General features: G+C 36.9%; 11 protein-coding genes and 1 long non-coding RNA gene across 30 annotated transcripts in view; 6 read left to right on the top strand and 6 right to left on the bottom strand.

Moving 5' to 3' along the window:
• Positions 1–7,998: 7,998 nt before the first annotated feature.
• LOC137249405 (germ cell nuclear acidic protein-like) lies at positions 7,999–15,827 on the bottom strand. Its single transcript, XM_067780850.1, has 10 exons — positions 15,677–15,827; positions 14,185–15,612; positions 12,317–12,904; positions 11,641–12,246; positions 11,199–11,561; positions 9,871–9,984; positions 9,612–9,804; positions 9,400–9,549; positions 8,602–8,709; positions 7,999–8,523 (listed from the first exon to the last, which is right to left on the bottom strand). The coding sequence occupies exons 1-10, from the start codon at positions 15,747–15,749 to the stop codon at positions 8,265–8,267; spliced, it is 3,882 nt and encodes a 1,293-aa protein (XP_067636951.1). The 5' UTR covers positions 15,750–15,827; the 3' UTR covers positions 7,999–8,264.
• Positions 15,828–32,274: 16,447 nt separating this feature from the next.
• Positions 32,275–41,879, bottom strand: LOC137251324 (T-complex protein 1 subunit delta-like). Of its 6 annotated transcripts, none has more exons than XR_010953207.1 (5): positions 41,712–41,879; positions 34,795–34,833; positions 34,451–34,708; positions 33,533–34,397; positions 32,275–32,507 (listed from the first exon to the last, which is right to left on the bottom strand). XR_010953207.1 is itself a non-coding variant. In XM_067785691.1 (4 exons), the coding sequence occupies exons 1-3, from the start codon at positions 41,827–41,829 to the stop codon at positions 34,488–34,490; spliced, it is 378 nt and encodes a 125-aa protein (XP_067641792.1). In that variant the 5' UTR covers positions 41,830–41,879; the 3' UTR covers positions 32,828–34,397; positions 34,451–34,487. The 6 variants fall into 6 exon arrangements, 2 of the variants coding, with proteins under 2 accessions (XP_067641792.1, XP_067641793.1); XR_010953208.1 differs by lacking the exon at positions 32,275–32,507 and adding an exon at positions 32,828–33,325 and having other exon boundaries at positions 33,565–34,397; XR_010953210.1 differs by lacking the exons at positions 32,275–32,507; positions 41,712–41,879 and adding an exon at positions 35,061–35,269 and having other exon boundaries at positions 32,828–34,397; positions 34,451–34,687; positions 34,770–34,995.
• On the top strand, positions 39,405–44,535 carry LOC137251323 (man(5)GlcNAc(2)-PP-dolichol translocation protein RFT1). 3 transcript variants are annotated; one of them, XM_067785687.1, is made up of 7 exons: positions 39,405–39,614; positions 39,711–39,925; positions 39,985–40,462; positions 40,517–40,780; positions 43,695–44,077; positions 44,141–44,261; positions 44,331–44,535. In XM_067785687.1, exons 1-7 carry the CDS (start codon positions 39,555–39,557, stop codon positions 44,466–44,468), a joined length of 1,659 nt encoding a protein of 552 aa, XP_067641788.1. In that variant the 5' UTR covers positions 39,405–39,554; the 3' UTR covers positions 44,469–44,535. The 3 variants fall into 3 exon arrangements, with proteins under 3 accessions (XP_067641788.1, XP_067641789.1, XP_067641790.1); XM_067785688.1 differs by having other exon boundaries at positions 39,422–39,614; positions 39,670–39,925; XM_067785689.1 differs by having other exon boundaries at positions 39,422–39,614; positions 39,685–39,925.
• An 18,128-nt stretch (positions 44,536–62,663) lies between these two features.
• Ntf-2 (nuclear transport factor-2) lies at positions 62,664–88,993 on the top strand. Of its 3 annotated transcripts, XR_010952368.1 has the most exons (6): positions 62,664–62,988; positions 63,558–63,629; positions 63,696–63,794; positions 64,032–64,290; positions 64,380–64,554; positions 88,797–88,993. XR_010952368.1 is itself a non-coding variant. In XM_067780860.1 (4 exons), the coding sequence occupies exons 1-4, from the start codon at positions 62,881–62,883 to the stop codon at positions 88,908–88,910; spliced, it is 393 nt and encodes a 130-aa protein (XP_067636961.1). In that variant the 5' UTR covers positions 62,691–62,880; the 3' UTR covers positions 88,911–88,993. The 3 variants fall into 3 exon arrangements, 1 of the variants encoding a protein (XP_067636961.1); XR_010952367.1 differs by having other exon boundaries at positions 64,032–64,554; XM_067780860.1 differs by lacking the exons at positions 64,032–64,290; positions 64,380–64,554 and having other exon boundaries at positions 62,691–62,988.
• A 3,318-nt stretch (positions 88,994–92,311) lies between these two features.
• LOC137251333 (ATP-binding cassette sub-family A member 17) lies at positions 92,312–162,347 on the bottom strand. Its single transcript, XM_067785723.1, has 15 exons — positions 162,307–162,347; positions 160,652–160,875; positions 157,231–157,789; positions 157,028–157,171; positions 148,741–149,967; positions 144,483–144,756; positions 143,902–144,394; positions 142,787–143,133; positions 130,574–130,699; positions 128,773–128,982; positions 124,150–124,288; positions 121,268–121,450; positions 112,779–113,438; positions 108,376–108,441; positions 92,312–92,772 (listed from the first exon to the last, which is right to left on the bottom strand). Exons 2-15 carry the CDS (start codon positions 160,861–160,863, stop codon positions 92,580–92,582), a joined length of 4,833 nt encoding a protein of 1,610 aa, XP_067641824.1. The 5' UTR covers positions 160,864–160,875; positions 162,307–162,347; the 3' UTR covers positions 92,312–92,579.
• LOC137251334 (uncharacterized) lies at positions 145,899–146,511 on the top strand. Its single transcript, XR_010953211.1, has 2 exons — positions 145,899–146,061; positions 146,139–146,511. It is a non-coding gene; the product is annotated as an uncharacterized lncRNA (long non-coding RNA).
• Positions 162,348–162,725: 378 nt separating the features above from the next.
• On the top strand, positions 162,726–163,230 carry SLIRP1 (SRA stem-loop interacting RNA binding protein 1). The gene is made up of 2 exons (XM_067780863.1): positions 162,726–162,946; positions 163,030–163,230. Exons 1-2 carry the CDS (start codon positions 162,881–162,883, stop codon positions 163,225–163,227), a joined length of 264 nt encoding a protein of 87 aa, XP_067636964.1. The 5' UTR covers positions 162,726–162,880; the 3' UTR covers positions 163,228–163,230.
• Positions 163,231–163,358: 128 nt separating this feature from the next.
• anox (anorexia) lies at positions 163,359–164,268 on the top strand. The gene has a single exon (XM_067780862.1). It carries the CDS (start codon positions 163,359–163,361, stop codon positions 164,106–164,108), a length of 750 nt encoding a protein of 249 aa, XP_067636963.1. The 3' UTR covers positions 164,109–164,268.
• Positions 164,269–165,847: 1,579 nt separating this feature from the next.
• Positions 165,848–167,437, bottom strand: Rpt6 (26S proteasome regulatory subunit Rpt6). Its single transcript, XM_067785693.1, has 3 exons — positions 167,289–167,437; positions 167,079–167,220; positions 165,848–167,014 (listed from the first exon to the last, which is right to left on the bottom strand). The coding sequence occupies exons 1-3, from the start codon at positions 167,304–167,306 to the stop codon at positions 165,960–165,962; spliced, it is 1,215 nt and encodes a 404-aa protein (XP_067641794.1). The 5' UTR covers positions 167,307–167,437; the 3' UTR covers positions 165,848–165,959.
• Positions 167,438–174,839: 7,402 nt separating this feature from the next.
• Shmt (serine hydroxymethyl transferase) lies at positions 174,840–236,450 on the top strand. Of its 8 annotated transcripts, none has more exons than XM_067785706.1 (4): positions 174,840–175,063; positions 181,981–182,267; positions 209,679–210,540; positions 235,830–236,450. In XM_067785706.1, exons 2-4 carry the CDS (start codon positions 182,055–182,057, stop codon positions 236,372–236,374), a joined length of 1,620 nt encoding a protein of 539 aa, XP_067641807.1. In that variant the 5' UTR covers positions 174,840–175,063; positions 181,981–182,054; the 3' UTR covers positions 236,375–236,450. The 8 variants fall into 8 exon arrangements, with proteins under 8 accessions (XP_067641807.1, XP_067641812.1, XP_067641813.1 ...); XM_067785711.1 differs by having other exon boundaries at positions 174,840–175,026; XM_067785708.1 differs by lacking the exon at positions 174,840–175,063 and adding an exon at positions 181,690–181,887.
• Positions 175,736–177,070, bottom strand: LOC137251332 (uncharacterized). Its single transcript, XM_067785722.1, has 5 exons — positions 176,816–177,070; positions 176,574–176,750; positions 176,312–176,500; positions 175,950–176,237; positions 175,736–175,885 (listed from the first exon to the last, which is right to left on the bottom strand). Exons 1-5 carry the CDS (start codon positions 176,966–176,968, stop codon positions 175,805–175,807), a joined length of 888 nt encoding a protein of 295 aa, XP_067641823.1. The 5' UTR covers positions 176,969–177,070; the 3' UTR covers positions 175,736–175,804.
• Positions 236,451–247,475: 11,025 nt separating the features above from the next.
• LOC137251330 (modifier of mdg4) overlaps positions 247,476–288,358 on the bottom strand; it is a 60,022-nt gene continuing 19,139 nt past the window's right edge. For 2 of the 3 annotated variants that reach the window (XM_067785717.1, XM_067785715.1), the window contains exons 2-5: positions 274,929–275,490; positions 274,611–274,856; positions 273,747–273,869; positions 247,476–247,771 (exon numbers count right to left, since the gene is read on the bottom strand). In XM_067785717.1, the coding sequence (XP_067641818.1) occupies positions 247,545–247,771; positions 273,747–273,869; positions 274,611–274,856; positions 274,929–275,490 (1,158 nt within the window). In that variant the 3' untranslated portion in view covers positions 247,476–247,544. Of the gene's footprint in view, positions 247,772–253,993; positions 260,837–273,746; positions 273,870–274,610; positions 274,857–274,928; positions 275,491–288,358 lie in introns of those variants that run through there. The other variant, XM_067785716.1, reaches the window with a different exon arrangement.

The raw sequence follows: 288,358 nt of genomic DNA on the forward strand, positions 1-288,358 counted from the left end.
TGTTTTTTGCAATATTTTATTTGCCTCTTTAATCGCTTATGTGGTTTGTTATAGAAAAGATCTTTGATCTTGAAATTGACGCCTTTTTCGCGTCGTCTGTGCTATAGAATTTCAAATCTTTGGGTCCCTTATTGGGACATCTTTTTGTTGTTGACTTCCCGTGGTGACCTTTTTATTTTTTTTTTTTTTTTTTTTTTTTATGTTGGCGTATGTTTTATCTGCGCTTTATGAATCCTTTTGCCAGTGTCTGTGAGCAATGTCACTGTATTGTCTTTACCAACCGTTTCTTTTTTGTAAAGTGCCTTTTGTTTTGATTTTATCTGTTTATCCCTGACGTAAATCTCATCTCCTGGCCTAAATTCCTTAGCTCTTTTCCTTTTTTTATTCAATCGGAGATTTCTTAACTCCTGGTTTCTCTTGATTTGTTCCCTAATCTCCTTGTGGACCCTACTTTTGAAGTTGGTTAGGCCTTGGTAGTTAATTCTATCGGTTCTGTTGAAAAATATGTCGCTAGGCTTCCTCTTTGTTACAGAGTGTATTGTTGTGTTGTAACGATCGACAGCAATATACACCAATTCCTTTGGTCTAGCGTTATTAATTTCTTTCCGGAGGCACCGATAAATCTCAATAATGGTAGAGTGGAATTTTTCGATCTGGCCGTTTACTTCACTTCTTTGAATTGGAGTCTGATATAGTTCGATTCCCAAACCTCTTATGTAGTTACATACCAATGGAGTCATAAATCCCCTCTCATTGTCGGTGACTATCATTTTAGGAGTTGTGAAATAGTGTATTACTTTGGCTAGCTTAGCGCGGAGAGTGACGGATGCTTTATTTTTAATGTGGAAAAGCTTGGCAAATTTTGAAAATTTGTCTATGCAAGATAAAAATTTCTCCCCTTGAATTTCAAAAATGTCCACATGCACTATTTCGCATGGATATTTCGGCACTGGGGTCTCTTTTATCGGTGGTACTGCCGGATGCCTATCATACTTGTTAGCAAGGCAGGTTTCACAGTTAGAAGTGAAATTTTTTATCTTACTAGCCATTTTGGGAAAATAATACTTTTCCAAGATTTGTTCCCTATTTTCTTTTGAGTTTCTATGGGCCCTCCTATGTTCTGTCTCTATTATACCGCAAATCCTATCCTCGTTGGCCACATCCTCGACCACCCTCTGAGTTATCCTAATTTTGTATAAAAGGAAATTTTCTATATATACTTCTTGTAGGAGTTGTAAGTAACTTTCTGGAATCTTTATTCCATTTATGAGTGCCGGGTTTAGGCGTTCCTTCAAGGCTTCGGTTAAGCTGGACTTTTCAATTACATCTAGTCTCACATAATGACGAGTGAATCCTGGATGTGGGTTTTCAACACAAGTCATTGCATTCCCCTCCGTAAAATTTATTTGGTTTCGGAAAACGTTTAAAGGGGCTTCAACGTGTGGAATAAGGTCCGAAGAATCCTGTTCGGCACTGTGAGCTGTCCCCTCGTCACTTCTAGCTTCTGTCGGTGCATCGTTGGGTTCCGATGGTGCTGTCAAATGGTTTGCCTGGCATCGAATTCTGGAGAGAGCATCCGCCACGACATTCGATTTACCAGGAGTGTAAATCAATTCGTGGTTATACTCTTCTATTCTAGCCTTCCACCTCTTCAACTTGGCGTTATAGTTTCGACTTCCTAACGCAAAAGTGAGAGGCTGGTGGTCAGTGAAAATTCTAACTTTTTTCGCCCCATAGAGGTAGGATCTCAAGTTGTCTAGAGCCCAAACTATAGCCAACATTTCTTTCTCGTTTGTGGCATAGTTTTCCTCTGTTCTGCTTAAAGATCTTGAGATGTAGGCGATGGGTCGATCTTTCCCTGTTTCTCCTTGGGATAGCACCCCACCAATGGCATAGTTTGAGGCGTCGGTGGTAAGGTTGAACGGTTTTTCGAAATCTGGAAATGCGAGAATATCTGAGGAAACGAGTAGTTTTTTTAGAGTATCGAAGGCCTGAAGGGCCTCGGAATTCATTTTGATACGCACTCTTCTAGATTGGTTTGCCTTGACCTGCGAATTCTCACCGCGTGTGAGATTGGTCAAGGGTTTAGCAACCTTAGCGTAATCTCGAATGAACTTTCGGTAATACGACGTCATTCCCAAAAAGCTTTTTAGTTCCTTAAGCGTTTCTGGGGGTGAGAGGTTCTCTATAGCTTGGACCTTTGAAGGATCTGCCTTCATCCCGTCGGATGTTATTACATATCCCAGAAATTCTACTTCCGTTCTCATAAACTTAGTTTTTTCCAAATTCACTCTCAAATTAGCATCCGCAAGCCGTTTAAACACTATCTCTAAATTTACTAAATGTCGTCGATATACACGTAGCATATCCTCCCTATATACTCTTTAAGAACGTCATCAATCATTCGCTGGAATATAGCCGGAGCGTTTTTTAACCCAAAAGGTAATCTCAGAAATTCGTACTTTCCATTCATTGTTGAAAACGCTGTTTTGGGTATATCTGTTTCTTTCATTGTGATTTGGTGAAAGCCTGAGGTCAGATCTATAGTTGTGAAATATTTTGCGTTCCCTAAACTGGCCAGCGTTGCATTAATATCTGGGATAGGATAGGCGTCTGGCACGGTGACTGCATTCAGACGTTTGAAGTCCACTACCATTCTATACTGCTTTTCACCAGAGGGTTTGGGTTTTTTCGGAACTACCCAAATAGGAGAATTGTACGGGCTTTTGGATGGTCGTATAATTCCTTCTTCAAGCAACTCAGTAATTTGTTTTTCTACCTCTTCCCTCATGTTTGCAGGATATGGGTAACTTTTCGTGTATATGGGCTCATTCGTGGTAGTCTTTATCTCAGCTCGAACTGTGGTTTTAATATTTGATTTGATGTTAAGTGGACCGAACAAATGAGAATACTTTTCTATCATGGCTTTTAGGCTTGGGAGAATTGCGTCGGGTATATCGTCAGTTTCGAAAAAATTTAGGCTTCCTACGACTTTGTTTTTGAGCGGAATTCTTATATTGGGATCTATTGTAAGGACATGTTTTTTCCTGTCTATGACGGCACCCAGTTCTTTGAGGGTGTCATCGCCTATTATCCCATCAAACGAGCTTAAACCAGGAAGTGCGTAAAAGGTCACCATAGCTTCGTTACCAGCATTTTGGAAAAATCTCCCGCTGATTTTTTTGTTTATTACTACAGGTCCCGCTACGGTGGTTACTGAGAAAGGTGGATTGACTGGGACTGTATTAGTTGCCAATTCAGGTTTTATAAAATTTTTATTTGCCCCTGTGTCAACTAAGAACTTTAGGGCTACTTTGTTTGGTGTAAAACAAGTGAGATAGGGTATACTGGATTGCGCGGTAGTGCTCATATGAAATAGGCTGGTGGCCCGTCCGCCATAAAATTTACCTGCTGGAGGTTGTCTTCTGTCGATTGAGCATACGTCGAAGGTCCGCTTTCTACATCTGCGCTGTTGGCTTCCATGTTGTAGAGCCTCTGCTGTTTGGGCATCTTTTCAATCGATGACGCAGGTCCCCTTTTGAAGGCGTTGTAATTCGTCGGTCGGTTCATGTAGTTCACCTGTCTGGTTTGAACACTGTTGTCGACATCCATTCTTTCCGCAGGTCTTGGGGCTGCGGGTCTAGCAGGAGGTGCGGTGTTCGTCCCTTGATTGCCTTGGAATCTGTTGTAGGATGACCGGCCATTCCCTTGAGTATTGTTCCGATTCGTCCAGTTGTAGGTAGACCGTGATCGAGGAGGTAACGGTGGTCTCTGAGTAACATGCGACAGGGTATTGGTGGGGACAACTACTCTATTTGGAGTGTTTGCATGGACTATTGTGTTCCTTAACGTTAGGTTCTGGATGTCAAGGCAGGCCGTGTACGCTTCTGGCAGTGTTTTTGGCTTCTGCACTATAAGCATACGTGACAATTCTAGACTGAGGCCCCGTATGAAAACATCGAGTGCCCTGTTACGGTACGTTTCCACAAGGACCGACACGGTTTCCTGGCTATAGTCATCGCACTTGATTTTGTTCACTATTAGAGACAACTGATGATTGACCGTTGCGTAGAAATCATCTAGTTTTGAACCTCTCTGAGCTAGCTGATTCAGTTGGTGCTCTAAAGTCCTAATGTCCCTTTTGTCTGCGTAATGCAGTGATAATACCCTTTTTATTTCTATCCAATCGCTATCGAAAACATTATACGCCACCAGTGCTGCATCGGCAAAGCCACGGATTTTCTGCCTTATATGTTGCAGGATGGCACGATACAGGGGCCTTTCCTTGACGATATCGTAGTCCGACAGAATTCCTTCAACGCTGTGAACCCAAGAGATGTATTGAGAAGGGCTGCCTTCAAAAACTTGCAGCTCCTTCACGCAGTCGGGGAGTCTGCCGATATCCTTTAGGTCTTGCTCCGACAGTGGTGTTCGCACCGCTGCCAATACCCCCTGTGGCTGCGTTCTTACGCCACCCTGTTCTACTCTTCCCAATCGCTCATTGATTCTGGCAAGATTTTGTTCTAAACTCGCGTTATTGCATTCAATTTCCCCTAGCCTAGAGTTCAGAGCAACACCGTTGCTTTCTATACCCCCAAGGCGTGTCTCAAGCCGCCTAATCTGCTCGAGCAGAGCATTAATGCCCCCATTAAGTTCATTAACTTTCGTGGCTAAAGCGTCCATTTCAGATAAAAAAAAAAATTTTAGTTTGAGATTAAAAAATATATTTTTAAATTTTAATTTGGCACACGGTGGCTCTTTAAAAATTGTTTTTTATTATTTTTTTTGTTACTTACTGGCGTTCGCGATCACCTGACGGGATAGTCCTTATAGCACAGACGATTTATTTGTTTTTTGTTTTAGTTTTAAGGTTTTCCTTACACTTTGACAGTTTCCTGCAAAGAAAAAGAGGACTTTAGTTACATTTGTGAAACTTTTACCGTGTTCTTATGGCAACGGCGACATGTACCAAGTTGGCGTTTCACAGTACATTAGTCTTTAAATAATTATGGTTTTGGTCAGGGGAGGCTGTGTCACTCCTTTTTAGTCGTCGACAATCAGATTGAAGGCAACCTACTAAGGCACAGTTGCTCCACAACGCCCTGGACATATTGCGAATCTTTAGCGTGTTCTTATGGGTACGCTGAAAGTATCGCAAGTAACGAGTGACCGTTTCCAGTGTGCGCTGATGTGTACCCTGGAAACTTCACAAAAGGATAAGCCGGCCCAAGTGTGTTCTTATGTGTACGCTCAGGTTAACTTTTAAAGCCGGCCCAAGTGTGTTCTTATGTGTACGCTCGGGTTAACTTTTTCAGAAGGAAATTTTTGCCGTATCCTGAAGGGAGCGGCAAGTTGCATATTGCAAAAAAAAATTTTGTGTACATGACACGGTCACAGGAGTCGTTAACCATTTTTCGGCCTTTGGTATGGTGAGGTCCGTCCTAGAAGTATAGGTATACGGACTCACCCAGCCAGTGTGATTATACGTGCACTTGGAATAGCAATAGTGGGGCCGTAGGATAATTCACTTATAAAATGTTTCAATTTTCGTGTTGAATTTTATTCGCGCGCCAGAGGATCTTAGGGGTCACAGGCTCGCTTCTTTTAATATTATTCCTGTATAGCCCTCTGAGGGCTTTTAGGATTGGACGTAGTAATTTACTGCGTGTAGCATCACTTTTCACTCAACTTTTTGTTATTCACTTGTTTTTTTTTATTATTCGTTTTACCTCTCCTGGGGAGAGGAGCTTTTATACCCTGGAGGGTCCCGAAGGGAATCGCAGAGTTAAGCTATCGTTATAACCGGAGGGTCCCCTCGAAGGTGAATCTCGGTTTTGGTATTTTCGTTATTGGCTGTACAAGCCTTAAATTATCTAAGCTGAGGTCTTGCCTCTCTATATTTTTTTATTCCTTTATCGGTAAAATTTCTATTATTTTTTTTCTTAGCACTCCACTATCACTATCACTTTGTCACTAATCACTATGGACCTCACATTTAAGGAGGTCCTTTTTGAAGGACCCACTTGCCAGTGGGTCCCTGCTCGGGCGCCAGTTAAGGAGCCCAAGGACTAGGGCTCCAAAAAGTTAAAGTTGGGGGCCGCCCCGTGGCCCCATTGCAACCTGAAAAGATCCAAATAAAAATAGCTTTTTCCGCTTAACGATATTTACCATTTATTCTTCCTCAATGTCAAGAACAGACTGACTCTATCATTCACTTAACCTAAGCTCTAAGCTTCTACATTAATCTAAGTGATTTCATAATTGCTGACACTGCACTTCCCACGGTTGGCCAAAATAATATTTTTCGCTTGTGTGGCGAATCACACGGCTTGCATTTTGTCCGCATATCATATCGCTTACGCTGCAGTTCCCATGGATTGCATTTTGTCTGCTTACACAATATGATATCGGATCGTTGGCTTTGCTTGTGTTTGTTGAAGTGTGGTGTCAGCACATTCTTACAAGTAAGTGTGTCTGCCCCCTTGTTAAGTTGTATGTATGGCATAAACTCATTTCCAGGCAAAATCAACATCGAAATAATTTAAACATATCGCACACTAACTACAAAAGAGTAACAACTTGAAAAATGTAAATGTTCAGGAGAGAAGAAAAACGGTTTATGTGAAAACGCCTGTAATGTTATACTGAAATCCAGTTGTACAAAGAAGGAGACCTTCATTATAGAATGAACTGACGAAATTTTGTTGTAATTATTTGTTTACGGACAAAATATATAGCAATTTTGAATTATGACTATTTATGACAATTGTATATGAAAATTATTTCATCAAAAAAGGCATATTTCACAATAATACAAGCAAATTTACTTACTCTACGTATAAAAAAAGACACAATTTTAATTAATACACAACAAAGTTAAACCTTTTTTGCAACAAGTTATATGCTTTATGCGTAAAAAAAACTGTTCACTTGTTCTTAAGCACATTGGCACAACTAAAAATAGTACTCATTAGTTGATACAGCGCAAGCGATGCAATCAACACCAAAACTGGCATAACGGTAATTTTCCAGTTAAAGAAGAAAATAATGAAAACGAAATTTAAGGGGCAGTTAGAGATGTGTACTGTGAATTGGTTTATGGAAAAAAACCGATTTTGAAAAATTTTAAGTGATGACTTTTGTAGTTAGTGTGCGATATAGTATCAAGCAACTATAGTGCTACAAAAGTGACTTGATTTAGGAAATAATTTCAAAACCTATTTAGAAAACGCCTCTGCGAATTTGATTATAACGGACAAAATAGCATCATACACCTTGGACTATGTACGTCAATGTTGTTAAAATAGAAACAAAACAAAATGATCTCGTCCCTGCAATCAGTAATGAGGAATACAAACCACTAGTTATTAGAAATATAGTGCATGAGTGGTCTTGAAACCGTGTCGAAATAGCACGAAAATTCTCCGAAAACAATCTAATAAAAGCACAGAAATAAATCTGAAAACATTCCGAAACAGTCCTGAAATGATCAAAAAGCAATCCGAAAGTTATCCCTAAATAGTTCCGAAATGATACCGAAATATAATGGGCAAAGGCCCGAAACGATTCCAAAACCAATCTCGAAGCTAAATCGAAATTTTCACCAAATAGTCACGAGATGATTTCGACAAATTTCTAGACTTCCGAAACAGTCCAGAGAAGATTCCTAAATTGTCTCAAAACAGTTCTATGAATTCCGAAAACTATTCCGATATTATGCCAACTATTCTTAAGTACAATTTACAGTTTGAGAGCATCTTATAGTTTCTGGAAAATGACTTTGGTTTACAAAAGGAATAAAAACAAACATTTAAACCAAGGCGAATCTATACCAGGTGATCGCAAAGCATATTAAATTCCATACAAAAGCATGCTACTACATTGGAATGAATTCGCCTTGATTGAAACATAAACAAACAACTTATAAGAAAACTCACTCCTATAATTCTAGTATATGGAGAATAAAGATAAAATAATAAAATTTTAAACAAGAAATGCTCACATTTAAGTCATTTATTTCATTCATAAAAGTCAAGTAATCATGGTACCGCTTTCACATTTTGTCTTAATGGACGTTATTGCAATAACCCTCAGTTGGGTATACAATATTTGTTTTGACACGAACCTGATACCTTACTTCTTATACTTTTTATATTTAATTTGTTCAAAAACGTTGTTAGATATTAAAAAAAAAACACATGTAAAATCAAATAAAAGCATATAATAATGCACAAGTGTTATACACGCAAGTAAAAGTATTTAAACTAATTTCCGAAGTTCGGAATTTTCATAGCAGCGAATTCGGCACTTAATAATTTCATAACATCGGCATGTTTGAGATCAGGACGCTTGTACTGTTTGTAATTGTCTTTAACAAATTTGGCAAAACCAGTTGGTTCGCGAACTGGTGTTGGCAAGATATTACCATCTTTATCTTTTTTGTTTAAATATATCTCAATGGCACCATGACAAAACGAGCATCTTATGTTCTCCACCTTTTTTGATTTGGAATGAGCGTGTGATCTGTATAAAAGAAACCAATAATCAAAATATGTATGAGTGAATATAGTGTATTTATAAGATATATTATGTTTAACATACTTTGCGGCGCATAAGGTGCATTTATACGTATACTTATACTCTATATCATATTGATGGCATACGCCTATTTTTGGAATTTCTGGGAATATGCTATTAGCTTTCAATGCCCTGTAAATGAGAGAATATATTCGCATCAATTTTCATTTTGAGTCAAAAGCACCAAAAATTAGAGATCTTTTTTTAAACGGATCGATTTAACAACTTCCCTGTCCAATGAGTCATATGTGATTCACAAGAGCGTATTGAAATAAGTTCATGAGTCACATGTGATTCATTTCTTTATACAAATTAAATACGCTTTGTTGGTATGAACGTGTCGTTATATATTTGTGAATTCTATGTGAGCGTATATCAAAAGACCTAAACTTTAGGAAAATGAAAGAAAATTTCGAAATTTTTTTTCTGATACCTTTTTCTCATTTTCTTCAATTTTTGTATATACTTCTAACTTCAATTAAACAAAAAAGCACACTAATACACGCTTTTGACATTTATATATCAATTTACCGTTATTGTGATTCGAAAACTTAAATTATTTCTTATGGTCCTATATGTTCACATGTGATTCATTGAACGTGGTAAACAAAATTGTTTTTGCTACGTTCAGGAGTCACATTTGACTCACAAAATAAAATAGCCAAAATAAGGTAAATATATTATTATTTATAAAAATAATATTTTATAATATATATTCATATTATTCAATTAAGCAATACAAAAAAATAATGGGCGTGTGACACTCTCAAAGCGCTTTGTATGGGGACAGGGAAGTTACTATATTCAATAAATACCAATTACCATTGCTTCCAAGTGCTGCCATGACCTCCTTCACCACTAAATATCCAAGTAGCAGCATGGCATAGTTCATGTATTAAAGTGCAACGTAAACGATCGGCACTCGTTAATACCTTTTCACTCAGCTCTACAACACTTGTACGCACACCCATTCTATAGTGAAATATGTAAAATTATTATAACAATATGCATACGTACACATTTGGCATTCATACTTTTTCTTATTCAAACATCTACCAGCTGTATTGCAAAGTTTCTTGTTCCATTGTAGTGGAATATTCAATTTATTATCAAATAATTTTTCATTATACAGCTCATAAAGTAGTTTCGCCAGTTCTTCCTTTTTAGTGCGATAATTCTCTCGATAGGATAAAGCGTCTGGATGACAAAGCGATTTGGAGACACACACTAAATTTTATATTTATGTTAATTTGGTTTTACAACCGAAAAACAATAGCGCAATAATTAATTTACCGTCAAGTGATTTAAGAAATCCGTATTTGGATTTGGGTGTTGGCCAAAGATTGTCTGCCAGCTTCTTGCATTCTCTTAATATTCTGGAAGGTTTGGTAGGCTGCTTAGGTGTTTCTAAAATTGATAAAACGTATTCCTCAAACAAGTTTTCTACAGTTATTAATAGGAAAAGCTCAGGCGATTCTTAAATTATAGTCCTGGAATGAGCGTTGGATAGTCTCGAGCTCCCTAAATGGTCACGAGAGCAATTCCAAAATTATCTGAAAAATCATGCCAAATTACGAATCTAGCCCCGAAATAGCCCAATCACGAACCCAGAGACTTTTTAAACAATCCCGAAATTATTCCCAAATTGTCTCAATACAGAGCCGAAATGACCCTTAGATATCTAAACACAATCTAGCAAAGATTCAGCAATGCTGAAGTAGTGCCGAAACAATCCGTTGATAGTGCTGAAGCGATCCAAAAATGATCCTGAAAACAATCCCAAGTTGGTCCAAAAACGATTTCGAAAATAACCCAGAAAGCATTCCTGAAATGCCATGAAACTGGTCCAAAGCATCCCCGAAAACAAATACGGAATAGTCCCCAAGTTATTTCCAAATTGTTCCCAAATAATCTCGCAATAGCCCACAAATTATCGCGCAATGGTCTAGAAACCTTATCGAAAACAATTCCAAAACGGCCTGAAAATAGCACCAACCAGATTTCGAAATAGTACAGAAACAGCCCCAAAATGAAATCGAAATATATTCGAATGTTTCCGGGATAGTCCCAGTGGGTTAGGGGTTTAGAATATACCCGCAGCAGGTATGCTTGTCGTAAGAGGCGAATAAAATACCAAATTGATTCAATACATACATAGCTTCTCCAACCCAATTGTCAACCTCACCTCATATTGCGCTGGCAACCCCTTGAATCAATTTGGTATTTCAGTCGCCTCTTACGACAGGCATACCTGCTGCGGGTATATTCTAAGCCGCCTAACCCGCTGGGGTCGGCTAGTACCTTAATGGTGCTTGTTGCCGGAACTGCATCCGGCAAAGGACCATCAACATCCGCCTTCGCGAGTGCCCCTATCGCTACGAAAACAACAATAACACAGTCCAAATCTCGAAACAACCATAAAACATTTTCGAAAACATTAACGGGAGTCTCGTAATAGAGCCAATCTTAAAACTAAAAAAAATGATAATTCGCCCCTGTTTCGACCTTGTTGTTGTTTAGACCTTGTTCTATACGGCATATTTGACTTTTAGATCATATTAGTGATTTACGTCAAAGCGACAAAGTTAGGTTTTTACAAAACAGAAAGAATTAATGCTTACCTGGTGTTAATCTGGGCGTAGTGGGAGACCGAGGTGGTGTCACTTTAAAAATAGGATCACCACTTTTAATAAATTCCAAATTCTTATTAAAGATTGCAAAGCCGCCCGTTAAACCATCGTTTAAATTTACTTGTTCCATTTCCTGTAAAATTATTTCGTCATCATTAGTTGGAGGCAGTGGTTTGACAGGTGTACGTGGTTGCACTCCACCATCACCGATCGTCAAGTCGATATCTTCATCACCAAAGTTTGCTGTGAATAGTTTCCTTTTTGAACCAGTGTTTGGTGTAGATGGTAATTTCGGTTTATCTGTAGCCTTACAGGTGCACAAAATACTCTCCAAACGCGTGTTAAAATTAACATCTTTCCGAAAAATTAATAACAGAGAGAATATTGCAAAAAAAAAGTTGTTAGTTTTTTTTATTTTAACAATATAAATTACCATGATTTGCAGGCGGCGAATTCTGTTCGCCTTCCTGTATAGTAACTTCGTCTTTGGATAAATCTAGGTATATCAAAGCATTATTTGACTTAACTTTAGCCTTTCGACGCGCTCTAGCATCGGTGATTTTTACTTTGCTAGGCGACTTATGTTTCGACTGTTTTCCCGGTTGTCCTTTTACACCTTTTCTGGGACGTGTTATTTCATTGTCGCTGTTATTAGATGACGGGGAGTTGGTCCATGCTTTGTCTTTAGCAATTTTGTTTTCCTTGTCATCGTCCGTTGAATCATTGTTATTTTCCGTTTTGTCTAGTGTATCATCATCGGAAGCATAGTCGCCTGAAGTGTCACTATCATCATCAACGATTTGCCTCCAACGCTCCGCAGACGTCATAATAATATTCTGTCGTCTCTGTTTATTTGGTAACTTTTTTTTAAATTCAGTTCTTGGAACTTTAAAGTCTCTCAACTGATTCACATTACTCTGTGCCATAACGCGTGGTTCGGTATTGAAATGCTCAGTTTTCGGCTCAATTTCTTTGTTATATTGTTTTGGTGTATTAAAGCGGGTTGAATCCAAATTTGTACGTACAATATCACGACGAACTATAAAAGAAGAATACTAATTTAATATGGATTTTAAATACAAAATTATATTTATTCTATTAGTGCATACAAATAGAAAAATCATCTAGTACACTTTGTTCTGCACTTTGATCCATTACTTTGCCACCACTCGTAGGCTCAGGAACAGGTTTTGTTAAATCTTTAATTGAGTTTGCCTCTTTAAATGAAATTGGTGTTTTATTTGCTTGTGGTGATAGTGTGGAATTTTTTTTAGGCGTACGACTGGAACGTTTTAGTGTGCGTATTACTTCTGGTGTTTGCCAAGACTTGCCATACACTTGATTAAGTAGACGTTCGGCGTGTGTGAGAAAATCAAGATCCTCCTCTTCCTCATCCGCTGCATTTATATCTGTATTCATATTATTTTCAATGGCATTACTTTCGTTTATTTTGCTGCGATCTCGCTTTTGGTCATTACAAGTAGTTTCCAATTGAACTTCATTGTCAGATAGCGGGCTTTTTACTTTTGTATATGTCTCGTCTTGAGAAACTTTTTCATTGTCTTCACTATCCTTGTCATATTCATCTTCCAGACTATCTACTTGTGTTATTGAAATTTGTATGTTAATCTTTGCTGAGATACTGATCGTACTAATACCCATTTGTGGTGATATTTGAGATTGTGTACTTCCAGCATCTAGAAAATGTCAATATAACTAGATTAGTGCTTTAGAAAGTGCATCGACTAAAAAAAATTGTTTGTAGGAGAGGCAAGGGTAGTACTTAATATTAAATCCCACTCCCATTTATTCCTAAAAAAATTTTAAGATTCGGTTCCTAAATGTCTTGATATTTCCACATTTCAGTCGCGTGTTTGGACTGCGATATACACCATCAACCAACGGGGCTTAACCGCCCATGCGATGTTACACAAATTGGGAGCACCAATGGAGTTATAGTTTTTCTACACTTTTTCTCCCAACTCAGTAAATGTCCCCCACTTCCTGCGCTTCTAAACACGAGTGCCGACAGAAATACTTTCATTCTAATAACACGAACTCGCCAGTAAAGACTTTGGTTGCGAAATTGTTCCCTTCTGGTAATAACATTAGTTTAAACTCAATCCCTGTTTAATTGAAGAAGTATGCTGTTTCAAATCCTTTTTATTTGTAATGTAACACAGTAGCTCCCGAGTCTCCAATACAAAGGGCAGAGAGAAATCTTCAATCACCCCACTTATACTGAATGTATCCATTGAGTAATTTTTTAGGGTAGATAGATAGATAGATAATTAATTGATGTTCGCACTGCGACCATTGGTCTATTGTGCCCTCAACTGCTTCACAACACCTCATCCAAGCCGACATCTCTGATGAACCCTAGCAGTTCACCTGGCTTGAGGGATTTGATGTGAGAATGCTCCGGCCATGGTGAGCCCATAAACTTAGCTCTACGTCTTGAGATTGCATCGCACTCCAAGAGGATATGGTCCGACGTCTCCGCTGATCGATCACAAAATCGGCATGTGTTGTTCGATATTATACCCAGCTTTTGCATGTGGCTGTTCAGTCTACAGTGTCCTGTAAGAATAGCTGTTAGAATTCTTAGGTTATTTTTCGAGAGGCCTATAAATGCCCTGTATCGAGTTGTGCAGTAACCCCCTAACAGTAGCTTAGATTGTCTCAGGCCTGGCATATTACGCCAGTGTTTTTCCCTCTTTTCCTTTTCTTCTCCTAATAGATGCCCCCTAATTTCCTGCGGGCCTACTGGCAGGAACGGCTCAGGACCAATAGGTCGTATCGTTGCTGCCTCTGGCCAGGCTGTCCGCCTGCTCGTTTCCCTCGACTCCCCTGTGGCCAGGAACCCAGGCCAACAGTAGTTCATTGTGTGCTCCTAGTTGATTCAGCCTTTCCACGCACTCAAGGGTAACAATTTTACACATATTTACTTATAAATATCAGATGTTGTATTACTTACCTATTGCTTGACTACAATCACCAGTCATTACATCTGCACTAGTACGTTTGGTATCATGTACCGAATAACAGCTCATGTTTTCACTTGATGTTTCGGATATTACAACTGAATCTTCAGGTATATCTTGTTTAGCTGAATTAAAACTTTGATCACTACAAATTATCGACCTATCTTTAATCTCGTGCTCAGTGCTTTGCCTTAATGTAGTTGTAAACCATGGTAGCTTGGAGACGTCCTCAGATAAGGATGAAGTGTTTACCTCGGTGTCATCAAATGCCAAGCGTTGAGAGTCGCTATGTTGATCTTTTTCATTATTCAAAACACTTTTTGACGTACAAGCTTGAAGATCTACTAAAGTGCAACGACTCATTGACAATGTATCATTATCCATTCCTTTCTCTAATTTAATATTGATTTGATGGCCCGTGCCTTCCTGCATCAGTTTTACATAATCTTCTGTTTTGCGTGGTTCCACGCTATAAGTAGTCATTGATTCTGTATCCGCATAAGCTAGTCCTGCAATTTTTTTATATACGTTTTCGTCCTTTTTCAAACATTTTTCTGTTTGCTTTTCATCATTTGCACTAAGTAAAGTAAAATTATCTTCACCAAGTATTCCATTTTCTTCAATTTCTCTACGCTGTTGTGAGACGTCACGTAAAAATGCTTCCATTCTGTCCGCTCTATCATTACTAAAGGTTTGTGGCAAGAATACATCAGCTGAGCGACCACTTTCCGGTATTTCCGATGTCAGAACATCAAAATCCACGAAATCTGATATACTACTATCGGTTACTGTTATTGCACTACCACTGTCGTCGCCAGTAGATGACAACGATATGCATGAAGGTTGTGTGACGTCTCTTTCAGCCATACTTTCTTCCTTATCATCAGTTGTAATTGTACACGTCTGTAGGCGTGGTGTACGCAACTCGTAGCTCATACGTTGACTTTCAGTTGATACCAGTAAAGTAGTCTCATGTTGAATTTTATCACTAGTATTTACATTGGACTTTCTTACGCTAACAGCCATTGTCGATACTGCTCTCGTCAATGTAGATATTTGTTGATCCACTAAGTTATCATTGTCCGGTTGATTAATATTCTCACTAACTTGCAAAGGTTCCATATTGTCAGTGTACTTGCTGTTTAGTGACAGAGGTTCAAGTGAACTTTTCAAATGGGAACCATTAATTTGCGTTGCCGGAATGCTACTGCTCTCGCTACGTAGTAGTGGGTTAATATATTGTGGATTGTCGATATGGGAGAAACCGGTAGAAGATTTAGTTTCTGTTGTATTATCCAGTGCTTCTAACAGATTCCGGCTAGCACGCTTAATATCTTCAAGCTTTTCTTCAATATCTTCGTGATCTGCATCTGTTATCTCTGGTTGTTTCTTTTTATTCGATAAAGTTAGTTTGGAGAATCCTGGCAACAAGATATGTAAACAAATTTCTGTAAAAAATGGTCTAGTGTAGAAAAATATCCTTACTATCTCTTATTGGCACATTTATTTTTCTCGGATCAACACATGTTATCAGTTTGTATTTTTGTTCTTCGTCCATTATTTTTGTATTCAATATATTTTTGGCTTTCTTTCGGTACAAATATGAAGTGGGAGTATTTCAAACAGAACGCGCCGTTTCTTCTTCTTCCTCAGACACTAGGTCACAAACAAAGTTGCTTTCAGTGTTGAGAAACCAATGATCGGACTTTATTGGAAGTGCATTTATTTGGACTTTTTATATAAAAGCTAAGAGCCATTGTGGATAAAACAAGCGTGATATCTTATACTAGGTACAAACACACGCCATATTGGCAATTTATACCATTTGGGCAATTTATTACGCAATTTATCATATAATAAATTGTAATAACAAATTGCCAATTTAAAAAAAATTGCGTAATAAATTGTTTCAAACTGTTAATACAACCTTGTAAAGTGTGTTTATTGAGTAGATTTAAACGTCAGCTGCGCATGGCTCAACTATATGGTTGGCTCATCTCATCAGCTGATATTATTTTTTTCATTTCACTGGAGTAGGAATTGTCAAAAGAGGATGGCAAACTCAAAATGAAACCAAAACATTGAACACATTATCTTACAACACACAAAAATTTTAAAGTTTTATGTTTTCATTCCATTCCATACACCTAATTCCAACACGCACATTTTGACATTCTGAACACAGGTATGTTGTTGCTGTAGAGATGAGCCAACCGGCCATCAAATTACTATTGTGTAAGCTAAATTGAGTTGTATGAACACCACTCAATTTGAATTGATATTGCCTCAATTTATTTTTCTGTTTGAACATAGCATTATCCCTCAACTGCCTGACAGGATGTTCAATATGGTTACCTTTTAGCATTTTGGTAGCGTTTTGACAGGGTGTTCAATATGGCGGCGCATAGGGCCGACTATCTTCAGTGAGTCATAGAAAAAGATACAGAATGGGCATAGATAGTCAATTGAAAATCAGATGATCCATTCTATTTGTAATTTTGACGTCTTTGCAGAAGTTATCACACTTGTCTTATCCACAATGCTAAGAGCCCTATGCAGTTCTAAAGTAAACGCTGAGGGAATATTTTAATTTATTTCGTTTGCATGGAAATAGCAGCCAAAAAATTTTGACGTTTGGCAAGGTATGGTAATTGATTCGCAATGCACATACCCCTTTATTCATACTCTATAATTAGAAATTCGTACGGAAATATCATTTTAAAAAGCTTTTAGAAAACATTTTACCCTTAATGAATACGGGGGATAAAATATTGAATTTTAATTGATTTCCCTGTTTAATTTTGTTTGCCGGTCAAATGACATTTTTCCTTAAGAATCAGTCACGGCCAATTGTTTCTTGGCAAAACCAGAGTTGCTGAGTGAACTTGTTGCTAAAGACCCTGGGGCCCTATGAAGAAAAAGTGTACATTTTAAAACTCATAGTTACTGAATAGGGCCCCTGGTGAAGTTGAGCTAGTCATAAAGCCTTAGTCATATCTAGCGCATGGAATCCGTAAGGTCTTTTGAAATCTATGGATTTCGAGATTTGAGTACTGTCAGAGATGGTTATACCTTATGGGTGTTTTTATCATGATGTAATGTATACAAATATGAGTAGCTTAGTAAAAAAACATTTATTAGAAAAATGCCTGTTTCCTTTGAAATCAGAACATTGAAGTTTATAACAGCTAAAGAAGGCTTTACTATACCGAAAAAGAAGATTTCCTGTGGTTCGAAATTGAATCTTAAAAAAATAAACTAATTTACGAATGTTACGAATATTAGCAACACTAAGGGGTGATGTCATCTCTAAGCCGATGCTAAGCAGCGAGTTGTAGCACATAACCAAATTAATCATTATGTCTACACATATGTACGTACACGCAGCGGAGAAGCAACGTACAATGAGCTGTGAGAGAAGCCATAAAAATTGTGCATCTGTAGTTATAGCTGAGAAACTTATAGCAGATAACCAACTAGTAGATTCTAGAACAGAACCGCCTACAAATGTCAACGAGGAAACCAAACACTATAAAAGGCAGCAACAGTAGAGGCCCGACATTCAGTTGGATTTAAGACGCTATCTAGCGAGCAATAGCAGTATTATATTGAAAGTCAGTTTGAGTTAAGCGAGCTATCAGTAAGCGAAGTATAAGTGTTATTGTGAAGTACTTTAATAAAGGCCATTTTACAATATTGAAGAGTGGAGTTATTTATTCAACAGTTTAGCGATACGATCGTTTGTAGAAGTTTGTAAATAAGAGGGTTTGCAGTAAATTCGTTACAATTGGTGTCAGAAGAGGAATTGTTGAATAAAATCCAGAGGACAGCAAGGACATGGCAAAGTTAAGTGTTGAAGATCCAGCAACTGAAGAAGGAGTTGGAGAGCGGTGGGTTGAATACAACCGGCATTAAACTCGAACTTCAGGTACGACTACGAGAGGCAATGGAATTAGAAGGAATTGATGTGGACGAGTATGTCTTTTATCCTGATGTGGAAGAGCCAGCGACGAAAATGGAAGAGAAGATAGAGACTCCGAATCCATTGGCAAGTGTTGACACTAACGCGATACTAGCAGTGTTGAAGCAAATGTCGTCACAAATATCAACCGAAATGTCATCTCAACTGGAATCGCAGAAGGCATATATGGCATCCAAGATGGAATCACAAGTGACGCGTATTTCAGAAATGTCGTCGCAAATGTCATCTCAACTGGAAGAACAGAAGACATATATGACTGTTGTATGTTGTATGTATGTATGTTGGCTGAGCAGTGGAAAGAACAGGAGGCCCGCAGATCCTCGCAGCTGGAGGCGCAGGAGATAAGGGTATCATCGAAGCTGGAGGCACAAGATACAAAAATAATGTAGTTTGAAGAAAAATTCGAGGCAGAGGTGGATGCTTTGAGAGGTCGTATACAGGAATTGTAACTTAATCGCCCGGCTGTTTCAGTGAGTAATCCAAAGGTAAAGACACCATCCTTTGACGGTTCTGTTCCTTTCTAGGTTTTTAAGCTTCAGTTTGAGGAGACCGCAGCAGTGAACAACTGGAATGCTGAAGATAAAGTTGCTGCCCTGTTCATGGCATTGAAAGGGCCTGCAGCTGATATTTTACAAACCATTCCAGAGGGCGAACGGAACTGTTATGAAGCATTGAAGGGCGCTCTAAAGAGACGATACGGATCTGAGCATAGGAGACAGATATACCAAATGGAGTTACTGAACCGCTTCCAGAGGCCTGGTGAAACATTGCAAGAGTTTGCATCGGATGTTGAAAGGCTGGCACATTTAGCGAATGCGGACGCACCCGTGGAATACACCGAAAGGGTAAAGATTGAGAGCTTTATAAATGGCATACGGGACGTCGAAACAAAGCGAGCTACATACGCAAAACAAAAGCCAACAATCGCAGAAACGGTTTCACAAGCTGTGATTCAGGAAACAGCGTTGCTTCTGTGAAAGCCAGTTTTCAAAGCACGCCGTGTGGAAGTAGAAAGGTCAGAGTGGGTAGACGCAATATTGGAGGCGCTGAAAGGATCGCGAAAGCGGAGTGAGAGAGTTATCAAATGCTCCAATTGCGGGAAGCCCGGTCACATTGCACGTCATTGCTATCTTGATCCTAGTGGTTTTAATAACAAAGCTGGAGGGGATGAGCAAGAGCGAGCAAGATGTAGAAATCGAGAGCTATCTCCAGCTATTGAATTTCCTGTGATATCTGTATCGCAAATTGGAAGGAAATCAAGCAGTCTTACCGTCAGAAGGAATGTCGATGGCAAGGAGCGTGTACTGACTGTAGATACGGGCGCATCTCATTCCTTAATTCGATCTGATTTGGTCAAGAGGAGAGTAAAGCCATTACCTGGAGCAAGGTTGCGTACGGTCACTGGCGAGTATAACCAAGTCCTGGGAGAAGTGATCTGTGAAGTCTTAAAAATTCGTTGTGGCAGAGATCTTTGATGAAGCCATATTGGGAGTGGACTTCTTGGTCGACATGACATCAAGATCGATATGCAGAAAAGGGTGATGCGTTATGAGAACCAGGATGTGCCACTTAACTTCAGTTTGGAAAAAGGGTTCAGCAGTAAGCGAGTGCTGGTGGAGGAGATTCGACAGAGACCACGAAAGTCAAGGAAAGTAGATCGAGCAAAGGTTTATGGAACAAATGGGCCAAACAAATCAAAACCGAAGGTACCTGTGAGAGAAACATTGGCATTGAAAAAACCTAACGGACGCACTAAAACGAAGGAAAGAATTTCGCAGAAAGAATGCAAAGGTGGCTTCAAGCCAGGGCACATTACTGTTGTGAAGCGTCGGAACGATACTGATTATGCAAAGCACATCCGTCAAGCGCAAGCTCTACGAAGAAGTTCAAAGTTGTGAAGAAGATCAGTGACACCATCTACCGCACACAAACCATTTGGAAACCACGAAGTAGAAGAGTGGTACATTTGGAGATGCTAGCGGCGTTTATATCAGGAACTTTGTCTAGCGAGCAATAGCAGTATTATTTTGAAAATCAGTTTGAGTTAAGCAAGCTATCAGTAAGCGTTATTGTGAAGTACTTTAATAAAGGCCATTTTGCAATATTGAAGAGTGGAGTTATTTATTCAACAGTTTAGCGATACGAACGTTTGTAAATAAGAGGATTGCAGTAAATTCGTTACCGGGGTTTTAAAAAATGAAATGGCGGGATTTTGGGATGGAAAAACGGCTCGGGAGGCCCGAGATTCGGGATTCGGGAACCTCAGTCATAACCATACGTTTGGAATGTCACTGCGCATCGGACAATAATAATAATTGAATAGCAATTATTATTTACCGGTGTTAAGCTTAAAATTATGCCAAACTCATTTTGTGGGCAGTATCTCTCTCTCTCTCTCTGTGGTCTCTCTTGTTGGAAATTGTTTTTGTAATTGGACTTTCCGGAATGAGTGCTGACTTACTAAATTTGGTAATTCTATACAACAGCATCTTAATACACGTTCAAAAATATTGTAACGAATTTACTTGCAAATCCTCTTATTTGCAACCTTCTGGTAAGTTCGAATCACTAAACTGTTGAATAAATAACTCCAATATTTAATAATGCAAAATGGCCTTTATTAAGGTACTTCACAATAAATAACTCTACTATTGCCCGACAGATTGCGTGCTTAATCAAAACTGATTGTAGCGCCTCTATTGTTGAGGCCTTTTATACTCTTTGATTTCCTCGTTGCATCTTCTGGGCGCTTCTGTTCTAGAATCTACTAGTTGGTTATCTGTTATAATTATAACTACAGAGGTACGTGTATAGCTCTCATATGCGCGTATATTTGTGAGCGACACTTCCACAATTATAATTGGATATCTCAGATAAGATATCTGCATGTGTTTGTGCGCTGCTTCTCTGCTGCGTGTACGTACATATGTGTAGACATAATGATTGAATTATTGATGTGCATTCACGTCACTGCTTAGCATCGGCTTAGAGATGACAGTACCCCTTAGTGTTGCTAATATTCGTTATACTGCCCTCAACCTAAGTCTGATCGTCCCGATCAGACAAATCTCTCGATCCAAACGCTGTCAAACTTTCCAAATGGACCACTTTCATTTTGGTTCGTGGTTTACCGATGGTTTGTTTGCGGTACACTACATCGTTGATCCGTTTTATAACTTTGTATGGGCCTTCCCAATTACACTGCAAATTTGGGGACAAACCTTTTTTTCGTTGTGGGTTGTATAACAGCACCAAATCTCCTTCATGAAACCCTTCCGAATTAATTACTTTATCGTACCTCGCTTTCATCTTGTCACTCATAATCTTTGCTCGTTGCCTTACCAGATCGTGTATCTCTCTCAGCTCTTCTTCCAAGACACCAGTAGATTTCTTGACATTTCTCTCCGCATCGGCATCTATCCAAAACTTCAAATCAGTTGCCAGTCGAAGGTCTTTGCCAAACATTACTTTTGCAGGGCTTTGGCCCGTTGTCTCATGCACTGCTGATCGGTAAGCCATCAAGAATAATGGTATGCGGGTATCCCACTCCTTATGGTACTTGTCCACTACTTTCCTTAAGTGCTCCTCCAATGTTATATTGAATCGTTCCACAATACCATACTGAGGATGCAATGCAGTTGTCCGTGTTCTTCGAATGCCCAATGATTTACACGTTTCCTGGAATACAGCTGATTCGATATTCCTGCCTTGGTCAGAATGTAACTCCATTGGTACACCATACCTTGCAACCCAATTGTTTATAAATACTTCTGCTACTGTTTCCGCTTCTTGATTTGGGATTGGGTATACCTCTGGCCATTTGCTGACATAATCCATAACTACCAGTACATACTTCTTTCCGCAGTTGCTAGTAGGAAATAGCGATTATTTTACAAAACTTGGAATTCTGCCAATAAAACACATGTATTACTATAAGACATTAAAAATATTTTTCATTCGATGCGGTTATTTACATAGCCTAGCTTCGGATAAATATAATCTGAGGGCAAACACCCACGGCCTAGTTGTCATTCCTGCATATCGTACAACTCATTACAGTAACTTTTTCACAATCGTCTATTGTAAGCTTTTCAATGCCTGCCAATATACGTCTCATAAGAAATTTGTACAAGTTTTTAAAAATGTAAAATCGTATCTACTCGAGCTATCACATAACGATATCAAAGTTTTGCTGGACCCTAGTATTTGATTTGACTTTGGATCTGTAAATATTGCATATTACATATTTATATTATAATCGCATATCTAAGTGCCATTTTCACCCCACACACTAGTTTTGTATTCTATTTATGTATAGCATTCCACACTATTATATTATATTTTACAGAATGCTTTACCTTTATTTCTTACATATTAATCTAAATGATGTTAATTTTAAGTTGAAATGTTACATTGTAAGAAAAGAATGAATGAATAAATCTCTCTCTCTCTCTTTCGTTTCGTTCGAGCCCTTGCATAACATGTGACAGATCTGTATCTTCTAGCTGACACTTCCTTAGCTGTTCCTTGTCCCATTCCTCTGTACATGTTATAGTCATTAGCCGGACATCTATAATGTCTTCTTTAGCCTCGGCCTTTGAACAGTGCTTGCATTCCAAACTACATGGTCTTCGTGACATTGCATCGGCATTCCCATTGGTACTACCTTTCCGATGGTCAATGGAGAAGTCATAGCTTTGTAGCCGCTCGATCCACCGTGACAATTGTCCTTCTGGATTACGGAACTGCAGAAGCCATTTCAACGCTGCGTGATCTGTCCTGACGCGGAATCGCTGGCCGTAGAGATATTTGTGAAAATGTTTAATGCACTCTACCAATGCCAACAGCTCTCTCCGTGTAACGCAATAGTTCCTCTCTGGTTTTCCAATCGAACGGCTGTAATATGCAACTACCTTCTCCTGTCCATCGACCAGTTGTGATAAAACGCCTCGTATAGCATATCCACTTACATCTGTATCTAGAATAAATGTTGCTCCTGGAATCGGATATGCTAACATTGGGGCAGTGCACAAACGTTCCTTCAATGTTTGGAAAGCCACTTCTTGCTCCTTCCATTCAAAAGCTTTATGTTTTCTTGTAAGCTCATGGAGGCTATGGGCTACGCTGGAAAAATTTGGTACAAATCGGCGTTAATATGTGCACAGCCCAAGGAAAATTCTTAATTCATGCAAGTTCTGTGGTCTTGGCCAATCCTTTAATGCCTCTATCTTTTCATTTGCTGTACGGATACCTTCTATCGTTACCTTGTGACCCAAATAATTTACTTCCTTTTTAAACAGTGCTGTGTTACCGGAGCGTATCGGATCTGAATCCGACAAAGGACCATCACATCGATAACACTCCCCAAAGCCTTCGGGGAGTAACCTAATCGCTACAACAACAACAACAACACAACAACATTTCGTTCCAGAGTGCGAGTCCAGAGTGTCGTCAATTCTTGGCAATGGGTAGCTATCCTTTTTCGTGACGTCGTTCAACTTGCGGTAGTCCACGCAAAACCTCATTTTCCCATCCTTCTTCTTCACAAGTACCACAGGTGAGCTCCATGGACTAGCTGATTGTTCGATGATGCCGCTGTCGCTCATTTCTTGTATGATTTGACTCACAACTTCCCGCTTTGCCAGTAGAACACTACGTGGAGCTTGACGGATCGGCCTCGCATCTCCAGTGTCAATTTGAGTTGTTTTGCCTTGCTCTGATTTGCTTCCTCTAGCCCCTGCGTCCATGCCGTGATGTTATTTGAAAGATCAGTATTGCTAGATGAAACGTGTTCCTGGAGCTGTTCACAGTTAATAACTACTTCAGCCTCTTGGCATCTTCCCAAAATAGCTCCTTTGATCAGTTTGAGTGGTGACTTGAACTCATTGAGTACTCTTACCGAGATACGTCCATCCTGTTGTGTTATAGCCAAGGTTTTTCCCACAAGTATGTTCGGTGTTGATTTGTTTGCTGCCTCGGCTACCCACAATTTGTTTGTCCCACAATCTCCATCAACCTTTGCTCAGATGACTGCTTCGGATTTTGGTGGTATTTGCTGATTCTCTTCCACCAGCACTCGCTTACTGCTGTAGCCTCTCTCGTAGCCGAAATTAAGTGGCACATCCATGTTCTTATATCGCATCGTCTTGCTTTGCATATCGATCTTGATGGTCGATTAAGAAGTCCACTCCAATTATGATTTCATCAACAATCTCTGCCACTATAAAATTCTGTACTACCGTGACGTTCCCAATTGCTACTTCACCTAGAACCGTGGTGTCTTCTCCAGTGGCCGTACGCAATCTTGATCCATGCAATGGTGTTATCTTCTTGTTGACTAAATCCGATCGAATGATGGAATGAGATGCACCCTTATCTACAGTCAGTAAACGTTCCTTTCCATCCACATGCCCTCCGACAGTAAGATTGCTTGGCCTTCTTCCAATTTGCGAGATAGAGATTATGGGTCATTCAATTGAGGGAGCCAGCTGTCGCCCATTGCGGCTGACTCTCTTTAGTTTAACGATTGAGTAGACTTGGAGATTTGCTCATCTCCTTCAGCTCTGCGTTTACGACCACCTACATTGTTGGAACTGTTAGGGTTGGTGTTGCAATAACGCGCAATGTGCCCTGGCTTTCCACACTTAAAACATTTGACTGCATCATTATTCTTCTGCTGCGTACCCTTCAATGCTTCCAAAATTGTGTCTACCTACTCTGGTCTTTCTACTTCCACACGATGGGCTTTGTACGCTGGCTTACTCAAAAGTGCGGCAGTTTCTTGAGTCAGTGCATGGGATACCGTTTCTGCGAATGTGGGTTTTGGGTTTGCATATGTCGCTCGCTTCGTTTCTACGTCCCGTATGCCATTTATAAAACTCTGGATTTTTACCCTCTCGGTGTATTCCACGGTTGCGTCCGCATTTGACAAATGAGCCAACCTTTCAACATCCGAAGCAAACTCTTGCCAAGTCTCATTAGCTTTTTGGTAACGGTTTTGCAACTCTGTTTGGTGTATCTGCTTCCTGTGTTCGCTTCCGTATCGCCTCTCTAGAGCACCCATCAATGTTTCGTAGTTGTTCCGCTTCCCCTCGGGAATAGTCTGTAGGATTTCAGGAGCAGATCCTTTCAATACCACGAATAGTGCAGCAGCTTTATGTTCAGCACTCCAATTGTTCACTGCTGCGGTGTTCTCAAACTGAATCTTAAACACCTGGAAAGGAATAGAGCCATCAAAAGATGGAGTTTTTACCTTCGTATTGCTTGCTGAAACAACTGGGCGATTTAGTTGCAACTCCTGTATACGACCTCTCAAAGCTTCTATCTCGGCATCCATTTTGTTCTCGAGCTGTACAATTTTTGTATTCTGTGCTTCTAACTGCGAAGACATTTGTGCCACCTGCAATGATAAGCGCTCCTCTTGTGTTTCCATCTTGGATGTAATCTGTGTCGACATTTCTGAAATACGCGTTTCTTGCGCTTCAATCTTCGATGTTATTTCTGACGACATTTCTGCAATACGTCTCTTCTGTTCTTCCATTTGTGATGTTATATTTGTCTTTTGTTCTGCCAGTTGAGATGTTAAATTTGTCTTTTGTTCTTCCAGTTGGGATGATATTTGCGACGACATTGATGTTACTGTTGATGTTTGTGCAGATATTGCAGCCAATATCATGTTCAAGTCTGTGCTCGTAACTGTCTGCGATGTTTCATTTTTCTCTTCAATTTTTGTTGTCTCCTCGCCATCAAGAGGAAAGACATACTCTTCCACGTCAATTCCTTCTAATTCCATTGCCTGTCGTAGTCGTTCCTGAAGTTCTAGTTTAATGCCGGTTGTATTCAATCTACGGCTCTCCAACTCTTTCTTCAGTTGCTGGATCTTCAATTCACTTAACTTTGGCATGTCCAAGTTGTACTCGAAGTCTTCGGAATTTATTCAACAATTCCTCTTCTGACACCAATTGTAACGAATTTACTTGCAAATCCTCTTATTTGCAACCTTCTGCTAAGTTCGAATCACTAAACTGTTGAATAAATAGCTCCAATATTTAATAATGCAAAATGGCCTTTATTAAGGTACTTCACAATAAATAACTCTACTATTGTCCGACAGATTGCGTGCTTAATGATAGCGCCTCTATTGTTGAGGCCTTTTATACTCTTTGATTTCCTCGTTGCATCTTCTAGGCGCTTTTGTTCTAGAATCTACTAGCATTGTGAATGATAAAGTGTGATATCTTCTGCATAGACATCCAAATTCCAAAGTGATTGGATCACCTGGGCCCGAATTACGTATTCCGGGAACTGAACACTCGTCTCTTAAAAGTACTTATTTGGTATTACGTGATACGTGAACGAATAGCTGCAATCGAAATTCGGTATTATGTGTTCAGTGAACGTACACAACAAATCGTAAACGTCAAAAAATTGCATACGATAGCAAGAAGACGTTCGAGTGCATTTAAAATTTGATGTGTTTTGAAAATAAACGAATTAGTTTATAGTTGTAACGTTTTAAATTTGTATTCAAAAAAGAAAAGTGATCTTACCACAAACAAAAACGCAAATTTCAAGATTAATGATGTAAGTAAATAAATAAAAAAAATAGTTAAAAGTGTTTATAATATAAAATATTTGTTTACCCAAAGAAAGCATCTAAATAAACTAAACTATAAGCAAAAGGAAATTATGGGAGAGTTTATGCAGCAGCACCCCAACCTAGCCAAAAACGTCATTCCAAATTGTGCCCAAGGAAAGACTCGTGGAGATTCCAGAGCGGATGTTGCAAATCCAGGAGCGGACGCTACAGATCAGGGAAGAAAAATACAAACGTTGTTGTGCCCTGAACGATTTTCCGATTCCGAATAAAGGCATTAAATTTTGTACACATGTGTTTGTCTCTCTCCCATTCCAAAACGCTTACAAAACGTTGACTTTTTGTTTAAAATTTGTTTAGAATTAAGCGTGAAACAATCGAAACGGCTCGTTGTTTTTAAACTTACAAATGTAATTTCTAAAAGAAAGCTTTTTATAAATGATAATTTGTATTTCAATCATTTTAATATTAACAAATACATATGCCTATGTAAATATATATATGAACTAATACTGAATTTCATGCATACATTAAATGAAGAAGGGCTACAATTCGAATGGGTTGTAGGAGAATCCAGGAAACGGCTTAAATGCAGCCATTCCCTCTCATGAATAAACGTTTATGAAAATAATTTGAAATTTTCCAAGTTGAAAAATATTGAAAAATAGTTTTCTCGCCTTTTTTTGTAAACATTTACAATTTACTTTCAAAACTCTTAAAATATATTAAATACTGAAAACGTTTATATAAAATTTAACACAACAAGTTTATTTTAAGTTACTTTTCAAAACATTTACAGAAATGCCTGTTGGGTGTGGATATAAAAACTGAAATGGAAACGTTGAACCTTATTTTAATTTTGAATGAAAAAGTCTCTATAATTTTAAAGGATAGTATTTATTATATATATATATATCTTTTTATTGAATTCCAGTCATATTTGTAGGAACTGCAGTACCTTTTCTTTAGTATAGTTATTTTTATTAAAAACTATAAATTTAGTTATAAAAATCGTGTAATAATTTTAGCTAATAAATACAAAAAGACATGATAAAATTTGTTATTCTTTTTATTTGTTATCTTACAGATACATATCGTTAGCTTAATTCACATAACCAACAGATTTTTCACAGATTTTGGTATGATATATTCAAATCATCCCAGTAAAAGTATGAAAGAATTAGAACCAACAACAACGGAGTTTTAAAGAGTAATTTGTCCATATATTGAATATAAAAATATAAGGTTTTTGCTTTTCCTGAGAAATTTTAAATTTTTTGTAACCAAAATTAAATGTAATCAAGTAAAATATTTCCCACGATAAAAGTTGGCATTATATTAGTATACAAGAGGTGGGAAAATCCCAACTTTTTTCTTGGAAAGACGGGGTGGCGCTTTGGAAACCTTGTCACAGCGAGCTTCGTTTCGCTTAAATTATTTTCGTTATTTTTTTTTAGAAAATTTTTTTTTTTATATAATAAGAATTGAACCAGTTTAAAGCTTACAATTTTACTCAAAATTCGGAAAATTCCACGAATTTATGAAATAAATCGTTATATTCTTCGAGTCTTTTCTTCTATGTTTTCAATTGGATTTCGCACTCTTTGAATTTATCGTTAGATTCCTAAGCACGTCAACTTCATCTTTAACCTGTATTAACTCGAGAAGTGTTTTTGTTTAATGCAAAAAGATAAAATTAATACATGAACGAAAATAGCAAATCTTTGGTTGCATTATGAATATGGACGATATTTACTATCAGATCGTCATTAGGCTGTTGTATTGTTTGAATTTCATTTTCTTGCTGATGAACCTTCAACTTCAGGTCCTTTCGTGCAGCATCTGATTGTATAAGGTCTTCTTTCGTTCGATAGAGCTGTCGACGAAGTTCAGAATAACGTACAGAACCAGCTTGAACAGGACCCAGTGATACACCATCATCACCAATTTCAGCAAGTGTATTTTCCAACCACCGAATTTCATGCTTCAGTTTACTGAGCTCTTGTTACATGTTAGATTTTTCTTCTATGAGTAATATAATCTGTAAAATATCAAATTTAAAATAACTTTTTTTAAGTAAAACTCAATTGCACTAAATACTTTTTAATTAGATTTAAAACACTTTTTTATAATCGAAATTAGCTGTACTTGACGAACTAAGAGATGGACAGTCTCCATGCCAAGTTGACTCAAGATTAGTGCTCGAATTATATTAGCTTGAAGTGATTCCCCCAAGCACATTATTTGTCGTATATAATCTTGCTTGGCAACACAATTTACTGCACAACATAGTACAAGCTGTAATAAACGCTCGAGCTCACAAACAGGACCTCTATGCCAAGAATTGTCCGGCGAACCCAGTTCTTAAGGAAAAATGCCCAGAACTCACAGAAGAGGAAGCACACTCCCTGGCTCAACTTCGATCTGAATACTGTAACATGTTAAACTATCCAGTTTCAACCCCGACATTAATAATGTATGTCCTGCTTGCAGTGTTTCCCTACATGACACCAAACATCTCTTTAATTGCAATGTGGAACCAACGACCCTAACACCCCTTTCACTCTGCTCCACCCATGTTGAAACTGCAAGTTTCCTAGGACTGCCGTTAGAGTATACTGATGACAATTTGTGAGTGGTCGCAACTATTAAAAGGGGCGATGCACTGTTAACACAAGAACAAGCAATTTCGACCCAATCTGGACAAAGCAGTAGAAGTTTCTACAATTAAACATTTTTTTTTAGATTACTGTTCGTCACTTTTATTGCTTGATACCACACGTATACAAGTTTTCTTTCTGTATTCGCTTGATAGCCAAATTTGCATTGACAAACTGAATTTCGGCACTCGATATTTTCGGGCTCCTTTTCATCGAATCATTGAGTTGATCGCGTAGAGAAATCGTTAATAACTAAAAAAAATAATAATTTAAATTTTTTACAGATTTAGATAGTTTTAATTGAACAACAACGTAAATGAACCCAGGAGTACCGCTTCTTCGAACACCTTATAAAAATTGTTGTCATCTTTATTAGAATAACGAATAATTACAAGAGGGACGACTGCTAATATACTTCCAAATATATCGTGAGGTGGCAGAGAACGTGCCTTGACCCCTCTATCATTGATCCGAAGGCGAAAAAACCATATTTTGAGTCTATCCATATTCCCGAAACCCCGAAAAATTACCCATAGCATTTGCGCAGCACACCTATAGGCATGAGCGGGCTTCGGCCGCGCTTATAAAATACCCCGGCTCGTGCAACACCTGTTTGGGGTCAATATTAAAGCCGTGCAAAACCCCTTTCTACACAATTTTTTTTATGTGAACATGTCGTTTGACGCCTCTTCCGATATTCTTGGACGAGTATTAGCAGTCCACCCCTGTTTTAAATTGTTACATTTAATATTTACATATAACAAAGAGCACATAATGTTCTATTCTATGCATAAGGGGAATGTATTCCAGCGTAAGCGGCGTAGATGGTAATCTTCCCGCAGGTACAATTGTTTGAACAAACTACGCAAAAGGTCTAGTTGAGGGGTCGACTGCTAATACGCTACCAAAAATATTGAGACAGGTGTCAAAATACGCGTATTGACCTCGAAAATAATCCGGCAACTAGGAGGATCTCTCTACCACCTCGTATTTATATTTATTGTTAAATCACTGTGCACTCATCACTAGAATTACCTGCGTTAATTTCTTGGAATCAGCACTTGTTTTTTCCTTGTAGATTCCTTTAAAATATTTTTTATGCATTTATTCCACATGTAATTTTTTTGTAAATAAATAATTTGTATTATTTACAAATAGAAATTGACATTTAAATGTCAAAATGTCTATTACAAATCACCATTCAATCTATTACTGTCTGTCATAAATTACGATACGTTACTGAACGTACCTCATAATACCAATATTGCCATACGTACGATCAGTCACGTAATCTTTATTCGTACGATTGCCGTTTCGATCGCGGAAAACGTAATTCGGGCCCTGATTTGTAATTGACTATCGCTGTCTCATTCTGTATCTCTTTCTATCACCCGCTGAAGATAGGCGCCACCATATTGAACACCCTTTCAAAACGCTATAAAGTAGCCATATTGAACATCTTGTCAGGCAGTTGACAGATAAGATAACACACTTAGTTATCATTCACAATGTCTACTAGTTGGTTATCTGTTATAATAGCCGCATTCTATTCTAAGCGAGTACGAAAAGAACGCCAAACTCGGTTAAAATTTCCCTGCATGTATTTAACAACACTGGTAACATTTCAGCTGTCAAAATCATCTGTTGTTTATTATTGACATTTTTTTTTGTTATTTATATTACTGTAATGTCCGATAATGAGGATGATTTTATATGCGAAGACGACGAATTTTAGTAAATAATGAGTGATTCTCAACGTTTGGTAATAGCAGAATGTGAAAGCACATCACAGGGGCCACCCATAGTGGCAATGGACATAGATGAGGTAGAGGTTGTTTGGGAAGATGCTGATGACAAGGAATTCGAAAAGCTGCTGTGGTCTATTGACGATGATACATTATTCCAGCCGCTTGGCTTAACCAATCATGGTACAGATGCTGGAAAGACGTTTTTTGTAACATGGAATGATGAATATTTGCTTAAATTTGTATTCAAAGAGCGTGACGTACAAAGAAAAATAATTTGACCAAATTGCGAACGATATATTCATACTAGAAATGAATGCTTTGTTACTTATGCGAAGCGGTCAGGTTTATTATTTTAGTTCGGTAAAATCAATACATGCAGTTGACTGACTAAATGATGCTGGAGGTGGCGTACGTTGTATGGTTCCTGCACCCAATGTAGGATTTAGCTGTATACGTTACGTAGCAAGTGAAAAGGCACGGTAATAGTGCAGTTTACGGTACCCACCGAAATTTGGGCCAACATTTTCGAGTGAGGTATCAAAAGACGCGTATTCGCGTCCAGATTAAGAATCCGAAAGCGGAAGTTAACTTTTTTTACCCGTTCAAAAGATATTAACGAAAAACCGAAAAAATACCCACGGGTCCCTCCGAAACCGGGGGTGAAATCCATAGTATTTTTGCGCAGAAAACCTTTCTGCATTGGCGGCCTTCGGCCGCGCTTATAAAAAATAACCCTGGGCTACGCCATGCCAAGTCCGGGTGTGTGGTGTAACCGTGGCTACCGCCATACAGGAGCACAGTATAGTCATTACGTATATGCACCACGTAGGCGTTGCTTGTATTTTACAGATGAAGAGCAGGTGGTGCAATTGCATTTCAGCTACGATAACCAAATGGATACTTGTTTAGTTCAAGAAACGTACAAAGTCATACCTGAGATTGTGGCATGTACTTGGGTTGAAACACAGCAACTTTTATTATGTATGAGTTGCAACAATATATTTTATAAAATTAATTTTGAAAATCCTCCCAGTTTTCACCAGCCCTTAACGTATTCGTCAAGTGTATTTTAAAGTTATCTTGCTGTTAAACTAATGGGTTATGAATCAAAAATTATAAGCAGAAAATAAAACTAAATAACATTATATAAACTGTAATAAATGCAGTTCCATATAATTATTTAAATAAGAGATTAAAATTAGTTAGCAACTACGTAAGTATATGTGGATTAGAGGTTTACGGAGTAGCTCCTTGCGGAGGGATTGTCCCTCATTCACTTACTCCAGAGAGGCTTCGAACATAACCCCGGTCTTTGGAACTGCAGCGTCTGCTGAAAAGAAATAGATACATAAAATGGTCACACTTTTGTCTGTATATTTCGGCGCAGTTTGTGGCTCCTTGGCGGTCACGCACAAAGGCGACTTACCGTTGATATAATGGTTCTTTTAATACTCATGCCTCTAGTTGCACAGGTAGCCTCCAGTTTTTTCGGCTGTTTTTAGGAGCTATAATTCCCGATGTGCGAACAGTAGCAATCCCGACCACCAGTCGCTAACCCCAGCGGGTTAGGGGGTCAGAATATTCCCGCGGTAGGTATGCCTGTCGTAAGAAGCGACTAAAATATCAGATTCAAGGGGATGTGTAGCGCAACCCATCAGGTTGCCAGCGCAATATATAGCTTCTCCAACCCAATTGTCAACCTCACCTTCGAGCGGCGAATCCCGTTTCACTAACAGACGAGGCTCTGGCGACCGCAAGCTCCTCAGGGAACTTGGAGGTGGGGAGGGAGGGATGGCCTGAAGGTTTAATGTGGCCATATAAATCGTCCCCGAGATGGTCGGGCCAGCACCTTAATGGTGCTGTTACCGGGGCGTATCGGATCTGTATCCGACAAAGGACCATCACATCGATAACACTCCCCAGAGCCTTCGGGGAGTAACCTAATCGCTACAAAAACAACAACAACATCAGAAGGCACTCGAAGACGATGCCTCAAAACTAACAACCAAGACCAATAATTATCATTTCACTGACACAAATTTTATAGTTTTTTTCTTCGGGAGTTGGACACAATCTTTTCATTATATTACTTAACAATTTAAAGGCTTCATTCTGTATTGCGAACGATAGCTCAGACGAACGATTCGCCTCCAAACGATTTCGTCTAGCAATGGTATTCTCTATTCTCTGGTATTCTAACAGGAAGGCAAAAGTAATTGTCAAGTGATAAGTTGCCATTGTTTAGCATAGTGCAAATACACTAGCGATTCGTATCTGATCCGCAGCGAAAGTTCGTTTCGTAATAGAGAATGAGCCCTAAGATTAGAAATTTTTTCAATTTGTATTTTAACTTACCAGCAACAACAAAATCGTGCTTAATTGTACACCGCATAATCATTATAGCATCATGTAACGAAGCTCAGTTTCTTCCAAAAATTGTTCGGCAGCGCCACGTAAAATCAATGTACATGTTCTAGCATTAACGCAACCTTTAAATAATTATAAACTATGAAAATAAAATCAATGTCAAACCCACAATCAAAGCTTGGAAAATGTTGAAACGTTCACCACCAACTTGACGTTCTTCAAAGTAATCGCAGTTACCTAAAATACTTGAATTAATATCATTAGCTGTAGTCATATCAACACCACCACAAGCTTTCATTGTACGTTCCAAATCTTTTTCTGGTACACGAACAGCACAGAACATATCACAACCTGAAAAATACTGTGTACCAACATCACCAATTGGTAGTTTAGATAACACTAGAACGGCGCCTTACTTAGCTAGTTTATTGTACAAAATACGCTATTCAGCATTCTTGAACATTATCAATACGTACTTCAGATTTATCACGCTCAGCCTTGAATTCCTATTCTATATTTAATAATGCGATTTAAATTTTTTGTATGACGTTGGATCCATCTAAGAAAAGTACAGCGTCCACAACCATTTTAGAAAAGAAATCTTTTTGTTGATGAATAAGTTTGGAAGACATTGCTGTGGCAGCGCATTTTTCCAATGAAGCACATTGTTGTTGTTCCTTCGATTGGCGCTTCGACATGTACAGCCATGTCATATTTTGGTCATGCATAATTGTAATGCTTTACGTATAGCTTTAATGATGATACGTGCATGCACGCCTTCCTCAACATATGGCTTAACTTGTTTTAAGATTTCACCTGCTTCAAGTACTACTGAAGTGGTGCCATCGCCGACCTGATAAGAGAAACATTTTTATTCCACACATTCTAATATAACAAAAAACTTACCTCAGCATCTTGACATTTGGCGATGTCGACTAGAGTTTTACGGTTGGATATCCAATAGTTTCATAATGTTTGCACCAACATTTGAAATTGTGGCCTTACCACTGCAATCAACAATATGCTTGTCCATACTGCGTGGACCCAATGTAGTGCGTACAGCGTTGATGTTGGACATGAGTGGCTCATATTCACCCTTAACCGTGCGTGCCATTGGTGAGATGGTAAGTGTAAAGGACAAAGCTGTTGTTTTTAATAAATCAGCTGTTGCAAGTATGCAATACAAATAATTGCCAAACAAAACATTAATTTCGAATATCAATACCTAACGTAACGTGGCGAGGAGTTACCCTGATCTTCTACCACATATTTTGTGGTCACCAGTGGTGGTAATAAACCATGTTGATTAGTAATAAAAGCATAACCAGCGCTATTTTGATTTTCAAAGATTTCGCTTATCGGATTTGGCATCTGAACGGGATCCAAATGGCGTTGGGCTTCATCATACTGTTCCGGCTGTTGATATATACCAGACCAGGTGCAGGTGGTTGCTAAAGAAAATAATAGAAAAATAATCATCAGCAATATTTGAAATATATTAGTTGTATGAGCATACCTTATAACCAGGACTTCTGGGTATTGGAGTTGACCCGGCATGGGTGGCTGACTGGGCATTGGCGCCTGTCCAGGTTGTGTTGGTGGCATGGTTTGACCCATGTAACCACCTGGTTGTTGTAGAGGATAACCTGGCAGCTGAGGTTGTGGAGGATAACCAGGTGGACCAGGTTGTGGAGGATAGACCGGCTGTTGTGGCATTATGCAGCATAAAATATATATGCAATTAACAAAAGATTTATTTTCTTTTGTTTTGTTTTGCGCTTTTTGAGTGAAGTTGGCTGCGATAGTTCTATATGTCAAAAAATGTCCTTGGTGTATTTTAGACTTCATTCACAATAGAGCAATTTTTTCTATTTTCAACACTACCTCTCAACTCGGTTATTGATTAGCCGACTTCGCGAGGACTGGATAAAATAAGCGAGTTAGTGTTATTGCTTTGAATGTAATTCTATGAATAAGCGAGTGTTCTTTTCGTGCTCGCTAAGAAGAGAACGCGCTTAATTATAAATACAGATATATGCGCGTGTGTTTGTGAGCGACACTTCCACAATTATAATTGCATATCTCAGATAAGATATCTTCATGTGTTCGTGCGCTGCTTCTCTGCTGGGTGTACGTACATATGTGTAGACATAATGATTGATTTATTGATGTGGATTCACGTCACTGCTTAGCATCGGCTTAGAGATGACAGTCCCCTTAGTGTTGCTAATATTCGTTACAATATTAAAAGGGGTATCAAAAGCCGCTCCGAAAACGGAAGTAAAAGATTTTGGGTCTGGCATGAGATATTTGAAAGAAAGAAATTGATACTTGTATTTAAGAAATTGAATTTTTGCATATGGTTGTTGTAATTTTGATGATTTTGTCGTACCCACAAAAAAAAATTGTACACAAGTGTTTTACGCAGATATAGTTTTGGTCCTAAACCGGTGTTGGATCCACCGGGGGTAATTTTTTATAATACCTATATGACACTTATTTATTTTCTCTGTATTTTTCTTGTATATGACAGTCCCCTTAGTGTTGCTAATATTCGTTACAATATTAAAAGGGGTATCAAAAGCCGCTCCGAAAACGGAAGTAAAAAATTTTGGGTCTGTCATGAGATATTTGAAAGAAAGAAATTGATACTTGTATTTAAGAAATTGAATTTTTGCATATGGTTGTTGTAATTTTGATGATTTTGTCGTACCCAAAAAAAAAATTGTACACAAGTGTTTTACGCGGATATAGTTTTGGTCCTAAACCGGTGTTGGATCCACCGGGGGTAATTTTTTATAATACCTATATGACACTTATTTATTTTCTCTGTATTTTTCTTGTATTTTCTCTTATAATTTTTGTCGCCCTCCCTCCTAATACGGTTTCAGTACTGGTGTAAGTGTGTAGACTATATTTCAAAAAACTAACAAAATACAAAAAAAATACAACCTAGTTCATTAAACACAAACGAGCCAGTTTGTATTTCGATAGGTTTTTATGACATTTGGCCGTTTTTTCTTTATTTTTTCTGACAAATGAAAATTTTGTTTTCAGTTTGAAAATTTTGTGCATAAAAACACAACTAAAACCAACTTTTATGTGAAAAAAGTGAAATATCAGAGACCGAAATAACTACCCGTGTTATTTACATTCTTTTTTTTTGTTAAAAATGTAAAAATAAAATCCAAAACATAAACAAAAACATATCAAACTCACTAATTTTGGAGGAATAGTGGTCTCGCTTTCTCATGGTAGAAATTGTTTCTATATTTTGAAGTTCCGATAAAGCTTCGTCAGTTTTTCTAGCTTGGAATTCAAGACAAAATAAAGTAGTGTCATATAGATATAAGCGCGGCCGAAGGCTCCCAATTTAGAAAGGGCCAACTTCTATGGATCCCACCCCCTGTTTCGGAGCGGTCCGGGGTCAAAATACTTCCGTTTTCGGATTCGCGATCCTGGATCCAAAACGAGTCTCTTGATACTTTTGGGCGTGTATTAAGAGTGTCATATTTTGGTATATAATTACCCTTTTTTTGTTAAATCATAAATATATATGTGTTTGTGAATTCAAAAATTCATACAACCCATTATATTAGCTGTTTTTTTTTACATCTATATACGTTTGCGCTTAAACTTTATATAGACTACTAAGCGTTAAACTTTATCTACTCTTCTGAAATTGCTGCGCCTAAAATTAGTACTCCCAAATTTCAATACGCATTATACTCAGATGCAACTGAAATATTTGTCTATGTTTCACCTCTACACTAATACTATGTATTACCTCTACAAATGGTGTGTGCCCATTATTCACCGAAACCGATTCAGCTATAGGTTATACACAGACATACAACAGAGGTTTGTTCCTCCGCTTTTCGGTACACCCTGTGATGTAGCTAGTTGGAGCTAGATGGGTCTCCTAAGCATTATCTAATTGAGGATACCCGTTTTTTTACGCGCAAACGTAGACGTATATACGTGTAAAAAAAACACGGCTATTGATCACAAGCCAAATATAGAGCAGCTGAATAAACAAAACTAATTTCTTTGTACTTCATTATCCGTTTTTTTTCCATGTATATACATTAACGTTTGCGCGTGAAAAAACGCTTAGATAATGCTTAGGAGACCCATCTAGTGACAACTGGCTACAGAACATGCTGTACCGAAATGCGCAGACACAAACCTCTGGTGGCCATAGGGTATAACATATAGCTGAATCGGTTGCGGAGAATAGTGTACACCAGAGCCGGCCAAAAGTTGCACATTGTGCAATTTGAGTTCGTATTTTCACACAGACACTAACGATGTGCGATCATGATCGTTTGCCTACGCTTGTCACTCACTAAAATATACAGTGAATGCAAAAGGAAAAGTCCATGCTTCTTTTTGGGCACATAATAAAAACAATATGTTGCAATGTTAAAGCGACTTTTAATACGTTTTAGTTAGTATTATTAAGTTCTTTTGAACATACATATTGATATTGACAATTTAAATATTAATAACTAATAATAATTAATTATTAATAAATATTGACAATTTAATATAAGTAACTTTTTATACGTTCTACTTAGTTTTATTAATTTTTATACATTTTTTTTTATTGAATAACTTTATGTTTTGAATATATATATATTTCTATCTTTGCATTTACTTTGTTTTATAGTTCTTTCTTAATGAAAGTGATTTTTTAAAGTAAATTTTGCATTGAAGAAACACCATACCTTCTTTTATAAAAAAGTTTTATCTGGCTAGCTCGACCTCCGTGTTCTTAGTTATATGAATATAAGTAAATATTGTTAGGATTAGCTTGAAATCAAATAACCAGAGTCCTTTTTAATTTCGAACTTCACAGTCCACATTTTCTTTTAGCACAGTGCATGGTTCAATTATGTACAGGTTGGCTCATCTCATCAGCTGATTTTATTTATGTCATTGCATGGTCGAAGGGATTGTCAAAAGGAGATGGCAAACTCAAAATGAAACCAAACATGGGCATTTTACTTACACATACAAAAACTGCTAAGTTTTATGTTTCCATTCCATACCATTCGCACAAACACCAATACACAGATTTTGACAATTTGAACAGACATATTTTGTTGCTTTACAGATGAGCCAACCTGTATATAGTTGAACCATGGCACAGTGTGGGGAGTTGTCACTCAATTTTTAAACACACTTATGCAATTGTTTTAGTGTTTGTGTGGCCGGCTCTGGTGTACACACACCATTTGTAGAGGTGATACATAGAATTCGTGTAGAGGTGAAACATAAACACATCTTTCATTTGCATCTGAGTATAATAAAATAAGTGTAAGGCGCGATAACCTCCGAAGAGATCTAAGGCCGAGCGTGTCTTCCAATTTGCGTCGTGCTCCTCTTGATTTCCCCTACAAATTGGCCGTACGGGAGCTACATGTTTTATGCCGACTCCGAACGGCATCTGCAAGGCAGATGAGTTTTCACTGAGAGCTTTTCATGGCAGAAATACACCCGGACCGCTTGCCAAACACTGCCGAGGGGCGACCCCGCCTAGAAAAATTGTCTTCTAATTGAAAAACCTTATTTCTAAAGTTTTGATGTTGCTTTTCCCGTGGTGTGAACCCAGGGCTTACGGTGTGGTAGGCGGAGCACGCTACCATCACACCACGGTTGCCGCGAGTACTAATTTTAAGCGCAGCTATTTTAGAAGAGTAGATAAAGTTTAACGCTTAGCAGTCCATATAAAGTTTAAGCGTAAACGTATATAAATGTAAAAAAGGCAGCTATTATTTCCCAAAAAATTTCCTGTTTTGATTGAAAAAGTCTGTCTATGACAACACTGTTAAGCGCCAAAACAGCTGTTCCATTCGTTGACGTTTTAATGTTGAGGTCCTGTAATTTGTTTATTTCGTTTGATATCGTTTCTAGCGCTTAACTGTTGGTCCTTGTCACATTAGGAATAATGAAGACAAGGTTTCTCAACTCAGAGTAGATTGACTAAAAAGTATTTCCACACACAATGGAGCGGAATGTGCTCCACAGCAGTTTAATCAGCGCAGTTTTCAATATTATATTCCAGGTGCGTTTAACTATCTATATTTAGCCAAGCTAAAAAAAGTGTTAATTCTTGGCAGTGATCGGCCGATTAGCATCATTTATTTTCTTTAATTGCAAGGTCTTATGCCGTCTGTTAACATTTGCCATCAATGCCTTCATTGTACGCAATGTTGGACGAGATGTTCTCGGTATTATGAACGTACGTTTATTGCTGTTGGAAAGTACACTGCTTTTCTTATCGAGAGAAGCTTTTACACGTGCTGGTTTAAGCGCTACGACACAGCAACGTGATAAATGTACATGGGCACAGTTAATAAATCAAATGTGGCTAACGTGAGTGAATCCAAAGCTTTTAATTTTTATATGATTCTTAATATTCGTCCTTTCTTCAGTGTTCCCACTTGTATAGTTATATGCTTACCTTGTGTTTATATATGGCTACATATGCTAACACCCGTCGAAGAAAAATTCACCGCACAATATCGTTTTGGTTGCTATGCAATGGCTTGGTCGTGTGTCATTGAATTATGTGCTGAAGCGCCTAATTTTGTGTCACAAGTATTTTGTTTTGTTCGCCTAAGAATTGTGCTGAGCACATTCCATATTTTGGTCCGTTCTGCAGTTTTCCTTTGGATTGTTATAAATGATAAAAGCGCTGCTATTCATGCGTTTGCAATGGCACAGTTAATTAGTACAATAACAATCATTATTGGCAATTATGGATTTTTTTACATTTACATAAAACGGTTCATTCAAAAAAATGCAATTAAAGATAAATACTCCAAATTGGATAGTAATCAATATGATGCCATGAGTGATTTTCCTTTTCGAAAAATCACTGATTTTCTTCCGGGAATAATGGAAAATCAGGTAAATAATTATCATAAACGAAAAACTAAGTTTTCTTAAATTGTCAATTAACAGGGAAAATTCTTGAATTCAGAATTGCAAATTCTTACACTTAGTTTCGTTAAACAAGGTGTACTAAAACAAATCCTAACCGAGGGTGAGAAATATGTTATGTCCATTAGCCCGGTATTAAGCTTTAGTGAACAAGCGACATATGATGTGGTGAATAACTTGGGCAGTTTAGCGGCACGCTTTATTTTCAGGCCCATGGAAGATAGCAGTTACTTTTTCTTTACACAAACAATAGCTCGTGATGTTGAACTACATAAACAACCCCGTGTAAGTTTTTATAAATTTATTTAACCACCTCTATATACCCAGCTATACGAATACTCATTGTATAACAGCTTTGTTCATGTCGCGAATCACATTTTAAATTTTCATAGAACCAATTTTAGCCCTTTTAAAATTATATAAATCGTTAAAATAAGATATAAAAATAGTATTTATAAATCAGTGTAAAGAAACTGCAGAATTGGTTTCATCAACCCCGACACCATAAAAACAAAATTGAAAATTTTCCCATCATAAAAGAATTGTTTGTCGGCAGGAAATTGTGCCCTCCACGGGACTTATTGCTGGGCCTTTATAGGACGAGTAGTATTAATAATATATTTATGAATGACGTGGTCATATCAAATCGTTCCCGAAATGGTCTGTTAGTTTTTAGTGTTCTTTGAGTCGTATTTATAATAAACTAGTTATACCCGGCGTACGTTGTAACGCCCGAGATCGAATGAATGTTGCGTTATTTTTTCTGTTTTGTTTGTTGATAAAATTGGGATCCGCGGAATGAGCACATCTGCACCTTCATTTTTACCGCTGATGATTGTTGCTTCGATTTCATTCGGCATTAATTTCTTAATGCAAAGTCTGGTTCCATTACACAATTTTGGTGGGTCTAAATTTCGAAGAAGCATGATTGGTGGGCCAATTTTTAAAGTTAATATATGCGCAGGCATTCCAGGTGTTTCTAAAGAGTTTAGAAATTCAATTGGATAATTCACAATTTGACCTTCATCTGGAACTGTGTCGATAGATTTATGTTTCGAAACTTCACCAGGAATTTGGTTCTGAATGCGATCATTGATTTTGTTAACATGATCATTTTTGGGAGCTAAGATTGCTCGCTCGCATAGTCAATAAAAAAACTTAAATTTAAAATTCTTTCCCATTCCACATTTTACTGGAGGTGTAAGGACTTGTTCTTGTTGTTGTTGTTGTTGTTGTAGCGATAAGGTTGCTCCCCGAAGGCTTTGGGGAGTGTTATGGATGTGATGGTCCTTTGCCGGATACAAATCCGGTACGCTCCGGTACCATAGCACCATTAAGGTGATAGCCCGACCATCTCGGGAACGATTTATGTGGTCACATTAAACCTTCAGGCCATTCCCTCCCTCCCCACCCCCAAGTTTCACGATGAGCTTGGGGTCGCCAGAGACTCATCTGTTAGTGAAACAGGATTCGCCGCGGATAGGTGAGGTTGACAATTGGGTTTGGAGAAGCTATTTATTGCGCTGGCAACCTGAAGGGTTGCGCTACACAGCCCCTTGAATCTAGTATTTTAGTCGCCTCTTACGACAGGCATACCTACCGTGGGTATATTCTGATCCCCTAGCTCGCTGGGTGCCGAAAATATTCAAATCAATAGTGTATGTACCTAATTTGTCAGAGCACTTATCTAAATCAGATTGCTGTAACCATGAAGAAGAAAAAATAGCCCATAGACCGAAAAATACCTTCAAAAGTATTTTTGACAAAACGAAGTCAAAAATACCACAAGTTGAAAAAGTCACTTGGTAATACAAACGCGTTTATATGGGTACAACTAAAAGAAAATTAAAAAACACGAGTAGCACAAAAGAAATCTGATAACAAAATTGCAAGCACACAAATAACCAAAAAACAGCACTAATGACCCACTGTGCAACGAATAACCACTCTCCCAACCATGGCGGTTCAATATAGTTCCGCCATGTTCCCAACTTCGAAGCCGTTACAATTCTAGTGCATGAACAAAATCTACGAAAGAGAATTACATTGGATGTACTTCATATTCTGACGAATATTAGCAACACTAAGGGATACTATGATCTCTAAGCCGATACTAAGCAGTAATTTGTATGTACATAAACAAATCAATCATTATGTCTACACATATGTACATACAAGAAGCGGAGAGATACGCAAAAACACGTGCATATATCTGAGATACTCACAAAAGTATGCAATCATCAGCAGAGTAATACTCACATATACCTACGCATATGGCTATGCGAGAGACTATAAACTACAAATTCACATGCATATTTCTGAGATACTCACAAAAGTATGCAATCTTCAGCGAACTAGTAAATTCTAGAAGGAGAAACGGCTGGAAATATACAAAATAAAACGAGGAAACCGAAGAGTATAAAAGCAGCACAAGCTGAGGCATGAGCAATCAGTTTGATTTAAGCAAGCTATTGGTTGTGAAGTGTCAGTGTTATTGTGAAGTACTTTAATATAGGCCATTTTGCATTATTGAATATTGGAGTTATTTATTCAACAGTTTAGCGATACGAACGTCAGTAGAAGGCGGAATTACACTAAATTGGTTACAATATTATAAACACACCACCAAACATACGTAAATCGGACACCTACGACCATTCGTGAAAAGCTCCACGTCAAGCTCTACAGCCAGCTTAAAACACTTAAATAAGTAAAGGGGTTGCCAATAGTTGATCAACTTTAATTCTAATAAATTTATGATTGCAGTACATTTTTTTTAATAAACACTGCTATCGGACAGGGGATTCTTTTCTGAGACCTCTTCTAATCGCGCTAGAGGCTCTTTTTTGATCGCGGAAAGAAATCGTCCTTTTCGAGTCGTTTTTGTAGTCAACTTGTTATCGCTAAACATTTTTTTTTCAATAGGTAAATGACTTTGCAAGTGTAAGACGAGGACTTCTTCGAAAGTGAATGCTTTGCAGGTAATATTTTTATTATAATAAATTTTGGATTAGGGCGTTCTTCATTTGTTCTTAATTTGTTATGAATCGCTTTGGTTCTCGCCTCGATGTAATACGAAACCTTCTACGTGTTCTATTATAAAAAAAAAAAAACACAGCTGGGTATACAATGTTCGGTTTCAGTCTCATTTAGAGTTTTTTTTTACAAATTTTCGTCTAGCTCAAGTGTTTTTTTATAGGATAATGTTTTGCAAGCAGCTAAGGTCCTACAAAACTTATCATTAGCCGTAACATCAATTGGGCTATTGGCTTTAACTTTTGGTCAAAGTTATTCGCATGCTGTACTTCTAATGTATGGTGGATCTGATTTTGTTGCTGGTGGCTTACCAGAACTTTTATTAAAATGGCATTGTTTAGCTATTTTCTTTTTGGCTATAAATGGCATAACTGAGGGTTATATGTTTGCAACGAATACCAGCAAAGATATCGACAAATACAATTACTTAATGGCTATATTTTCAATTAGTTTTCTAATACTTTCCTATATTTTAACAAGTTGGTTGGGACCTCTTGGTTTTATATTTGCGAATTGCATTAATATGTTTTTCAGAATTTGTTACAGGTAGGTAACCGTCATATTGGACAAAAATATTATATTATTATGAGACTGTTAACATCTTTTTAGTATACGCTATATAAATCATCAATATAAACCGACAGGCTTGAAGCCATTGCATGGATTGCTGCCCGGAAAGTCGTTCATTATAACTCTTTTCTTAACAGGCATATTTTGTAAATATTCTATGGTAAATTTATGAAATATCAATTGGTCAAATCAGTGTATAATGTAAAATGTTTTTTTCTTTGCTTTTTAGTATCATTCAAGTACGCTTTTCCAGCACATCTTATACGGCTTTCTCAGTGTTGTTATTTGTGTTATTGTTTGGACAATTGAAAATCGTGAACTTGTTAAATTGGGTTGGCGATATGGACGACGCCATATATCCGATTAAAACGCCATAAATCTGATTAAAACGTACTAATTTAAGAAAACTAGCTATAGTAAAAAAAAATTAATAAGAGTGTTTAAGTTCGAGTTGTTGTTGTTGTTGTTGTAGCGATAAGGTTGCTCCCCGAAGGCTTTGGGGAGTGTTATCGATGTGATGGTCCTTTGCCGGATACAGATCCGGTACGGTCCGGTACCACAGCACCATTAAGGTGCTAGCCCGACCATCTCGGGAACGATTTATGTGGCCACATTAAACCTTCAGGCCATCCCCTCCCTCCCCACGCCCAAGTTCCATGAGGAGCTTGGGGTCGCCAGAGCCTCGTCTGTTAGTGAAACAGGATTCGCCGCGGATAGGTGAGGTTAACAATTAGGTTTGGAGAAGCTATATATTGCGCTGGCAACCTGAGGGGATGTTCTACACACCCCTTGAATCTGGTACTTTAGTCGCCTGTTACGACAGGCATACCTACCGTGGGTATATTCTTACCCCCTTACCCGCTGGGGGGGTCGAGTGTTACCGGACATTACATACTCTGCTGAGAACTTCTGTAGTATAGTTCATTTAGTTTCAGTTTTTTGAAAATAAGTATTATGAAAGGTGGACCCGTTTACCCACTTTTATTAGAAATATTCTTTATCGTAAAACAAATATGTAAATGTACGTTTTTTCCAAGATAGGCCAATTCTTCATCTATTTATGGCACTGCCACGCCCATTTTCAAATATTTTTAATTTTTCCAATTTTTTTGTTATAGCGATATTCCGGAAGTAAAATAGAATTGCTATAAAGTTGGTTTTTTGTGAAAATGTTGCCGGTTATTTTAAATATATTTTATAGAACTTGGTTCTAAATCGATTTCTTAAATTTTTTGCAAATATTTGGGTTTATAATAAATAAGTAACTGGGCGACGGAGCTTTGCTCGGCAATCTTCGAGTATGCCTAACGTGACCATTCCCGTGACCAGTCCCGCTGTCCCCAGAGAGACCTAAAATGTCTCGCTTTCGCTAACAGAATACGCAACAGATAAAAGATCTACCAGTTTTTCTAGAAATGGTTCATAACGGCAGCCCTGTAATATCAGCTGATTATTTCAAGTTTGTATGCGTCCTTTCAATCGCCGAGAAGAAAAACACGGGAATAATAAAACAATTTTTTTTCCAATTTTGGGAATTGAATGTTCCAAATCCAATAAATGGCAAGAGGGCTTCTAAATTGCCTCTTAAATCGCCAGGTTAACAAACGTAAAAGGGTACATTATACTTGCAACATTAGATGTGCCTAAGCAACTAACACATGCCGCAATGTAAATACACGTAGCACAATTTTTCTCCTTGTAATTACTAAATATATGACTTATTTGCCATGTGCTTTGTCAAAATTTGCAATTCATCGTGAATTATATTTTTATGTATGTATCATAATTTCACTCCCATCCAGCAAGTGATATCCCCATCATGCCCAAGCCAGTGGCTTCAGGCATCCTCCCATTGTAATAACATTAAAATAGACATCTTGTGTCATGTTTATTTGTTAAATAATTCGGCTTTTTGGTTAATTTCCAGTGGTGACTTGTTTTTTTTTATGTAGATTTTTAATTTTTTTTAATTGTAAAGTTGTAGCTCCAATCTTAGAAATTTGTTTAATAGTAAAGTTAGACAAGGTTAGACAAGGTTTTGTAATGCGCTTGTTAAAGTTGTTATGCTATGCTTATTTGCTAATATTTACACTGCAATGCGCTTATTATAGTTATTATTTTATACTTTTTTGCCAATATTTACTTAAACTTATTTTTGTAAATGTATATTCGTCATATAGGGTATCATATTTTCATAAATTTATATTAATTTCAATAATTTCCATTTAACAGATTTATAACTCCGTTATGTCATAAATTTCTGATATTTTTAATATAATCTTTCCCATAATTTCCATTCGTTTTCATATTTAGTTTTTTACTTCCATTTTATGCACACCGTTACCCGTTATTTGTCCTCTTTAGTGTTATATGTATTATTGTAAATTATACATGAGGTAATCTCTACCCCTTTAATGTTCCGTTATTTGCACTAATTTATATCAATTTTTTATGCATATGTATGTATTCATTTATATAGCCGCTCACTTTTGTGGTTATTCATGTATTAAGCTGTTTTTTTTTTTTTTTTGCTTCAATTTTATGCAAATCTGATTTTATGTACATATGTCCTCATGTCCTCCCGTTATTTGTCCTTCATAGTTTTATTTGTATTATTGTAATTTATACGTGAGGTAATCTCTACCCCTTTACATTTCCCGTTATTTGGACTTAGATTTATCAGTTATTTATATGTATACTAAATCTTCATAGTATCTGTTGTCATATTTTATTGAATTTTTATTAATTTTTTGTCCACTTTAATTTATATCTTTTCAATTTATCATTTAATGTCTCATATGTATTAATACGAACGTTTTTTTTATTAAAAACATAATTATTTTAAATTCCACAAAACATTTTTTTCTTCACACAAAATATTAGGAAGGTAAACTTGATTTTTATCTTTCACATGATTAAAAATTTTTTATATAAATAAACGAAAGTTTATTTAATATCTAAAACACAAGTTTTTTATTTAACACAGAACATATTTTTTTTTTACACGACAATATTACATATAACGAATATCTGCTTATTACGCGGACATTTTAACAAACACGATGTTGCTTCTTCAAATGAAAACTTGCGACTGAAATAAAACAATTAATTTGCAGTTATTCGTGGTTATAACATTAAAAAATGCCGAAACGTATTTGTACTTTTAATATTACTTTACAAATAAGTACCCATTTATAAAACAAAGAAGTGGGATAGCCGATGTTACGTGCGAAAAGTGTTGTACTGATTTTAGTGTCGGACATGGTGGCGCGAGCGATATTGAAAAGCACTTGAGATCCTAAAGGCACAAGCTTTCTGATCAAGCAGCCGCTTCAAGCTCAACAATGCTTAACTTTTTTAAAATAACTGATTTGCCAACTTCCAATGATTTGGATATAGCTGCAGCAGAGGGTACATGGGCGTACCACACTGTGCAAGAAAACCATAGTTTTCGCTCGAATGATTGTGCCTCTTATGACTACGAATCACGTATTTCAACAATATATGACGTAAACGTAACTATTTGATGAAATTTGTTGAAATTTGAAGCTTCTAGCCGTAAAAAATGGGCAAAAATGACAGTTTAATAATAATATATATACCACCGATCTTATGATTTTTTCAGACAGCAATATACGCTTCTAGCTGTTAAAATGGGGCTGAAATTGCGAAAAAATATATATATAATATATATATATACTATATATACCACCATATATATACTATATATACCACCGATCTTTATGATTTTTTCAGACAGCATAATATGCCATATACGTAAGCATTCCTTGAAATTTGAGGCCTCTAGCTCTTAAAATAGGGCAGTAATTACGAAAAGTTTCTTATCTGAACAATCGGTTGTGGGGATATATACTATATATACGACCGATCTCATCAATTTTTTCGGACAACAATATGTGCAATATACCAAAGTACATGTTGAAGTTTGAAGCTTCAATCTGTTAAATTGACGAAGATATGACAAAAATCTTCTTTTTCTGAAAAATCGGTTGTATGGAGGATATATGCTATAGTGTCCGATTCGGCCGGTTCCGGCAAATGTCTAATCGGACACCCAAATACACCCGCTCACCAAATTTTATCAAGATATCTCAAAAATTGAGGGACTAGTTTGCATACGAACAGACAGACAGCAGACGGACATGGCTAAATCAACTCAGCTCTTCATCCTGATTATTTCGGTATTCTTAATGATAGGTCTATCTATTTTCCTTTAAGGACTTACAATTTTGGGTTTCGTGACGAAATTAATATACCATTTCATTTTCATGAAAGGTATAAAAATGTAGTAGGAGGTAAGAGCGGAGCAAAATACTCCGATTGGAAAAAAGTCTGAACACTGAGTCAGCAATAAGACATGTTGTCAAAAGCGTGACGTCACGCCGAGAAATTTATTTCCCAGCCAACTATGATTATTTTGCTCTATCATTTTTTAATGCGGGATCTGTTTATTGGTTCATGTACTAGAATGTCGTAAAAAAAGTTGTTTGCATTAAGACAGCTGTGATGGCCAAAATAATGCAAACCTTAAATGTCAGTTGGCCCTAACCGTTAAAGCCGTTTAACTTAATAGACCGAAACCGAATAGGGATATGGCTAACCTCGATGCTGTATAAGTATGCAGGACGTTCAATGATAATCAAGTTAAATCAAATTTAGGTTTTTCTTTGCAAAATCAGCATAAATAAAGGGAGTTTAGCCATTGTACATGGACCTGCAAAGTGTAAGTCCCTTTTTTTAGAAAATCATTGACCTCGAGTTGGTCATGACATAGACTAAGTGGTGAAAAAGGAGGGAAGTAGTACAACAGCGCCCGTACCAAGCAGATCTCAAAATGTTTTCTTGTTAGCTCTTGTTGTATTACTTGGTTTATTTCACGCTCTCTTTTAAGAGGAATTGGCAAATGTAAAGGGGAATATAAGATACAAAAGGAAATACCAACAGAATTCAAGAATTCTATAATGTAATTCAATCATCAGAATTCGGAAGTAAGAAATTGTTCTTTTATTAGTAGATATTCACAAAAAACCGAAAAATTACCCTCAAACGGCAGCGAAACTGGTGAAAATTGTATCCGCGCAAAACGTCTTTTCAGTTAATTCCTTTCTGTGTACAACAATATCACCAAAATTACACCAACCACATGAAAATCTTAAACTTTTTTTTTTTTGCAAAAACTCTTGACAGAGTAAAAGTATTGCTTTGCCGCCTTCGGATTATTCCTTCCGAAATTAAAACGCGTTATCTGAAATTTTTGGACATACATATATTAAAAATAGACGCCAGTGGTAAATAATTCCTGCAGGGGTTTTTCAAAGCAAAATAAGGTAGCTCAACTCGCAGCAAATACCTTAGAGCCCCAGGTGCTCGCCTCCAATAAATACATTGTTATGGAATCGCATTTTCGGTGGAACCAGTAAGGAAGGCGGTCGGCATGATGTGGTGGTGCACAGTGGCTAGTCATTGTCGGCTGGGGCGGGTCCTTGCCAACCTTACTGTTCCTGCGCCATAAACAGAAAAAAATTCCTATCATGCTTATTAAATGGTCAACTGTCAAAATCAAAAAAACCTAACAGAAGCGCAGGGACCGTTAACATTCAAAAATTTAAACTTCAAAAAAGTCAAACGCAAAAAAATTTACCGAACCGGACATGGCCGGTTACTAAAGCTGAAATTCAAAAGAACAAAAAAAGCTGAAAAGTAAAAGAAAGGGAAAAGGGCCGAATATATAGAGGGGCGCCGCGGGTGGTGTTGCGACGCCCGGTGCTATGCCCACCCTCAAAATCCATGGCCACCGACGCACCTAAAATTTCGGTGGCCCCTTACCTGCTTTACCCTATGCCTTCTAAATAAAGGGCGACGTCAGCATTCCCATTATAAATACAATTTTTATTCAATACTCATTATTAATGCCCTAAACCTTTTCTCTGAAAAATCATTGAATTATTAGCTAAATTCTAATATAAACTACACTCTCTAACAACAAGGTATTCAAATTAATTTGCTTATGTTTTGTTAGCAAAGAAAAATATATATAAAGTTCTGTTTTGGTTATTATCATAAGGGGTTGCCCTTAAAGTACATTGTTACAATAATCACTTATTATCTGTTTTTTTTTTTCTTTTTTTGCACTTACAAAATTATTATGTTGTTGTAGTGGAACTTATTTTGGAGTGTAACAAAATATCAATTCGGTATAATTCGCATAGTATAATGATACTAATATCTAATATGTACTAAGAAAAGTGTTTACAAAAGCAATAAAGATGAAATTGCGATAGCAATATGTATTACGTGCACGTAGATTACTTTCGTCTTGTTGTTCGAAAGATATTGCCCGCAATAGGGATTCTTATGTATATATATATATATATATATTGCATTTGTAAGATATAAGAAAAAAAAATTAAATCCAAAATCCTTTTGCCAATTCTTGTATAATCGACGAATGGCTGCTGTCGCAAAAAAATTTCTTTAAATTTATGGTTGAGCTCCCAAAAATGAATCGCTAAAATGCTTCACGTGATAGAGACGGCTTATTATCAATAAAATTTATAGAGCTAACTTCAAACATTTTAAAGCGACAAAATATATTATTAAAATGATAAAAAAAAGATGTGTGTTTTTTTTTTTTTTTGTAAAGCTAATGCTCTGGTAGGTATTAGGTAAATGGAATTATACTCGTAATACAATTTTAGTTATATTTAAAGAGTTTTGTTTAATATAATGTATATAAGATGCATTCACAAATAAACGGAGTATGTTTGAATTAGTTTTGAGCGTTCTAACAGGTAATTGCTGCTTAACCTGACTGAGACAAAACTGCCTGTTTATTTGTGAACAAACCTTTAAACTGTGTAAATAATTTTGCATATTAAACTGTTGTTGCATTCTTTAATATCTTGTCAAGTTGCAAAACATAAGTGTTCAGGTAGTAATTCTTTTGGTTAGATAATCAATACAAGCTAAACTTAAATAGTGGAAACCGGATCCGGTGGGGTTATTATTGGTTATTATCATAAGGGGTTGCCCTTAAAGTACATTGTTACGATAATCACTTATTATCTGTTTTTTTTTTCTTTTTTTGCACTTACAAAATTTATATGTTGTTGTAGTGGAACTTATTTTTGAGTGTAACAAAATATCAATTCGGTATAATTCGCATAGTATAATGATACTAATATCTAATATGTACTAAGAAAAGTGTTAACAAAAGCAATAAAGATGAAATTGCGATAGCAATATGTATTACGTGCACGTAGATTACTTTCGTCTTGTTGTTCGAAAGATATTGCCCGCAATAGGGATTCATATGTATATATATATATATATATATATATTGCATTTGCAAGATATAAGAAAAAAAAAATTTTATCCAAAATCATTTTGCCAATTCGTGCATAATCGACGAATGGCTGCTGTCGCAAAAAAAATTTCTTTAAATTTATGGTTGAGCTCCCAAAAATGAATCGCTAAAATGTTTCACGTGATAGAGACGGCTTATTATCAATAAAATTTATAGAGCTAACTTCAAACATTTTAAAGCGACAAAATATATTATTAAAATGATAAAAAAAGATATATGTTTTTTTTTTTTTTTGTAAAGCTAATGCTTAGGTAGGTATTAGGTAAATGGAATTATACTCGTAAATTGCTGAATACAATTTTAGTTATATTTAAAGAGTTTTGTTTAATATAATGTATATAAGATGCATTCACAAATAAACGGAGTATTTTTGAATTAGTTTTGAGCGTTCTAACAGGTAATTGCTGCTTAACCTGACTGAGACAAAACTGCCTGTTTATTTGTGAACAAACCTTTAAACTGTGTAAATAATTTTGCATATTAAACTGTTGTTGCATTCTTTAATATCTTGTCAAGTTGCAAAACATAAGTGTTCAGGTAGTAATTCTTTTGGTTAGATAATCAATACAAGCTAAACTTAAATAGTGGAAATCATTTATGTGTAACTTTTTTTTTATAATAAGTTAAACTCTCCTTTCATCTTTTATGTTGATAGTTCTTAAAAAATGTCGTAATTTTGACGAAAAAAGATCGATCCTTGTCGAATGGTTTACCCGGGGCTGTATAAAACCCTCTAAGTACCACTTGGAAGTTCCTTTAACTACCCTGCAAAAATGCTCTCGTCATTCCACGCCGTTTGACTAGTTAGTATACAGTCATAGGTTATATTCCTAGTCACATTTGCATGGGCGGGGGTAAGTTTCGTGACCAGAATTTTTTGTAGGGTAATTATATCTAAAGCTATACCTTGCTGGTACTTACATGGCCGACAGAGTACGTACCATGGGTCTCTGCCGTCGTGTTGGTTGTGGTGCGCGGTCTTGGGCGCGCCGTGTTGGTACTGTTGGTGGTTGTTGCGCTCTGGTCCGAGGTAATCGAATGAACCTGGTGGCGATAAAGCTTCATGCTGGCCTTTCCGATCTGGATGACTTGGCCATTTTGACGTTAGTTGTATTACGCGGCAGCGTACTGCTGGCCCTGGAGGCGGAATGGGTGGTCGGACGCTTTTCCGAAGGTGGTAGGGTACTTCGTAACGTAGAGAAAGGGGTTTATCTTCGGATTGCAATGGTTCTCATCAACATTTAGCTCAGTGCCGTCCGAATCCGTTTCGGAATCACTAATACTTTCCTCACTAAGTGTGGCTGTGAAACGCCGACCTACTTCACTAGATATTATATACGTTGCGCTTGTGTCAACACGACACCACCGTGATAAGGTTTATTCCCACTTGTTTGTTCTTCTAGTAGTTGGGCCTGCAATTCTTCGTTGCAGTCTTTTGGTTCTTCCACAATGCTCGTTGAATACGTACACAGCCGGCTAGGGTGTTTGGCGATTCATTAAATATAAGTGGGGATGTGCAGTTGACGTAGCAATAATGTTAATAAAGCAGTTGGCGTCTTGCTATTGAAGTTGTGTCAACCGATGTTACACGATCACTTTTTTTTTATATATCGCCAGGCCGCCTCAATTTTAGCTGCAGCCAATCACACTTGTTTCCGGAAACTCATTTCCAATTTTTTCTCTAGTGATGCCGGTCTGTTTTTTTTCTTGTTTTCCGATACTTTTTATCGCAACTTTCGCCCCATCACTAGGTGTGTTCGCGCGAACACGCTCCCAAGTGGACCGTAACCGTAGACCGTAGCAGCAGACCCTAACAAACCTGCTTCGCTTTGAAGACCTGGCGATGAAGCGAACAGGAAACCGGATCCGGTGGGGGAAGCCACTACCAGTGGTCTCCGATGCCAATCAACGTGGGGCACGACTCACCCCTGAGATAAGAGTCTCAAAGTCCTACTACGAAGCTAGCCGGGCAACATAGGTCCATCAAAAAAAAAGGTTAAGTCAATTTGGGAATTATTTCTGTTTCCTAGTTTAAAAGGGCTTTGCGGCAATTAGACATTTGTTATGGGGATTCGTCAAAACTCCGAAAGATGATTTCTAGTGGTTATCGCCCCACAGAAAGGCAAAACAAAAAAAGGTGTAGACATTTTGATCTGGAGAACTAGTCCAAACTCCGAAAGGCTAGTGGTTATCGCCCCCATAGAAGGCCAAAAAAAAAATTTGGGTAGACATTTTGATAAAGGAGAACTCGTCCAAACTCCAAAGGCTAGTGGTCATCGCCCCCACAGAAGGCCAAAAAAAATTTGGATACTCAATGGGAACTCTGACATCTCCTGTTCCCCGAAGGCAATCGGGCTCCAAAAAAAATTAAAAAAAACACAAACTCATTCATTCTTGTCCCTAGTGCTCCCAACCGCAACGCATAAGGGGGTCTTAAGGACCGGCCTCTGGGACTGGTTGGGGCCACTAGGGTCAATTTCCTACACACTCAGGTTGGTCCCAACCCACCCAGCCGCAACGCAGAGGCGGTCTCCAAGGATGCGCTAGTGGGACTGGCTGTGGGTATTGAAGCCTCCCGTCATTCACCCTGGACACGCCCTCCTGCCTCCACCGCTATGGGTGGAGCGGCTTCAATGCCCGCTCCCCAGACTGGTGGGACAGGTAAGGGTGCCGCTTGAGATCCCAGCTCAACCCGTCACAATCCAGGTGGTATTATGTGGTACCACCTGAGACGTGGGCTGAGCTGGGGTCCTACCATTCGCTCACACACTCACACTAACATCACAAATTCGGCTAAAGAAAAGTTATATAAAAAAAATTAAACCTTACAAAAAAAATACAAAAATCCCAATTAGCGGACAAAATTATTCCTAGCCGACTAACGGACCACATTCCGGGAAAATAAAAACCCCAAATCTACAAAAAACGAAGTGCGTTCAGCACTGCCTCATCGGGCGAAAAAAAAAATCCGGAGACTGACGTGAAGTCTCGTGGATCCCTCAGCAACAGTCAACGATGATCACTTCGGACAACTTGATCCGTCCAACCATCCCACCGCAACGCAGATGGCTGCTCCTGCGACTGCTCACCTCGGACTGGTGGGATGGTCAACTTCATAAGTTGACCCAGAACGATCAGCGTGACAGTGCCTCAGGCACCAAATAGCGTTGGGCGCCATCTGTTATGGAATCGCATTTACGGTGGAAGCACTAAGGGAGGCGGTCGGCATGATATGGTGGTGCACAGTGGCTAGTCATTGTCGGCTGGGGCGGGTCCTTGCCAACCTTACTGTTCCTGCGCCATAAACAGAAAAAAATTCCTATCATGCATATGAAATGGTCAACTGTCAAAATCAAAAAAACCTGACAGAAGCGCAGAGACCGACTCAAAACGCTTATAAATTCAAACTAAAATAACATCCGGCCGAACCGGATGTCACGGACAGACCGTTAACATTCAAAAAATTTAAACTTCAAAAAAAAATCAAACGCAAAAAAAATTTACCGAACCGGACATGGCCGGTTACTAAAGCTGAAATTCAAAAGAACAAAAAAAAGCTGAAAAGTAAAAGAAAGGGAAAAGGGCCGAATATATAAAGGGGCGCCGCGGGTGGTGTTGCGACGCCCGGTGATATGCCCACCCACAAAATCCATGGCCACCGACGCATCTAAAATTTCGGTGGCCCCTTACCTGCTTTACCCTATGCCTTCTAAATAAAGGGCGACGTCAGCATTCCCAAAATAAATGCAATTTTTATTCAATACTCATTATTAATGCCTTAAACCATTTCTCTGAAAAATCATTGAATTATTAGCTAAATTCTAATATAAACTACACTCTCTAACAACAAGATATTCAAATTAATTTGCTTAGTTTTGTTAGCAAAGAAAAATATATATAAAGTTCTGTTTTGGTTATTATCATAAGGGGTTGCCCTTAAAGTACATTGTTACGATAATCACTTATTATCTGTTTTTTTTTTCTTTTTTTGCACTTACAAAATTTATGTGTTGTTGTAGTGGAACTTATTTTTGAGTGTAACAAAATATCAATTCGGTATAATTCGCATAGTATAATGATACTAATATCTAATATGTACTAAGAAAAGTGTTAACAAAAGCAATAAAGATGAAATTGCGATAGCAATATGTATTACGTGCACGTAGATTACTTTCGTCTTGTTGTTCGAAAGATATTGCCCGCAATAGGGATTCATATGTATATATATATATATATATATATTGCATTTGCAAGATATAAGAAAAAAAAAATTTTATCCAAAATCATTTTGCCAATTCGTGCATAATCGACGAATGGCTGCTGTCGCAAAAAAAATTTCTTTAAATTTATGGTTGAGCTCCCAAAAATGAATCGCTAAAATGTTTCACGTGATAGAGACGGCTTATTATCAATAAAATTTATAGAGCTAACTTCAAACATTTTAAAGCGACAAAATATATTATTAAAATGATAAAAAAAGATATATGTTTTTTTTTTTTTTGTAAAGCTAATGCTTAGGTAGGTATTAGGTAAATGGAATTATACTCGTAAATTGCTGAATACAATTTTAGTTATATTTAAAGAGTTTTGTTTAATATAATGTATATAAGATGCATTCACAAATAAACGGAGTATTTTTGAATTAGTTTTGAGCGTTCTAACAGGTAATTGCTGCTTAACCTGACTGAGACAAAACTGCCTGTTTATTTGTGAACAAACCTTTAAACTGTGTAAATAATTTTGCATATTAAACTGTTGTTGCATTCTTTAATATCTTGTCAAGTTGCAAAACATAAGTGTTCAGGTAGTAATTCTTTTGGTTAGATAATCAATACAAGCTAAACTTAAATAGTGGAAATCATTTATGTGTAACTTTTTTTCTATAATAAGTTAAACTATCCTTTCATCTTTTATGTTGATAATTCTTAAAAAATGTCGTAATTTTGACGAAAAAAGATCGATCCTTGTCGAATGGTTTACCCGGGGCTGTATAAAACCCTCTAAGTACCACTTGGAAGTTTAACTACCCTGCAAAAATGCTCTCGTCATTCCACGCCGTTTGACTAGTTAGTATACAGTCATAGGTTATATTCCTAGTCACATTTGCATGGGCGGGGGTAAGTTTCGTGACCAGAATTTTTTGTAGGGTAATTATATCTAAAGCTATACCTTGCTGGTACTTACATGGCCGACAGAGTACGTACCATGGGTCTCTGCCGTCGTGTTGGTTGTGGTGCGCGGTCTTGGGCGCGCCGTGTTGGTACTGTTGGTGGTTGTTGCGCTCTGGTCCGAGGTAATCGAATGAACCTGGTGGCGATAAAGCTTCATGCTGGCCTTTCCGATCTGGATGACTTGGCCATTTTGACGTTAGTTGTATTACGCGGCAGCGTACTGCTGGCCCTGGAGGCGGAATGGGTGGTCGGACGCTTTTCCGAAGGTGGTAGGGTACTTCGTAACGTAGAGAAAGGGGTTTATCTTCGGATTGCAATGGTTCTCATCAACATTTAGCTCAGCGCCGTCCGAATCCATATCGGAATCACTAACACTTTCCTCACTAAGTGTGGCTGTGAAACGCCAACCTACTTCACTAGATATTATATACGTTGCGCTTGTGTCAACACGACACCACCGTGATAAGGTTTATTCCCACTTGTTTGTTCTTCTAGTAGTTGGGCCTGCAATTCTTCGTTGCAGTCTTTTGGTTCTTCCACAGTGCTCGTTGAATACGTGCACAGCCGGCTAGGGTGTTTGGCGATTCGTTAAATATAAGTGGGGATGTGCAGTTGACGTAGCAATAATGTTAATAAAGCAGTTGGCGCCTTGCTATTGAAGTTGTGTCAACCGATGTTGCACGATCCCTTTTTTTTTATATATCGCCAGGCCGCCTCAAGTTTAGCTGCAGCCAATCACACTTGTTTCCGGAAACTCATTTCCAATTTTTTCTCTAGTGATGGCCGGTCTGTTTTTTTTTCTTCTTTTCCGATACTTTTTATCGCAACTTTCGCCCCATCACTAGGTGTGTTCGCGCGAACACGCTCCCAAGTGGACCGTAACCGTAGACCGTAGCAGCAGACCCTAACAACATAAAAGGTGTAACAGGTACATAGCGACCTCTCCCTGAATATAATAACATAACATACAGTCCACAAAAATACTTACTTACTTAATTGGCGCTTAACCGTCTAAACGGTTATGGCCGTCCAACAAGGCGTGCCAGTCGCTCATTCGCTCCGCCAACCGGCGCCAATTGGTCACACCAAGGGAGTTTAAATCGTTTTCCACCTGGTCCTTCCAACGGAGTGGGGGCCGCCCTCTACCTCTGCTTCCATAGCTAGTATAATTTTCTCCAGCATCAAATTAAAGAAATCGCACGATAGGGGGTCACCCTGTCTGAAACCTCGTTTAGTTTCGAACGGCTCGGAGAGGTCCTTCCCAATTCTGACTGAGCTGATGGTGTTGCTCAACGTCATTTTGCACAGCCGTATAAGTTTTACGGGGAAACCAAATTCAGACATAGCGGCATATAGGGAGCTCCTTTTCGTGTCGAAGGCGGCTTTAAAGTCGACGAAGAGGTTATGTGTGTCGATTCTCTTTTCACGGGTTTTTTCCAAGATTTGGCGCATTGTGAAAATCTGGTCGATGGTAGATTTACCAGGTCTGAAGCCGCACTGATAAGGTCCAATCAGCCGGTTCACGGTGGGCTTCAATCTTTCGCACAATACACTTGAAAGGACCTTATATGCGATATTAAGAAGGCTGATTCCACGATAGTTGGTGCATTTTGCAGTATCCCCCTTCTTGTGGACTGGGCAAAGAACACTTATATTCCAACCGTCGGGCTGCATTCTTCCGCTCATATTTTGCTAAGAAGCTGCTGCATGCGCCTTACCAACTCCTCGCCGCCGTACTTGAATAGCTCCGCAGGCAATCCATCAGCGCACACGGCCTTGTTGTTTTTCAATCTGGTTATTGCTATTCTAACTTGTCATAATCGGGCGGGGGACATATATTCCATCATCATCGATTGCGGGATCGGGTTCTTCATCTCTGCGCGGTGAATTGCTGCCTCCATTTAGGAGAGCAGAGAAGTGTTCCCTCCATAATCTAACCACTCTCTGGACATCAGTTACAAGGTCGCCGTTTTCGTTCCTACAGGAGTTTGCCCCGGTCTTAAAACCTTCCGTCTGTTGCCGTACTTTTTGGTAAAATTTTCGGGCGTTATTCCTGGTGGCTAGCAGCTCAAGCTCCTCGCACTCACGCCTTTCTGCTTCTGCTTTTTCTTCCTGAAAAGGCCTCTCGCTTCCTTTTTCAACTCAGGATAGCGTTCGTACACTCCTCTTGTCGCGCTCGCTTTTAACGTAGCCCTGTAGGCAGCGTCCTTTCTTTCGGTTGGAACGCGGCATTCTTCATCGTACCAGTTGTTTTTTCGTGGCCGCCGGTAACCAATTTTTTCCTCGGCGGCAGTACGAAGTGCTTTGGAGATATGCTCCCACTGCTCCTGTGTTCCTTCAGGATGAGTTGTGCTCTCAGAGAGCAGATGTGAGAGTCGAGTTGCGAAATCATTGGCAGTCTGTTGTGATTGAAGATTTTCGACGTCTAGCTTGCCTTGTGTTTTCCACAAAAATAACAAATAATATAATTATATAAAAAAAAAAAACAAAAAAAACTATTCGCCCGTCGAATAACTAAAGCTTAAACATTGCATTGCTTTAGAAAACTATATAGCATAACCACCGCGGTAAATGCCATTAGCACCCGGATAAATTGCGGTTTGATTCAAAAACCCCACCATAGAGCAGTACTCGTTGCGCTAGACCTATCAAAAGCTTTTGATACCGTCAACCATGGCACGTTACTGCAAGACCTGGAAGGGTCTACCCTTCCCCCAAGTCTTAAATGGTGGACCGCAAATTATCTGATTGGACGGCAGGCATCGGTGCAATTCAGAAACGTAACATCAAAACCAAGAAGAATTAAACAAGGGGTGCCACAGGGTGGTGTCCTATCTCCAATTTTGTTTAACTTCTACATATCAAAGCTACCATCGCCACCAGAAGGAGTTACTATCGTTTCCTACGCCGATGACTGCACAATAATGGCCACAGGCCCAGGCCCACAGATCGATGAGCTTTGCAACAAAATATGCGGCTACCTCCCTGATCTCTCCAGTTTTTTCGCCTCGCGAAACCTAACATCACCGACTAAATCATCGGCGACCTTATTTACAACATGGACGGCCCAAATGTCGACCATTTTTAACATCCGCGTCAAAGGCACTACGCTACCGACTGTCCTACACCCCAAAATCTTGGGTGTGATGTTTGATCAGGATCTACATTTTGGTGAGCATGCAGCCGCAATTGTACCGAAAATGCAGAGCCGCAATAAAATCCTTCAAATCTCTTGCTAGCAGTACTTGGGGAAAAGAAAAAGAAAAGCTCATTACCACTTACAAAGCAATTGGCCAGCCAATTGCATGCTACGCGTCCCCGATATGGTCGGCAAGCCTAAAGACTACTCACTGGAAGAATCTACAGGCCTGCAAAAATACTGCCCTCAGAACCGCCACGGATTGTTTTCTTATGTCCCCAGAACATCATCTACATAATGATACGAGAATACTCCCCATTAGGGAGAGAAATAAAATGCGAACCAAACAGTTCCTGTTGAATATCTAGAAACCTGGGCATCCCAACAGACATCTGATTGATGAGCCATCATCAGATGTCTCCGTAAACATTATGAGGAAATACGCCACCTAAGAACACAGCCGTATGAAACCAAAAAACACAAGCAGGTCCTCAGTGAACTCCACAAACAGGCGTCGGACCTCTATGCCAGGAATTACCCGGGGAATCCTGTACTCAAAGAACAATACCCAAAACTTGCAGAAGAGGAACGCACACTCCCTAGGGAAAGACGAGTCACTCTAGCTCAACTTCGATGTGGATACTGTAACAGGTTAAACTCTTACCTATACAGAATCAACCCCGACATACAAAACATATGTCCTGCTTGTAATGTGTCCCCACATGACACCAACCATCTCTTTAACTGTATTATGGAACCAACGCCTCTAATACCCCTCTCATTATGGTCCATCCTTGTTGAAACAGCAAGTTTCATTCGACTCCCGTTAGAGGATCGATCACAAATTGTCATCAATGATCTGTCGCACTTATTGGATGGGGGGAAGCACTGCTACAACTACAACAACAACCGTTATACGAACAAAATAAGTATATTTTGTGAGTTTTGCTCAGCTGGGTGTGTGATAAGAAAGTATAGTAAAAGTATCATGTAAATATGTCATATTACGCACATTTACAAAAAACACAGAACCATTAACCTAAAATATTTATTTTAAGCTTGCCAATGTATGTACATATCTGCAAATAAAAATAATTTAATAATATGCTGTTTAACAAAAAAAAAAAAAAAATTTGAAAAAGTGCATTTTTTAGAGATCTACAGAGACCAAATTTAATTTAATTTATTGATATTATTGAAACGGCGATGGTTACTAGGACATGTTTCTGAATTTCACTTCTTCATCAGCTAGCTTTTCGGGAGCTGAGCGTAGAACTCGAATCTCCAACATTCATATCAGTGCAAGCCTTTAGCTGCTACGCCATATGAATGTTCCGTTGTTCGCTGTACAATTGGTCTCTAAGAGTTGCCTTTTTGTTTATATTCCTTTTGATCACCATGTAGGCACATACACTCTGTATGTAGTTTATTCCTAATGGTGTGGATATGATTTTTCTGCATCCCTTATTGCCTGTCCCAGAGGGTGGTATGTATTTTATTCCAGTCCCAGTCCCAGTCCCACTCCGAGTCTCAGTCCCAGTCCTAGTCCTAATCCCAGTCCGTCTCTGGATAATATATTACTCTGTACTACAGCACTCATCAACAGCTTTCATTTGATATCCATATTGTATAAACACTGCCTAGGCATTCACTGGCCCACGTTTTGGCCTCTATGTCTTATTTAAAATTATACAACTTTGCAATCCATAGTTACGGTATAAAAAGCCCCGACACATAAGCAGATTTTCATATAGATGGGTTCTACTCAATCTTATGCATTATGAGTAGATTGCACCTATTTTTATGGAAAACGGTAGATTAAGCGACACTGGCGCCATCTGACATGAAAAAGTAGCCTACTCCCAAATTTTGTTACAAGCAAAGCATAAGAAGAAGAATTTGACATATGCTTTGGCTAAAGCTGGAGTCATTGGTGCCGTATGTCGTATCGCTGTATCCGTATCCCTAACGTAATCAGCTGTTTATCGTTACGACGGTAACCAAAACCCAATTGGTTGGCTACGATACGGTTACGACTTTAGCGGCACCAATAATCGATTGCATTGATTCTCATAAGATTGGTCGAATCAGCTGTTATAAGTTTACCGATACGGTTACCGATAAAGCACCAATGTCTCCAGCTTAAGGGTGTTGGCATACTTTCCAAGTGAAATTATTTTTCCCACTCGTTGGTAACTTTTACAACATTTTTCGCAACTAAAAACTGCAATATAACAAATGAATATGACACAAAATATGTTAGCAAAAATTTTTGTTGTATAGGGAGAATGTTTATACCAGTGCTTCGCGAAATTGTGAATGTGAATGGGAAAAGCAAAATAAACTTCAATTGCCAAGTTTAAAGTTCCTTCCTTCATATTTACAAACGCAACAAGAAAAATTTTCCACCGCCGATATGGAATGCTGAATTAGAAATGGCGGACTCGCATTTCAGGGTACATACAATGTAAGAAAAGGCAAGCTATATATGAATCGGGCATTGCAGTAAGGCCATCTCATTTTTTCATACTAACAATTGTGGAACAATGTGGGATTTTTTGTTGTGGGCCGTCATTTTCGGTCACTAGATTTTTGCTGGGCTCATATCATGGTTCAACTATATACAGGTTGACTCATCTGTAAAGCAACAAAATATGTCTGTTCAAATTGTCAAAATCTGTGTATTGGTGTTAGTGCGAATGGTATGGAATGGGAACATAAAACTTAGCAGTTTTTGTATGTGTAAGTAAAATGTTGCCAATGTATTGGTTTCATTTTGAGTTTGCCATCTCCTTTTGACACTCCCTTCGACCATGCAATGACATAAATAAAATCAGCTGATGAGATGAGCCAACCTGTACATAATTGAACCATGGCTCATATTTTTTGAAAAATGTTATGCCGCGGCCTAAAAGGTTCTCACTGAGTTGACAACACCAGCAGCGCACAATCAATCGATTTCGCATATTAAAAACCAGACGATCGAAATCTATCGGAATTTGCACTGAAATAAATTCCTATTTTTTTATAAGTTACTCGTAATTTTGCATTATTTTTAGCTATTTCGGTGTAAATTAAAATCATGGCGTTAAATCCACAGTACGAAGATATTGGTAAAGGATTTGTGCAACAATATTATGCGACTTTTGACGATCCCAACCTCAGAGCGAATGTTGCCAATTTTTATAGTGTGAGTGTGTGTGAAGTACATAATTTGCAGCTGGTGTGGCCGTGTGGCCCTCTGGATTGCCATAAATCCATGTGTTGCCTCTACAATTGCTGCTGCTCCACCGCTTAGTAGTCTGTAGGGAGATGCTTGATAGATATCGGTAATAATTTACAAAAAGAGTCGACTGTATAGCAACAATACAACAACCATATGAAAACCCCCATCAACTGCGAATATCTGTGGACAGAGATACAATTTTTTTTAACGCCTTCGTATCATTAATACTGAGATCAAGACGCGTCGTTTGACACCTCCCGATATTTTTGGATGCGTATTAGCAGTCGACTCTTGTAAACTATTACCTAGCTATCTATCATGTCAAAATGGTGATTTTATCATTGCCACTGATGGGAGACATGACGCTCCCACATCTTTGATATATTTTTAGCTGTCATGATTAATATGAAAATAATTGTATATTCCTTATGAACCATTACGGACCTCATATAGCAGTAGCAGTAGAAGAAACTGCACGATGGAAATATATTTTATATATTATTATAAGGACTATATTTAATATTTATTTATAGGCAACAGAATCATTTATGTCCTTTGAAGGCGTACAGTTACAAGGGGCACCTAAGATAATGGAAAAATTATCAGTGAGTTTCTTGGTTTAAGTTCATATAATATCTAATGTAACAATCGCTTTAAATCTTTAAATGTAGAGTTTATCATTTCAAAAAATATCAAGAGTTATAACTGCTGTTGATTCCCAACCAATGTTTGATGGTGGTGTATTAATCAATGTTTTAGGAAGACTAAAGGTGAGTAATATGTATGTATTACTAGTTTAGCTGAAACATGAAAGACAAGGAAGAAATACTCGGACTCATCACACACCCTCAAACATACATACGCTTTGGTTTTGTTTTTAACCCAACTCATTAGTCATTACTAAAGGGCAGTAGTATTCTTGTATATATATTTAAGTAAAGTCAAATTTGTTGATGTATATTTTTATCTCTTTGTATACACGCTGCATTTGATTCATGCCTCATCAGACCGATGATGACCAGCCACATGCGTATATTCAAACATTTGTTCTTAAGCCCGTTGGTATTAGTTTCTTCGTACAACATGATATTTTCAGGCTATCATTACATGACGTTTAGTAGTGTGGATAATGCGCATCGCGGGCACTGCCTCAAAAAGAGCCCAATACTATCACTGCAGCTACTGATGCACTAATTAAAAAGAAGATAATGTACATATTTTTATTAATATGCGACTTTGCTAATGTTCCATATATGTTACCCTAAGGTGAGGTGCAAAAGAAACGGATAAACAAACATACATACATAAATACCATGAACGGCAGTAATTTATAATAATAAATTGTTACTAAATAGATGGTTGTGTCGTCGGGCGTATAATGGCTAGTCATCATTATTGCAAGAACCCCTTGTAATGTCGATGCGCTGTTTGAAGAACGATTATCACATAAACCTCCAGTTTTTCGATTTCCAAGCTACGCTTAAGCGAAAGGAATAGGGCACAAACTGATTGCTATAAAAATACTTCACCGTATGTAAATTTTTGCGAACTTTTTCTATTTACTGCCCATTGTATGTAGATGCATGCACACAGAAATGCAATGTTCATATTGTTAATATTGTGAAGTATTTGGCCTTTTCGAGCATTTCACTTTCAAATACACCCCTTTAAAAAGATTTGATGTGAACGATTCTGCATATGCTATTATTGATGTGTTAACAGCAAAACCATTGTTACTAACAACTTCATGTGCTAGATTGACTGTCGTGAATAGGACTAGATTAAACCTGCGACTTCGTCCGCACAAAAAAAATTAAATATTTTTTTATTTATTACAGTAGCGGCCGCCGTGCCGCGGTGGTAGCGTGCTTCGCCTTCCACATCAAGGGTCCTGGTTTCAACTCCCGGGCAAAGTAACATCAAAATTTATAAAAAAGTTTTTTCAATCAGAAAACAGTTTTTCTAATAGGCAAACACTTCGAGTTTATGTCTGCCATGGAAAGCTTCTCAGTGATAATTAATCTGCCTTGCAAATGCTATTCGGAGTGGGCATAAAACATGTAGGTCCCGTCCCACCAATTTGAAGGGAAACTTAAAAGGGGTACAACGCAAATTGGAAGAGAAGCTCAGCTTAAACTTACTCGGAGGTAAATCGTGCCATGTATTTATTTATTGCACTTTATGAATTACAAATTACAATAAAAACTATAACAATTTACAATTTTAATTCACTAATTATACTACAAAAGTATATGTAGAGTGAATTAATTGCTTGGTTCTGAAACGAAAGTAAAAAATTTAAACACAGAGTTTGTATTTATACATCCATAATTGGGAAGAAGTAGTTGCCAATCCGGTCCACAGTCTCTTTCAATTATTAGAAGATCCGAATCCTTGTTTTTGGCTTGTGTGGTCGCTCATTTTAATCCAAAGTTTGGTTGGATCGCACTTAAATTATTCCTCAGTTGGAAAGTCGTAGCTTCCAATAAATAAATGCAAGGCACGATAACCCCCGATTTAATTTCCCCCACAAATTGGCGGGACGGGGCCTATATGTTTTACGCCGACTCCGAACGGCATTTGCAAGGCAGATGAGTATTCACTGAAACGCTTTTCATGGCAGAAATACACTTTAATAAGTGTTTGCAAATCACTGCCGAGGGGCGACCATGATTAGAAAATCAGTTTTCTAATTGAAAAAACCTGTTTCTAAATTTTGATGTTACTTTGCCCGTGAGTTTAACCCGAGACCCTCAGTGTAGAAGGCGGAGCACGCACGAGGGGAGACCCCGCCTGGAAAACTTTTTTCTAATTGGAAAAAACTGGTTTATAAGATTATAATCCATCTGACGACATTTGAGAAGTTGGAAAGACCTAGTTTCCAATCTACAACGTCAATCACTGTTTTTCATTATATGTAACTAGATTGGTAGTTCAAGAGTCCTAGTGTCCAATCTACAACACTAATCATAGGGTTATTGCTGTTGTTGTAGCGACGCTCTCCGAAGGATTTGGGGATTTTATCCATGTTGATGGTCATTTGCCGGACTTAGAGGAACTTGGGCCACCATAGCCTCGGCTGCTTAAGAAACAGGATTCGCTACGTGTAGGTGAGGTTGACAATTGGGTTGGATAGCTATAAATTGTGCTGGCATTCCCTTGAAAGAGTTTCGCTACACAACTCCTTAAATCATTTGGGTATTTTAGTCGACTACGACAGGAATATGTGCTCTAATCACATCCTTTCATTATTAAGCTGCAATTATATATGTATGTATATATTCTGTTGCTAGGCATTTAATCCCTTCCCACAGCACCATCAGATTGAAAATAAAATAAATATAACATGATAGCCATATACACGTTGGATGATTGGAAGCTAGACCTTCTAAGCTCTCAGTAAACCTAAATATTCTATTGCTCGGCATTTAATCTTTTCTGGCAGCACCTTTAATAATACTCAAAATCATTAAAACAAAGTAAAATGACAATTATTTCTTCTAACTGGCTCTAGGTCAATAAATTAAACAAGTTGTTGTTGTTTTTGTTCCAATATATTTCGATCTCCAACGGAAATATATTGGAACAAAAACAACAACAACTTGTTTAATTTATTGACCTAGAGCCAGAAAGGACTCCTAATTGTAAAAGTCGCTGAAACCTAGACGAATACTGTGTACAAAAAATAGGTTATCTTCAATTTCACACAATCATCAGTTTTGATTAATACTCGTAGCCATAACAGAATTTTTTATTATAAGCAGCAACTTGCTTATTCTGCTGTGATCATTGCTTGCGATCAATATTTTAGAAGATTGGAAAGGGCAGGAATTCAAGCCCCTCCTCTTCCTTGCTTTTCACATTTTATTTATTTATTTAAAGTCGACGCAAAACGAAAACATGTGGGATATAATTTTGGCTTTGTGGATTGTTGATGACGCTGTCGGAAAGGACGAGGTTTCGAACAACAGAATTTTGTATATCATTTTACTTTGTAACAAATTTTGTTTTTTGGCGACCTTTAAATTTAACAATTATTTCTTCTAACTGGCTCTAGGTCAATAAATTAAACAAGTTGTTGTTGTTTTTGTTCCAATATATTTCGATCTCCAACGGAAATATATTCGCACAAAAACAACAACAACTTGTTTAATTTATTGACCTAGAGCCAGTTAGAAGAAATAATTGTTAAATTTAAAGGTCGCCAAAAAACAAAATTTGTTACAAAGTAAAATGATATACAAAATTCTGTTGTTCGAAACCTCGTCCTTTCCGACAGCGTCATCAACAATCCACAAAGCCAAAATTATATCCCACATGTTTTCGTTTTGCGTCGACTTTAAATAAATAAATAAAATGTGAAAAGCAAGGAAGAGGAGGGGCTTGAATTCCTGCCCTTTCCAATCCTCTAAAATATTGATCGCAAGCAATGATCACAGCAGAATAAGCAAGTTGCTGCTTATAATAAAAAATTCTGTTATGGCTACGAGTATTAATCAAAACTGATGATTGTGTGAAATTGAAGATAACCTATTTTTTGTACACAGTATTCGTCTAGGTTTCAGCGACTTTTACAATTAGGAGTCCTTTCTTTAATAAGAATTAGATTCTTCTCCGAAATATTCAATTTAAGTTTCTTTATTTAATTTCCGTATTAAATATCCGCATTGAATTCAAGTTTCTTAAAAAACTAACAACTTTCAATAATATTTTTCATTTCATATTTTTCTATCTTCCCAACGTATGTGTTCAAAATTAAAATTATTGAAACAATTAAAGTTTGTAGGAAACCAGTACATAACATAAAAGAACAATACAAAACAGAAGACTTAAACAACGAACTTAATAATAGGGGACTCATGAAAGCATATAAACTTATAAGGCGTAAAATTATATCCATTTACACACACTGTTATATGAACGCACCTAATAATATTCTTGATAAACTTGATTGTTTATCAGCTGTATTATTGCCAAACAAAACTTTTTTGATTGTTATACAAATTAAAAAATGCCAAGATTAAATGAAAAATCAAAAAATGTCTTTACTTGCTGATGTTGGAGATTTCTGATGAAGATGCCTGCTGTAATGTCTGCAAGGTTGCATTCTTTAAGTTTACCGCGTTTACACAATGTAATATGCGCGTAAATTTATACAAATTGTGTAAATGAATTTTCATACAAAATTTGACAGCTCGTTTACGCACTAGATAAATTTATACGTTTACACACTTTATAAGGTATTTATAAGGTTACATGAGTCCCCCTAATATAAACATATATTTGTATTTGTATTTATATATCCCTGCATTTATATATCCCTGCAAAAATCGCGAGTACTCCATGCATGCATGTATGGAGTACTCGCTATGGACCAAGCGAGTGCTCCAAAATTAACCACAATTCATACAAAGAATATGGTCCAATTAACATTGCGATGTCCTAGGACTGGACCATATACTCCAGCTCCGCATTACATCAGAGTAATCCAGGAGTACCCACAGTCCAATAAACATCGTGTAGTGATTACAATCGTTAAAAACGTGCAATGATCGGCTTACAATATGTTCGTGCAGAAACATGAGTTGGTCCATTGCTGCATTACAGTAGAGTATAATGGTAAGTACTCCAGAATTATACAAGTGGGCCACATGATCCAACGATTTTTGCAGGGATATAACTCGCCTCTTTATATAATTCGAGTCCCTTCGAATTTCAATTCGAAAATCACAAACAAATTATTTTAAGTTAACAAAAATAACAAACAGAAATTATTACTCTGCAAATTGCCTCAAAGGTCTTTTAATCTGGGAAAAATCTATTTTATTAAAATTTTTGTGTTTGACAAATCTTTTTGCTATTTTTTGTCTGGTTGCCTTCGGATTTCTGACATAAATATTGCCTGTATCGAAATTTGGTATATTCTCTCTTTATTTTATTATTTTTTTTTATAACATATTTCTTTTTTTGACTCATTTTATCTGATCAATATCTGATCTATTTAAAAAATCGATTGGTTTTATTTTAGTTGTACTATGAATCGCATTGTTATAAAATACAACTATCTTAATTTCTATTTCTTCAGTATCTTCAATATCGTCTGAATTTCTCAAAATCCTAATATGCTCTAACAGAGTTGAATGAAATCTTTCAACATCTGAATTACCTGTATGCGAATTTGGCGTAGTAAAACGCACTTCAATCTGTTTTTCTCCACAAAGCATTTTAATTAAGGCGTTATTAAATTGGTTATCCATTATTAAACGTTTTGGAGTGCCTAGTATTGCTATTATTTCCTCTAATTTAATCTTAACAGTACACATATTCTTATCAAAAAGTTTATGAACTGAAGCTAATTTCGTAAATCTAGCGATTGAAGTCAAAAAATACGTTTTACAAACTTGAAAAATATCTATATGTACAATTTCGTTTGGGCCATTTGGAGTCAATGTATGATTAAATGTTTTTTTTGAAAGGTTTACGGTCATATTTATTTTCAAAACAAATAATACAACTTTTAATATATTTATTAATATTTTTTTTTTAATTTGGATAGAGGTTAGGTTAGGTTGAACTGGCCGGTCCATGAGGACCTCACATAGACTGAATAAGTCCGTAGTGTTACCAGAAGTTCGTTTTAACGACCAAACTGACAAACCCTACCAAAAACCAGGACCTATGTTATAAAATAACTCCATCCTCTTGGCAAATACTAGAAGCTTCCTAGGACTAAGCCGCTTGCTGCTTGATCTGACAGCTGTATCACTCCTAATAGCTGGAGTCTTATCCCTTAGAACTATTTTTAATGATAGAAGCAACTTTGTTAGTCTAAGGTTGTAATACCTACACATAATCTTCGACACTTTACAGCCCCGCGCTTGAACCCACGACTTTCCTGCTTGGTCGATCATGTGCGCCTTTCGCCTTCGCTTAATATCGCCCAGTCTAATTGGGACGTCTACGGAGCAAGCTTCAAGGGATGCACCCTTTTTAGCTAGTTCTTCCGCTTTTTCATTCCCATCTATTCCCATATGCCCTGGGACCCAATATAGATGTATGCTTCTCCTTGTCCCGATTCTCTGCAGGGACTGCGTACACTCTAACACGCATTTAGAGGCTGTGCTATGCGAGATAATTGCCTTAATTGCTGCTTGACTGTCAATATAAAAGTTAACACGATTGCAGCTTGGGCTATTTTCTTCCAGGGTTTCTACTGCTTTGGTTACGGCTACTATTTCCGCTTGGAAAACGCTACAGTAATCCGGCAGCATGTAGAATCTGTTTATTTCCGGATCAGCACAGTATACCGCAGACCCTACTCCTTCCACTACTTTGAAACCATCTGTGTACACACGTATCGCCTCGTCCGCCATTTGGTCACCCTTGCGCCAACCGTCCACCTCTATTGTGGCCTTAAGATCGCCTTCGAAGCGCAGATAGGGAATCAGGTAGTCTGTTCGTCTTGTGATTGATGGCGCTATACTACTATGGCCGTATGCTCGGCGCTCAACCTGCCACGAGGCACTGAGCCTGGTTGCAGTTGTTAACGCTATGTTCTTTGCTACCAGGTATACAGGTGGTATGTGCAGAATGGCATACAGTGCAGCTGTCGGGGTTGTTTTCAGGGCTCCCGTAATGCTAAGCATTGATAGTCTGCATACCCTCTCTAATTTTTTGAGGTAGGTTGCTTTTTGTGTGGCTTTCCACCAGACAAGAACTCCATAGTATAGGATAGGGCTTGTAATCGCTGTAAAAACCCAAATGAGAAAGAGAGGGCGATAGCCTCACGTGCACCCCAGCATTCTTTTACATGCAACAGGCAACTCTGGCTACGTGATTCAAAAGTTTTTTGCTTACGAACTTTAATAAATAATTTCATTATTTTAAAGTGCATTACACTTAGTAGAAGTGTTCAATATACATTTTTAAAGAAAGACTTTTGTATAAAATCGTGCAGTTTCATCAATTCGCACTCTCCTTTTGGATTTGCTGCAAATATAGAAAGGTGCTAAATTATATTTTTTGCAATAACAACATTTAGCGCGAAAAAGTTGACCAAAGTAACAGGGCGCCACCTGTGTGTGAACCATCTTTCTGCAGCTGATTTAAATTACGGTGACCAGGTGTACTTAATATCTCACAAAGTACTCGCAAGTATAAATAGAATAAATTTCTGAGTACGCTATAATCTACAATCCAGAATGACGTCTACTGCTCCTCCCTCCGTAAAGCGCCGGCTAAGCAAGCAGGGCTCTCCTACTCCGAAAGCGGCTAAGTTTGAAGAAGGTGTTACTCTTGCTGCTGTATTCGGCAAATTGAAAGAGTTGGAAGAGAAAGTTCAACAGCACACTGAGCAGTTGTGGCCACTAATTAAAAGTGTTTCGGACCAGCTTGCTGAGGTGGAGAGGAAGCTTACCAAACGTATTGAGGCGGATATAACTTCGCTTGCTGCTACGGTCGCTGACTCGTCCGCCCGGATTGCTGCATTGGAAGCTAATGCGGAGAAAACAGAGGAGGATCTTGCGTTAATGAAAGGTCATTTGGAGGATGTATTTGAGAGGAGTGCTGCGCCTGATATTGCGGCGGATGCCGTTGTTTTCGGAATTCCGTTCGGTGAGGGTGAAAACTTAAAAAGTATTTTCAACCAGGTCTGCCTCTATTGTTGTTGTTGTAGCAATGCTTCGCCCCACCTAACAGCCGCGACTGATCACATTTGTCATCAATATCCTCTAACGGGAGTCCAAGGAAACCTGCCGTTTCAACAGGGGTGGTCCATAAGGAAAGGGTTGTTAGAGGCGTTGGTTCCACATTACAATTAAGGAGATGGTTGGTGTCATGTGGGGACACATTGCAAGCGGGGCATGCATTTTGTATGTCGGGGTTGATTCTGGATAGGTAAGAGTTTAACCTGTTACAGTATCCAGAACGAAGTTGAGCAAGAGTGACACGCGTTTCCCTGGGGAGTATGCGTTCCTCCTCCGCGAGTTCTGGATACTTTTCTTTAAGTACTGGATTCACCGGGCAATTCCCGGCATAAAGGTCCGACGCCTGTTTATGGAGTTCACCAAGGACCTGCTTATGTTTTTTCGCTTCATACGGCTGGGTTCTCAGGTGCCGTATTTCCTCAAAATGCTTACGGAGATGACTCCTTAAGCTCCTAGGCGGTGCTGGTCCATCAATCAGATGTCTGTTGGGATGCTCAGGTTTCTGGGTATTCAACAGGAACTGTTTGGTCAGCATCTCATTTCTCTCCCTGATGGGGAGTATTCTCGCTTCATTATGCAGATGGTGTTCTGGGGACATCAGAGGACAGCCCGTCAAAATTCTGAGAGCAGTATTTTAGCAGGCCTGTAGCTTCTTCCAGTGGGTAATTTTTAGGCTTGGCGACCATATGGGTGACGCATTGCACGTAATTGGCTGGCTAATTGCTTTGTATGTAGTCATGAGCGTTTCTTTATCTTTTCCCCAGGTACTGCCAGCGAGGGATTTGAGGCTCTGAATTCTCGGAACAATTGCGGCTGCGCTTCCCAAGGCAGTCGGTTCTATGTACTGGAACGACTCGGGATTTTTCCCGACCAAGGACTGTCATTTCAGTGTGACCCCATTTAATTTGTTGCGTCCCTCCCAAAAATTGTCATCCTCCCAGCAGCTCCTTGCAGCAGGACTGCTCCATATTCTCTTACTCCGGGAAGGCATCGAATCCAATCCGGGTCCTTCTCCTGACCCCGGTCCTGAGAAATGGTTTTGCTGCATCTGCCGGAAAAGAATCTTTTTAGGACGGTCATACTCTGTTCAGTGTCTCGTGTAAGGGATGGTTGCATCGGACAGGTCTGCCTCTCAATTGAGTTTATGGCTCCGCAGATCAGGGATATTTTCCGCACTAAGGCGTCAAGTACTACACTGAACAGTGCAGTCATAATAAAATTTCACTCTCCTCTTGACCGCAACCGTACCCTGCGAGCTTTTAGAGAACATCGCAAGAAAATCAAATCTGTGACTCCTTTGCGTCCAATCGGCATTGAGGGGTCCTTTCATATATGCGAGAGCCTCACTAGGGAGAATAGACTTTTACTGCAAGAGGTCATTAAGCTGCGACGTAAAGGAAGCCTAGTATCGGTATTTACTATGAGAGGTATGGTACATGTAAGAGCGGACAAGTCAACAAACAGCCCACTACTAAAAATAAGGAGTGTTGATGATTTGCAGCAGTTTCGCTAGAGTTGTATTTAATTTAGTAATGGTATGTTGTTTCTGTTTTGTATATATATATTTTGTAAGTGTAGTTAAACTCTGTGTGGTATCTTTACTTCGGTTTGTTTGTAGTTATCTTGGGGTTGCTTTTAACTTATGCTATATAAATGATTCTAAACAGTGGAATGAATAGCATTGGTGAAAATAGTCTTGCACTTTTAAATATCATTTGCAGTAGACAAAAAGGATTTAATGTTGTACATTTTAATGCACGAAGCCTTAATTATGAGAAAATGGATCTGGTTAGGAGAACGTTTGAGCGGTCGTCTGTGGATGTTATTTGCGTATCTGAGACCTGGTTTAGACATGACTTAAGAGACGCACACTTTGAAATAGAGGGCTATAAATTATATCGAAATGATAGACTTAATAGAAAGGGTGGAGGAGTGGCGGTGTACTGCAAATCCCATCTGAAGACTCGCATAGTTTCCCATTCTGTTGAGAGTACAACTGAGTTTGTACTTATTGAAGTGTCTAGTTCTGCGCCAAAATTCTTGTATCATGCGTGTATAATCCTAATAGGAGTTCTGGTGTAAGTAATTTTTGTAGCAGATAGCATGCTTTCACAGTTGACTTTGATAATATCGTTGTGTGTGGTGACTTTAATGTTAATATGTTATGTCGTGACATGTATAGCTCCCGTCTGTTGGACGATGCGTCTGGTGTGGGTCTTTCTTTAGTTAACTAATCAGTACTAACAAGGTTCGCGAATAACTGTTCTCCTAGTCTGCTTGATTATTTCTTTGTCTCCGATCCGTCCTCCGTTTTAAAATTTGACCAAATATCATTTATCTCTGACCATGATTTAATTTTTTGTTCGTTTGATTTTGACTTTGACCAGCATAATTCATTACCTGTTGCATATAGCTTCCCTGACTATCGCTCGCTTAACCTTAACAGCTTGACTGCTGACATATCTCGTGTTTACTGGGCCGATTGCTGGAGTTCATCTGATGTGAACGATAAACTCAAATTTTTAAATGAAACGGTACTCACTCTTTACTATGCCCATGTACCAATGCGTTGTTTTCAAAGAAAATCATCCTCGTGCCCATGGTTCAACACAACTGTTCGTATTATGATTAAAAAACGCAAGAAGGCCTATGCAGTGTGAAAAAAGAATCGGATAGATTTGAACTGGCATACCTATAAGAATGTTCGAAATGAAACTACTGCCGTTATCAAACGTGAAAAACGCAAGTATTTTGGTAAAATGGTAAATTCCGAGCTGCCAAATAATGCCCTCTGACGTAATTTAAGAAACCTTCGTGTGTATGCTAAAGATAATTCAAATTGTTCCCTTAACCCTGATGGGCTTAATGATGTATTTGTAAATCGTACTTCCTCACCCAGCGCCAACATTTCCCAGCACATACCCTATCCACCTGCATCGGTTCAGCAATTTGAATTTTGTGCCGTCTCGGAGATTGATGTTGCAAGATGTGTTTGTAAGATCCGCTCAAACGCGATTGGTGCTGATGGAATCCCGCTAAAATTTCTAAAAATAATTCTTCCTCATATTTCGCCAACCCTAACACATATCATCAACCATTGTATTACAACTTCGTGCTTCCCTGATGCATGGAAGCTTGCAATCATTCTTCCGGTAGCTAAAAATAGAAGTGCTAGTAGTCCGTCTGATTTTCGTCCCATAAGCATCCTTCCCGCTCTATCGAACACCCTTGAGTCCCTGTTATATGAACAAATCCACTCGCATATACCTATATACAAATTGCTTTCACCGATGCAGTCGGGTTTTTGATCTAAGCACAGCTGCGCCACAGCTGTTATAAAAATTCTGGATGATATATGTACGTCTATCCTATGACAAAAATCAATTAACATTGTTGTGTATGCTTGATTTTCAAAGGCATTTGAATCAGTTAACCATAGTTTGCTATGTATGAAGCTGAAAGCCTACTTCGGATTTAGTGACTCTGCGGTAAAATTAATGATGAGCTACTTGGGGGGTAGAGCGCAGCGTGTTAAGGTTGTATCGGAAATATCTGACATTAGGCCATTGCTCGCTGGTGTACCCCAAGGTTCTATATTGGGACCGCTATTATTTTGTCTATTTATAAATGACATCTTCAGCTCCTGCCAGCATGCGCAGATACATGCCTACGCAGATGATATCCAGATCTATATGTCAGCGATGCAGGGGCAAGCCTCTGAACTTTGTGCCAAGTTTAACAGTGACCTGTCATCCTTATCCCATTGGGCATCTACGAATCTCCTTGCCCTTAACAGTGCTAAATCGTATGTGCTTCCCATTTCAAAAAAGCATATTATCTTTCAGGATCAACCTCTCAATGTTAACTGTCTGAAATATGTTTCTAAAGCGACGAATCAGGGCTTCGTCATAAATTCTAATCTGTCCTGTGTTGATCACGTTAATTCTGTCATCAGTAAAGTTTACTATACCCTACGAAACTTAAGGGTATCGGCGGCCTTTACCCCGCTAGAAATAAGGAGAAAGCTGGTTATACAATTAATATTGCCAAGTATTTGTTATGCGAAATGTGTATACAGCAAACTAGATTCCAAGTCTGCACACAAAATTGATGTAGCCTTCAATCATGTAACGCGATATGTTTTTGGCTTAGCAAGATGTGACCATGTATCTGAATGGAGGACTCGTTTGTTGGGTTGTGAGGTCTCTGATTACCTTAGAGCGACGAACTGCATTTTCCTTTATCGTATTATGGCAGATAAAGTGCCCAGTTACTTATATAACAAGTTGACTCTCTCGCAGTCTGCTCGCATATGTGACATAATTTTACCAAACTACAACTATTTGAACTCTGCAAGGCTATTCTTTGTCAATGCTATCCGCATATGGAACTCCATCCCGAACTCAATTCGCAATAGCTTAAGTAAAGGCAACTTTAAGAATGTTATATATTCGTTCTTTCGTCAATGAATTCTTACTCAGCTTTTGCTCCTTTTATACTTTCTGCTGTGTCGTTCGCATACTTCTAGCCGTTTCTTCTTCTAGAATTTACTACTTGTTTACCAGCTATAAACTCATCAGCTATAAACTACAGATGCACGTTTATAGCTTCTCATATGCGCGTGAGGGATATTTCCACCGATGATTTCCTACTTTTGTGAGTATCTCAGATATATGCATATGTTTGTGCATATCTCTCCGCTTCTTGTATGTACATATGTGTAGACGTAATGATTGATTTGTTTATGTAGATACAAGTGACTGCTTAGTATCGGCTTAGAGATGATAGTATATTGCTTTAATGTTGCTAATATTCGTCACAATATTTTCCATCTTATTATACGTGAGTTTGGTTCTTTTAAAGAAAACAACCATTTCAATGGTTGATGGTCCGTTTGAGCAAGAAATTGTCTACCATATAAATACGGCCTAAAATATTTAACTGAACTAAGAAACGTCTTATTTCCAACTGACTACTCGGCTTTGGATACTTGTTTATTGCCAATGACTTCCGACTCCCCGGCTTAATCCCATCTGCATTGACCTCATGACCCAAAAAAGTTACCCCTCTTCTCATGAAAGCACACTTTGAAAGTCTCAACGTTAATCCCTCACCTCGAATAATTTTCAAAAACTCCTCCAAATAATACAAATTATCTTCTTCAGTACGCGTTGCTTTTATTACCTGGTCTACATAGCTCACCACGATAGCAAGTAATTCTTTTTCTATTGTGCTAAATTTCGCTCATGTCCATTTAATGTCCTACTTGCAAAACAAATTGGTCTAACACTTTGACTAAGCACTGCGTCAATAGCTGAATTACTGGCATCTGTAGTCAGAACAAATTTTTTAGAAAAATTTGGAAATGATAAAATAGGTGACACTAATATTTTTTTTTAATTTAGTAAACGCTTGTATATAATCCATATTATTAATATCAATCTTTGACCCTTTTTTCAATAAAAATTCCTTGTGAGTTTTTCCACTTCTCTCTTTCCTCCTATTCTGAACAATGTTCGAAAAAGCGGAAACCGGTTATGGGAGAAAAGTAGGTATTATGAATGTGAGGGAGAGGGAGATTTCTCTGCCATTACTTTGGAGTTTTTTCACTTATTAAATTAAAGGGAATGCATCAAAATAGTTAAAGGAAATTGGTTCTTTTAAGAAAGAGCAATTAATTGTACAAATTTGTGCTAAAATATGTACATTCTACCACAATATTCTTTATTTTAAGTCGAAAAGTATATCATAAGCAACGGAAGAGCTCTTGGTATATTTGATGCAGCCATCCAGAAATTGCGCAAGGATTTTTTAAGAAGGCTTAAATAGATTTTGGCATATGGCGAAAGGCGCCTTGGCCGCCAGAAAATTGCTTTGCTGAATGGAAGCAGGCAACTCCGGCGTATTTGTGTTATCCCACCACCTTCTTCTTATGCTCCTCTGTTGATGCTGCTGTGGCACCAATTCATTACTCATTTCAGTAAAATGCAATACTGTGCAATGTTTATATTTAATTTCTTAATTTAAAACAAATTCGCAACTATAATTAAACTTTTTATTTTTTAAACAAAATAAGAAATACGCAATGAAATTTCAATTGACAAAACAGCTGACTTCGAACATCGAAATTCCTATTCCCCAATTATTGTTCTCCCTAGGAGAAAAGAATTGGAGGCATTTTTCCGCGGGAATTATCGTTAATTCGACCGAGTTCTTTGCCAAGCGAACAAATTAGTTTAGTCATTTCAACAGAAGAGAAATTGTCGTTCTTAAGTTAAAAAAATTCTGTAAAATTGACAGATTTCTAATCAATCTAACTGATTTTTCTGTTAAAACAACTGATATCACCGGTCATTTTACGCTCACTAATTTTTACTTATGACGATGGTGCCACTTGTTAAAAAAACACCAAAATAAGAAAACCACCAAATCGAAAAACACACAAAATGGGAAAACAACAAAAAACTAGTTTTTCAGTTACCAATAAAAAACGAAAAAACCCTACTGTGCAAAAAATTTTGAGATACCGGGACACCTATTTATCGGGTACAATTTTGCAACTTCTCCTCCAAGCGAAATGCAAAATTGCGCCGTCTTGTTACACAAGTTTTGTTAGAACGAACAGGATTTTTCCAAAGTTAGTAACATTTTGTTCAAGTTTTTACGAATTCTCACTCACGCGAACGAATCTAATAAGATAATAAAAAACATCCTTTTTTAATGTTGATGTTTTCAACAACATAAAAGTTTGAGTTGTTTTGGAATCGTTTAAGTGTTACGAAAATTAAACTTGCCGAATTACATGTAAAGTTACTCCAGTGGTGAATTACCTTCCTGTGATTTGATTCTTTACTTTTCTATAACTTACAAGTTCTCTATTGAAAATGTTATGTCAAACATTTATACTACAAGTTCTGTTCGAAACAATCAAGTGTGGCAACTCTACATGCGACAGAAGAAATTGAGAATGAGCTGAGCTGCAACTGAAAGAATTGAGAATCAGTTTGTGACTACTATTTTAATTTCTATTTGAAAAGCGAAGTTCAAAACTAAAAATTAAATAAATTATAAATATCAAAAATTTGGTGAAAGTGCGTTTAATAAAACAAAGTAATAAAGTGTAATTGAAGTTTGGTTAGTAAGTGCGTACATATGTATGTATATGGGGTATTCCATCCCATTTCGACCAGTTTTGAACCCGACCCCTTTAGAATTGGCTGAAAGTTTTTCTTCTTTTTCTAGCTTACGAAAGACGTTTTTCAGAAGTTTTTCAAATTTTTTCATCCAACTCAAAAAAAGTTATGAATTAAAAAAAAACACCGTTTTTGTTTTCAAAATGCTATAACTTTTTCAAAAACTGACCGTTTGGGATCTTGTTTTTTTTTTTTAATTTGTTTTTAAATGTACTTTTCGGAAAAAATTCAAAAAAATTTTTAAAGTTTTTTTTTGTAATTTTTCAGTTTTTCGAGATTTTTCGAATTTCGCCCTTTTTTTCTCATAAAAAATTTCAATCAATTCTGCAATCATCCCCACTAATCCCGGAGTGGGCCGAGAATTTTTTTTTTATTTAATTGAAAAAAAAAAACTTTACAATTTTTTTTTGTATTTTTTCCGAAAAGTACATTTAAAAACATATTTAAAAAAAATGATCCCAAACGGTAAATTTTTGAAAAAGTTATAGCATTTTGCAAAAAACACCGTTTTTTTGAAAATATTTAAAACTTATTTTGAGTTGGAACACGGTGTTTTTTTCAAAATGCTATAACTTTTTCAAAAATTGACCGTTTGGGATCATTTTTTTTTTTAAATATGTTTTTAAATGTACTTTTTGGAAAAAATACAAAAAATTTTAGTTTTTTTTTTCAATTAAATAAAAAAAAAAAAAAATCTCGGCCCACTCCGGGATTAGTGGGGATGATTGCAGAATTGATTGAAGTTTTTTATGAGAAAAAAGGGCGAAATTCGAAAAATCTCGAAAAACTGAAAAATTACAAAAAAAAAAAACTTTAAAAATTTTTTTGAATTTTTTCCGAAAAGTACGTTTAAAAACAAATTTAAAAAAAAAAGATCCCAAACGGTCAATTTTTGAAAAAGTTTTAGCATTTTGAAAACTAAAACGGTGTTTTTTTTTTAAATTCATACCTTTTTTTGAGTTGGATGAAAAAATTTGAAAAACTTCTGAAAAACGTCTTTCGTAAGCTAGAAAAAGAAGAAAAACTTTCAGCCAATTCTAAAGGGGTCGGGTTCAAAATTGGTCGAAATGGGATGGAATACCCCATATGTAGCAAGCATGCGTATTTATGTATTCAATATTTACGTATGTATATGGCAACATAGGTAATTTCACACAAAGCTGTCGCAACAACTTTTTTTTTGTTCATTTGACTACTAAAACGTCCAATTACGAATCAACGATTTGTGCGCAGTTGATTCAACATCTTGTTGCGATGGGTAAAAATTGATAGAAATTTCGGTTGATTTTACAAGCTTTTTCTTTCAGTGTATTCTCACAATGGCCATTCTGTCTAAAATAATTTCTATTATGATTTTGTTATTAAACTGCTGAAATTTAGGGGAATTTGAATTATTTAAACTATTACCATTAAATTGTTTATTATTTTTATCTACATAAGAATTTCCTTGAAATTTCCTCATGTTATATTGTTCAGGATTAAAAGATTTAGTATTGATATTGATTTCTTTAATTAAATTATTCTCTATATATTACCTATATGCCTGATCAATATTCTGTATATTCAGCCCTATTCTGCATTTCGACTTGGATTGGAATTTTTTCGATTTGGCAATTTTGGTATTCTGTGTTCCAATCTCTTTCGATCCAACTTCGAATCGTTCGATTTTTTGTATTCTGCATTTCGATCGTAGTTCCGTTTTTCTAAGTTGCAAATTAGTTGGCGGAAAAATATTTTCTTTTTATTTTTTTATTAATTTATAACAGAATTTTAACAAAAATGTAAGTAAAACTTGTTAAGAAACGTAGAAGGCTTGATGATGACTGTTTTTTATATGTTTCCAGGTCAAAAACAACATGTCGATGTCGAAGTCCTTGGACGTATTTGCCCCGCAAAAGTATCTAACACATACTTGAAAGCATCCTTGTTAAGTCGAAAGCTTTTTTTGAACCTAAATAAGAAAATAAGTCATTAAACTTTACCACTTTTAAGTTCAATTTCTTACAATTCGTCACTCATCTCAAATGGATTACACAAATCTCGCAATATTTGCCTTTCCATTCTCGCCTGGCAATTTTCGTATGCGTTGCTTTCCAACTCCATAAATAATGCCGCGGCTATTGATTCCATTATAATTTGTATCTGTTCGTTGGGTCCAATTATACGCCAAAGCAAGCTGCTGGCGTAGAGGAAGGTGAAGCGAAAACGTAAACAATCCTTGCGGAAAGAATAAATAAACCTTTATAAAGTATTTTAGGCAAGTGCAATGAAATTAGCATCCTTAAAATTCAAAAATGTCAACTATATTCGTGCAGGAATCCGTTTTAACAAAACTTGGTTGCCACGGCAGGGAATTGGCCAAAAGAACGACAAAAACACACTTACAATTATGAAAGCACTTCACTCAAAAAAATATAACACTGCGGCAATATATTATATTGCTTTTTAATGTACAAGATGGCGTGGATAATAAAATATAAACGTTTTTCAGTGTTTTTTACAAATTTTCTTTAATTTATTTTGTTCCCATGTTCACACATTCCTTACCAACAGCTGATTTCGAAAAATCATTTGCTCTTCCTCTTCTCTTTACGATTCCGTCGTAATGCAGAATACCAAACTTCGATTAAAGCGGAGCGTAGAACGGGAACGTAATCGAAATGCAGAATAGGGGTGATTATTTTGTAATAGAAGTGTTTTAATAAATATTGGAAAGAAAGTTATATATACATAAAAAATTATTCTTTCATTATTTATAGGAGTATACAAAATATCAATATTTCCTTCTAAATAAAACTTCGAATTCATCAAATGTAAAATTTTCCTTAAACTAGCATGCAGATGCAGCTCTTCAATATTTGAAGCATTCACATTCATCGCTTCATTCCGAAGATGTGTAAAAGATTTCTTGACTCCAAATTCCTCATGTAGCCTTTCAAGCGTTTGTTCCCATGTTGGATTTACCAAACATTCAACTGCACGTAAAGCTTTACCCTGAAAACGATATGCCAATACACACTGAATAGTTCTTATATGCTACTCGGGTGTTAACGATAGCACAGTCGCTAGATCTCTCAAAAAGTTATTCAGACTATACTCACTCTCTCCATTGAACACAGGAATACTTCGTGCTTCCCTCAAACATTCAGCTAATGTTAATGCCATTTTTGTGGATATATTTTGTTTTAGTATTTGATTTTATAGATTTATATATGTATATAATCTTATCCGTGTATTTAATAACACGAATTATGAAATATATTTGCAAAACTATCTATTTTTTTAATATTTAAATTTGTCCAAATTAAAAATGAGTCTCCTTAGAAGATTATATATTGTAACGAAATTAGGGAAATTCCGTTTATTTGCAACCCTCTTCTAACGTTCTTATCGCTAAACTTTTGAATAAACAACTCCAATATGCAATAATGCAAACTGGTCTTTATTATACTACTTTGAAAATACTTCACAATAACACTTATACTTCGCAACTGATAGCGTGCTTAAATCAAACTGATTGCTGCTTACTCAGCTTTCGCTCCTTTTATACTCTCTGCTGTCTCGTTCGCATACTTCTAGGAGATGCACGTTTATAGCCTCTCGCATAGCCATATGCGCGTGTTTTGTGAGTATCTCTCCGCTGCCTGTATGTACATATGTATAAACATAATGATTGATTTGTTTATGTACATACAAGTGACTGCTTAGTATCGGCTTAGAGATGATAGTATCCCTTAGTGTTGCTAATATTTGTCACAATATTTTACGAGCACGATTTTCACTTAGCCTTTGTTATATACACAAACAGCAGCACCAAATAAACTGCACATATTTTTTCTAGTGGTATTCTCTGTCTTAATCTTCCAATAAGGATATACCGTCAATATTAAATGAACTCCTTTTTTGAAATTTTTTTTTGTTATATGTATCATATATTATTTTTTATCTCAAATGTATGCTCGTTTATCGAACATATCCCATTCACGTCACCACTTCTACAATTAGGAGTTCTTTCTTTAATAAGAATTAGATTCTTCTCCGAAATATTCAATTTAAGTTTCTTTATTTAATTTCTGCATTAAATATCCGCATTGAATTCAAGTTTCTTAAGAAACTAACAAATTTCAATAACATTTTTCATTTCATATTTTTCCATCTTCCCAACGTATATGTTCAAACATAAAATTATTGAAACAATTAAAGTTTATAGGAAACCAGTACATAATATAAAAGAAAAATACAAAACGGAAGACTTAAACAACGAACTTAATAATATAAACATGTATATATAACTCGCTTGTGTTCATCACAACCAATCTGATGTATTGGTTTATATCCCTTATTTGGGGGTCGCCGGGGTCGTACTGTCTTATAAGGTCACGTTCTCACGCTAGAGATGCGACCTCCGCCGGAATCTTAAAATTGATGAAAGTGCGTTTTTCAGTGGTGATGAAAGACGGCAGATCGCTCGAGCGAAAGGCGTATGGGTAGGTTAGATACCAATGTTACCATCGGTTGGCAGTTGACGCAGTTTACTAGTCCTGCGCTCACGATGTATAGATCTGGCGAACTGTGACAGCTTCCTACCATACAAATGGGGGTGTTTCCTCTATTTGGTCCGCCAACATCACCCCTTCTGTCCGCCTGTAGGATAGAATGCCATAGATTGTGATGTTGTTGTTGTTGTATTAACGATAAAGACACTCCTCGAAGGTTTTGGGGAGTGTTATCGATGTTGATGGTCCTTTGCCGGATATAGATCCGGTACGTTGTGGTACCAAAGCACCATTAAGGTACTAGCCCGACCATCTCGGGAACGAGTTATATGGCCACATTAAACCTTCAAGGCCATCCGTCCCTCCCCACCCCCTAGTTCCATGAGGAGCTTGGGGTCGCCAGAAACAGGTTTCCCCGCGGGTAGGTGAGATTGGCAATTGGGTTGGAGAAGCTATATATTGCGCTGGCAACCCCTTGAGAGGTTGCGCTACACAACCCCTTGAATCCTGGATCGTGATGGACATTGAAATCGCCTAAGATAATGTGATTATCGCCTGTGAGTAGTGCGCTGATGTCAGGGCAGTATCCACTGGGGCAACAGGTGGCAGGAGGGATGTAGATTTTGATGATTTCCAAGTTTACATCGCCTGACCGAACAGATATGCCTTGAGGTTTCAGGATACTGTCCCTGCGGCCGATGTCGGGATCAAATAGATCACCCACTGAGTGGTGGGTGATAAACGTGAGACCTCCTCCGTTTCCGCTCTCGCGATCTTTTCTGTGGACGTTATACCCAGAGCAGGTCTGTAGACCAGATCTTGCTGTGAGTTTGGTCTTTTGGATTGCTGCAAAGCGGATGTTATACCGCTTCATGAAATCTACTATCTCCATGATCTTCCCAGTTAACCCGTTAAAGTTGAACTGCAGTATTCTGAAGTGCAACGGGGGAGACGTCGTTACTCTGGCGATAAGGGACGGGTGACTACGCCTGAGTTGAGGGAGGCCAGGACGCAAATGCTGTTGTGGCCCTGGGACTGAACGTACCTGGGTAAGCATTGTGGCACCCGGCGTAGTTGGGTTTGTGGCCTGGCAGCATGGCGCGATGAAACCCGTTAAGGCGTAGACTACGGGACGCCCTTGGGCGTGAACAGCAAGGCGCCACAAAAGATTTATAAAAGTTACGAGGACGTCGGGTTTTTTGGTCTAGCCCAGAACATCCTGTCCGATGCAACCATCTCTTGCACGTGACACACTGACAAGAGTGTGCCCGTCCTAAAAAGATTTTTGCAGGGATCTGCTGGGAGGATGACAATTTGTGGGAGGGACGCAACAAATTAAATGGGGTCACACTTGAATTACAGCCCTTGGTTGGGAAAAATCCCGAGAGGCTTCGGTACATAGAATAATTTTCTTAAGAATAGCAGCGGATGTCGAGTCGAGATCCTCAACTTCACAGTCGATTGCTCTTCCCACTGAGCTATCTCGCATATGATGAATTTCATATCAAAACCTATAAAAAAGGCACATTTTGAACCCGGCCCCCTCAGATTTTGATGAAATTTTGCATAGAGGTACGCTTTACCTATACAAACACCACCTCGTTTTTAGAAATTGCATTCTTGAAAAATGGTGGGCGTGGCAAGGTGTCAAAGTTGTGAAAAATGCGTGAAAAATGACGGTAATAGGTACTTTTGAGCTGTGAGAACTGCGGAATGGCTCAACCGATTTGAAAGATCTTGGTACCATTGGAAAGGTATTCAGATCGGCTTTCGAAAACATACACTATACAAATATTTTAATATACTGAAAAAACATTTTTTTTCTAAAATAAAATTTTAAACTTCAAAGGCCAAGCGTTTTAAAATAAAATATATATTTTTTTTAGAAAGGTCTATTTAATATATATAACATATCCAAAAACTAAAATGGCGTATTTTTTCTTTTTTTTTTTATTTTAAGTAAATACATCTCTTTATTTTTGATATTATGATACTTTTGAGCTCTGATAACTACGGAATGGCTCAACCGATTTGAAAGATCTTGGTACCATTGGAAAGGTATTCAAATCGGTTTTCGAAAATATACACTGTAAAAAAAATTTTATTACACTGAAAAATTGTTTGTTTCAAAAATAAAATTTTAAACTTGGAAAAAATCAAAGTGTTTTAAAATAAAATATATGTGACCCGGCCTATGACTTCAAAAAAGAAATTGCGAGAAACAGGTGTTAAAGATAAACAACGCATTTCTTAAGTTTCTTAGTAGTGTTCTTTTTTTTTTAGTCACAAGCCACCTTTTCATAGGCCGGTTCACATATATAACATATCCAAAAACTAAAATGGCGTTTTTTTTTTTATAAAAATTTTTAAGTAAATTCATCTCTCTATATTTCATATCATAGTACTTTTGAGCTGTGATAACTACAGAATGGCTGAACCGATTTTAAAGATCTTGGTACCATTTGGAAGGTATTCAAATAGGCTTTCGAAAATGAATACTCTAAGAATTTTTATTTCGCTGAAAAACCTTTTTTTTAAGTTTTTAAAAACTAATACTTGGAAAAAATTTCAAAGATCAAGCATTTAAGAGATGCATTTACTGAAAATTAAAAAAAGGAAAGAAAACACCCTTTTAGTTTTTGGATATGTTATATATATTAAATAGACCTTCCTAATAAAAATATATTTTATTTTAAAACACTTGGCCTTTGAATTTTTTTCCAAGTTTAAAATTTTATTTTTGAAACAATTTTTCAGTGTAATACAATTTTTTTTACAGTGTATATTTTCGAAAGCCGATTTGAATACCTTTCCAATGGTACCAAGATCTTTGAAATCGGTTGAGCCATTCCGTAGTTATCACAGCTCAAAAGTACCATAATATCAAGAATAAAGAGATGCATTTACATAAAATTAAAAAACAAACAAAAAAATACGCCATCTTCTTCTTATGCTCCTCTGTTGATGTTGCTATACAACACACAACTAAGTTGAGTTGTAAACCGTAATAGGGGCGGCATAAACTTATAGTTTGATTGCGACTATTCGCCAAATCATATGTACTTTTATATACTCAGCTGAGCAGAGCTCACAGAGTATATTAATTTTGTTCGCATAACGGTACCCTGTAACGACTTAAACTAATCGAGATAGATAAAGACTTCTATATAAAAAAATGACATGGGCAAAAAAAGAAATTCATTTAGCCATGTCCGTCCGTCCGTCCGTAAACACGATAACTTGAGTAAATTTTGAGGTATCTTGATGAAATTTGGGATGTAAGTTCTTGGGCACTCATCTCAGATCGCTATTTAAAATGAACGAAATCGGATTACAACCACACCCACTTTTTCGATATCGAAAATTTCGAAAGCCGAAAAGTGCGATAATTTATTACCAAAGACGGATAAACTATGTCATTTTCCTAAATGGTGATTTTCCTTTTTTTGTCTCCAAAGCTCTCAGCTGAGTATGTAATGTTCGGTTACACCCGAACTTATCCTTCCTTACTTGTTTTCATTTTCACTTATCGACCCTTACTAAGAATAACAATTTTACTCAAAATGAAGTTTGCTATCATTATAACTAGCAACTCTGAGTATCGATGATTGTTATAGTAAATCTAGTTGGGAACAACCTGTTTGCTGAACCTAACCAAGGACGTATGGAACTTGTTTTGCATTAGAATGCGCCATCCGACAATCGCCGAAGATTTCTTTCTTAAATCTTGGACCTTGCACTCCTGAGAAGTTGAATAGTGCACAAGGTCAAGGCTTTGAAGTAATAAAACCCTGTATCATCAATGAAATGATAAAGTTGGACGTGGCTCCAATATTTTTTTAATAAAATTTTTACTTAAATAAAAGGTGTGGAAGAATAAATTAATAAAAGTGTATCTAAATTCTTATTTAATTTGTAATTTAAATGTGAGTTGTGGAACTAATACTCAATGAAATATACAGATGGGTTGGGTTTGAGTTGGGGAACCCGGTAATATGCATAACTTCAGAACTGCAGATTTCTGACTTTAACATGCTTACATTTGTATTTAAAGTTCTCACTAACTAAAAGTAAAATGTTTTTTATTGAAAACAACCATGATTAATAGTTTAAAAATTATTTCTGTCTAGTGTATTTTGTTTTTGTAATAGAGAAATAAATATAACCACATATGCAGATAACCTGATAAGCACGCCTGCTTTTCTTTTTATCCACCAGATAATAAAATTTCTATTTGCTAAAACTATTTTAAATATAAAAAAAGAAATTCATTTAGCCATGTCCGTCCGTCCGTCCGTAAACACGATAACTTGAGTAAATTTTGAGGTATCTTGATGAAATTTGGGATGTAAGTTCCTGGGCACTCATCTCAGATCACTATTTAAAATGAACGAAATCGGATTACAACCACACCCACTTTTTCGATATCGAAAATTTCGAAAAACCGAAAAGTGCGATAATTCATTACCAAAGACGGATAAACCATGTCATTTTCCTAAATGGTGATGTTCCTTTTTTTGTCTCCAAAGCTCTCAGCTGAGTATGTAATGTTCGGTTACACCCGAACTTATCCTTCCTTACCTGTTTTCATTTTCACTTATCCACCCTTACTAAGAATAACAATTTTACTCCAAATGAAGTTTGCTATCATTATAACTAGCAAATTTGAGTATCGATGATTGTTATAGTAAATCTAGTTGGGAACAACCTGTTTGCTGAACCTAACCAAGGACGTATGGAACTTGCTTTGCATTAGAATGCGCCATCCGACAATCGCCGAAGATTTCTTTCTTAAATCTTGGACCTTGCACTCCTGAGAAGTTGAATAGTGCACAAGGTCAAGGCTTTGATGTAATAAAACCCTGTATCATCAATGAAATGATAAAGTTGGACGTGGCTCCAATATTTTTTTAATAAAATTTTTACTTAAATAAAGGTGTGGAAGAATAAACTAATAAAAGTGTATCCAAATTCTTATTTAATTTGTAATTTAAATGTGAGTTGTGGAACTAATACTCAATGAAATATACAGATGGGTTGGGTTTGAGTTGGGGAACCCGGTAATATGCATAACTTCAGAACTGCAGATTTTTGACTTTAACATGCTTACATTTGTATTTAAAGTTCTCACTTACTAAAAGTACAATGTTTTTTATTGAAAACAACCATGATTATTAGTTTAAAAATTATTTCTGTCTAGTGTATTTTGTTTTTGTAATAGAGAAATAAATATAACAACATATGCAGATAACCTGATAAGCACGCCTACTTTTCTTTTTATCCACCAGATAATAAAATTTCTATTTGCTAAAACTATTTTAAATATAATTGTATTTTCTCTTTAAGCCTAAAACATCATTCTAATTTCTTATTTACAGTGCGATGAGGATCCACCACATGCTTTCTCACAAGTGTTCGTTTTGAGACCACTCGGCGGTACATTCTTCTGTGCACATGACATTTTTCGTTTAAATATACACGACACAGCCTAATTGTGTTAATATTTTGATTACATTTATAAATAATTATATAAATATTTAAAAAAAAAAATAATAAGTGACTAATAACCATAAAAGTTCTGTAGTATTCATTTCGAGGATATATTTATGTAAAAGTAAGCATACCTATGTATCTGTGTAAAGGGCTAATTAAACTTCCTTGAACCTAACGCCATAGTTGTAACCATACCATATCCATAACCATCTCTATTGTGATCGATTAATGGTGCCTTAACCTAAAAATCGTGAGTTTCATAAAAATGAAGAAAACGCAAAAAGTTACAAACATTTTCCACAAAAAATTAGTGACTTAGTCATAACGTATCCAAAACAATGAATAAAATCTACAAAAAGTTATTAAATTCACCAACTCAAATATTTTTAGGTTATGGATACGGCGAGAAACCAAAAACCAATTGGTTGGCTATGGTATGGTCATGGCGTTAGCGTTATGGTACATTGATACATTTCGTAAAACCTATTTTAAAAAATTTATGACACTTTTAGTAACCGGGTTTCATATCGACATACCGTAACGATGTGTACATCTAGGTATTTTTTCGAATTTCCAGCAATTTTGGCTTCACTAATGTTCGGCCTGGGTGCGTCTGAAACCGGCAGTGGGTAGGCGCACACGGGTCGATCTCGGGTTGGTAGTTCGCTCGGAAGAAATAAAGAAAAACACAGGAGGGATTTCCCCGTTATAATATAGTATTTAATTCAGAGTGAAAGAAAATATACAATGTGGATAATGTTACCTTAATGTCGCAAAAATTACGATGGTGATCCTGGGCGATGTGAACTGCTTGGCGGTCGATTATAAAAAAGGCCGGTTGTCCCGTTGATGACAACCGCTAAGCCGCGAAGAAGGCCTCTGGTGTTAGGAAGGGGAAAAACCACACACACAACCACCCCCACATATATGTGCATGGATGCTGAAAACCGGCACACACACACGTGCATTTGTATGAAACGCATGCATATGCATGCATGCACACAAATGCGGCGTGAGTGTGGGTGGCTGGAAATATTATTAAACGTTAGGGAGGGGCGTCGTCAATCAAGTAAAAGTTAGGCCTTGGGCCTAAACAACTAAAATAATTTTTACTATTTCTCAATAGAAATATGTATCAAGGTCTAACCTAGAAGCTTTCAATTCTATTTTAAAAATGTGTGCGAAATTCCCGAAAACTCGACGAATCTTAGAGGTTATACAGAGTTAATAGTTGGCCATGGAATCAAAGTGACGCTTAGATTTACTTGCTATAAAAAAGGTTACAAAGAGTTGATAGTAAGGCCATGAAACAAAAGTTGAGAAAATTATTAAAGTTTTTGTGCATTAAGTTTTTGGAAGTGGAAGCAAAAGTAAGCAGTGCGCGTCAAACTAACTTAAACTGCAATAAAGGATCCTAATCCTGCGACATATATTTTTTTGCTATAAACGATATTTTTAACAAATCAAGTAATCGATTGTTGTTCAAATTCAGAGAATCAAATTAATCATTAGTCTTTAGCTTAAGGCTACCTTATTAACTTACTATCTACGACTCGCTGTTTTCGAAATGGATTGTGATTTAGTGACAAATTCTGATTTATTTGAAAGAATGTGGCAATATTAAAGACTATATATTTTTATACAATTTTATTAAATCCAAAATTTTGATACATCTTAATGGTAAAAATTTGAACAGTTTAAAAGCCTTTTGCTCAAAATACTGCTTCAATCTGCATAGAAGGTGGAAAAAATCAGGATCCAAAGATCAAGTGTTTAAAGATACAAACAGTGAATGGTTACAGAAGCAAGAAGAAGATCGAAATTACCTAGTAAGCATGAGGAAATATCCGAAGAAGTGAAATCTCTACTACTCCTACCGCAAAACCAGAATACAGATATCTAATAAAAATTGTTTTTTTTTTAAATATTTTTTTGGTCATATACCTTTATATGTATATGTATATTTGGAGATTTCATGGACTATTGACCGATCGAATAATTTTTGTTTTTAATTACTCTTTTGGTACTAACGAACAAGCTGGAATAGTAAGCATCATATAAACAAAACAAACAAAATTTACGAACAAGCTCGAATAGCTAAATTTTTGATTTGAACCTTTTTTGCATTGTTAAATGTAAATTCAATATAAAAAAAACTAAATGTATAATATGAATTATCCAATATTTTCGTTTTTAAATATTACCCAGAATTAAAGTGATTCGCCCGTTTGCCTCATCGGAATGAAAAGGCAAATATGAAAACTCCGTGCGTCTGAATATTTGCATGATTCTTCTACCCTTAAGTCACGGCGACAAGCTACATATAAACATTGCTTACGGTTCTGTTTATTTGCCGAACTAAACGATACTAATTCTCATGCTTTGATTTTATTCTCCACATTTAAATAATGTTAAATTTACAGCATTTTTTCGAAGTACACATTTCCTATTTTGAAATATAATGCAAATTTGACATTATTTTCCATGTGGAAAACACATTAATATCTAAATTTTTTTTCATATCAAAAACACTTCAAAAATGTAAAATTCAAATTATTTGATGAATGAAAAAATAATGTGTTTTTTACATTTTAAAATGTTAATATTACAGGAATGTGATTCTGCGGCTTTTCCTAATGTTCACATGTTGTTGAAAATCTTGTGTACGCTTCCAGTAACAACGGCAAGGAACGAGAGATCTTTTTCAACTCTTAGGCTGATTAAAAACTATTTGAAAAACACGATGAGTGAAAATCGATTGAATGGCTGTGCATCACTAAGCACCCACCGTGATCAAATTGTTACCGTTTATGAAATTTTAGATGAAATGGCAAAGAAAAGCCGACGCATGCGCTTGAGTTTTTAATGCAACCTTTTTCATATCATATTCTAAATACACTTACTTTAATGTTAAAGCTAAAACATTTTTTTTATTTATTTAACTGAAAAACAAATTTTTTTTGAACCCCCAAGGCAAGTTTCTGGCTACGCCCCTGCCCCTGCGCAATACTAAAATAAAAAAAAAAACCAAAAAAAACGCGAACATTTTCGAACCATGAAACCGAGTTTATTGCATAGTATATAACCCTAACTATATAAATAAATTAATCAAGTTTTGAGGAAATGTGAGGAAAATGAGTTAACGGTAAAAATGTGATTTTTCCCATACATTAAATTATTTTATTTGCTATAACTTTTTTGTTTAAGACTTTATGAAATAATACTCATATATAAAAACGTCATGTAATGAGACTTAAAATCGATCCCCACCAAAGTTTTTGTGTTCTTAATTAATACTTTTTTCATTTCCCTAAGTCCACTGAAAGCCAAATCCAGACCACTGTGCGCCGTGGCGTGAAAACCTTTTCAGTGAAAATACATCTGCCTTACAGTTGCCATTCGGAGTCGGCATAAAACAAGTAGGTCCCGTCTCGCCAATTTGTAGGAAAATTAAAAGAAGCACGACGCAAATTGGAAGAGAAACTCGGCCTAAAATCTCTTCGGAGGTTTTCGTGCCTTACATTTAGTCACAAGCGCATAGGCGTAACTTAGATAGACAAAAGCAGTTTTTTGAGTTGTAACGTTGGCATCAATTTTTTTTATTTTTTTCCTCAATGTAACATTCCTCAACGTTTAAGTTTTTTTTTTTCAATACTCCAAAAACCATTTCATTTATTACCATCTGTTTTTTTATTACGAAAGGCTTCGATTGCATCGGCTGCATCCAGTAGTGTACCTTGACTAACGCAATAATCGGATATATTGAGTCGTCGTTTATTTTTTTCCATTGATCCATACAAAAACGAATAACTGACAATTGGAACTGGCAAGTAAAATTTGAAGCAATTATCGATGCGCACCCTAATAAAAAGAATTTTTATTATTGCATTACGTTAATACCTAATATTTTTGTAATTTTAATAATTAAAGTTTTTTTTATGCGGAAATTTTTAATCAATCTTCATTTAACGTCAAATATTTTAAGAGGTTTTGTTCACTGTTTGGGTTCAGAAAACCCTACGAAAAGTTTATTTAAATTTTCCATTTTACATACTTCGGAGAACCTATTCCTAAAATATCACGAGATTCTGCAATGAAAACCCAAAGTTACGGCCGATTATAGCTCGCTGTACTCTACGTTGAACTTGTAACCGAAACTTTGAATTCGATTATCTCAAAATAATGTGGTTTTTTGAAACGAGCTGTTAGGGTGAGCACGTTTTCTCGGAAAAACATGCACAAGTTTTATGGAAATTAAGGTATTGGCGTTGCCTTTGTTCACGAAGTCCGTTTTGAGTTTATTCATTAAAACCTGTTTGAATTTCCCATTTCAGATAAGCCGTTCCCTACTTATCTTGCTCACCGGATGATTTATTAACGGCCTAATTGTGCACTCGAACGATAGGTCGTCTCCATTACATTAATAATAGGTAAGGTGAAGCTGACGGATGAATATTCATATATTTTTGAAGGATTCCCCTCATATTTTTGTTTAATTTACTAGTTTTTATTATGAAGTGGCAACTTTGGGAACTGTTTACATTCAAACAGGGGGAGATGGCGGGGGGTCAACTGCCAATACGCGCCTAATGTAATGATGGAAGGTGGAAGATGTTTTGACAGCTGTCAAAGGGACCGCCCTTAGCTCCGGGTTGTATTTTGGAAGCACACGAGAAGGGGGCATAAAAGAGGGCCCCTTTTGAAATGGTACTTAAATTCATAATTTTACAATAATGATAGAATACTGAAAGCAGTGTACATATGTAACTTGAATTTAATGCAATTTTATGATAAAAATCATGAAATGAAGTGTGCTTTATTCTATTTTGAAACGTTTCCAGCTTATCAATTTCCTTTGAACGCATACATTTTACTGGTAATACTATTAATACTGTTAATCCACGACCAAGCTATTTCGTCAAAAAAAGTTTCAGATAAGTGTTCGGCGCAAAAAAAGTATGGATCTCCCGATATTTTTGGACGTATTTTAGAACTCTTCTGCAGTATTAACGAAAGCAATTTTTGTTATACTACATTTTGGGTGAAACAAATTAAACCACACACAACAGTAGGACGAAAAAGGCAACAGCTCTATAAAATCGATGGGATACTCAGGTTCGGGATTTGACCCGTTAACCTGAGATGATTTCGATGTAAGAAGATCTATTCTTTATCACCCACCCTCAAGTTCGACGCACAGGCCAACTGCAGGCAGGGAGTCTGAAGCTAAAGGGAGCATCGGTCACCGGTCCACACATCTAGCTTTCGCCGACAGTAAAGATATCAAGCAAGCTGCTACAATGGTGACCGCTGTTGGTGTGGTGGTAGCTTACTCCGCCTACCACACCGGAGATCACACTCCGGATTTATTTCTGCCATGGAAAACTTCTCAGTGCAAACTCCATTGCCTCGCAGCTGGTTTTCGGAATCGACATAGAAAAAAATTTAAGTTGCCGTCCTGCCAATTTGTAGGAAAAATCAAATAAGAGTACAACGCAAATTAGAGGAGAAGCGTTGTTATAACTAGCATTACGTCTACATTATATAACGATATTTGTTGTTATTTTGATGATAAAGACATTCCCCGAAGGTTTTGGATCACTATACAATGGTATACTATACTGGGTGTGGGACGCCCCCCATAAAACAACCTTAAAATGACAACAAAAGAAAAGCTTCTTGTCTTAGGGAGGGCGTGTAATTTCCTATTAGAGAATCGTATAATCGAGTAGATTTGCATATATTTGGACACCCGCGAAAGATGTAAGAGCCTGGTACCCGGAGCAGAAAATGTTTTGCCTATTAGAAACATTGACGGCAATGAAAAAATGGATGGACTAGCAAAGGCCGATGTTTCGTAACACTTTTCAGGCAACAAACTTTGTCCTTCAATGACAAGTGCCACCCAATTAAAGGATGGAATAAAAATGCTCCATAAAGGGCATCAGAGTATATTAAGCAACCAATCAAAAAACCACAAAAGGCCCGGCTACTGTCACTTTTGATGCTGACCATGACAAAATTTTTAACCCCAATGATTTGAGCTCATACACTTGTAATTTCCGGTCCATTGACGGCAGTGGTGCTATTGTCCGGATAGTCTTTGTCAAGAAAAGCGGTGATAGATTGAGCAAAGAAAAGCGCAGAGTTCGTTTCAGATCTGTGGTGAATGAGATACGTCATGGTTTGAAAATATGTCTTGAAATAAATAATTTAACTCGTTACAAATTAACTGGAAATTCTAAGGATTTCTCCCAAACCAATGTATAATAAATGTTATTTGGGATTAAGAAATATTTTTCGGTTTTGATTTTTCAATTAAAAACAGCTAAAAAATGGCAAAATTGCGCTTACATACAAGTTTTCAATACTTATTTTTGAAATTTTGATTTGCATTCACCTTTTTTCATATCGGAAACTTTGCGTACTTTGGGATAGTGTTTAACATTTTTTAATTAATAGTTAATTTGTAACGGAATAGAAATAGCTTAAACTTTATCTGTGTTTAAAATGATTATTTTTGTTGGCAGTGACACTTTTTTTTTTACATCTTCGAATTCAGTAGATTTTGCTACATATAAAACGTTTAATATTAATAAAAAGAAGCCTTAGCCGTTGCTGAGAAATTTGATTTTGATAAAACTTTTTTTAATTAACTTTCTTTTATTTAAATTTAGTACGACGGTCGTAGTTCTGTTCATTAAAAGCGAGTAAAAAAATGTACAATTACCTCAATTATTGAAAAACTTTTTCTTGAAAACAATCGGATATAAACGACTTATTTTGTTTTGTTGATTTTCCGACAGGCTGGATAAATGATATATATTGGAACGATTTTCCGTCATCCCTTGTCAAGTTTAGGAAAAATGAAATATATAAATACTATACTACTATATATATTGTAACGAATATTAGCAGCACTAAGGGATTCTATCATATCTAAGCCGAAGCTAAGCAGTGATTCAAGTCACATCAATAATTCAATCATTATGACTGCACATATGTACGTACACGCAGCAGAGAAGCAACACATGCAGATATCTTATCTGAGATATGCAATTATAATTGGGGAAGTGTCGCTCACAAAGACACGCGCATATGAGAGCTATACACGTACATCTGTAACAGATAACACGTACATTATAACAGATAACCAACTAGTAGATTCTGGAACAGAAGCGCCTAGAAGATGCAACGAGGAAATCAAAGAGTATAAAAGGCATGAACAATAGACACGCTGCAATCAGTTTCGATTAATCACGCTATCTGTCGGGCAATAGTAGAGTTATTTATTGTGAAGTACTTGAATAAAGGCCATTTTGCATTATTAAATATTGTAGTTATTTATTCAACAGTTTAATGATTCGAACTTAGCAGAAGGTTGCAAATAAGAGGTATTGCAGTAAATTCGTTACAATTGGTGTCAGAAGTGGGATTGTTGAATAAATTCCGAAGATTGCGAACACAACTTGGACATGGCAAAGTTGAGTGAGTTGAGGATCCAGAAACTGAAGAAGGAGTTGGAGAGCCGTAGATTGAATACAACCGACAATAAGATCGAACTTCAAGCACGGCTACGAGAGGTAATGGAGTCGCAAGGAATTGATGTGGACGAGTATGTCTTTTATCCTGATGGGGACGAGACAACAACAAAAATTTAAGAGAAGAACGAAGTCCGAGTCCAGTCGCAAGCGGCGAGAATAATGCGATATTGGCTTTGTTATCACAGATATCGGCAAAAATGGAAACCCAGGAAACACGCATAACAGAAATATCATCACAAATATCCACAAATATGGCATCCCAACTGGAATCGCAAGAGACACGCATAACATCTAAGATTGAAGGACAAGAAACGCGTATGTCAGAAATGTCGACACAGATTACATCCAAAATTGAAACTCAACTGGAAACGTATATGTCATCTCAACTGGAATCGCAGGAGAACCGTATAACATCGAAGATTGAAGCACAAGAGGCACGAATATCCGAAATGTCGGCACAAATATCAGCGCAGATCTCTGCGCAACTGGAAGAGCAAGAAGGACGAATTTCTTCGAAGATGGAGGCGCAAGACACAAAAATTTTGCAACTTGAGAGCAAAATTGATGCCGAGATTGAAACATTGCGAGGTCATATACATGAGTTGCAACTAAATCGCCCAGTTGTTTCAGCAAGCAATACGAAGGTAAAAACCCCATCTTTTGACGGCTCTGTTCCTTTCCAGGTGTTTAAGATTCAGTTTGAGAAGACCGCAGCAGTGAACAACTGGAGTGCTGAAGATAAAGTTGCTGCACTATTCGTGGCATTGAAAGGATCTGCTGCTAAAATCCTACAGACTATTCCCGAGGGGGAGCGGAACAACTACGAAACATTGATGAGTGCTCTAGAGAGGCGATACGGAAGCGAACACAGGAAGCAGATACACAAAAAAAAAAAAAGTTGCAAAACCGTTACCAAAAAGCTAATGAGACTTTGCAAGAGTTTGCTTCGGATGTTGAAAGGTTGGCTCATTTGGCAAATGCGGACGCACCCGTGGAATACACTGAGGGGATAAAAATCCAGAGTTTTATAAATGGCATACGGGACGTCGAAACGAAGCGAGCCACATACGCAAACCCAAAGCCAACATTTGCTGAAACGGTATCACATGCATTGACTCAGGAAACTGCCTCCCTATTGAGTAAACCAGCATATAAGGCTCATCGTGTGGAAGTAGAAAGACCAGAGTGGGTAGACACAATTTTGGAAGCATTGAAGGGTACGCAGCAGAAGAATAATGATGCAGTCAAATGTTTTAAGTGTGGAAAGCCAAGGCACATTGCGCGTTATTGCAACACCAACCCTAACAGTTCCAACAATGTGGGTGGTCGTAAACGAAGAGCTGAAGGAGATGAGCAAATCTCCAAGTCCACTCAATCGTTAAACTAAAGAGAGTCAGCCGCAAGGGGCGACAGCTGGCTCCCGCAATTGAATGCCCCATAATCTGTATCTCGCAGACTGGAAGAAGATCGAGCAATCTTACTGTTGGAGGACATGTGGATGGAAAGGAACGTTTACAGACTATAGATACGGGTGCATTTCATTCCATCATTCGAGCGGATATAGTCAACAAGAAGATAAGACCATTGCATGGAGCAAGATTGCGTACAGCCACTGGAGAAGGCACCACGGTTCTAGGTGAAGTAGCATGTGAAGTCGCAATTGGGAACGTCACGGTAGTACACAATTTTATAGTGGCAGAGATTGTTGATAAAATCATAATTGGAGTGGTTTTCTTAATCGACCAAGGCATCAAGATCGATATGCAAAGCAAGACGATATAAGAACATGGATGTTCCACTTAATTTCGGCTACGAGAGAGGCTACAGCAGTAAGCGAGTGCTGGTGGAAGAGAGACAGCAAATACCACCAAAATCCGAAGCAGTAATCTGGGCAAAGGTTGATGGAGATTGTGGGACAAACAAATTGTGGGTTGTCGAGGCAGCAAACAAATCAACACCGAACATACTTGTAGGAAAAACCTTGGCTATGACAAAACAAGATGGACGTATTCCGGTAAGAGTACTCAATGAGTTCAAGTCACCACTCAAACTGATCAAAGGTGCTATTTTGGGAAGATGCCAAGAGGCTGAAGTACTTATTAACTGTGAACAGCTCCAGGAACACGTTTCATCTAGTAATACTGATTTTTCAAATGACATCACGGCATGGACGCAGGGGCTAGAGGAAGCCAATCAGAGTAAGGCAAAACAACTGCTCCTAAAGTACGCGAACATATTTGACCAGGATGGTTCCAAACCAGGCCACACCAACGTTGTGAAACATCAAATTGACACTGGAGATGCGAGGCCGATCCGTCAAGCTCCACGTAGTGTTCCACTGGCGAAGCGGGAAGTTGTGAGTCAAATCATACAATAAATGAGCGACAGCGGCTTCATCGAACCATCAGCTAGTCCATGGAGCTCACCGGTAGTACTTGTAAAGAAGAAGGATGGAAAAATGAGGTTTTGCGTGGACTACCGGAAGTTGAATGACGTAACGAAAAAGGATAGCTACCCATTGCCAAGAATTGACGACACTCTGGATTCGCTATCTGGTACGAAAAAGCGGCTACTGGCAAGTTGAGGTGGAGGAGGAAGATAAAGAGAAAACAGCCTTCAGTGTCGGTGATGGTCTTTGGCAATTTACAGTGATGCCTTTTGGACTTTGTAATGCACCAGCAACTTTTGAGAGACTCATGGACCAGGTACTGAAAGGACTACATTGGAAAACATGCTTGGTGTACCTGGACGACATCATCGTATTGGGCAAGAACTTTGATGAACATCTTAAGAACTTGGAGGAAGTTTTCCAGAGAATAGCTGGCGCTAGTCTGAAGTTAAGTCCCAAAAAGTGTGCGCTGTTTAAAAAGGAAGTAAATTATTTGGGTCATAAGGTAACGACAGAGGCCATCTGCACTGCGAACGAAAAGATAGAGGCTGTAAAGGATTGGCCAAGACCACAGAACCTACATGAATTGAGAAGTTTCCTTGGGCTGTGCACATATTACCGCCGATTTGTACCAAATTTTTCCAGCGTAGCCCATAGCCTCCATGAGCTTACAAGAAAAAACAAAGCTTTTGAATGGAAGAAGGTGCAAGAAGTGGCTTTCCAAACATTAAAGGAGCGTTTGTGCACTGCCCCAATGTTGGCATATCCGATTCCAGGAGCAACATTTATTCTAGATACAGATGCGAGTGGATATGCTATAGGAGGCGTTTTATCACAACTGACCGATGGACAGGAGAAGGTAGTTGCATATTACAGCCGTTCGATTGGAAAACCAGAGAGGAACTACTGCGTTACTCGGAAGAGCTGTTGGCGTTGGTAGAGTGCATTAAACATTTTCACAAATACCTCTACGGCCAGCGATTCCGTGTCAGGACAGATCACGCAGCGTTGAAATGGCTTCTGCAGCTCCGTAATCCAGAAGTACAATTGGCACGGTGGATCGAGCGACTACAAAGCTATGACTTTTCCATTGAGCATCGAAAAGGTAGTACCCATGGAAATGCTGATGCAATGTCACGAAGATCATGTAGTTTGGAATGCAAGCACTGTTCAAAGGCCGAGGCTAAAGAAGACATTATAGATATCCGCCTAATGGGACAAGGAACAACTAAGAAAGTGTCAGCTAGAAGATACAGATCTGTCACATGTTATGCAAGGGTTGGAACGAAACGAAAGACCAAACAGAGAAGAGATGTCAGCAGAGAGTCCCATTGCGAAGTCATATTGGGCACAGTTTAGAATTGATATCCGGTTGCCTTCATCGAGTATGGGAGAGTGAGGATGGTGCAAGAAGAAACTGATATTTGTTCCCAGAAAGAGGATTCCTGACGTGCTCAGCGAGCTGCATAATGGTCCAAGTGGAGGTCATCTTGGAATCACGAAGACGCTCGAGAAAATTAAGCAGAGATTCTATTGGGTTGGTTGCCGTCAGTCGGTCACCGAGTGGATTGCCAACTGCGAGGTTTGCAACAGAGCGAAAGGGCCCAAAACACGAAGTCATGGCTAGATGAAGCAGTATATTTCAGGTGCACCATTTGAAAGGATCGCCATGGATGTTGCAGGACCATTTCCTACTAGAAACGGCGGAAACAAATACGTACTGGTGGTTATGGATTATTTCAGTAAATGGCCAGAGGTATACCCAATCCCAAACCAAGAAGCAGAAACAGTAGCAGAAGTGGTTACAAACGATTGGGTTAAAAGGTATGGGGTACCAATGGAGTTACGTTATGACCAAGGCAGGAATTTTGAATCAGCTGTGTTCCAAGAAATGTGCAAGAAGTTGAGCATTCGGAAAACACGGACAACTGCATTCCATCCTCAGTCCGATGGTATGGTGGAACGTTTCAATAGAACATTGGAGGAGCACTTAAGGAAAGTAGTAGACAAGCACCATAAGGACTGGGATATACACATATCATTATTCTTGATGGCCTACCGATCGGCAGTACATGAGACAACGGACCAAACTCCCGCAAAGGTAATTTTTGGCAATGACCTTCGACTGCCAGCTGATTTGAAGTATGGGATAGATGCCGATGCGGAGAGAAATGTCAAGAAATCCACTGGTGTCTTAGAAGAAGAGCTGAGAGAGATACACGATCTGGTAAGGCAACGAGCAAAGATTATGAGTGACAAGATGAAAGCGAGGTACGATAAAGCAATTAATTCGGAAGGGTTTCAGGAAGGAGATTTGGTGCTGTTATACAACCCACAACGAAAAAAAGGTTTGTCCCCGAAATTGCAGTGTAATTGGGAAGGCCCATACAAAGTTGTAAAACGGATCAACGATGTGGTGTACCGCATACAAACCATAGGCAAACCACGAACCAAAATGAAAGTGGTTCATTTGGAAAGGCTGGTAACGTTTAGATCGAGAGATTTGTCTGATCGGGACGATCATAAGTGTTCATGAAACCCAAAAATAAAATAAAACATAGTACAACATGCTTATTTTACATCAATGGTGTCGTCGATAGTGCCGTTCGTCGATCTCTAATTTGCATAATACTTTATCTGGAAATGTATACAAGCGATTTTATTGAGTGAAGTTGGACATAAAGTGAAAAAATAAGAAAGTATTTATACATTTTAATAATATTAAATGATATTGTACTACATTATGTATAAATCTAAACGAGTTAAAAGTGAAGTGAGGCAAACTATTAAATTTGCTTACCGAAAGTAGATTCCATTTCGTTCCGCTTTATTCTCGTTTGAGAAAAAGTTGAGAATCCAAAAATTCTCAATTTGAAAATAAAGAAAAATGCCATATTAAAAATGTGTCTTTTAGCTTGAGAATGCTATCAACGGTTATTTGAAATGCATTTGAAAACTAACGTTTGAAATGTGAGAAATGGACTGATTCTCAAATGTATCTGAAACTGAGAATTAACAAAAATGTTTTTTTGGGATGGGAGATACATGTAGAATGAAGGTGTAGCGTAGGGGCATAGATTCTATGACGGTAACTATTTTCTGTGAAAATGGGCGAAATCGGTTGAAGCCACGCCCAGTTTTTATACACAGTCGTCCGTCTGTCCTTCCCCTCGGCCGTTAACACGATAACTTGAGCAAAAACCGATATATCTTTACTAAACTTAGTCCACGTACTTATCTGAACTCACTTTATCTTGGTACAAAAAATGGACGAAATCCGACTATAACCGCGCCCACTTTTTCGAAATCGAAAATTAACAATTTTTGTTGCTATAACAATTTTTGTTGTTATCGAAAATTACTAAAAATGAAAAAATGCAATAAGTCTATACCAAATACGAAAAAGGGATGAAACATGGTAATTTGATTGGTTTATTGACGCAAAAAATAACTTTAGAAAAAACTTTGTAAAATGGGTGTGACACCTACCATATTAAGTAGAAGAAAATGAAAAAGTTCTGTAAGGCGAAATCAAAAGCCCTTGGAATCTTGGCAGGAATGCTGTTCGTGATATTACATATATAAATAAATTAGCGGTACCCGACAGATGATTTTCTGGGTCACCCTGGTCTACATTTTGGTCGATATCACGAAAACGCCTTCACATATACAACTACCACCACCCCTTTTAAAACCCTCATTAATACCTTTAATTTGATACCCATATCGTACAAACACATTATAGAGTCATCCCTGGTCGACATTTATGGCGATATCTCGAAACGGCGTCTACCTATCGAACTAAGGATCACTCCGTTTTGAAATACTCATTAAAACCTTTCATTTGATACCCATATCGTACAAACACATTCTAGAGTCACCCCTGGTCCACCTTTATGGCGATGTCTCGAAACGGCGTCCACCTATGGAACTAAGGATCAGTCCCTTTTGAAATACTCATTAACACCTTTCATTTGATACCCATATCGTACAAATACATTCTAGAGTCACCCCTGGTCCATCTTTATGGCGATATCTCGAAAAGGCGTCCACCTATAGAACTAAGGATCACTCGCTTTTATAATACTCATTACCACCTTTCATTTGATATCCATATCGTACAAACACATTCTAGAGTCACCCCTGGTCCACCTTTAGAACTATGGCCCACTCCCTTTTAAAATACTCTTTAATACCTTCCATTTGATACCCATGTCATACAAACACATTCCAGGGTTACCCTAGGTTCATTTTCCTACATGGTGATTTTCCCTTATTTTGTCTCCAAAGCTCTCAGCTGAGTATGTAATGTTCGGTTACACCCGAACTTAGCCTTCCTTACTTGTTTAATATATTTTTCGGAAGTACATCCGTGAAAATTTTTATGCTAGTCTCATAAATAGAAATGATTGCTTATAGTTTCTCATAAAATAATTGAAAGAAACACACACAAAAATATGATTCTTTTGCTTTGTTGATTTTGCGAAAGGTAGATAATTGATCGATTTTCAGAGAACGTTCTCGTTTCGTTCTCTTCGAATGCAAAATGACACTGAAGATGGCACAACTCCGAAACCAGTTTGTGTCCATACCAAATTTGACAAGGGATGACGGAAAATGGTGCCAATATACATACATATGCACATCAAAAAAATATATTTAAATAACTGAAAAATTAAAAAAAAAAAAACAATACTACCCGCATTACGAGTGTAGCAGTAGTAGTATACGGTTACTCACAAAAATAAGTACACACTTGGTTTATGCTGAAAAAAACTCAAATACAGTGGCTCACAGCTTAATTGATAATTTTCATCTAAAATATCGCAAATTCCCTAATAGAAACCACATTCAAAAAAATGTCAAAGGTTATTCAAAGGTAAGGAGAATTCATCAAAATTTCAAAAATGAACATCAAAATTTTCAAATTTTGTTTCAGAATTTCTAGAAAAGTTTTGAGTGTGCAGTTTTGTAGCCCATACAAAATGCACTTTTGTTCAACACCCTCGTCGAAAAAAATTCTGAAAATTCAGGAAAAATTTTGAGCTATTTCTAACTTGCACATTATTATACTAAAATTTATTGGGCTACAAAACTGCATACTCAAATATTTTCTAGAAATTCTGAAACAAAATTTGAAAATTTTGATGGTCATTTTTGAAATTTTGATTAATTCTCCTTACCTTTGAATAACCTTTGACATTTTTTTGAATGTGGTTTCTGTTAGGGAATTTGCGATATTTTAGATGAAAATTATGAATTAAACTGTGAGCCACAGCATTTAAGTTTTTTCAGCATAAACCTTGTGTGTACTTATTTTTGTGAGTAACGTATATATGTACATATATCGAAGCTTGGAAAAATCTTAAAATCCACATTTGAGCCTTTTAATTTTTTTAATAAACAAAGAAATAACGATTAATTTTTTGCAGACTTTTTTTTCAGAAAATTTATTAAAAGTGGTAAGTTAGCAAATTAATGGGCCAAGTCGGACAATTTTTTTTTTACAACCGAATGGGCTCGAAGAGAAATTTTTGAAAAATCCATGATTATCGTTTTATTGGGCAAAAACAGAATTTTAGAGAAATCTTTGATGCAAAATCCAGTGACTGGTATGGAAAACCTCACATTATGTGGTAAGTAGGGCCTTCTCTTCAAAATCTTTTTCTTAACCTCGGGACCAGTAAAATAATATTGTCATTCGCCATAGATTTTTTTTGCTCAATTAACGTACTAATTTTTTAATAAAAAAAGATCTCTATATAGATGTACACCTGATACTAAAAAAATAGGAGGAAAATAAATTTTTGAGTTATTTCTCCTAAAAGGGTGCTCAAATAGCGGACGAGGCGATACATGTGTACACAGATGGTTCCAAAGTAGTAGAAGGAGTAGGGTCTGGGGTATACTTTGCTGATCCGGAAATAAACAGATCCTATAGGCTGCCGGATTACTGTAGCGTTTTCCAAGCGGAAATAGTAGTCGTAACAAAAGCAGTAGAAACCCTGGAAGAAAATAGCCCAAGCTGCAATCGTGTTAACTTTTATATTGATTGACAGTCAAGCAGCAATTAAGGCAATAATCTCGCATAGCACAGCATCTAAATGCGTGTTAGAGTGTACGCAGTCCCTGGAGAGAATCGGGACAGGGAGAAGCATACATCTATATTGGGTCCCAGGGCATATGGGAATAGATGGGAATGAAAAAGCGGAAGAACTAGCTAAAAAGGGCGCATCCCTTGAAGCTTGCTCCGTAGACGTCCCAATTAGACTTGGCAATATTAAGCGAAGGCGAAAGGCGCACATGATCGACCAAGCAGGGAAGTCGTGGGTTCAAGCGCGGGGCTGTAGAGTGTCGAAGATTATGTGTAGGTCTTACAACCTTAGACTAACAAAGTCATTAAAAAGAGAGTTCTAAGGGCTAAGGCTCCAGCTATTAGGAGTGATACAGCTGTCAGATTAAGCAGCAAGCGGCTTAGTCCTAGGAAGCTTCTTGTATTTGCCAAGAGGATGGAGTTATTTTATAACATAGGTCCTGGTTTTTGGTAGGGCTTTTCAGTTTGGTCGTTAAAACAAACTTCTGGTAACACTACGGACTTATTCAGTCTATGTGAGGTCCTCATGGACCGGGCAGTTCAACCTAACTTAACCTCACGCACTAATTTTTTAATAAAAAAAAGATCTATATAGCGTGATACAAATATTACCAGGTAAATGACGTTTAAAAAAATTTTAAAATTCTCACGTTTCTCACAATTGGTTTATTTTTATTTTTTTTTTAGTTGTATTTTCGCAACAAAAAAGTAAACATAGATTTATAAAAAACATAAACAAACATTTTTACTTTAATTATATTGTATTAATAATTTTTACATAAAGCTTTCAATTTTTTGTCTTGAGTCCCCCGAATGCTTTATCATTGCAAAATAATTATGTTTTTTGGAACCCCACGCGCGATCCAGGCTCTGCCACTATAGTTTTGAAGCGTGGGAAACATTTGCCACGCTTTGGAATGATAGCAAGAGAGCTTCAACACAAATGCATCAGAAATTGACTGCAAGGTACAGAGATGCAACAAAATCCTTAAGTCGTAGCACTTAAACGATATGTCTTCTTAAGACGTTTGACCATCGAAGAATCTCAGAACACCTCTGCTTGATGTCGTTGCGCCTCCAATACACATAAGGCTACGTCTGTTAAACCCTATGGGGAGATCTGGCGTAAGTTCCAGAGAAAATTAGCTGGCCTTCAAAAGTATCCACACAGATTCATTTCGAACGAACGCAAATAACTGATAGGTTAACTAAAGTTTAACCCTGCCAGATCGGCGCTTAAACTCAGCTTAAACTTCAGTTAAAGTGAACTGAAAAACTGCACAATAAGTTAAAGCGTAGTTTATTTGACAAACTGAACTTGTACTGAAAAACCGGGCCTAAATCCTCCAAATTAAAAAAATCTTGAAGCCGAATCGTGAAAAATGCATAACAAATTTTCAGTTGTTTTTTTTAAATTTTTTTTTATTTAACATTTAAAAAAAGTAAAATATTTCAAAATTTCGGTTTGTATTCTTTCTTTAACTTTTGCACAAAGTTTAAGAGAATGATTTTAAAATTTTTTTAAAAATCAAAAAACCATTATGGCCGCCAAGAAAAGTAAATGGTTTTACCTGGTAATATTTGTATCATGCTATATAGATGTAGACCTTCTCCTAAAATAACCGTTAATTTAAAGAAGAATCTTGAATGTGTTGTGTAACGAAAACTATGTAAACCAAACTCGAACACTTCAACCATCGTAGGAGTGCGGGTTCAAATCCCACTCCCGGGAGAAAAGGCTTTGAAGAGATTTACAAGGTATAATCGAAACAGCTGTCGCCTTGTCCGTCCTGTAGCGGAATTCACTAACTTAAAACGATGCGATTTGTCGAGATTTTAATTAACGATTTTGTCGCTTGCCTTATCGATTGTGCTATTCACTAACTTAGTTTTAACGAATCGAAATAAATTACATTTAAATTTCGTTTTAATAGTAGAAAGGTGGCAGCACAGCTTAACGAAACCTAAAAAATGCGAAAAGCACAAAAGGAGTGCCAAAAATAAATAAATTCCGCATACTAACTGCTTTTAAAAGTTTTTACATATTTTAACAAATGGTAAGTAAATGCGTTATTTATTTTTTTTTCTCTGTTGATATCGCAGTTATTCTTGTACCCCTTAATTGAAAGTTTAGAAATAATATCATGAGCCAAGTCTAAGGTTAGTCGGTACAGCTTTAGAAACTCCGCTGCATTCAAATGGAATGGGTCATCTACTTCTCTATAAACCACTGGCGATGGACTTAGTAATTCCTCATTTTGTGACAAAACGTACGCAAAGTACTCAAATGCCATTTGATTGATAAATAAAGCAGCTTTTCGTGTTTGAAAGTACTTAATTAAAGTTCCGATTTTCTTTTTTAACTAAAATTGCCAGAAATATTAATATCGTGATTTTTAACGCAGCCAATTTACTTGCCGTTTATTTAACGACACAGCTGATAGTCGATAAACGAATATCGATACAAAATAGTTACTGAATAACGAAATCGTTATAGGTATCGATTCGCAAATAAAGCGATGGCAAATGTCGTTAAAAAAGTTAGTGAATTCCACTACTGATGTCACGTTGTTTAAAATTTTCCCAAACTATTAAGCAAACTCGAAACAGTTTTCAGAAAAGTTCGAAGTTTAAAAAATCTTCATGAAAATTTTCGAATCTTTAAAATCTGTTAGTATGCAATTCATATTAGTCTGGAAGTACATATTTGAAGTTTCTTAAAATTGAAGTTGAGCCCGTACTACGTTTTACGATCCGTGATCGAAACTCATTTTTCAAATTACAATAGCTCTAAAATGGTGGATCGGATTAACGACATATGTGAACTAGCGACAAATAGAATTCGTTAGATCCGTTAGACCGTTTAAAGGGTTAAGCGCCAATTAAGTAAGTAAGTACACCAGCAAGGCATCAGCATTACTTGCAGTTGCAGTCTGCTACGAACTATTCGCCACAAACTCAAATGCCATTTCCTTCAAAAAAAGAAATCACAAATTAAACTTCAATACAATAATAACAAGAGTATTTGAGTAAGTAAATATATTTTTACAGCTTTCTCGTGGCATAACGGCATCAATAGAGGCCACGATAATTGCCAATTGTAAAAATCGACAGCGATAACAACTGGATTTGTTGTTAAAAAAGTTAGTGGATCGCGCTACTGATCTGGATCATTTAAGTGAGTTGATCGTTATCCCAAGCTGGGACATAACCACGAGACTACAATCAAGAGCATCGACAAAAGCTCCTTCATTTACCACATGTCTGTCTTTTTCAATTTTCCAACACATTCTAATAAATAAACGGGACGATATGTAGCCTACTAATTTGTACAAAATTGGAAATATTTTCCACGCCAATACTTTTTGTTCCATTTTTTTTTAATCATATGTAGCTTTTTGCCTACCTGTGATATTAAATGTATTTATATACTTAACTGTAATTCAGAATCTTCGTGCAGAAAAGTAACGAAGCGCACTAAATTGTTCGAATCCTTGTACAAACTGCAAAAAGAATTCATTATAATATATTGTACAATGTAGAAGAGCATTTCGACGACTGACTGAAAGAACACTCTCTCTCAGGAAACTATTAAAACGGTCTGCATAGGTGTTTTAAAATTTGGTTAAATTCGCTTGAAGAATGCATTTTGGTGTATGAAGAAGTATTGAATGTATTTGAAACAGAGCGATTTTTTACCAAATTCTAGTAAACGACTGCCGCATCTAACGATACTCGTTTTAAATACCGCTTTTCAAATATCAGCAAATAGAATTATATCGAAACAAAAAGACTCGTTGCCCTAAATATCAAAAGCAATATCACAAGGTGGAAATGTTTCCAGGAAACTTACTGTTTTTAAATCCCATCAAATCCAAGCCTTCTGCAAATTGGATTGAAAACCTCAGGAAAAATTATCGATATGTTGTCGTTACATATCGAAATACGTGTTCCGTTAACGGAAAAAATTTGTCTACAAAGTTAAGGGCGAATTAATGGTGACTTATAACCATAAAGCCATAACCATATAAAACAGCTGATCGAACCTACCTTATGCAAATCAATGTAATCGATTAATGGTGCCATACCATAACGCTAGCTCGATTACATTGATTTCCATAAGGGAGATGTGATCAGCTGTTTTATCTGGTTATGGCTTTATGGTTATAAGTCACCATTAATTTGCCCTTTAGAAACTAGCACAGAATTGCTGCATTAAGATACGGTGCTGCACCATTTCAAGATGGATATTGGAAAGTGTCAACTGTATTTAAGAGAGAGCTAATTGGACTTTAGAATAGTCAGCTGAAATACATAATTGTCAATTGGAATTTGGAAAGCGTCATTTGGGTCTCAGAATCGTCAATTGGATTTTAGAAAATGTAAAAAAAAAATAATATTTATACTATCTAAAATCCAATTGGCTGTTATTCGCTATTTAAACTTTTCTTTTAAACACAAATTGGATTTTAGGAGGGTCATTTGGATTTCAGAATGAATAATTTTGAACTTTTCAACTCTTTCTAAAATCCAGTTGATACTTTCCTTAATGCAAATTTCGTTTCTTGAAATCCAATTGACAATTCTAAAATCCAGAAGAGACTTTCAAAGCTTCAATTAACAATTCTAAATTCTAAGACGAAAATCCAATGAAAGATTGTAAAATCCAATTGACGCTTTCGAAAATCCAAGTGACTATTCTAAATTGCAATTATCGCTTTTTAAAATCCATCTGTAAATAGTGTAGAATTTCCAACTGGATTTTATAAAACATAAATTAGATTTTAGAAGCAACCAAATGTGTTTTAGAGAACGCCAATTGGATATTCGAAAATTAAAAAAAAATACTTATATCCACGCTGTCTAAAATTCAGTTCACATTTTCGAAAAATAGCTGCGCATATAGATCCATTTCGAAGGGATGTATAGCTAAATGGTTAGCGTACTGATGATGAAGTCTTAGCATCCTTCGAAATGGATCTATCTGCGCAGCTATGGCAGGTAGTCTGAAAAATTTTCTACTTACTATTCCAAAAAAAAATACAATTTTTCAATTATAGAAAAGTTAAAAAATAACAATAATTATCATTAGAAAAAAATTCTGGCCTTGAGCTCGAATCGATCCTTGAATCATAACAAATTTATTTAAAACAACGCAAATAAGATTTGAGAAAAAGTCAAATGGATTTCAGAAATAGTGAATTTGATATTTGCAACGTTTTCTAAAATGCAATTGATACTTTCTAAAATCCAAATGACGTTTTCTAAAATTTAATTGACAATTCCTAAATTCAAATGGCGGTTTCAAAACTCCAACTGACGTTTTCGAAAATCCAACACACTATTCTAAATTCGGATTTACCCTATCCAAAATCATTCTGGAAATAATGTAGTTTTTAATCTGCCCCAGCGCTTTTAGAAAACACAACCGATTAACACTTTTCATTGTGTTTTCATAAGCAACACTTCGAAACGTCAAATAACTGTCACAGCCGACCACACCCGTTGAGTGAATGTAACATAAAAAATCAGTCATCAGTAATTTGACATAAAGTCCAAACTGTTGAATGGATCGGAAATACCCAACGGTGCGTTTGCAAGTGATCGCTGGTGATCACTTAACGGCTGATCAATATGAATAGGAAAAGGAGGACGAAATCACGGAGGTAGAGAAATTCGAATAGAAATATATTTAGATATAGGGCGAACAAGAGGAATGGAAAGATGAAGAAGCAAATGAGAAAGAGGAAAAATGGATGGAAAAATTAAGAGGAATATAAAGACGATTAAGGGACGAGGAACAGGAAGAGAGAATAAGAAGAAGAGGCGTGTTGATGGAGAGATGATGGCCGAATTGTGACAAATCAATGTTCGACCAGAACATTAATTGAATTAAAATAGAATCTGGAGTGTTCTCGACCAATCCAAGAGCGACCGTCTTTTAATCTTATTAAAAATATCATTGGTTTCAATAGCTTGCTGATACAAAATTCGAGCGAGAGCTTTCCTTCATTCGGTCGGTTTTAAATATACATCAAGTGTCCCCATAATTAGACAATGTTCAAAGCGAAATATTGAATACATGGCTTAATTATATGGTTGGCTCATCCTCATCAGCTGGTTTTAATCTTTTCATTTACAATTTTACAAAATATCGCAATCATATTTTGTCGAGAAAAAAATTTCTAAAACATATTTTGCTGAATTAAAAAAGGTGGAGAAATATGAGAAAACTCGAAAATGTCGAAAAAATTTGCAAAATATTTGCAAAGGATGCACATTTTCATGGCTGTTCTATTTTCCATGATTTATTTGTAAACAAACACACTTTTGGCTTCTGCAAAAATCCTGTGGATATCATAGCCAATGCTGGACCCAACCAGGGCTATCGAAGGCCGCCTATGCATGGCCCATATTTTAGATCAGGTTTTTTTTTTTTTTGGACACGTACGAAAAGTTGAAAATAAAAAATGTTGAAACAGAAATATCAAAATTTTTCAAAATATCGAAATCATATTGTGTCGAAAAAATATTTTGCCGAATTGAAAAAAAGCCGAACAAATATAGAGATGTGTCGAAATTTGCATGCCTGGTATATTTTTTCTTTCGCGGATCCGTACGAAAAGTCGAAAATAAAGATATCGAAACAGGAATGTCGAAATTGAAAATTTTTTTAAATATCGAAATTATTTTTCGTCGAACAATAAAATGTCGAAAAAATATTTTGCGCAAATAAAAAAGGCCGAAGAAATATAGAGAAATGTCGAAAAAAATTTGCATGCCTGGTATACTTTTATACTTGCAAAGACATATTTGCAAAATACATTTGTGCATTTTCATGTGTTATATTTTTCATGAACTGGTTGTAAACAAACCCAATTATGCAAAAAAGGCTTTTCTGCAGAAAAACTGTGTATAGCGTAGCCTGTGCTGGACCCAACTAGGCTTTTGTTTAAAGCGGGGTCGAAGACCACCTATGCATAAAGGGAAAACTTTTGGTCGCGCCCAGATTTTAGATCAGCTGGATATTATTTTTTGGTTTCTTGTGAACATCTTGCAAAAGAAGAAATATTTTTACTTTCCGTCTTCGGATTATTGATACCGAGTTCAAAATACTTCTACATTCATATATAACAATTAAAAACGAATATCGAAATAATCTAATTAATACATTATTTCAAAATTTGTTTTTCGACATTTCGTGTTTTGACATTTTAATTTCTATATATCGTACCAAGCCCATTTTTTCGCGCGAACTTTACACATCATTAATTAGATTATTTCGGAATTTTTTTTTTTCAACATTTTCTTTTTCGTCATTTTTCGTTTCGACATTTTTTTCGAGACTTTCGGTTTTCTACATTTCTTTTTCGATATGTATTTTTGGACATTTCGTCGTTCGACACTTCAATTTTCGACACATCGTTCATACCCATCATAAATTACATTATTTCGATATTTTTTTCGACATGTCGAATCAAAAATTCAATATTTTTATTTTCGAAATGTCCGGTTTTCCTAATTTTTTCCAACATTTTAATTTTCTACATATTGCACCAAACCCTAAAAGAAAATAGCAAATTTCCCTGACCGCCATGGTATTGAGGTTGTGTGCCGACCCAACTAACCGAAGGTTCTCGAATCAAAATACTGCATAACTGACATCAAAACACTGTAAAAAAAGTTGTCTAAAACGTATGCCTCTCGGAGTCGGCATAAGACATGTTGGTCTGCTAATTTAGGCAGAAGAGAATTTCCTTAAAATCGGGTACTTGCTAATTGTGATGTGGATGATGTTGATAACACTAATTATATGTCAGCTACTGTATATTTTACGTACTTATCTTTTGCTTCCTCTGCTGTTGATCCTTCAATTCTCAATTTTATATACAAAAAAAAACCTTTTGTATATCTAATACGGAGATTTTGAATATTACCATATGCCCACATCTCGCCTCGATTATAAATTAATAGACGATCTGATAATGCCTCCAATTCATGTTCGTCCGTTGTTGTTATTATAAGAGTTTTACCCATATAACGTTTGTAACGTAAAACATTCCATACTTCTCGGCAAGCTTTTGGTGTAAGTCCACGCGTTGGTTCGTCTAATATGACAACTGTGGGATGTGCAATTAAAGCGAGTGCTATATTAACTTTGCGGCGTCGATCCACGCTAAGCAACATAATTGGTTTATCCATATAACTTCCCATTGAGAATGCACTGGAAAGATCACGCAAAACTGGTCGAATATTTTTGTATTCAATGCCTCGTAACAAGCAAAAGAAACGTAAAATCTGTCTTGGTGTAAAACTATTCCAAAGGCCATGATCTTGCGGTACATATGATAATTTTTTAAATGCTTTCTCTGGCTCATATTTTAGTTCGGCTCCATCGACGAAGACGTCACCAAAGGCGAATGTGTTTTCACCAACCACCTGTCCAGCAAAATACGATTTGTTGCTGTGACGAGAGCCGTATATGGCTATACATTGACCACTAAAAAGTAAACAAACAAAATTATAATCAATATTAGTTTGGGGATGGGTGGATTTCGTCCCACGTTTCTACGAAAAACTTATGGTAGCAAACTCGGCAGACTTTGTGCTTCGGATTTAAAGATCTTAAAATTTTTAAATACTACCACTTTCCCAGCCCCACTCACACTTTCATTATAAAACTACCAATGTTCAAACATCAACGATAACTACTCTACGAAATGTACAGTATGACATTTTTTTTACCATTATTCTCGCTTTTTCTGGAGCTGTTACCAGACAAAGTGCATTTAACTTTTTACCAAACTTCAGTGCTCTAACGTAAATACTTGCAGAGAAATTCAGTATACAATGAATTTAGCATGGGCGATGTGACCGAAATTAATTTTATCCTACGACGATCCCTGGAGTGAGTGCAGGTACATATTTCCTTGCTATACTCTGACCCTGCCCTCCGATATCGCATAGCAAGTACCGAAGCTGCGCGCGATGAACCCAGAAGCCTTCCCTCCAGATGAAAGGCATGGCTCCTGGATTGTGTTGAAAGTTTATTTTTAGTCGTATCAGCATCTGTTTAAATGACTTAAGCTGTGAATATTTTCAAACGGTTTTATTTAGCTTGACAGGCCGGCCGGCACGAATTTTGTAATTAAAATTTAACATTTGACCAAAAGAATAACGATTAATAAGCGCCAGTCAGGGAATGCTTCGCCACTTCATTTATCCTCTAAAGGACAACTGGAGTTACAGCTTTACTTTCCTTTGGCTTCTCCAAAAACGGCGTACTCTTAATGTTGCTTCCCTTTGGCTCGACAGCCATTTTCACATCCTTACTCTGTTGCTCGCGTATCGCTATTAGTCACCGCTCTATTTTGACTAGCAGCTTTTGGTTGCTTCCTCGCTATTAGAGTGCCACTGTCCTGCATCTTCAAAGCAGGCTTATCACCTTTCCAGCCCCTTCATTCTGCCGGAAGCTTCTTCCCCATACCGGTTTGCGGTACCGAGGGTTTGTGGAATAAAAGCTCTTTGCCAGCAAACTAGCTTTGACTGATCCATGTCAAGCGCTTACTCTCCTGGTCGGTAGGGTCGACGACGGCTACCATGATGGTCTGGCTTGGTACCTGAACGTACCGGATCTGCATCCGGCAAAGGACCATCAACATCGGTAACACTAGTGCTGCCGGCTGGCACAAATCCTTGGGCTGAACCCTCCCAGAGGGTGCCGGCTGGTAATATGCACAGCAGTTTCCCCTTCCAGGGGAGTGCTAGCTAAGTTTAGGAATCATCTCCATTTGTGCCCCAGCTCCTTAATAGCTTAGGCATATGGAAATGGTTTTTAAACGTGGCCTCAAGGTGGGAACTGGACCACGCCCAGTTCAAAAGGTGGTGTACCCTAATCCAGGGTGTTATGCGATTCCGTGCCCATTGGATGGTTTACAGTCAGGGGCATCCGACTGTATTCTTACGGAGTCTCCCGGATACCGGTCCACCTCCGGGAGTAACGGCGACTTGCTGCGGTATAGGGCTCTACCGCAGTCGATCGCATTGTTTCCCCTATCCCTTAACTTCAGGCTGCCGAACGGTCTCACCTTAGTAGGCAGCTAACGAACAAGATAAAATGAGCAACAAAAACCTGGCCTCGGATCCCTGCACGGGTAAAGATGCCGCCCTTGGACTAGGCATTAAAAAAGTCCACAACTCGTCGGGAACCGCACAGACGGCGCCGACCAGGCCTTCACGGCAACAAAAAAATCTTCGGCCACCTGTGCAAGCTAGCGGAAGAACTAAACCCCTTGAGGGCAAGTCCAATTCCGCAGCAGCCGTTAAAGCTAACCCCAAAGAGGGAAAGCAACGTCCGACTGAGCAAGAACAGGAGGCCCGTCCCACGCCCGTACCGGGCACCTCTTGTCAGCAGGTGGCTGGTAACAGCACTAAATCCTCCACGGAAAAAAGTACTGCCTCCTCCGCTGCAAAGCCACCTCGCAAGCCGGCTGAACCCCTTGAGGGTTCCAAGGGAAATAAGCGAATCCCGACTTCGGTCCACAACCAGCCGAACATTCGCAATGCCGTCAAAATCGTTGAGAAACTTGGAAACTCTCCCAGCGACAAGTTGACGGCAGAGCAAAAAAGTTCTCTGGCCTGGGCCAGGAAGATTATTGCTGCCAAGAAGAGCAGCAACAACAACCCCATCCCCCTTCCTCTTCTGCCACCAAACTACCTTCTGACCCGAAGATGCCGGCCCTTAAGGGACAAAGGTCTATGGGAAATGCCTCGAGCGATCCCAAAAGGCACCGGCCTTCGACCTCTGCTCCCCCTGCCCTGACCAAAACCTTCAGCGAGGCGGCTAAGGCCAACTTTACGCTGGCGGTTTTGAACCGCGGTCACCCGGATGGGAACATGACCCCGGATAACTGGAAGGATGTCCTTAACGGCCTTCTCAGGATCTTTAAGGACATCATGACCAAGTATCCGGGGCCGGCTCCCACTATACGTGATGCCGGCTGGTACCAGGGTAGGGTCAAGCTTGTTTCCTGCGCCGATGAGCGCTCGTGCAAGCTCTACAAACTCGCCATAGCTTCGCTAGGACAGCTGTGGCCTGGGGCCAGGTTGGATGCGGTCGGTGTGGAAGAAATTCCGAACAGACCGAGAGCTTGAGCCTGGGTCCCAGACGGCATAGCAGATCCTGGCGAGATCCTGGATACCATCGCGGAGTCGAATCAGGGGCTACCTTCGAGCGATTGGAGGATAGTCCGGGTCGGCGAGACAAGGGCGAAGCAGCGTTATGTTGGCTTCATCATAAACGAGGCTTCTCTCCCTTGGCTTGACGAATGTGGTGGAGTATTAAGCTACGGCTTCTACTCCATCACGTTGAAAATTCGAAGGGATGGTACGAAGGAGGAAACACCGGACGAGGGTGAGCCTGTACCTCAGGGCGAGGGGTCAGATAGAAACACCCCGAGTGGATTTGCTACCCATGGCACTGGGGAAGGGACCGCCACCGCGCCGGAGGATCTGGTGATTGGGGATACCGCCTCGAGCGAATCCGCAACCGCGACAATGAATCTCACGGACCCATGCAACACCTTGAGTGGACATGGGGCCGATATCGAACTGGCACGCAGCACTCCGGATGCCGAGAGCGATGCACTCTCGTTATCTGAGTTTGCGGGCCAGTTATTTACGGGCATGGACGAGCAGCTTCTGCTGGAATCCGACCCGTCGGATGCCGAATTCGACGATGCGGATCAGCAGAGGATGGACGTCGATGCCGCAAACGAACCTTAACGGGCGCGCAGGTACTGCAGATAAACCTGCACCATTCTAAGGCAGCCTCGGCTGCCCTAATCTTGCGCCTCAGCACAACGTATGAGGACGTCGTTCTAGTCCAGGAGCCTTGGGTCGTTGGCAGCAAGGTCTGTGGACTCTTTTCTAAGGACTACCGGCTGGTGATACCACCCGTGACAGGTAGAATCAGATCTTGTATTCTAGTAAAGAAAAATCTAGTATTTATTTTACTATCACTTTTTAGCGACGGGGACTTTACCTGTATTAGCCTCGAGCTACAGGGGCAAACAATTTGGCTGATGTCCGCATATCTCTAGCACGATCGCCCAACTTCTGTGCAGAACCGGCTCTGCAAAACGGTACGGGAGGCCCACAGTAAAGCGTTCCCGATAATAATTGAGGCCGATGCCAATGCACATTACACTGCTTGGGGCTCTACCGATATTAACAGTAGGGGTGAGTCTCATTTTGATTCTATTATAAGTAACAATCTAAGTATTTGCAACTCTGGAGACAAACCAACCTTCATCACCTTAAACAGGAAGGAGGTTCTAGATGTTACTCTAGTTTCTGGGGCATTCTCTGACCTTGTCAAAAATTGGAGAGTTTCCAACGAAAACTCCTACTCTGATCATATGTATATTATTTTCACTCTGCTCTTGCGTACACCGCCTAGGGTGGCTTACAGGAATAGGAGACGTACGGACTGGAACCTTTATAAAAAAGTCCTATCCTCTACTCTCCTAAAGAACGCTTCTCACGGTAGGCCGAGCCTGCCGCTAACAGCTGATGAAGCGCCTCCTTTAGACACAACATTTGCTTCTCTCGGTGAGCTAGACTCATCGTCAAAAATAGAAGAAGCAGTAGATCTTATCACCAAATATTGTAACGCTGCCTTCACAGTAGCCTGACCGGAGATTAAGGTGAGGGGTAAAGAGAAACCCTATTGGTGGAACCAAGAAATCTCCGAGCAGAGGGAAAACAGCAGAAAACTCTTTAACGAGGCTAAGCGCACGGGAATCTGGTCCCATTATAGGGACGCCTTAAAATCTTTTAAGAAGTTAATCCAGAAGGCCAAAAGGGACTCCTGGAAGAACTTCACCAATGACATCGAAGAAGTCTCAGAGGCCAATCGCCTACGAAAGGTCCACTCCAAAAACCCCATACCTCCAAGCTGCATTCGCACAACGAGCGGAGAATGGGCCACTTCTAGTACGGACATTCTCGAAACCCTGATCAGCACTCACTTTCCAGGCTGCAGATCTCAACCATACATCTTAAACACGCAATCTAACCCAGGGATATTTCAACCCCTGGACCACATTGTAAGCGAAAAAGGAGCGATCAAGTCCTTTAAACCCTTCAAATCTCCGGGAAAGGATGGAATATTTCCCGCTGAATTGCAAGCTGCAAGCGATCTTATAAGCCCGCTGCTAGCTAAAATCTACAAGGCTTGCCTCAACCTGGTCTATATCTCCACGGAATGGACCAAGGCAAAGGTAGTCTTCATACCCAAAGGAGGCAGGATATCGGGCAACAGTCCGAAGGATTTCAGACCAATAAGTCTGACCTCCTTCCTCCTAAAAGTTCTAGAACGATTGCTGGACGCCTACATTAGACGATCGGTAAATAAGGTACTAATCTCTAACAACCAACACGCCTACTCTAAGGGCAAATCCGTAGAGACAGCTCTACATGCTGTCACTACTAAGATAGAGAAGGGTCTTGCCTTTAAAGAATTTACGCTGGGTATCTTTCTCGACATAGAAGAAGCCTTCAACAACGTTCTCCCAGCAGCGGTCACAAAATCTCTACGTTCACTAGGGGGGCGTTCTTTCTCCTCTACTATGGAACCTGACGGTGAACGCTCTGTTATCTATACTACAGCCCACCGGATGCCAAGTCATTGCATATGCCGATGACATAGCCTTGACAGTTACCGGCAAACACCTTCCGGTGCTTGGCGAACTCTTGCAAAATGCTCTTAATCTAACTTGGTCTATGGAATGCGGACTCAGCATCAGCAGTGAAAAAACTGAGATGGTGCTTTTTACCCGCAATTGCAGTATACCGGAATTTACCCTCCCGTCCCTAAACGGGAAGGATATCAAACTCTATACCGAGGTTAAATATTTCGGAGTTATTCTAGACAGTAAGCTTGACTGGAAGCGAAATGTGGAGGAACGATCCAGGAAAGCCACAATGGCTCTCTACGCTTGTAAGTCGGTAATCGGAAAAAGGTGGGGTCTCCAGCCACGCATAGTCCATTGGATCTATACGGCAGTGGTGAGACCCATACTCTTCTACGCCGTCACCGTATGGTGGACGGCACTCGATATCGAATCTAACAAGAGTAAAGTAACGAGAGTGCAGAGGATGGCGGCAATGCTCACCAGCGGTGCCCTTCCCTCCACTCCCACCAAAGCTCTTGAAACCATATTATTCCTTCTCCCAACTGATCTATATGGTAGATACTGTGCCTCCTGCAACGCGACAAGGCTCAACGCTATCGAACCATGGAGGGACTGCAGGTTTGGTCACACCCGGATCCTGAAGCGAGTCCCCGAAACCTTCTTGAAATTGGACCATACAACATCGCCCCCTTGCTGGGACAACAAATTTTCTACAAGAATCCCAGAGAGGAACGAGTGGGCAAACGGCGTGGAGCCGGGATCACACGAAATCTCCGTTTTTACAGATGGCTCTAAACTAAACAACAGAGTCGGCAGCGGGATATTCTCGGAGAAGCTCAATCTAAGCGAGAGCTTTCGCCTACCTGATCACTGCAGTGTTTTTCAGGCTGAACTCATAGCTATCTGGGAAGCAGCCCGCTATCTTGCTAACCTGCAGGTAACCAATTCTATTTCAATTTTCTCTGACAGCCAAGCTGCCATAAAATCTCTGCAATGCAGTAACACCTCGTCACTAGTGGCATTGAAGTGCAGAGAAACCCTCTACAAACTAGATGAAAATTGCAACCTAAGCATAATATGGGTTCCTGGCCACTGTGACATCTCAGGAAACTGCGCCGCGGATGAGCTAGCTAAGGAAGCCACCAACTTGCAAACAACAACATACGCTGGTTGGGCCAGCCCTCCTCTAAACACTTGCAAATACCACCTGCGATCTCTTTTCACGGATCAGGCAAACGCCAGATGGGCGAGGGAACCTACATGTAGTATATCCAAGCAAATCTGGCCTAAGCTGGATGAAAAGAGATCGCGATCGGTGATATTGTTAAACCGTATCTCTATAAGCCCACTAGTGGGCCTTTTCCACAAGAATCCCAGAGAGGAACGAGTGGGCAAACGGCGTGGAGCCGGGATCACACGAAATCTTCGTTTTTACAGATGGCTCTAAACTAAACAACAGAGTCGGCAGCGGGATATTCTCGGAGAAGCTCAATCTAAGCGAGAGCTTTCGCCTACCTGATCACTGCAGTGTTTTTCAGGCTGAACTCATAGCTATCTGGGAAGCAGCCCGCTATCTTGCTAACCTGCAGGTAACCAATTCTATTTCAATTTTCTCTGACAGCCAAGCTGCCATAAAATCTCTGCAATGCAGTAACACCTCGTCACTAGTGGCATTGAAGTGCAGAGAAACCCTCTACAGACTAGATGAAAATTGCAACCTAAGCATAATATGGGTTCCTGGCCACTGTGACATCTCAGGAAACTGCGCCGCGGATGAGCTAGCTAGGGAAGCCACCAACTTGCAAACAACAACTTCCGCTGGTTGGGCCAGCCCTCCTCTAAACACTTGCAAATACCACCTGCGATCTCTTTTCACGGATCAGGCAAACGCCAGATGGGCGAGGGAACCTACATGTAGTATATCCAAGCAAATCTGGCCTAAGCTGGATGAAAAGAGATCGCGATCGGTGATATTGTTAAACCGTATCTCTATAAGCCCACTAGTGGGCCTTCTTACAGGTCACTGCCTCATGGGCACTCACGGTTCCTATATGGGCCTGCAGACAAATGACTTCTGCCGCAGCTGTAGGGACGAGGAGGAGATAGAAAGCGTTGAGCACTATCTGTGCCACTGTCCCGCACTGTCAAAAACCAGATACCAATGCCTCCACAGACACTCTTTTGGGTGCCTTGCGGAGCTTGAATCTATAAACCCAAACGACATCTTGCGTTTCATTAGGCAAACGCGCTGGTTTAGCCTCACTGGGGTCTAAACTTTCTTCCTCTTCTTCGAAAGTAGGGTAATAGGAAATAGGGGCCCCCAGCGTGGTAGCACCTTCGGGCCACAACGGCCTACGTGAGTCTCCGCTCGGACAGCGGAGGCAGCCACTCTAACCTAACCTAACCTAGTGCTGCCCGGGTACTTTGAGGCAACTCTTTTACTCACTCTCAGCTTTGTACTCTTTTCCAATTTTCTTCTACCGCTCCCTCACGAGCTCATTGCCTTTCCACTACCTTCGTTCTCCAAATCCGTCTGACCCTACAAGGCGAGTTCAGAGATTTAACATTAAATATGGCTTAAAGCAAAGCCGCCTTCTAAAAAATATTAATCAACCATTTTACTGTCTCTTACGGTTCAGCTAAAAATGAAATAGTATTCAGTGTGTCCCCTTTCTTCGGTATTTTATATTCCAACTGATCTACCATAAAACGTTTTCTAATACTGCTTTCCAAATCCTGATGCGCTATATGTTGCTTTAACTGCATTACCTCTCGATCATCGTAAGGATGTGTGGCAGAGCGTAGAGTTCTTACACTATAAAACAAACGACAAAATTAATTTATTAAAATATATAAAATGAATGTAAAAAATTATTACAATTGCCTTACCGGCAATCTTTTGTAACCGAGTTAAAAAAACCACACACTCTCGAATAAGTAGCGTTAAAGCAGCTTGACTTTAATTAATTAATAACATATATGTAATACAATATAGGATTGCTGCTACAGGCTAGGTACACTCCCAAACATCAGAGTCCCGATAAATTGCTGTTTAAATATTTTTGTTTTTGTTTTCAATAATCGAATGTACCTAAATTTTTAAATTTTTTCTCCCCTGCAAAAAATGCGATTAGTTTAGGATGAGACCGGGATGAGTCGCAAAGGAGTATGACTAATGCCAGTTTGGATCTCTTTGTACGCGTTCAACTGTTCCCTTTTGTTTGAGCATGTCCTATGAAGAGACTAATTGTACCCATTTATACCCAAGCGGGAACTATAGGACCAATCCCTTTGTACCCATATAGGGAACGAACGAAGACTAATCTCTTTTCTCATCAAAAAGTGTTAGTTTTCGTATGGTACGAGGTTGTGTACATTTTAAACGCAATATTAAAACATGCAAAATATTGGTAGATTCATCTCAATATGTAAAAAAATTAATTAAGTCGCCAACTAATTCCAAGAGATACTGGTGGACGATAATGGAACATATGGTTCAAGTCATTTAGGTTCGGTATAGGGCTCCGCATTTTTTTTTTTAAATAACTCGAATCAATCTCCTATAATCTTTTTTATTTAACTCACTTCGTTGCCGCTGTTTTATGTTTTTTAAAATAGGCTACATGAATTTCAATCTTAACTTATCCCAACTATACCCAAAAGGGACTAGAGCGGATCAATTATGCCCCAATGTAGACAAAACAGATCCATCGGAGATCGGCCTCTTTAGGGATTAGTCACACTATTTTTTGTAGCTTTGTCACACTTATACTGCCATAATCACAAAAATTGTGTAGGCTGTCTTGTTTTTATTTCTAACTCAAAACTCTTTGTGAGCATTTTCTATTAGCAATATACATAGGTGTATTACATTTATGATTTATCATCATTAATTGGCTCTTAACCGCCAAAGCGATTTTAGCCGTTTTGTAACAAGTCACTCCAGTTATCCCCGTTTCGCGAAAACTGACGTCAATTGGGAGCACAAAGGAAGGTCTTCTCCTTCCTCTGCTTACAAACTGAGGTGTCGACTAAGCTGAAGCCGAAGCTTCTTCGTCCATTCGCATAACATGACATAGCCAGCGAAGCCTTTGGTTTTTATTTGCTGCACTCTCGTCAAATCTGCGTAAATTTTATACGGTTTATCATTATACCTCTTTCTATACCACATAATTCTTTAGGAGAACTTTTCTCTCGAACACCACAAGAGCCATCTGACCTTCTCTCGACACAGTCCATGATTCCGAGCCATACAGGTATGATGAGCGACATGAAAGCGTGATTTTTGTTCGTCGAGACAGGACTTTAATTTACTCAGTCCAAAGTAGCACTTGCTGGCAAGAGTTATTCTCTGTGATTGCTAAGCGGACATTGTTTTTGATCTTAATGACAGTTCCAATGGACAAAATCCTTCACAGTCTCGAATTTATATCCGTCAACAGTGACGTGGCTGCCAAGGCGCGAATGCGCCGATTCTTTCTTTGATGACAGCATGTACTTCGTCTTGTCCTCATTTACCGCAAGACCCACTTTTTTGTGCTGCTTTATCTAATCCCGAGAAGGCAGAACTCACAGCACGTTTGTCCAGATCAATAATATCAATATCATCAGTATACGCCAGTAATTTTACGCTCTTATAATAGATTGTTCCATCACGGCTTAGTTCTGCTCCTAAAATTATCTTCTCCAGCATTATGTTAAATAAATCGCAGAAAAGACAGTCGCCCTGTCAGAACCCTCATTTGGTTTCGAGTGGCTTGGGTCCTTTCAATCCTTACGGATCTGGTGGTGTTGCTCAACGTCATTTTGCAGTGCCTTACTAAGTTTGCAGGGAACTTAAATTCAGACATAGCATACAAGTAGGTTCATTTCGCGCTGTCTATTATCTTATTGTGAGTCTTCTCCAGGATATGGGGCATCGTAAAGATCTGGTCGATAGTAGACTTGCCTGGTCTGAAGCCGCATTGATAAGGTCTAATTTGTTGACTATGGGTTTCAGTCTTTCGCACAGTACGCTAGATAGAATCTTGTACGCGATATTAAGCAGGTCGATTCTGAGGTAATTGGAGCGGTTTGCGGGATCGCCTTTCTCGAGGATAAGACAGAGAACACTCAAGTTCCATTCTGGAGGTATGCGCTCATCCGGCATAGGAGTTGATGATGTTCTTTACCAACTCTTCGCTTCCGTGTTTGAATAGCTCGGTGGGTATTCCGTCATTACGTGGCGCCTCGTGATTTTTTAGCCGGGATATTGTCATTCTCACTTCGTCATAGTCGAGCACGGAAAGGTATTTTCCATCATCAGCGCTTGGGGTGTCGGGTTCCCTTACTAGCTAGCAATAAGATGTGTTCCCTCCACAACTTAGGCATACTCTGTATGTCAATTACCTCCGTAGAAGAAAAGTGCAAGGTTTGTGCGAGCGAGCAGTTCTACCTGGATTTTCTTTTTATGAGAATTTGCTTCGTTTTTTTTCAGACTCGATTACAAAAGATTACGTATTTTTTTAGCCATACTCTCGTTTTGTTGAAAATCTATTCCGAGCTTTGACATGTTCTATGACATATAAGATAATAAATATTATTATAGCAGATATTGTCATAAATAAGATTGGCCATAAAATTCCAGGGTCATGGAATTTGAAAATGGATTCGACTGTAAAAATACAAAAATATTAAAAGTAATAAATATTCAACTTTACAAAATGATAGGCATATTGAACGTGTATTCAAGAAAGTGATTGATGTGTTCGGATCTTAACTTCCATAAAGTGATGATTACGAATTGCTTATTTTTAAATTTTAGATCTACGATGTAAAATCGCCACGGGTTCCATAGCGGAACCAGAAACAGGTGACTACTGGAAATCGGCTGATTGGTACTTTTTTAAAATGATTTGACACTTCAACTTCCGGCGCAGTGCGATTTTAATATTAGTCCATCGATTTACAAAAACAAAGTACATTGAACTTTTATTTATGTTCGTCACCTTGTATGGTTCCGCCATGGATGGGACGATTGTACGAAATATTTCATTTTTGTTGAAGCATTCCAATAAAACCAGCTAGGAATTTCTCATGATTCAATCACAAGAGGTTTGCTCGGCCGACAAATTTTTTGACAATTGCCGCCATTTTGCGCTCAAAGCGAATTGACATCCGTTAACGGTATTGTTTTATTTTGCGATTTTTCGAAAAATATTAGTAGTAGAAATAGGTAGCAATCAGTTTACAAATACCCGACTGCATAATGCCTTAGAACAATTTTTTAAATTTGATGATGAATTTTGAAACTATGCCAAGGTCTATTAGTGTGGCTGAACATAGATAATTTTATGAAACTACGGACACAAAGGAATTGTGCACTTTCGTAAACCTATGAACATACGAAGCCTAAACCAATTCAAAATTCATCGTTCAACGTCAAAAGCTCGACTAGTAAATCCACTCACGTAAAAATTTCATTAGTAAATAATGGAGACGCCATAACGAAATGTACTCATTGAGCATGTTAACTTATTCATTCCGTATGTTCGGAACATTCGTCTCCATTTAAGAATTTTTGGAATCAACCTCGTGAGCTTGTATCAAATGAACGTGTTCCGAATATTCTAATAATAACGGTTTATCCGGAACACTTCCATAAATACTTAACGGAAAAGAGCTTTCCTAAATTTTAGAATAAAAAGGTGAATACTCCCTGTGTAGCAGGACCGCACAGAAGCTTAACTTGTCTGTCAAAGTCAAGGTCGGAATATAAAGTTCTAAGACAATAAACCATTTTGTTTTATTTTAATTTTTTGTCAGTTCATTGCGACTGCTGAGTATAGTATCACCCCATGTCGGCTGCCTGTTCAAAATCATCCTATCTCAAAATATTTTTCAAAAATGTCCCAATTCAGGATTTGGTACCAAAAACGCCCTATATAAAAATTAGGTTGAAGAACGCCTTATTTCAGAATGCTTTTCATTATCTTCATCTTATGTCAAAATGCATTGAACTTATGGGCAGATAGGGAGTTTATGAAAAAAATTTTGAGATAGTGTAGTTTTGAATAAAATTCTAACGTACGGCATTCTTCAAACAAATTCTGAAAGAATGACTAAACATAACTCTTTATCAATTCACGAAATATTTATTAGAAAATGAATTATTTCCCCCAAAACCTGTTGGCATTTACAAATATATTATCACTACTAATATACTACTAAAGGTACTTTTCTACTTCAACTTTCGCTGAAGGGGATTTAATTATTTCCCGTTTTCCTTACTTAATAAAAGCTACCCGTCCTGACTTTTAAATTTGGCAGTGTCAAAGCTCTGTCATCATTGGAGAACAAACCTCTAGTAATTGACACTATCAATCATTACTGTTATGTGAAAAAAAATCATAATTATAGTAAGTTTTATAACTGTCATGGGTGGGACAAAAAATAGACGATACCCATTAATCAAGTTACTACTACGTTTAAATAACTAATTTTTATTAAATGGTTTTATTGCTATAATCTAAAATATATACAGCATTTGTCGCGGAAGGGACATGTTCGAATTGAAAGTCTTTAACGTACTTATTAAACTCACGAAGGTATTCTAATATCATAATATTTCCACTTAGAGCTTTAATCGAGATTTAGGCATCTGGAAGGATTTATCGTTTAATCTTGCAAGTTTATCGTACAAAATTAAATCGCGAAACGCAGAAGATTGACGTTAAATCTTCAATCGTTTGTTCAATCATTACAATATTTACGGTATGGCAACCTACAATTCATATATCATGTAATATTTTGATAGGAAAACACTTTAGGCGAAGAGCAATTTTTAAATTCATGTATGGCAGCTGTTTTTGAAGATTCTCAAGTATTTCGAAAGGTAAGTAAATTAAAAGAATGTATCTAAATAGACTATTCAAAAATCTTTTTCCTATGTAGAACATATGAAAATGTAGTTAAATTATACATTTTTTTAGGTTGAAAAACTTCACGAAAGTTGAAACTACACACGTGTCCTCACTTTATAGTTTTTTCCCATACGAAAAAATTAAACGTCAAACAAAACTAGTGGCGTCAGTGCAGGTTAAAATTTGAGATTTAATAAATCTTAACAGTTAAAACCCCAGGTGAAGATATGCTAATAGGCATCTGAAAGGAGTTAACGTTAAATCTTGCAAATTATATCGTACAAAATCAAATCCCTAAACGCAGAAGATTAAATATTATTTTCACTGGCCTCAAATGCGCACTTCCAAATGAGTCATTTGAAAGCGTTTACATTGACCTCATCTCGTTTAACTTTCCCTGCAAGACTCGACTGCGAGGGCACCAATCCATCACAAGAAAAGGCACTGACGTAATTGATTAAGTCATAGTTATTAAAAAAAGAAAAATGTATCCAAAAGCAAGGGAGTTTCTGATGGAATTGCCAGTTCGGCTTTAACCCTTGTTTATTTAAGAAAAATTTATACGTGTTATTAAGGTCACAAAATGACCATCTCTTCTATGTTTAACGCCTAAAAGGTTTATAATCTCAGATGCAGTTTTCAACATTTATAAGTTCTATCCATTATTCTCAGGTTTATAGAAAAATTTTAAGTTAATACAAATATATATGTACTCTTACGATACACGCTAAATTGTTATGTTCAAGACAATATTGTGTAATATTGTGGTTCACATACGTACTTCTTGTTGTTATTTGTTATGCTTACTGGTAAAAGCTTTGATAACTTCTGATGTAGTTAGTAATATTTATTGGTTTAGTTGATTATATATGGGTCTTTTTGTGATATGGTGGACGTGGTGTATATGTAGGATGCTGACCTGTTTTACTAAAAAATATCACCAAATGATCTTAACATAACAGAAGGGTTAAAAGAGCTATGCCTCCCCTGCAAAAATTGTTGGATTACGTGTTCCATTTTCTTCATGTTGGAGTACTCTAACAATACTCCTTTGCACTGCGTTTGTGGACCACCATCAGCCGATCATTGCTCGTTTTTTAACGACCGTGATCACGACACGATGACGGTCGAACAGAGTTGCCAAAAGTAAAATATTGCATACAAATGACTGGTAATAAAATTTTACTATGGCAACTCTGATAAAATGCAACCGCGCGCTGGTTTTATGTATACATACTATAGTATAGAGAAATATTAGTTTATTCACGCAAATGCTAAATAACATAAGAATATTCGTAGTAAAAAATATAAAAGTTGTATTGCCCCTCTTCATTTACTTTCATTTTAAATTAAATTCACTCCGATAATTCTTTCCGACATAATTCCCCCATGGAGTACTACAGTGAAAGTACTTTGGAAAGTACTCTCACGTATGTAGTCTATGGAATACTCACAAACAAAGCGAGAGTGGGATCACCTACTGCTCTCCTAGGACATCGCAATGTTTATTGGAGCACATTTTTTGTATGAATACAGATTAGTTTTGGAACACTCCTATACTCCCAAAGGTGTATTCCTTACATTATTTATGGAGTACTCGTGTTTTTTGAAGGGTCGTTTACCCATTGTGTTCTTGCCGGGTTTGTTTTAGTAAGAAAATGTCAGTAGCGGGTGTGGATTGCATTTGATGCCGGATGCGATGAAATGCGATCAAAAGAGTCATTTGGAAGTCATTTGTACTTTTTGCGAAATTGATTTGTAATGTGCCATTTGCATGGTAATTTTAAATTACTTCTTTATTTTTGTTTCAAAGGATTGTATTAATTAAACAATTCATCCTCTTTCCAACAATCACAATATGTATTTACTTAAACTTTCTGAAAATGTGTAGAAGGTATTTTTTTAATACCCGCCAAGTTGGTATACCATACATATAAATATCGAACTGACAATTTTAAATTCAAATGACAGATGGATTTTGAAGATTTCCAAGTTAAGATTTTTATTGCCAAACGTGAATAAAATAAAAAATGTATCAAAATAAAATATTCAGATATATTTTTGCTGTATAGAACATGTGAAAATGTATGTGTTTTATTTCGAAAAAGAAATTTTTTTTGTGGCTGGAAAAACTTCACAGAAGTTGAAACTGTGCATGCGATCCCACTTTGTACCTATGTAGTTTGTAGATATACTTTCAATCTCGCTATATTATTAATTTGTTTCATATACTTACGACAACATTGGGGCAGAGTATTGCACATATCATTTTTATTGCATTTATCATCATCTTTGCATGCTTCATCACAATACATTTCTTCTTTAGTGTGTGTATATACGCTGCTTATTCCTTCCATTAGTGAAAAGGTGGGAAATATGGCCCACATATAAAAAGCCCAATCGCTAGCGTCGAAAACTCCAACAAAAAGTATATATGAAAATAACCCTATAAAGTAATTGGGTGCAGTTTGTAAATAATATATGTATGTGATTATATGTATGATACGTAAATTTGCGCAAATCCAAACAAAGCGGTTTAATATCTAAATCTCTATGCAAATTGTTGCAAAACTAATCATCAACAAGATGAATAAATTCTCCCCCGTAAATCTAAATTGGTATGTTTTAAACATTCTGCAAAATTCCTAACCAAGTTCATTGTGCCAGCTGAAGCATTAATTGATTTGCCAACAGATGAGATTAGATAGGTAGGCTTTGCTTATCTAGATTAAAATAAGAAACATGTTTGCAACGCATGAACAAACATAAACTACGGTTTTTGAGGTTGCGTAATTGCCATGACGTGGCAAATTCATAGCCGTATATAATTTTTTTGGCGTTTTGTGTGAAAATACTACACCAGTTTGCAAATGCAATGATGCTAGGCCAATTGCCCTATTATTCACGGTTCACGATCAGGTGCAAATGGTCTTGCATGGTTGCATAGCAAATTTTCAATGCATACAACAGGCAATACAACAACAAAATATATGAAAATTCACCTGTCAACAATTTTGCAGAATGCAATGCTAGATATCTATCATTGTGAATGGAACTAAGTGTGATATCTTATCTGTCTACTGCCTGACAGGATGTTCAATATGGCTACTTTTTAGCGTTTTGACAGCGTGTCAGCGTGTTCAATATGGCGGCGCATATCTTCAGCGGGTGATAGAAAGAGATTCAGAATGAGACAGCGATAGTCAATTACAAATCAGGTGATCCAATCACTTTGGAATTTTGACGTCTATGCAGAAGATATCACACTTAGTTTCATTCACAATGATATCTATTGCTTTTGTGTTTCAGTTTATTCGCGATTCACGAGCTGGTTTTTGAACATTTTTTTACCCTAATTGTTTATCGTTAGCTTCAGAAAGGTCCTAACCAACAGATTTTTCGAAACTGCGTTTTTCACAGATTTTGGTGGTATATGTATGTATATGAAAATAAAATGGTTTTAACTTTTCCAGTAAAGTTTAAAATTTCTTAATTAGGACCTTTGTTAATTAAGATAAAATATGTTACACGGTTAGAATTTTCGAAATAAGGGTAAAAGTCTAGAACAGAGTTTGACTGCTAATACGGAACAAAAATGTCGGGAGAATTGTTGAAAGACGTATTGACCTCAACATAAATAATCCGAAGGCGGAAAAGAAAAATTGTATCTCTGTTCGGAGACATTTGCAGTTGAAAAAAAATTTGTGTACAAAGCGATATTGCACGGATTTGATTTTGATCCCACCCCATTGGTGGACCGGCTAGGTTAGTTTTTTATGAGCGTCAATGCAGAAAGCTGTTCTGCGCAAAAAATACTATGGATGCTACCCCCGTTTTCGGAGGGACCCGGGGTCATTTTTCGGCGTCGTTTGATACCTCTCCCGGAATTTTTAGACGCGTATTAGCAGTCGACCCGTATTCTGAACTTTTACCGAAATAAGACTAATTGCAATATCGGTAGCGGGTTATCAATACATTTAATGTCACGCAAATAGTCCCACCCTAGTGTGTATACATACTACAGAATACAATTTTACCGGTAATAATTTGAATTAGAACAGCTATTAAATACGTGGACCATATCGACCAGTAGAAGTATAAGGAGAGAACATAAATGAGGCCAATGCCAGAAAATCCATAGATGTTTATGATTAACATTGTATCTGAAAAGGGTACGCACAATTATTTTATACGCATATAACGCTGAAAAGCGCATTGAAAAGCAAAAAAAATTGTTTCGCTGTCTAAAAAACATAGAAGCCGTAGACATTTTTTCTTTTTATCGCCAAAATCAAATATATATGTATTTGTGAAAAACTGTTTACGATTTCTATACTATATTTCTCGCTTCGAACGCGGTATCCACATTTTAAGGAAATACTTAAGAAAAGTTTCGTATTTATTCTTGTATGAAAAATTGTAGCATACAAGTAATTTTAACGTTTCCTTTATCTCCACATTTTCTATGAAGCGATGCTACTTGGTGCAAGACCAAAGTCAGATTCAGACATGCACTTATGTACGTTAAAGAGAATACACCAAACAAAGGGAAAAGAACACTTGTGCTCAAATAGAATTCCAAATTCCATTTAACAAACTCATAACTACAGTCACTGTTATCGCTGGTATTTAACCGACTGTGTTCTTCCAAGGTCTTTGCTCAAGAAATAATACGCACATATCGTCGGCTAATATTCAGTGCCCTATATTACAGCTCCGACACATAAGCAATTTTTCATATAGATAAGTTTAACACATGCTTATGCATTATGAGTAGATTGCATGTATTTTTATGGAGAATGGTAGAATAAGCGACACTAGCGCCATCTGATACTGAAAAGTAGCCAACTTCCCAATTTTGTTCCAAGCAAATCATAAGAAGAAGAATTGGACATTTGCTTTGGCTAAGGGTGTTGGCACGCTTTGCAAGTGAAATTATTTTTCCCACTGGTTGGTAAATTTCCTAACATTTTTCACAATTAAAAACTGCAATATAACAATCGAATACGACACAAAATATGTTAGCAAGTATTTTTGTTGTATAGGGAGAATGTTTACAACAATGCTTCGCGAAATTTCGTTTGTGAATGGGCGAGGCGTAATAAACTTCAATTGCTAAGACTGAAGTTCCTTCAAATTTACAAACGCAACATTTTGGTTGATTGTGGCGATGTTATTGGAATGCATAAGCTTGTGTTAAACGCATCTATATGAAAAATTTCATTGTGTTACCGCATTTAGCATAAACCTAATTTTTCTGGTCGGCAAAAAATTAGATGTAAATGTAAGGGCAAGAGCATGAGCATCCCAGCAGGAAATTAAATTTTAATTGCAACGTGCATTTATTAAAACAGTTTTATCAAACTTTTTTGAAAATTTGGTTATAGATTCAGAAATAGTTTAAAATATTCCCAAGTCCCTTAATTCATCATTTTAGTCGCCTCGAAAGATTACCAATATTTCTACATGTAAATGTGCATGCAACTTGGCTTGTAGAAGCGGGTTGACATGGCAAATAGCGCAAAAATAGTGGCAATCTTTCGATTAAAACACCATACCTCCAAAACTAATTCGGGTGTCGCTACCAGAAAAGTGCGGAATGTTAAAAAAATAAGTGACTGATTTAAGAAAAAAACAAAAAGATTCATTCATGTTAATTTTTAACTATTTTGCTAAGTTAATTTAAACATTTTATAGTAATTTTTTGGAGGGAAGAATTTAAATTTTTTATTGGCTCAGAAAGAAAGTGACTCCAGAATGAAACTTACATTGATATATAAAAAATAAAAAAAGGTAAAAATCAACCCTAAACATGTTGAGACCATGAGCCATGAGTTAATTACGGAAAAGCCGTCTTTACAGTTGTGTTTCCCCATCTTAATATTTCTCACAGGGAGTCTTTACATTTGTGCGACAGCCAGGCATGCTTAACCAACGAACCGATATCATTTCGTTACGATAATTAACGTTAATAAACGAAACAAAGTCATTTCGTTTCGTTTATTAACGGTAAGAACGTCAAATTAACAAAATGATTTCGTTTCGTTTTCTGCCATATCAAAACGAAATCAAATCGTTTATGTTGACTATTAATTTCAAACTATGCTGGCAAAGCTGATTGATGGCGGAGTCATTAAAGGTGAAAGCATTAGCCAAGCTGATTGCAACTTTTCTCATGAATTTTGACAGTACGAACATTTCTCAGAGTATTTTTGACATTACCACCAACGAATTACACAAACAAATTACATGGAGTTTGTGTGTGTATGTGCGCTCGTTGTTACCACCTTACGGCTTCACCATGGCTATAGCATTGCCAGCACAATTCAAACATAAAGTATCACGTTTTTGTTAGCGTTTTTAACGTTAACGAAAGCTTTTCGTTTCGGTTAAAAACGAGATACAATTTATCTCGATAATTTCTTTATCGATAATATTTCGAAGTGTTTCAACGGAAACGGTGGAAATTTTTTGATAAACGATTAGCTTAACGTTAAGGTGCATCCCTGGCGACAGCCGTTTTGTTGCTGTCTTGCTAACAACTAAAGGCCCCATTACTGATACTTAGCATAGACTTGACTTGACTTGGCGTAAACTTGGCAACTTAGCCTTGATTATACTCCACTTAGCGCATACAATCTGACATCATAATCAATAAATGTCAATTTGTATGACAAAATGTGAAAATGAAATGGAAACAAACAAATGGCATCTCAAAATGTAAACGTCACTTAGAACTTGCATAGAAAAATAGAAAATCAAAATTCAACAGACTTCTAAGTCAAGTTAAGTGTTGCTAAGTTTTGAGTAATCAGTAACATGCAATGTTAATTTAACAGAACTGTGACAGTTCTCAAGCCAAATCAAGTCTATGCTAAGTATCAGTAATGGAGCCTTTAGCATAGTCTTGACTTGGCTTGAGAATTGTCACTTACAGGTCTGTTAAATGAACATTGCATGTTACATATTACTCAAAACTTAGCAACACTTAACTTGACTTAGAAATCTGTTGAATTGTGATTTTCTATGTAAGTTCTAGGTGACGTTTACATTTTGAAATGCCATTTGTTTGTTTCCATTTCATTTTGACATTTTGTCATACAAATTGACATTTATTTAAAAATAAATTTCAACGCTGATTATGATGCCGGATTGTATGCGCCAAGTAGCAGTTTTCATATAGATTCGTTCAACGTAAACTTATGCATACCAGTAACATCGGCACAATCAACCAATATGTGGCGATTGTAATATAAAGGAACTTCAGGCTTGGCAATTAATTTTTATTTCGGCTTCCCCATTCACATACAAAGCGAAGCACTGTTATACACATTCTCACTATACAAGAAATATACTTTCTAATATATTTTGTGTCCTACTCATCGGTTAAATTTCAGTTTTTAACTGTGAAAAATGTTAGAGAAGTTACAAACGAGTGGGAGTGCACTTGCAACGTGTGCCAGTACCCTTAGCCAAAGCAAATGTCAAATAAATAAGCGGCTATGAGATACAAAACGATAAATAAATAAGCAAGTGTTCCAGAAGTTTGCACCCTGGAGGAAATAAGTGAACGAGCCATTCCAAGTGATGACTCAGTTTGATTTTAAAACGTTGTAAGTGAAATACGCAAGTGATTTAATTGTGAAGTACTACTACCATAGTGATGTCGTGAATAGAGTTATTTATTCCACACTTCAGCGATTCCAACGATAACAGAATGTGCAAAGTTGCAGAAAATATAGAACTCCTAGAATTCGTTACCTATGCAAATGTATAGCTGGAAATACAAACGAATGCTGCTAGAGGGTTTTGTTTTTAAAAAAAGTTTCATTGATGACAGAGAACTTTTCAAAATGAGAATTAATACCATCTGAGCTAAGTTTAAGAAATCAATTTGCCATCTAAAGTCAATTTTGTTAAAGTTGGTGATGGAGGGTACTGAATAAAGACGACGTTATATTTCATGGAGAAACCGGGTCTCCCCTATGTGCACGTTTGCTAAAAAAATATTTAGAAAAAGATAGCAGAAAGCGTATGAGTTGTTTTGAGAAGGTGAATACTACTTGAGCGGGTTTTTTTTTTTTGTTTTTTGAATTTTTGATTTCCTGCGATGTGGATACCATGCTTTAAACAACATGAAGATTTCTTACCAACAAAAAAAATTACAAATACATTCTTTACAACCAATAAAGTGTTATAAGGAAACATGTTTTTTCTTCAAAACGGATTCAAGCGTAACAAAATGATTTGCAAATTATATCCGTTATATTTTTATTTCTTACTTTTGTTAGCTAAAAAAAATGCGAAAAATTTTATTTTTTATATGGAAGAAAATCTAAAGCACCGTCCAGAAAAAAAATGTTTTAAAATCAATGCGAATTTGAGAGACTTAAAACTCGCATTTTGTCAGACTGAAATGAGTTGGGCCAAAGCTCTAAATAAAAATTTGGAAGCTTTCGAAAACGTGTTCGAAATTAATTTACATAGGTTTTGCTGTGTGGTTCATTAATGTTTTTTTTTTTAAATTAGCTAAAATAAAATAAGAAGTAAATAACGGATACAATTTGCAAACTATTTCTGCTGCTATTATTTTTCTCACAGCAGTATGCACATTAGACTGTCTCACCAAACAATTATGCAAGTTTCCATTATAATTATAAAAAAAACTCATGCCAAAATATTACGAAAACACATAAATGTATGTATGTATTTACTACTTTGACATTGGCGGTGAGTACATATGTACACTTACGGACAAAAAAAAAACAAAAAAAAACCGAGGCAATTGTTTCCACAGTCACTACAGGTGCGTTACGAAAATTTTAGTTATTGTGATTAACATCAACAATTTCTTAACTCATTAGGTGGTATCTTAAGGCGAGAAAGTTAGAAAGTCGCTAAAAGTTTTCGTAAAAGCAATAATATATCATAAAAGTAATTGTTTTATCCTTGAAGAAAAAATTAATATATGTGACCTGGAATCATGAAACGACCCTATTGTGCGGAAATACCGGTCTTCACTTTTTGAGTGATTCTTATAGGAAATTTAACGGCCTTTCCAATGGAATAAACGGCAGAATCTCACATAGACTGATTGAGTCCGTAGTGTTACCAGAAGTTTGTTTTAATGACCAAACTGAAAAACCCTATCAAAAACCAGGACCTATGTTATAAAATAACTCCGTCCTCTTGGCAAATACTAGAAGCTTCCTAGGACTTAAGCCACTTGCTGCTTCTAGATCTGAGAGCTGTATCACTCTTAATAGCTGGAGTCTTAGCCTGGCAAGTGCAGGGCACGAGCACAGAACGTGCTCGATCGTTTCCTCCTCCAACCCGCACTTCCTAGATATGCTATCACTGACCAAGCCTTATGTTGATTTTTTTAAGGGACATTGTGTCACCGACAGTTTGCTTGTGAGAGCATTGAGGGCATTCGCTGGTTGACTGTGAAGTAGAACGGTAGTCAGTTCGTGGTACAATCAATTTCCTTAACATTTGAATTATAATTTAAACTAAACCTTTTGTTAATTAAATAAATAAATACATGTATTACTTTTATAAACGTGGTGAGACTATTCATTTAAATTCATTTGGACATTCCTGACATCTCAGAAGTGATATGAACATATTTTACATCCATTCCTACATACGAATTGAATTTTCAATCAACGATACAAGCGAGGGAAAAATACCACAAGTAAGCGAATCAACGAATAAGTTTAAAAAGAAAAGGAGCAAACAAAATTGGTTCTCTTAACATATTTAAGAGATCATTTGCAACAGTTACATACGAAAAGTTACAACGGCAAGTGACTTTGCATACGTACAAAACAAAAGGTAAACGCAAACGAATCAACAATCGAAGTAGCGAATGTAAGAACACAAGCAGAAGGGTAGTTTGTGTGTTTGCAACGACTTCGATACAAATAAAACGACGAGAACGCAACAACAACAAAAAAATAAGACAACAGCAAGAGTAGATTTATTTTGTTTTGTGTTTTTGGCAACGGCTTAAGAGCAACGTAAAAGGTGTTTATAGCTGCAATATTGAAGAACGTTCTGGAATTCTATTGAGGAGAATTATTATACGGGCTGAACAACGGCGAGACGTTCAAGAAAAACCAACGTGATTACAAGTGAATTTCTGCAGAACTGGAAAAAAAAAGAAGCAAGACAATTTTTTTAATTTTTTTGGATGACAATTGCATGCAGAAAAGTTAATTGCACTATAATATAGGAAAAATTATCAAATTAAACACTCTAAAGGTTGAACAAATCAACAAATTGCTACAAAACCAAGGTGCGACGGTAATGGCCAATAAAGCAACAAAAATTATTAAATTGGCAGAAATGTATGGCGTTGATGAAGTTGATGCTGAAGAGTTGGAGGTAAGCAGCAAAGTTACAGCTATGCAGAAGCAAATGGAAGAAATGCGTGGCATTATTGCAGGGCTAGCTAAGCCTGTAAACGATTTGGTGACAGTACAGACAAGGCAAACGTTAACACCGTCGAACGCCACAACGATTCCAGCAGAAGCAAGTTGCCACGATAACCAGTCAACTGCCACAACAGAGGTTCACGCTGAAATACCAAGGAGTTAATCGGAACATGATTTTAATGGTACACCAATAGCAGATCGTCCATTGTTAGTCCCAATGACGCAACGTGAATGGAAAAGAAGCGCAGTGCACGACATCATCGCAATATTACCTGATTTTGATCCATTAAAAGGGAGTTTAACATCTAAACAGTTTGTTGATAAAGTTATACAGCTACGAGACGCATACGGATAGTCTGAGCAAGAAATTTTGTTAGCCGCTCAATCAAAGTTGAAAGGGGTGGCCAAAGAATGGCTCGATGCACAAACCGTATTTCAACGATGGTCAGCTTTTGTATCAGCATTTCAAACAGATTTTCTTTTCACAATGTGTACGGCAGAAGTGCACGCGGAATTATCACGAAGAAAGAGGCGAACAAATGAAACTTTTAGTCAATACTATTACGCGATGTTAAATATTGGTAGGCGAGGTAAGGTTGATGAAGAATCAATCAATACATATGTTATTGGGGGGTTAAATGACAGTAATTTAACACGCACATTTATGGCAATGAAATTATCAACATTAACGATTTATTGCGATCTCTTTATAGTTTAGCAAATGTATATTGTGCATTCAAAGGTACAGATAGTGGTAATAGAAATGTAAACGAGGTAATACGAAATGTTACTACAGAGAAGAAATCTACAAAATGTTTTAATTGCAACGAGTATGGACACATTGCAGCAAAATGTCCAAAGCCTGCAAGAAAGGAAAGATGCGCAAAATGTAACAAAGTGGGGCACGATTCTAAGTCTTGCCGCTATGAAAAATCAACGGTTGCAAAGGTAGTTGGTGAAAATTTATATCCACCTTTAATGTCAAGTGTCTTGCTGAACGGTGACCAGTATTCGGCGTTTATCGATACTGGCAGCGACACATCAATAATATCCGAATCCAAAGTACCAACCAATGTGGAAAAGAAAGTATGTGTTAGAAAGTTAGAAGGATTTGGGGTGCAAGCGTTGAAAGCAAAGAAGAGATTGAAGTAGAATTAGTTATAGAAGGCAGCGTACTGAATACAAACTTGCAGGTAGTACCCGACGAGTTTATGCCATACGATCTGTTCATTGGACGAGATGTTTTGTGTCGAAAAGATTGTTCACTAGTTATACAGTCGGGAAATATGCAAATAGAGAAAAATACGGCAAAGGGTTTTAATGTTAATGTATCATTAAGCAAAGATGAAATGCACGAAGTACTTCATTTACTAGAAAAATACGATTGTTTTGCAGAAGATTTAGGAAAGCTTGGACGGTGTAAAACAATAACTATGGAAATCGTTGTCAGCACCGAGAAACCAATTACAGGTAGGCAGTACCAGGTACCTTTTATCCAAAGACCTGTACTTTCCACGATAATTGGCGACTTGCTTAAGCACAATATAATTCGTCAGAGTTCATCACCTTACGCAGCTCCAGTTGTAATAGTGAAGAAGTCAAACAGGGAAGATAGAATGTGCGTTGACTTTAGGGCACTTAATGCGGTCACCAAAAAAAAACAATTCCCAATACCAATAATAGAAGAGTAGTTGTCAAAGCTTGGGGGTAATACGTTTTTTTACCACCCTTGATATGACTGCAGCATATTATCAAATTCCACTACATGAGGAGAGCAAGAAGTTCACAGCGTTTTTGACGCCTGAGGGATTATACGAGTATAATGTAATGCCATTTGGACTGCGAAATGCACCAATGGTCTTTCAGGAGATGATTATTCAACTTATACGTGGTTTGAGAAACCGAGACAAAATTATAAGCTACGTTGATGAGGTTATAATCGCAACAAAGAATGTTAGTGAAGGTATTGGTGTCCTAGCCGAGTTTTTGGAGGCAGTACGAAATGCTGGTCTCACGCTAAAACCAAGTAAATGTACTTTTATGTCAAGAAATGTTAAATTCTTGGGCCATGTCGTAAGCCAAGATGGTATTAAGCCTGGTGAGGAGAAAACAAAATCAATTAAAGTTTTTCCTCAACCCACTAATGTAAGTGAAGTCCGTCGATTCCTTGGCTTAACAGGTTTTTTCAGGAAGTTTATACCAGATTATGGTAGTATCGCTATGCCGCTAACAACGTTACTAAAGAAAGCACAAACATTCATGTGGACAGACGAACATGCCATAGCTTTTGAAAAATTAAAACATGCACTTTGCACTCAGCCGGTGTTAGTTTTGTTTGACGTAACAAAGAGCCACGAAGTACACACCGACGCTAGTTCCATAGGGCTAGCTGGAGTGTTGTTGCAGCTAGAAGGCGAGGATTGGAAGCCGGTACACTATTACAGCAGACGATGTAATGCAGCTGAGTCTACGTATCTACGTAGAGACGCTTGAACGATTACGAGTTTATTTAGTCGGTACCCCATTTGTTGTACGAACGGACTGCAATGCAATTGCAACAACTTAGTCCACTACAGCATCGAAGCCGCGCATTGCCAGATGGTGGCTAAAACTAAAAAAGAATTTGATTTTACATGTACATATCGACCTGGGTCTAAGATGCAGCACGCAGACTCACTTAGTCGAGCGCCTGTTGAAATATCGAAAGGTACAAACACTGTTGCAGAAAAGATATTGAAACTTAACCGAGGCAATACGATTGATGATTGGATTTACTCAATGCAACTCCAAGATGAAAATTTAAAACGAATAAGCAATATAATTACAGGGAAAGAAACGGCAGATGAAGCTACAATTAAGCAAATTAAAACCGATTATACGATGCATAACAGTCGATTATTTAGAAAAGCTAAGGGCGAAATGAAATTAGCAGTACCAAAGGCAGTAAGATGGCGAGTTGTTAAGTCATGTCATGATGACTCTGGACATTTTTCTTTAGAAAAAACATTACAGCGTCTATGCAAACATTTTTGGTTTCCACGCATGAGGAGGTATGTCAAATCATACATAGCAGCTTGTGAAGTGTTGCTTATATAAAATGACGGGAGGTAAACCGCAAAGCCAATTGTACGTAAGCAATGTGTTGCCGATCCCATTTAGGCACATCTTTATTGATCATGTGGGTCCATTCCAACGCAGCAAATCAGGGTTTTCGTACATATTAGTAGTTGTATGCGGATTCAGTAAGTACGTAATCCTAAAGGCAGTCAGAACTACGAAAACTGAACCAGTCGTAAAAGCACTAGAAGAAATCTAGGCCATTTTTGGTCAACCACTTAAAATAACATCAGATCGAGATACGGCGTTCACTTCGGAGCAATTTGAAGAATTCATTTCCAATCATGGTATTCAACACAACAAAACTGCAGTACGAACACCGAGAGCTAACGGACAGGCCGAACGCGTAAATAAAACAGTTATCAACGCTTTGAAATGTATGAGCGAAACTGCCAAAACATGGGATAAAATGCTTCCAAACATTCAATGGACGATAAATTCCCAACGTAATGAGGTAACAAAATAATGAACTTCCCAATCCCAGAGATGTAACATACAACCGAATGATACAAGCTATAAACGATGATGATAAGGGTAATCCAGATATCGAGGTGAAACGTGATGAAGCAGCAAACAGTATAATGGCAGAGAGACATAAGTGGAAAGAGCGTTATGACAAAAGACACCAAACTCCAAAGAAATATGATGTTGGCGACTTAGTGGTCATTGATCATGTTCCAAATGCAACAGGTCTCTCCCATAAGCTGGATCCCATATTTAAAGGACCATATATTGTTACGAAAGTACTTAACTACGACAGATATATTATCGAAGATCTACCAGACTCAACACATACACAAAGACGTTATTGCAACATATGTAGTGTGGATCACATAAAACCGTGGTGTGCATTGATTCCTGAACTTGATGGTATCGAGGACGACGATGATTCGTCCATGCAGGACGAAATGTCAGGAAAGGCCGAGCTGTCACCGACAGTTTGCTTGTGAGAGCATTGAGGGCATTCGCTGGTTGACTGTGAAGTAGAACGGTAGTCAGTTCGTGGTACAATCAATTTCCTTAACATTTGAATTATAATTTAACCTAAACCTTTTGTTAATTAAATAAATAAATACATGTATTACTTTTATAAACGTGGTGAGACTATTCATTTTAATCCATTTGGACATTCCTGACAATTGTGTCATGGTCGTCAGAGTAAGTGCAATAGTATACATGGCCGAATAAGCCGTTGCCACGCCAGTTTTTCAAATTTGTAAAATATGTGGTTTAAGACATCATTACGAGGATGTTCCCCTTAATTTTTAAGATTGCAGCTCTTCGTTACAGAGATATCTTATATGTATATGTTTGTTTTTTTATAAAGAAAGTGGGCGTAGTTGTCTGCCGTTTGTATTTTTTTTTTTAGCACTTCCTCCTTGAATAGGAATATCTGAAGATATTGCTCCCTACTTGAAGGCAATAGCTCAATTAGGTATTAAAATATCGAAAAGTCAATTTACAGGACATATTTGATATACATATAAAAACTCTGCGTGGCTATATACCAATTACGGCCACTTCTTGTAGGAACCTTACCCGTGTTCCAAAGTAGCGGCGTGACAAATTTCATTACAACAATTAGCAACAAAAGAGAATTTTGCTATCCGACCAGCTTTGGTGCTAATAGATAAGGAAGGAACGGAGGTGCGCTTAAACGCGGTGTGAATCGCTCTTGGTTGTGAACAGAAAGGAGCCATAAACGTTTTAAAGAAATCGCGTCGACACCAAGTATTAGGGATTAGCCTAAAACATCGCGTTTTGCATATGACATATATGTGCCCGTTTTATAAATATGTATTTCTTCGGTAGATGGGGCAGTGCTAGTATTTAGGGCCGAACGAAGGACATTCTCTCCACAAGGCGCTACTAATTGTGTGACAAATTTTGAACGATCCGATAGAAATTGAGCCATGCTACATTGAAATGCCATGATTTGGTCCCGGAAAAAACCCCGAGTGACTCCAGAACATATACCAAGCTACCGGTGGAGGTGCAGATTTTGTACGCACGTATTTGACTTTTTTTTCAGTAGAAGCATGCGTATATATGTGTGTCAGGGGTTAAAACAACATAAAAACAAGAAATACCTACTCGTAGATGAAGGCTTTTACGATCAATACATCGTACAATTGTTTATATGTCCCGTTGAAAATCAAATAGTTCTGCTGAAATAGTAAAAAAATGTACTTTTACTTATTTTCAGCAAGTAATTCGAAACCAGATCATGAAATACTTATAGCTTCAAAGCACAGTAAAATATTCAAGTTTTTTTTCTGCTGACGGCGACGGCTCGCATCCATTCAAGTAATATCTGAAGTAAAATGAAAAAAAAAAAAAATTGTTTGCTTTGCTTTTTTCTGTTGCTGAAATATTTCCCAAATTTAAATTCAAACAATTTTGTAATACTGAAAATTAGTCCAGCATTTTCAAACCCTGGTTTAAAATAAAAAATATTGAATTTTTATGCTGAAATAACCGTTCAGCGCGAACATTAGAGCATCCGAATAATTCGAATTTTCGACTAATCGAATATCACGAGCTCTAGTCAGCTTTACTTGGAGTTTAAATACTCACTGAAAAACCGGCCAATAAAATACAATAAATTCCCGAATTTTTTTGTTGGTATAATGAGACATTCTAATTTACATACATATTTAATTTTAGTAAAAAGTAATTTTGATTTAATCTTACATAGTTTATCTGAAAACGAGTAACCTTCAACAGGCGATAAGGCTAGAATTATTGTAAAAACGATAGTATAACAGAAGAAAGTTGAAATATCCCATATTAAGTTGACAAGCCAATAGCGTGTCATACTGACTCCAGCTAGTTTTTGTAATGTCAATAAATGATATTTGCGCTCATCGACAAGCGGTATAATGAAACAAGCCAAAGTAATCGGTATAGCAACACCGAACACCAATGGTAGCAGCAAATGTGTCCTGTCTTGATCGATTAGATGAATTCTTTCACGTAAAGGCATAATTTGTGGACTATTGGCCATGGGGTGAAGGGGGCTAGAATCACGTACTACACCGCTAAAGAAAAGAAGGTTGTTATAATTTTATTAAATGCTAACAAATGATATTTCAAACCAGGGCAGCATGTTAACTTTAATTTTTTCAAAAAAAAAAAAATCTTATCATTCGTATTGTTTTACAATAAATTTAACGTTAACTGGCAAACGAAAAAAAAAGTTAAATTAAATTTATTGTAAAATAAAATTACATTTTTTCGTTTATTGGTAACATTAACGTTAAAAAAAGTTATACTTCTTTCTCCTCGCTTTAAAGTGAGATTTACACTCCGAGAGCATTTCCTTAAAGATTAGTATTAATATAATTTTTTTAAATGTAATTATTCACTGTAGTATTCTAAGTTTTAGGCTTAAAAAGTCGTAATAATATAGAAATAAAATAATAAAAAATAAAATAAATGTAAGGCGCGATAACCTCCGAAGAGATCCAAAGCCGATCTTCTCTTCCAATTTGCGTCGTGCTCCTCTTGATTTTCCCTATAAATTGGCCGGACGGGACCTACATGTTTTATACCGACTCCGAACGGCATCTGCGAGGCACAGAAAGCTTTTCATGGCAGAAATACACTCGGAGCGCTTGCCAAACACTGCCGGGGAGCGACCCCGCTTAGAAAAACTTTCTTCTAATTTGAAAAAGCTTATTTCTAAAATTATGATGTTGCTTTGACCGGGGTGCGAACCCAAGGCATACGGTGTGGTAGGCGGTGGTAGCGTGCTCTGCACCACGGTGGTCGCCTAAATAAATTAATATGTATCCTAAATAACTTACCCAAGATAAAGATTATGCATTAAATTCAAAACAAGCGGCGCTGAATGAAATATACGTTGATTTATCCATAATTCGTAGTTATTATCATCATTTATTTGCACTGCACCAAATTTATTTTTTACATTTTTTGATCCTCTTAAATATTCCTCATATGTCATGTTTACACATCCAAACGAGTTCTCATGAAACATCATTGAGTTATCACCAAGAAATTTACTTCTTCGAACACTCTTAATATAAACAAGTTTACAATTTGAGTATTCGGTTAAATCGAGATTTTTGACAAAACCCAAACGCATTGAATGATATTTTGAGGGTAATTGCAAATTATATTTGGCCATGGCGGCCACCAAAAGCATGCAAAATATTGACACACCAATTGCTATGAGTGGAATATAATTTGATGCTTGTTGTATAAGTTTTTTATTTAGTAAAGCGTATGTTTGTTGTTTGGGAAGTTCTTTCGGAGGAATTAACTCGTACTGAAGGTTTTCTGAAAGTGTAATAATTAAAAAAATAATAGTAATTAAATATGTACCTACATTGACGGCAATGTAACTTGTTAAAATAATCCTACTTACTATCATCTCTTATAACTTGCTTAGTATTTCGAGTACTCAATGTCATATAAACTTCCGCCAGATCGCTGCTAATTGCTCGCATATCTACTATGCCCAGTAGTTTCTGTTCCTTCTCCAAATGTATCAACATATTTTGAAATTTCGGTCGCATTTCAATTGGTAATTTATAGTATAGCAGTTCACCAATTTCATTTTCAGGTATAATTCCCGGTATAAATTTATGAATCAGTTCTGTAATTGCTTCTGTTGATGTTGTTGCTGACTTCACTATAATCTAAGACATTCAAGGAAATCAATGTTTGTTATACTCAGCGTGCTTTGCACAAAAAACCTGATTAGTAAGTAAATAATACACCTAGAATGTTGAAATTTGACATGTGGACTGGTATTGAGACTCTTGATAAACATTTTAAAAAAATTGTTAAATAGGCGTGGCACCGCCCACTTGTGAGAAAATCAATTTTACAAATATTATTAATAATAAATCAAAAATCATTAAACCTATCGTAACTAAATTCGGCAGAGAGGTTGCCTTTACTATAAGGAATGCTTTGAAGAAAAATTAACGAAATCGGTTAAGGACCACGCCCACTTTTATATAAAAGATTTTTAAATGGGGTGTGGACGAATAAAATAAGCTATATCTTTGCAAAAAAGAGCTTTATATCAATGGTGGATTTATAACAATAAATAGGAAAAACTTCAAATTTTAAAAAATGGGCGTGGCACCGCCCCTTTTAAGACTAAGCAATTTTCGGTTTCGGGAGCCATCATAACAAAATTGGGTACACATATTTTCCTTATAGCAGGGAATATTTCTAGAAAAAATGGACGAGATCGGTTAAAGACCACGGCAACTTAGATATAAAACAAGATTAAAAGGGTCGGAGACTAGAATAATAAGCTATAACTTAGCAAAAAATTTTTTTGAATCAATGATACTTCACTTATCAAGTTTTACTGTAAGAGGAAATGGGGTAAGAGGAAATGGCGGTGCCACGTGTTATGTAGAAAAGTAATTTATCTGAAATGAAATGTAAAATTGAAGCACACGCTGAGTATATAATGTTCGGTTACACCCGAACTTAGACACCTTTACTTGTTTTTTGTTTAGTTTCTGATCAATACAGCTATTATTTAAATACATGGTTAACCTTAAATCTGAAACTTTTTTGTACAACATACATATGTAAGTAAGTGTATGACCAAAACAAATGTTGCCTAAAATTTCGACTTTACCGGTTTTGTTGAAAATAGTGCGCAGAACTTGATTGCAATTTTAAATCAGAGAAGTATACACTGCCATTTAAAAGAAAAGATAAATGCAACGTCAGTCATCAGTAACGCGATTAACTAACTTTTGCTGATTTTAAAAATCGAGATTTTTACCGTAGTCAATTATTGGCCCTTATTATGAGCATCTCTCGATCTTCGATCTTCGTTGGCTACCTAAAATCGAATTTCGAATTCGTATTATGACAGCTCATTGCTGCCAAAATATTCGTTGTGTATCTAATTTTGAATGGAATAGAAGTTTGTTGTCGACGCTGTATTGAATTAGAAGAAAATTGTTTGAAATGTAAGTTTTCTGTGTTTATCTTCTAATTTTTTGCTACCTAATAGTAATTTCAATATATTTGTATTAATCTTATATAGGTTCAAGGTCATGAATACAAAACAGCAGCTTGGAAGACTGGTCTCAAAAATGGGACAAAATCCGTTTATAACAAAACGAAATTGCACAAAGGATCAGGTGGAAAAAAGTTCCGAGTGGATTTTCGTTCGCGATGCTCAGTTGAGACAACCCCTACCGCAAAATCTGAGAATTGTTGCCAATTTCAAAATGATTGGAATAGACTTGGCTCCCGTGCGTTGTTGCAGTGAATGGCTTTACTGGATAGCAAGTCCATGAACGTTTCTTTGGTCAGTATGAAGTTTAGTTCACATGTGAATGTTACAATGTTGTTGCAATTCTGGATAGTTCCAGTACTTAAGCTTCTTCATAATAAATAATTTTGTTTTTATTTTATTTGGTTGCATTGTCGATTGAGTGATTTACTAACTTTGTTTTAGTAACACTTGTTGTTAAGTATGTATTCAATCACTTTGTGAAATAGTGGTATCTCTGGTGATACATACATACATAGATGTAAGGCGCGATAAACTCCGAAGAGATTTTAGGCCGGGCTTCTCTTCGAATTTGCGCCGTACTGCTTTTTATTTTTCCTACAAATTGGCGGGACGGGACCTACTTGTTTTATGCCGACTCCGAACGGCAACTGCAAGGCACTGAGTTTTCAATGACAGCTTTACATGGCAGAAATACACTCGAGTGCTTGCCAAAGACTGCCGAGGGGCGACGCCGCTTAGAAAAATTTTCTTCCAATTGAGGAACCTTGTTTCTAAAATTTTGCTATTGCTTTGCCCGGGCCGTGAACCCAGGATTTTCGGTGTGGTAGGCGGAGCGCGCTACCAATACACCACGGCGGTCGCCTGGTAATAAAAAGTCAAAATTTACAAAAAGGTCAGAGAGGAATTAAGAATAAACAACTAATCATTTGTTCGATTGTGCAGGATTCAGCAAAGTTTAGTATATTTGAAATGGTTTGAACATTTTCTGACCTTTTTTATTTTTATTCAGAATGGATTCCAACCGCAAGGTCTACCAGCGGGTTGGGGGTCAGAATATATCCGTGGTAGGTATGCCTGTCGTAAGAGGCGACTAAAATACTAGATTCAAGGGGCTGTGTAGCGCAACACTTCAGGTTGCCAGCGCAATATATAGCTTCTCCAAACCCAATTGTCAACCTCACCTATCCGCGGCGAATCCTGTTTCACTAACAGACGAGGCTCTGGCGACCCAAGCTCCTCATGGAACTTGGGGGTGGGGAGGTTTAATGTAGCCATATAAATCGTTCCCGAGATGGTCGGGCTAGCACCTTAATGGTGCTGGTTACCGGAGCGTACCGGATCTGTATCCGGCAAAGGACCATCACATTGATAACACTCCCCAAAGCCTTCTGGGAGTAACCTTATCGCTACAACAACAACAACCAAAAGTAGTGAATAGCAGAACTGTCAAAGTTCTTGTTAAGCCAAGTTACCGCTGTCCAATGTTGTTCATTTCGAGTCGAAGTGCTTTGGATTAGGAATAAAACGGCGCCATTAAAGTATCGATACCTGTCCTTGCAAGTAGCTTCGAAAAAAGTATCTATCGATACATATGTACTAAGTAAGGACCGAAAGTATCGATATTTATTTATATTGGAACATTTTTGGTAATTTAACAGGGGTTGACTTCTAAAACGCGCCTAACAAGGCCGTATTTTGACCTCCGTGTCAATAACACTAAGCCAGAAATCAAAAATTTTACTTCTGTCAAGAGATATTTGTGATAAGTGTTGCAAGTTTATTTATACTGGAACGATTTTCCGTCATACCTTGTCAAATTTGGTTTCGTCGTTGTTCAATCTTCAGTGTTTTTTTCTTTCGAAATTTGGAGAAATACTGTGGATGGCGTAGCAGGTGATAGACTCTCCCAGGATTATTTTTTAAAGTGTGACCAAAGGCCGATAATGCAAAAAGTTGTTCGGTGCAAAATTACCATGGATCCAAGCCAAGGTATTAGAGTATTTCAGGGTCAAATTTTTCATTTCCACCTTCGAATTATTGACGTCGAAGCGACTCTTTTAAAACCACAATATACAATTTCGAATTAAATTTTTAAAACGCTTATATTAGCTTCGCTTTTGTGTAAGGTCTTACAACCTTAGACTAACGAAGTTACTCCTGTCATTAATAAGAGAGGACTGAAAAATCATGGCGGATATTCCGATAGGATACTGCCTTCTGGCAAGTCAAATTCTTTTAAATTAGGCTTGGCCAGTGATAGCAGATATAGGAAGTGCGGGTTGGAGGTGGAAACTATTGACCACGTTTTGTGCTCGTGCCCTGCCGCTGCCAGGCTAAGACTTCGACTGTTAGGAGTGATACGACTGTCAGATATAGCAGCACCAAGTGACATAGGTCCTAGAAAGCTTCTAGTATTTGCAAGAGGACGGAGTTAATTTATAACATAGGTCCTAGTTTTCGGTTTGGTCGTTAAACAAACTTTTGGTAACACTAGGGACTCATTCAGTCTATGTGAGGTCCTCATCACCGGCCAGTTCAACCTAACCTAACCTAACGCCTTCTAGACTAAGAAAATTTTACAATTAATTTTCTGTGTTTAATAGGTATATTAGAAAATTTTTCTTACCAAGTCAATTCCAAAACCAAATTTTATTCTGAGAAAAAATGGCGTGCCATATGCTAAAAGAGAACCTTCTCCGATAATCGCAACACGATCGCCAACGGCATCAGCTTCCGCTGCATCGAATGTAGTCATCAATATAGCTCGCCCATATTTTTCTTTATGCAATATACGCCAGAATAGACGTTGATCTTTACCGAACATATGAAGTGTGGGCTCGTCAAATAGTACAATTTTTGTTCCACCAGCCAACGTACAACACAAATTTAATAAACGTTTTTGACTGAAATCCAAATTTCGCACCAATATTTTTCGTTCAATGTGAGCTGGTTTTAAGTGCGCAAAAAATGTGTCCAATTCCATATTTATTCTTTGACCATCAAATTTAGGCAATTTCACATTTAAATAATAAACTAATGTTTCTTCTGCCGTCAATAAATCAAATAATATATTGTTGGACATGCAGACGTCAATCTGGCTACGATACTCATGCCAATGATCATATAAATCTTTGCCATCAATTTGTACTGATCCAAGAGTTGGACGCTTCCAGCCAGCTGCAATTTGTATAGTTGTTGTTTTCCCAGAACAATGTGGGCCCAATAAAACTGAAATTTCATTGGCATAAATTCGCATTGTTATATTCTTAAGTCGTACACCTTCTGAATTTATTTCTGTGTGTATATTCTTTAGGCGCATCATTTCTACATTACCATAATTTCCAAATTCCAAATTTTCCCATCCTAATGTTTTTTCGTAAATTGGTTTTTTGTTTTTATCTTTTGATTGTTTTAATTTTTTATGCATTTTTGCTATAAAATAGCCAAACCAAAATAAATTAATATCCAGTGTTTTAATATAACGGCCCGGATGGAAATATTCAGTTAGAGAAATTAATATCCAATAAAAGATACAGCATGCAATCATGGATAATATGGGATAAAATGATTCCTCGTTTCTTTGTAATTCTCTCATTCCAAAACAAAATCCATTGTTAAAGAATCCAATAAAAGAAATAAAGAGCAACGGCGTCATATGTCTGTAAAACTCCACCAAAATCGAAAATAACGAAAACATGGTTAGCCATATTACGGCACCAAAGAGAACGGCATGATAGGCTTTATTCGATATTGAAACCACGAATATGACAGCAGTCAAAAGTGCTATGTTATAAATCATAAGATAGATTATAATCTGTACAGCTGTGCCTTCAAATTGTCCCTCAAAAGGTATCTAATAAATGAAAAATTTTACCGTTAGTGTTATAAAGCGCTTTGACAGTATGATAGAGATACGGGAAGAGACTACGATAAAAATAAAAAAAATAAATGTAAGGCGCGATAACCTCCGAAGAGATCTAAGGCCGAGCTTCTCTTCCAATTTGCGTCGTGCTCCTCTTGATTTTCCCTAGAAATTGGCCGGACGGGACCTACATGATTTTATGCCGACTCCGAACGGCATCTGCAAGGCAGATGAGTTTTCACTGAGAGCTTTTCATGGCAGAAATACACCCGGAGCGCTTGCCAAAAACTGCCGAGGGGCGACCCCGCTTAGAAAAATTTTCTTCTAATTGAAAAACAGAACAGAACAGAACAGAACTACGATAGGCACTTTAAAAATTACATATGTAGGTGATCGGTTCTATTCATCATGATGTCAATGCTAAGGTATCACACTTGTATATTGAACAATAGTTTTGAGATGAAATTTTCACCTCAACAAAAAGTGTTTTGGATATTTTTAAATTTTATTCAATTACCGATATTTTAAAGATCGATGTATATTGGAACGATTTTCCGTCGTCCCTTGTGAAATATACATCAATTATCCACCCTGTCGGAATATCAAAAAAAGAGTACTGTAAAAAAGTGTGAAGTGGGAAAATTTAAACCACAATTTTTATATTTCTTTAACGAGAGTAGTGCTTCTTTAACTCTGACTTCTTAAGTGGGAAAAAAAACCAACCTGCAAGCAGTTTCATTCTCCCCTTTCAGTGCCTTTTTGCTCTGGGTACATGATATTATTGGCCTCTTTGCTTACTCGGTATATTAGAGTTTTGATTATGCAAAATGTTCGGCGAGTCCTCACATTTCACCACGCATGAGATTTATGCCCTGCCTTTGAAAGTTAGTTCTTCAGCCCTATCAGTCCATGCTGACATTTAGCAGTTTCCTTTCTTCGGATCTTCTTTCGAAAAACTAAATCGGCATTAAACGTGTGGGTCACACTAATTTGTGATTGTAGATAGGAAACCATCCCGTTTTACCCTTCGTGTATTGTTACATAGCTCAGGTGGTGCCTACTAATCATTCCATTAGTGTTAGGCGGGACTAAGATCCAGGAGCAGTATGATGTAAAAAGGCGTTATAACTGGTTAAAAGAGGGCTTATATTGAACTCTTTTCAGAGACTATCTCCTACAAACTTAGCATGTTTTTCTTAGTTTTGTCTTCAGAAGAGTGCAAAATGAATTACGGGTTGATTAAGACAGCACACAGCATTGGGTATTTAATGAGGACCGTGATTCCTGAACTTAGTGGGCCGATTCGGCACACTTGACCACACTCTCGGTCTAAGGTTGTTGCTTAGGAAGGAAAATAAGCGATAACTTTGGTCTATCTGTATAACTCTCACTACCCCCCGCCCCCTGCACCCATTTTCCTTATCGTTTAATTTACTCCTCCCTCTGCATTTCTCTTTCTCAAGGTCTCTTTGTCCATCTTCGTCTTCTCCCTCATTTTTTTCCGCTCCATATATCCCTATCTCTCTATCTTCGTCTAAATCTATCTCTATGTCTTTCTCCTTCCCGCCCCAATTCCAGTCTCATTGCAAATCCAAGTCCCAGTCCCAGTAAGAGTCGGTCCCAGGTCCATTTCCCGGAAAAAAATTGTCATAAATACTAATCTAGGTTTACGGGTCCTATACACCAAATTCTCCGGAAAGAAAATTCAGAGTAACACATCCCGAATTGCTGTGAATCTATCTTGCAAATTTGAATAAATTGGCGTAATGGTTTCGGATTTTATAAGCTGTATACAAACATATATACATTAGCCTGGTTCGATTTATTAACCAATATCGCTCCATCGATTTTTCGATAGGATTTGGGCTCAGGAAAAAAAGTTCCACTATGCATACCCAAAAAAAATAATTTTCGAGCTTGCGAAAAAAAAATGGCGAAAGTAAATTTTTCGACCAGAACACTCCCCAGAACCTAAATTGATTGAATTCGCTTTGCCACCACCTGGTATAGATTCGCATTGTATGTCAGTTAATCGAAATCAATGAAAATTTTATTTTGACTTGGCATTCTTCTGCACGGCGAGTTGGTTGAATTCGCTTTGATACCCCCTGGAATTAATTCGCCTTGTGTTAACCACTTGACTTTTGCGGGGACAATGACAATTTCACCAAAAGCAAGCTTCCAGATTGAAAATTTTACGAATTTTTCTTTTGATGGATTTCATATTAACGGATACGACTAAATTACTTTCATAGTTATTTCACTAAAAAAGAAAAAAATGAGCCGCATGCGTTGAAAATTTTTAATACGAAATATCAGCCTTGAAAAGAAGGTTTTAATAAGTTTCTCGAGATCCCGAAAATTGCTTTGGTAGAAGAAACATGGATCGAAGTATACAAAGCAAGGGAATATAGCTTTCTATAGCCTGTCCGTACGTTTGCTCAGAACAAGTTGACAAAACATACACAATTGTCAAAGGGTTTAGCATACTTAAACGTAATTTTTATGAAATTGAATGGCGATAAATTGGCTACAAGTCCACATTTTTTATTTATTGTATAACTCAAGCGTAGTGCTTGAGAAGGGGTTTGTTAAACCAGGGAGAACATTGCCCTGTAGCTCTGTAGGTTAGCCACTAGTTATGGGAGTTATTTTGCCCGTTGTACCAGGGATCACATTGGGGCAAGCCACGCCTATACACATTCTGTGCCCTTTTAGCATTGACATGGATGTAACGTCCCACAAACGTAACAAATTAAACACCTAACACTCACTGCAGACCTTGGAGGTACACTTTTTCTCAATATGCCTTGAGAAATATCCACTGTGGTGACATGATAATAGGGCCAAAGAGGATAAATATAATAAGAGCCGTCACTCATTATTTTTTAGGCATTTACTCGATGTAAACTATGGGGTAGTCGCTACTTTTTTTGTGCGAGATGTTTATAAATGTCTTCTATACATTTTCGTGGGGTGTTTGTGTTTATTATACCCAGTTGAGCAGAGCTCACAGAGTATATTAACTTTGATTGCATAGCGGTTGGTTGTACAGGTATAAAGGAATCGCGATAGATATAGACTTCCATATATCAAAATCATCAGTATCGAAAAAAAATTCGATTGAGCCATGTCCGTCCGTCCGTCCGTCTGTCCGTTAACACGATAACTTGAGTAAATTTTGAGGTATCTTGATGAAATTTGGTATGTAGGTTCCTGGGCACTCATCTCAGATCCCTATTTAAAATGAACGATATCGGACAATAACCACGCCCACTTTTTCGATATCGAAAATTTTGAAAAATCGAAAAAGTGCGATAATTCATTACCAAATACGCATTAAGCGATGAAACTTGGTAGGTGAGTTGAGCTTATGACGCAGAATAGAAAACTAGTAAAATTTTGGACAATGGGCGTGGCACCGCCCACTTTTAAATGAAGGTAATTTAGAAGTTTTGCAAGCTGTAATTTGGCAGTCGTTGAAGATATCATGATGAAGTTTGGCAGGAACGTTACTCTTATTACTTTATGTCTGCTTAATAAAAATTAGCAAAATCGGAGAACGACCACGCCCACTTTTTAAAAAAAAATTTTTTTAATTCAAATTTTAAAAGAAAAGTTAATATCTTTACAGCATATAAGTAAATTATGCCAAAATTCAACTCCAGTAATGATATTGTGCAACAAAATACAAAAATAAAAGAAAATTTTAAAATGGGCGTGGCTCCGCCCTTTTTCATTTAATTTGTCTAGGATGCTTTTAATGCCATAAGTCGAACAAAAATTAACCAATCATTGTGAAATTTGGTAGAGGCTTAGCTCCTAGGACGATAACTATTTTCTGTGAAAAAGGGCGAAATCGGTTGAAGCCACGCCCAGTTTTTATACACAGTCGACCGTCTGTCCTTCCGCTCGGCCTTTAACACGATAACTGGAGCAAAAATCGATATATCTTTACTAAACTCAGTTCACGTACTTATCTGAACTCACTTTGTATTGGTGTAAAAAATGGCCGAAATCCGACTATGACCACGCCCACTTTTTCGATATCGAAAATTACGAAAAATGAAAATAATGCCATAATTATATACCAAATACGAAAAAAGGAACGAAACATGGTAATTGTATTGGTCTATTGACGCAAAATATAACTTTAGAAAAAACTTGGTAAAATGGGTGTGACACCTACCATATTAAGTAGAATAAAATGAAAAAGTTTTGCAGGGCGAAATCAAAAGCCCTTGGAATCTTGGAAGGAATAATGTACGTGGTATTACATATATAAATAAATTAGCGGTACCCGACAGATGATGTTCTGGATCACACTGGTCCACATTTTGGTAGATATCTCGAAAACGCCTTCACATATACAACTAAGGGCCACTCCCTTTTAAAACCCTCATTAATACCTTTAATTTGATACCCATATCGTACAAACGCATTCTAGAATCACCCCTGGTCCACGTTTATGGCGATATCTCGAAAAGGCGTCCACATATAGAACTAAGGCACACTCCTTTTTAAAATACTCATTAACACCTTTCATTTGATACCCATATCGTACGAAAAAATTCTAGAGTCACCCCTGGCCCACCTTTATGGCGATATTTCGAAAAGGCGTCCAGCTATAGAACTAAGGTCCACGCCCTTTTAAGATACTCATTAACACCTTTCATTTGATACCCATATCGTACAAACAAATTCTAGAATCACCTCTGGTCCACGTTTATGGCGATATCTCGAAAAGGCGTCCACACATCCTTTTTAAAATACTCATTAACACCTTTCATTTGATACCCATATTGTACAAACAAATTCTAGAGTCACCCCTGGTCCACCTTTATGGCGATATTTCGAAAAGCCGTCCACCTATAGAACTAAGGCCCACTCCTTTTTAAAATACTCATTAACACCTTTCATTTGATACCCATATCGTACAAACAAATTCTAGAGTCGCCCCTGGTCCACCTTTATGACGATATTTCGAAAAGGCGTCCACCTATAGAACTAAGGCCCACGTCCTTTTAAGATACTCATCAACACCTTTCATTTGATACCCATATCGTACAAACAAATTCTAGAGTCACCCCTGGTCCACGTTTATGGCGATATCTTGAAAAGGCATCCACCTATAGAACTAAGGCCTACGCCCTTTTAAAATACTCATTAACACCTTTCATTTGATACCCATATCGTACAAACAAATTCTAGAGTCACCCCTGGTCCACGTTTATGGCGATATCTCGAAAAGGCATCCACCTATAGAACTAAGACCCACGCCCTTTTAAAATACTCATTAACACCTTTCACTTGATACCCATATTGTACAAACGCATTCTAGAGTCACAATAGGGCCGGTGCGAAAATACCGTTCTTCACTTTTTGAGTGATTCTTATGGAACACTCCGCAGTTTTCTATCTTTCTTAGTTTTTTCACAAATCGCATTTAAAGCCAAATCGGACCACAAATACGAGGTTTTGTAATATTTCGATCCATGCGCCACCTATCGGCGTTTTTTTCTTATTATTGCATTATCATCGGGTTCTGAACTATATTCCAAGTTTCAAGCTTGTAGCTTATCGTGAAGTTAATTAAATTTTAATTACAAAATTCGTTCACAACGGCCGGCCGCTACACAGAGTTAAGCTAAACAAAAACTTTAAGCGCGTTTTTCTCGAAAACTTGTTTTCGCACAATAGGGTCGTTTCATGATTCCAGATCACATAGTATTATTGTCTGAGATAGCAAAACAACAACGGTCTAAGGTTGTTGCTTAGGAAGGAAAATAAGCGATAACTTTCGTCTATCTGTATAACTCTCACTACCCCCCCTGCACCCATTTTCCTTATCGTTTAATTTACTCCTCCCTCTGCCTTTCTCTTTCTCTAGGTCTCTTTGTCCATCTTCGTCTTCTCCCTCATTTTTTCCGCTCCATATATCCCTATCTCTCTATCTTCGTCTAAATCTGTCTCTATGTCTTTCTCCTTCCCGCCCCAATTCCAGTCTCATTGCAAATCCAAGTCCAGTCCCAGGTCCATTTCCCGGAAAAAAATTGCCATAAATACTAATCTAGGTTTACGGCTCCTATACACCAAATTTGCCGGAAAGAAACTTCAGATAACACTTCCCGAATTGCTGTGAATCTATCTTGCAAATTTGAATAAATTGGCGTAATGGTTTCGGATTTTATAAGCTGTATACAAACATATATACATTAGACTGGGTCGATTTATTAACCGATATCGCGCCACCGATTTTTCGATAGGATTTGGGCCCAGGAAAAAAATAATTTTCGAGCCTGCGAAAAAAAAATGGCGAAAGGTCAATTTTTCGACCAGAACACTACTCCCCAGAACCCAAAAAAAATATTTTATTTTTCAAAAAACTGTTATCGCCAAAGTTTTTAAAACAGTTTTTTGAAAAAAAAAAATATATATTTTTTGGGTTTTGAGGAGTGTTTTGGTCGAAAAATTTATCCTTTCGCCATTTTTTTTTCGCAGGCTCGAAAATTATTTTTTTTTTAACGCTCTTTCCAATGGAACACTTCGCCGTTTTCTATCTTTCTTAAATCTTTCACAAATCGCATTTAAAGCCAAATCGGACCACAAATACGATGTTTTGTAATATTTCGATCCATGCGCCACCTATCGGCGTTTTTTCTTATTATTGCATTATCATCGGGTTCTGAACTATATTCCAAGTTTCAAGCTTGTAGCTCATCGGGAAGTTAATTAAATTTTAATTACAAAATTCGTTCACAACAGCCGGCCGCTACACAGAGTTAAGCTAAACAAAAACTTTAAGCGCGTTTTTCTCGAAAACTTGTTTTCGCACAATAGGGTCGTTTCATGATTCCAGATCACATATTATTATTGTCTCAGATAGCAAAACAACAAGCATTATGAATCTTCAAAAATCCACAAATAGGTAAAAAAAATTTCAGTGGAACTACCTTCTTTTTTATACCATGTGTAATATATTGTAAATGTTTTTATGATGCATTTAGAAATTCATCTACTTCCCGTTTAACAACAAAAATTAATTGCTTACCAATACCAATACTAAAATGAATGCATCGAGCAACAGCAAGTGAATGTAGGAAATTATACAATTGCCCATCCAATATTGCCAATATTTAAAACCATATCTCCAATGATGTGCTAAAATATTATCTTCACGCTCACGTCCAAATCTCTTAAATAAAAGCATTGAGACATTAGAACAAAATTTAAACTTTTAAAAATTTCCCTCACCCATAGTAAATTTAGAAATGGTAGAAAAAACGAAAAACTATATAAAATGTTTGAAGAATATGATTGGGCTCTGCTGGTGCATACTTTCCAACCTGTATGTTGTCGAAACGTTTTCACAGTAACATTTACCGTACCATTATTTTTAAGTACTTGTTGCAACCAGTATAAAAATAGTTGATGTTGTAATTGTACAAATCCCTCTCGTATATATAAATCTTGTAAATTTAATTTTTTATTATCTATGTCGTCAGCATATATACCATTACAGCGTATTGCCCATAAAAGTTCAGTCTCACGATCTGATTCTATTGTACGGAATTTACTCGGAAAATGTATGGAAATATTTAAGCGTGTGGGAGATACTTCATGCATTGTAACAGCTGCTATATCATTTTTGGTATTAAATCTGTTTAGCATTGCTGTTTGAGTTGTATATTCCCTTAATTCTGTCAATGGCTCCATTTTGAATTTCTCGAAATGTATTTGCGAATCGTGCTTATCAACTATGCTGAATAACAGATTTGTTGGCATTGAATGTCCAGCGTCAGCCAGTAACGACCTTTGTGAAAACAGAGTTACATTAAAGATATACAGTTACAACGTAAATTAATTGTATTTTCAAAACTATGCAAAACAATTTCAAACAAGTTATTGAAAACCTCCAGCTGTTTTTAGTGAGTTTTCAAAATAAAGTGCTTCTGTCAGTATGGTGAGAAATTTTTTCAAATAATTAATTTGTTAGATCGTGTAATTATATATACCTTTTCATCTTAACTTAGATTAAACTGGCCGGTCTCTAAGGACCACACATACATATACTAAATGTGTGTAAAATGTTACAAGCAGTTTGGATGACGACCAAATTAAAAGACTCTAGAAACAAAAACATTCTATGACCTATACTACTTGCTGCTTCACGATCTAATAGCTGAAGTCGTAGTCTAACGAGTGCTGGACACGAGCACACTGGCGACGTCGAATTTAAAAACATATGACCCCAGAAAGCAGTATTCAGTTAGAGTACGTATTATGAGCCTACATTCCAATATTTAGTGATAAGATTACCTTTGTTGGTTTAAGGTCCTGAGACCGGGACACGATCTTCTAAAGAGCCCGTGCCCTGCTGAACGCCTTTCCCGTGCAACTCTTATCTCTCAGAGCTCGTGATATTCGATTAATCGAATATTCGAATGCTTTAATACTCTATTTTCAGAACACGATTAGTTAAAATCGAACAATCGTACTTCGTCGATTATTCGAATGTTGAAATATATATAGTGTAAACCACAATATACACTTGTATATACATATATCAACTATTAAATAACTTTGTTTGTAATTCATGTGAAGTATCTATTTATACTTTTCTATGATATTCATTTTTGATATATAAAAAAAATTGCATTCATTGAAAATAATTGTATCAATTGTAATCAACTTTTAATATTAAAAATAAAATATTGAATAACCAAGCAAAAAAGATTTAAAACAGAACGAGTAAACAGAGTTTTGAAAACTATGTTAAGTAAACTTAGTCATCCTCTTAACCATGCAGATTGGTCCAACAAACTTCTCCAAGTGGAATATGCTATTAATTATTCTGTTCACAGTACTACGGGTAATTCTCCTAGTAAACTTCTATTCGGCGTAGAACAAAGGGGTGAAATAGTGGATGAGTTCACAGAGTACTTAGATACATAATAGAATAAATGTTAATGAAAGGCGTGATCTGGAACAAAATAGATTAGATGCATCTGAAGTTATTCAGAAAAAGCAGGAATATAATTTCATCTATTGTGTGAGGGCAAAAGAATATCAAGTGGGAGATTTTGTAGCCATAAGAAATGTAGAGTCGGTTGTGGGAACAAACAAAAAACGCATACCGAGGTTTAAAGGCCCTTACGTAATACGTAAGATTTTAGGAAATGATAGATGTGGTGCGAGACGTAGAAAACTGCCAGTTGACTCAATTACCGTATGATGGCGTTGTTGAAGCGAATAAAATGAGAAAGTGGCTTGGAAATAATAATAATGGGGCCATTTCTGCTGAAATTAAATGAGTTATGAAATATTAGTTCTTAACGGATTGTTAGGATCGTTATCTCCAATATAATTAACTGTTTATATATAAAGAAATTTAAAATATGTAAACAATTTTAAAATATTTCTTAACTTAATTTAGTTTTTAAGTTATATGACCGGGGACGGTCTTAAGTCAGGTTGGCCGAGTTGTAAACCACAATATACACTTGTACATATATCAACTTTTAAATAACTTTGTTTGTAATTCACGTGAAATATCTTTTCATACTTTTCTATGATATTCATTTTTGATATATAAAAAAAATATCATTCATTGAAAATAATTGAATCAATTGTAATCATAAATGTAATACTCCTATATTGCCAATAGAAAATGCTCGCAATGTGTTTTCAATTCGAAATCAAAACAAGACAGCCTATAAAATTTTTGTGATTGTAGCAGCATAAGTGTGACAAGAAAAAATTTAAATTTAGGTACATTCGATTATTGAATACAAAAACAAAAACGTTTAAACAGCAATATATCGGCACTCTGATGTTTGGGAACGTACCTAGCTTTTTGTAGCAATATACGAGTATTACATATATGATTGTAATCAACTTTTAATATTAAAAATAAAATATTGATTAACCAAGCAAAAAATCTTTAAAATAGGTAAACTTTTTAAGCATAAAAACTAAATATTCTTCATTTTACACTAATGATTGCATTTGCTGCTCCAGAGCAGCGGTAGCAACGAAAAATATTATCTGCTACTGCTCCGGTTCTTAATACGAATATACATAGAGTAGAACCATTGCATAAAAAGTGATATTAATATTCTGGCAGTGCTATGAGCTACGGGCTGTTTTAGAACGCAGAAATACCAAAATAATAACTACGAACAATGTGTACCAGATCGTTAGGCTAGGACGGAACATTGCCTTCCTTGGTCATTTCGGAATCGTTTTGTGGTAATTTCGTGATGATCTTTGTGATTATTTCAGGGTACTTCCGGAGTAACTTTCCCCATAATTTCGGCATAGTTTCAGAGATTACTTCGGGGTTCATATGTGGTCATTTCGGAATCAATTTTATGTCAGTTTGTTGGTTTCTCAAACGGCTTACAAATTTTACTTTAACTAGTTTTCGGTTAACGTAACTGATATTCAGCAACACATTTAAGAATTTCATTTAAATTCTTTTCTGAGCTTGCTTGAGAGGAACGCGTCCCAAACCCACTGACAAACCAGGCTTAAAGTAACAAGCAAGAAACCTTTGCTTAATTCTGAGTATGAATTAGCCTTCTAAACAGTGTTTGAATTGAATCGAAAATCCATTTTTAAAAAGGACACCCATGCATACAAATTTATGTGTAAAAATCCCAAAAAAACTTACTGCAAAATGTTGAAATTTTCTAAAGGGTTCGTGTCATGTATCGTAAGCATTTTAACTTCTTCATCACTTAATTCTCGAGTATTTGCTCCGGGATAAAGTACAGCCAATATATAACAAATAATTATGATTAATACTTCTGCAATCGTTTTTTGTGGAGATCGAAGCTCAAACTTCATATATTTTGCCATGATAGTTTTGATTGAAGCCGGCATTGTAGTTAACTTCTAAAAAATGTAAATTTAAATAAATGTTTGGGTTTTAGTTATCAACGTAATGAGTGTTGAATAGGAACGTGAGCTATGCGAAGGGAGAGGAATGTAGGTTGCTCCTAAAAAAACTTGATACTGATATTGAAACCTACCGTCGACTGCATTTTCGGGGTTTATTCCAATCAGCCAGCATAGGCCCTGGCAACCCCAAGTTCTCATGGAGTGGAGGGAGTTTGGGATATGGCCTAGAAGGTTCCATGTGGTCATCTGAAATCATTCCCTATATAATCGGGCTTACATCTAAATTGTGATTGTAGCCGAAACGTATCGGATCTATACCCGATAAAGGATCATCCAGTGTCATTATCGCTACAACAACAACCACGTATTGCTAGGACTGCAGCATCAGCTAGGACATTCGGTTTTATCGCGCCGAAACAAGGACCTAAAGGTTCAGTGTGGTTATATTCAATCGTTCTCGAGATGGTCGTGTTTGTACATTAACGGTGCTTGTAACCAGAATGTACCGGATCTATATGCGGTAAAGGAGCATCGACATCGAGAACACCCCCCAAAACCTTGGGATAGTGTTTTTATCGCTACAACTGCTCATAATATGTAAAAATAATTGGTAATATTTCAGACAGGGGTCGACTGCTAATACGCTTTCATGTCGGGAGAGATGTCAAACGACGCGTCTGCACATCAGTATTTATAATCCGAAGGCGGAAAGTAAAAAGTTTCACTCGTTCCAGAGATATTAACGAAATTACCACGGGTCACTGCGAAACCGGGGCGGGATACATAGTATTTTCGCGCAGAACACCTTTCTGCGTTGACGGCCTTCGGGCGCGCTTTCTAATGCTGCGACTCTAATGCTGAATTACAACGCTGCGCTGTTACGCCATGCTCGTTATGATCACGTGAATCTAGGCATATATTAAGTTTATTATGAGCTGTCACACTCTTTCATCACCACCTCGGACCCACGTTGGAATTGGACAAGCGTCAGACAGAGGTCATCATGTTTGATTTGGTCTTGTTGGTGTAAGCCCATTCCTGATTGCCGCCCGTATTGTGACACTGGAAGAGTCCCACTGTGCCATCAACTAAATTGCCTATTGTGTTCAAGCAATCGGTGGGTCCTTGGATAAATTGGCCAAACTCGAACGATTTCACCACTTGCAACATTACAACAACCACATGAAAATTGCCAACTTCAACTGCAAATATCTCCGGGTAGAGATACAATTTTTCTTTTCCGCCCTCGGATCATTGTTGTCGAAGTCAATACGCTTCTTTTGACACCACCCGCGATATTTTTCGACGCGTATTACAGCTCAACCTAATATAAATGCACGCAAGCCATTTTCTGTCAAAAATTTTTCATGCACTACAACTTGTATGAGAGCAACCGAAATTGAATTTGCTGCGTGAAAACCTAACTCAATTTCCAATTTTTGTTCTGCGTGACATTTCAGTTTGACGTTTACACACATGCTTTACATTGTCGCAACGCATGCTTATTTCGGTTCGGGGAAAAAACTCCGGTTGTTTGCGTGCGCTAAAAAACGCAGTGCGGTTTTATTAGGTTGGCTTGTTAGCAGTCGACCCCCACAAATCACACAAGATTGCGCATTGCGCATGTAAATATTAGATCAGCTGTTTTTTTAAGACGTATGAATTGACTCTTTTCCTTTAGCTCTTTTCTTTTCTCGCTCTTTTTTTATTCGCTCAAGAGTCAACTATGACGTAGATGCGAGAACAAAGCAGTTTTAAACTCTTGAATGCGCAGTCTGGATTGGTGATTTATGGTCGACCCTGTTTTAGACTTTTACCAAATAATTTGACAGATGTCCTGTTGCTGCCGTCGTTAATGTAATCAGGTCCAATATCTGTCGCAGCTGTTCGGAGATACTTGCTTTTTTTTTTGTATAAATGCAGCTAACAATTTTGTACAAATTTACGCAACAAATACAACGTTTAAAGTGATTGCATTTGTACGTTTCATAATTAACAAATGGCCACGGCGAATAAAATAGGCAAAAGTCTTCAAAGACTTTACGTTGGAAATTTACCGTGGACGGTAAGTACAACTCGAAACGTTAGTTGGCTTTTACCATTTTAGTACATCCATATTTTCACAAACATCCAACCTTAAATGCTTAGGTGGGTCATCAGGAGCTGCGTGCATATTTTAAAGAATTCGGGCGTGTTTCCTATGCGAACGTAGTATTCGACAAGAAGACAGGCTGTTCCCGTGGATACGGATTTGTTGCATTTAGTGACATTAAACCAATTGAAAGGATTGAAAGCGAACAAAAGCACGTGCTAGAGGGCAATTACTTGAATGTTCAAAAAGCTTAGATATATATATGCAGATCTTTGAATATATATATACAAAAATATAAACGTTTAAAAAAAAATTTTTTTAAATTATCAGAAGCCCTAGTTACAGACCATCAAAGCCGTAAAAAAGAAAATACCGAAATTGCACAATGTCGCTATCCGATTTTTCAGACAGCGATTTGGAAATCGATCCTCTTGACGAAAATTTTTCCGCGGCTGCAGAACATTTGCAAAAGATACACGAAAAACTTGTATCTACCGATTTATTAGAATTATATGCTTTATATAAGCAAGCCACATGTGGTCGTTGTAATACTCTAAAACCTAGTGTATTTAATATGCAAAGCCGTAGCAAATGGTGCGCATGGAATGACTTGGCTGAAATGACATCTCTAGAAGCTAAACGTTTATATATTGAAAAACTAAAAAAAGCTGACCCCGATTGGCAACCAAAAAATATTACCAAGCGCATCAATGCGTCTTCTACTGGTTGGGTAGTACATTCCATTCCACAGCAAATCGAGGATTTGGAGCATAAGGAAGAACATGAAAAAAATGTTTTCGATTATATAAAAGAGGGAAATCTGGCTCAACTTCGTAAAACCTTAACACCAGAAAGTATGGAATTGTTGGATGAGCATGGTATGGGTCTCATACACTGGGCAACTGATCGTAACGCTGTGGATATTTTGCAACATCTCATAGAAGCTGGTGTAGATGTCAATTTCTGTGACTCTGATAAACAAACGGCTCTGCACTATGCTGCCAGTTGTGGTCATATTGAATGTATACGCATTTTGCTAGATGCCAATGCTGATACATCGATCAAGGACGTAGATGGGCAGTCTTGCCGTGATGTTGCGGATTGCAAAGAAATTTGTGAATTGCTCAAAATTTAGCAGAATTCCATAAAAATATATATATCGTAGACATATTTTCTGTTTTTGCTTACCAACTAGCGTTCAAATATGTATTACCAAATTAATTAAATATATTATATATTTTCCGGTGCAATTTGTTTAAAATAAAATTTTCTATGGTTGTAGAAAAATATATGTATTTCGTTTCAAAATTCAATTACAACTGAACGAAACAGTTAAATTTTTCGAGTGAAAATGATTTTTTAGAATATATTCATCCCAATTCTAAACCAAAATTCCGTGCGAGTTTTTTCCCTTCTCGGATTCCTCGTATTCTAAATAAAAATTCCTTGTGAGTTTTTCACTTCTCCCTTTCCTCCTATTCTGAACAATGTTCGAAAAAGCGGAAACCGGTTATGGGAGAAAAGTAGGTATTATGAATGTGAGGGAGACGGAGATTTCTCTACCATTTCATAGGAGTTTTTTCACTAGTTAAATTAAAGGGAATGCATCAAAATAGTTAAAGGAAATTGATTCTTTTAAGAAAGAACACTTATTTGTACAAACTTGTACTAAAATATGTATTTACATTCTACCCCAATATTCTCACTGTTAATACAACAACAACAGCAACCACAATATTTATTTTAAGTCGAAAAGTATATCATAAGCAACGGTAGAGCTCTTGGTATACATATTTGATGCAGCCATCCAGAAATTGCGCAAGGATTTTTTAATAAGGCTTAAATAGATTTTGGCATATGACGAAGGACGAATTCAACTCAACTTGGCCGCCAGAAAATTGCCTTGCTGGATGAAAGCAGGCAACTCCAGCCGATTAGTATTATGCGGCCGTCTTCTTCGTATGTTCCGCTGTTGATGTTGCTGTGGCATCAATTCATTACTCATTTCAGTGAATACCACATGAAATGCAATAAATACTGTGCATTGTTTATATTTTATTTCTTAATTTCCAACAATGATTAAACTTTTAAATTTTTTAAACAAAAGAAGAAATGTGCAACGAAATTTCAATTGACAAAACAGCTGACTACGAAATTCCTATTCCCCAATTATTATTCTCCCTAGGAGAACAGAATTGGAGGAATTTTTCCCCGGGAATAAAAAAATCCGCGAGAACAAAATTCCGCGAGAATATTTAGAATTGGTCTGATTATCGGGAAGATGTCACAAAGCACAATTGATAGATTTTGATTGCCGTGCGGGTAATAGGTTCTACACCTAATGCTTCGGCAAAATTAAAACCATTTTAATTTTTCACTAGTCAGCCAAGGGCATGCTGGTGAGACTAATAATAAAATATTTGGTCCAAAATATCGGGAGGGATATCAATCGACGCGTATTGACCACGGCAACAATAAACCGAAAGGAACATTTTGACTCTGTCCTCAGATATTTGCAGTTGATGTTGGCAATTTTCATGTGGTTGTTGTAATTTTGTTGTACACACTTATTTGTTATAAGCGCGACCGAAGGCCGACATTGCTGAAAGGGTTTAGTTTTGGAGATTATTGTTACCGAGGTAAAGACACATCTCCCGGCATTTGGACGTGCATTAGCAGTTGTTGTTGTAAATTATTAAAGTTTTTGATGTTGATGGTCCTTTGCCGAATATAGATCCCGCACTTTCCGATAACAAGCATTATTAAGACTAGCCCTGTTAACCCGTTGACCGGATGTGAATGTGCGACGGTCAGCAAAAATTAAATTTTTATTTAAAATCCAGCTAAACGAATAATCTTAAGTCAATACAATAATTACTAATATAAATTCAAAGAATGTTTTATTTTCGTTATTTTTTATCAACTGCGAGCGCTATCTAGGTAATTCGAAATTGAATACAAATTATTGTAGATATTTTTAAAATTTTTATTTCCACAACTTTTTAATCGACATGTTCTTTTCAGAGTCTTTTTGCATTACTTTTGCAACGGCCATTTCAAAATCTTCTTGTGTCACATGTACTCGACGTTCACGTAAAGCGTACATACCGGCTTCCGTGCATACACCTTTTACTTCAGCTCCTGATGCACCAGGCATTAGTTCTGCTATTTTGCGCAAATTGATGCCTCTGGTCAAATTCATTTTACGTGAATGAATTTTCAAAATATCTAAGCGGGCTTCTTCGTTTGGTGGTGGGAATTCAATTTTACGATCGATACGACCAGGGCGTAGAAGCGCTGGATCCAAAATATCAATACGATTAGTAGCCATTATTACTTTTATATTCTTAGTGGCTTCAAAACCATCCAATTGATTGAGTAACTCCAACATGGTACGTTGAACTTCTGAATCACCACCAGATCCAGATTCAATGCGGGAAGAACCAATCGAATCGATTTCGTCCATAAAAATTATGGATGGTGCATGTTCACGTGCCATTACGAATAATTCACGTACCATACGCGAACCTTCACCAATGAATTTTTGTACCAATTCGGAGCCCGATACACGTATAAATGTACATTCTGTATGATGTGCTACAGCACGGGCTAATAGAGTTTTTCCTGTACCGGGAGGTCCATAAAGTAGTACACCTTTCGGTTGAGCTATACCCAGAGCATCAAATAATTCTGGATGTTTTACTGGTAATTCAATAACTTCCTTGATTTCTTTTATTTGCTTGTCCAAACCACCAACCATTTCGTAAGTAGAATCAGGCACCTTTTCAACCATCATAAGTGATACCAAAGGATCAACTTTGTTGGGCAAAATTTTATGCAAGGTATAACTCTCATTACGTAAAGCAACACGACAATTGGGTGTAACATCGTTAATATCGATATTCTTATCAATATCAACAACAAATTTCCCCTCGGGATGCACCTTTACTAGTACCTTCTTTTTATCCATTGGTTTAACTACTTCTCCTACATAACTACCTTGCTCTTGCAACAACTGCAACTCCTCGCGTAACATGCGTACTATGTGAAAACCAAACATTTCACAGTTAAGATAATCTAATCATTCAAAATTTTGAGTTATTACCTTTGGCGTTGAGCTCATTGCGCTGTGCTTGCAATCGACGTAAGTTCTGACCCTTTTCCGCAACAATCAACTGCAGCTCCTCAATTTTCTGTATGTAATATGCCCGGAAACCCTCGCCTTTTAGAGCAGTGTCGATTTCCATCTACGTTAAATGTTACCGAAATACGTATTTAATTTTTCAATATAACTGAATTTTGTTGTGCAGCTTACCCGATTAGTTACGGTCATTTTATTCTATGTTTTAATTTTATTCTGGCTCAAATACTTTTATGAAATGACGATGCAAAAGTTTTGTTAGAAATGTCACAATGAATTTCTGAAACTACGAACTTCAATATGCATACAGAGTTGCTTTTGGCTTGAGTGTGTTCAATCAAACCCAATGTTTGTTTAAAGGGCTAATTAAACTTCCGTAACCCTACCGTCATAAACGTAACCATACCCATATCCATAACCATCTTCAATGTGATCGATTAATGATGCCTTAACCTTAAAATCGTGAAAATTGCAGAAAATGCAAAAAATTACAAAAATATTCCACAAACTGGCTTATCTTAGTCATAAACAATGAATAAAATCTACAAAAAGTTATTAAATTTGTACAACTATCTAGCAGCATACAAGTCTGCAGCGCGCCGCTCGCCTACAGAAATTTTAAATAGTATTAAATTTTAATAGCAAAAAGTATATCCCTGCGCGCGAAATGTTAACCCCGTTTTAAGATCAAAAAAAAATAAAATGGTGTATGTGGAGATTGATACCACGTTTTATACTTTAAACTATATTTTATTACTATGCCTAAATGTATGCGTCTATTTTTATTTTTCACAATCATGAAAATTTTTGAAAATTGAAAATCAATATTGAAACTTAAAATATTGATAATACATTTAAAAATTACAAAGTTCAAAGTAATTAAAATACAAAGTTAAATAAAAGTAATAAGAACCCTACATTACTCCCCCTTCAAGAAAATTTATCATTAAACAAATTGAATGTAACTCTCTTTTTATGTAAATTCTTGGTATTGTTTGTGTCTGTTGTTTCAATTATTGCAGGTTTTAATCTATCAATAGGAATAGTTTTAATATTATTATCTATTTCAAGCTTAAAACATTTTTGGCCTTTTTCCACAATTTTGTAAGGTCCTCCATATGGTTGTTGTAATGAATGTTTATTAATCTTTTGGAACATAAATTCCAGTATCAGCATCTTTATGATGACTTAAATTTGATCTAACATTTCGAAAATGTTCACGTTAATTACTTAAAACTTCATTTGATGAGAAATGTTTAGCTGATGGCACCACAAGTTCCCCTGGCAAACTTAAATTCTGACCGAAAACCATTTCCGCTGGTGTAGCCGAAATGTCTCCTTTGTAAATAGATCGCAAACCAAGTAATATGACAGGTAACTCGTCATACCAATTATTTGTGTCCTCTCTAGCTATTATAGTAGTCTAATTGTCTATGAAACCTTTCAACCATACCATTTCCTTGAGGGTGATATGCGGATGTTGTAATTTGGTGACTACCAAGTAATTTAGTTAACTCTGAAAACAATTTCGATGTAAATTGGCTACCTTGATCAGTTGTTATCTTTAGCGGAACTCCAAACCGAGAAATATATTCTCTAAAAAACTTATTTGCAATTGTAGTTGCTGAAATATCTTTTAATGCATATGCCTCAGGCCAACGGGTAAATCTTTCAATAATCGTTAAAATATAGCGATGTCCTTTTGAAATAGGTAATGGTCCAACTATATCTAAATGGATGTGTTCAAATCTATTCAAGGGAATTTGAATTTTGAAAACAGGGGATTTTGTATGACGATAAACTTTAGACATTTGACAACTAATACATTCTTTTGACCATTTATTAATTTCTTTATTCATGTTTGGCCAAAAATATTTTTTAATAATAATACGGTGAGTAGCTTTAGTACCCGGATGCACAATCCCATGTAACTTATCAAATACTGTTTTGTGTAAATTATTTGGAACGAACGGTCTAGGACAATCTCCGGATGATTCACACCATATATTGAAATTTAAAACAGGAATTTGAACTAATTTTAAATTTTGAAATGATTGTTGAGATACAAGATTGTTTAGTTCATCATCTTGTTTCTGTTCCTTTTCTAAAATTTTAAAATTAAGTTCTGAATTTTTAATTGCCTCTATTTCAAATGCCCTAGATAAAGTATCAGCTACCACATTTTCTTGTCCAGTAATATGCTGAATATCACTTGTAAATTGTGCAATAAATTCAAGATGTCTGGTTTGTCGTGGACATCGTTCAGTTTTTGAATTGAGAGCGAAAATTAAGGGATTATGATCAGTAAACACAGTGAATTCTCGTCCTTCTAATAGATATCGGAAATGTTTAATATTAAGATAAATTGCTAATAGTTCTCTATCAAAAGCACTATATTTCATTTCAGCTGGAGAAAGTTTCTTCGAATAAAATGCGAGAGGCTCAGATTTATTGTTGAAATTCTGTTGTAGAACTCCACCGTCTGCGTATTGGATGCATCTACAGTTAAAGTTATCATCCCAAACTAGAATTTTGTCCCGGTTTTTAATTGATTTGTTAATTAAATCATATATAAATCCAGTAAATTCTGCTAATTGTGAAATATATCTATGGTAATAATTAACCATACCAATAAACTTTTGTGTCTGCTTAATGGATTTTGGTAGTTCAAAATCTCGAATAGCTTTTATTCTATTGTCAGATGGACATATTCCTAATTCAGAAATACTATGTCCTAGAAAATCAATTCTAGTAACACCAAAAATGCATTTATTTGGTTTAACATTTAAACCATATACAGACAAACGTTCAAAAAGTATACGTAGATCTTTAAAATTATTAATTCACCTACAACTTCATTGATGAATCTTTGGAAAGTTTGTGCTGAGTTCCTCAAGCCGAAAGGCATTCGAATGAACTCAAACATACCAAAAGGAGTGGTAATCGCTGTTTTATAAATATCTTCTTCTGACATTACAAAATCAATATTGAAACTTAAAATATTGATAATAATTTAAAAATTACAAAGTTAAAAGTAATTAAAATACAAAGTTAAATAAAAGTAATAAGAACCCTACAGTGTATTGTTTTATTAAAAGAAAGCAAAATAAAAACCCCCAGAAGAAGGCAAAACGCCAAAAAAAATAAAATCGCGAGTCCGGGCGAAAATTAAACACAAAATTTCAAACTTAGGCAGGAGCCAAAATCCAGGGGGGATAAACGATGTGGAATATCCTGAATTTGGAAGGAGTATCACATTTAATCATGAGTGCTTCTGCATAGCGCCACGGATATTTCGTTGCAATAAAATTGTATCAATACCTACCATAAATTCAATGCCATAACGATTATCTGTACCAGTATAATTAGCGAAGACCGAAACCAGGAGTATTGAGGGCATCAGAAGTCACGAGTGTGGAAAAAAAGGGGAAATTAAAACAACCAAAAGTTCGCAACGTTAATATACGTATGAGGGTAGGCTAAATTTAGTTTTTTTTTTCTTGTGTCCGAATCGCATTTTTTCAAATTTAAATAAAATCAAAGATAACTGTGTAAAGTGCTGTTCAGTGACTTAAAGGGGCCAAATGGCTAAAATTAAATAAATTCATACTTCGGTTTTTTTTTTTTTTTGCAATAGCTGGAAAAAACCAGCTTACACCAATTTCCCTTAACCTCCATAATAGAGCTCTGTTAGGTAGGCATTAGGGTATTGAATCTATTTCGTATTTCGCTCCTATTGAGCATGTAAATGCCAGAGCTGTAAAAAGATTGAATCAATTGAGTGTGCATTCTCTCAGCATTCTTTTAAAAATTTGTGATTTTTTGGTTGCATATTATAAATTCCCATTCCTGAATGGCTTAATATACTTTAACTCAAATCTAAAGTGTGAGTGTTAAAATAAAAAAAAATAAGTGTGAGTGTTATTGAATGGTAAAATATAATTCAATATAGTGTGAATGTGGGAGCCATTCCCTCTCTTTATTGAATGTAAACTTGAAATGAATGCACACTTTTTTACGATTCAGTACTAATTTTCTTATATCAGAGTTGATATTTTTATACTTCATTAGCTATACAGGTATGTTAAAGGAATGCTTTCTTTAAAAGGTTGTAAATCTATGTGATAAAATATGTAATTTTTTAATCGAAACGGCGTATGTTCCGTCTAGCGTCCCATCATGTTCGTTTCCATGAACATGTGTGTATTTTTGACAGTTCATGCACGCTGTGCCATTGTGGCGAGACGATGGTTCCTGTACTAAGCAAAATATGTATTTGTATACCAGAGAGTCAATTTTGTAAATGTTGATTGATGTATCACAATGAAAACCATTTAATTATGATAAAAGAAAAAAGAAAATCGCCCGAAATTTAAACACGTCATCAAATATTTCATGTGGTAATCAAATGTAATTGCAATTTGAGGTAAATGTAGGGGTATATAACATTAAAGTTGTTATAACGCTTATAAAAAATTAACAAAGTTTAATATATCAACAGCAAAACCATATTAAAAAGAATTAACTTTCATTAAGAGAAGCTTTTCAAAATTTTCGTCAGGAAGGGATCCACGGCGAGGCGCATTCAATATAGTTGCTGCTGAAGACAATCTCTCTACTGATGCTGATGAGGGCAAAGGAGTATTAAATTTCATATAGCACTTTTTCAGCTCTGGATACTTATAAAGCATTCCTTTATTAGTGCTGGGATCTACAATATAATTGGAATATTCATTTTCCGCTTTATTGATTATCAAACTTTCGGATGCAACAGCTTCATATATGATTTTTGGAAAACCATAAATAATGTGATATATGATTAAACCAATATCATATTTTGCAGCAAATATTGTCTCCGAGAAAACTGAGGTTTCGTACATTCCTCTTTCAATGCTCTCTTCAGTTGTTGTATTGTTTTCATCGTTCGCTTCATGTACCATATCAAGGCTCTGTTCAAACACAGAATCCCCGACAATTTCGAAGAACTCTCCAAATTAACTTCCGCTGATTCGCTGTCGTAATTTCCCATACCGATGTAATCGTTTTAATTCGACCCGCCAAGAAACTCACAAGAAATGTAATAAATGAACAATTTTCCATTAAAATTTTTTTCCAGTTTTCAAACTTGAAAACTTTTAAATGGGTTCTTGGTTTCTCTATTTACGTTATCAGTACTTCGTCATGCACAGTCGACACGTCCACTGAGGGAATTATCAACGGAAATCCAAGGAAATTTCTGTGCCAATAGATGTTTCTGTTTAGCTTTTAAAAAGATAATTTTTGTGGTGATCCACATGTAAGGCACACGTTGACCAGAAAAGGGGTTAACCTGAATCTTTCATCTGAAGTTGCTATCATTCTGTTCCAAAAACCAGTGGCACTTTGGAGCCAATTTTATATTTTACAAGTTTTAAATACATAGAGAAAAATCGGATATTACTATTGCATTTTTCAAACCCACGAACCAGTATAGATAAACAGTATTTGACCATATACCGCTAAGAAGAATATATGAAGGAACTTGTACTAAGACTTTTTATAATGAATTGCTTTTTCTTCAATTGTTTAAACACCAATTGAGGACGTTCAAATGTAGGTTAGTACTTTTACATGCAAGTACCTTTTATATGGCACATTGGCAACACTTATTTAGAACGATGACAATTTTCGGAACAGGGATGTTGAAATATTTGTCATTTACTTTTATATTAGCCGTGTTTTTTAACACGCGTATATCCGTTTACGCTTAAACTTTATATTGACTGCTAAGAGACAAACTATAAATACACCTCTGAAATTGCTGCGCATAAATTTTGTCCTACTAAATTTCAATACGCATTATACTCAGATGTAACTGAAATATGTGTCTTTGTTTCACCCTGTACACTAATTCTATGTATTATATGTGTGTCCACAATTCATCGCAACTGATTCAGCTATATGTTATACCCTATGGCCATCAGAGCGTTGCGTCTCCGCTTTTCGGTACACCCTGTTGCTGTAGCTAGTTGTTTTACCACAGCCGCTAGATGGGTCTCCTAAGCATTATCTAAGCGAAGATAGGCGTTTTTTAACACGCGCAAACGAAACGTATACGCGCGTGTTAAAAAACACGGCTATTATTAAATTATTTAGAATAATTTTAATAAAAACGCTTTTTCAATTAACTTCTTTGTGCTTTATTACCATTTAAATAACGAAAAAACTGGTCATCACTGCCAATAACTAAATTTTTGTGTTGATATTTTGAAGTGGCTTTAATTAAAAACAACCATCTGATATTTGAGCGGGTTTTGTGCTTGTACGACATTTTTCATAATTGATTGGTACTAGAAAAATGTGTGCACACTCAGCAAAGGCTGCATTCATTTGAATGCTTATTCTGTGTTGAAAAATTTTTGTGTTTCATTCAATTACGTCATTCTTTCTTCGAAGAGTTCAAGAGTGCATTCTTTTTTTCCCACTACTGAATGAAGAATGGGTTGACTTTTAAGCTACATTCCTTAATTAGGAATGAAAGAATGAAGAAAGAGCATTCTTAAATCAAAGATTTAAAATTTCAAATGATTGCAACCTTTTACAGCTCTGATAAAAGTTTGGCCTAACTTTGGTGGCAGAAAGGGATAAGAGAATATTTTACAGTTTCGTTTTTTTTATTAACCGATGTATATTTTAAGTGGTATAGTGCGATTTTTTTGTGAAATTTATCACACATGAATATTGCCTGTTGTCGGAACATCCGAGTATTTGTAAGGAATTTATGTAAACCTTTGGTATAAAATTTTCTTTTGTGAACTTTCATATATACATATGTCCTTTTTTTTTAAACATTACGAGATTCTTTTGTCATGAAAAACGCTTTTGTGTATAAGTACAATGCTTATATATATATAATTCTCGTCGTATATGAGTCGACTTTTATTTGGTTGTTTTTTTTGTGCAAATGATCTGTTGGTCAAATTGTAGAAAAAATTCTGATTTGTACATATAGCCTCCTAGAGGAATAAGTTAAAAACTTTAAATTTTCGAATAGAATCATTTTATTGAATTTTTGTATACAATAAGATATTTTAATAAAAAAAATGTTAAGTTGAAATAAGAAAAGAAATCAACATGATTTGCTAATTAAATAGGCTCGGGTGGGTGAAGATGACATTAGGGTGTAGTATGTAGGGTCTTTTGGGAGCATCAGAAAAGGGGACTCACTGCCAGGCAGAAACTCGAGCGGTCCAAGGTAGGGTGGGCTACTTGCGAGGAGGTGCACGGATGTAAGTATGATGATGATTGTGACATCCGCCCCGCATCAAGGTGGACAAGGGTTAAGGGCCCCGACCTCTCGCCCTGAGCTAGCTGGGGGACATTCCACCTTGATTGCGCAAAGGGGCGGATTCATCTCTAACAGGTGTACGTGACAAATTCACCAACTCAAATATTTTTAGGTTATGGATATGGCGAGAAACCAATTGGTTGGTATGGTATGGTTATGGCATTAGCGTTATGGTATGACACCATTAATCGATTACATTGATTTCCATAAGGTAGGTTCGATCATCTGTTTTATCTGGTTATGGTTTTATGGTTATAAGTCACCATTAATTGGCCTTTAAGTACTGGAACTAGCCAGAAGTAAAAACGGCTGAAATGAATTTCAACGCTATCGATCACATTGCAAGAAAATAATCGGATCGCTCTGTACTGTGCAGGCTACCAATAAAATACCTGCAAATGCAAATATAAATACAAGTGAGATTAATCTGACAACCACATAAATTCGAAAACTGTAAGTTTGATATTTGCTAGCACGGCTGAAATGAATTTCAACGCTATCGATCACATTGCAAGAAAATAATCGGATCGCTCTGTACTGTGCAGGCTACCAATAAAATACCTGCAAATGCAAATATAAATACAAGTGAGATTAATCTGACAACCACATAAATTCGAAAACTGTAAGTTTGATATTTGCTAGCACATTTGGCAAAAGCCACCCATGCAGATGGACATTGTACAGGTTTACAGGTAGACCTGTACAATGCAGATGGATACTATGGAAAGTAAATTAAAAATTGTATTTCTGCCGAAAGATATTTGCGAGAATAAAAAAAAACAAAAAATAACCCGAGAGCGTCCGAAAGCGAGGGCCCGGTCTATAGTTTTTTTTTTTTTTTTGCATACAACACCAGGTTGGGTTCAACACCTGCTTGGGCTGAAAATTATATCCCCGCAGAACTCTTTTCTGCATTAGGGTGTGTGTGTACAACAAACCTGGCGAAGTTCAACCGCCTCATGTTAATTTGAACCGATTACTTGTTTATATCTTTTGACCGAATTACAATTTTTAAGTTCAGTTTTCGTATTCTAAAACGAAAGTCCAAACGCGTCTTGTGATACCTCCTTTAATAACTTTTGCTAAAAATTGGGTGGTGTAAAATATTACCCACCGAGACCACCTCCGGTTGGCATAAGCAAATTCTTAATTACAGTTTACACAATAGCGATATTGGATCCGAAACGCGTCTGTTGACGGCCTCCTGATATTTTTTGATGTGTATTAAAGGTATCATGCTGTCATAAAGGATAACCAGTCGACCGCTGTTCCAGACCTTTACATCTTGTCGGTATTGTTAGTTACAGTTTTATTTTAACTTTTTACTCTAAAAAATGCAGAATCAATTTCGTATAGTAAAATTCTAAGAATAATCCGGTGTACTCATGTGTTCTATTCTGTCTTGAAGTACATTAATTATGTTGAAGCTTATATGCTCAGTGATCTAAAATAATAACACTCACTTTACATATGGACATACAAATTTATATTAAAATTTTTAACTTTACCATCATCCGTAAATCCCAATCAGATTGAATTTGTTTTGGTTTCGGACATGATTCAATTGTCTTTTTGAAATTCTCACACCATTCATGTAGTTTCTTTAAACTGGGTGATGTATATTTGAAGTACATGCGATAACCGGCCTTAATAATGTCCTCATTTTGGGCGTCACATAGTGTAACGTTAATAAGAAAACTTAAAACACGTACTAAAATATAAACGATTTTTGTATTATCTTCCTCTTGTAATGTTTCACTATCTATGTTATTCAACATTTCTAACAATTTCGAGAACTGTAAATATTTAAAATATTTGAACATGCTTTAAATAAAAAAATAATTGGATTTAGTTCTTTAAATTTTCTCACCTGTCGAAAACAATACATATCACTAGGAGTTTCTGTTATTTCTGACAATATGATCCACATAAGACAAATAGAAATAGCCCTTGCAGTTTCGCTAATAATTACCATTTGATTGCATAGCTCAAGTATATTAAATACATCTGTATCCTTCCTTTTTAGATTTAGCCATAGGCGTTTGGTTGCCAAATGTAGCTATAAATGTTGCATGCAGTTAAAGGAAACAATTAATTAGCGAAGCTACCAATACGAATGTCTTGGAACTTACATGCATCGGACTGAGCGTATCTGTGTAGTTAAATGTTTTCTGTAGGAGTTGTACGCGCCATTCCATATTCTCCGGAGTGGCTTCTATGAAATATAATGTGCCCACAATTACGAAAAGTGTAGTTATTTCATCCAAGTTCAATTCGGTCTTTAGTATATCATATATTTTTTTATACACCTATAATTAGTTACAACAATCGTTAAAAAAATTGTTCTGTATGTATAAAATATTCGTTTGTTTACATCCTCCGTGTTGAGTTTATCGGTCAATAGGAAATCACACTTTTTCTTAAGACATGTATTAATAACGTTTTCCTGCAACTCTTTCCAGGTATATCCAGGCTCAGTTATCAATTCCACACCGTCATTCTTTTGTTGTGAATTTGATATATCCATGCCTAGATTGCAGCGTGTTTATTTTTGAAACTGTGTTAGAAAATGTTGTGCCTATAGCAATGATAATAGCAAACCGCGATTACAACTCGATAATTGTATATAGTGATGACCAACATTTCAATGCTAGTGATCGATTCGCTAACAGTGAAAATTAAAGATGTACTGATCGAAAACTAATAAGGCCGTTCCAATGAGCTATCCAGCTCTGGTTCACGATTAAACTCACTGGAACGGTCCGTGCCATACGGTTAGGGTGCTTGTTATTTACAAAAGTTTTTTCCCGAATCGCCTTAAATTGAAGGCTTGGATTTTATATAAGGTGCCACGATTTTCAAACTTTTGCTGATTTGTAGGGGTAGAGGGGGTCCTAAAAAATCACAAAATTATCATCCGCAACTCTAGGAAACTCTTAATTTATGAAATATAAGCTTTTTAATTTCCAAATTTTGTAAAATTTCAACTTAAGTCCTGCACTTAAAATTCGGGTCGCACATGTCGATAGCGGTATCAAAAGACGCGCATTTTTTTTTTTTTTTTTTTTAATGGACGTTGTGGCAGCGCGCTGCCCTCAAGTGGCCCAATGAAACCAGGCTAATCCTGTTCACGCGATCGATTTATATATATATATAATAACTTTTTTTATTTTTTTTATTTTGCCGAGTCTTTGATGGGCAGCGGTTTGTCAAGCGTCATGACCTGAGACTGCTCAGCTACAGAAGAAATTTCATCAGCCAAGCGTAATACTTAAAGAGAACAGAAGCAAACGTATGACACCGTAATTTAGAGAGGTGAGAACAATCTTTTTTATAGAAAAAAGGGAGTCCGAGCTATCAAATGTGTTTGAGTGAGAGTTATAATCTTGGCATAAACGCCGAAAAGGTTCATTTTGTTCGAAATTCGTTCTACATTGTTTCAGCAGAAGAGGTTTGAAGTGTCTCGATGTCCGAGAGGGAACGCAAAAGTTCACTTCATTCAGAAGGAATGGGCTCGAAATTGATCCATTTAAAAGTTTTGTCATAAATATTACACCAAGCATTTCCCTTCGACTAGCAAGAGTTGGAAGATTGATAAGCTTCAATCGATTAGTATAAGGTGGAAGATTAGTTAAAGAGTCCCATTGGAAATTTCTTCGTCAAGATTCTTCGCGGAAAACCCGTCGGTACTATTGTCGCTTTTTTCGTTGTTGCAATTAAACAAACGAAAACAAATGACGGTGGTGAATAGTGTTGCCAGCTCCGCAACAATATCTTTTTATCTTCGTAGAACATTATAAGGTGCTGGCACGTCGACATAAATGCGACCCGAATTTTAAGTGCAGGACTTAAGTTGAAATTTTACTAAATTTGGAAATTAAAAGGCTTATATTTCATAAACTAAGAGTTTCCTAGAGTTGCGGATGATAATTTTGTGATTTTTAGGACCTCGCCACCCCTTGAAAAAAAGAAAAGTTGGAAAATCGTGGCACCTTATCCTAAACATTCCCCAAATTGAAAAATAAAAAATATCGAGAGGGGTGTCAAACGGGTCTTGACATCAGTATTAATAATCCGAAGGCGGAAAATAAAAATTTTAACTCGTTCAAAAGATATTAACGAAAAACCGAAAAATGACCCGCGGGTCCCTCCGAATGCGGGGCTGAGACCCTTAATTTTTTGGCGCAGAACACCTTTCGCGTCAGCGGCCTTCGGCCGCGCTTATAAAAAATTACCCTGACCGGTACACCAATGGGGTGGGATCAAAATTAAATGCGTGCAAAATCCCTTTGTACACAAATTTTTTTCGGTGCACAACAACCACATGAAAATCGCCAGCTTTATCTGCAAATATCTCCGGACAGAGAAAAAATTTTTCTTTTATGCCTACAGATTATTGTTGTCGAGGTCAATACACGACTTTTGACACCTCTCTCGATATTTTAGTAGCGTATTAGCAGTCGAACCCTCAACTAGGCTTTTATCAAATTTTAGTTTAAAATTCAAAAGAAATTATCAAACGAATAACTAGTATTATTAGTTGCATAGACCATTCTACAAATGCGATATGTTTTCTTTATGAAATTCTATGGGGTTCTGCAATTAAAAGAACTGGTATATTAATACTTACGAACCGGGTTCGGCAGTTCGGTTCGCTATACATCCAAAAATGTCGAGAGAAGCAAAAAAGACCAGTTTTGAACCTAATAAGGCTAATATAAAAAACTTTTACTTTGGTCAGGAGCTACACATGTGCAAAAAACAATTGCATATTTTGTCGTGGTTCTTGTATTTTTATATTTATTGTAGATTAGTGCATGTTTAAAACGTGGTCTAAGACCAAGTTTATATGTAACGAGATTATCTTAATTTTCGTATTTGATCGGTAATTAAATTATTAGATTTTAATTAAGAAAGTATCTTATAGATGCCGATATTTTTTCAGAACTACCTCTAGGATGTAATCTCTATGTGGAAGTACGAAATAAGAGAATCGTGAAAATTTGACAGCGAATAATCTTTTTCTTAGGGATGGGATATATGTGAACGCTTGTAGCTTTATCTACATTAGGTCATGTGTAAACTTGGTCTTAGACCTAGTTTACAAATAACGAGATTATCTTCAAGTTCGTAGTTATCATAAATTGGTAATTAAATAATTAGATTTCCCATACAAATTTTTCTCATCGGTTCTCGATAGTTATGAAGAATTTTTAAAGATTGGGATTTTTTCCTAGACTTAAGCTATCTTTAGACAACGTTTACACATGCACTATTCTACAATAAATCCTTAGTTAAAAAAGTATCACTACCCTTCAAAAAACGCGAGTACTCCATAAATAGTGTAAGGAATACTCCTTTAGGAGTATAGGAGTGTTCCAAAACTAATCTGTATTCATACAAATGTGCTCCAGTTAACATTGCAATGTCCTAGGAGAGGAGTAGGTGATCCCACTCTCGCTTAGTTTGTGAGTATTCCATAGAGTACATACGTGAGAGTACTTTCCAAAGTACTTTCACTGTAGTACTCCATGGAGCACCCACAGAGGATCATATGCTAAAGTACTAAAGAGGAATTGTGTCCGAAAGAATTATCGGAGTGAATTTAATTTAAAATGAAAGTAAATGAAGAGGGGCAATACAACTTTTATATTTTATACTACGAATATTCTTATGTTATTTAGCATTTCGTGAATAAAGAAACTAATATTTCTCTATACTATAGTATGTATACATAAAACCAGTGCGCGGTTGCATTTTATCAGAGTCGCCATAGTAAAATTTTATTATCAGTTATTTGTATGCAATATTTTACTTTTGGCAACTCTGTTCGAGCTTTATCGTGTCGTGATCACGGTCGTTAAAAAACGAGCAATGATCGGCTGATGGTGGTCCGCAAACGTATTGCAAAGGAGTATTGTTAGAGTACTCCAACATGAAGAAAATGGAACACGTAATGCAACAATTTTTTCAGGGTATTAGGTACCTAAGTTAAAAAAAAAATAGTTCCCAACTTGGTTTTTATATGTGATTCTCTCACTGGACTGATTTGTAAAATTACAATGCTACAGTATTTTCACGAAAATAAAATATTTTCAACTTACTTTTAATTAATAGTGCGTTTTTAGTTCTTCCAACCAGGTGTTTATTACTCACATTTATATTTAAGAATTCATGAGCTTAACACCACCTTTTAATAATTGAATTTCAATTATTATGTTTTCTAGGAGAAACTGAAAAGAAAGAAACATTTACTCGCATATTGCGATGGAACCATTTCGAAAACCGCCAACGTAATCATCATCAGGCAATTTTGTAATGTTATCAAAGGTTTCACCGGGATTCGAACCGTGAATCATATGGTGAAACTGCAGTTGCCTTTAACCACTAGGCTTTCCTGCTGGTATTTGTTTTCATGCTTAATTCAGTTTTTCTCATTTCTACACTAACAACACAATTGAGACATTTGGTCTCTATATTAATTTGTGTGCCATGTAGATTTGTTTTTGTAAAGTTCTTCTTCTTTGCGAATGAGAAGATTTGTAAACTCGGCCTCAGTTTTACATATTTATGTATGTTTGTTTAATGGTGTGTTCAGTTTATACTTATATTTAAGAATTCATGAGTTTAACACCGGCTTATAATAATTGAATTTCAATTATTATGTTTTCTAAGAGAAACTGAAAAGAAAGAAACAACAAAGAGCTGTGGTCTGTGGTGGTACCACCTCGGGGAAGAATTCACAAAATCTCTCAAAGGTCGGAAAATAATTTGAGAATGACGTTGCAGGTTAACTCTAGAACTATACATTTTACAAAATTTCTCAAAGGTTGGATAGTGATTGGAGAATGAAGTTAGATAATAACTTCATAACTATCTGGTCTAATAATAATTACAGCATGATGTTGGATATCAGCTCTGGAACTAGATATACGTATATTTCTCCAAGGCTGGAGAAATTTTTTTCCATGTTTGTTGGGTAAACAAAATCCAACTGTTGCCGTATCTACAAATTTTCTAGATAATAAAAAAAAAGTGTTGCCGTACAAAAAGCTTATCCCCAAACGCGGCCTTAAACTGGGACTGAAAAACTGTTCAGTAGTTTGACTGGAGTTTAAATGAACTTAGTTTAAGCTTAGCTTAACCAACTACTGAAAAACCAGGCCTTACGGTGTCGTATCGAAATGGAAGCACGAAATAAAAGAGAACCGTGAACATTTGACAGCAAATAATCTAGTTTCTAGGGAGGAACAAATGTGATTGCTTGGATATTTATCGCGGATTTATTGTAGATAAGTGCATGTATAAACGTGGTCTTAGGAAATAGTCAAAATTAGAAGGGAACTTTTATGACAGCCTATTGGTTTTTGGGCCAAACACATTACAAAATATTACTACTATTATCTATGTTTTCAGGCTTTATCAGTGTTTGCCAAAAGTATGTAGGTAATATCAGTTTATGTCATAGGTTATCAGTGAGGAGCCCCCGTTAAGCGATTTGATACTTCATTCTATCATCTACTTTTTTTTCTTTGTCAGTATGCGGTGAACGTACAACGCCAAAATACACAACGCTTGTGAAACTGCATAGTTGAATGGAATTTTAGGCGAAAATGCAAGTACATACCATCACCCCACGTGCCATCTGTACATTTTGTTTGGGAACTCAATTATTTAACGCCGTTGATAAAGTGATCGCACAGCGCTGCATTAATCAAGCTTCAGTTGTTACAGCTGCGGTTTATCTACGATCGCATTTTGTGCATAGGCGTAAATTAAGTGAAATTAAATCCGGATTTAATCATTTTGTAGCTAATTATTCAAAAGTGAGTACTAAAATTATTTCCTAACTAAATGCAAATTATTTGAATTTTGAAAAATGTAAACTTTTTATTCGGAATAGTTCGTGTTTTCGTAATATTTAAAAGTTATGCTCCACGCGGTATTTGTTTTTATTCACAGATTAGCAGAATAAAATGTATGTACAATTGATTGCATGATTAGAAATTAAATTTTTTGGATTTTTGTTGTTGTTATAAAAAAGATAAGTGACAGTAATTGACAATAATGAATTGGCATATAAAAAAAAAAATACCTAAGTTTGCGGTGATAAATTTGTATGTACATATGTAGAAGGATATATTTTTAGGCGTCTGTGTTTATGTTAAGGTCCAACGAAGGTGTTGTAGCTCCCGTAGAGGGAAGGTTATATATTAGGGCGGGTCGATTTTAAAAACGCTCATTGCCCTACCCAAAAGTTCGACCCAAAGGGGGGGACATCAGAATTCGTTTTAGAGGTATGGTTCCTTCGGCAAAGTTTCTTATTTTGATCCATAGAATATGATTTTCAAAGAGCAATGGGCGATTTTTTTGGCTCCCCACAAATCGGCCTGGCCTATTATATATACATATAGTGGTCAGTGTTGCCATAATTGGTCTTTTCATACACAATCATGGATAAAACTTACAACAGGTGTCGACTGATAATACACGTCCAAAAATGTCAGGAGAGGTATCAAACGTGGAAAGTGCTTTCCAACAATTATTTCTTTGATTGAGCGGGCGCTTCGGTATACACATCGAATGGTAGGTTGACCTCCACACGAAGATGGCGGACATGGTCTGGTTTACTAAAAGCTACAAGGTCCCAAATCTAGAACACATTGTAGACAGTAAGTTATCGTGGAAGTTCGACACGGAGGAGAGAGTGAAGGCTTTGTTATTGTATCCTAAGGATACTCCCCGAAGGTTTTATGGAGTGGTATCGATGTTGATGGTTCTTTGGCGGATAGAGATTTGCTACGTTCAGCTCACTAGGACCACATGGAACCATCTAAGCCATCCCGCTCTCCCACCCCCTAGATCCATGAAGAACTTGATGTCGCCAGAGCCTCGGCTGGTAAAGAAACAGGATTCGCCACTGGTAGGTAAGGTTGACAATTGGGTTGGAAAAGCTATAAATTGCGCTTGCAACCCCTTTAAAAGGGTTGCGCTACAAAAACATTTGAATCAGCTTGTCGTACCTCTTACGACAAGCATACCTGCCGCGGATATATTCTAAGCCCCCTAACCCGCTGGACGTCTTGGCAGCTTTTTCGTTGATACAACAGCAACAACAACGACTATTTATGCATGTAAAATAATGCTTAGGTGTACGTGGATTCTATCGCCCTCTCTCTCTCTCTCATAGCGTATTTACAGCGATTGTAAATCCAGTCCTAAGCTTTGAAATAATTGTTTGGTGGACAACACATACAATTAGAAGGCGGGTGCAGGCCATCATTACGGAAGCCCTGAAGACAAAACCCGTAGACCCGATGACAAAGAACATAGCGTTAAAAACTGCAACGAGGCCCAGTGCCTCGGCTGCAGACGATATATGGTCATATATGTGCATAAATGAGCTGCAATATTTTTCAAATTTTTTTCAAACACTAATATATGTATATGGTGAACTGAATTTTTGGTTGGACTTACTTTCTTTAATGAATTGTAATAAATGACATTTGCCTTTTATTAGCCGTGTTTTTTTTACATGTATATACGTCTAAGTTTACGGCTAAAAAAACGCTTGTCCTCACTTAGATAATGTTTAAGCGACCCACTAGCGGCAGTGAAATTACTAGCTACAGAACATGTAGTATCGAAAAGCGGAGACACACACCTCTGTTGGCTATAGTGTATAACCTATAGCTGAACCGGTTGCGGTGAATAGTGTACACACCATTTGTAGAGGTAATACATTGAGGTTGTGTAGAGGTGAAACATAGACACATATTTCAGTTGCATCTGAGGCAGAGCTGGCCACACAAATACCAAATATTGATCGAAGAGTAAAGATGTTGCAGGGACGAAAAATAGTGTGAAGCAAGCTTCACAAAATTCTAGTAGGTCACATTCACCACTTACCACAGCAGAATTTGCTAAACTACCACTGTCTGTATTTGTTATTTAACAATTATTTGTACACTTTTTATGCAGCTAATGTGTTTAGAATTTACATTTTTACACTCTAAAACTACAATACGTTTATTTTGTGTGCTTAACATGCCAACCTAATAAAACCGCACTGCGTTTTTTTAGCGCACGCAAACAACCAGCGTTTTTTGCCCTAACCCAAATAAGCATGCGTTGCGACAATGTAAAGCATGTGTGCAAACGTCAAATCTAAATGTCACGTAGAACAAAAATTGGAAATCGAGTTAGGTTTTCACGCAGTAAATTCAATTTGGGTTGCTCTAATACAAGTTGTATGTGCATGAGACATTTTTGACAGAAAATGACTTTTGGTTGGCATGTTAATTATGTTAAAACTTGTGTTAAAGTTTGTGGTGTGGTGGAAGTGACCTACTAGAATTTTGTGAAGCTCCGCTGCTTTCCACTGAAGTTCGCGCATGCAACATCTTTACTCTTCCGATCAACTTTGTAAATACTAAAACAATTGCATAAGTGTGTGTAAAAATTGAGTGACAACTCCCCATAGTGTGCTAAAAGAAAATGTGGACTGTGAAGTTTGAAGTTTGAAATTAAAAAGGACTAATCCTGACTATATTTGCTTATATCCGTATAACTAAGAACGCGGAGGTCGAGCTAGCCAGATAAAACGTTTTTATAAAAGAAGGTATGGTTTTTCTTCAATGCAAAATTTATTTTAAAAAATTCACTTTTTCATTAAGAAAGAACTATAAAACAAAGTAAATGTAAAGATAAAAATATATATTTTCAAAACAATAAAAAAAAAAATTAATAAAACTAAGTAGAACGTATAAAAAGTTTCTTATATTAATTTGTCAATATTTATTTCCTCGTATATTTATTTGGCTCGTACAAAGAACTATAAAACAATGTAAAAGTAAAAATATTTTCACATTATTAAGTTTTAAAAAATTGTATGTTCAAAGGAACTTAATAATACTAACTAAAACGTATTAGAAGTCACTTTAACATTGCAGCATATTGTTTTTATTATGTGCCCAAAAAGTAGCATGTACTTTTCCTTTTGCATTCACTGTTGATTTTATTGAGTGACAAGCAAAAGCAAACGATCGTGATCACACATCGTTAGTGTCGGTGTGAAAACTCAAATTGCACAATGTGCAACTTTTGGCCGGCTTTGCTCCAGTGGTTTAAATTCTCCTTTGAAATGATTTTCAGCTCATACTTAAGTTGCATATACATATCTTCAACATCTATGAGAAGGGTTGGAAAAATCACTTTCTTTAAATTAAATAAATAAATGTAAGGCGCGATAACCTCCGAAGAGGTCTAAGGCCGAGCTACTCTTCCAATTTGCGTCGTGCTCCTCTTGATTTTCCCTACAAATTAGCCGGACGGGACCTACATGTTTTATGCCGACTCAGAACGGTATCTGCAAGGCAGATGGATTTTCACTGAGAGCTTTTCATGGCAGAAATACACCCGGAGCGCTTGCCAAACACTGCCGAGGGGCGATTCCGCTTAGAAATATTTTCCTCTAATTGAAAAACTTTATTTCTAAAATTTTGATTTTGCTTTGCCCGGGGTGTGAGTACAGGGCATCCGGTGTGGTAGGCGGAGCACGCTACCATCACACCACGGTGGCTGCCACTTTATTTGCTTAACTATAAAATAGCGTTTCAAATCTTAATTTTGATTTTCACACTTCATCATTCGACACCCAAGTCTCCCGGTCTGACATTTTCTAAAGTTGGTGGCCCTATCCCCAACTAGTACCTTGGAGTGAATCACATTGGATATAGCCTATCAACCGTGTTTAAATGTCACCTAGATGTTACGGCTCCTGTTACAAATGGGCACAGTAGGCACATATTTTAACCAGGTTAGGGTTTATCCTTCGAAAGAAAACTCAAAGTGGTGAAGAAAAAAGTTTCCCAAGACAGTCGAACAAATGACCGGTTGTTCTACTACCCTAACGTAGGGGATAGTCGAACTAGTCTGAAAGCTGAAGGCGGTAATCCACAACGAGCTCTTACATATATCGTAAGGACGAAGACTATTGAATTCAATGTTTCGAACACAAACGTCTGCAAATTTCGGTCTACATTTTACAACTTTTATCCAAGGTCCTTGTAAAGTTTAAATTATTTAGATACGCCAAGGATTATACGATGTTCACCCATAAGTTACGCAATGATATCCACTTAGACTGCTTATGATTTCGAGGGCGGCATCCTTGACCGCATAGTTACTCCCTAACGTTTCAAGGTATTTCTTTGGTGTAGATCAGCAGCATAGCGCGACAAAAACATCCGTCAAAAAGACCTCGGAGCTACACCTAGACCTTCTAGGAAAGTGACGTCGACGAAGATATCAGTTTGAAGTCACAGTCTTATAGCGTCTGTGCTGTCATATGGTTTAAGAGCCAGGAGTCGTGGTAGTGACCGGTGGTCGGGATTGCTACTGTTCGCACGGCGGGAATTGTAACTCTTAGAAACAGCCGAAAAAACTGAAGACGCTATTTGGCGCGATCAACATTAGGCCAGCATTGATGCTAATCGTTAAAACTGTGCCAGTAGAGTCATGCTATTAGTACATAATTGATAGCAACCGTAAGTCGCCTTTGTGCGTGATCATCATGGAGCCTTAAATGATTTAAAGAAATCGTGCCGACGACGATCCGCGAGATTTTGAGGCAGAATCCCGAATCTTTCCGAAATGGCCGAAACGTCGATTTCCTTAAATACATATAAACAAAACCTTTACAAATATTTTTTTAAATTTTCGTATAACAAGCCTCTAAGATACTCATCCGCAACTTTATGATATTGTTCCAGATCGTCAAACATACCATTGACGTCTGCAGTATGTTTCCATATTCTGCCCCGCCGCCGCCGGCGGTATATAATATATACGCCGCCGCCGCCGATAAAGTGATCGGCGTAAACCTCTACTGCATATGTCGCTCGTTTTATTGCAAGACGAATTCAGTACCAGGTGTTGTTATCCCAACAGCTGATTGCTTCTTGATAATTTTCAAGGCGAATTCAGTACCAGGTCTCATTATGGATAAGACAAGTGTGATAACTTTGTGGTTGTTAACCACTTAGCCAATTTACTTTTGAATGACAAGAGGAAGCAGAAACGAAGAAGAACTGCCACATAGAATGGTGTTGCCAGATGCTGTGTGCTATGTCTGTCCCCACAACTTCTGCATAGACGTCAAAATTACAAATATAATGGATCACCTGATTTTAATTGAATATCGCTATCTGCGACCACCGTGGTGTGATGGTAGCGTGCTCCGCCTATCACACCGTATGCCCTGCGTTCAACTCCCGGGCAAAGCAACATCAAAATTTTAGAAATAAGATTTTTCAATTAGAAGAAATTTTTCTAAGCGGGGTCGCCCCTCGGCAGTGTCTGGCAAGCGCTCCAATTGTATTTCTGCCATGAAAAGCTCTCAGTGAAAACTCATCTGCTTTGCAGATGCCGTTCGGAGTCGGCATAAAACATGTAGGTCCCGTCCGGCCAATTTGTAGGGAAAAATCAAGAGGAGCACGACGCAAATTGGAAGAGAAGCTCGGCCTTAGATCTCTTCGGAGGTTATCGCGCCTTACATTTATTTATTTTTTATCGCTATCTCATTCTGTATCTCTTTCTATCACCCGCTGAAGATAGCCGGCCCTATGCGCCGCCATATTGAACACTCTGTAAAAACGCTTAAGAGCCTTATTGAACATCCTGTAGGCAGTTGACGGATAAGATATCACACTTGTTTTATCCACAATGCCAGGTGTTGTTATCCCAACAGCTGATTGCTTCTTCTTGATTATTTTCCATACAACGCCTTGTACTACAACATGTCAGTTAATCGGAATCAATGTAAATTTTCTTTTGACTTGACATTCTTCTGCACGGCGAATTGGTTGAATTCGCTTTGCCACCACCTGGTATGGATTCGCCTTGATAATTTTCCATACAACGCTTTGTACATGTCCGTCCGTCCGGCCGTCCGTTAACACGTAAACTTGAGTAAATATTGAGATATCTTCACCAAATTTGGTACACGAGCTTATATGGACCCAGGATAGATTGGTATTGAAAATGAGCGAAATCGGATGATAATCACGCCCACTTTTTATATATATAACATTTTGGAAAACACAAAAAACCTGATTATTTAGTAAATAATACACCTAGAATGTTGAAATTTTACGTGTGGGCTGATATTGAGACTCTTGTGGCACCGCCCACTTGTGATTAAATCAATTTTACTTATATTATTAATCATAAATCACATAATGTAATGATAGAAGGTGGCGGAAGATTTGACAGCTATCATATCGAACGCCCTTAGCTCCAGTGACCTCCAGGTTGTATTTTGGAAGTACAAGAGAATGGGGGCATAAAAGAGGGCCCCTTTTGAAATAGTACTTAAATTAATACTTTTTAAATAATGATAGAATATAGATGTAACTTGATTTTAGTGCAACTTTTTGATAAAAGGGGGACTCATGTAACCGTATAAATGCCTTATAAAGTGTGTAAACGTATAAATTTATCTAGTGCGTAAACGAGCTGTCAAATTTTGTATGAAAAATCATTTACACAATTTGTTTAAATTTACGAGCACATTTCATTGTGTAAACGCGGTAAACTCAAAGGAATGCAACCTTGCAGACATTATAGCCGGCATTTTAATCAGAAATCTCCAACATCAGCAAGTAAAGGCGTTTTAGTTTTGATTTTTCACTTAATCTTAGCATTTTTTAATTTGTATAACAATCAAAAAAATTTTTTTGGCAATAATACAGCTGAAAAACAATCAAGTTTATCAAGAGTATTACTAGGTGCGTTCATATAACCGCGTGTGTAAATGGATATAATTTTACACCTTATAAGTTTATATGCTATCATGAGTCCCCCTAAAAACTATGAAATTAAGTTTGCTTTATTCATTTTTGAAACGTATGCAGCTTATCGATGTTACTGGTAATACTCTAGGACAGAGGTCGACTGCTAATACACTGCCAAAAATGCCGGAAAAGATTTCAAAAGACGTGCTTTGATATCAGTAACCTCAAAGTAAAGACCTTACTAATGTCAAAAGAAGTTTGCAAAAAAAAAAATAATAATTAAATTTTATGCTGAAAGGTGTCCTGCGACAAAAGACTACGGATCGTACTCCTGGTCTTGGAGCGGTTGAGGGCCATTGTTCGTATTTAAATATCGAGCCAAAAACGTGTCTGTTGAACACGCGCCTGATAGTTTTGAACGGGTATTAGCAGCCTACCACTCCTGTAGTATAACTTACTTAATTGATGCTTAACCGTTTAAATGGTTATGGCCGTCCAACAGGTGCGCCAGCCGCTTCTTGGCTCTGCCAACTGGCGCCAATTGGTCACATCAAGGGAGTTTAGTTCGTTTTCCACCTGATCCTTCCAGCGAAGTGGTGGAAAAATTTAACAACATACAATAGTAGTTGTATAAATTACTTTGGATATAAGTTGAAGTTCTGAATTTGAGTCTTTATCGCGTAAACCTGAGAAGTTTCCGCTGTGATATGATTCCTCGTTGGCCACCCACCATTACAATTCGACGCTCATATCAACTGTAGGCAGGGGTTGGGAGCCAATGGCGTAATGTAATGATAGAAGGTGGGAGAAGATTTGACAGCTGTCATATTGACCGCCCTTAGCTCTAGGTTTTAGGGGGCATAAAAGAAGGGTAAAATAGTAGGAAGGTAATATAGTATTTAATTTCATACTCTTTCAAAATATAGAAAGTAGGTTACATGATTGTAGTGAAATTTTACGATAAAAACAATTAAGGACGGGACTGCCTTAGGCTGTGCCGAAGACCTAATACCTTTCCTTTAGGGATCTGAGCGAATATCTGATGAAATTTCAAAAGTTCATAAAATCTGAACAACTTAATTTCCTTTATGCAATTATAATAATAATTAATAATAATAATAATTTGTATCCCCAATGTCGACGGATGTACTCAAAAGTATTACGAATCCAACCCGTGTTTCGGGAGCGATCCGAGGTCGTTTTTCAGTTTTGTTAACATCTTTTGAAAGAAGCAAAATTCTTATTTGCCGCCTTCAAGTTGTTGGTAGGAAGATCAAGGTGTATGTTTGGGCACCGCTCCCGACATTTTTGGACAAGTATTAGCAGAAGACCACTGAAGTACATTATTCCCGTTATTTTAACAACTTGCCACGTTGATTGGAGAGGTACATATGTACAAATTTTCATTCACGATCATGGACAGACATCGCCTCATTATATTAATAAAGGCATGAAGTTTTAACATTTAATTGTACTGAGCTCTTCTTCCGATGGAGAACATTGTGAAGAGGACGCAGGAGCGCCTGCAAGTCATATATGAGCACTGCCCATGACATTATACATACATATGTATAAGTTGTAATTGATGACTTCAATGCCAGAATTAGAAAATAAGGTGTATTTAGTCTCGTCAGATTTTTCAGCCTCTACGAATAGGTCTCTTGCATTCATTGAGCCTAAATATCTCTGTCGGTGGCCCAGACATGTTCTCATTCAGCATCATGTTTAAAAATAAAAATGTCCACATGTCCATTTCTCGGTACCAACAAAACGCACAAAGGAAGCTGTAAAAACATATTTAAAACAATTACCATTTGTATTATTTAAACTACAATGCATCTTACCAGCATTTAACGCCTAAAATGTGCAGATTTTAATAATTTTGTTCAATTAACAAAATTATTGTATGAGAATTGTCATAAGTTTGAATAATAGAAAAGTCAACAGAAAACGGAATTTGAGAAAAAAGTGATGCCGTTGTATATTTTTTTAGAAAAAACGATTTGTAATGTTTTACATACACGTTTTCCATTGAATAAAAAAGGAGTTTTGTGAAGCGACAACAATTCTTATTTCTAAGGGCGTTCAAGATGGCGGCGTTAGAGCGAGAAACTGCTGACATCCCCCACCTTTTATAATTCCATCATGCATAAATCAGAAATTATTTGACGTTAATGGGCGCGTTCAGCGAACATAATTTTTGTTGATATGTTGCAAACGTGTATCCGTAAGTTGAGTGGTAGAAAATTAGTTTCATAAACTAGAGCCACCGTGGTGTGATGATAGCGTGCTCCGCCTACCACACAGTATGCCCGAGGTTCACACCCCGGGCAAAGCAACATCAAATTTTTAGAAATAAGGTTTTTCAATTAGAAAAAAATTTCCTAAGCGGGGTCGCCCCTCGGCAGTATTTGGCGAGCGCTCCGGGTGTATTTCTGCCATGAAAAGCTCTCAGTGAAAACTCATCTGCCTTGCAGATGCCATTCGGAGTCGGCATAAAACATGTAGGTCCCGTCCGGCCAATTTGTAGGGAAAATCAAGAGGAGCACGACGCAAATTGGAAGAGAAGCTCGGCCTTAGATCTCTTCAGAGGTTATCGTGCTTTACATTTATTTATTTTTAAACTAGAGCTCAAGAGTTCTTCTCGAACACAGGCCAGATATTCGAGACCCGAGAAATCGAGAACTAGACTTCTCGCGAGATTCTCGTGTCTCGAAGTACTCGTAAATCTCGCGAGCTTCTCGACTTTCAATTCAGTGGCTGCATTGGCACTATTCTACACATTACACTTTTTTTACTTGTGGTTTTGTGGACAGTTTCGCTTGTGCTTCAGAAGAAATCGTAAGCTCTATTTAAAACAGCCAATGATTCGATTAAATTGAATGTCGAGAAGCTCACGAGTCTAACGAGTAATTCGAGATTCGAGAATCTCGCGAGAAGGCGAGACTCGAGTCAACTGTCAAATGAAATAATTATTCTTAAGTTTCAAATAAAACAATTTCTTAAAAAAATTTTAACACTTCAGGCAGCCGAATAAACACGTTGGTCGAATGTAGTGAAAAAAAATTTAATACGATGGTCAAACAGAAAAATAAATTGAGGCAATTTCGATTTAAATTGAGTGGTGTTCATACAACTGTAAACTTTGAAATTTTTGTGTTGTAAGAAAATGTGTTCAATGTTTTGGTTTCATTTTGAGTTTGCAAATCCTTACTCCAGTGAAATGAAAAAAATAAAATTAGCTGTTGAGATGAGCCAACCACATAGTTGAGACATGCGTAACTGACGTTTAAATCTACTCAATAAACACACTTTACAGGGTTGTATTTGCAATTTGAAACAATTTATTACCCAATTTTTTTAAATTAGCGATTTATTATTACAATTTATTATATGATAAATTGCGTAATAAATTGTTCAAATGGTATAAAATGCCAATTTGGTGTGTGTTTGTACATAGTATAAGAGCCTGTCAAACTTGCCATATACATATCTATATAAAACAACTGGAACAACCTTATGGAAATCAATGTAATACTATGTTCAAACAGAAAAATAAATTGAGGAAATTTCGATTTGAATTGAGTGCTGTTCATACAACTCGATTTAGCTTACACAATAGTAATTTGATAGCTGGTTGGCTCATCTCTGCAGCAAGAACATACCTTTGTTCAGACTGTCAAAATGTGCGTGTTGGTATTAGGCGAATGAAATGGAATGAAAACATAAAACTTTGAAATTTTTGTGTGTTGTAAGAAATTATGTTCAATGTTTTGGTTTCATTTTGAGTTTGCCATCTTCTTTTGACAATCCCTACTCCAGTGAAATGAAAGACATAAAATCAGCTGATGAGATGAGCCAACCATATAGTTCAGCCGTGCGTAGCTGACGTTTAAATATACTCAATAAACACACTTTACAATGTTGCATTTGCAGTTTGAAACAATTTATTACGCAATTTTTTTTAAATTGGCAATTTATTATTACAATTTATTATATGACAAATTGCGTAATAAATTGCCCAAATAGTATAAATTGCCAATTTGGTGTGTGTTTGAACCTAGTATAACTGGTCGATAGTGCTATACATAACGCCCTAGCCATAACCATACCATAAACAAGCAATTGGTTTTTCGCCATATCCATAACCTATACATATTTCAGTTGGTGAATTTATTAAATTTTTGTATATTTTTTTTTTCGTATACGCTTTGCCTCAGTGACTTATTAATTGTGCAATTTGCTGATAATTTTCAGCGGTTTCTTATTTTTATGGAACTATCACGTTTTTTAGCTTAAGGCATCAAGAACCGATTCCAATCGATATGGTTAAGTAAAAATTTAGTTATGACTATTAGACATTTCGCGAGGTCTCCTATTCGCCGTATGTGGCATACTTCTATCAAATTTTGTATTGGAAATAATGGAAATAACTCAAACCTTAAAATTTAACATGAATACGACATTCTTGTGAATTTCCCATATGAATTTAGTAATTTGACGTACCGTTTGCCGTCTTTCAGTGAGCTTTACAGCTCCGGCTCACGCTCAATTCTCAGGGAATGCTCTGGATCATTGAGAGACTTGAGAAGTAGATGTCGTGAAATTTTCGCACACGTGAAATGTGATAGGCAGATGTCGCCGCTGTTTTTCATTTAACTCGTACAGCGAAAGGGTAAGCAGCGACATTATTTTTGAAAAAGTAGGTATATTAAAGGCCGCGTTGCCAACCTAAAAAGAAGTAATTAACAAATTATCTGGCTCACAAATTGAACCAGACTTCTATCTGGATTTATCTGGCTCAAATCGTTGTTGTTGTATTTACATGCAAAATTATTTATCTGGCTCAGGATTTTGCCACCGGATGATAGTTGCTGATGAGTTAAAAAAATGCAATTGTGCGTTCAAAAAGTTATCACTCAACTGACCAACAGTTGTGTTTGCTGAAAGCTCAGAATCTTACGCTTATAAAGGCCGCGGCACAATGACATTTTTCATATAGATGCGTTTAACACAAGCTTATACATTCCCATAACATCGCCACAATAAATCAAGATATTGCGTTAGTAAAATGAAGGAACTTCAGACTTGGCAATTGAAGTTTATTACGCCTTGCCCATTCATGTTATAAACATTCTCCCTATATAACAAAAATACTTGCTAACATATTTTGTGTCGTATTCGATTGTTATATTGCAGTTTTTAATTGCGAAAAATGTTAGGAAATTTACCACCAAGTGGCAAAAATAATTTCACTTGTAAAGTGTGCCAACACCCTTAGCCAAAGCAAATGTCAAATTCTTCTTTATATGATTTGCTTGCAACAAAATTTGGGAGTTGGCTACTTTTCAATATCAGATGGCGCCAGTGTCGCTCATTCTACCGTTCTCCATAACAACTTCCCTGTCCAATGAGTCATATGTGACTCACAAGAGCGTAGTGAAATAAGTTCATGAGTCACACGTGACTCATTTCTTTATACAACTTAAAGACGATTTCTTGGTATGAACGTGTCGTTATATATTTGTGAATTCTATGTGAGCGTATACCAAAAAACCTAAACTTTAGGAAAATGAAAGAAAATTTTGAAATTTTTTTTCTGATACCTTTTTCTCATTTTCTTCAATTTTTGTATATACTTCTAACTTCCATTAAACAAAAAAACACACTAATACACGCTTTTGACATTTATATATCAATTTACCGTTATTGTGATTCGAAAACTTAAATTAATAAATTGTTTTTGCTACGTTCAGGAGTCACATTTGACTCACAAAACAAAATAGCCAAAATAAGGTAAATATATGTCAAATTATTTATAAAAATAATATTTTATAATATACTAGCAGACCCGGCAGACGTTGTTCTGCCCTAAATTTGGTCTATCTGCATACATTTTAAGAAGCTTTTTCCGTCTAACTCTGCCCTACCCCTCTACACTTTTGCCTAATCTTTTTATTCACTCCTCCTCCCGTCTTTTTCGCTTCATCAATCTCCATCTTCGTCTCATTCTACCTCTTTCTCAGTCTCCTTCTCTCTTTTCTCTTCTCTAAATTTTTTCTCATTCTTCATCATCTCTTATTGCCAGTCCCAGAGGGTGGTATGTATTTTGTTCCAGTCCCATTCCGAGTCTCAGTCCCAGTCCCACTCCGAGTCTCAGTCTCAGTGCCAGTCCTAGTCCTAATCCCAGTCCCAGTCCGTCTCTGGTATACTTCCCGTAAAAAAGCATCGTAAATACTAATATAGGCAAATTTATATACGAAATTTCAGGCAAATCGAATAGGACGTATGTAAATAGGTATGTGGGTATTATTAATTCTTGTCTTTATTTCGGCTTCGCATGCATATTTATCATTTTTGACAGGTTGATGCGACTAAATCGAATATCACAATTAACTTTAGAGATCTCAGCAACAGCTTTAATTTGATATCCATAATACACACACATTCTAGGGGTATCCGGGTCCATGTTTTGGCCTATTACTCGAGACCCTAGTCACTCCGCGGTGTAAAACTTACTCTATACTAAAGCATACATCAACAGCTTCAATGTGATACCCATAATATAAAAACACATTCTAGGTGTATCCGGGTCCATGTTTTGGCCTATATCTCGAGACCGTAGTCACCCAGCGGTGTAAAACTTACTCTATACTAAAGCATACATCAACAGCTTCAATTTGGTACCCTTAATCTAAAAACACATTTGGCCTACATCTCGAGACCCTAGTCACCCAGCGGCATAAAACTTACTCTGTACTAAAGCACACATAAACAGCTTCAATTTGATACCCATAATATAAAAACAAATCCTAGTGTTACCCTGATCCACGTTTTGGCCTATATCTCGAGATCCTAGTCACCAATAGGTATGAAAACTACCCTGTACTAAAGCACTCATCAACAGTTTCAATTTGATACCCACAATGTAAAAATATTATCTAGGCGTTCACGGGCCCACGTTTGGCCTATATCTCCAGACCCTAGTCACCCAGGGATATGAAAATTATCCTCTACTAAATCACTCATCAACAGCTTTCATTTGTTATCCTTATTGTATAAACACATTTTAGGGTCCACGTTTTGGGCTATACCTCAAGACCCTAGCTTCCCAGTTGTATGAAAATTATCCTGTACTATAGCACTCATCAACAGTTTTCATTTGATATCCATATTGTATAAACACATTCTAGGGGTACCCGGGTCCACGTTTTGGGCTATATCTCGAAGCCCTAGCCTCCCAGTTGTATGAAAATTATCCTGTACTATAGCACTCATCAACAGCTTTCATTTGATATCCATATTGTATAAACACATTCTAGGGGTACCCGAGTTCACGTTTTGATCTGAAGACCCTAGGCACGTAGCGAAAAAAAAGGTAGACGTTGGCCGATTCTCAGACCTACCCAATATGCTCACAAAATTTCATGAGAATCGGTTCAGCCGTTTCGGAGGAGTTAAGCCTCTAATACCGTGACACAAGAATTTTATATATTAGATATTCATATTATTCAATTAAGCAATACAAAAAATAATGGGCGTGAGGCATTCTCAAAGCGCTTTGTATGGGGACAGGGAAGTTGATAAAAATACGCGCAATCTACTCATAATGCATAAGCTTGTGGTAAACTCATCTATATGAAAAAGTGCTTATGTGTCGCGGTTTTAACAAGCATTGGAAAAATAATCTTACTTTGAAGCGCACTGTACATGAACTAAAACAGTAGTATTTTGTTGTGATAAGCGGCAGTAATCGATAGCCTATGACCTGAGTTCTTCTCTCTTTTGTGTACAAGTTACACACAGTATGCTTGCCTGCCATTCCGAATACCACAGGTTTGAGCCCTGCTACCTCACATAAACCTCGCGTTCCAATGAACAGTGATGCAGCTACCGATAAAAATTTAACGTGCAAATCAACAACAAATTGATCCATATGGTTCACATTGATTTTGCATTTGCATGCTGAATTTCTATCCATATGTGAATCATTGGAACGTCAGAAAAAAATATAAGATTTTTCAAAATGGCCAATTGTACAAAGAGAACGGTTAATACGGCACAAATCGTTCGCATAAAGAAAAACAATAAATTTTTCAGAAAAAACTATTTAAAAGTAGAAACCAGCTTTTGAAATACTTGTAAGTGTATAAAGAATTAAAATTGAAACACCTTATAGTCGTTTATATATATATATATGTTTTCTTTATTTGGCAAAACAATTGTTTCGACACTCGCGACGTGTCATCCATAGTGTACCTAGACAAGTGTGTCAACTAAGCGATAAACGTCAAAACTACAAACAGCCTCGCTCCCCTGATGCAAATCTCAGGTCTAGAGTTGCATTTTTGGTACGTAAGAGTACTTCAAGCTGAGTTGCATTTTATAGTTTTATAAAACTTTGTAGTATTTACAGATGAAATAGTTGCATATATTTCCGCGGAAATAAGAATACTAGAAGATTTCTAGCCTGCAACAATGCGGAAACATACGGAAAGCAAAATTTATTTAAATTAGATTCAAAATATAAAGCGCCACACGTGTAACATGGAAAACTTTCACTTCTAAGGCTGTTTACACAAATGCATAAGGGCAAAATTATGTAAACGCTTTGGTCGCTTCAAAGCAAAGATAACGTACGGCGTTTCATTGTTTTTCGTATGGCGTTGTCAAAGCGTAGGCACGCAACCAAAGCATTTTGTAAATTTTTCGATACTTCGCCCGACAGATGAATTAATGAATGCAACACAACCAAAGCGTCTGTGTAAATCGGCCTTAATTTTTGTAGCTGTCAAAGTCTCCTGCAAATAAAATGGTGCTGTAAGTGCAAACAAATAAAACTCCTATAAGACACTACTTTATCTTAATATATAAAAAACACGTGTCACAACATTTTTGGCCGCGATGGACTCCTAAACTACTGAACCGATTTTGAATTTGTTTTGCACCCCGTGTGTAGTTTGATCTAACTTGAGAGATAGGATAGGTTATATCTCAGTTTATAGTCGTAATATTATTTTATTGCAAATTTTTTATTTGTTTATACGTAATAATAAAATGTTACGTATACGCAGCGGTACTCATATTTTCAGGTGGTGCGGATATACTTCCGTGTAATTGCTTGGTGTTTAATTAAACAACCTGCTTATCAATAAAAAAATATTATAGCGAATGATATCAAGTATAGCACATCACCAGGCCCGCCGAGAGGGTGGGGTTTCTGAGGGGGACCGCGATTTAGAGGTAGTACGAAATTTTTTTTAATTCAGGAGAGTCTTTAGTTGTGTAGAGGGGGTAATTTTCATACCCCTGGGTTACTAGGGTCTCGAGATATAGACCAAAATGTGGGCCAGTGAATGCCTAGACAGTGTTTATACAATATGGATATCAAATGAAGCTGTTGATGAGTGATTTAGTAAAGAGTAATATATTATCCAGAGACGGACTGGGGCTGGGATTAGGACTATGACTGGGGCTGAGACTCGGAGTGGGACTGGGACTGGAATAAAATAATACCACCCTCTGGGACAGGCAATAAGGGATGCAGAAGAATGAGAAGAAAGTAAGAGAAGAGAAAAGAGAGAGGGAGATTGAGAAAGAGATAGAATGAGACGAAGATGGAGATAGATGAAGCGAAAAAGATGGAGGGAGGAGTGAATAAAAGGATTAGGAAAAAGTGAAGAGGGGGAGAGGGCAGAGTCAGACGGAAAAAGCTTATTAAAATGTATACAGATAGGCCAAATTTAGGGCAGGACAACGTCTGCCGGGTCTTCTAGTTTTCTATATATTTTTCTTGTATTTTGTCTTATATTTTTTGTCGAGGGAGCCAATAAGGTTTCAGTACTGGTGTAAGTGTGTGAACTATATTTAAAAAAAACTAACGAAATACAAGAAAAATACAACATAGTTCATTAAAAACAAACAAGACAATTTGTATTTCGATAGGGTTTTTGGACATTAGGCCGTTTTTTCTTAATTTTTTCTGACAAATGAAAATTTTGTTTTTAGTTTCAAAATTTTGTGCATAAAAACACAACTAAATTCAAAGTTTAAATTGTGTGTGCAAATGAGTTTTCAATAAGTGTACATTTTTCAGTTTTTCATAGTTAAGGAGTTGACCTTAAGATTCTTGTGTTACACAAATATAGTGAACTTGGGTACAGAAATTCAAATTAAAAAGTTTTTCACAATAATTTGAAAAACTCTACGTTTTCTCTGCTTTTTACACTTAATAGTAACTCTCCGTAATAAACTAAACTTTTAATGAAAATCAATAAATCTGAACTGAACACTTTTCGCCAAAATATAAAATTAAAATGCTGTGGAACAGGAGCAACACTTTTGTGACTACATAAATCCTGTTTCAATCTTTTACGTCTCTTCACAGAACCCTAATTGACCGTGTTCAACCGAAACAACAATGGTAACCCAGATTTTACCGTTATGTTCACTTAAGCGAGTGCCTGTCAGAAAGAAGTCAACACACTTGTACTTGTACACTATGGTGTCATCATCAGTTGCTAGTTATCAACTAACCATTGTCTACAAATATAAACAAAGTGTATGTTTAAAGCTGGAGACATTGGTGCTTTATCGGTAACCGTATCGGTAACCTTTTAACAGCTGATTCGACCAACCTTATGAGAATCAATGCAATCGATTATTAGTGCCGCTAAGGTCGTAACCATATCGTAGCCAACCAATTGGGTTTTGGTTTACCGTCGTAACGATAAACAGCTGATTACGTTAGGGATACGGATACAGCGATACGACATACGGCACCAATGACTCCGGCTTAAAACAGGGATGCACCTTAACGTTAAGCTAATCGTTTGTCAAAAAATTTCCACCTGCCGTCTTTCAGTGAGTTTTACAGCTCCGTCTCACGCTCAATTCTCACGGGAATGCTCTGGATCATTGAGAGACTTGAGATGTAGCTGTCGTGAAATTTTCGCACACGTGAAATGTGATAGGCAGATGTCGCCGCCGTTTTTCATTTAACTCATACGGCGAAAGGCAAAGCAGCGACATCTATTTTTGAAAAAGTAGGTATATTAAAGGCCGCGATGCCAACCTAAAAAGAAGTAATTAACAACTTATGTGGCTCACAGATTGAACCAGACTTCTATCTGCATTTATCTGGCTCAAATCGTTGTTGTTGCATTTACATGCAAAATTATTTATCTGGCTAAGGATTTTGCCACCGGATGATAGCTACCGTTTCTGTTGAAACACTTCGAAATATTATCGATAAAGAAATTATCAAGATAAATTGTATCCCGTTTTTAACCGAAACGAAAAGCTTTTGTTAACGTTAAAAACGTTAACAAAAACGTGATACTTTATGTTTGAATTGTGCTGGCAATGCTATAACCATGGTGAAGCCGTAAGGTGGTAACAGCGAACGGACATACACACACAAACTCCATGTAATTTGTTTGTATAATTCGTTGGTGGTACTGTCAAAAATACTCTGATAAATGTTCGTACTGTTAAAATTCATGAGAAAAGTTGCAATCAGCTTGGCTAATGATTTCACCTTTAATGACTCCGCCATCAATCAGCGTTGCCAGCATAGTTTGAAATTAATTAATCAACATAAACGATTTGATTTCGTTTTGATAGGGCAGAAAACGAAACAAAATCATTTCGTTAATTTGACGTTCTTAACGTTAATAAACGAAACAAAGTCATTAAAGTCATTAAAAGTCATTTCGTTTCGTTTATTAACGTTAATTATAGTAACGAAATGATATCGGTTCGTTGGTTAAGCATGCCTGGTTTAAAATCCAAATTAAGCATACGTTTATGCGGCACAGCAAAAAATCAGTCCGTTTCGTTGTTACAGTGAGTCGGGTTAAATTTCAGGAAAACTAATAGTATTTAACTACATTTGGGAATTCTTGTACCAAGGTTTTTTAAAATACAAAAAAAAAAAAAAAAAATTAAATACATAAGTTTATTCGAAAAAAAAGTATAGTGTAAAAACTAGCAGATCCGCCAGATGTGGTTCTGTCCTAACTTTGGTCTAGCTGCATAGCTTTTAATAAGTTTTTACCCTTTACTCTCAAATGCCTTAGCAAATTATGTTTAGAAAATTTGTATAGCTAAAGAAGATTAAAGTAGTATATATACTAAGCTTGGTCGATTTATTAACCTATATCGCGCCATCGTTCTTTCGATAGGTTTTGGGCTCAGGAAAAAAAAGTTCCACTAAGCATACCCAAAAAAATATTTTTTTTCGAGCCTGCAAAATTTGAGTTTTTTGACTTTTTTTTCTTTGATTTTTAAGGTTTTTTTCATGATCTACTTAAAAAATTTTCATTTGATTTTAAAATTTTCATTTTCCGACTCAAAATTGTCCGCTAAAAACTTTGGCGATAACAGTTTTGAAAAAAAAAAATATTTTTTGGGTTTTGAGGAGTGCTTTGGTGAAAAAATTAATTTTTTCGCCATTTTTTTAAGGGTTTCTTCAGAAACGTGCAAGTGTTGCCGATGAAAACGAATTTGTCTCATAGTTCCTATCCCACTTAAAATTATGCGATAAAAACGTTTGCATTAACAGTTTAAAAAAACAATTTGATGTTGGTTTTTGGGACTTGTTTTGGTCGAAATCGATTTTTTTCATTTTCGGGGCTCCAAATCATTTTTTATGCATATGTTTTCGTTAGACCCACCAATAAGTATACCAAAATGATCAGGGGCGAGCTAAGTTGATTTAGCACTGTCCGTCCGTCCGTCCGTCTGTTCGTTTGTTTGAACGCAAACTAGTCCCTAAATTTTTGAGATATCTTGATGAAATTTGGTAAGCAGGCATATTTTGATGGGGGATTTGACATTTGTCGGAATCGACCGGATCGGACCACTATAGCATATACCTCCCATACAATCGATTGTTCAATAAGAGGGTTTTCTGCCCCATTTCTGCCTCATTTTAACAGCTAACAACATCAAATTTTACCACAAGCTTACGTATTGGGCATAGACGGTTGTCTGAAAAAATCGTCAAGATCGGACATATTTATAATAAAAATCGATTTCAACCGACTGTTCAGGTAAGCAGATTTTCATCATTTTTTTCGAAATCGATTTTTATTATAAATATCTCACCAGTTGCATGACAAGTTCGTTAACCTCACAACAGTGGCCATTACCAAAGAAGAGGCACAACTTCTCGAAAAGGGCCTGAAGCACAATATCATGGACCAAAATACAGTAAGAAATACGGAGCAAGCGGTTGTAGATGCGGAGATCGCAATATCATTGATACCACAGAAAGAACAGGAGCACGCAAGACACATGTGCAGGGAAATCATAAAAAAGGAGGTGAAAGCACAGGAAGGACAAAAATCGAATACAGAGGAGAAAACAATAAAGAATCTACGGCATAAACTAAGGAAAAACAATATTGTCACAACGAAAGCGGACAAAGGAAACACCACTGTGCTAATCGAAAAAGAGCAATATATATCCAAAACCGAAGATCTCATAGAGGAAATGAAATGTCGTAGAATGAGAGAGGATTCCACATGGCACATAGATTGGTCCAAATGAACTCTTCAGCTCCTCCACTGATTGCGCTACCAAAAATTCACAAGCCGGGCACGCTAATGAAGCCCATCATTAATTTTAAATCGGCACCATGTTACAAACTGTCCAAATATTTAAAAACGATATTGAAAGATACTCTGGAGCTAAGGAACGAATATGCAATAGCTAACACAACAGAACTAATAGTGAGACTTGAGACCGTAGAGCTAACAAGGAGCAGCAAATTGGTATCTTTTGACATACAAGATTTATACCCATCTATACCACTATCAGAGACTTTGGACATAGTTAGCTCAACAATACTTCATAATACAAAAAACAAAGTGAAAAGAATGCAAATCACAAATACGCAAAGAACCACTTTACGTCAAAACTATTTTCAATTCAACAATAAAATATATAGACAAACAAACGGTCTTGGAATGGGAAGCCCCACATCAGCAATTCTTATGGAAGTGTTCATGCAAAATCTGGAAGAAAAGTACATACAGGAGCTGAAGTCCAAATTAGGCGTGTCATTTTATGCTAGATACGTGGATGACATAATATGCGTTTTAACTACTAATAACGAAGAGCTTGTACTGGAGTACCTCAACAAGCAGCATGGAAATATAAAATTTACAAAGAAACCCGAAAAAGACGGAGGAATCAACTATCTAGACCTCACGATAAATATTGATAAAGAAGCCAAAAGATTTAACTATGATATATATAGAAAGCCAACGGCCACTGACACTTATTAAGGGCACTTGGTACATAGACTTGAAAGAACACCTCTTACACAAGAGGCATATAAGAGAGAACTTGAGGTCATATATAATATCGCTGCAAATAACGGATATAAAAAAGCACTAGTAGATAAGCTCAGAAGGACAAATTGAGAACCAAAAAGAAATAATGAAAAGGAAAATAAAAGCTGGACGACTATGACATATACTGGAAAAGCAACATATAAATTGGCAAACTTCTTTAAAAAATACAACATTAACACAGCATTCAAAACATCGAACAATCTAGGGCGAAAACTAACACCTAACACTAACACTAAGGATCCGTTTAGCAGCCACGGCGTATACAAGCTAACCTACGGATACCAGCATAGTTACATAGGACAAACAGGACGGCAAATAATAACGAGGGTCAGAGAACATATTAGAGATTACAACAAAAAAATTGGGAATCCAAACATTATACCCGAGTCTAACTTCGCGAATCACGTGGTCGAGAATGAATGTTCCCCAGCAAACATCAATAAAACAGTTAGGGTTCTTCACATACAAGCAAAAGGCCGACGTCTCAACGTACTCGAAAACACGGAAATCTACAAACAGAAAACATTCGACGGTATAATAATAAACGAACAGTTAACACAATTTCTGACACAATATTCGAGCCTTTAAAACTTGTTTACAAGAAACAAAGTAATCACACAGGTGCAATAGACAAACACACAACAACAAATAAACACAAAACAATTAACACACCAAAACAACAAACCCACAAAGAAGGTCAAACGACTAAAATCACTGATTTTTACCTACCCCAGTCAGCCACACAAATCGATTAGCAAACCACCCTCGGTTCTGAATGAACACACAGCACATACACTAAATATACACAAGCATCAATTTTGACAATACCTGCTCATGTACCTATGAATATTTAAAGTTGAATAAAAATTCCCCACAAAAATTATCGCGTAATTTTTTATACTAAATTTTCGCCTGCGGCACTTCTTTTATTTTAATAATTAATGCTATTTAAACTTTTTTGATCTTATCGTAATAGACAACTAATATTTGGAATCAAATTTGTGCGACTTTTATTCAAAACATCGGAAATGGTGCCTATAAGTTCTGACATTAATTTGTTTTTGCAAAGAGAATTAATGACAATGTTTAGAAAGCATTTTTCTGACGTTATTCGCTTTTGTAAATAGAATTAATGTCAATGACGTTGACTCCAACATGGTTCTAACATTAATTCTCTTTCGAATTTGGAGTTAATGTGATTGACTTTAATTCTGTTTCAAAAGCCTATTAATATTAATTGACGCTAGTTCCATTGATACTATTACACATCACCCTTTTAAAGACATATTGACCTTTATTTGTGTTTACCAATTCAATTCCTTTGCTTAGTGTTGAAAATAAAAAAATTAAAATTAAACCATAGCTTTTGTGACAAACAAATTATTTTTTCAGTTACAACCTTATTAACCGAGTCATATAAGGGCAAATTAATGGTGACTTATAACCATAACCAGATAAAACAGCTAATGGAACCTACCTTATGAAAATCGATGTAATCGATTAATGGTGCCATACCATAACGCTAACGCCATAACCATACCATAGCCAACCAATTAGTTTTTGGTTTCTGGCCATATCCATAACCTAAAAATATTTGAGTTGGTGAATTTAATAACTGTTTGTAGATTTTATTCATTGTTTTGGATACGTTATGACTAAGAGACTTATTTTTTGTGGAATATGTTTGTAATTTTTTTCCTTTTCTTCATTTTTATGAAATTTTCACGATTTTTAGGTTAAGGCACCATTAATCGATCACATTGGAGATGGTTATGGATATGGGTATGGTTACGACTATGGCGTTAGGATTAAGGAAGTTTAATTAGACCTATATGTACTTACTATTAGTTGGAATAGAATCTCGGCCTAGAACTCCTAGCTCCAATAATTAATAAATGTATTTTTCAAATCTATCAACTTGACAAATATAGATAACATATACATTAGGATGACTCTTAAAATTGATGCAAATAATATTTTTAGTCTCCCCGCTTCAAATAATCGGTCAAAGGTTTGGCTTCGCTATGAAGACACACCTTAACCATAAAAACTTCGAATTTTTGTTAAAAATACCAGTAAATAATCAATCCAGACATAACTAAAATACGATAGAAATAGTATGATCACTTATCTTATAATCTGAAAACCATATTTTTACGTGAAGAGTCGTACGATCACGGATGTTAAAATGTATCCCCTTAAGTTTGATTTCTTAAGTCATGTCGCACGTAACCGCCTCCAATTGGTATACGAATTTAAATGTTGTATGTTTGAGAGTGATATGTATTACCGTTTGAAGAGATAATTTTAAGTACCACCCTAATGTAGAATGTAAGGGCTAATAAACTCAAGCTAATAGATTTATATAGCTTCGAAAACTTATTGTATATATTATTAGCGATTAATTCGTCGCCGCTTGACAAGGTATTGCGTATGCTATAAGAATCGGCCTAGCGCAATATTTTAGCATAAGTTGCTTTAATTAAAGTTGTGTTTATAACTATTTGACATAAAATTTATATAAACACAAAAAGTAAAGTGCAGTGTTAAAACTTTTCGGAGTAATATCACAGTTAATTTTCTTGTACATACTGGCAAATTTGGCACCAAAATAGTGCAATGTGGAAAAGTTTGGTGTAATTGCATAGTACAATAGACGCTCACAAATTATAACCACTTTGTTTTTAGGGTGATTCTAATTTCTGAAAAATTCCAATTCCTGGACGTTTTTTTATTTGTATAAAACCTTAAAAATTAGTCAATTTGCATTAAAAAAAACTACAATGAAATTGTGTCTTATTCAATTTTATTCATTAAAACGAGAAAACATACGGTAACAATCCAGTCCATTGCGTATCACATGTTTTTAATTATTAAATATACATATCTCTATGTATATATACGCTAAATCAAAAAAAGATCCAAAAAAACAAAAACTCTAATTACAATAAATATTAAATGAATCAAAAACTTCATAACAAATATTCAGCGATGTGCAATGATTTATTGCTAGCTTCAGTAGATAAAGATATATATAGATAGATATTAGAAACAGCGTTTAAAATTGATGATTTATTCGATTTGATATACATAGCTGATTGCTGATGCCGCCACATCAGATTCTAGGGCTAACCGCTTCTCTTGAACACCTTTGTCAAGCTTTTCCAAGATCTGAACTTTGGTTTCTAAGGACAAAGTATTTTTCTTACGTTTATTTGGCATATCAGCGAATTACTTTTACTTTTAAACAAACAATGTCAAAACACGTGCGTGCACCCGTATCGAATTTCACACAAAAACTAACAAAAACTGTACAGAACCACGACGAAACTCCAACGACTACCGAGCGTAACATGAATAAATTGGGGATTCCTCTTTTTATATCTATTTTGCAACAAAAACAAAATACGGTCAGAAATTAGAATTTTCGATTCTCATTTGAGATCGTGTAATGTAATGAAAAGGTTGATTCTAATTTCTGGACATTCTAATTACTGAAGGTTCTAATTTGTGCGCAACTACTGTATTACTATTTTCTGAATGACGTGAAAACTGTTTTTGGAGTCAACGCTGGTGCTCGTTCTATTGAGTAATGGCGGGTGTGAACAGCAAGCCTTAGTGGTGTGGTGGTAGCGTGATTTGCCTTTCACACCAAACGTACATACTTTGTTCAATTCCCGGCCGAAGCATTTTTCGTTTTTTTTTCTTTTAGAACTTCTTTGAGGTTGAAACTCACGCTGTTTTGGGTTTTACATGCATGTATAGCACAGCACCATGAAATATTGCTGATCCTTAAAATAGGATCATCTTGGAAAATTACGTTTTGAGATGTTCTTGTTTTAAACATTTGAGTTCATATAGCATTTTTGTGGTTGTAGTTTTTGTAACATTTTCTTAATTGTAGTATATTTCATACATTTTCTTTCCTATTTAAACGTTGAAAAAATATATTTTCCACAACAGTGGTACGTCAATTAAATTTTTGTTTGTCCCACTTCCTATGTAAAAAGGTCAAATATAAAATTTCAGGGAAATCGGGAGATGTTTACATTAGAGCTTACGATTTCTTCTCGAACACAAGCGAGATTTTCGAGACCCCAGAAATCGAGAACTCGACTTCTCGCGAGATTCTCGTGTCTCGAATTCCTCGTAAATCTCGCGAGCTTCTCGACATTCTTACTTAATCGCTGTATGGACAGTATTATACACTTGTTTTTTTTTTACTTGTGACTTTTTTGTTGATTATATTGCTTCAATGACATTTAATTCAAAACATATTTATTATGCATATAATTTTGTTCGCAATATTTTATTTTTCAACGAGACATCAAGAACACGGCTTCTCGCGAGATTCTCGAATCTCGAATTATTCGTAAGGCTCGCGAGATTCTCGAATCTCGCATTACTCGTAAGGCTCGCGAGATTCTCGAATCTCGAATTTCTCGTAAGGCTCGCGAGATTCTCGAATCTGGAATTACTCGTAATACTCGCGATCTTCTCGACTTTCAATTCAGTCGCTGCATTGGCAATATTCTATATTTCTGGGTTTTTTACTTGTGGTTTTGCGGACATTTTGGATTGTGCTCCAGAAGAAATCGTTAGCTCTATATAAAAAAACAGCAATGAATCGATTAAGTTGAATATCGAGAAGCTCACGAGCCTTACGAGTAATTCGAGATTCGAGTATCTCGCAAGAAGGCGAGGCTCGCGGGAAATCTCTTCTCGAACATGTTCGAGAAATCGTAAGCTCTAGTTTACATAGCTTTCACTGTATGAGAATATGAGTAACTTAATTTTTTTTAAGAACAGCAAAAAACCAGCATAGAGATTTACATTTTGCGATGCCACGAAACCAGTTTCAGAGATATAAAAAAAATATTTGGTGTGCACCTATTCTTCCTATTAAGCTGTTTTACGCAAAAAAGTTCTTCGAACCTTGATTCCTTTTTGCTTTTTTTATTTTTTTATAGAAACAGGGCTTAGTTATCCTCGACACAGGTCAACTCTAAATAAGAAATCTCCACACCAAATTTCACGATTTGCCTTTAACCGTTCTGAAGGTATCACAAGCGACTTGAGATGAAAATCTTTTTTAATAAGTAGGCGCTGCCACGCCCATTTTGCAAGATTATTACGTTATTAAGTTAGCTGCATGTAGCCAACTTAGCTCAATAAGGCATCGGAATAACGAATAATTTAATTTGTAGTAAATATTTGATATATAAAAAGTGGGAGTGGTTGTATTCCTTTTATGCCTGTTTTATGCCAAGTTTCATTACAATACCTTCATTCAAATGAAAGTTATTGAATATATGTGAGGATGCGCCTTCGGGCGAAAGGCGGACGGATGGGTGAAAGGATGGATGAGCATTGTTAACTTTTAAATTCTCTCGGTCGAGGATATCGATTTTATCGGTGGACTTAAATCGATGGAGGCGATGAAAAAAATCGATTTAGGAAATCACGAAAATCGGAAGGCTCTACCCTAAAAATGGTGGGGGCTGCGGATTTGAAATGTGTATAGCCAAATACGAGTGCGATATACATTCCAACGGAAGCTTTATTTCGATCTGGATAGTGCAACAAATTCATCTTTTACTTGTCCATCTTGATCTCCTGCATTGACTACGGTTCTATCAGACACTATCTTTTCAAATATTCAACGTAGCAAACTCGTAGTCTAGTCCATGGATTTCCGAATCACTGTGCCAACATACCAAGTCCTATTCCAACTCGAAACCTAATTATTTTCAAAGACTATGTAACATAAATCGGAAAAACAAAAATTTTTTGGGACTTGAAGACGAAATTCATTATCCGTAATTACTTTATGAAGGCTTATAAATAAAAGTCCCAAATAATTATTTTTGAAGACTCAAAGTAAAAATTTATAAAAATAATATTGGGTGGCTTAAAAAAATATTTATTGGGCAAAATTATTCTGAAATATATTTTTTAAATATCTATTGAAATTTCTTTTTTTTTATTTTAACTCGTAAATTAAATAATTATTATTTTGGATGTCTGCTTTGAGTTTATTTATTTTTTATTTAAATATAATTATTTACCTCTTTCATAGAACATGACTGCAAGTGCAAAATTATTAAATGATGGCATACGCCAAGCTGACCCAGAGCTATATGCGCTCATAAAGAAAGAAAAGAAACGTCAAAGTGTTGGTTTGGAAATGATTGCCAGCGAGAACTTTACATCCGTTTCAGTGTTGGAGTGTTTGAGTTCCTGTTTGCATAATAAATATTCAGAAGGTGTGCCTGGCAAACGTTATTATGGCGGTAATGAGTTCATCGATGAAATTGAACGTTTAGCACAAAAGCGAGCACTCGAAACGTTTCGTCTCAATCCTGATGAATGGGGTGTAAATGTACAACCATATTCGGGTTCACCTGCAAATTTTGCCGTCTATACAGCACTTTGTCAACCGCATGATCGTATTATGGGTTTGGATTTGCCTGATGGTGGCCACTTGACACATGGATTTATGACGGTAAATAAACGTATTTCTGCTACATCGATTTACTTTGAGAGTATGCCATATAAAGTAAATCCAGAAACGGGACTGATCGATTATGAAAAATTAGAAGAAACTGCCAAATTATTTCGTCCACGCATAATCATAGCCGGCGTTTCGTGTTATTCACGTTGTTTGGATTATGCACGTTTTCGTAAAATTTGTGATCAAAATGATTCGTATTTATTTGCTGATATGGCACATATTGCTGGTCTAGTTGCAGCTGGTTTAATACCATCGCCATTCGAATATGCTGATGTGGTGAGCACAACAACACATAAAACATTACGTGGACCACGCGCGGGCGTCATTTTCTATCGCAAGGGTGTACGTAAGGTGCAGTCAAATGGTGAAAAAGTGTTGTATGATTTAGAGCAACGCATCAATGAAGCCGTTTTTCCAGGGCTACAAGGTGAGTTGTTATTTTAAGCGAAAAAATGTGTATGTACAACTGTGCACATGAAAATGGCAAAAAAACAATTATTAACACCTTTTTCAGTTATTTTCTGCCTTAATTTTTTTTCGATAATTTTAGATAAACTTTAATAATTGTGTAATAAAAACGATGCAAATCAATTTAAAAATCGTTTTCGAAAAAACTCTGAAGAGTTTTATTCTCATGAAAATTTCAAAATTTTTTGAGCATGCAGGCATTTCTATACTGTCGTCCATCGCAAAAAGGCCGTAAAGTGCACTTAACGCATATTAGGGATTTTATTTATTAACTAAAGAAATACTTATTAAAAATCTGCAAGGAAATCAAGAAGAATTTCCGAGCTCTAGGCCACACATATATATTAGTAATAAAAATGCAATTAATTATACCATATATGTTGTATTTATTTATTTTGTCGATATTTCGATTTCAATTGGAAATCATCTTCAGGGCTGTAAAAAATACATTTTTCTATAAAAACCATAAATGCACAAACATAATCTAACACTTACACTTGTGAATGCACCTTGTCGACTAATTTAAAATTTCAATGCAGAACACAGAATATCATAAACAGAAAACAAAGATGTATACAAATAATAAACAGTAATAATAAACAAAATGTCTGCTAATAACAACGTATATATTAACTTAATGGACACCCTCAGCATTATTGTTGCTAACTTCTCTTCATTACCAAATGTCTGTATTCATGAGCGATGTTGTCGGTGTCGCTCTTAAAATTCATGCGTATGTCATTAGGTGTATTGATAATATGTAGCATTTCGAGAGTGTACCGCTTGGAATATTGTTTTTCTTCTTGCAATATTGTAACATTCTCTAAGTCCGGAGAGCAGGGATGCACCTTAACGTTAAGCTAATCGTTTATCAAAAAATTTCCATCGTTTCCGTTGAAACACTTCGAAATATTATCGATAAAGAAATTATCAAGATAAATTGTATCTCGTTTTTAACCGAAACGAAAAGCTTTCGTTAACGTTAAAAACGTTAACGAAAACGTGATACTTTATGTTTGAATTGTGCTGGCAATGCTATAGCCATGGTGAAGCCGTAAGGTGGCAACAACGAGCGCACATACACACACAAACTCCATATAATTTGTTTGTGTAATTCGTTGGTGGTAATGTCAAAAACACTCTGAGAAATGTTCGTACTGTCAAAATTCATGAGAAAAGTTGCAATCAGCTTGGATAATGCTTTCACCTTTAATAACTCCGCCATCAATCAGCTTTGCCAGCATAGTTTGAAATTAATAATCAACATAAACGATTTGATTTCGTTTTGATATGGCAGAAAACCAAACGAAATCATTTCGTTAATTTGACGATCTTAACGTTAATAAACGAAACGAAATGACTTCGTTTCGTTTATTAACGTTGATTATCGTAACGAAATGATATCGTTTCGTTGGTTAAGCATGCCTGCCGGAGAGTGTCCCGTGGTCTTGCAATGTTGCGATAAAGCCGTTCTGTTGTCGTTAGAGTGGTCGCGATTTTTGATGTTCGATTTGTGAGCGGAAATCCTTGTCTTTAGTTTTGATTTAGTAGTACCCACATATATGTACTTTGTTGCATACGTGGGACCCGTCGCCATTACATTTAATTTTGTATATTACGTCGGATTTCTCGTATTTTTCGAAAATTTCAAATCGCGTTCCAGTATAAAAATACCCTACAACAAATAATAAATAAATTAGTCGACAAGGTGCATTCACAAGTGTAAGTGTTAGATTATGTTTGTGCATTTATGGTTTTTATAGAAAAATGTATTTTTTACAACCCTGAAGATGATTTCTAATTGAAATCGAAATATCGACAAAATAAATAAATACAACATATATGGTATAATTAATTGAATTTTTATTACTAATATATATGTGTGGCCTAGAGCTCGGAAATTCTTCTTGATATAACTTTTGAAAGGCCGAAAATTAAAACAAAAACAACATCAATCTGCAAGGAATGACAAAATAAGGTTTCAGTTTTGAAGTTTACTTGAAAAAACTTAAATTATCCAAATAAAAATTGAACTCTCCGATTTCACTATTTACCAAAGTGGTATAAACAAAGCAAGGCGAATTCAGTACTAGGTGTTGGGATAACACTTCTTCTTGATTATTTTCCATACAACGCCTTGTACTACCCTGCAAAAATCACGAGTACTCCATGTATGTATGTATGGAGTCAGGGACGGATCCAGCACGATTTAGGAGGGGGCGATTTAAATTAACTTTTTAAATAATATAAACTGACCTTAAAATTTTTCATACAAACACACATACATATCTACACTCATCTACAAAGTCATCATCACTCAGATTTTTCCAGTTTTTACTAAGTTTTCCCTCGACCTTCATTACTTTCGATATTTTTATAAAAATATGTATGTATTATTATATAACACAACAATACAAATATACACTTAAGACTTTTTAGAACATTCGGGGAAATTGCGCGAATTTTCATGCCAATTTTTAGCTTTCAGTAAGAATTTTTAGAATTTATCTCTCAGATGGGGTTTTGCATGAACGTTTGCGGGCAATCAAAGAGAGATTTTTAAATACATATGTATACATACAGTGTTGCCCTTGTGTCGCTTTGCGGAGATTTTTTAGAACATTTTGCTCCTTTGAAAACTATTTCAAATATTTTTAGAACTATTTTGGGGCTCAATATTTTACCCTGTCATAAACATCAAAATTAAAAATGTACTTGATTATTTTAAGAAGTATCTATAGAAATATGATTCAGAAATTATATCCTTTCGAATTTATAAGAAATCCATAACTTACAAATAAAGGTGCGTATTCAAAGTCGAAATATTGACATATTGTCCATAGCAAATTATTTTAAAAAGCCTACCTACATAACATTGATTGTGAATTAGAGGTTTACGCCGATCACTTTATCGACGGCGGCGGCGTAGGCTCTATTATATACCGGTAGTGGCGGCGTGGGCGGCGCGCCGCCGTACGCCGGTTTTCTTACTTTAAAAAGCTTGATTTTTCTATTAAAAAAAAATAGTATTTAGGAAAGGTTTTGTTTGTATGTATTTAAGGAAATCAACGTGTTGGCCATTTCGGAAAGATCCGGGGTTTTGCCTCAAGATCTCGCAGACCGTTCAACAATTTTCAGGAGTAGCTCCTTGCGGAGGGATTTTCCCTCGTTCACTTACTCCAGAGAGGCTTCGGCGACTTACGGTTGCTATTAATGGTCTATTAATACTCATGACTCTCGTGGAACAGGGCGCCTCCTCTTTTTTCGGCTGTTTTTAAGAGCTGCATTTCCCGATGTGCGAACAGTAGCAATCCCGACCACCAGTCGCTACCACGCCTCCTGACCCTCACACGATATGCCAGCACAGAATCTATAGGACTGCGACTTCGAACTCATACCTTCGTCGACGTCATTTTCCTAGAAGCTCTAGGTGTAGCTCCGAAGACTTTCCAACGGATGCTTTTGTCGCGCTATGCTGCCGAGCTACACCCGAGAAACACCTTGAAACGTTAGAGAGTGACCATTATGGATGACCGCGTAGTTTCAGTTTTCAGACTGGTTCGACTGTCCACTACGTTAGGGTAGTAGCACACACGGTCATTATTTCGACTGTCTTGGGAAAGCTTTTGCTTCACCACTTTGAGTGTTCTTGCGAGGGAGAAAGCCTAACCTGGTAAATACATATATGTGCCTACGTGTTCACATTTGTAAAAGAAGCCGTAACGTGTAGGTGATATTTAAACTTGGTTGATAGGCTATAATCAATGTGATTCACTCCAAGGGACTAGTTTTGGATAGGGCCGTCATCTTTATGTCAAACCGAGACTTGGGTGTTGAAGGATGAAGTGTGAAAATTAAAATTAACATTTCAGACGCTATTATATAGTTTCGCAAATAAAGAACAGATTTTTGAATGTAAGCCCAAATGATTTTTCGAAACCTTCCCATACGTACATATATCCTCAACTTAAGTATGAGGTAAGAATCATTTCAAAGGAGTGCTTATACCCCTAGAACCTACTAAAGGATTTTGCATCACTGATTTGGCTTATTCTTTCAGCCAATCGCAATATAAAATTTTATAAAAAATCGGCCCCTTTTTTGCTTTTTTAACAACTTGAGGACAATTTGAAAACAATTTGAAACGCCTTGGGTAATTTTATTTGAATTCATTGTTCATTATTTTTTGGACAAAATATGCAAAGTGAGCATATAAATTTATTATATAACTTTTCTTTTAGTGTTTTGTTTTAATAACTTATTGAATTGGGTGATGCAAAGTCCGTGACAATGAAAACGTCTGTTTTTTTTAAATAACTTTTGAATAGTTAGAAAGAGTTAAATTTCGCAATTAGTTTCTTATAACTGGCAGTGATGCGTATCCGTTGATACCACTTTCGATCATATCCGACCTATTTTTGACATGAACAATAAATGGCCTAAACCCCAGCGGGTTAGGGGATCAGAATATACCCGCGGTAGGTACGCCTGTCGTAAGAGGCGACTAAAGTACCAGATTCAAGGGGCTGTGTAGCGCAACCCTTCAGGTTGCCAGCGCAATATATGTATAGCTTCTCCAAACCGAATTGTCAACCTCACCTATCCGCGGCGAATCCTGTTTCACTAACAGACGAGGCTCTGGCGACCCCAAGCTCCTCATGGAACTTGGGGGTAGAGATGGAGGGAATGGCCTGAAGGTTTAATGTGGCCACATAAATCGTTCCCGAGATGGTCGGGCTAGCACCTTAATGGTGCTATGGTACCGGAGCGTACCGGATTTGTATCCGGCAAAGGACCATCACATCGATAACACTCCCCAAAGCCTTCGGGGAGCAACCTTATCGCTACAACAACAACAACAACAACAACAACAACAACAACAACAACAACAACAACAACAACAACAACAACAACAACAACAACAGTAGAAAATATATTAACGCGCCGGACGCCGCTGCCGCCGCGCCGATATTTTTGACATTCGGCGGCGGCGTACGAAAAACGACCCTAATCGGCGGCGGCGGCGGCGTTTATCGGCGGCGTATATGTCTATTGTGATTATGCCCATAATTTTTTGGGTATTTTAATGTAGAGAAGGATTTTTATTAGTCCTTTTAAATTGATTTACAGCTTATAGCTGTTAAAAATTTCAATTAAAAGGTGCATTGCTAAGAGCTTGACTTTAACGGATTTGTCTAAGCTTTGGGCAATTGAGGGCGAGCAGTTTAATAAGAGTTATAACTGAGTAATTTTATGTGCTTGTAGGCGTATGAGTCGTGGCACAGTGGATGACGTACCCGACCAAACGCCCGGGGCTGCGGGTTCAACTCCCACCAAGCATTCCTTTTTTTTAAATTTATAAATTATTATTATTAATGGACTGTATTGAGTTTATGGGGTTTTTGATTTAATGTATTCCATTTATTGAGTTGGGTAGTTTTAGTGTTATTGGTGTATTTAAGTCATGGGAGGATGCATAGCATCAGTACACCTTTATTTATTTATTTGTGTTTATTTTAAGGGATTCAGTTTATTAAGTTGGGTAGTTTTAGTGTTATTGGTGTGTTTAAGTCATGGGAGGATGCATAGCATCAGTACACCTTTTATTTATTTAATTTGGGGGCGAGCACTGGGGGCTCTGAGGCTTCGCTCTACTGAGCCACCTCATCCTCTATTTGAAGAACCCTTTAAAATGTGATATGGAGGCGAGCACGGGACGGCTCTGAGGTATTGGCACCCCATTTTCTACAAGAAAAACCTCTATTTATTTAATTTGGGGCGAGCGTTGGGCACTCTGAGGTTTCGCTCTAATGAGCCACCTCATCTTCTATTTGAAGAACCCCTTCAAAGTGTGATATGGAGGCGAGCACTGGGCTCTGATGTATACACCATCCGAAGAACCTCTATTTATTTAATTTGGGGCGAGCGTTGGGCACTCTGAGGTTTCGCAATAATGAGCCACCTCATCTTCTATTTGAAGAACCCCTTCAAAGTGTGATATGGAGGCGAGCACTGGGCTCTGATGTATTAGCACACCATCCGAAGAACCTCGATTTTAATTAAAAAACTCAAACTATGTCTTTAGAATATTTCACTAACCAGTTGAGAATTACAAGCACACTCAATGGCTACTGAAACAAGCGAACGAAAAATGTTCATAGTTTAAGTCGCTTAAACATACTCCCCCCTTAGACGGCTTAGTCGTCTAATGAAACTTCCATACGAGCCAGTGATCCGGCTCGAAGGACCATGTCTAAGCTTTGGGCAATTGAGGGCGAGCAGTTTAATAAGAGTTATAACTGAGTAATTTTATGTGCTTGTAGGCGTATGAGTCGTGGCACAGTGGATGACGTACCCGACCAAACGCCCGGGGTTGCGGGTTCAACTCCCACCAAGCATTCCTTTTTTTTTTAATTTATAAATTATTATTATTAATGGACTGTATTGAGTTTATGGGGTTTTTGATTTAATGTATTCCATTTATTGAGTTGGGTAGTTTTAGTGTTATTGGTGTATTTAAGTCATGGGAGGATGCATAGCATCAGTACACCTTTATTTATTTATTTGTGTTTATTTTAAGGGATTCAGTTTATTAAGTTGGGTAGTTTTAGTGTTATTGGTGTGTTTAAGTCATGGGAGGATGCATAGCATCAGTACACCTTTTATTTATTTAATTTGGGGGCGAGCACTGGGGGCTCTGAGGCTTCGCTCTACTGAGCCACCTCATCCTCTATTTGAAGAACCCTTTAAAATGTGATATGGAGGCGAGCACGGGACGGATCTGAGGTATTGACACCCCATTTTCTACAAGAAAAACCTCTATTTATTTAATTTGGGGCGAGCGTTGGGCACTCTGAGGTTTCGCTCTAATGAGCCACCTCATCTTCTATTTGAAGAACCCCTTCAAAGTGTGATATGGAGGCGAGCACTGGGCTCTGATGTATTAGCACACCATCCGAAGAACCTCGATTTTAATTAAAAAACTCAAACTATGTCTTTAGAATATTTCACTAACCAGTTGAGAATTACAAGCACACTCAATGGCTACTGAAACAAACGAACGAAAAATGTTCATAGTTTAAGTCGCTTAAACAGGATTGTTTGAATGTATAATTTTGGTGCGGTCTTGCTACACAAAGTTTGTGGCACGCTTCTGTGTGGAAGTGTAGCATAAAAGTAAAATCCCTATTGGCCGCTATTTGAAAATTTTAAGGACAACACTGTTCACAGCAGATTCGAAGAACGGTACTTTTGACATAGCGGCTACGGTTACCACTTCGATCCATTTATACAAAACTGGTGCTTTTTGTTTAGGTTTGGTCTGATGGCCACTTTTCCTACAGTCTGGTTCTTTGTACGGAAGCGAGAGCAAAAGTGATAAAAAAATAGATTTGTTTGCGCCACAAAATATATACTTAAACCAAGACCGATTAACAAAATTATAGATTTTTCTCCAAGATATCATATTGCAAAGTATATTCAGGCTAGAGATATACGCCGCCGCCGCCGCCGCCGATTTTTGTCGTTTTTCGCACGCCGCCGCCGAATGTCAAACATATCGGCGCGGCGGCGGCGGCGGCGTCCGGCGCGTTAATATATTGTCTACTCGTTTAAGACTGTTTAGTTTCATGTTTAATGTTCATGTCGAAAATTTGTCGGATATGGTCGAAAGTGGTATCAACGGATGCGCATATATCATATTCTGTAAAGTTTCGGGAAATCTTAATTATGAGCTACAGATATGACAATAGCTGAACCGACTCTCCGGCCGTTCACTTGGTACTGGAGAGTTCATTGTTTGATAAATACATATAATAGGGTTGATGGCTGATGTTGTTTGACAGTGTTTGTGAACCATTATGAATCCATATCGTAAATCGAAGTTAGCAAAACAGAACGAATAGCGGCGCACTAATTACTGATCTTTAATAAAAATGCGCTGATATTGACAAGAGGTTGAACTACTGCCCACTCATCATGGCAGAAACAATCATCTGGGTAAAGAGGAACCATGGTGCTGGAAACGCCGATGCCGGATTCCATTTTGGGAATAGATTGCTAATGGACTTTAACCTGGTCACCAGCTGAAGTTGGTAGCATAGATGCTTGAGTAATCACCTCTTGAGAGCTGGTGCCTAGCTTTGAGCAAATAATACTATTATGAAGTGACCTTGCGCACCTGGTACAACGACTGGATAAGCAATTTTTGGCGATGTGCCCCGCGTCGAAAACAGTGCTGACACAGCACCAATTCCAATATACGCTTTATTCTCCGCTCGCGATTTAGACAACCAACATAGGACATCCTTGTAGTGCATGATCCCCAGTACATCTTGGACAAGCCTTATAGTTCAGATTTGATGAAATGTTCACTCCTATTGGCAGATTCTTTCGAAAATCGGTAGTTTGATTATTTCTGTTGTCAGTAACACGAAACGCATGACTTAATAGCCCACTACTTCGACGCTCCAGCCATGTAAAAAATCGTTTTGTTAATTTGGAATGCGATCTATAGGCCGAACCATTTCCCAATGTAAACGCGAGGAGCTATCTTATCTTGACCCCAAAAAGTTTAATTTAAACAAGTCGCTCTCTGAGTCCCAATTGTCTAGCTATCCTACCCATACTATGACGGGTAACATCAAGCATATTACGGCATGCGTCGCCTTTGGTCAAGGTGGCAGGTTGTATATTGCGGAACAGTGAGCTGCACAACATAAGTATTCGTTATCATATGCCAAACATAACGTTCGCCACGCATTAGCAAAACTGTGGTTTCGCCGGGCCAATACCCTAATGCCTGGAGGCATCGCCTTTAATCCAGTTTGGGTGGGTTTTGGAGAACTTCCGCTGTACATATGTCTCGAAATTGTACCCACTCAGGATGATATCATTTAAAGATGTTTTGCAGTTCAGATACGGCAACAATCGACCTGACCTAGACATCCTCAACCAACTGCTGGCTTCCCATCTGCTAAATTTTTCCCAAGTTACATGCTTCAGTTCACGACATTTCACCTTCAAATATATCTCAAGCCCTATTTTGGATATCTAAAAGCGTTTCGAAAGCTCAAATGCTTATTCCATTATGAGTGGCCGCACACAACTAATCTCATTGGCGCTGGATTTATGCCAAAATAGAATCTGACTCTGCCTGGATATTATTTACGTCATCTGAATTACTGCTCAATGAACCACCAGCGATTTTCGCGGTCAGTTCTGAAAACCGCTCACCAACTGCTTGCGCCATAACCCCTTGTTCACGTACTGAAAATATAAGAACAAAAAAACGCAAAACAATATGCAAGTATTTGATTTTCAACATTTCTATATTTATACATATTTAATTGTGATAACGCCCTTGCCACAACAAGGAATGCATCAATTCGCAGATTCGACAAAAAACACAAGCTCTATTCGCAGATAGTTGGAACTATCCAAGATTCCATGCGTAATTTTCACGGAATGCCACAGCATCGATGCACCATCGCCGCAATTATTTATTAGCGATATGTTATTAAACAACAAATAAATCACTTCGCAGGCATGCATACAGCCTTTTCCTCGCAACACTGTATTCGCCAATCATTTCTTATAAACATAAATTAACACCTTATCTCGCCGATAATTCGCACAGAATGTACCTACATATGTATATATTTATTCATTTCAGCACGAAAAGACATGCACCATCTTCCCTGCTTTTATTGTTTGGCCTATCAGACCTCGCTTCTCCTCCTCTCTTCTTGCTATTTCCAACTGAATATCCGATTTCCTTCATCTTTTCATGGCTTCGTCAAAGAATACAGAAGTTCGACGGAAAGTTACGCAATTAATTTTTCCAATACAATCCCGAACGCAAATAAGGCTCCGAGAATTCCAAACGAATTTAAATTGTTGTTGTTACGACCAAAAAAACTACATGTTACGGCTTGAATTTTCTTTACATTCACGACAACTAAAAAATTAATTTTGTAGAGGCAAAGTCTTTCCCCGGCGGCGCTACCTACAACTATTCAATCATCTGTATCTATATGTGTATTTTTGCGTTACATGTGTGTCTAGAATGATTCTGCTGGTTTCTACTGCTGCCACTTGCAAGTACTTTTGCCACCTATTTACTTTTTTATACATAGTATCCACTCAATAATGCGCTATGTGTTAATAACTGCAATAGCACGGCAGTACAAAACTTCTAATATGCGCCTGAGATACCACAATCATAATGTCTGTAGTAGGTTTACAATGGCGACGCAGAAAATATACTCATGTTCACATGAAACAATCCCGAACAGCGGTGCTACAACACTGACGCTATTACTTAACGCACATATCTACCAAAAAGTTTCAAGCAGAAGACGCAGCAGTGCTATTAAGCCGAGAACATCAACAAACATACTTATATACGCATGAAACAACTCGAAACACAATACGTAGCAGTTCTCTTAAAGCGAAGTCATTGGTGCCGTTTGTCGTATCGCTGTAGTCGTATCCCTAACGTAATCGTCTGTTTAAAGTTACGACGGTAAACCAAAACCCAATTGGTGGGCTACGATACGGTTACGACCTTAGCGGCACCAATAATTGATTGATTTGATTCCCATAAGGTTGGTCGAATCAGCTGTTATAAGGTTACCGATAAAGCACCAATGGCTGCAGCTTTACGCCGAATACATCACAAACATACTTACATATACATATACACATGAAGCAACCCAAAGCACAATGCGCAGCAGTGCTAATACGCCGACGACTTCAACAAACATCCTTATATACGCATGAAATAACTCGAAGCAAAATACACAGCAGTTCTCTTACGCCGAAGACCTCAACAAACATGCTTACATATACATATATATACATAAAACAATCCAAAGCACAATGCGCAGCAGTGCTGCTACAACGACGACGTCAACATACACATTTATATTCGCAGAAAGCAACTCCAAGCACAATACGCAGCAGTGCTATTACGCCGACGACATCAATAAACATACTTAAATATTTATATAAACATGAAGCAACCCAAAGCACAATGCGCAGCAGTGCTAATACGCCGACGACTTCAACAAACATCCTTATATACGCATGAAACAACTCGAAACAAAATACGCAGCAGTTCTCTTACGCCGAAGACCTCAACAAACATACTTACATATGCATACATACATATATATGAAACAATCCAAACCACAATGCGCAGCAGTGCTGCTACGACGACGACGTCAACATACACATTTATATTCGCAGAAAGCAACTCCAAGCGCAATACGCAGCAGTGCTATTACGCCGACGACATCAGCAAACATATTAATAAATATGTATACGCAGAAAACCACATCGATCACAAATCGCAGCAGTGCTATAAAGCCGCCGATATCGATATACATTTATAAATACATATATACTTATGAGAAAAAACTCAACATGTATTACGCCGAAGCCATCAACAAACATACTTAGATTAGAATGAAATAACTCAATACACAATACGCAGCAGTGCCACAACGCCGACGACATCACATACATACATATTTATATTCGGTTGAAACTACTCAAAGTACAATACGCAGCCATAAACAAATGAGCCCAGATCTAGTATTCCGCAATTGTTGTATTTGTAATCGAATTTGGGGAAAAAAGTTTGATGACGTAGCGCTTTTATAGTTTTTCGATTTACTACATTTCTCTCATTTCGCTACCAGTGTTCAGAGTATTTAAAACTATTACCTGAATAAACGACTACGTCGGAGTACAAATTAAATTTTCGGGGTATATTTTTTTTCTTCCCTTTTGAAAGCGGGCGAACAACTCACATCAAATCGCTTCGATTGTGTTTTTGCCATGAAATGTTTCTCAGCAAAAAAATTATCTGTCTTATCAGATGCACATGATGTCGGTCTAAAACGTGTAGGGATAAGATGATATGGCTCTTGGAGTATTCGAGAGAAAAGTTCTCCGGAAAATTTATAGTCCTATCCGTGATGTCGACGGCGAGTATCGAAAGAGGTATAATAATGAGCTATGTATATGAGCTTTTCGCAGATATGACGATAATGCAGCGCATAAAAACAGAAAGTTTCGCTAGGTAGGTCATGTTATGCGGATGAACGAATACGCTCCGGACAATTTGTAAACAGAGGAAAGAGAAGACCTTCACCGAGTTGGAGGAAGCTTTGACCTCGCTTGTTGCTCCCAATTGGCGACTGTCATCGCAAAACAGGGTTAGCTGACCTCATTCACTCAACGAAGTACGTTTTTATATAAAACTTCAAGAAGTGCTGTATGTTGAATTTTGGCAGGATTTACAGATCGCATCCCTGCACATTTTTTGCTTACATTTTACCTCTTCTGTTCTCATTCCGTACGAAGAAAGTACAAAAACTGTGAGTAAAATGTGAACAAACATGTCTTAAGACACGAACAATGAATTCACGTCATTTCATCTAATCGTCACTTGTAAACAGTTAGCTTTTCATATGTGTGCAATGTATACTATTTTGCAATGATACTATTTACTTTTGAACTCGACCCAAATAAACCTTTGATATAAAAATTGTAAGAGCGGAGCAAAATACTCCGATTGGAATAAAGTCTGAACACTGCGTCAGCAATGAAACATGTTGTCAAAAGCGTGACGTTACACCGAGAAAACTTATTTCGCAACCGGCTATGATTTATTTGTCTCTCATTTTTTAATGCGGGACTGTTTATTGGATCATGTTTTACGCCGATGATATCAATCTATGTACATATGTATATACATATATATTTTTTTTTAATCGCTTCAAACAACTCAAGACACAATGAGCAGTAATTGTACAACGCCGACGCTAAACATCTGCTCCCATTCGCATCAAGCAATTCAAATACGAGACGCTGCAATGCTATATCGCAGCCAGTGCAAATCTCCCTTAGAAACAGGGATGCACCTTAACGTTAAGCTAATCGTTTATCAAAAAATTTCCACCGTTTCCGTTGAAACACTTCAAAATATTATCGATAAAAAAATTATCAAGATAAATTGTATCTCGTTTTTAACCGAAACGAAAAGCTTTCGTTAACGTTAAAAACGTTAACGAAAACGTGATACTTTATGTTTGAATTGTGCTGGCAATGCTATAGCCATGGTGAAGCCGTAAGGTGGCAACAACGAGCGCACATACACACACAAACTCTATGTAATTTGTTTGTGTAATTCGTTGGTGGTAATGTCAAAAATACTCTGAGAAATGTTCGTACTGTCAAAATTCATGAGAAAAGTTGCAATCAGCTTGGATAATGCTTTCACCTTTAATGACTCCGCCATCAATCAGCTTTGCCAGCATAGTTTGAAATTAATAATCAACATAAACGATTTGATTTCGTTTTGATATGGCAGAAAACGAAACGAAATCATTTCGTTAATTTGACGATCTTAACGTTAATAAACGAAACGAAATGACTTCGTTTCGTTTATTAACGTTGATTATCGTAACGAAATGATATCGTTTCGTTGGTTAAGCATGCCTGCTTAGAAATAACAACACAAGACGCAGTAATTCGACGTTACCATACACACGTATTTACTCTGCGCGCATCACAATGCAATGCGCTGACACTGCTTCTTTTCGGTCTTGGTTCTGTATCGAGTGCACTGAGAGAAATTTCTATAATTAACTTGCTCTCTACTATCTCTCTCGTATATGCAGGACAGAACCGTTACGTCTGACGATGAACAAATGTACATACATTTACATACACGAAATTATGTGGTTAATTTAAATTTTAAATTGCAGGAACTATATTTCCTTATGCTTCCTCTCTACTGCCACCAATTCCACCCCTCGCCATACGCCACCATCTGAGCAAAGTCGAGGAACTGCGCACAAAACCGAAACACACATAAACTTCAGCTCCGGCCAACCACATATTTGAAACTCATGCGCAACATATTTTCACAATTAGCATATGTACATATGCATGACATTCTCACTTTATACACCATTTTTCACGATTGGGCAACTGCGCAGTATATATATATGTATATACGAAAGCAAAATTTGCTTGCTTTAGCACGTTTTATAATTTGCATTAAATTAACACTGTTTTCGCTGATATTTTTTAACAAATGGATTGTAAATCCTTCACCCTTCGGCTCGATGGACCAAATGTTTTCGCCTATTTTAAATAATACACAAATATCTTTGTTTTAATTTCTTTATTTTATTATTGCCGAGTGCGCTTCAATGGCACGACCGTTTCGCTCTACTCTCAAATCGCAACTAACTCAAACTCCCATCATTCCGCTCAAACAACCCTAACGTAGTGGACAGTCGAACTAGTCTAAAAACTGAAGCTACGCGGTCATCCATAATGACCTCTTATATCATAAGGCCGGAAAACAGCAGTTAACATCTTTCAACTTAAAATCGGTCGACTGTCATTCTAAAATATCGGTTTGATTTCACGAAGACTATTGAAATCTATGTTGTGAACACAAACATCTGCAAACTTTGGTCTACATTTTAAAAATATTATCCAGGATCCTTGTAAAATTTTAATTATGTAGATGCGTCGAGGATTATACGATTTTCACCCATGAGTTACGCAATGACATCCACTTAGACTGCTTATGATTGCGAGGGCGGCATCCTTGGCCGAATAGTCGCTCCCTAACGTTTCAAGGTGTTTCTCTCATGTAGCTCGCCAGCATAGCGCGCAAAAACATGCGTTAGAAAGTCTTCGGAGCTACACCTAGAGCTTCTAGGAAAGTGACGTGAACGAAGGTATGAGTTCGAAGTCGCAGTTCTATAGCTTCTGTGCTGGCATATGGTGTGACGGTCAGGAGACGTAGTAGCGACTGGTGATCAGGATTGCTACTGTTCGCATATCGCGAATTGTAGCTCTTAAAAACAGCCGGAAAAACTGGACGCGCCCTGTGCCACGAGAGTCATGAGTATTAATAGACATTAATAGCAACCGTACGTCGCATTTGTGAGTGACCACCAAGGAGCCACAAATGGTTTAAAGAAATTGTGTTCGCGACGACTATTAAAAGTTACCCCCGGGTGAAACTACGCTTTGCACGAGATATACAGACAAAACTGTGACCATTGTATGTATCTCTGTTTCTTTTCAGCAGACGCAGCAGTACCAATTCCAAAGACCGGGGTTAGGCTCGAAGCCTCTCTGGAGTAAGAGAACGAGAGACAATCCCTCCGCAAGGAGCTACTCCTGAAAATTTTTGAACGATCTGTAAGATTTTGAGACAAAAACCCCGGATCTTTCCGAAATGGCCAAAACGCTGATTTCCTTAAATACATACAAACGAAACCTTTCCCAAATATTACTTTTTTAATTAAAAAATCAAGCTATTTAAAGTAACAACACCGGCGTACACCGGCGCGCCGCCTACGCCGCCGCCGGCGATGAAGTGATCGGCGTAAACCTCTAATTCAGGCGCCTTTTTGGTCGAAGTGTCAGCCGATATCAAAACTATGAAATAAAAGATTTATTTTTATGTGTGTATATCTTTTTTCATAGTAGGGCAATAGGATCACTTAACACACGTTCTCAGATTTTTTAGCACAAAGAAATAATTATCACAGCATTTTAAGACGGAGACATTGCTAAATTGACAAATAAACGATTGAATAAGCATGCCTTAACCGTAATAAAAAATAAATAAAAACAAATATATACTTGGCGCGATTTATCTCAGAAAATATTTAGGCTGAGCTTCTCTTCAAGTTTGCATCTTGCCCCTTTTTAGTTTTTCCTACAAATATACCGGACGTGGCTTTAATTTTTTATGCCGACTTCGAACGGCACCTGGAAGGTAGATGAATTTTCACTGAGCAGGTTTTTAATGACAGATTTTTTATTAAGGAAACTTTTACGAAGAAGCAATCAAAATTTATTACTTTTGTAATACACGCAAATACTTGCAAATAGAGCTGCTGAAAAAATGAGGTTATGTAAAACACTTCAGCTTTGTAATTGCACTATGCATATTTCAAAAAATATTTCGTTGATTTTTGTTGAATTCTGCTGTCGCTGACTTGGCTAAAATCGAGAACTGGATGCCATCCATTGGCATGCCATCTGGCTATAAGAACATGCCCATGAAATATGTTTTTGGCCATTAGGAATGGCCCAGGCCAGAGCAGGTAAAATGTTTGTGCATGAACAGCTGCTATACAGATAACTAAACACAACTTTATCCTTATGGTGGTAGGTCGAGCCCGAGCATTAAATCCATTAGTTTTGTTTTTATTGATATACTGGTCACTGTAATGTCTCTGCATTTTACCAGTAGATCCTCCTGATAGACTTAGGGCCACTTGCAGAACGGCAAGTTATCTTTTGACCTCAGAGTGAACCTGACATGAGGGGTTCAGATTAAATTCATACATTTTTGACAGTATTTTTAAATTAACTCTGAGCTAAAAAGATAACTTGCTGTTCTGGAAGTGGGCTTTAGGATATTTTAGAGAAAAAAAGGCCTGCAATTTGGGTATACTTTTTCATATGTGTATGCATGTAAAAATTTTTCCATGCAGGCGACTAAAATTTGGTTTCGTTTCAAAGTGACAAATAATTTCTTCGTTTTGTCGATAATTCGACATTACCTACGTTATCGTTACGTAAGAAGAAGAAGAAGCTATTTGATAAGATCGTTTGTTATAACATGAACAGGCGAACAATTCGTCTCTGAGGCAAAAAGGTTTGTTTCGCATTAAATAATGAGACCCTAAAACTTCATTTCCTAAAATTATTATTTTTACACATTATTGCAAGTAGGCAACAATATATGTTCATTATTATTACGAATTTCTAAAACAAAATGATAAAACGCTTTGTTGAGCACCACAGTAGTAAAAATCGGTTCGCGACCGTGGAAGTGCCCATATAGAAGATAGATAGATACATAGATTTCAATTTGACTTCGCGAAAGACAACACTAATATAATAGTTGATAACGGCGGAACCAATAATAGTAATTATAACTTGGCGCGATATACATACATAACATCGAGGAGATTAAGACCGAGTTTCTCCGCCAATTTGTAGTTTTTTTTTTTTAATTTTATTCTAGAAGTTGGCTGTTCAACATGCTGCCACGAACGCATGCAGACTATGAACGGCATGTGCTAAGGAATATGAGTTTTCTGAGAAACTTTTCACAGCTTGCAAGTCCACAGCCAACCAATATTATAAGAAAATACTACATACACGTACATACATATATATATATATACTCAGTAAAGACCTTAGCGTAGGGTCGAACAAGTGGAGTTTATATAACTTGCACTTCAAAACAAATTGGTCAGAAAACCTTAGCTAACTTTTAGTTCACCATTGTGCAACTACTTGGGTAGGGCTCTGCCTCGACCACATTTCATTTCTTTTAGTCAGACCTGTTACATTTGAATTAGCATTAGTAATGAATTAAATAGATGCCATAAAAAGCAATTACTAATTGATTACTCTTAGAAAAAAGGCGTTTTTGATTACTTTTAATTATTTTTGATTTTTTCGATTATTTTTGATTTTTTTTTGATTTTTTTTGATTATTTTTAATTATTTGTCTGCTTTGTTGAAAGAAAAATTCTCGTTTGTTTCATGCACGGAATAATTTCTACATACAAGTACATTTTAGGATGCAATATTAAATCGTAACTGCTTATCGAGGCAAATATATACATGCAACATATAGGGCGAATGGTATATGAGCGTTGATCTAAACATATTCTCCGGTAAGTATATACACGTGCATAATTTGTAACACTCATTATATAAAATAATAACTATCCTCTTTGGTTCATCCTTAAGTCAAGCCAATTTTGTTTTGTATACAAAATTAATATATCCACTATTTTGGATTACGTTATGGCTATGCACTGATTGTTTTGTACATACAAGTACATTGGAGGTTGTACCGGTATATCGTGAGCGTTTATCTAGGCATATGGGTACATATGTATGTACATACCCACCTACAAATTATCGTGTCTATAAGTGTTTCCGATGAATACCTGGGGAGTGCGTATTGTTTTATGACAAAGCAATATGCGCAAACAATATGTATGAGTAATAGTACTTAGGTTGATGGTTGATAGCTTCACTTCCAACTGGAGCGATACCCTAAGTTGTCATTCATCATCATAATTAGTTGTCTAACCAAAGGTTGTTATATCCCAGATAAATTTATTAACATATGTCCATGTACATTGGATTAAAACTTCTTTTTATTTCCTTATGATTACGTCTAGGATATTTTCTATAAAATCTTAAGTTTTGCATAGTGAACCATATTTTTAGTATTAACAACGGAAATTACGGAAAAGTGAGGTTTCGTCCCAATCTAATGTACATGTTCAATGGTACAGTTAGGAAATGTAAGCCTTAGTAATTTCATGTTATTTTTTATTAATTTTATATATATGTGTTTTTGTAAACATAAAAATTGCACAAGTTGATGTTTTACAAGGAATTATTTGCATCAATTAAAAATTGTTTCATTAAATTAACCTTGCCAAAAATAACGATATATCGATGGAAATCAAAACTTAAAAGAAAGTAAAATAAGAGGTATTTATGTATATTCATTATCTAAAAGTTGTTTTAGTCATTATAACAAATTTGCATTTGTTTTCAATAAAGTTAAGGTTCCGAATGAAACGTCCGACAAAGGAGAATTTATAATTCCTGCAAAGGAAAACAGTCGCTCAACAGGAGCAGAAGAAGTTAAAGGCGTGTTGAAGACTTTTGCAGTTTCATTCAACGCACTTCGTGTTTTCCAAATGTCCATGCTAGTATATGAATCACCCAGATAGCTATACAGCTCATTTTGTACCAAATTTTTCAGCCCACCGTTTGTTGGAGAACATTGCCCCACACTGGCGATGATATGAAACCAATATTACTAAAATAGAGCGAACAATATGATAAACTTTGATTACAAAACAATCAGTGCATAGTCATAACGTAATCCAAAATAGTGGATATATTAATTTTGGATACAAAACAAAATTGGCTTGACTTAAGGATGAACCATAGAGGATCGTTATTATTTTATATAATGAGTGTAGCAAATTATGCACGTGTATATACTAACCGGAGAATATGTTTGCAACGCTCATACATATACCATTCGCCCTATATGGTGCACGTATATATTTGCCTCGATAAGCAGTTACGATTTAATATTGCATCCTAAAATGTACTTGTATGTAGAAATTATTCCGTGCATGCAACAAACGAGAATTTTTCTTTCAACAAAGCAGAAAAATACTGAGCGCGACGTACAGTTGGAGAAATTTGTACATGGTTGTTTTTGTCAAAATTTGTTTATATTTACGGTATTTATTTGTTTACATTATATTGTTTATATTCGTTTAATATGTAATCTTCTAAAATTAGTCGATCAGGCACAGCCAAGAGTGTAAGTTGTGTTATAGGGATGTACGTACAATGCACTTTTTGATGTTTTTATTGTTTTGTAATCTTTTTAGTCCTGAGGATGATCTCAGATTGGGGTGAAATATCGATTAATCATTAAACAAGTATATTTATTGAAAGATATAAAATATTTGGTTTTTATTTATGCGTGGCCTTGAGCTCGAAAAATTTAATAAAGCAGAAAAATAATTAAAAATAATCGAAAAAAAAAATCAAAAAGGACTTTTTTGATTACCTTTGATTACTTTTGATTTTTTTGCTTTTTTTCAATAATCGGAAAAAATCATGATTATTTTTTTAATTAATTGAAAAGTAATCAGTAAAAATAGAAAATAATGGCAAGTAATCATTAAATGGCGTTTAAAGAAAATAATCAATGGAGCGGCTAATCATTACCATTAGTAATCATTATTTAACAGGTCTGCTTTTAGTGGACCGAATTTAGAGCAGCGAACAAAAAAAAGCCGTGGCAATTTTTATTAAATTTTGTCAGTTAAAATTTTTTTCTCGATATTTTAAGAAAATACTTCTACACATTTTGTAAATAAAACTATGCAAACCAATCTCAAACAAAAATTTCGAAAGAACTCGAAATTCTAGAGTTTTTTTTTTGGAGTTCTCTGAATTGTTTTGAGTATACAGTCTTTTAGCCCATCAATCTTAGTTCAACAAACAACAATTTAGATCTCTCAAAATTGACATTGATTTTTGACAATTTATTTGTCCGAAGTGTGTTTCAGATTCACCTCCATACAATGTGAACATTTTTTTTCTATACGGAAGAAAATGCTGAAGCACTATTCAAAAAAAAAAAAAAAATTGAAAATCAATGCGAGTTTTGATAGTCCTATAACTTGTACTTTGTTAAACTAAAATGGATGGACTACAAGACTGCATACTAAAAAAAATCCAGAGAAACGAAATTTTGAGTTTTTTCGAAGACGTTGTTAAAATTGGTTTGCATAGTGTCAGTTAAAAAATACATTGACATGTTTTCTTAAAATATGGCAAATAAAAAAATATTAAATTGACGAAATAAAAAAAATTTCAACTGCTATTTGGCGCCGAAAATGACAAGTTGACTTACACTTAGCTGATAAATATACCATTATCTTTGTTATGATTATTTGAGTTAATTAATTTATTTAACTAATACAATTATTATACCATCAAATCTCTTCCTGTGTGGAAGATAGAGGCCATACAAGAAAAAAATTACACAAAAAAGTCTTATTGGAAAAATTCAGTGACGCTCTCATTATGAAGAAGAAGAATTAAGAGACAGCTAACCTTAATACGTTCTCAAAGTTTTTCGAGGATATGTCCACCAAGCATGAATACTTGGCTTTGTTCTAGGTTCAAATAGTGTAGGTTTCGGGACAAACAGGCACATACAGACTTTTTCGGGTCACTTCGTTACAGTTTCGAAATAACTACGGAGCCCTTTTGGGATCGATTCGCAAGTATTAACGGATATTTTCTGGATTGTTTTCTTGATAGTTTGGGGACCATTTCAGCATTATTTTCAAGATCTATTCAGAATTTTAATTTCGGAAATGTTTTCAGTGAAATTTCAGCATTATTTTCGGAAACATTCGAGGATCGTTTTCAGGATCATTTCGGTCATATTTCAACATCATTTCGGTATTATTTTCGTGATACATTTTGTTTAGAGATTTTGAGATGCTGAGCTCGAATATGTAAATAAGAAACAGTAATTTTCGCAAAAAGTGCTCCACAAAGTGTATTGTACTGCTGAACACTCTTATTTGATTTTGAGACAGCTTTTTCCAAATTACACGAAAGTGCGTCTCGGCAGTGATTTGGAAAGTTTCTCCACAAAAACAACGCATTAGAACGCGCCGTTTGCAGTCTTCATAAAAAAAAATTTGAGTATCCGGCAGATTTTGTTCTGCCCGAAATTTGGTTCGTCTACATATGTATGTATATTGGGTGATCCTCGCTTCCCCTCTTTAATTTCTATCCCATTCTCTTCTACTTATATCCCATTTGTTTCTTAATCTTGTCCATCCCTTATTCCATTTATCTTCCTCTCATTCCTAAACCCATTTCCAGTCTCACTGCCACTATCCCTCTCATTCCCACGCCCATTGCTTCACATGACCGGCCGATGTCAATATCTTTGCTTTTATAAATAATTACGAAATCATATGACTAATTTTGAAATCGAATTTATTTTTATACATCGTCGGTACAATGCCAAAGTCACGAATGTGCCATTTTTGTTTTAACGAAATATTATATATGTCAAATTTTGCAAAGCCAAAACAACAAATTTTGAAAAAAAAAAGATTAAAAAATCATTTTTCAATTAACATTACTTAGTGGTTTACAAAAGTAAACCTTCCAATAGTGGTTGACAAATACCAAATTAAATCTCTATTAATTAAATCTCTATTTTTAACAATGTCTTACACCTTTTTCTCAAAACATCAAATATGCACATTCGTGACTTTGCCTCTGGACCGACGACATAAGATCAGTAAATAGAGGCATTTGGAATATTGAAGCGTATGGCAAAAGCATTTTCTTGCCTCTACCTACTCCTCTCCGTGTTTGAGCCTGTCTCCCAACCGACTCTTCCCCCTTTCACTTTCTCGATTTTTCTCTCTTCTACTAGGCACTTTCTTTCCTTTCCCTCAACCTCCCTCTATGTTTCTGCATCTACCTCGTTTCTCTAGCTTCCCCTGTTTCCTATCTTCCCCTCGAATTTTCTTAATTTTTACCTCTGTTTCCTCCTTCGAATGATTGCCACATGACGGAACGAAAAATGTTTCAAATAATAGGCTAGGCAAAGAGGTACTTCTGTACCAAATATGAAGCAAATGACAATAAATACGATTTATTACAATAGGTCCACTTTCCGGAAAGTCAAGGAAGTACACCCCTGTACCGATTTTCAAGCAAATCGCACCACAAATCCGATTTTTGAAATATATCGGTCCCTGGTAGACTTCCCAGGAAGGAAGGTTTTTCATATTATAAGCTGGTCACGAAAGTACCCCTGTACAAAATTTCATTAATCAATTTTTAAGGAATAGTTCGGCCCCTGTTCATTTCCCGAAAATAAAAGAAAGATATCGGACCAAATTGTGAAACACACACGCAAAACTTCATCAAAATCGTTTAGGAGGACTTCAGTCACAAACGCCCGGTGAGAAAAGGCCCCTAACTCCAAGGTATTATCATTATACACGCCCTCTTCCCAAGGAAATTACTTAGAGCTCTTAACTGCTATTTATTTAATAATTTTACTTTTTAAACCAGAAATCTAAATCTAAAATCTTTCCTTTTTTAAACGGTTTTATTTAGCTTGACTTGACAGGCCGGCCGTTGTGAACGAATTTTGTAATTAAAATTTAAGTAACTCCTGAGAAGCTACAAGCTTGAAACTTGGAATATATCTCAGAACCCGATGATAATGCAATAATAAGATAAACAAGTAAGGACGGGACTGTCTTCGGCTGTGCCGAAGACTTCATACCTTTCATGAATGGGGCTGAACAATAATCTTATCCCGTTCGTAATCTCCGAATTATCGGATGTATAAGATAAGAAATATATAGTGAACAGATCTACATGCCTAAACGATTTTTAAGATAAATATAAAATAAAAAATAGGTAGGTACTATGTGTGACGATGCAAAGTTTCAGGTTTTTTGTGGTCTGCGTGTAAAAACTATGACTACGAATCACGTATTTCAACAATATATGACGTAAACGTAACTATTTGATGAAATTTTATGAATTTTGAAGCTTCTAGCCGTTAAAAAGGGGCAACAAATTACAGTTTATATGGGGTATATAATATATGTACCACAGATCTCTATGATTTTTTCAGACAACAATATATGCTATATACGTAAGCATTTGGTGAAATTTCAATATATCTAAACGATTTTTAAGATAAATCTAAAATAAAAAATAGGTAGGTACTTTGTGTGAGGATGCAAAGCTTCACGTTTTTTGTGGTCTGCATGTAAAAACTATGACTACGAATCACGTATTTCAAAAATATATGACGTAAACGTAACTATTTGATGAAATTTGATGAATTTTGAAGCTTCTATCCGTAAAAAAGGGGCAAAAATGACAGTTTATATGAAGTATATAATATATATACCACCGATCTCTATGATTTTTTCAGACAACAATATATGCTATATACGTAAGCATTTGGTGAAATTTGAAGCTTCTAGCTGTTAAAATGGGGCCGAAATCCCAAAAAAAAAATATATATATACTATACATACCATCATATATATATTGTATATCACCGATATCTATGATTTTTTGACACAACAATGTATACTATATACGTAAGCAATCGGTGAAATTTGAAGCTTATAGCTGTTAAAATGGGGTAGAAATGCGAAACGTTTCTTATCTGAACAATCGGTTGTATGAGATATATACTATATATACAACCGATCTCTATGATTTTTCAGACACAAAATATATGCCATATACGTAAGCATTCGGTGAAATTTGGAGCTTCTAGCTGTTAAAATGGGGCTAAAATTGCGAAAATATATATATACTATATATACCACCATATATATACTATATATACCACCGATCTCTATGATTTTTCAGACAACAATATATCCTATATACGTAAGCATTCGTTGAAATTTGAATCCCCTAGCTCTTAAAATAGGGCAGTAATTACGAAAAGTTTCTTATCTGAACAATCGGTTGTGGGGGATATATACTATATATACGACCGATCTCATCAATTTTTTCAGGCAACAATATGTGCAATATACGAAAGTATATGGTGAAGTTTGAAGCTTCAATCTGTTAAATTGAGTAAGATATTACAAAAATCCTCTTTTTCTGAAAAATCGGTTGTATGGAGGATATATGCTATAGTGGTTCGATCCGGCCGGTTCCGACAAATGTCTAATCGGATACCCAAATACACCCGCTCACCAAATTTTATCAAGATATCTCAAAAATTGAGGGACTAGTTTGCATACAAACAGACAGACGGACATGGCTAAATCAACTCAGCTCTTCAACCTGATTATTTCAGTATAGTTAATGGTGGGTCTATCTATTTTCCTTTAAAGACTTACAATTTTGGGTTTCGTGACGAAATTAATATACCATTTCATTTTCATGAAAGGTATAAAAATCGCCGCTAGGTCGAGATATTCAAAAAAATCGTATTTGTGCTCCGATTAGGCTCATATTTGGAACACATATTACATACAGTCCGGTAGATAAAATACTTTAGATTTCGACTTAGATTGTAACAAATTGTCAGGAAAGATTCTTTGTAATAATGAGTCAATAAATGAACTAAATAGAATGAGATAAATTAAATAAAGACTAAAAACTTGAAAAAAAAAAAAAAAATTAAAAAAAAAATGTTTAAGTTAAACGGTTTTATTGAAAACAATACTTACATTAAGTAATAATAATACTAAAAGCTAGAAAATAATTAGGTAGGTCCTAGGTACTAGTCATCACACTCCTCATCAATCTAAGGCGTCGATCAGACAATTAAATAAAAGCGTTGGGCGCGTGAAATTTCTAAAAATGTGAGGCGTAGCATAACCTGATCAAGGTTCAATTGGTTTTACTTATGACTATCAATATAAATTTTACGCGTGCAATGCTTTTATTTAATTGTCTTATCAATGCCCTAGATTGATGAGGAGTGTGATGACTAGTACCTAGGACCTACCTAAATATTTTCTAGCTGTTAGTATTATTATTAATTTTTAAATAAACCCGTTTAACTGAAAAATGTTTTTCTTTTTTTTTTTACAGGTGGTCCACATAATAATGCCATTGCTGGTATTGCTACAGCCATGAAACAGGCACAAACGTCGGAATTTGTGAACTACCAAAAGCAAGTAATCGCCAATGCGCGTCGTCTATGTGATGGTTTGATTAAACGTGGCTATAATGTGGCTACAGCCGGAACCGATGTTCATTTGATATTGCTAGATTTACGTAATGTTGGCTTAACTGGAGCAAAAGCTGAATATATATTGGAAGAAGTGAATATTGCATGTAATAAGAATACAGTACCAGGTGATAAGTCAGCATTAAATCCATCTGGCATACGGCTTGGTACACCAGCTCTAACTACACGTGGTTTAATCGAAACGGATATTGATGTTGTTGTGGATTATATTGAGCAAGCATTGAAGTTATGTGTTGAAGTAACTAAAATCTCTGGTGCCAAATTAGTGGACTTTAAACAAACTGTAAAATCGAATAAAGATGTTATAGAAAAAATTTGTAAATTACGTAATAATGTGGAAGAGTTTAGTTCTAAATTTCCACTGCCGGGTTTAGACGATTTTTAATTTATGTATATTCGTTTTACTATGCGATAAGATTTGTAATTAAAGTGAAGTAATAAAAATACAATTATTTTTCATATTGCGTGGTGTATTTTTTAAGCAATAAATAATCTTTGCTTATTATGGTGAATACAGAATGTAAGTGTAAGTGTGATGTTTGAACAATGTACATGATCTGATTGAGCAATCTTGCCATCTTAACGGAAATGAACGAAATCAGAAACACAAAATCAAATCAGAAATAGAAGAAGAAAGGTAAACGGAAAGTTGAGCATCCCAACAGGCATCTGATTGCAGTACTTAAGGAGTTATATCCGTAAGCACTATGAAGTAATTTGGCACCCAAGAAATCAGCCGTATGAAGTAATAGAGCAAGAGTCCGTGACGCCAGACACTTTCCATAGTGGCTTTGATTAGCCTTTTAATCCTTTTAAACTTCAAAGAACATCGAAGCAATTTTATACTGAAATTCGAATACAAAATCTTAAAAAAAAAAATGTGAAAAAGTACAGTTTTGCATTATAAAAAGTGTCTGGCTGGACAAAGCCACTATGGAAAGTGTCTGGCAATGAGGCTAGTGGCTTCTTATATCGTGACGAAGATCATATATGAAAATCAGTCTTTATAAAATGACGAAAGAAAGGTATTTTTTTTTGCAAAGTTTTTGCACGATATCTGTTAAATCCCTTATGCCTCAAGTTTTATAATAGATTAACGATCCTGCTTCAGTTGGGAGTATGCACTGGCGAAATTTCAACTTTTATAAAATGACGAAGGTCTGGCAGTCACGGGCTCTTTGGCTATAAAGAAACACGAAAAGGCTTTCAGAGACATCCACAAAAAATCGTCAAATTACCTGTGAACCCCGTTCTCAAAGATAAATATATTAAACTCGCAGTTAAGATAAGCAAACTCCACAGGAAGACGCGCGTCACTCTAGTTCAACTTCGATCTGGAAGCTGTAATAGGTTGAACTCTAATTTATCCAGAATCAGCCCCGACAAAAACATGTGATTCAATGGGTTTGTAAGCGCAATTTTTAGCTTCAGCTACCTGAATGTCAACCTCACCTTCGCGAGACGAATCCTTTTACAAATATGCATGTAACATACACATATTTAGCAAGCGAGGCTTTGGCGACCACAAGTTCCTAATGAAACTAGGGGGTGGGAGGGCGGGATGGCTCAATGTGGTCATATTAAATCGTTCCCGAGATGATCGGGCTAGTACATTAGTAACTTAATGGTGATTGTTACCGGAGCGTACCGGATCTATATCCAGCAAAGGACCATCAACATCGATAACTGTCCCAAAAACCTTCGGGGAGTGTCCTTACACAACAACATACCCAATGTATATATGCCCCGCTTGTAACGTGTCCCCACAGAACACGAACCAATTTCCCAATTGTAACGTGAAACCAACCAAAGTTAGGAAATAAAAAGGTAGGAAAAGCAAAAAAAAAAAAACGAAAGACAGAAAAGACCAAGAAAAATTGTGGGAAAATAAAGGAAATAAAAATTAAGGACCAAAATCGAGGCCGAAGCAACAGCTCCCAGAGAACGTGGATCCCCTCTTTTTCAAAAAATATAATGGATCTGAGCTGAACGCAGGATGGTGAAAGCTAGCACTAGAAAGAACTACTATCTATATATTTTTTAAGGATGTACTCCCCATTGAACATTTACCTTTTCATTATTTTTTTAAACGTTAAAACTTTTTTAAACCTTAATAAAAACAAAGTCTATCATATACATCGAGGCCAAACCCCATCAAAGGCGTATAACTCGAAGCTTATTAAACCAAGACCAAAAGTAATTGGTAAATGCGTCATATAAATCGAAGTCTAAGCAATTTTAGGAAAAGTGATATTTTCGGGACTATTTCGGTATAATTTCCGAATCGTTTTGGAATCTTTTTAGGGTTATTTCGGGTTCATGTCGGAACTATTTCGGAGTTAGGAGTGAAATGGTCGAGCGTGCTTTGCAAACAGAGTATATTAACTTTGATTGGATAACGGTTGGTTGTATAAGTATAAAGGAATCGAGATAGATATAGACTTCCATATATCAAAATCGTCAGTGTCAAAAAAAAATTTGATTGAGCCATGTCCGTCCGTCCGTCCGTCTATCCGTTAACACGAAAACTTGAGTAAATATTGAGATATCTTCACCAAATTTGGTACACGAGCGTATCTGGACCCAGAATATATTGGTATTAAAAATGAGCGAAATCGGTTGATAACCACGCCCACTTTATATATGTATATATATAACATTTTGGAAAACACAAAAAAACTGATTATTTAGTAAATAATACACCTAGAATGTTGAAATTTGACATGTGGACTGATATTGAGACTCTTGATACAAATTAAAAAAAAAATTTTAAATGGGCGTGGCACCGCTCACTTGTGATAAAATCAATTTTAAAAATATTATTAATCACAAATCAAAAATCGTTAAACCTATTGTAACAAAATTTGGCAGAGAGGTTGCCTGGACTATAAGGAATGCTTTGAAGAAAAATTAACGAAATTGGTTAAGTACCACGCCCACTTTTATATAAAAGATTTTTAAAAGGGTCGTGGACGAATAAAATAAGCTACATATTTGCAAAAAAGAGTTTTATATCAATGGTATTTCATTTCCCAAGTGGATTTAAAACAATAAATAGGAAAAACTTGAAATTTAAAAAAATGGACGTGGCACCGCCCCTTTTATGACTAAGCAATTTTCTATGTTTCGGGAGCCATAACTGGAAGAAAAATTAACGGATCGTACTAAAATTGGGTACACAAATTTTCCCTATAGCACGAAATATTTCTAGGAAAAATGGCCGAGATCGGTTAAAGATCACGCCCTCTTTTATATAAAAGATTTTTAAAAGGGTCGTAGATGAAAATAATAAGCTATATCTTAGCGAAAAAGAGTTTTGTGTTAATAGAATTTTACTTTCTAAATTGAATTATAACATAAAATTGGAAAACACTAAAATTTTTGAAAATGGGTGTGGCACCGCCCGTTTTTTGACTAAGCAATTTTCTATGTTTCGAGAGCCATAACTGGAAGAAAAATTAACGGATCGTACTGTAGGGTTATATTTATATTCAACTTTAAATGTACCTACTTTAAATAAATTGAATTTTTTTGATCTTGTTAATTTTTATTTTTCAATTGTAAAATATTGTCTTTCAAAAATTTTCATTCGGTTGAAATATTTAAAAACGTTTTGTAACATACTTTTAGGAGCGGTTAAATAAAAATATTTTATTAAAATAAATAGTGCTTATTATTAAATAGTGATTTATATATTAAATACCACATTGGCGATCTAGCCAGCCAAACATAAAAACCGTCCTTCAAAAAACAACGAATCAAATTATAATTCTTTTATATATTATGCGAGTGGAAACCATATTGACTTCCGAAAACGATACCATAGTTCTGTTTACTATATCCAACTTATTACGTTTTTATCAGAAAATTCTTAAACAAATTGTTAAAGGTGGTGCACTTGAACAAACTTTAATTGATTTACAAAAGACCAGCGAAGAGATTTATTTAAATTCACTTTCAAATAAAGTGCGTAACATCTTGCAACGTCCAGCTCTAACTCGCTAAAAGTTTTGTAATTCACACCTTTAAACTAGTGTGAAGTGTCCTCACTACTCGAAGAATTATCTGAAAAACAAGTTGAAAATATATACCAAATATATCGTGAACATCACAAGAGCCCTCTCTAACGCGTATTTGACGTAGACGTGGTGGTCCAAAAACTAGATTCACTTCTATAAAATTAGTTTATTTTCAACTGCACGACGTCGTCTTCGTCGTATTTTTGGATTGTCATTATTTCAGACGTTACCGCTGCATCATTAACATCAGCCTTTCAATCAAACATTGCAAGAGCAACAACAACAAAAGCTACAAATACAAAACAGTTAAAGCCATTGCACAATACATTGTCTAATTTCATCAATCAATTTTAAAGCCATTGCACAATACATTGTCCAATTTCATCAATCAATTTTAAAGCCATTGCACAATACATTGTCTAAATTCATCAATCAATTTTAAAACCATTACGATAAATATTTGGTGAGCTGTATCTAGTATTAATATTATTTATATGTATCTGTATATGTATCAAAATAGATTAATAATTTGGGTTTTGTAAACGCTCCTTTCCGAACATTTTTATTTCTTCCTATAATATAATTTTTGTAGTTATTTCTATTAACAATGTTTCATTCACCATCAAATAATATACGTACATCTACACCACGAAATCAAGTAAACGATTCACTTATTGATTTGGATAATGAAAATTATCAAAATGATTTACCAAATCCATATGTGAATCAAAATAATGAAATTTTTGCTACATCGGTAAAACTTCCCCAATTTTGGACTAATTGCCCTGAAGCATGGTTCATCCATGCTGAAATGCAATTTAGTCGAAAGAACATTACTCAGGAAGGGACAAAATATGAATATGTTATAACTGCACTTCCACAGGATGTAATTATGAAAATTCTTGATTTTATTCAAAACCCTCCTGAAAATGACAAATTTTCTGCATTAAAGAAAATTTTAATTGAACGGCACTCATTAAGTGAGAATGCCAAATTAGATCGAGTGTTATCCGATTCAGAAATGGGAGATCGTAAACCTTCTGAGTTTTATCGGTCTCTAGTGCTACTTTCTGGAAACAATTTTAGCAAAGAAATTCTTAAAAAGCTTTGGATAAGGAAGTTACCCAAAAATGTAAGTATTATTCTTACTAGTTCGAATTTGAATGAAATAACTGAATTAGTTAAATTAGCCGATAATATTTGGGAAGTTTATAATAAAAATGAAATAGCTTCAGTTAGTAATTTTCCAAATTTTAAAAGCGAAAATGCAATTATTTCAAATTTGGTTCAAACAACTAACATGATGTGCAAAAATTTTGAAAAATTGTCATTAGAGATCAGTGAAATTAAAAATCAGATGAGTCAAAATTATTCAAGGTCCCGATCTTTTAGTAGGAATCGTTTTAGAAGTCCTTCTAGATATCGATCAAAGTCTCGTGACAACCCAAATTGGCTCTGTAGGTATCATTATAAGTTTGGTAATCAGGCTTTGAAGTGCGAACAACCATGCGCTTTTAAAAATAATAGTTCGTCAAACTAAAGTTATCCGTTGTTACGGCGACAAACAACGGACATTTAGACACCTTTACACGTCGCTTATTTATTTTTGATAAAACAAACAAACTTAATTTTTTAATAGATAGTGGAGCAGAAATTTCAGTGCTTCCGGTTTCAAAATCTTCAAGTTCGAAAAAGTCATCAGATATTATTTTAACTGCAGCTAACGGTTCAACGATTTCGACATACGGTAAAAAACTTTTAAATATTAATTTAGGACTGCGTCTCGAATTTCCGTTCACGTTTTTAATAGCGGATATAGCTAAACCAATTATCGGTGCTGATTTTTTGTGTAAATATGGTCTCTTAGTTGATGTTAAACGCAAATGCTTAGTAGATCCGATAACAAGTCTTTCAGTTAACACAATTTCATGTGTTAGTAATGTTTCGCTACTAAAAGTTTTCGCTGTTGATAACAAATTTACAAAGTTACTAAAAGAATTTCTTTCTTTATTTTCTGAACCAGATTATTCACAACCAGTTAGACATACAACAGTTCACAGATTAGTCACTGAAGGAAATTTGCCATTTTCTAAACCAAGACGTTTAGACCCCATTAAATTCAAAGTAGCTAAAACTGAATTCGATTTTTTAGTAAAGACAGGGATATGTAGACCTTCTAATTCAGCAGTAGCATCTCCTTTACATCTTGTACCCAAGAAGGAGTTAAATGACTGGCGTCCTTGTGGAGATTTTAGAAGATTAAATGTCGTAACAGTTCCTGATCGTTATCCTTTGCCCCATGTTCATGACTTCAACATGAATCTAAGAAATAAGAAAATATTTTCAAAATTAGATTTGGTAAGAGCTTATCACCAAATTCCAATGGCAGAAGAGGATATCTATAAAACTGCAATCACTACGCCTTTTGGCATGTTTGAATTTGTACGAATGCCTTTCGGGCTTAGGAACTCCGCGCAAACTTTTCAACGATTTATTAATGAAGTAGTTAATGATTTAGACTTTGTTTTTACATATATTGATGATCTCTTAGTGGCAAGCGAAAATGAGGAACAACATTTCAAAGATCTTCGCGTACTATTTCAGCGTCTAACAGAGTACGGTTTAAATATAAAACCAAGTAAATGTACTTTTGGCGTAACAAATGTTGACTTTTTAGGACATAATATTTCTGAAACGGGAATTAGACCCTCAGAAGAAAAAGTTTTAGCCATTCGAAATTTTGATCGTCCAAAATCTATTAAGCAGGCACAAAAATTTATTGGTATGGTTAATTATTACCATCGACATATACCAAAATTAGCAGAGTTTACGACAGTTATCTATGATTTAATTAATAGAACAAATAAGAAGCGAGACAAGATTTTAATTTGGGACGATATATCTAATAAAGCTTTCGAATGCATTAAAGAAAAGTTTGCATCTGCGATATTGTTAAATCATTTTAACAAAGATGCAAAACTTTCTTTAAATGTAGATACATCCAATACGGAAATAGGTGGTGTCATACATAACGTTTAATAATAAGTCAGAACCACTTGCATTCTTTTCAAAGAAATTGTCTCCATCCGAAATTAAATATAGTGCATTTGATAGGGAACTATTAGCTATTTATTTGAACATTAAACATTTTCGTTACCTTCTAGAAGGACGTGAATTTACAGTTTTCACAGATCACAAGCCTCTTGTATTTGCTTTAAATTCAAAAACAGAACGCAGTCCAAGACAGACTAGACATATGGAATTCATTGCTCAGTTTACGAATGACATTAGGTATATTAAAAGACAAGAAAATGTTGTAGCTGATACATTATCTCGTGCGTTTGAAATAGAAGCGATTAATAATTCGGACATTAATTTAAAAATTTTACAAAATGAACAACAACAAGACAGTGAATTAAGCAAACTTACCTCAGAGCAAACATTTTTAAATTTGAAACTAATAAAAATTCCTGTTCTTAACTTTAATATATGGTGCGAAGTGTCAGGAGAAAATCCTAGGCCTTTCATTCCAAACAATTTAAGAAAAATAATATTTGATATATTACATGGGATTTCACATCCTGGTAGTAGAGCTACACGTCGTTTGATAGTTAATAAATATTTTTGGCCTAAAATGAATAAAGATATTAATACTTGGTCTAAAGAATGTATAAGTTGTCAAAAATCGAAAGTACATCGTCATACAAAATCTCCAGTTATGAAAATTCCAATTCCAAAATCTAGATTTGAACACATTCACTTAGATATTGTTGGATCCTTACCTGTTTCAAAAGGATATCGTTACATATTAACTATAATTGATAGATTTACACGTTGGCCAGAGGCATTCGCACTAAGAGATATTTCTGCAGTTACGGTTGTAAATAAATTTTTTAAAGAATATATTTCACGTTTTGGAGTTCCATTAGAAATAACAACAGATCAGGGATCTCAATTTACTTCAAACTTGTTTTCAGAATTAACGAAACTTCTTGGAAGTCCTCAAATAACAACTTCTCCTTATCATCCCCAAGCTAATGGAATGATAGAACGTTTTCATAGACAGCTTAAATCTTCAATAATGGCTAGGAATGGATCCAGAGATTGGTATGAAGAGTTACCAATAGTACTTATGGGTTTGCGATCGATTTTTAAAGAAGATATTTCAGCAACACCGGCTGAAATGGTTTATGGACAAAATTTAAGATTACCTGGTGAATTATTTGTTTGAACTACAGAGAATATAACTTCAACGGATGTTTTAAGTAGTTTGCGTGAATATTTTAAAAATTTTAAATCAAATTTGGAACATCATCAAAATTCTAGTGGTATTTTTGTTCCAAAAGATTTAAAAGATTGTCATTTTGTTTTTGTACGTGTAATAAACAAACATTCCTTGCAACATCCGTATGAAGGTCCTTATAGAGTTATTGAAAAAGATATTAAAAACTTTAAAATTGAAATAAACAATGAAATTAAATCTATTCCTATTGATCGTTTAAAACCAGCAATGATTGATAAAATACAGATACCTAACACAAAAACAAAAAAGAAAGTTACTTTTAATTTATTTAACATTAAATCTCCGGAAGGGGGAGTATTGTAGGGTTATATTTATATTCAACTTTAAATGTACCTACTTTAAATTGATTTTTTTTGTTCTTGTTACTTTTTATTTTTCAATTGTAAAATATTGTCTCAAGAATTTTCATTCGGTTGAAATATTTAAAAACGTTTTGTAACATACTTTTAGGAGCGGTTAAATAAAAATATTTTATTAAAATAAATAGTGCTTATTATTAAATAGTGATTTATATATTAAATACCACACGTACTAAAATTGGGTATACAAATTTTCCCTATAGCAGGAAATATTTCTAGGAAAAATGGCCGAGATCGGTTAAAGACCACGCCCCCTTTTATATAAAAGATTTTTAAAAGGGTCATAGAGGAAAATAATAAGCTATACTTTCTAAATTGAATTATAACATAAAATTCGAAAACACTAACATTTTTGAAAATGGGTGTGGCACCGCCCCTTTTATGACTAAGCAATTTTCTATGTTTCGGGAGCCATAACTCGAAGAAAAATTAACGGATCGTACTAAAATTGGGAACACCATTTTCTCTATAGTAGAAAATATTTCTAGTAAAAATGGACGGGATCGGTTAAATACCACGGCAACTTAGATATAACAGAGGTTTAAAAGGGTCGTAGACTAGAATAATAAGCTATAACTTAGCAAAAAATAGTTTTGAATCAATGATATTTCACTTATCAAGTTTTATTGTAAGAGGAATTGGGGAGACATTTTTTTTTAAACGGGGGTGACATGTGTTATGTAGAAAAGTAATTTATCTGAAATGAAATGTGCAATTGAAGCTCACGCTGAGTATATAATGTTCGGTTACACCCGAACTTAGCCTTCCTTTCTTGTTTTTAGTAAAATTTGTTACTTTTTAAACTTTCCTTTTTGAAGTTCAAATCAGTTAAGCCTTTCAAAATTTGATATAAAAAATCTGTAAATACCAATATTGTTAAAGCATTAACAAATTAAAGTAACAATTTGAGATGTATCTTCATATGATAGTCTGAACTTTGAGCTTTGTGCGATTAGTCGAAGAAAATGTCAAAACTACTTGGATACTCCTCTTTCACACAAGAAATAGATACGAAAATTTTCTTGAACGTTTTCCTATGATGTGGTTGTTGTTGTTGTTGTTGTAGCGATTAGGTTACTCCCCGAAGGCTTTGGGGAGTGTTATCGATGTGATGGTCCTTTGTCGGATACAGATCCGATACGCTCCGGTAACACAGCACCATTAAGGTGCTGGCCCGACCATCTCGGGAACGATTTATATGGCCACATTGAACCTTCAGGCCATCCCTCCCTCCCCACCACCAAGTTCCATGAGGAGCTTGGGGCGCCAGAGCCTCGTCTGTTAGTGAAACGGGACTCGCCGCTCGAAGGTTGAGGTTGACAATTGGGTTGGAGAAGCTATATATTGCGCTACACAACCCCTTGAATCCCCCTATGATGTGGTCATAGTTGGGGGTATTGCACTAAATTTTGATTGCATTACACTATCATTAGCATTACACTATATTGAAAAATTTTAGTGCGCACTATTGCTTTGTAACGCTATAGTGGTAGTTCTGCCTATAAAAAAATGTATTGCAGTAATTTTATTTTTTCACTACCACTAAGCTGGATAAAAAACAAAAAATATCATTAATGGAGGTTTTCTATGCCTCCTCTGAAATTAGTGAAGGACAAGTAAAGGTGTCTAATTTCGGGTGTAACCGAACATTATATACTCAGCGTGAGCTTCAATTGTACATTACATTTCAGATAAATTACTCTTCTATATAACATGTGGCACCGCCCGTTTTAAAAAAAAATATCTCCCCCATTTCCTCTTACAATAAAACTTGATAAGTGAAATATCATTGATTCAAAACTATTTTTGCTAAGTTATAGCTTAATATTCTAGTCTACGGACCCTTTTAAACTTGTTTTATATAAAAGTGGCCGTGGTCTTTAACCGATCCCGTCCATTTTTATTAGAAATATTTTCTGCTGTAAGGAAAATATGTATGTGTACACAATTTCATTACGATATGTTAATTTTTCTTCGAGTTATGGCTCCCGAAACATAGAAAATTGCTTAGGCATAACAGGGGCGGTGCCACACCTATTTTCCAAAATTTTAGTGTTTTCCAATTAAATGTTATAATTCAATTTTGAAAGTAAAGTTTTATTTATACAAAGCTCTTTTTTGCAAAGATATAGCTTATTTTGTTCGTCCACGACCCTTTTAAAAATCTTTTATATAAAAGTGGGCGTGGTCCTTAATCGATCTCGCCCACTTTTTCTAGAAATATTTCCTGCTATAGGGAAAATTTGTGTACCCAATTTTCTTACGATCCGTTAATTTATGATTAATAATATTTGTAAAATTGATTTTATCGCAAGTGGGCGGTGCCACGCCCATTAAAAAAAAAATTTCTAATTTTTAACAAGTCTCAATATCAGTCCACATGTCAAATTTCAACATTCTAGATGTATTATTTACTAAATAATCAGGTTTTTTGTTTTCCAAAATTTTATATATATAAAAAGTGGGCGTGGTTATCATCCGATTTTGCTCATTTTCAATACCAATCTATTATGGGTCCAGATAAGCTCGTGTACCAAATTTGGTGAAGATATCTCAATATTTACTCAAGTTATCGTGTTAACGGACGGACGGTCGGACGGACATGGCTCAATCACATTTTTTTCGATACTGATGATTTTGATATATGGAAGTCTATATCTATCTCGATTCCTTTATACCTATACAACCAACCGTTATCCAATCAAAGTTAATATACTCTGTGTGCAAAGCACGCTGAGTATAGAATAAAACTTGTTTACGTGTAGAAAGGATATGCAAATATTACTTACTACATACCTACATTTATGCGTCCATAGTAAATACAATTTTATTCAGTTCACGTTTGCTTAATATTTACATATTTACATTGATTTATTAGGCGAATTCCATTTTGATGCATTCTTTTGTTACACGCAAATTCCGATGAAAGCGCGAATTATGCGTCGATAATGACCATTTTGTTTTGAAACTTTTACTGCAAACGGTGCATTCATACTCCTTGCCTGATATTTCTGAATGACGCGATGTTATATGACGACGTAATGCATTCATCGATTGTAATTTCCGTTCACAAAAGTTACAAATTAAATTTTGATCTTCAACTGGAAAAAAGGAGGAAAATGTATAAACTGGTGATATGCTATAAGTCGACACCCATTAAATCAGAAATAAATTTGATGTGATTTGATTTGCCGCACCAACATTTACCTATGTATATATGTAAACCAAGCGTTGGGATGTAGGCTCATTGATCAGAAAGAGGTGAATAGGTTAAAAATATATAGCGGTACATGTTTTACATAACCGATGCTTAAAAAATCAGAGCTTTTAGATTTATTTGATGGCAAAAAAAAAGTCTGTGGCTTATCAGATCTTTACTTATAGCCTTATGATCAAACCAGACAGATGTTATTCTGACTTTATATATCCACTTGCTTCTCCTCTGTCTCACCCTCTCCTTCCTCTCTTATTTCCTCACCCGTCAGCGTTCTACCAGTTTATCAATTTCCTTTCCCTTTGATTCTTACGTAAATCTTCTCCCTTTTCCTCTTACTCTTCCTGCTTCTTCTTTATCTTGGACCCGGTTTTTCAGTAAAAGTTCAAATCAGTTTGTCAGTTAAACTACGCTTAAACTTATTCTGCAGTTTCCAGTCTAGTTTAACTGAAGTTTAAACTGAGCTTAAGCGGCCGATCTGGCAGGGTTAAACTCTAGTTAACCTATCAGTTATTTGCGTTCGTACGAAATGGCGTCGAATATACCCAAAAACATTTGGGCTTGAAACCATTAAGGATGATGTTGATAACTAGGCATACTTCTAAAATCCCAAGAGTTGTTTCGAAACAGTGGCTCAAATCGAGAATCATAGCGTACTCAGCAAAAGAGGGAATTTTTTATAAAGTAAAAAATGATATCAACCAGGTGTTTATTTCTCACAATTTTTTTTCACTTCCACCTAACTCGATATCCAATGTAGGATACCAACTGGAGAAATGTGTTGAATATTCATTTGAGAACTGTACATTTCTCAAAATCTCTCAAAGTTGTATAATAGTTTGATAATGATAATAACGTTGGAGATCAACTCGAGAACTCTAAATTTTACAAAATTTCTCAAAGGTGGGATAGCGGTTGGAGAATGAACTTGGATATCAACTCGAGAACTATCTGGTTTAAGAATAATTAATAAATGATGTTGGGTATCTACCTCCGGAACTAGATATATATTTCGCTGGAGAAATTTTTTTCCATGTTTGTTGGGTAAACAAAATCCAGCTGTTTCTGTATCTACAAATTATCTAGATAATAAAAAAAACAATGTTGCCGCACAAAAAAACCTACCCTAAAGGTGGCCTTAAACTGTGACTGAAAAAATGCTCAGTAGTTTAACTGGAGTTTAAATTTGACTAGAGTTTAAGCAAACTTGGTTTAAGCTTAGCTTAACCAACTACTGAAAAACCGGGCCTTCTTTATTTTCCTCTTAACCTCTTATTCCTACTTTGTCTCAAACCATGTTCCTTATTCTTGCTTGATCTCTCGCTGTTAATCTTCCCCTTGTTCCCTTTACATTTCCGACTCCTTCCAACTTCCTCTACTTTCCCTTCTCCATTTCCTGTGTGGATATATACATACTAAAGATTGCATTACTAATGCCCGGTTTTTCAGTTCGACTTTAAACTCCATTTAAATTTTAACCTTGCCACTTTGTTCGATAACATAAAATTTTGCTGCTCATCTCTGCTTGAGCGGCCGAAGTAGCAGGGTTAAACTCTAGTCAACTTTAAGGGTTTTCTGAAAAAATGTGTTTCTGAATTTTTTCTTTCTGAGTTTATGGGGGCACCCTATTTCAGACAGCTTTTGAGCAACGGCCTATTTCACAATTTATTTCAAAAACGCCTTATTGTAGAATTCCGAACACCCCATCTCAGAAATTTTTTCAAAAACGCCCTCGCTAATTTGACATTCCACCGAATTTGAGATCGGGCGTTTTTGAAACAAATTCTGAAATATTGTTTTATTTTTTAATATTTTAAGATATGGCGCTTTTGAACTCGCAGCCGAGATATGGTAATATTCTATTCAGTCATCGATACTTAAAATTGAAGTGTAATTTTTTGTGATTAGATTTTTCATACTACGGCAAAATCACTTTTTTTCTGGGTATTGCACCAAATGATTTTTTTGTAGAGACTAATTCATAAGCAGAAAAGAAATTTCCCCGTTTCTCGAGATAAGCCTCCAAAATATAAAAATTGGCTTTTGTTCGACATTGAAATTAGCCTATAATTTATTTAATGTATTTGAAAAAAAGAAGAAAAACTCAAACAAGTAAAAGTTGGGCATGATCTGGGCCCGTATTACGTTTTTACAATCCGTGATTCAATTTTGAATCACAATAGCTATGAGATGGTCGGTCGGATTAATGACATATGTATGTGAACTAGTGACAAATAGCTCTTCTTAGACTAATTATAATTTTTATAAATATTTTGACAGTTGTATAGTTATCGTTTGAGTAAAAAAGGGTTCCAGTCACTGATCCGTAAAGCGGGAGTTATTGGTGCCGTATGTCGTATCGCTGTAGTCGTATCCCTAACGTAATCAGCTGTTTATCCTACGACCTTAGCGGCACCAATAATCGATTGCATTGATTCCCATAAGGTTGGTCGAATCAGCTGTTATAAGGTTACCGATAAAGCACCAATGTCTGCAGCTTAAATCGTAATACGGGCCCTACTTTTTATTCCAATTTGAGTTTTAGAAATTTTTTTCTTCTCAAGCTTGTGTAACAGGGGTATGATGACATTGAATAAATATTCTAGGCCATCCCGCCTGCCCAGCCCCTAGTTCCATGAGGATTCGCCTCGCGTAGGTGAGGTTGACAATTGGGTTGCGGAAGCTCTGCATTGCGCTTATCAACCCGTTGAATCCTTAAAAAAAATTGTGGTATTGATTGAAATGCATTTTGGTGCACAGAATCCGAGTCCGATATCGAAACGAGTCTAGGGGATACCAGTATGGTCCTCTTAAAACGCTTAATTGCCTGTGTGATCTATTCCGTTTTTGAGGTTGTTTTTGTTTTTTTGTGGGGCTACATAATTTTTCGAAGATCCGTTTAAAGCTGGAGACATTGGTGCTTTATCGGTAACCGTATCGGTAACCTTTTAACTTGACTTAGAAGTCTGTTGAATTTTGATTTTCTATGTAAGTTCTAAGTTACGTTTATATTTTGAGATGCCATTTGTTTGTTTCCATTTCATTTTGACATTTTGTCATTCAAATTGACATTTATTGATTATGATGCCAGATTTTATGCGCTAAGTGGAGTATAATCGTGGCTAAGTTGCCAAGTTTACGCCAAGTCAAGTCAAGTCTATGCTTAATATCAGTAATGGGCCCTTAACTGTGCTCAACACATTGAACATTTCTTTTAGATTATGTCAAACAATTTTCAGGCTATGACATGTATGACAGTATTTATTATACAGTATAAAGTGTCTCACTTAAGGGCTAATTAAACTTCCTTAACCCTAACGCCATAGTCGTAACCATACCCATATCCATAACCATCTCCAATGTGATCGATTAATGGTGCCTTAACCTAAAAATCGTGAACATTTCATAAAAATGAAGAAAAGCGAAAGAAATTACAAACATATTCCACAAATATAAGTCTCTTATTCATAACGTATTAAAAACAGTGAATAAAATCTACAAAAAGTTAATAAATTCACCAACTCAAATATTTTTAGGTTATGGATATAGCGAGAAATCAAAAACCAATTGGTTGGCTAATGGTATGGTTATGGCATTAGCGTTATGGTATGGCACCATTAATCGATTACATTGATTTCCATTAGGTAGGTTCGATCAGCTGTTTTATCTGGTTATGGTTATATGGTTAAAAGCCACCATTAATTGGCCCTTTAAGCTTCTTTAAGTTGTTACACAGGAGATATGTATATAATAATGAAAATTTTAAATATTTTAAAAATATCAACAACTTTTCGCTTTGATCCAAACCAAAAATTCCCATACAAAGCAAAAATATAAAAACTGAGCAACGCAGTTTGGAACATGATATTGGTTCCTGCGGAAAAAAGAACTATGTACTTAGGTTATTATTATTTTAAATTACAAGCTACGTAAGAACTAATGCGCTTTCTTCGGGTGATTTCCGGTCTACCCAGTGCTGGTAAGCACTAAGAGGATATTCAGAAAGTTTCCCTTAGGCCCGGTTTTTCAGTAGTTGGTTAGGCTAAGCTTAAATTAAGTTTGCTTAAACTCTAGTCAATTTCAAACTCCAGTTAAACTACTGAGGAGTTTTTCAGTCACAGTTTAGGCCGCCTTTGGGGTATGCTTTTTTGTGCGGCAACATTGGTTTTTTTATTATCTAGATATGGCGACATCTGGATTTTGTTTACCCAACAAACATGGAAAAAAATATTCTGCAGCGAAATATATATCTCGTTCCGGAAATATTCAACATCATTATTTAATTATTCTTAAATCAGATAGTTCTCGAGTTGATATCCAACTTCATTCTCCAATCACTATCCAACCGTTGAGAAACTTTGTAAAATTATAAGTTTTCGAGTTAATATTCATTCATATTTTCAAATTATTATCCTAATTTCGAGAGATTTTGAGAAATGTCCAGTTCTCAAATGAATATTCAACACATTTCTCCAGTTTATATCCTACATTGGATATCGAGCTGAGGTGGAGTTGAAAAAAAATCTCCAAGGTGGTACCAGCAAAACCCACAGCTGTTTATTGTGAGAAATAAACAACTGGTTGATAGCATTTCTTGCTTTATAAAAAATGTCCACTTTAGCTGAGTACGCTGATTCTCAAGTTGAGCCACTGTTTCGAAACAACTCTTAAGATTTTAGAAGTATGCCCAGTTATCAACACGAGCTCTAATGGTACTGAAGCCGAAATGCTTGTTGGGTATATTCGATGCCATTTCGAACGAACGGAAATAACTGATAGGTTAACTAGAGTTTAACCCTGCCAGATCGGCCGCTTAAGCTCAGTTTAAACTTCTGTTAAAGTAGACTGGAAACTGCAGAATAAGTTTAAGCGTAGTTTAACTGACAAACTGACTTGAACTTGTACTGAAAAACCGGGCCTTAATCTGCATTTTTCGCAGTTAAGGAATGTTTCGAAAAGGAAGTGCACTTTTAATTAATTATTTCTCGAAGTGTATGTTTCGGATTATTATGGGTAAAACACAGTGGGAGAGTGTGGTCTAATATGTTTTTTTATTAGCTTCTTCACCAATAGAGCTTTCATGGTTTTTGGCTGTATCGCGAATTGAAGAACAAGATCATGAAAACAAAGTGCACAGTTCCATAGTTAAATACATTTTTGTATTGAAAAGCCGCTAAAATTGGTAAATCTGATTGTAGATGTGGTAAAAAATAATGTATTGTTAAGGTTTTCCCAAAAAAGAAAAAGTGTGTTCTGAGGATAAAGAACACGAAGAAAGATAGAGATAAATGCATAGAAATGACTCCATATCGTACAATATTTAGCGAAAGAGTCGAGAGCCATTGGCATCATGATAAAATTAGCTACTCAATAACATCGTTTAAAAATCGTTAAAAAGCAGAAAGCATCAAAACAAAGTAAAATGTAGTGATATTAGGAAAACAGGTCGCCAAAAATCTAGGAACGTTTGAAATTAAAAAAAAAATTTTAGTGAATTAGAACGGAGAATTAAAGCTACATTAAAATGGAAGAAATATTAACTGACATAAGTTTTGCATTACCCTCCAATGCCACAAAAAGTCTGGCAAAAAGCTACGCTTATGATAAACATATGTACTAGAGACTTAAGGACAATCTTTTATCGTCGTATAAGGGCACTATATCCAAGAAATAAAAAACATGGAGGGTTCCAGCCACCGTTGTTGTTGTGGCGATAAGGTTGCTCCCCGAAGGCTTTGGGAAGTGTTATCGATTTGATGGTCCTTCGCCGGATACAGATCCGGTACGCTCCGGTACCACAGCACAAATATGGTGCTAGCCCGACCATCTCGGGAGCGATTTATGTGGCCACATTAAACCTTCAGGCCACCTTCTTCCTCCCCACCCTCCCCGAATTCCATGAGCAGCTTGGGATCGCCAGAGCCTCGTCTGGTAGTGAAACAGGATTCGCCGCGGATAGGTGATGTTGAAAATTGGGTTTGGAGAAGCTATATATTGCGCTGGCAACCAGAAGGGTTGCGCTACACAGCCCCTTGAATCTGGTATTTTAGTCGCCTCTTAGGACAGGCATACCTACCGCGGGTATATTCTGACCCCCTAACCCCCTTTCTAATGCAGCACATTATGACGGCTTTATTTTGGTCCAATTTAGTCCCTGCAAGTTTCATCAGATCTACAGTAGGGATGTATATTAAAGTTCCTGTTAATTAAAATAGGATAATCTACCAAACTTCCCAGAATCGCGCCCAATGGAATACTCCTCGTTTAATAACGTGCACATGTCCAGGTAAGCTTGAGTTTTCCATACCAATAGAAAACTTGAAACAAATATACGAAAAGCAAAGGTAACTTTTCTTGAAAAAGGTTTACAAATATGAATCAAAGTTAAAGCTCTGTGATAGCAAAGAGTTTAATGTTTTTGCTTCCCTCCTTTAATAATCTACTACTTTAAATATGCGCATGCATATATATATATTAGACTGGGTCGATTTATTAACCGATATCGCGCCATCGATTTTTCGATAGGATTTGGGCTCAGGAAAAAAAGTTCCACTACGCATACCCAAAAAAATAATTTTGGACCCTGCGAAATTTCATTTTTTTTTTTACTTTTTTTCGACTTTGATTCTTAAGCCTTTTTTCATGACGTACTAAAAAGTGTTCATTTGATTGTAAAAAAAAATAATTTACAAGAGTTTTTGTTTTTTTTGTTTGAGAAACTGTTATCGACAAAGTTTTTAGCGGACATTTTTGGGTCGGACAGGGTATACATATGAAAATTTTTTTAGTAGGTCATGAAAAAGACCTTAAAAATCAAAGTCGAACGAAAGTCAAAAAAAAAAAATTTTATTTCGCAGGTTCGAAATTATTTTTTTGGGTATGCGTAGTGGAACTTTTTTTCCTGAGCACAAATCCTATCGAAAAAAAGATGGCGCGATATTGGTTAACTTTCGTCCATACGAATCGACCCACCCTAATGTACATACATATATGCGTTAGAAGAATATTGAAGAAAATTAATATAGTTTAAAAAACTAAAAAAATACGCTGCAGCGCAGATGTTCGCTTTTCCGCTATTAATCACAACTCGTTTTGTAGCGAGTTATTTAACCACTACCGCGAGTCTTCAATAACTGCCGCTAGATGGGTCTAACTCTCCTTTGCGCGCCTACCCTAGATAATTACAATTGAAGCTAATATAAGCGTGTTAAAAAGGGCAAGCTAGTCGAGTTACAAGCAAAATAAAGTGTGCACTTTCCTTTCGGAACAGTCCTTACTTATGCCAGAATATTTTTTTGATTTTATTTAAAATATTTTTTCTTTTTTGTAAATTAATTTGTACAGTTTGTCAATTCATATTTTTATTACGATAATTTCATAATCGTAAAATCTATGGTACTTAATATTTAAGCGGACAATAATTTTTTGCAAAGGCTTTATAATTCATTATTTCAAATACGCAAATTTTTCCTTTATTTCGAATTTTCTTAAGTTAATTCACTTATATTAAATATGCTTATAAAGCCTGCTTCATATAATTAATAATAATTTATACTAAATATCCTGCTTAAATTTTGTTAAGATTATTTTTATAAATGTAAATTTATATATATATACATATACATATATGTATATATTTTTGTTTAGTCATGTTTATGAATTTATTGAAATATTAAACAATGTGAAGCCGAATCCATGTTAGGCTTTTGACTATGCTGGCCTTCAAGGAATGGATCTGCAATACTAATTTGAGTCTAAATAATACTTTACTATGTATGGTGTTTAAAAACGTATCATTGTATGTGGCCCGGTCTATGAAAAGGTGGCTTATGACTAAAAAAAACAACTGTTAACAGCTGTTTCTCGCAATTTATTTTTTGAGTCATATGCCACCTTTTCATAGACGGGTCACATATATTTAATCGAAAGAAGCTCAGAAGTTTCTCAAGGAGTTTTGAATAAAAATTTATATTTAAGTCCTTAATATTAGTATTAAGGTTGAATTCAACGTAGATCTTAACTTTTATAGTGACATTGTTTTCGTTCGTATTACGTTTTATAAATTTCAAACAATAAAAAACACAAATATTTGTAAATTCATATACATCTGTGAGCAAACAACAACAACCATCAATGATTTTCAATTTTCTTTTCAGTTCTTTTCTTCATCTCTTTATTTTAGTTTCACTTAAGAAAATTTCGAAAACGTTTTCGAGAATTAAAAATGATTTAAAAAAATCTTTCTTCGCCATTCTTAAATTTTCTTCCATTTTAAAATTCAAAATTTTCACACTTTTTATGGGAGAAAATATAAAAATCTCCCTGCAAAATTTAAAAAAACATAGCGACTTAAAATGATTTGGACTACAAAACTACAGACTCAATAAGTTTTCTAACTTGAAATCAAGATTTTTAAAAACTTTTCGCGGTTTCGAATTTTTTTTCTAAATTGTTTTCGTAGTTTGTTTACACAATTTTTGTTACACAAGCTATGATTTTTATAAATAAATTTATTAAACGAAAAGTAAATTTGAAAGTTTTATGAAGATTTTTAAGAACTTCTCAAGTTTTTAAATTTTTCGAAAACGTTTTCGAATGTGATTTATATAAAAAAAACTGTATACCGGCTGCTAAGTGGAATAAAACCCATTTCGGTTGCCGTTTCGAAAACGCCCTATCACAGAATTTGTTTCATAAGCGCCCTATCTGAGCATAAAGTAAATACATTTGGACATTTATGTAAAGAATTCTGAGATAAGGCAATGCCGAATGAAAATGAAAACAATGGAGAGCCACATGAAGAAAATGAGCCAAACAATTTAAATGAGGCTAACGTTCACATCGAGGAGAATATGCTTGCAATGATAACAAATTTAAATAAAGAAACCGAAATCCGAACCGACCATGGAAGTGATGGAGAACTACGCAAAGTTAATGAGACCACAAATTTAAATGAATCTATTGTTGTCATTGAGAAGAAAGTACTTGCGTTGTTAGAAGATAAAGCGGACAAACAAAATGAAAAATTTACCACATTTCCTTATAATCTTTTAATTCGTTTTCAACGAATACTTCAGTTGGTCTATTAATATATAATAATAATAAAGATAATAGGGAAAATCAATTGGAAGATGCTCTAACAAAAATCGAAGTAGATACTTATCAAGAAACTAGTATTAAAGAAAATATAGAAATGAAGATCAAGAAAGGCGGATTCGGAATTTACCATAGAAGTGATGGAGAGCTATACAAAGATAATGAGACCACAAATTTAAATGAATCTATTGTTGTCATTGAGAAGACAGTACTACCCCAGCGGGTTAGGGGGTCAGAATATTCCCGCGGTAGGTATGCCTGTCGTAAGAGGCGACTAAAATACCAGATTCAACGGGGCTGTGTAGCGCAACCCTTCAGGTTGCCAGCGCAATGTATAGCTTCTCCAAACCCAATTGTCAACCTCACCTATCCGCGGCGAATCCTGTTTCACTAGCAGACGAGGCTCTGGCGACCCCAAGCTCCCCATGGATCTTGGGGGGTGGGGAGGGAGGGGATGTCCTGAAGGTTTAATGTGGCCACATAAATCGTTCCCGAGATGGTCGGGCTAGCACCTTAATGGTGCTGTGGTACCGGAGCGTACCGGATCTGTATCCGGCAAAGGACCATTACATCCCCAAAGCCTTCGGGGAGCAACCTTATCGCTACAACAACAACAACAACATAAGGCATGGTGGAGTCACCAGGTGATGTAATTAGAAAAAGACAGAACATGTGCGCTATCTGAAACGGTACGGGTGTATTTTCAACATGCAGACGCGCGTAAAATTTTTACCCGCATTTAAAAAAATAGGAGTAGGAAAAATAAATGGCCATTGAAAAACTGCATTTTGCTGTTTAGCATTACCACCTAACATCAGTGCAAAAGGAGATACTTAGGCCGAGTTTAAATTACTGTTAGCTTTGAAAAAAATGTCAACTAAGCGCAACTTCAACTGCAGTTCAAGCTTTCACTCAAAAACCGAACATAATAGCGAGAGTTGTTATTCACATATACATATAGAACGAATGTACGTCTCTTATTGAGTTGAACGTTACTGCCTTTCGCGGCACAAAATGGGTTTCGGGCTCGACTTCTGATGCCTAAGGGGCTGATTTTTAGTTAAGAACAGCAACAGAGCCAACAGTAATAATGTTTACCAAATTTTGAATACCATTATTTTATCGAAATTGTTACATATATAAGTTATAATACGAAAGTTGTTATGTACTTGTTGTAGGAATGACTAAAAACATTCCTCGAAAGTCGTGGGTAGCGCTGCCCAAGAGAATACACTTGGTTGGATATAACAGTTTGTTCTTACAAAGACCTGTGTAAATTTTCTTGATGTAGACGTCAGCAATACGATCGTCATTTTTAACACGGCTTTACTTATGAAAGCCAACACATACAATACCCAAATAAATTCAGTAAGGATCCATCGACATTCAATAATACGTTAATGTGCAAAAGTATTAAAAGTGGCATATTTTTTTTCCTGAAAAAAAAAAAAATAATAAAATAAATGCAAAAAAAACCACACTTTTTCGGGGACAACATTGTTGGACAATTTTCAGATAGCTGAATGACAGAACAAAGAACAAGTTACAGCAAGACAATTGACGGCTTACTTCAGCTGGTTATTCCACCATGAGACAAGGAATTTCTGAAACAAATTCTGAAATAGATTGTTTTTGAAAAATAAACCCCCATTGCGAATGTCTATTGTGCGATTGTCTATTGCCGATGCTTTTGCGATTGTCAATATCTTGCTCATTTGTCGACTGCGAACTTTTTCCAACCGATCATCTACCGATCTTCTACAGCCATTTTGCAGTCGTTGAAGTGTTGAAATCGAAAACAAAGTGCAAAAAATGGACAAAAATCGGAAATTTTAATGAAAAAAAAAAAAAAATGTTTAAGAAAATGGTAATAAAAATTGCCACTAAATGTCACACAATCACAGAGGCGTTCTTCCAAAGCTTGGAATAATTTAGCTAAACTAGGGATGCCATAGATTGGCCAAGTCCAACTTTCATTTCCCACACTTGGTATGACCTCTGAGCACGGAACCTTAAAGTAGCTGTAAGTTTTTAAATTGCTGGGATACTTTGCTAATTGGCAACGTAAGAAATTTGTGGATGCAGCGTTCGGTAAACATATGTACACATTTTTAACATTGGAACCGAATACATACATTTTCTCTTCTATTGCCGAAGGTTAAACGAGTCCCTCAACTTGTTTCAATAGGGGAGATATTCTCAGATATGTTGAGGGTTTTTGAACCGGCAGCTACAACAACAACAACATATGGTGATATTTCACTGTACCGTCGGTACTCAATAAGTTTACTTAAATTCTAAATAATAATTTTAACAACTGTATGGAGATTTTTATGAGTTTTGCAGAATTTCTAAAAAATGATAAAGTAAAGAAGCTGCTTACTCAAAAAATTTAAAAAAAAAATCTAAAAAAAATTTCAAAGTTGAAATCAAGATTTTGAAAAACTCAAGCTCTCGAATTTTTTCTAAAACGTTTTTAAAACTGGTTAGCACAATTTTCGTTGCACAACCAATGGTTCAACTATATGGTTGGCTCATCTGTACAATAACAAAATATGTCTGTCTAAAATTTTCAAAATCTGTGTATTGGTGTTGGTGCGAATGGTATGGAATGGAAACATAAAACTTAGCAGTGTTTGTGTGTGTAAGAAAATGTTGCCAATGTGTTGGTTTCATTTTGAGTTTAATTTAATAAACGAGCGAAAAAAATAACAGATAAAATTTGAAAATCATTTTACTCCTATTTTTTTGCTCGCATTTGTAGATTTACATCCGAAAACTTATGCGCAATTACTGACAATTATTTAAGATTCTCAAATAACCACTGCTCTTATTAATGGTTCAATGAAAACTAGGCTATATCCAATTTTAAATAGTCGGCAGAATTTGGTTGTTATAGCTCTTTTTATGTATTTCGAAATTATACCCAAAGCTTGTTTCGAATAATTAATTTTTTTTTAATCCAACCTATATTTGACTCAATTCGAACGTGATGGTTTTTTACTATATATGTATATACAAATTCATTTTATTATTCTAATTAAATATATTTAATAGCTGAATTAATCTAATTTCCATAATTTTATGGTGCTCTTCAAATTATAGCTTATATCTTTCATATTTCAAATAAAACAAATCAAAAACAAAAAACGAAGAAGCAAAATTCCTACATATTAACATTAAATAATAATGTTATACATAAAAATAGATTTTGTTTTTCAGTTAGAGTAACACTATTTTGCACTAAATAGGCTATAAATATTCAGTAAACTTATGCATTTATATAGTTCTGCTTATGGTTGATCATCGCATGCGATTCGAATGCAATGCAATGCCCAAATTTTCATACATGACTTTTATCATTTGGACGTATTATTATTATGCGCTTCGCTCACTGGTTAGATATTGCAACAATCTTCAGCTGTCATGTCCTTGTTTTGTTGTATGCAGTCAATTAACTTTTTTATACCTTTATGTCTCTCTCTACTTGCTGCATCCTTGGTCAGTTAGTGAACACTGATCGTATTTGCTTAAAATTTTCTTTCCCAGTGAATTTGTTCCTTCAGTTCTCTTTTTTTCATTGTATTTTTTTTTTCGATGGCATTTCTTGTGCTCCACATTTAACGGCGTAAGTGAAAAATTGTCAATCAGTTTTCTGATTTCAATGTAATTTTTTGTTCATGCGAAATTCGTATATGTTCGCGTAGGCTGTATTTATTTTTGAAATTTTTGTTGCACAGTTCACATTTGCGTGGCGGTTGTGGCGTATGCTGCGTACGAATATGTCTCCAAAGATTAACTGTGGTAATGACCATTTTGCAAAACTGACATTCTGTCCATTTATTATTTGGCAAATCTAAAAATACATAAAAATAGCACACAAATTATTTTGGGCAAAGACTTTGAATTTTTTTCGGTTGTTTATTTTTGATTAACTAGTTTTTTGTTTCTATTACATAAGAAAGTCTTAAAATTTAGACTAACCACCGGTTATTGCACTACCATAAGCAATCGCCTATTAAGTTTTATAAATTTGTGGAAAAAAGATAAAAAATAAAAAAAAGCAACCAAAAAATGTTAATATTTGGAGACATATTCATCGTAGATAGTAGATACACAATTTTGTAGACAAATTTTAAGTTTACAATTAATTCAAAAGATCACTTTTGAATTGACCATTATTTTATTTATAACAAAAAAAAAGACGCATGTAAACTCGTTCCAAAAAACAAGTAAGGACAGGACTGTCTTCTTCATACCTGTATAAAGCTGAGCAATAGTCTTCTTATCCCATTCGTAATATCCAATTGATTACACAAAGTTTCACGTTTCTTGTTGTCTAGATGAGATAGCTAAGACGAAATCTCATATCTGAACATTAGGTTGTATTGGACATATACTATATATGCAAACTATGCGGTTTTTTTATACAACAATATAAGCATTTGGTGAAATTTGCAGCTTCTAGCTGTTCAAATGGGGCAGAAATTACGAAGAGCTTCTTATATGAACAATCCGTTGTATGGGATACATACTATATAACGACCAATGTATATGATTTTTTCAGACAACATCACTATGATTAAAGTGAGCCATATACAAAAGCATTTGGTGAAATGTTACGCTTTTATCTCATAAATTTAGAATGATATAATAAAAAAACCTATTTTCTGTAAATCGCTTGTATCGCGAATATATGCTATAGTGGCCTGATTCGGTCCGTCCCAAATTTCAACAAGATATCTCAAAAATGTAGGGACTAGTTTCCGTTCAAACCGACAGACAGGCATAGCTAAATCAACTCAGCTCGTCATTCTGGTCATTTCGGTATATTTATTGGTGGGTCTTTCCCTTCTTCTTTTAGTTTGGAGGGAACTGAATATATTTTTTCATTTTCATGAAAGGTATAAAATATGAAAATATTGATATATAATATCTGGCAGAGTAGATTCCAGGGATGCACCTTAACGATAAGCTAATCGTTTATCAAAAAATTTCCACCGTTTCCGTTGAAACACTTCGAAATATTATCGATAAAGAAATTATCAAGATAAATTGTATCTCGTTTTTAACCGAAACGAAAAGCTTTCGTTAACGTTAAAAACGTTAACGAAAACGTGATACTTTATGTTTGAATTGTGCTGGCAATGCTATAGCCATGGTGAAGCCGTAAGGTGGCAACAACGAGCGCACATACACACACAAACTCTATGTAATTTGTTTGTGTAATTCGTTGGTGGTAATGTCAAAAATACTCTGAGAAATGTTCGTACTGTCAAAATTCATGAGAAAAGTTGCAATCAGCTTGGCTATTGCTTTCACCTTTAATGACTCCGCCATCAATCAGCTTTGCCAGCATAGTTTGAAATTAATAATCAACATAAACGATTTGATTTCGTTTTGATATGGCAGAAAACGAAACGAAATCATTTCGTTAATTTGACGATCTTAACGTTAATAAACGAAACGAAATGACTTCGTTTCGTTTATTAACGTTGATTATCGTAACGAAATGATATCGTTTCGTTGGTTAAGCATGCCTGGTAGATTCAAATTTTCGACTTTACCAAGACTTGAAACATTTATCAGAGCTGCTCAAAATTTTTTATATGGAAGTGCAAATCACAATATACATATGTACAAAATTGTATGTGCACTGTAATTTTTTTTGTATTTAAAAAAAAAAAAAAAATTAAAATTTTTTATTTGCTTGAGGTCGGATAATGTTGAAGATTTGGTTTCAAGTTACAAAATGATTGCTTAAAATATTACGTAAATAGTTATATCATCAACATAGAAGAACCAATATTATATACATAAATATCGTCGGAATTTGAACCACTACTAGTAGCCATCTATCTCTTTTACATGTTTTCAACTGGCGATGCCCTAGGCGTTGGAAATTGTCCCCGCTGCATTACCTTTTTATTAGTTCCTAACCAGATATATATTTCCACTTTAGAACTAGTTCTTTAATAGCACTTTTTCGATAGTTCCGAACTAGTGAACATTTTTACAGCTGTTATCTAGTTCTTTCTTGGTAGTATATTATTCCCTTTTTCGATAGTTCTGGACTGTTGGAATAGTACAAAAAAAGGCATACTTACGTGTAGTCGAAGCTCGTTAAAGCTGGTAGCAATTTTTATTTTTTTTTGTAGGTAGCCTATTTCTAAAATATATGTTAAATATGAAATATAAAAATCCAAACTGTCGGTTTTATAACTGAATATCTCGATACCACTGCCGAGGGGCGACCCCGCTTAGAAACATTTTCTTCTAATTGAAAATCCTTATTTCTAAAATTTTGATGTTGCTTTGCCCGGGGTGTGAACCTAGGGCATAAGGTGTGGTAGGCGGAGCACGCTACCATCACACCACGGTGGCCGCTCGGCAGTGTTTGGCAAGCGCTCCGGGTGTATTTCTGCCATAAAAAGCTCTCAGTGAAAACTCATCTGCCTTGTACGGACATGTAGGTCCCGTCCGGCCAATTTGTAGGGAAAATCAAGAGCACGACGCAAATTGGAAGAGAAGCTCGGCCTTAGATCTCTTCGGAGGTTATCGCGCCTTACATTTATTTATTTATCTAGATACTAACGAACTAGTACTTCTTTGGCACTCTAGCTCTAGTTCCGAGGCAGAAAGTTGTATCACTAGTTACTAACTTCCCTTGAGGGTAATTATAATAATTGCACGTTCATAAGAAATTCGAGCATTTTCATATGATTCGAAATTATATGCAACAGATATCTTTTTTTATATTTGAAGTGTGAATTTGTTTCTTTGCCTATGACTCAAGGCAAAACAAAAACAAAAGTGCTACAAGTGCATCAAAAATTACAATACCATATGGGCGGTCCTAGCCCGTTTCAAAATCCAATTAAATACTAACACGGTTCATGAACAACTGAAATGTGCTAGTGTTCCCCGCGAATAACGAACGGTGCTAGTTTTCGACGCCGAGAACAGAAAAGTAGTGTTAGTCTTAAATGGGACCTACGATATGCGCTTTTTTCCAAAAAGTAGACTTGAGTTGGGAGTTAAAAAGTAGTCCCACCTAGACCCTGAAGGTGCGCCACTCGAAGGGTGTGAGGACCAAATAAAACATCATTAATTTGGCCCACACAAAACGACCCCACAACATATTTAACACAGCATTAACACAACAGCCAGTCACAAAAGACCCTAGCAACACGACAAACCAACAAGTCTCAGCAACACAAATAGCGATCACAACACTTAATAGCAACACGACAAACTAACAAGTCTCAGCAACACAACGAGCGATTGCAACATTTAACAGCAACACGGTAACCATGGAAACGCAGCCTTTGAGCTAGCAACACCAAATACAACAACCATAAAAGGAGCGATACAGCCGCACAGGAGTAAGTTAGCACGGAGCTGTGGTCGTGACCAGAGCTACCAGTGAAGCGCATCTCGAATGTGTCGGTTCTACCACCAGGAGAGATCGTTTCATAGGAGTGAGTCGTGGCCTCAAGTTGTGATTGCGTCGGTTCTACCAGCAAACACCGCTTGAGACTTCGTTCACACCCGCGTAAGCAAAGGCTCTGCCACAGTAACGCGCACCCGCGAACAGGTGACGTCCTCCCGCCTGCGCCGACGGGGACCGCGCCACGACAGTAATAAATCGCACCGCAGCGACGCGACCGCCCTAACGTCACCAAGACGCCGATGCAAGGCACAACAGAGCACGGCAGCAGAGTCACGCAAACATACGGCGCTAGCCACAGCAGAGTTACGCAAGCATACGACGCTGGCCGCAGCAGCGCCACGCAAGCATAATACGTTGGCCACAACAGAGATACGCTAACACACGACGTTGGCCGCAACAGAGCTACGCAAACATACGATGTGACCGCAGCAGAGTTACGCAAATATATCACGTCAACCATACAAGAGTTACACTCACGCAGACGCACCGACATAAGCCGCAGCAGAGACAGCGCAGTCGCTAGCCATAAGAGAGACACGCCGACGCAGGGCGCCACAGCGATACATTTACGCACACCCAGGCAACAACCAGCAAGGCGAACGATCCTAACGGGACACGAGGACCGTTAGCCCACGCTTCCCAAGGCAGTCGGTTCTATGTACCGGAGCGACTCGGGATTTTTCCCGACCAAGGACTGTCATTTCAGTGTGACCCCATCTAATTTGTTTCGTCCCTCCCACAAATTGTCATCCTCCCAGCAGCTCCTTGCAGCAGGACTGCTCCATATTCTCTTACTCCGGGAAGGCATATAATCCAATCCGGGTCCGTCTCCTGACCCCGGTCATGAGAAATGGTTTTGCTGCATCTGCCGGAAAAGAATGTTTTTAGGACGGTCATACTCTGTTCAGTGTGTCTCGTGCAAGGGATGGTTGCATCGAACAGGTTGTTCTGGGCTTGATCCCAAAACCCGACGTCCACGTAACTTTTATAAATCTTTTGTGGCTCCTTGCTGTTCACGCCCAAGGGCGTCCCGTAGTCTACGCCTAAGATGTTCTGGTCTCCGCGACGGCAACCCCCCGACGGGTTTCATCGCGCCATGTTGCCAGGTCGCAAACCCAAATGATCCGGGTACCCCAATGTTTGCCCAAGGACGCCCAGCCCTAGGGCCACAACAGCAATTGCGTCCTGGCCTTCCCCAACCCAGGCGTAGTCACCCGTCACTTACCCCCAGAGTGGCGACGTCTCCCCTTATGCACTTCAGAATTATGCAGTTAAACTGTAATGGACTAACTGGGAAGATTACGGAGATAGTCGATTTCATGAAGTGGCACAACATCCGCATTGCTGCGTTTCAAGAGACTAAACTCACAGCAAGATCTGCATTGCAGACCTGCTCTGGGTATAACGTCCACAGGAAAGACCGCGAGAGCGGAAATGGAGGCGGTCTCGCGTTTATCATACACCACTCTGTGCAATATTATATATTTGATCCTGGCATCGACCGCAGGGACAATGTCTTAGAACGTCAGGGCCCATCTGTCCGGTCAGGCGATGCAAACCTAGAAATCATCAACATCTACATCCCTCCTGCCACCTGTTGCCCCAGTGGATACCGCCCTAATATCAGGGCCTTACTCACTGGCAACAATCGCATTATCTTAGGCGATTTCAATGCCCATCATGATCTATGGCATTCAAACTTGCGGGCGGACAGTAGGGGTGAAATGTTGGCGGATCAAATAGAAGAAACGACGTTCTGCACAATAAACGGAGACGCCCCCACACGTATGGTAGGAAGCTGTCACAGCTCGCCAGATATCTCAATCGTGAGCGCAGAACTCGTAAACTGCGTCAACTGGCAGCCGATGGTAACATTGGCATCCGACCACCTGTCCATACTTATTTCGCTTGAGCGTACCGCCGACTTCATCGTCACTGAAAAACGCACTTTCATAAACTTCAAAAAAGGAAAGTGGGAAGAATATAAATCCTTTACAGACAGCCGCCTAGCTGCCCTCCCTATTCCGACTGATGCCCGCCAAGGGGAGCGTGCCTTCCGTAAGGTCATTAAATCCGCCTCGGCACATTTCATTCCCGCCGGGAGAATTCCCGAAATCCGGCCCCACTTCCCGGCGGAGGCCGCAAACTTAGCGAGAAAGTGACTTTATAAGACAGCTTGATCCAGGCGACCCCCAAATAAGGGATATAAACCAACGCATCAGATTGCTTGTGGATGAACACAAGCGGGCGAAATGGGAGGAGCACCTAAAAGGTTGTAATCTCTCTACCGGTGTGGGTAAACTTTGGTCCACCGTAAAGTCCCTATCGAATCCGACTAAGCACAAAGACAAAGTTTCCATCGCCTTTGGCGACAAAGTGCTGTCGGACGCGAAAAAATGCGCGAGCGGTTTCTGCCGACAATATATAGTGCATCCTACGGTCGACAAAGATAGACGGAGAGCCAAAAGACGCGCACATAAACACAAATTCAGCGCGTCACCAATCACCATCGCCGCTAAAGAGGTTGAGGACGCCATTGGTCGTGCTAAACCATCCAAAGCAGTGGGCCCAGACGGCATAGCCATGCCGATGCTTAAAAACCTAGGGAAAGAGGGTTTCAAATATTTAGCGCATGTCTTCAATCTGTCTCTTTCCACCTTTGTCATACCTGAGAAATGGAAAATGGCCAAGGTGGTCCCGCTACTAAAGCCTGGGAAACCAGCTAACATAGGTGAGTCGTATCGTCCAATATCTCTCCTATCGCCAGTGGCAAAGACGCTTGAAGCCATGTTGCTCCCTTATTTCCAAGCAAATTTGCAGCTAGCCCCTCATCAGCATGGCTTCAGAAAACTCCATAGCACTACCACCGCGCTAAATGCGATTAGCACCCAGATACATTGCGGTTTAAATCAATACCCCCACCAGTACTCGTGGGATTCAAGGGTTGTGTAGCGCAATATATAGCTTCTCCAACCCAATTGTCAACCTCACCTTCGAGCGGCGAATCCCGTTTCACTAACAGACGAGGCTCTGGCGACCCCAAGCTCCTCATGGAACTAGGGGGTGGGGAGGGAGGGATGGCCTGAAGGTTTAATGTGGTCATATAAATCGTTCCCGAGATGGTCGGGCCAGCACCTTAATGGTGCTGTGTTACCGGAGCGTATCGGATCTGTATCCGACAAAGGACCATCACATCGATAACACTCCCCAAAGCCTTCGGGGAGTAACTAATCGCTACAACAACAACAACAACAACAACAACAGTACTCGTAGCGCTAGACCTATCAAAAGCTTTTGATACGGTCAACCATGGCTCGTTACTGCAAGACCTGGAAGGGTCTACCCTTCCCCCATGTCTTAAAAGGTGCACCGCAAATTATCTGGGTGGTCGGCAGGCATCGGTGTAATTTAGAAACTAAACATCAAAACCAAGGAGAATTATACAAGGGGTGCCACGGGTGTGGCGTTTGATCAGGATCTACATTTTGGTGAGCACGCAACCGCAATTGTTCCGAGAATTCATAGCCGTAACAAAATCCTCAAATCCCTCGCTGGCAGTACTTGGGGAAAAGATAAAGAAGCGCTCATGACTACATACAAAGCAATTAGCCAGCCGATTACGTGCTACGCGTCACCCATATGGTCGCCAAGCCTAAAAACCACCCACTGGAAGAAACTAGAGGCCTGCCAAAATACTGCTCTCAGAATCGCCACGGGCTGTCTTCTTTTGTCCCCAGAACACCATCTGCATAATGAGGCGAGAATAGTCCCCATCAGAGAGAGAAATGCTGACCAAACAGTTCCTGTTGAATACCCAGAAACCTGGGCATCCCAACAGACATCTGATTGATGAACCAGCACCGCCTAGGGGCTTAAGGAGTCACCTCCGTAAGCATTTTGAGGAAATACGGCACCTGAGAACCCAGCCGTATGAAGTGAAAAAACACAAGCAGGTCCTTGGTGAACTCCATAAACAGGCGTCGGACCTTTATGCCGGGAATTGCCCGGTGAATCCAGTACTTAACTAAAATTATCCAAAACTTGCGGAAGAGGAACGCATACTCCCCAGGGAAACGCGTGTCACTCTTGCTCAACTTCGTTCTGGATACTGTAACAGGTTAAACTCTTACCTATCCAGAATCAACCCCGACATACAAAATGTATGCCCCGCTTGCAATGTGTCCCCACATGACACCAACCATCTCTTCAATTGTAATGTGGAACCAACGCCTCTAACACCCCTCTCCTTATGGTCCACCCCTGTTGAAACGGCAAGTTTCCTTGGACTCCCGTTAGAGGATATTGATGACAATTTGTGATCGGTCGCGGCTATTAGGTGGGGCGAGCATTGCTACAACAACAACAACAACAACCGTTAGCCCACCACTAATCATAGAGCAAGCATCAAAGGAAGTGAAGAATACAAACATATCTTTCTTTTATTACATTTTTTTATTATAGTTATAATATATAGAGTTGAAGCAATAAAGTGAATCTTATATGAAAATATGAAAACGATTTGCAAGGTGCCCCGAAATACAAATTTATTGTAAGCGTACTTTGGACACGCCGAGTATACCCCAGCACTTATTGAAGAAGCACTGAGGCAAGCAAAAGATTCGTTACAAGGGTTCTAGATTCGTTTGGATACAACGACTGGCCAAGCGTGTTTGGCAGTTTGCCTAAAAATCTATACTATTGGCAAAAGTATATGATCTGGAAAAATTTTTTTGATTGGTTGCACATATTGAATGCGGCGATATACGATACCATAACAACAACTTTTAGCACATTGAATTGAGACGACTCCACATAAGAGGTAAGAAGCTTCTCGTCTGATATAAACATCGATTGATACTCACTCCTGCATATGACCACTCATACTACAATAATACACAATTTTGTAGACAAATTTTAAGTTTACAATTAATTCAAAAGATCACTTTTGAATTGACCATTATTTTATTTATAACAAAAAAAAAGACGCATGTAAACTCGTTCCAAAAAAACAAGTAAGGACAGGACTGTCTTCTTCATACCTGTATAAAGCTGAGCAATAGTCTTCTTATCCCATTCGTAATATCCAATTGATTACACAAAGTTTCACGTTTCTTGTTGTCTAGATGAGATAGCTAAGACGAAATCTCATATCTGAACATTAGGTTGTATTGGACATATACTATATATGCAAACTATGCGGTTTTTTTATACAACAATATAAGCATTTGGTGAAATTTGCAGCTTCTAGCTGTTCAAATGGGGCAGAAATTACGAAGAGCTTCTTATATGAACAATCCATTGTATGGGATACATACTATATAACGACCAATGTATATGATTTTTTCAGACAACATCACTATGATTAAAGTGAGCCATATACAAAAGCATTTGGTGAAATGTTACGCTTTTATCTCATAAATTTAGAATGATATAATAAAAAAACCTCTTTTCTGTAAATCGCTTGTATCGCGAATATATGCTATAGTGGCCTGATTCGGTCCGTCCCAAATTTCAACAAGATATCTCAAAAATGTAGGGACTAGTTTCCGTTCAAACCGACAGACAGGCATAGCTAAATCAACTCAGCTCGTCATTCTGGTCATTTCGGTATATTTATTGGTGGGTCTTTCCCTTCTTCTTTTAGGACTTACAATTTTGAGTTTGGAGGGAACTGAATATATTTTTTCATTTTCATGAAGGTATAAAATATGAAAATATTGATATATAATATCTGGCAGAGTAGATTCAAATTTTCGACTTTACCAAGACTTGAAACATTTATCAGAGCTGCTCAAAATTTTTTATATGGAAGTGCAAATCACAATATACATATGTACAAAATTGTATGTGCACTGTAATTTTTTTTTGTATTTAAAAAAAAAAAAAAAATTAAAATTTTTTATTTGCTTGAGGTCGGATAATGTTGAAGATTTGGTTTCAAGTTACAAAATGATTGCTTAAAATATTACGTAAATAGTTATATCATCAACATAGAAGAACCAATATTATATACATAAATATCGTCGGAATTTGAACCACTACTAGTAGCCATCTATCTCTTTTACATGTTTTCAACTGGCGATGCCCTAGGCGTTGGAAATTGTCCCCGCTGCATTACCTTTTTATTAGTTCCTAACCAGATATATATTTCCACTTTAGAACTAGTTCTTTAATGGCACTTTTTCGATAGTTCCGAACTAGTGAACATTTTTACAGCTGTTATCTAGTTCTTTCTTAGTAGTATATTATTCCCTTTTTCGATAGTTCTGGACTGTTGGAATAGTGCAAAAAAAGGCATACTTATGTGTAGTCGAAGCTCGTTAAAGCTGGTAGCAATTTTTATTTTTTTTTGTAGGTAGCCTATTTCTAAAATATATGTTAAATATGAAATATAAAAATCCAAACTGTCGGTTTTATAACTGAATATCTCGATACCACTGCCGAGGGGCGACCCCGCTTAGAAACATTTTCTTCTAATTGAAAATCCTTATTTCTAAAATTTTGATGTTGCTTTGCCCGGGGTGTGAACCTAGGGCATAAGGTGTGGTAGGCGGAGCACGCTACCATCACACCACGGTGGCCGCTCGGCAGTGTTTGGCAAGCGCTCCGGGTGTATTTCTGCCATAAAAAGCTCTCAGTGAAAACTCATCTGCCTTGTACGGACATGTAGGTCCCGTCCGGCCAATTTGTAGGGAAAATCAAGAGCACGACGCAAATTGGAAGAGAAGCTCGGCCTTAGATCTCTTCGGAGGTTATCGCGCCTTACATTTTTTTATTTATCTAGATACTAACGAACTAGTACTTCTTTGGCACTCTAGCTCTAGTTCCGAGGCAGAAAGTTGTATCACTAGTTACTAACTTCCCTTGAGGGTAATTATAATAATTGCACGTTCATAAGAAATTCGAGCATTTTCATATGATTCGAAATTATATGCAACAGATATCTTTTTTTATATTTGAAGTGTGAATTTGTTTCTTTGCCTATGACTCAAGGCAAAACAAAAACAAAAGTGCTACAAGTGCATCAAAAATTACAATACCATATGGGCGGTCCTAGCCCGTTTCAAAATCCAATTAAATACTAACACGGTTCATGAACAACTGAAATGTGCTAGTGTTCCCCGCGAATAACGAACGGTGCTAGTTTTCGACGCCGAGAACAGAAAAGTAGTGTTAGTCTTAAATGGGACCTACGATATGCGCTTTTTTCCAAAAAGTAGACTTGAGTTGGGAGTTAAAAAGTAGTCCCACCTAGACCCTGAAGGTGCGCCACTCGAAGGGTGTGAGGACCAAATAAAACATCATTAATTTGGCCCACACAAAACGACCCCACAACATATTTAACACAGCATTAACACAACAGCCAGTCACAAAAGGCCCTAGCAACACGACAAACCAACAAGTCTCAGCAACACAAATAGCGATCACAACACTTAATAGCAACACGACAAACTAACAAGTCTCAGCAACACAATGATCGATTGCAACATTTAACAGCAACACGGTAACCATGGAAACGAAGCCTTTGAGCTAGCAACACCAAATACAACAACCATAAAAGGAGCGATACAGCCGCACAGGAGTAAGTTAGCACGGAGCTGTGGTCGTGACCAGAGGTACCAGTGAAGCGTATCTCGAATGTGTCGGTTCTACCACCAGGAGAGATCGTTTCATAGGAGTGAGTCGTGGCCTCAAGTTGTGATTGCGTCGGTTCTACCAGCAAACACCGCTTGAGACTTCGTTCACACCCGCGTAAGCAAAGGCTCTGCCACAGTAACGCGCACCCGCGAACAGGTGACGTCCTCCCGCCTGCGCCGACGGGGACCGCGCCACGACAGTAATAAATCGCACCGCAGCGACGCGACCGCCCTAACGTCACCAAGACGCCAATGCAAGGCACAACAGAGCACGGCAGCAGAGTCACGCAAACATACGGCGCTAGCCACAGCAGAGTTACGCAAGCATACGACGCTGGCCGCAGCAGCGCTACGCAAGCATAATACGTTGGCCACAACAGAGATACGCTAACACACGACGTTGGCCGCAACAGATCTACGCAAACATACGATGTGACCGCAGCAGAGTTACGCAAATATATCACGTCAACCATACCAGAGTTACACTCACGCAGACGCGCCGACATAAGCCGCAGCAGAGACAGCGCAGTCGCTAGCCATAAGAGACACGCCGACACAGGGCGCCACAGCGATACATTTACGCACACCCAGGCAACAACCAGCAAGGCGTCCTAACGGAACGATCCTAACGGGACACGAGGACCGTTAGCCCACCACTAATCATAGAGCAAGCATCAAAGGAAGTGAAGAATACAAACATATCTTTCTTTTATTACATTTTTTTATTATAGTTATAATATATAGAGTTAAAGCAATAAAGTGAATCTTATATGAAAATATGAAAACGATTTGCAAGGTGCCCCGAAATACAAATTTATTGTAAGCGAACCTTGGACACGCCGAGTATACCCCAGCACTTATTGAAGAAGCACTGGGGCAAGCAAAAGCTTCGTTACAAGGGTTCTAGATTCGTTTGGATACAACGACTGGCCAAGCGTGTTTGGCAGTTTGACTAAAAAACTATACTATTGGCAAAAGTATATGATCTGGAAAAATTTTTTTGATTGGTTGCACATATTGAATGCGGCGATATACGATACCATAACTACAACTTTTAGCACATTGAATTGAGACGACTCCACATAAGAGGTAAGAAGCTTCTCGTCTGATATAAACATCGATTGATACTCACTCTTGCATATGACCACCTACTCATACTGCTCTTTATTGATCGCACAGCTGACTTCTTCACCTCAAAAAGCCGAACCTACGTTAACTTTAATACGGCTTATTCGGTCGGCATCTTTGTGGTAGTAAGAATACCGCAATTTCTCAACTGCGAAATTTTACTCCATATGCTTCCACATAAAGGTGAATGTGGAAATCAGGCGACTGGCATCACTAAGTTATTATGGAGCCTTTGTGATGGGCATCGGAAGAGCAAAGCCACGGAAAGAATCTTGCTAGGTTGAGAAAACCCTCATAAAGACCCTAGCCACAGAGGCCATAGCTCCGAATGGCATTTCCATGCCGAAGTAAATTCATCTTTCTATAAAACAATGGCGAAGACACTAGAAATTAGCCCCCACTACACCTGTACTTAATTTTTTGCTACTTGAAGAAAGTTTAATAGTCCAATAAAACAAAAATATCGAATGTTAAACAAGCACCAGTGCATAACTATAAGTACTAATAAGTTCCCATATTGTATTCAAGCAAATTTTTAACATACATACCTGCAGTATTGCCGCCTTTATCAATTTTCACCACAGCGCTAGCTATACTACCACCTGAATCATCTAGCGTTGCTTGTGGTGTTGTTGTAGATGGTGTACTCGTTGTTGGATTTAATAGACGGCCTATACGAGTTAAAGGATTATCATTATATATACATTTTTGTTAATAAATCTAAATAATAAAAATGTATTAACGCATAAATACTGCAACGAACACGGTAATAGCAACAAAAATTACTAACAAATTATAAAAGTTATTTTCAGAAAAAAATCAACATAAGTCGAATTTATTTTCGTTAATTTTAGAAAAAACTTGAATGAATTGCATAACGTATACTATCCAAAGCAACTTTAAAAACGTTTTCGAAAAAGTTTCGTTTAAAAACCTTGATGAAATTTTCGAAATTTTTACAAAATGTTTTCAGAGGCTTTTTCTTAAGTATGCAGTCAATATAAACAACTCATACAAGTTCTTTTTACCTTAATGAAAATAAAAAAATATTAAAATAGGTAATCCCAGAAAATTTCTAGTATTTGTAAAGAGGATAAGTTATTTTCTAGCATAAGTCCTGGTATCTAATTGGGATTTTCCCCTCAGTTGTCAAACATATTTTGTTAGCAGCATGAATACATTCAGAAGTAAAGTATACACCGATTGTATTGACGATTATCGGCTGTCTTGCAAAGTGCTGGTCGGATTTTCATTTAAGCAGTCCTTAAACGGAGATATTGCTGAAAAGGTCGTCTATTACAGCAAAATCACCATATTTTCAACTTAAAAGTACTGTTTAAAGACGACTGAACAGCGAGATTGACAGTCAACAGCCGGCATAGATAAAATTTGTAAACTATCAATATCAATACCCATTTCAATAGTTATCTCAGCACTTTCTGCATCGGCTTGCTGATATTTTTCATCGATTTCCGATTCTGTTAAAATTTCATATTCGGATGTATACTGTGTCACATTTTGTGAACCTGCTGTGCCACCATCCTGTGGTGTGTGTTGAGCACTGTTATCAGTTAGTTGCTCACTATCATCGACTTCGCCTACTATGTAACTGGGTATATCCATTTTGACAGTCCCACGGAGGAATGTCATTTCCGCTGCTGTAATTTATAAAACAAAAAATAAAAATTTTTTAATTGATTAAGAATTATATAATGGATGTAGTATATTACTTTTAACAATCGTTGAATCATCTTTGACACCATAATCAACACCTTCTGTTGTATAAATATTATCATCATCATCTGAAAAAGTAATTTTTCGTTTTTTCATTGTATTCGTTGATGGCAATGTTGTTAAATGAGTTTGTTGTAATTGTTGTTGTTGCTGATGTTGCAAGTGATGACTTGTTGTTGAGTGTTGCTGCTGTTGCCCCTGAGTTTGCACTGTTTGTACGGCTTGCACGTGCGTTTGCGGTTGTTGCAGCTGAATATGCTGTACATGTTGATGTTGTGTGGTGGTGGTGTTATGTTGTTGTTGCTGAGTTTGCGACTGTTGTAGTATATTTGCTGTTGGTATATCAATTGTTTGCGGTATAGTTTGTGTCGATGTTGTCACATCATTTACAGCTCTAATAGTACTGGGTATGGTTTTAATAAGTTTCTGTTCGTCAATGATCGGTGAGGGAGGCAATTTCGGTTTTTCCTTTTCTTCGGCGGTGAGCCCTTGTACTGAGAGTAATTCTGCAGTTTGCAGGAATGACTGCAATGCTTCCTGTTGTACATTGACTTCACCCTAGTTTTTAAAAGACAATATAAGCAGTGCTAAAAACTATCTATTTTATTTACAGTTTCGTAGTGTTCCATTTTCGTTAGGTATTCGTTAAAATCCGAAGTGTCTGTATGAAAAATTTCGAATTTTCAGAACTTTTCCAGAATACTACTGCAGCTTAATCAATTTTAGTCGAACAAAGTACAAATTACAAGACTCCCGAAACTCACATTGATTTTTGTATCAAATACTTTTAGTATACTTAAAAAAGAAACTTCTACTATTCATGCAGATTGTTAAACACTTCGAATTTTATAGATATGGATTACAGAGTTTGAATGGAAGTTTTTCCTTAAATTTCATCGTTAATATTTTTTGGTGCAAGCAACATACAAAAACAAGTAAGGAAGGCTAAGTTCGGGTGTAACCGAACATTACATACTCAGCTGAGAGCTTTGGAGACAAAATAAGGGAAAATCACCATTTAGCAAAATAAACGTAGGGTAACCCTGGAATGTGTTTGTATGACATGGGTTTCAAATGGAAGGTATTAAAGAGTATTTTAAAAGGGAGTTGGTCAAAGTTCTATAGGTGGACGCCATTTCGGGATATCGCCTATTGACTCTAGAATGTGTTTGTACGATATGGGTATCAAATGAAAGGTGTTAATTAGTATTTTAAAAGGGAGTGGGCCTTAGTTCTATGGGTGGGCGCCTTTTCGAGATATAGCCATAAAGGTGGACCAGGGGTGACTCTAGAATGCGTTTCTACAATATGGGTATCAAACGAAATGTGTTAATGAGTATTTTAAAAGGGAGTGGGCCTTAGTTCTATAGGGGACGTCTTTTCGAGATATCATTATAAAGGTGGGCCAGGTGTGACTCTAGAATGGGTTTGTACGATATGGGTATCAAAAGAAAGGTGCTAATGATTATTCAAAACGTAGTAGGCCTTAGTTCTATAGGTGGACGCCTTTTTTAGATATCGCAAGAGGGGTAGACCATGGGTGACTCTAGAATGTGTTTGTACGATATGGGTATCAAATTAAAGGTATTAATGAGGGTTTTAAAAGGGAGTGGTCCTTAGTTGTATATGTGAAGGCGTTTTCGAGATATCGACCAAAATGTTGATCAGGGCGACCCAGAACTTCATCTGTCGGGTACCGCTAATTTATTTATATATGTATGTCTTACCACAAACAGTATTCCTGTCAAGATTCCAAGGGCTTTTGATTTCGTCCTGCAGAACTTTTTCATTTTCTTATACTTAATATGGTAGGTGTCACACCCATTTTACAAAGTTTTTTCTAAAGTTATATTTTGCGTCAATAAACCAATCCAATTACCATGTTTCATCTCTTTATTCATATTTGGTTCAGATTATGGCATTTTTTTCATTTTTCGTAATTTTCGATATCGAAAAAGTGGGCGTGGTCATAGTCGGATTTCGGCTATTTTTTATACCAAGATAAAGTGAGTTCAGATAAGTACGTGAACTAAGTTTAGTAAAGATATATCGATTTTTGCTCCAGTTATCGTGTTAACGGCCGAGCGGAAGGACAGACGGTCGACTGTGTATAAAAACTGGGCGTGGCTTCATATGCTTTCGCCCATTTTCAGAGAAAATAGTTATCGTCATAGAATCTATGGACCTACCAAATTTCACAAAGATTAGTAATTTTTTGATCGACTTATGGCCTTAAAATTATTCTAGACGAATTAAATGAAAAAGGGCGAAGCCACGCCCATTTTGAAAATTTCTTTTATTTTTGTATTTTGTTGCACCATATCATTACTGGAGTTGAATGTTGACATAATTTACTTATATCCTGTAAAGATATTAAATTTTTTGTTAAAATTTGACTAAAAAAAAATTTTTTTTAAAGTGGGCGTGTTCGTCATCCGATTTTGCTAATTTTTATTTAGCACACATATAGTAATAGGAGTAGCGTGCCTGCCAAACTTCATCATGATATCTTCAACGACTGCGAAATTACAGCTTGCAAAACTTTTAAATTACCTTCTTTTAAAAGTGGGCGGTGCCACGCCCATTGTCCAAAATTTTACTAATTTTCTATTTTGCATCATAAGGTAAACGCACCTACCAAGTTTCATCGCTTTATCCGTCTTTGGTAATGAATTATCGCACTTTTTCGGTTATTTTAAATAGAGATCTGAGATGAGCGCCCAGGAACCTACATACCAAATTTCATCAAGATAGCTCAAAATTTACTCAAGTTATCGTGTTTACGGACGGACGGACAGACGGGCGGACGGACATGGCTAAATGAATTTCTTTTTTCGCCCAGATCATTTTGATATATAGAAGTCTATATCTATTTCGATTAGTTTATGCCGTTACGGATTACCGTTATGCGAACAAAGTTAATATACCCTGTGAGCTCTGCTCAGCTGAGTAAAAAAATGTACTGTCCAAAAAATGAAACTATGCAAGGAAGGCAATTGGGAAAGTTTGCAGCAGGGATGCATCTTAACGTTAAGCTAATCGTTTATCAAAAAATTTCCACCGTTTCCGTTGAAACACTTCGAAATATTACCGATAAAGAAATTATCAAGATAAATTGTATCTCGTTTTTAGCCGAAACGAAAAGCTTTCGTTAACGTTAAAAACGTTAACAAAAACGTGATACTTTATGTTTGAATTGTGCTGGCAATGCTATAGCCATGGTGAAGCCGTAAGGTGGTAACAGCGAGCGGACATACACACACAAACTCCATGTAATTTGTTTGTGTAATTCGTTGGTGGTAATGTCAAAAATACTCTGAGAAATGTTCGTACTGTCAAAATTCGTGAGCAAAGTTGCAATCAGCTTGGCTAATGCTTTCACCTTTAATGACTCCGCCATCAATCAGCTTTGCCAGCATAGTTTGAAATTAATAATCAACATAAACGATTTGATTTCGTTTTGATATGGCAGAAAACAAAGCAAAATCATTTCGTTAATTTGACGTTTTTAACGTTAATAAACGAAACGAAATGAATTTGTTTCGTTTATTAACGTTAATTATCGTAACGAAATGATATCGGTTCGTTGGTTAAGCATGCCTGGTTTGCAGAACAACAGAGGCATGGTTTTGGCGGAATATGTTCAACCATCACAGGAGTGCGGGTTGTTGTTGCGATGAGGCCACTCCCTGAATGTTTTGGGGTGTGTAATCGATGTTGATGGTCCTTTGCCGGATATAGATAAAGTAAATAAATTAATATTCTAAGCCCCCCCCAGACTGCAGGTTCGAGTCCCACTCCCGGGCAGAAAGATTTACAGGATATAATCGAAACAGCTATCGCCTTGTATGTCCTAATGTTTCGTTATCTCAATTTTCCCCGAAATTATTAATAGGTTAAAATTAAAAAATTGCTTTCAATTGGCGCAATGAAACCAGGCTAATTCTGTTCACACGATTCATTTACTTTAAAATTTATTTATATTTTTTTCTTATTGCTGAGTGGTTGATGGGCATCGGTTTGGAAAGCGTGGAGATTTAAAACTGCTAAGCTATAGAAGAGATATTATCAGCTGAGCGTAATACTTTAATAATATATAAAACAGCAACAAACATAAGGTAGAGGTAAGAAAATTCCTTTTTATAGAAAAAAGGGAGTCCGTGCTATCAAATGCGTGTTACGGTCTGCTGCTACGGTATATGGCTGCGATCCCCTTGGGAGCGTGTTCACGGGAACACACCTAGCGATGTGGCAAAGGTTGCGATGGAAAATATCAAAAAGGAAGGAAGAGACAGACCTGCCATCACGAGCACAAGAAAATGGATGGAGTGTTTTTTTTGCCAGCAGATAGGCACGAGGAAAAAGAAAAAGGAAGAAAAATTTGGGCTTTTAGCACGAGGTTCCGGCCATGAAAGTTCAGCTAGATTGGAGCGAAAAGAAAAAAGAAAAATCTCCCAAAATTGGACAACAATAAGCGATTGTTTTCCCGCTATTTGTATTGCACATAATACACTACGATTATTATAAAAAAATTTTGTAGAACAGCGACAAGAAAGTCGCTTATCAATTAAGTTCAAACGCTGATGGCCGAAAATGAAATTTTAACGAAAAGCACAAACAAAAAAATGCTGCTAATTTATGTGTGACCGAATCTAACAACACTCAATTGTGTGGAGAAAATTTAAAAAGGTTACAGCACTTTTCTTTGACTGGGGTAATACATCGATTCCCACACGCTCGGGTGAATTGTTGAAAGCAGTGGAAAAGATCAGTCTCCGGTAACAATATCATATTATCGCCACCAAGCATAAAACACCCAGATATGAAGCAAATAACATAAGGACAATTGAGAGACGGCGGCAGCACGCGGCAGCGTAACCCAACGAACGTCAAAATTAGCACCAAGTCATCAAGTTCGTGAAGGTCATCACGAAGTCTATTGCCACCAGGTTCACTCGATCACCTCGGGCCAGAGCGCAACAACCACCAACAGTACCAACACCAACTACAACAACAACGTTTGAAACTGGGTGAGTCCGTTCCAACTCGGTGAAATTATATTATGTATTTATATGAAGTGATAAAATTCGTCACTTACAGATTATCGTTTCAAATTTTTGTAATTCATTCCAAGCACGCTTAATGAACCTAAAGACCCCTTTCTGTAACTCGATTCGAACATACGGTATATGAATTCGGACACTTTGGTGCTCTTAACTCTGTTGACCCGTCGGATAAGTGCAATGTAAAACCCGTTCTGTAATCTTGCGAGTAAGAAACATTGTTCTGTAAAGCTTGTGAAAGGTCAACACAGCCAAGAAATAGAAAACCTAAATTATAAAAGTTTGAGTTCTGCAAATAATTTTATTCCAGTCAAGTTACAGAATAGTGTCACTAGTACATATAGTACCTTACATTTTTGAATGTGTCACTCGGAACCCGATTTTTTTTTTATATACATACATGCGAAAGCCATGCGGATGGGTAATGCATTACACATTAGCGACATATGCCTTTCCGCGAGAAATTAGAATCTAGTCGCAACAAGAAATAGAGGATCTACGTCTTGGTGATCAGGAACAAATAAACTCTTTCTATATTTTTTTTTGAAATATTTCTCTTTTACTGCTCCACTATGCTGTTGCGACTGAAACGTCACCTGAAAGTTCATAAATAATTTTTCTCTATATGATCACACGGCACAAGTTAGTATGTGTCAACGAAGACTAAAGCTATAAAAGCTTATTAAATTGTTACGAGGGTTTTGCCGACCATATCCATTGGTGTGGCAATCAAATTTCCATAGACTCGAGATAAGACAAATGAAATGAATTTAATACAATTGAACTTGCTGATATGAGAAAAGTATAATTAACGTAATTGGATACAATCGAATGCAATTATCATAAATTGGAACTTAGAAAAAAAAAATAAAAATTTTTACTAAATACAATCCAAAAGTAAATTTGAAGTTTGGAAAACTATAATTTAAAATAGATGTGAAATAAGAAAATCTAATTAAATCCTAACAAAAGGAACATTCTAAGTTAGAAATAAGAAAATGTAAATGTTAAGAAGTCTGCAAACTCTGTAAGGCGGTCTACGATTTACTATAGGAATTTTGAGTCAAATAACTACATTTTTCTTAAGGTATTTTTTTTTACTCCAGTGTGCTTCGCTTGGTTTCCACGTTATTTGCTATGTACAAGCATACCTATGAAATTAAAATCTATTCAGCAGTATGGAAATAGATTCGAAAGAGCATTTAGATGAATTCCACATTATTTTCAGCAAATGACCTGTAAACCAGAGCAACAACCGCAACAATGTTATCAAACTTAGTTATAATAAGAAGGAATACAACTTCCTGTATAATTTTTTTTTACCACAAAAAAAATGTTATATGTACATACAGCTGCGAACAAAAGAATAGCAGTCGAAGATATTAAACACCTTTTATTAGTAAAAGAAGGATCATTTATTTGATAAGCTGCAATAAACTTGCAACCAAACTTATTTTAGAACCATCTAAAAACGTTTAAAGCCCCTAAAAGGAATTATTAATTTGGCGTTACAAAGTAATATTTACTATTCATGTTTCTTAATACCGGGATCGGAATGAATTATGTCAATTAGATACTTATGTACAATTTCTTTGTTCGAAATTATTTCTTTTACTTCTTAAACAAGCATTTTATTCACCGTTTCCTCTGTAACTTAATGCGTACAACTTATTTTGAAGAAAGCAAATTTAGATAAAACTCAGGATTGATTAGTATATACATCTACATATTAATTTTTTTAAATGATGGATTATAAATAAAAATTGTAATTAAAAATGGGAATGTTGGCATCTTCATTCTTTTAGAAGGCACGTAGGGTATACAGGTAAGGGGCCACCGAAATTTAGGTGCGTCGGTGGCCATGGTTATTTGAGGGTGGGACTAAGCACCGGGCGTCGCAACAACACCCGCGGCGCCCCTCTGTGTATTCGGCCTTTTATTTTCCTTTCAGTTTTGTTATTTTACTTTTCAGCTTTATTGATATTTGATTTCAGAGTAGTAACCGGTCATGTCCGGTTCGGTAATTTTTTTCTTGCGTCAGTTTTTTTTTATTTTTTTTTGAATTTGAATTTAAATTTTGGAATGTTAACGGTCTGTCCGTGACATCCGGTTCAGCCGGATGTTGTTTTATTTTGTATTGATAAGCGTTTTGAGTCGGTCTCTGCGCTTCTGCCAGGTTTTTTGAATTTGACAGCTGCTCGTTTTGATAGGCATGATAGGAACATTTTTCTGCTTATGGCGCAGGAACAGTAAGGTTGGCAAGGACCCGCCCCAGCCGACAATGACTAGCCACTGTGCACCAACACATCATGCCGACCGCCTTCCTTACTGCTCCGTTGTAGATGCGATTCCATAACATGCGTTTGAGCGGGAGTTATAATCTTGGCACAAACACCGGAAAGGCTCGTTCAGTTCGAAATGAGTTCTACATTGTATCACACACAACACACAACTTTACTTCGTTCAGAAGGAATGGGTTCGTAATCGATCCATTTAGTAGTTCTGTCATGAATATTACACCAAAAATCTCCCTTCGACTAGAAAGAGTTGGATTGATTAACTTTATTCGATTAGTGTAAGGTGGAAGATTATATAAGGAAACCGTAGGGGTCGTAAATTCTTTCGACCACCTTTTAACAAAAAACACCTTTAGCTGAATTGATTGTAGCATTACATTTCAAGTTCAGAATTTCCAATTCAAATTCAGAAATTTACAATTCAAGATCAGAGTTTCCAATTCAAGTTCAGAAAATTACAATTCAAGTTCAGAAATTCCATTTTAAATTCAGAAATTTACAATTCAAATTCAGAAAGTTAGTTAAAGTTCAGAAATTCCAATTTAAGTTCAGAAAATTACAATTCAAATTCAGAAAAATACATTTCAAGTTCAGAAAATTACAATTCAAGCTCAGAAAATTACGATTTAAGTTCAGAAAATTACAATTCAAGTTCAGAAAGTTTGTCAGGAATTTTTTCTTTCATGCAATGACAATTAAAGTATGTAACATGGTAAATGTTAGCGCTAATCATCTGATTCAAGGATACGAAAGCCTACTATCTGTTAAGAAATTGGACTTCTTACCTCTCTTAAATCAATTTTGATCGCATGAAGGAGATAGCGAAAACAACCGTTTCCTCTTTCTCTCGCCTCCTCTCATAAGCGGTCAGTTACAAGGACATCCAGCTATATTCTATGTAATGGTCACAAGCATTGATCTGCATTGAGTATGACAGCAGTGATGTCGAAATCGACAGAGCGTTTACAATCCCACAAATGACGTAAAAGTACTGTGTGCACAGTTCAAGTCTTCCTCCACCTGCCTCTCGCAACTGTGTGGAGGTCTCCCCCTTCTACTGCTTCCAAACTGTGATGTCGACTGAAGTACTTTAATCCTCCGTTTGATCTCTTAGTTCGGGATGTACACTTACTTACTTACTTAATTGGCGCTTAACCGTCTAAACGGTTATGGCCGTCCAACAAGGCGCGCCATTCGCTCCTTCGCTCCGCCAACCGGCGCCAATTGGTCACACCAAGGGAGTTTAAATCGTTTTCCACCTGGTCCTTCCAACGGAGTGGGCGCCGCCCTCTACCTCTGCTTCCATAGGCGGGTTCCAATAGAAACACTTTCTTGGCCGGAGCATCATCTTTCATTCGCATCACATGGCCTAGCCAGCGCAGCCGCTGCGTTTTAATTCGCTGGACTATGTTGATGTCTGCGTATAGCTCGTACAGCTCATCCTTAAATCTTCTTCGGTACTCGCCGTCGCCAACGCGTAGAGGTCCATAAATCTTTCGAAGAAATTATCTCTCGAACACTCCCAAAGCCGCTTCATCTGCTGATGTCATTGTCCATGCTTCTGCCCCATATAGCAGGACGGGTACGATAAGTGACTTGTAGAGTATGATTTTCGTTCACCGAGAGAGGACTTTACTTTTTAATTGCCTACCTAGTCCAAAGTAGAATTTATTGGCAAGATTGATTCTTCGCTGGATTTCAGTGCTGTTGTTGTTGCTAGTGTTGATGCGAAGTCGGGATGTACACGCCCTGGAGAAAACTTGGGGTACAGTATGTCCAAGCCACCATAGTCAACGAAGCATCAACACTTCCGCAAATAACATATAAGTATTACATTACGTAGTATGAATTCGAATAACTTTTGAAAATAACACCCTACTTATAATTTTCTGAATTTGAATTGTAATTTTCTGAAATTGAATTGGAAACTGGTGATAGTTGATTTGCCATTACAAACCCATGTTGCGAGCTTACAATTATGGGGTAAATAGAGAACATTAGGTGATGGGTAATAATAACTTTAAATACCTTTAGGATAGCGGACAACTTTGCTATGCCCCGGTAGTTTTCTATGGAAGACCTGGCTCCATTTTTACGAAGCGGATTAAGAAAAGATTCCTTCTCCATTGTTGGGAAACGCCATATATTAATGATAAATTAAATAAATCTGTTAGCGGCTGATAGTTGTGTACCGTACATTTATTAAGGAAGTGTGTCGGGATTCTGTTAGGGCTATAGGTATATGATTTAATTTACATTTTATAAATAATATAATACAATTTCTGAAGATATCAATGAAGTGCTGATTGAATTACATGAATCTGGATGGTATGGGTATTCATTATGCGAAATAAGTAAAGTAATTTGTATTAAATAAAGTTATTTGTTTTGAAAAAATCTGCGAAGCAGCCGGCAATCTCTTGATCGTCGCTGGAATAATCATCTTTGAATATCATAGATGATGAATCTCTTTCACCCTGCGTTGAGAGTTTACGCATCCATAAAATACTCTCGGATTGCAAGTTATGTTTCTTTTCGTTTCGCATATATATACCTTTGTTTCAGTTGAAAATACTTATGGCGTAGATTTGAGTACTGTAAGTGAAAAACGCTTTGCTCCACGTCAGCACTGTTTATGGCCACTCTATTCGAGAAAGATCGCCATTTATTTTATTGAAGTTGACCTTCTCAAAATCGAAGGGATAACTGGAGTGATGTCACTTACTTACGCGGTTACTAGCATTATTTACACGCTCGCATCGATTAACGGGATATTTAGAGACATCAACATAGACTAAATCTAATACTTTTCCGAATTTGCTAGAGTATTGATCTGTTGAAAGCAAAGTTCGGCCATTTCGTCTATAAATTCATTATTGGAGGGAGGATTTTGACGAAACCGGTACAATAGTAAGATCAGAGATGCACCATGATATGTGTGGCAATAAAAAACACTCCCCACTTAATGTTGTTGTTGTTGTTGTAGCAATGCTCGCCCCACCTAATAGCCGCGACCGATCACAAATTGTCATCAATATCCTCTAACGGGAGTCCAAGGAAACTTGCCGTTTCAACAGGGGTGGACCATAAGGAAAGGGGTGTTAGAGGCGTTGGTTCCACATTACAATTAAAGAGATGGTTGATGTCATGTGGGGACACATTGCAAGCAGGGCACACATTTTGTATGTCGGGGTTGAATCTGGATAGGTAAGAGTTTAACCTGTTACAGTATCCAGAACGAAGTTGAGCAAGAGTGACACGCGTTTCCCTGGGGAGTATGCGTTCCACTTCTGCGAGTTCTGGATATTTTTCTTCAAGTACTGGATTCACCGGGCAATTCCCGACATAAAGGTCCGACGCCTGTCTATGGAGTTCACCAAGGACCTGCTTGTGTTTTTCCGCTTCATACGGCTGGGTTCTCAGGTGCCGTATTTCCTCAAAACGCTTACGGAGATGACTCCTTAGGCCCCTAGGCGGTGCTGTTTCGTCAATCAGATGTCTGTTGGGATGCCCAGGTTTCTGGGTATTCAACAGAAACTGTTTGGTCAGCATCTCATTTCTCTCCCTGATGGGGAGTATTCTCGCCTCATTATGCAGATGGTGTTCTGGGGACATAAGAAGACAGCCCGTGGCGATTCTGAGAGTAGTATTTTGGAGGCCTGTAGTTTCTTCCAGTGGGTGGTTTTTAGGCTTGGCGACCATATGGGTGACGCGTAGCACGTAATCGGCTGGCTAATTGCTTTGTATGTGGTCAAGAGCGTTTCTTTATCTTTTCCCCAGGTACTGCCAGCAAGGGATTTGAGGATTTTATTACGGCTCTGAATTCTTGGAACAATTGCGGTTGCGTGCGCACCAAAATGTAGATCCTGATCAAACGTCACACCCAAGATTTTGGGGTGTAGGACAGTCGGTAGCGTAGTGCCGTCGACGTAGATGTTCAATATGGTCGACATTTGGGGCGTCCATGTTGTAAATAAGGTCGCGGAAGATTTAGTCGGTGACAATGCCAGGTTTCGCGAGGCGAAAAAACTGGAGAGATCAGGGAGATAGCCGTTTATTTTATTGCATAGCTCATCGATCTTTGGGCCTGGGCCTGTAGCCATTATTGTGCAGTCATCGGCGTAGGAAACGATTGTGACTCCTTCCGGTGGTGAAGGTAGCTTAGATATGTAGAAATTAAACAAAAGCGGGGATAGGACACCACCCTGTGGCACCCCTTGTTTAATTCTCCTTTGTTTTGATGTTTCGTTTCTGAATTGCACCGATGCCTGCCGACCACCCAGATAATTTGCGGTCCACCTTTTAAGACATGGGGGAAGGGTAGACCCTTCCAGGTCTTGCAGTAACGAGCCATGGTGGACCGTATCAAAAGCTTTTGATAGGTCTAACGCTACGAGTACTGTTCTATGGTGGAGATATTGATTCAAACCGCAATTTATCTGGGTGCTAATGACATTTAGCGCGGAGGTAGTGCTATGGAGTTTTCTGAAGCCATGCTGATGAGGGGCTAGCTGCAAATGTGCTTGGAAATAAGGGAGCAAAATGGCTTCAAGCGTCTTTGCCACTGGCGATAGGAGAGATATCGGACGATATGACTCACCTACGTTAGCTGGTTTCCCAGGCTTTAGTAGCGGGACCACCTTGGCCATTTTCCATTTCTCGGGTATGACAAAGGTGGAAAGAGACAGGTTGAAGACATACGCTAAATATTTGAAACCCTCTTTCCCTAGGTTTTTAAGCATCGGCATGGCTATGCCGTCTGGGCCCACTGCTTTGGATGGTTTAGCGCGACCAATGGCGTCCTCAACCTCTCTAGCGGTGATGGTAATTGGTGACGCGCTGAGTTTGTGTTTATGTGCGTGTCTATTGGCTCTCCGTCTATCTTTGTCGACCGTAGGATGCATTATATATTGTCGGCAGAAAGCGCTCGCGCATTTTTTCGCATCCGACGGCACCTTATCGCCAAAGGCGATGGAAACTTTGTCTTTGTGCTTAGTCGGATTCGATAGGGACTTTACGGTGGACCAAAGTTTACCTACACCGGTAGAGAGGTTACAACCTCTTAGGTGCTCTTCCCATTTCGCCCGCTTGTGTTCGTCCACAAGCAATCTGATGCGTTGGTTTATATCCCTTATTTGGGGGTCGCCTGGATCAAGCTGTCTTATATGGTCGCGTTCCCTCGCTAAGCTCGCGGCCTCCGCCGGGAAGTGGGGCCGGATTTCGGGAATTCTCCCGGCGGGAATGAAATGTGCCGAGGCGGATTCAGTGACCTTACGTAAGGCACGCTCCCCTTGGCGGGCATCAGTCGGGATAGGGAGGGCAGCAAAGCTGTTGTCTGTTGCAGATTTGTATTCTTCCCACTTTCCTTTTTTGAAGTTTATGAAAGTCCGTTTTTCGGTGACGATGAAGTCGGCGGTACGCTCGAACGAAATAAGTATGGGCAGGTGGTCGGATGCCAATGTTACCATCGGCTGCCAGTTGACGCAGTTTACGAGTTCTGCGCTCACGATTGAGATATCTGGCGAGCTATGACAGCTTCCTACCATACGTGTGGGGGCGTCTCCGTTTATTGTGCAGAACGTCGTTTCGTCTATTTGATCCGCCAACATCTCACCCCTACTGTCCGCCCGCAAGTTTGAATGCCATAGGTCGTGATGGGCATTGAAATCGCCTAAGATAATGCGATTGTTGCCAGTGAGTAAGGCCTCGATATTAGGGCGGTATCCACTGGGGCAACAGGTGACAGGAGGGATGTAGATGTTGATGATTTCTAGATTTGCATCGCCTGACCGGACAGATAGGCCATCTACATAATGAGGCGAGAATACTCCCCATCAGGGAAAGAAACGAGATGCTGACCAAACAGTTCCTGTTGAATACCCAGAAACCTGGGCATCCCAACAGACATCTGATTGACGAGCCAGCACCGCCTAGGGGCTTAAGGAGTCATCTCCGTAAGCATTTTGAGGAAATACGGCATCTGAGAACACAGCCGTATGAAGCGAAAAAACACAAGCAGGTCCTTTGTGAACTCCACAAACAGGCGTCGGACCTTTATGCCGGGAA

Source organism: Eurosta solidaginis, chromosome 4 (assembly GCF_040869045.1).
Source record: "Eurosta solidaginis isolate ZX-2024a chromosome 4, ASM4086904v1, whole genome shotgun sequence".
Taxonomy (NCBI): domain Eukaryota; kingdom Metazoa; phylum Arthropoda; class Insecta; order Diptera; family Tephritidae; genus Eurosta; species Eurosta solidaginis.

What these genes read in the sequence shown, in the direction of transcription:
- LOC137251324 (XM_067785691.1), bottom strand. Translation starts at nt 41,829, where the DNA reads ATGGTGCTATGGTACCGGAGCGTACCGGATTTGTATCCGGCAAAGGAC. An exon ending in ACAACAACAACAACAACAAC is followed by an intron (nt 34,834 to 41,711) that starts AAGAACAAGTCC and finishes ATGGTTTATTAC; the next exon opens with CACCACTGGTGACCACAAAA. An exon ending in ATATGTGGTAGAAGATCAGG is followed by an intron (nt 34,709 to 34,794) that starts GTAACTCCTCGC and finishes TACTTGCAACAG; the next exon opens with CTGATTTATTAAAAACAACA.
- Ntf-2 (XM_067780860.1), top strand. Translation starts at nt 62,881, where the DNA reads ATGGCGTTAAATCCACAGTACGAAGATATTGGTAAAGGATTTGTGCAA. An exon ending in ATGTTGCCAATTTTTATAGT is followed by an intron (nt 62,989 to 63,557) that starts GTGAGTGTGTGT and finishes ATTTATTTATAG; the next exon opens with GCAACAGAATCATTTATGTC. An exon ending in AGATAATGGAAAAATTATCA is followed by an intron (nt 63,630 to 63,695) that starts GTGAGTTTCTTG and finishes CTTTAAATGTAG; the next exon opens with AGTTTATCATTTCAAAAAAT.
- anox (XM_067780862.1), top strand. Translation starts at nt 163,359, where the DNA reads ATGTCGCTATCCGATTTTTCAGACAGCGATTTGGAAATCGATCCTCTT.
- LOC137251323 (XM_067785687.1), top strand. Translation starts at nt 39,555, where the DNA reads ATGGAGCGGAATGTGCTCCACAGCAGTTTAATCAGCGCAGTTTTCAAT. An exon ending in CGGGAATAATGGAAAATCAG is followed by an intron (nt 40,463 to 40,516) that starts GTAAATAATTAT and finishes GTCAATTAACAG; the next exon opens with GGAAAATTCTTGAATTCAGA. An exon ending in TTTTTCAGAATTTGTTACAG is followed by an intron (nt 44,078 to 44,140) that starts GTAGGTAACCGT and finishes ACATCTTTTTAG; the next exon opens with TATACGCTATATAAATCATC.
- SLIRP1 (XM_067780863.1), top strand. Translation starts at nt 162,881, where the DNA reads ATGGCCACGGCGAATAAAATAGGCAAAAGTCTTCAAAGACTTTACGTT. An exon ending in TTGGAAATTTACCGTGGACG is followed by an intron (nt 162,947 to 163,029) that starts GTAAGTACAACT and finishes TTAAATGCTTAG; the next exon opens with GTGGGTCATCAGGAGCTGCG.
- Shmt (XM_067785706.1), top strand. Translation starts at nt 182,055, where the DNA reads ATGCAAGTACATACCATCACCCCACGTGCCATCTGTACATTTTGTTTG. An exon ending in TTGTAGCTAATTATTCAAAA is followed by an intron (nt 182,268 to 209,678) that starts GTGAGTACTAAA and finishes CCTCTTTCATAG; the next exon opens with AACATGACTGCAAGTGCAAA. An exon ending in CGTTTTTCCAGGGCTACAAG is followed by an intron (nt 210,541 to 235,829) that starts GTGAGTTGTTAT and finishes TTTTTTTTACAG; the next exon opens with GTGGTCCACATAATAATGCC.
- LOC137251333 (XM_067785723.1), bottom strand. Translation starts at nt 160,863, where the DNA reads ATGCCGGCTTCAATCAAAACTATCATGGCAAAATATATGAAGTTTGAG. An exon ending in GAAAATTTCAACATTTTGCA is followed by an intron (nt 157,790 to 160,651) that starts GTAAGTTTTTTT and finishes GTTTTCACAAAG; the next exon opens with GTCGTTACTGGCTGACGCTG. An exon ending in TCTAATTCAAATTATTACCG is followed by an intron (nt 128,983 to 130,573) that starts GTAAAATTGTAT and finishes ATTACTTTATAG; the next exon opens with GGTTATTTTCATATATACTT.
- Rpt6 (XM_067785693.1), bottom strand. An exon ending in CAATGAGCTCAACGCCAAAG is followed by an intron (nt 167,015 to 167,078) that starts GTAATAACTCAA and finishes GTTTTCACATAG; the next exon opens with TACGCATGTTACGCGAGGAG.
- LOC137249405 (XM_067780850.1), bottom strand. Translation starts at nt 15,749, where the DNA reads ATGGACGAAGAACAAAAATACAAACTGATAACATGTGTTGATCCGAGA. An exon ending in ACTAGATGATTTTTCTATTT is followed by an intron (nt 12,247 to 12,316) that starts GTATGCACTAAT and finishes CTTCTTTTATAG; the next exon opens with TTCGTCGTGATATTGTACGT. An exon ending in TTCGCCGCCTGCAAATCATG is followed by an intron (nt 11,562 to 11,640) that starts GTAATTTATATT and finishes TTTTTCGGAAAG; the next exon opens with ATGTTAATTTTAACACGCGT.
- LOC137251332 (XM_067785722.1), bottom strand. Translation starts at nt 176,968, where the DNA reads ATGGATATATCAAATTCACAACAAAAGAATGACGGTGTGGAATTGATA. An exon ending in ATAAACTCAACACGGAGGAT is followed by an intron (nt 176,751 to 176,815) that starts GTAAACAAACGA and finishes AACTAATTATAG; the next exon opens with GTGTATAAAAAAATATATGA. An exon ending in ATTGGGATTTACGGATGATG is followed by an intron (nt 175,886 to 175,949) that starts GTAAAGTTAAAA and finishes TTATTATTTTAG; the next exon opens with ATCACTGAGCATATAAGCTT.